This window comes from Rhopalosiphum maidis, chromosome 4 (genome assembly GCF_003676215.2).
Source record: "Rhopalosiphum maidis isolate BTI-1 chromosome 4, ASM367621v3, whole genome shotgun sequence".
Taxonomy (NCBI): Eukaryota; Metazoa; Arthropoda; class Insecta; order Hemiptera; family Aphididae; genus Rhopalosiphum; species Rhopalosiphum maidis.
Window position 1 is genome coordinate 24,220,818 of NC_040880.1, and position 238,572 is coordinate 24,459,389.

The 238,572-nt window shown below is 28.2% G+C and overlaps 6 protein-coding genes and 2 long non-coding RNA genes across 14 annotated transcripts; 5 read left to right on the forward strand and 3 right to left on the reverse strand.

Moving 5' to 3' along the window:
• The first annotated feature begins 1,419 nt into the window (after nt 1-1,419).
• Nucleotides 1,420-15,135, forward strand: LOC113549479. Its single transcript, XR_003404927.1, has 3 exons — nt 1,420-1,539; nt 3,368-3,479; nt 15,045-15,135. It is a non-coding gene; the product is annotated as an uncharacterized LOC113549479 (long non-coding RNA).
• Nucleotides 15,136-112,637: 97,502 nt separating this feature from the next.
• LOC113548974 (E3 ubiquitin-protein ligase RING2-like) lies at nt 112,638-115,274 on the forward strand. Its single transcript, XM_026950095.1, is given in 5 exon segments — nt 112,638-112,854; nt 112,947-113,164; nt 113,261-113,657; nt 113,660-113,855; nt 114,973-115,274. Coding segments are annotated over 4 exon segments (996 nt in total). The 5' UTR covers nt 112,638-112,854; nt 112,947-112,970; the 3' UTR covers nt 115,182-115,274.
• A 5,157-nt stretch (nt 115,275-120,431) lies between these two features.
• LOC113556224 (UDP-glucuronosyltransferase 2C1-like) lies at nt 120,432-145,207 on the reverse strand. Of its 2 annotated transcripts, none has more exons than XM_026961056.1 (6): nt 145,089-145,207; nt 143,313-143,544; nt 138,239-138,831; nt 136,253-136,475; nt 134,689-134,908; nt 120,432-121,067 (listed from the first exon to the last, which is right to left on the reverse strand). In XM_026961056.1, the coding sequence occupies exons 1-6, from the start codon at nt 145,110-145,112 to the stop codon at nt 120,764-120,766; spliced, it is 1,596 nt and encodes a 531-aa protein (XP_026816857.1). In that variant the 5' UTR covers nt 145,113-145,207; the 3' UTR covers nt 120,432-120,763. The 2 variants fall into 2 exon arrangements, with proteins under 2 accessions (XP_026816857.1, XP_026816849.1); XM_026961048.1 differs by having other exon boundaries at nt 143,310-143,544.
• LOC113556256 lies at nt 122,357-127,638 on the forward strand. 2 transcript variants are annotated; one of them, XR_003405471.1, is made up of 3 exons: nt 122,357-122,844; nt 125,551-125,674; nt 127,622-127,638. It is a non-coding gene; the product is annotated as an uncharacterized LOC113556256 (long non-coding RNA). The 2 variants fall into 2 exon arrangements; XR_003405470.1 differs by lacking the exon at nt 127,622-127,638 and adding an exon at nt 126,093-126,218.
• Nucleotides 138,745-154,947, forward strand: LOC113556238 (E3 SUMO-protein ligase PIAS1-like). Of its 3 annotated transcripts, XM_026961074.1 has the most exons (4): nt 151,733-152,119; nt 152,224-152,312; nt 153,543-153,738; nt 153,812-154,947. In XM_026961074.1, the coding sequence occupies exons 3-4, from the start codon at nt 153,615-153,617 to the stop codon at nt 154,639-154,641; spliced, it is 954 nt and encodes a 317-aa protein (XP_026816875.1). In that variant the 5' UTR covers nt 151,733-152,119; nt 152,224-152,312; nt 153,543-153,614; the 3' UTR covers nt 154,642-154,947. The 3 variants fall into 3 exon arrangements, with proteins under 3 accessions (XP_026816883.1, XP_026816875.1, XP_026816868.1); XM_026961082.1 differs by lacking the exons at nt 151,733-152,119; nt 152,224-152,312 and adding an exon at nt 138,745-138,850; XM_026961067.1 differs by having other exon boundaries at nt 151,733-152,312.
• Nucleotides 154,948-159,408: 4,461 nt separating this feature from the next.
• Nucleotides 159,409-169,835, reverse strand: LOC113561305 (UDP-glucuronosyltransferase 2C1-like). 2 transcript variants are annotated; one of them, XR_003406156.1, is made up of 7 exons: nt 169,679-169,835; nt 168,348-168,600; nt 166,465-167,057; nt 165,660-165,882; nt 164,030-164,249; nt 161,357-161,732; nt 159,409-160,902 (listed from the first exon to the last, which is right to left on the reverse strand). XR_003406156.1 is itself a non-coding variant. In XM_026967642.1 (6 exons), the coding sequence occupies exons 1-6, from the start codon at nt 169,715-169,717 to the stop codon at nt 161,429-161,431; spliced, it is 1,632 nt and encodes a 543-aa protein (XP_026823443.1). In that variant the 5' UTR covers nt 169,718-169,835; the 3' UTR covers nt 161,117-161,428. The 2 variants fall into 2 exon arrangements, 1 of the variants encoding a protein (XP_026823443.1); XM_026967642.1 differs by lacking the exon at nt 159,409-160,902 and having other exon boundaries at nt 161,117-161,732.
• A 5,842-nt stretch (nt 169,836-175,677) lies between these two features.
• On the forward strand, nt 175,678-188,103 carry LOC113561360. Its single transcript, XM_026967722.1, has 3 exons — nt 175,678-175,834; nt 178,000-179,421; nt 187,369-188,103. Exons 2-3 carry the CDS (start codon nt 178,000-178,002, stop codon nt 187,459-187,461), a joined length of 1,515 nt encoding a protein of 504 aa, XP_026823523.1. The 5' UTR covers nt 175,678-175,834; the 3' UTR covers nt 187,462-188,103.
• A 6,065-nt stretch (nt 188,104-194,168) lies between these two features.
• Nucleotides 194,169-227,021, reverse strand: LOC113560430 (nose resistant to fluoxetine protein 6-like). 2 transcript variants are annotated; one of them, XM_026966296.1, is made up of 14 exons: nt 226,927-227,021; nt 222,680-222,896; nt 213,591-213,802; nt 209,486-209,700; nt 203,222-203,316; nt 202,906-203,108; nt 202,669-202,829; nt 202,419-202,587; nt 202,149-202,342; nt 199,885-200,026; nt 199,426-199,615; nt 198,057-198,199; nt 195,316-195,446; nt 194,323-194,395 (listed from the first exon to the last, which is right to left on the reverse strand). In XM_026966296.1, exons 2-14 carry the CDS (start codon nt 222,870-222,872, stop codon nt 194,323-194,325), a joined length of 2,121 nt encoding a protein of 706 aa, XP_026822097.1. In that variant the 5' UTR covers nt 222,873-222,896; nt 226,927-227,021. The 2 variants fall into 2 exon arrangements, with proteins under 2 accessions (XP_026822096.1, XP_026822097.1); XM_026966295.1 differs by lacking the exon at nt 226,927-227,021 and having other exon boundaries at nt 194,169-194,395; nt 222,680-222,872.
• Between the last annotated feature and the right edge of the window lie 11,551 nt (nt 227,022-238,572).

The window sequence follows — 238,572 nt, forward strand, 5'->3', positions numbered from 1 at the left end:
TTTCTCTCTCTATCTATTTCTGATACATTGACCACCGACTAGTTAGGACGACGGTAGTGGACTATAGCTAGCCAACGACGGTATACTGTAGTATGTGTGTGCCGTGTGCGTTTTTTGTATCTGCATGCACGCTCTGTCGATGCAGATTGATTTTTTTCTCCTTCTTTATTTCCATTCGAATTACATTCAAATCACCAGTAACCCGATACTGTGGATTCATTAGGTTTCATTAGATCATTACTTGTATATACCACCGAGATTGGCATGTACTCAGTTTTCGATTCTCGTGTTTCTCGTGAGTGGTTGAATATCGCATGCGAATAGACAGCCGACATAACCATTGGACTTGTTATAATATTTATCGTCTATATGACGCCATCTCTCCCAGCCGGCTCGATGAACACGGCCGTGTGACTCAAACGGTAATTACCGCTAGAAACCACTTGACAATGGCTGATCATTGAAACGAAGATGATGTGAAAAAAATACTTAATATGGTCATGTGTCATTAATGTGGCGCCTTACATGTCTATAATATTGTTATTCACTTATATAATAATAATATCATCCACTGGGCAAGAGAAAGACTTAATTTATTGTGATTTTTTATAAATTATATAAAAATATAGTGAAATTGAAATTTTGGCCATAGTCATACTTACGAATAATAATATATTATTGAATATTTGGCTAGAATTTACTTAAAATCATCTTCTGCTTATTTTAATTGAATAAATATTATTGATTATCTACATACGTACTATGAACTTTTAATTAAAAATTCCTTAACTAAACACATTACTTTGGTCTATAAATTATAATAATATTATATTCAGGCTAATTATTACGTGTATATTCCGTTGTATTAAATAAACGTCATGTGTTTAAGTTATGTTAGTAAGGTTGTAAGCCTTTGATATTTTTTCGATACATAGTTACTAACCAAATATGATGTCTTTTAAATTTCGTTTTACACGTTTACAATTAACGCACTTTTGATGTTAAAAATAAACTTGTATTTTTGTTAGGCTCATTCTGTTAAATTTATAGCCCGTCTTGTTTAATAAACTTCTTTTTTTATACAATGCATTGATGAAACAAACTGTTTGAGCATCCAGATGCTAATAAGTCTATATTTTTATGATGACTTTTATTGATCATTCATCATTTAAAATATGTTATCATTAATATATTTATATAATATGGTTAATGGTTATATATACACGTCCCTATACATTATTAGCAAAATTAAATGTATATTACCATGTTTAGAATACTTAAACTTAATATCCGTTAACTGATAATTTTGAAAAATATTGATATATTTGCATTTTTAAATCATAAAAATATAAATTGTCTTTTAAAAATCCTATTCCATTTTTACTTGTACTATAATATGTCATATTATATTGTTTTGCAGTTATTATCACTCATATCATGTATTCGTTGTACAGGTACAGTGCACACACATGTTAAGTCGAAATACGAAATATTGTACTATTTGGAACTATAATACTCGACTACCTAACCTTCTTTCAGGTGGGTTTTTATTACGATTAATAGTAGTAGTTACTAGTTATAGTAGTAATAGTAATAGTAGTAGTACTAGTAAAATAGTAAAAAAATAGCTATTGTTTACTCGTATTTTTATAAATTAACGTAAGTTGTCGACGTGAAAGAGACAATCGGTACCTATACGATAATAATCAAAGACTATCCAGGTATCCTGACCATGTTTACTTGTAGTAGTGGTCTTTAAGCCGCGTCCACTTGAACTTCTAACACGACACGAACACAGGCCGAACCATTCGTACCGACCGCCATTCCACCGACTTTGAATCCGCTCTATAACGGCTGACTGCGAAGTCAATGCCAAACGTCAGCAACGTTGACTCTTTGTCGACGGCCTCGTTTTACATGTACCCTACCCCTATTACGACGTGTACGGCTATAATCGAACGGTTATCCCATGCGATATATATTATAATCGGACGAAACGTCCGACTTGTATGAAATATTTTCGTCGCTCAATAAAAAAAAACCGTTTCATTATTAGTTTTATGTGCGCCGAGGTGACGCTCATGTGTGCACCATTATTATTATTATTATTATCATCGTCGTCGTCATTAGTTTCGGGCGGATTCGAATTCGTATGGGTACCGGGTACCTGTATGTATAATAATTATTGACCTCTGGCAAGCTATGGACGAAAGCCGTTTCCAGACATTATTAATATACGACGATCGATTGCGTCTGCCGTTCGGTTTTTTAAAATATAATTTAAGTATGTACAATAATATTAAACGCAAGTGGTCTGGCGATGGCGGTAATGATGACGTTCATCTCGAGTTAATATTCCTCTTTATGATTATTTTAATATACGCAGATGAAGATCTATACTTGTGCGTGCGCGGTCGCACGCGTGTGTGTGTCTCGTGAATAAATAACATTTTTTTTCTTTCCGTCTACACGACAAACGATCAACGTCTATTTACGTAATCCATCATAACGCCACGAATAGCCCACTCGTCGATTATCGACGGCAATAATTTCGCGGTACGTCATGTCTGCGTGGTCGGAAACAAAAATTAAACGACTTCAAACACTATTATAATATAGTTTTATATGCACGTGTGTGTGATGTATGCGCGCGCATGCGTTTGTAAGTAACAAAACAACTACCGCAAGACACCGAACTTATGGAATTTTAAATATTTAAACCGGATAATTTGTTTGTAACGATTTTCTCACTTACCTATGTATTTATACTGCAGTAATTTGGAATCGCATTTATATACATGTATGTATAAATATACTTTATATATTTATGTCTGTAAAATTACATTTTTACTCTTAGTAATATCATCATTTATAATTACCATAGCATACATAAAAATACTTTTAAAAATATAAATTATATAGTATTATCTATTAAATAATTCAATTGTATATTAATATCATTTATACGCGAGACGTTTACAATGTGGTACTTGCAATGATGTTCGAAATGTGCATGTAACTCGTCCTTATGTATCATAATTGTCCCTTTATCATAATTCATGGTCTAAGAAAAGAATTACGATGCATCATAAAATGCTATAAAACCGCATCAGTGGGCGGAAAAATTCAAAAGGGTTCAAAATGTTTGTGGCATGTTGGTGTGTGTGGGTTCTTCTTTTACGGGATAAATCGTAAATATACATATGCATACACTTATATATACGAGTATACATTATAAACTTTAAAATATCATATCCAGTTTCATAACCTGCCAGATTTTATTCACAATAGTTACGACGTGTTGATGCTGCTTCCGTTGACGATACAAACATTAAATTAAGATATATGTTTCTGTTCTTTTTTTCAGACTGAAAATTACGTTCGTTTTCTCATTGGTAATATGGAAATTTCAAACACCGCACTGTTGTCGAACACTATCCAAATTCCTCAGCACGAATACAGACAAGAGGCTATATGACGTAAGTACCTACATAAATATGCTATTTCATTTTACCTGATACTGAACGAATCTATCAGTCCGATAAACTGCACTATCTCATAAATCTCTAAAACATACCCAGTTAAATGCATAATATAAAATAGCTACTCAGAAGTATGTAAACTGATAGAATATAATATATTATTATCGAATCCGATTTTAATATTTATTTAAACCTAGTATCGTATGTAAGAATACTGACGTTGACAATATTGAATCCTGAATCCATATTGTAGTGTCCATGTAAGCGTTACAGAACCAGTTTTACCAGTCAATCATGACACGTAATTTAGTCATTTCTATATTTTTCCTTGTGGAACAATAACTCAAGAGTTGTATAATTTATGCGCGTATTATCTATTATGAGAATATTTTTAGTTTTCATGATAATTACTAATAAAATTAACATTGTTTTTTTTTTTTATTATTGTTATATTATGCTGTTTAAAACGTATAACTACACTAAAAAAAAAAAACACCCAAGTTTAAACTATATTTTTAAAGTTTATTTGTTTTCAAACAAATGTATATAGCAGTAGTAAAATTAAAATAGGTTTCAAGTGCTTAATACTTATTATATACATATACATACTTATGATAAATATATTAATAATAAACACATTTATAAAATATAAAAACATTTGGTTATAGTACATTTAAGTAATTTATAATAGATAAAAAAAAATCCGAGAAATTTTTTATTTATTTTTTAACAAATTTCATTGTTTATAATCAACATTTGTTATGTGATATGAATAAGATTATCAAAATAAAATACATTTGAATGTTACCAATATTATGGAATTTTAAGGTCTAAATATCTCGTGTTTGAAATATTATTACTAACAATAATTACGTACTATAAAAACATACTTCACCCCAGACTATGAAAGTATATATTTGGCTTAATATTACCATCAGACATCAGTAAGACGTTTATGTTGGTAATGTAGACTAGATGAAAGGAGAGTGACAGAGACAGCTAAAGAATATTCCAACGAGATGACTTTATCTATTAAAAAACAGTTTGCCTGACACATACACACACGCATTATATATACACATAAATTCTCTACGCATACACATAATGGTCTCCGAAATATTTCCTTTTATACAAACATATTATACGTACAGTAACTGTATGATACTCCACATGTACATCGCTCCACATTTCTCTCTTTGCATTGTATACAGTCACGAGCTCTACGTTTACACGGCGCATTCATATTCAAATGTGGCGCATAACGAGCAATTAATAATTACCATCGCCGGGGTCAAACACTCCTACATGTATATGAATAGACGCTATTGTGCCACTGAGAACCACTGGTAAATATAAATGTATAAAAAAATAATAGTAATAATAATAATAAAATACTATATTATCCTAAAACACTATGCACGCCCGCGCTGTCCACCCACTATATATACGGCACAGCTATACAAACTCGCCAATGAATAATGAAGCATGTGACTTTTGGAGACGACTATATAGGTACAATGACGAGCACAGGGTACCTACATAATGTATATATTTATAAATATATATAGGCACACAATATATTATTATCTATACCTACATGAAAAGACCGCGAGTTTTTCATTGCGAACAATGTGACTCGAACAATATTTTATTCATTCGGTCGATATGATAAATAATGATATATAGTTGTAATCTTCTATAAGGCAGCTACATATTATAGGTACCATACACGGCCGTTATATATTATATATGCTCGTTCCCGATGGTTATAGTTAGGTTATGATATAATATACGTCATACGATGGTAATCTATATGTACGGAATTCATATTATTTGCTCACCGGTGGACCAACGAAGTATCAATGGATAAACTATTATGCGTACATGCTATCTATTATCATGCACTGTATCCAATATAATAGCACTTTATCCAATATAATAATATATAGAGTAATGAAGTATGCGCATCCCCATTATTCCAATTGCTATCTAATGCAGTTATACAAAATTTGATTTTAGGAATTATTAAATATATATCAAAAAGACCAAATTTTAAAATACTTGAGATTTTTTGCTGAAAGTGTCCCGTGGCAATATAAACTTCCATTTTTCAAATGAATGAAAACGGTTTTTTGCTATAAGTTATTTAGTGAATGGTTTTTTTAAATGGATGTATACAATTTGAATGAGTAGATTTCAATTATAAGAAATTTTATACTAGGAATAATTGAACTTAAAAATTGTTTTCACAAAAATATAAAATAGATATAGCATTGGTTCTAGTACAATAATTATTTATTAGACTTTGACCATTTTTACAAATTTTAAATTTAATAGCTTCAACGTCTTCCAAACCTATTATCACGAACCTATTAATTATCATTAGCTCAAAAATTTAAATAGAACATAAACTACGCATTCAAATTTTGAGTAAATATGTCACTGTGTAAAAAAAAAAAACCACTAATTAATTTACATAATAAAAATATAATAAAGTATAATAATGTTTTCATTTAAAAAGCAAAAGTTTGCATCTCTTTAAACAGTACAAACAAATTTAAAATCATTAAAAATAATATTGTCTTTGAATGTATTTAAAAATTCCAAAAATCAGAGTTTGAATAACTATAATACATATTGAAGAAAAAAAGGAGTGATCATGTTTAGTAGGTCATCCTGTATATAATGTGTATATAAATAGTGTTACCACTGTAACGTGCGTATTATTGCGTTTGGCGCAAAAATCTGATTATGAAAAATTCTTATTATCCGTTGATAATAATTTTATTATCATCATTGTACACGACTTCTCTTCGCTTACCGTATATACACGGTGTATATAATACGTAGGTACCTACCTGTATACAAGTCGTCTTCGCAACCGTATTATTTGTAACCGACCGTAGAGACAAAGAGCAGCTATCTGGCCCAAGTGCGCACGGGTCACGCGTGACGGGCTTTGTGTTGTCGGACTACGTCGTCGTTGTCGTTGCATATACGTCGGTTATAGTGGCCGTTGTAGTCGTAATCGTAATCGTTACCGTGGTTGGTGGGGCTAGAAGGATGTGGAGGTGTTTCGTGTATGTGCGTGTAGACCATCTCGATCCAAATGAGAGAGAAAATAAAATATACGTATATAATTTACGCAGAGGAAAAGAGAAAATGAGAAAGACGGACAGATACGCGTCTTAAGCAGTGTGTACGCTGTTAAAGTCAAACGGACTATTGTTTCGAGTGGCGTGTGCGCGCAATTGTAAGTATGTGTGTGTTTGTCGTGTGTGTGTGTGTGTGTGTGTCGTTGAGCCAATTAAACCATACGGAAAGATTAAAAGAATAATCTACTCTATGTTGGTACTCATAAATGTTGTATAGAACTACAAGAAAACAAGACATTCGGAACTCGACTTTGTGATCGACTGACTCAATATCATCCGTCTGAACGCCATCATGTATCCTTACCTACGTCATATGTGTTTACCGGACACATGGTCATGGTCAGTTTGGTAACCCAAAATCTGCATACGATATCTCGCGTTTCGTTCGTTTAGTGGACGCGCAGAGAAGACTCGTTGTCGTCGAAGGTCGTTGCCTCATCGAGCGGTCGCCGTACATGCATTTTTCGATGATTCAACTCTCTCATTCGACATTCGCAATCGACGAAGCGGCGACGCCGACGACCTGCCGCAGCTATCTCGTGTGCAATCGTCGTCGTTTCCACTCGAACGGTGACAAATTCGCCGCCACCAACCTGGAAATACTACACGATGCAACGACGGTGTACGAAGACGAAAAGAAGAGAAAGAAAAAAATACAAAACCTGTCGCTTAGAAAAGTCATTAGTCGCGTTTTCCGATCGAGAAGGGAAAAATTATGACAACGATGTTGATTGCTGCTGCTGAGGAGGAAATAAAATATAATATATATATTATTTTACAAACGTATATAAAAATATTATTATATATTGTTATACTTGCTACGCGGTAGACAAACAGTGCAGTGTTCACGCATATATATATATATAATATTATATAGGTATACACAATATTATATTATAATGAGAGAAACAAAACGACGTGAAAGAGCGCGTGGGAGTTGGCTGCGCGCGTAGCAAGGTCACGCCGGTGACCCTGGCCGTGTTGGAAACCCGATGGCGGCGATGACGATGCCACCGTGTTCAAACGACCGGAGATCCGGCCACGGTTCGTTTCTCCGTCCTCGGCGTGTTTCGAAAAGAACAAAACGGAATTGTTCCGCAGCGGCAGTCAGTGGTGCCGTGTTATACTATCATCACTTAACCATACTATTATATATATATATATATATATATATATATATATGTTATAATAATAGTACAGATTCGTACAAAACTCAAAACTGCGGCGGTGACAGATTAAAACGAGTGCGCGTGTTATACACCGGTGCGATGCCGGGCCGTATGCACGTTTGCGCGAGAAATTCGCTCGTTTCGTCCGACCCCTGTGACTTGTTTAGACGAGGTTTATCGCAGAATACGACGGTAGTTACGACGTATTTCGTCGTCGTCGACTGGTTTTGACAGTATGAAAATTCGTCGCGGCCCGGTGTTTTCGGTACGCCACGTATACTGTCGCGCGGTGTAGTCGTCGTGGTGTTACACCGAGTGTAACGGGGTTATGCGGCTCGAGCTGGGCGAGCCGGTCCGACGACGACCGCCAGTGATGGTGCGTGCTGCTGCTGCTGTTGCTGCTCTGCCACTTCTTCCCCTCTACTACCAGCACCATCACTCCACTGATCAGTAGTATAAAAATCAAACAATGAAAACCAGATCGGCTTCATTTCGCTATTGTTTTCCCGCAGCCGTCCTGTATTGTTGTTGTTATTATTATTATTATTATTATTATTACTATTACTATTATTCAGGTCTGCCGCCCGACGATATCATATCAATACCACTGCAAAGCAATCCGGTACGATTCTCTGCGTGTCTGTACATCAATAGATATATAGCCGGGAAAAAATAGCGCCATCTGTATTATAATATCTTGTCATAACTCTTTTTTGGCCGGGCGACAGATCGCTAATGCCAAAGTCTCCGCTTTTACGATCTATTAAACTTTATCGAGAATAATATTATATATGGAACGCATTAAATGCTCGGGAGCACAATGGGAACTGCCATAAAGGAAATAAGAGAAAATATACGCAGTGGCGACGGGGAAGAAGGCCATCAAATTTATTGGCATTGGTTGGTTTGAGGCGTGGCAGCTCTATATATTACTATCGTAGTATCGGAGACCGACGATCGTAACGCGCGCGCGACTATGGCTCGTGAGCTTTAAACTGACCGTAAAATCGACGTTCAGCGGTAAACGTATATTATTTTATTATATATTATATTGTATAGAAATAAACGACTGCGTGCGCGTGGCGTGTGTCACGTCTACGGAAGAGAGACAAAACTCGCGGAGAAATCGGCAAAACACATAAACATTATAATACACGGTTAATACAGTTCCACAAATAACTCCGGTATGGTCTATATACCAAGCACCTCTGTATATACTAATGTGATACATTATTATACTGCGCACAGTATTTAGGCCTATTATTGTCCGGGAAGTTTCAGACAGGTAATTCGAAAGACAAAAATATACTTACAGTACTCACACGCGTGGTAACGCTGCGGAATGTATGCTACAGGTGGAGGTGTGAGTACATACACACACGGCTTTTTTGAGAACGGTTGTTTATGGGCGAATCGTGACCCGCGACCGAACAATGGTCGTTCGCACCGCTCCAAGAAAATAATATTGTGTTCATTCTATATTGTACTTAATTAGTCCGCTTTTAAAAAATAAGGCGACGGCCGAGAGAAAAAGACCAATACGTCGCGCGCCGCGTCTCACAAGAAAACTCTGATTACAGAGATGTTTCGAGAAGTGTGAATGGGTGGAAACGGTGCGGGGCCATCTGGACACTGGTCACGTTCGCTACAACAGATTTTTCAACTGTACCTCGGGACACGGATGTGTATAATATACACGATATACACAATACACTATGTATAACACACTACGTCGCTAACCGTATTAGAGTTACAATAGCGTGTATAGAATTAACATAACGTCCGGTTGACGACCAATTCGATCGACTTACATCATTCACAAAAATGGCGCACGATAAAAATATAATTTTATTATCATTATAGGTATAATAAAATATAAACAACTGTTCGAAGACGCGCAAAGTTGCAAAGACATTCGGTATCATTGCAAAACGATAGTGTACATTCATGTAACACCAAATCCGTTACTGTCACTACAATACCACGTAACTACAAAGAATTACAGAAAGCTAAAAGTTATACAAGAGCCAAGAAAAATAACTATCTAGTTTGTTTCTGATAAATAATTATCAAATTTTATTATTTTAGAATGATAAAAAAAGGAGCTTATTATGATTTATGCGATGCACTTTACATTTATTGTATTTGTTTAAAAGCACCTACTTAAAATGTATTACAAAGAAAATCGAAAACACGATGAATATGCAGTAAGGTTGAGATATATATATGTTGTTTAAATTCAAATATTTTAGATTGGTAAATTTTTATACGTGTGTAATATCTTTATCACGGCGAAAAACGCGTTATCACGAAAACTGTGATTTAACAGGAAATGCTTATCAATAAACTGAACCAAGGTATAAAACTAAAATTATAATCTATACCTATCATGGAATCTAAACGTCATTGTTGGCATTTAAAAAAAATGTATCAACTATAGTGTATACGAGATATTGCAGAAAGTTACAGTCGCGAAATGATGTGAAACGGAAGAACAGCCAGAGCGTTTATGCCGAAGCAAGATCACCTAGAATTGCCAAGATAAGTTTGGTCTGGTACGTTCGCACGATGATGGACCGTTGACTTGTTGGTCAGTAAATCCCGTCGGTTAGTTAGTCGACATGGCGAATCCGACGGCACATCACGATAACAATATTATGTATATTCGGACGATCGAGTGAGAGTACATTATTACTATTATTATTATTATTATAGTATTAATCCTCCGTGTACGTGTACGGGCAAAATAATAATACGTGCTTATAATATAATACAATTTCAGCGTTGCCAGTGTATAAGTTACGCAAGAAAATCTGCCGGGAATAGCATCTTTTTCCGCGCGCCCACTCGCATAAACGATATATAGTCTCGTCGCTGACCGGTATTATAATATAATATATATAATATAAACGCGTTTATAGTTATACATATTATATTATTATCGTCGTCTTCGCCGTCGTTGTTGTCGGGTAATAATATGTATGTACGTATTCCCCGTCTGCCTAGTTTGCATGACGTGCATGTGCAGCGCATGTGCATGTGCATGCGTGCACCGAGCCAAAACTAAAAATATTTTCAATCTCCCACGCGAGCCGTTCGCATTGTAAAGATCGAGTACTGCCCACGCAAACAACCCGTTATAATAATATCGGCGAACGGGACGTGTATTATAATATACAACAACGTCGAAGAACTATTGCAGCGGCCGTGGCGTAATTACCTTAACGCGCTGAATTATTATAATTACGCAATACTCGTATTTCTATTCATATATATATATTGCATTATTACGTCTTAGTGTGCGTGTGTTTTCACATTGTTTGTGTGTGTTAAACGGATAATAGTATAATACAATGTCGCCGGACATTTAACAACTGCAGCAGACGGCGCGTAATATTATACGCGAACAGAAAGGCGCACATCCCGTGGCACTGAGGCAGAGATCTCGGGTCGTTATATATAATTTACAATAATATTATAGTAATATATTAATAATTGTGTGTATTAAATCGTATTACAATCGTTGAACAAACCGAAAGTGTGACACTACTTCGACGAACGATTATCTACACGACGATTACTGATTTTGAATTTTTAACCGTAACGAAGCGATACTTGCGCGATGTAGTGTTTGATGACTATGGTTTTTGTGACAATCGGTTTTCGTGGGCTCGGCTATTTTCGGTATAGATAATAAAGATACCTATAATATAGCCGCCTTAAAATACAGCGCTCGTTATTATGACGCCAACGTTTTAAGCAGTCTTGTCCATTGAAAACGATTTCTCTTGCGACGACCGTTCCGCAGTATGGAAATATTCTTTAAGTATTATAATAATATTATGATGACGCATTATTGGTAATATTCATCGGACTCATATATTATAGCGTTAATTAAGTATGATTACAGTATTGTTAAGACCGTTGTTTAATTATTATCATATTATACTAGTTACGATAAACGTGGTGATTATGTCAAAACAAATAATATTAATGGTTCTCCCGTTGTGCACGTAAACATAATATTATACCGAGGATAATCTGTATACAACTGTACGACTTTTTCGTCACATCGGTCTCCTATAGCTACGTGAACTCTAAAATGTGCATGTGTAATACGCTCATCCATTTTTTAAAATAATTATTGTCCAACGTAATAAAAAAATAAATATGTTTTAGCGAATTTCTTCACACCGATAGATTTACCTACATATATTTAAGGATTATTCTTAAATATTATAGAAGGTAAATACCGCTTTCGCCTGGCTTTCTAAATTTCCCTACAATTTTTCTGCTCTTGAAACGAGCTCATATATCCAAACGTGCTATAATCCTGGATGTGTATTATAAGTATTTCGTTGCATCGATTCATCATTAGTGCCCAAACATGTTTGGTTTCCTATACAAACCTAATATGATTCGGTGACAGTAAGGGGACCATTCTTATGTAAAATAATAATTGTCATAATCACAAACAATAATAAAAGTTTATGGTAGTTTAGTAAAATAATATTATATTTTCAACATAAAAGCTAATAAAGCCCCGTAATGCACGTCGGTGATGACTTTTACTGTTTTTGTCAACACCACACAGCGTACATACACGTCACACAATTTATTATTTCAATGGTATGTAATGATCAGCAAGTAATAACAATAATAATAAATATTATAATTTTTAATCTATTCCCAGTGGTAATTTTCCACTCTATGTATATTGAATTGTACGATATTATTTCAAATATACCGTTATCCGAACGTCGTTTACCCACGATGTTGCATAATTATATTATTAAATATATGTATAGGTGGGTGACAATAATTTTATTACTGTATCTAGTTCTTTATCGTGGTCTGTAAGGGCCCCGCATATTACATACGAAACGTACATACGTAACATCATATTATTATTATTATTATATAAAAAAAAAAAAACGAAAATACGAAAACAAAAAGCACCAGCTGCACCGATTGTTCCGGTGTGCGTTACACGCGGTGTCATCTAACCAATTTTGTGCGAGTGGGTAAACACACAGGTGGAACCCGAGCCCCGATAACACCTGCACTAACATTAACAGAATAAGCTTCTAACACTGTTACAAAGTTGTCGTGTACCTACCAAGTTAGTAGTTATATAACGTTTCGGTTAGTTTACAGCGCACTATACACGCCGTACATACAATAATATGCATAATTTTTAAATGTATTTTTACGATTATTTTCATTTACTAAGAAAAAATATTATAATATTTTAATATGGACTATTAATTGTGTCTCGAATAACGATCTTTTTTTTTTTTTATCGTACTCCAGTAGTTCGAGCTTGCGTATACATTTTTACGTGCTATTTATAATATGTACGCACGCAAATTTATTAAAAGCCAAGAGGGAAAAAAGCGTAGGAAGAATTGAATAGAAAAAAAATAATAAACGTTGTGGTATTCGCGCCTATCAAACGGTCACGAACATTTATTATTCAAGAGATCGTTAAAAGTTAGCATACCAACCCACAGAGACCCTCCTCCACTATAATAATAATAAGTCTGGTTAAATTGTATTTATTTTTAGTATTATTCTTTTCCGAGACCGTTTAGAGGGGTGTTTTCTTTTGATAGATATCATTAAGTATGAATTCCTCAGATTTAGGTCGGTATGGGTTTTCTATACAACATTTGAAAATGATTTAACATTGTCCTAGATTATCTATCTCATGTGCCTTCGTTGTATTGTCGGGTAATATGTTATAATAATAGTTTTGTCATCATTTTTTTGATTTTTTCCTATCGTTATTTTTCGAGATGACCATAATTGTCAATCATGTATAATTGATGACATTTTTTTTCACGAAACAGTTGAATCTTTTATGGAGTAATTATCAACACTGTAAATTAAATATAACAATTATTAACAAACCTATCCTCCTGTAAAGAAGGGTTCTGTTTTTTTTCTTTGTACAACTAATTCTATAAATGTAAACAGTCATTATTATATATATTTTTTTTAAATTAAACAATCACTTGACATATTTGAGGTGTATAAAAAAGTATATATTTTAATAAAAATAAAAATCGTATCTATACATTCTATTCGTGAAATCAAATTTTATACTTCGACTGACAGTAGCTATATATATAAATAAACTACTAATATGTAAATAGTATTATAGTTTGGTATAAATTTGGTTGTCATTATTTCACGGGGTAGTATTTTAAATCAGATTACGGGTTATTTGAACAAATGAATAATGCATTTGTGTTTTATCTTTCGTTTCCAAGACAATTTCGATATTTTATTAAATTCCCATAAAGACTGAAAACTCCGTGTAATAATAATAGGTATACCTTAATAGTATGCATAGTGTCGCACGCACGCGAATTAAATTTATCTGGAATATCTACCCATATTGTATATTTATGTATACCTTCATGATATTGACATTTTATATATTGACCAATCGAATTTTGTATTAAAATATACAATGTCATGTCAAATAACGAATGTTAATTTTATATATGATTGGTAGTTATATTATTACGTTTTTATACGAAAAATATAATAATCCGAAAACCGGCGAGTATCATCGTCGCATATATTGTAATCGTAAATTATAATATTATTTTTATTATTGCGGTACTGCTTCGAGTTAAAAATCAATATCGATTGTGTAGAATGATATCGAACGACGCACTAGAAAAATATATATATACAATTTTAGAATAATATAAAATTATATTCATGTATGCATATTATATAGTAGTGGGTAAGATATTGATAAAATGGCGCATAATATATTATTATATGTTTCTCGAGGCGCACTGCGTTTATGCTGTACGACCGACATAAATGGATTTTCGGCTGTCAGGTCGTTCACTCTACAGATTCTATGTAAAAATAATCTTTAAACGTCAAACCTGTCAAATCGTTTCTTCTAACTTATGACACTCAGTCAATTATTGTAGTGTTTTGAAAAATAACGTTTATGTACAACTTGAAGTTCTAACCTATAAAATACATTGTATGCTTCACATTTTATATAGCTACATAAAAATTTTCGCCACATTTTTGTACGAAACAAGTTTTTTTACTATTATCTGTTTTTTGGTTTATTTTTTTTTTTTTTTGTAAACACATACAAACCTAAAAACAAATAAAATATTTGTCCTTTTTATTTTTTACAAACTGTTAATACATTTAAATTAAGACACAATGCATAAGTAAATACATGTATGTTTCTGTAGAGAGGTACACCACTGTCAATTGTATATATTACGAAAGAATGACTTTCGAAAACGCAAAAAACGCCACACTAGCGCCGCCCGCAATCAGCTCGCAAATTTTTGTTTCACTTGCCGAAGCCCAGTCGGAGGTTTATTTACTTTTCTCGCGGGATCCAAATGCGATTTGGCACGAGACCAATCAGACAATGCTGGTGTATTAACCGAAGCGGTAGCGGTGACAGCAACGGCTGTTTTTTTATCGGCAAAGACGACGGTCATATATTTTTATTACATTAATATCATAGTAATATATATTTACATTTTTTTTTCATTTTTTTTTTTGTCATTGCTCGTGTTCATGCTTGAGTCATCTAGTCATCTTTCTATTATACATAAGAACGTGCCAATATATAATAATATAATCTACATTTATATGATAACGCTGCGTCCTAATTTTTTTACTCGCGAATTTGTGTCTATATGAAATAAAAGTGTATGAATCGTAATAGTATCATTCAACTTTACTATTTTCTTCTTAAAAAAACCAATTTCAAGAGTTTTTTTTTCAGATTAAATCATCGATTTGAGTCTTGTGAATATTGTTGATGATTACACGTAGTATACCGTATATTATACATATATACATAATAATATATTATGTTATAGCGCAGACACCGAGTAAAAATAATAAATATTATAGGTATGTTCGTAAAAAGTTGATTGTGCGTGACGAATAGAAAATAATATTAGATATTCATCGAGTCCCATTATTAGTCTGCTATTTCAATCGTTCTACGCCCTACGTGTTTTCTGATATCGATATCGCGCAATGTCTATGGTTTTAGCCCCTACATATGAATATTTTGACGAATACAAAATATGCGTGGTTACTGGACGTAGGTATAAATGTTATTAGTACCTAATTAGCTGCGTTTGAAAATTAATTTTTAATACAATAACCCATTGTCGTTTGTCTTATCTGATAGGAATTGTGCAAACTTTACAAACCTTATACGAACTTTATTCTGATACCTTCACTTGTTGGAGTATTATAGGTGGTAAGTTTATTTCTATAGTATTAGGTCACCCGCATTAGATATACGCGGAGTTGTCGAAAAATGTCGATACAACGTTTGCTTTTGAACACACCGCACGTGACCGCCGACTTCGAATCTTTACGACCGTATAAAGGTACTGTCAAATATACATATTATAATATACTGGGGTGAGAAAATAGGTAACTTTCGAAATAAAATATTCTATCGATAACTAAGAGTATTTTTTTCAAAAAATGTATCGCGTACATACTATGCCTACTATTATAATACAATGACGCGTTGTATTAATTTTGTATAATAATAATGTGTAACGTTGTATCAAGTCGCATTTGAAACGCCCGAAATCATATTGCGTCATTTTCGATTAGCGATGCGCGCCGAAAAACAAACGGCTTCTGGACGTACGTAATATATATTGTATTCGATGACCAGCACGTGTGTGCATAATATAATATATTATACGTCACATAGAAATAAACGTATAAAAAACTATTAAAATAACAATTTTAGTCGTTATACTGATTAATAGTTTCACACTGCACATCTAACCTATATGAGTCAATAAATCAATGCGATAACTAGACATTTTATAGTGTTATAATATTACATACTTGTATTTTACGGAGGCACATATTATTATATGGCTATATCATATCGAAATAATTATAATAAGGGTTACTACTTAAAAAAAATATATTTATACATATTTAGCATCCTTATTGACTAATGCTAAACTATTATTTATTGTTACTTATTAATACTTATTATAATATAGACTATAGAGTAAAACATTAATATTTAATGAGTCTACGAAGCTATATTATATAATAAACGTATACCTACTTTTTTAGCATATTATACGAGACGTTTGATTTTTTATGAATAAAATTAAAAAAAAAAACGTCAAATAAACAATATTATTTGATACAATATTCACAATCGTATTGTATATTCTATCCTACGTGGTAAATATATCATTTTAATCAGTTTTCTGGAAAACGAGCGGCGAACATCAGCACGATAACAATATTATATAAAACCAGTATAGTTTTTCACTCCATCGCGAATAGTATATTAAACCACAGTAAAATATAAACTGTATATTTTAGGTATATTTTTATCGTCTATTGAAATTTATTTTTCTGTCAAAAAAACTCAACTTCTATGTGCAATGAATTACGAGATATAATAAATACCTGTTATACAAATATTATTTTTTTATATATACCTACTCACTACTTTCTACGTTGAACAAACTTATTTAGAGAGTAATGTGCATCTTGCGCCTTCAAAATGCAAAAAGAAAACTACACGTAAGCCTAAGAATATTAGCCTATAGGTAAAATATTAAAGGTTCTATAAATCTATATAATTTATATTCAAATAATTTGAAAATTTGTGGAAATACATTTTTTTTTTATATTTTCTATATCTAAGAAATACAACTCAAGATCTATATATAACCTTCAGTAGGTATATGTATATTTATGTATTTATGTAATATTTATAATAAAATAATATATTAACCCTGTACTGCTGTACACGTGCATTCACATTCTTATCAATTTAAATTATTTAACGCGTCGTATAAAAATAAAATATAATTTATTACATCTATAGCTTTTTAAATTATATTTCTAATGTATGAAAATAACATGAACTCTTATCTCTGATATTTGCATTTTAATATTTACTGTGATACAGTGTTTATTAAAATATTAATGTATGTATTTATTTATCAACCGTAAAAACGTTAAACTAGGTATACTATTATATTAATTATACAATATGCACGGAATCATTACCATAAAGCTATACGATAAAAAAAATGTATCCAATACTATTTAATTTAAAATCCTGGATTATATGTTGAATTCAAAGGTTATTTGTGCAGGGTGTTATTTTTAGGTTCTAGTGTTTTAAAATTGTTATTCTAAAACCCAATCAATATTGATATTTGCCAATATTTAACACAGTCATAAATTGAATAATATCTTAAATATTGCGTGCGTGCTGACAAATGTACATGATTTTAGATTCTACTATCGAAAAATATTCAAATCACTGCAGTATTATCAAACTATTATAAAAAGCGTTGGATGTCGCGACCTTTAGTCCATTAAACTTGTCGTCGTAAATATTATGTAGTATAATTATACAATATACACCTACGTATAAAATGTAGGTAATATAGAAATCAGTAATGATTTTGCCGGTAACGTTATAGCTAAATCAATTTCTATGGAAACACGAAAACGCAATTATTCGTTATGGATTATATTTTATATTATACCATAAATATATAAAATAATATGAACTGTGAACATTTTTCATAGGCATTTCCATTTCCGGTTGAATGTTTCCGTATTAAGAGTTAAACAATACATCATACATATACATAAAATATAAATTATATTATATTGTCATTTATAATGTGTATTTGGTATTTTTTTCTTATACGTGATATACTGTATTATACCGCTTCCGTACAGTCGTTTCCACTATACCGTACCATTACTATTGCTACTGCAGTTTTTTCTGTCACTATATTTATATTGTGTCGATATAGTTTACCCACCATCATCCATTAAAACGGAAAACTCAATGCGTTCAAAATTTTAAATCGAATGGCGATTCGTGTTTTATATTTCTTCTCTGTTTTGAATTTTTTTGTTGCGAATAAGGCAACAACAATGTATGTTAAATTGACCGAACTTAACTGATAAAATACTGTATTAGTATTACATACATTTAGATAGTACACTATATTATATTATAATGTTAAACATAGGTATAGTAGTTTGCAAGTATACTTTTTTATGTATATTATATTATTATTATTTTCCCTGCACCACTTTAACAACAATATTGTGTAATATAATATCACAAACATAGTTACCATATTAAAGTAATTAACGTTTTATTATTATTATTATTATTTTTTTTTTTTTACCTCACTAAACATTATTGTTATTTTTGACGATAAAACAACAATTAGGTCGTATTGTATACGAATGTCTGTGTGCGTACAATAATAACGATTAAATACAATTTAACGTTCCTTATCGAAATTACGTGATTTCAAGACGTACAATAAATGAGGAGAGTTGGGAAAATGGGAATGAAGTCTCATAATAATATAACAGTTATATTATAATGTAGTATTACAGCATATAGGTAATATGTCGTGGAGGTAAAGTGATGGTGACGGTGGCGTTATTCGGAAGTTTATGAAATATTATAATGCAGGTACAACATTGTGTATAATATCAGTGTGACGATTCACGTGTACACATGAAATACTCAGCTTCCCATAACGTTCGCGAGCGAAGATAAACCGTTTTGATAATATATTTCCACTTTATATTTCGCGTCTTTTAGTGTGAAAATATAGCACAGAATTTGTTATATTTATATATTATACAGATGAAAATATATTTTCTGTACGCAGTGTACAACACTCGTAGCGGGGCCACATAATTTACTGTAAATGATCGATAATTAATTTTGAATCATTATTTAAACGTAGGCTAACTGCCTACATATAACTATATATTATATTACTTATAGAAACAAACTACAAATTTAAAACACCAGTCCTGCCCAACGAGCATGAATATGTACACGTTTAGAAACTAAAATTAAGTAAAAATTAGAATACATTTTATTTTTGCTTTTGTTTCTGATACGTCAAATTTGTAAATATTTTGTAATAATTTACAACAGAAAAGGTGTCATATTACTTGAAAAACATAAGTTATTATCTTCGCACTACTTAAGTATTAAATACAATATCGAGAAGTTTAAAATCTGATCTATAAGTATATTTACTTTTTTATACAATCTAAAGAATTAGATTTTGAATAACTGAGTTATTGAAGAAAACAGAGAGGTTGAGCATGTTTGATGAATCATCCTATATAATAACGTATATTATACATTTATACAGTCGAACAGCGTAATGTCGCAAACCGTCGCCGTGCGCTGGGTTGGCAAAAAACATTTTGTAGACGATCCGCCGCCGCCGCTGTATATATATAAATATATATAACGCGTTAATAAATACGTTTTTCTTTTAATGTTCGGTAGCATTCGCGGCGTGTAAGTCACAGTCCCCATCCCCACTATCGTGTGCATAATATTATTACCACGTGTGTGCGGCAATAAACGCATACACCTATATTATTATACCATAATAATGTATATGTATATCTATCAGCAGCTATACAGTATAATAATAATAATAATAATACTATATGCGTAAACGAACTGGCCATCGTCGTCAGTGAACGGCTACCGTTTGATAATCTTTTCTTTCTTTCTTTCTTTTTATTTATTTATTTTTTTCGAGCTCGTCCTCCCCGTCTTCGTTTAAAAATCGCTTAAGCCGCGCGTCGTTAAAACCTGTTTTATTATTATTATAGTTATTTATTTTTTTTTTATCGCTCGTTCCGCGATTCCACGTGTAATTACACGCGTCTAGTTTATATTGATACTCTCGCGGCGGCAATACATAGAAACGCGGCTGCTAATGACGCCAAATGGCGTAGCCCCACCGCCACCCGCGTAATTTGCCTGACTTAATTACACCTGTATATACTCAAGTAGTCCTGTATGTGTGTTGTATAATATTGTGCTTGCGTGTCGCGCGTTAACCGTTTTCGTCCACATTATTTATGTGTGAGCGACTAAAATGGTAAAATACCTTATTTCTGTTATGTATAGACGTCGAGGTTTCCATTACGAACTAATATTATTCAGACACATATAAAAAAAAATACAATTCAAATAATACGCGTGTATATCTGCATTTTAATAACGTATGATAAATTAGTATATAAAAACGAACAACACTTTTTAAGCACACGCACATAATATGATATAATATAATTATATTGTAGGTATTTAAAATTCTGCTTTTTACTGCATAGCAATGAAAACAGTAATAATAACTACCCTCGTGTATAAACCACGTTAACGTTCGATCAATAATGATTGATGATTTGCTATCACCAACCGTTATATGAACATTTAAATTATTAAAAATCATTGTGCGTAATCATAACTCACTAGTGCACAATAGCCGATAAATTAATAACAAATTTCAAACCAAAACATAAATATTCAACACTAGTTTTTCTGTAATTCGAATTGAATACTAAACAGCTGTGTCAACTTTTGTGTTTGAGATAAAACAAAAATAATGTGTAATAATTCATACATATTTCAAATCTGTTTTGCACATTATTAAAATACGTAGTAACTATATATAGTATAGTATACGATAGCGAAAATAGTTAGAATTCTTGATTTAATTCATATACTTAATCAATTATTTTTACAATATTATATTTAATTAAATAATAAATAAATCATAAAAATATTATGTACAATAACGCGCATTAATGCGTCTATTTTGCACGATTAACATACCTTATTGAAAATGACGTGTTTATAAACTCAGTTGAATTGAGTAGGTGGGTAAAACACTTGTTCACCGTTCACTATAAAATAGTAGAATAATTATTAACTGTTATATAGACAAAATATAGTATATGTAGCCATGTAGGTATATGCAGTATTATAGTATATCGGTATGTTTAGACGACGACATGAATGACGATGTTATCATATTATTTTAAACGTAAATAACAGTTGTATAATATGAAACAACCATTATAAATTATTAATTAACTTAACATTAATTAGTAATACGTATTCAAATATTAATTTCGCATTTGAATATATTTATACAGTACTCAGTTTATAGTTTATTAATATTCAATGCTATTGTAAGTAAATTTAAATTGTAATGCACTACAAAACCATATAATACTATATTATATTATAATAACTATAAATCTGGGTTCTCACTACACTGTACTGTGTACAGTTAAATATATTGAACGCATTACCAACATTTTATTATCTTACGATGTATTATACGAAGCACGGCAAAAAGCTTATACGATTAGATTTTAATTTTCAAAAGATCCTTAAACTATTAACAGCTATGTTCACGGTTGTGGTTTGAATACAAAAATATTGAAGAATATAGGCAAGACCAGTAAAATTTTAACTTCATTGACATCGTTAAAAATTTGTTAACTTTGATCTCATAAATACTTTTCGTAAGCCATTGTTTTCTAGATCGATATCGACAGTTATATAATGATAATTATAAGACTAGTCCGAGATGACCGTCAATCTTTGTATTACCATATTATATTATAATACCGAAAATAGATATTTATAGTACCTGTATTAGTTTAAATGATTAAAATTTCCTGTTTCCACACTCAACAGTTGCATTTATTATTTTTTTAATCGCTCCAATGTAAATTAGTATAATTTATATCATTAGTTTTAGCGCATACCGACAATTGTTCGTAAATCGTCTACCGGTATTACGCGACATCGATTATTCGTGGCGAGGACTGGCCGGCCAATAATAATTAATAATATTAATATAGCTATTAACTGCGCAAAATTCGTACTTGAAATTGTTCAGATTAGTCTAATTATATTTTACCCACTCAAAATCCAATAATGATATTTACTGTTATATTTTTAATTACCTATCGTAGTTATTAATAATAAATACCATAGTTAGTATACTTACTTATTACCCGCGTTTGCTATAAACTCATCATCCTTTAAAAAATGTAGAGGCGGCAGACAGTCGCTCACCGTCTTTTACACGCCATTTATGCCATAAGAGGTACACACAGTTCGATCGTATGATAATATTATATATTATGTACCCCATCTATTTTTAATCGAAGATGCTGCCCGCGCTTGTCGCTGTTGTACGTGTCTAACCGATGAGCAAATAATATATATTTCCGGTATACGCCTCGCAGCATCGTCAGGAAATTGAATTCAACACGTCGTCTGTATACGCGTGGTTTCCGGTTACCGACGTTTTCCGCCGCGCTCACGCTCCCCCGCTGTATACGCGCGTCGCGCGTTCCATGTATACAATATGTGTGCTATATTATTATGGTCGTGTTTTACGAGTAATAACAATAAAAAAAGAACCAGACATACGTGCATTACGTCGCTGGAATGATTTTCAGCGTACCTACCTCCTTTATATATATATATTATAACGGCGAGAACACGGTGTACGATTTCGGTCTAAAAGGTGACATTTCGCACGACTGACGACTGCACCTATATATTACGATAATATTATAATATCGTGTTGTTTTGCTCGGCGAATTACTCCGGTCGCGACTGCGTTGCGGGAGACCGGCCGGAATATTACTTTGGTGCAGAAAAACGAAGAAAACGCCAAGCTCGGTAGCGTTCGTCGCCTGGCATTGTTTGCAAGGTACATTACCACTGAATAAATTAATAATAATAATTTCATTTATTCCGTGTGATATTACTACGCGCGTCGTGGTGTTGTTCGTCGTCGAAACGTAACAAATAATAATCACTAAAAAGACCGCGCATATTATACAATATATTATATTATATCGCAGCAGCAGCAACTATATAATAATATTAGGTATATATCATACTCGTTACCCGCGCGCGCGTCGACAGATTTACCGATCTCACGCTGGTTAATGATCGCACAATCGACCGCGTTGTATCCACTAACGCATGTACAGACCCACAGTAAAATATATCATATTATTATTATTATTATTATTGTGTATGTATAGTGTGTACAGTGTACAACTGCTACAGAATAACACGTCGACACCGCCGCAGCGAAGTCACATAATACTATTAATGCGTGAAATTGTCGTAATATTATTATAAATTATAAATCGCGCGCGTCGTCCCAACATTATAATATAATACTATACGTGGTCGGTCGGGTACTATATTATATATTATGTATCGTTCTCGTTATTCGTTATTATTATTATTATTATCATTATTTGTATAACGAACCACGTGCGTGGTTAGTTTTTCATATTATATAAAGTCACTCCAGCATATTATAATTAATCACATTACAGAAGTGTTGTTAAATTATTAGTATTTTTATATTTTTACGATATCATGTTATACACTCATACTTATCGATAATACGGTTTATTATAATAAATATGATCAAAATTCTGGTAGGTATATAAACAACTAAACAAATATTATAAAACCCACCATGACGTACCTATTCATTTTTAATATAGTCAAAAATCAAATACAATTACCCTGTTTCAATCCTTTGGGTTTACTAGGTAACGTGTTATTTGATCGAGAAACGGAGGCGTAATATTAATTTGGCCTATAAGTTTTATTTATTTAAAATTTACATTTACAACTTGATGCGAATCACTGTACACTGAACCGTCATGTAAACTTGTACGAAACTTTCATGAAATATTTCATTAAAATCCACTGTATAAATCGGTCTTGGCATTGTGATTCGAACTACGATAAAACTTTGGGGAATGCAGTTCAAAAATCCTTCGAAATTGGAGAGTATTATATTCGTTTCAGAAACGTAAAATAAAATACAATATAATAGCATATTATATAGTGGCGAATTTACCTGAGAGGATTCGCTCTTTTACGTGGTATAGGTTATCGTACATAATAACATTTATTATATTTTTTGGTACGTGCTCGCCGCCGTTAACACCGGCGCGGTATAAATACTTACTCATTGCCACCAATGCTCACCGGAACGAAGTTAGAATTTTACGAATTTCGTTGCATAACGACGAAGCACAATTTATTTTTTTGTTTTCACTCCGTTCATTTTCGCAGTACATATTTTTAAATTTTGTACTGTTGTGTATGGCGTACGGTTAGGACGGTCAAGGTTGTTTAATTAAACGGATGACGAGCGGTTAACCACAATGCAAGACTGTAAATTGCACGCGCGTGCGCACGTACACGTCGCGTTTTGAATAGTATAATAACTAATAATCGTAATTTTTAAATAATATTATTATGTTCAAACGACTTTTTCCGTTCCGCATCACATAATATTACCATGATACACGCGCTCGTAAATATTGGGTTTATAAAAATAATAACTTCATTATCTTCATAATATGAGTGTGCCCGATTACCGTATTTGTACATTACATTTGCAGATATTAATATAATATATATATATATATATTGCAGCAGATGGTATGATATATGTCTATGATCTATGTATATCATAATAATATCCAATATGTATGAACCTAGGTAAACGCCTATACGTATTACAGACAATTATAGCATTCATATTTTTGTGATTATTAAATATTTATATATTTTTTCATTTAGGAACAGAGGTTTAAGTATGGGTATGTGTTGCAGCAGAATATATTACACAAAAAACAGTTCACCGAGCATGCTTATACTGACTCTATTTTATTCTTTAATAATGCAAATGAATCAAATTTCAATTTAAGTATTTTTATTTAAAAAAACACAGATTTTTTATACCGTTTAAGGATTATCCGGTGACGTGATAAACACTTTTTTATCAGATGAAAGCCACCCTTTTCTACTGAAAATATTATTAATTGGATGATTTTCTTTAAACATTTTATTAAAAATACAAGCGAGTAGTTTATGATCAAATTTACGTACTAGAAAATTTTTAAATCATTGTGTTTCAATATCGTTTAAACTTTTTATCACGTGGACTGTAGATTATTCTTGATACTTGAATTTTAATAACTCATAAAATATTTGTTCGCATTTCGATTTATATAGAAAAATTAATAAAAAACTCGTTCATATTCGAACAAAATTAAGTTTCTTAAACTGCGTTCAAATATTTAAATAAATATAATCTTCGAATATTATTAAAAAATTTAAAATCAGTATTTCCATAAATATATAATTAAAGTAAACAAATGGGAGTGTACATGCTTGCGGAGAATCGCCCTGTATATATTTATGCTTTGTCATTAATCGCGCGCACGTGTTTACGACTGCAGCCGTGTACCTATATATTAATATATTTTTTATGTACAAAATAACCAACTGCAGTATCGCTGATATACATGAAATAGTCGTACGGTATAAGTGTATTATAATAATATGCCAGGCAATTTAATTTTGTCACCATTTTCTAACTTAAATAGTTATCGTAGAGTAAAATATTTGGGTACGTCTATATTATTATTACCACGGGGCACGTATATTTTCTTTTGCTATTGACTAATGATTTCACGGACACTTTGTCGTGTTTTGTGTAATTATTCGCGCTCTTTTTGACCGGAATTTGTTTTTTGGCGAGTTTTGCCATCGACAGAGTAACCAAACAATTATACCTATATTAATATTACTGACAATGTATGACCTTTACGACTGTTCATCACCTATGATTATTTCAATATCGAGATCTATTGAATTGGATGTCTATAGCGTCTACGATTTAGATTGCATTTTATGCAATATGACGTGTACTGCAAGTATATAATTTATCGATGGGTACTTCTAACACAAAACCACACTTCCTCTACAAAGTACCACTATTTTTTCGAAATCTATTAACTTTACTAACGTATATGTAATATTAGTCATTATTTTATAAACATGTTTATTGAGTATATGTAATATGTAATACGTTCGGTTCGCTTACGTCATCTCATCCGGACTCAAAAGTTTGATCAGATTTTAATTTTTTTTTATTTAAGTTTTTTCATTAACAAACTCAAATACATATATTTAACAAATACCGCTGTATCGTTAATATAATAATATCGTAAATGTTCGTCCAATGTGTAGGTATTTAAAGTGTTTTATATAGTGAAATACATGGAAATAGTCTGTTATTTAGGCACTAAATTTTGGTTAGATTATTTACTGTCATTGATATAATATGTTTTTGGCGAAAAAACTTCTTATACTTTGTATCTAAACAAAAATACAATTTTTTTTAAAAAAAAAAGAGTGAATGTAACTGCAGTAATCGAAAATCATATATTTTTTTTTATTTTTATTTAAAAATAGAACTTTTTATTACATTATTCATCGTTGTCGTACAAAGTGACATCGTGCTTTTGCACGCTATTTTAATTAAAATAATTTAGTTCATCGTATCTACAATAAATTATGTACAAACAAATAAAACAAATTTAACAACACTCTCGGAGATCATCCTCTTCACTAGCAGCACGACAACAAAGTTTATACACTCTATAGTTGTTTGTTATATTAGCATAATACATAAAACTATTTATCCTATTTTAATATTTCAATGGAAGTTTTTTGGTATGATCGTATTTCAATAGCAATTATATTATGTACACAAATCCCGTAGTTGCGGTTATCGCCATTGGATTTTAACTGTCTGTGTGACTCAGGTCTAAAATTACAAAGAGTTAACGCGTGTTTGCAAAAAACAAAAATATATACCTATACGTATATATTTAAATTTAATTTAGGAGTGACATATACGCTGCATTTAAAATGGGTCGGTTTCATTTTCAGCATCACATCTCCTTGACCGGACAAACTTTGAACAATGCGGTTTATAAAAAATAGTCTTATTTTAATCAAGTTATTTATTATAAATAAAAAACTTGTACCTGTATGAAACAAACACAAAACAATATTTTTTAATTCTTATATCAAATTATTGAAATTAACATACTAATCATTTTAAACAACCGTTTTCGATATAACTATATCATCAAGTTTCGATAAACAAATCCGATGAAACATACATACATAAGTTGTATTGCAATTATAGTTATATATTTAAACCATGATTTATACATCGAGTCTGTGATCGCAGTTCACCGCTTGCCTCTGCGACGTCGTAGTATATTATATATAGGCACGCATTGTAATAATATAGATCGTGACACGAACGGTGTGGGAATCGTTTGCTGCAGTCAGGTTCAAGTAGAGTGTTCGTCATTAGCGTGAACAAGGGGTATTTTCTGGCTCCGAGGCTTACGAGTGTGTAGATACGCATCTCCGGGTAAACGAGGCTAAAGTAATAATAATAATAGTACGCGAGCGGCTGCGATTCACTCTCGTAGTCTCGTGTACAGTATAGGATTGAGTTCAGTCGCTTAAAAAATAGGTGATAGATTATAAATTATAATTATAATATAATATAATATAATTATAAACTACATTCGGGCCCTGAAATAAAAATGACATTTTTCGATTTTAATTGCAATTTTTCCAATAAATATTAGTTTTTTTGAATTTAAAATGAATATAACAAATCTTAGACTTTTATGATATTGCAAGAGTGCACAATATCTATTTAATTTTTTTCTGATCTTTTAATTTAATTTTAAAGTTTTAAACACATTTTTTTGCTTTTTTTGAATAATATCGCTTTTACGTATTTTATAATTTTACTTGTGTAAACTAGTAACTATTATAATATTAATTATTATATGTTATATTTTATTACACACCAAAATAATTAAATAATAACCTTATATTATTACAATATCCCGTCAAATACACGATGGTATTTAAAGGATTTCACCGATCAGGGAATTTCGTGCACGTGAATTGATCGTATATTATAATATTATTATATCGTATTCATACATAAAGATAGCGTTAATTATGTACGAATAATCGGCTAAATATAATACATATGATAATTTAATGTTGTACAATACGTTTATATCGTTTACGGATATATAATATATTATATACAATAATATAATGTATATTATATATTATATGTCTGAACGCACAATATATTATTATTATAAACGGTATCCGATTTGTGTAACTCTAGAAACATCACTTATACAATAATTATTACACAAGACAGACACTTTATTTTATTTTATATTTTTCAGGAATTGATGGCGTGTACCTATCTAATGTCGATGTAGCTAATATGTAATACGAAAAAAATCGCAAATAAAAATTCGTAAGTAAAACTTTACTGTATATATTATTTATGTTACCCGATCACTATAATTTAGTTTCAACTATATTATAGATATTATAGATAACTAATATAAAGTTAAAATAACGATTAACAAACTATTATTAATTGTAGTTCCTGATTAAATATTTTGTAATTTAAAGAATAAATTACATATATTGAATGTTTTTAGTAAATATCCGATGATTATATTATGTAAATATTAAATTTAACCATAGCCTGTTAGTTAATATTTTTAAAACATGATTTCAAAAAACTGTTAGGCATAGGTACTGTAGTAAATTTTATAAAAATAAAAAGTAAAAACTTGACATTAACAAATTAAAATGTCTATTTGGTTGTTACTTAGAAATCAGCGACGGCTAATGCATATTATTATATAGGAGCTAATTTATGGTAAATGTGTTAAAAGCTGAATTACTAATTTTCATTAAATATTCAAATAATAATGCAGCTGGTATCAAAGTTTAGACAGTCCGTGGAAGAGTGAGAGTATAATATTATGTTCGAAGACCGACATGCAATGAGACACAGTATACATTTAGAAGTGTATAATTATATGTAGATAGACTGCTACGGTTAACATTCGCCGGTAGTATGCGAAATAAAAAAGCTTATCGGAACCCAATATTATTATATAATAATATATATATATATTATATTCATAATATACATGAATACAAATCGCAATTGCTGTATCATTATAGCATCCTTCCCTAAAATTATTATAACTAATGTCGTGCTGACGGCCACTAAAAACAACAGTCTGACATGGTTAATATCATCTACACAGTGTCACATTGTCAATACGGTACATATTATGTATATACGTAAATATAGTGACATCATCGGGGCGTGATAATTACATTTTTCATACAATGTGGTCATAATTGTTATTGTCGTGGCAGATTATAACTCGGCACAGCGACAAAAGAGAATGAGAGGCAAAATACACGTTTTGCTGTAAATTGGTCCAAAATTTGAATAGTAAATTATTATACCTATACTCGTATAATACATACTGTATATATTTTTTTTTCTATCGCTATTTTACGAATGAATAAAACATCGTATTGTGATTTATAACGAGTGCGCACCGACAATAATGTTTGAAAATTTCAACTTTTAAAATCATGGTGTTAAAATATTATATCTACAAGCTGCGTAGCCGACCGAGTTTATTACGGACTTGCATTAATTGCAGCAGTTACATTTCGCCCACAACAATAATGATCATCATAATAATATAATCAATTCTACTATATATAACCTATATATATATATATATTATATATAACTTCTATCTCTCATGCGGTTTTCTGACACAATATTATCGAATAATAAACCAAATAAACCGTGAAGATGATGGTGTATAATCGATATATTTTTTTAATTTATTCCAAACATTGGTTCACAGTGAGAAAAATCTGTCGAATGTAATTTTTACAAAATGTTTCTTTCTCGGGCCATCGCGAGTCACCGCAAATACGCCTCCAAAAATAAAAAAAAAAACAAACAATTAAGCTATAAGAAACTTAAATATCGTGATATGGAACATTAAAACGGACTTATAAACAAAAGCCGTATATTATAATTTAGCGGTCGCGTCCACCCGTGTAAAAGTTTACGAAGTTATATACACTTATACACGCTAAACACTATATATCACTATATAATATGTATAAAGGCAGCGAGCTCACGAATACGGTGATCAATCGTGTAAGACTACAATCGAATATTGACCCAGTGAAAAAGTTCGGGAAATCGAAAAAGTTTTCGCCAAAGTGTTTAAGGGCACGTGAGTTTTGCTTTAAAACGAACCGGCTTTTATCATTTATATATTTATATGGGCACGGAATAATATATATATATAGGTACCTAAGCGTGCGGTTACGTCGAAAGTGTAATAAAGATTGAATAGTGCACGAGTCGTAAATTTCATGGGTCTTATAACAACTCCAGGTATGCTGTGGTGAAAATCCATTCTGGATAAAATATATAACCTGTTCTACGCCAAGCATTTTCGCGTGATTTCGAATGAAAATAAGTAATGAAACTATATTGTTCTTAAATTCTAATCTCATAAGTGGACTTGTATTCGGTTACGTACATACATAATATATAAGTATATGCTGTGTCGATATATATTATTTAGAAATTTAGAACTTTCATTTAATTATTACGAAACTGGATTGTTCAGAATCCTACTAAAAACTATTTAGGTAAGAAAAAATTAAACTGTGTACTTTATTTATTTCGATCCCAGAGAAAACTTTTACTTCTTTTAAATACTATAATAGTCTACCGTGTAGACGAATTGTGTTTCAATTTATAAGTTTTAATTTTTTTTTTTTTATAGTAAATAATGATATTACATTATAATATGTTGTTTTGTTTACTGCATAAGTAAATCAAAAACTGTTATTGGAAATCATTATAAAATGTTCTTATACTAACTGAAATATTTTGAATATAATTACCTACCAATTTAAATTCATTCAAAATCAAAACATATAATAACTAAATAGAATCAATCGCCATTATAAACAACAGCAGGACTAAGTTGATTTAATGAGTAAGGAAATATAAGTTCGTGAAAATACATTATAAATATTTTATTTTGATTAATTTACCTATTTTTTAATAGTATTAAATGATAATCATTCATATAGATTTTTCAACACCAATAATTTAGACTATTTAGAGAGACTGAAAATGTATTTTTAGTGTTATTTCATTTATTTTATGTTAGTTGAATTCGTTATTGACTTTGTAGTTTGTAGTGATGAAAAATTGAAAAGAAAATACATATATATGCATATTATACATAACTGTCATAAGTAAAACTGACTAATGCTCATCGATAAACTATTTCGGAGTAACTATACAATCTAGCAATATAAATTCATTGGCCCATCAATGTCTAAAATCGTAAATATATCTCAACTTAGTACGCAGAAAATTAGAAACAGAAAGTACTAACAGCTAATTCGTTATTGAAAAAAATCGTTATTTAAAGACACTTTGTCGATTGAAGTCCTCAAGGGCAAATGAATCATAATAATATTTCACAAGTAAAGATTCAAATCGTGCAAATTACACATTATTTTTTATTTAACTTTCCTGGTGAATAATATTAAAATTTATTTGTGGACTTGGTCTCCTTGAATTTGAGTCCAAGATAAAAAAAAAAAAAATCGCTCGACTATAAAATATTAATGACTTAGCCATCATGGCGTCATGGAATTATTCAAAATTGTTACATTGAGTTCAAATAAAACCATCGTATTATTACAGTTCTTATATGTACCATGCAGATATTTATATTTTAAAAGGAGTGCAATAGAAAAATTGCATAAATGCAATTTGTCAATAACGTTATAATAATATATTCACATACTTTACGAAAGTGTATTGTAACCTTCAATCGCATCTGTATAATATTATGTATGATAATTCATTATGTTCCGAGTTATTTAAATTACGTTGCAAAAACTAATTTTTTTAATTTCGTCAACGTGTGAGAACAACGTTTAATTAAAATAGGTCTCGCTTAATTGCATATTTGAACGTTATTAAAATCAATTATCTCGACGTTAGTGTGTAATATTATATGCTACTGCAGAATAAAATACATTATTTAGTACATATATTATATTATATATAATCATCTGCAATAAGTAAATAATATTGAAAATTCTCACATATATTATTTTATAATAAAGTGCCATACTCATATATATTTGCATCAACATTTTTTCTGTTTCTTTTTAATATATATATAAATATTAAATATTTGCTTTTTATTTTTATAGAATTATTATTATAATTGTTATAAGTTATCCCGAAGTACGATATAACCACGTATAATAATTTATAAACTGTGTTTATGTTATTGGCCTTCGACTGACAGCAGGTATCCATATTGAAATTTCTATACTTATAGAAAGAATCTTGACTCATACTATTGTACATTTTTAATTATGAACATAAAATTGGCAATAATATAATAATATATCAATACGTTCCACGTGTGTAGTACATCGTATATGCTCACGCGTTACACATACAAAATATGTTAGTAGTTACAACGCATCTATTGTGTTGATTTTTCATAACTTTTGTATACGAATGCGTGGCCCACAATTAATTTGAGCTGTGATTTCCACGACCTGCACACGAGGCAGGTCAAACAATTGTCATCGAACTCGTATAAGACTCTTGTAAAAACAATTAAGATTCAATAGTATTGAAAACCTATGAATATCGGTGACCTAATTACAATTATTAAACAGGCAACTACCAATATTTATTAATCAATTCAATTTTTTTTTTCATTGTAGCTAGATAAAAATCTATAAAATTTTTGAGAAGATTAAAGAATTATATAAGATCATTTTAACCACGATTCAATTTATTTGTAAAAATCATTTAATTTAAATAACTTTTAACCCACTAGATAATATTAAAACTTAGTTTCGACCCAAAACTTGAAACAAATCATTTGATTTTAATATTGAAAACTATCTTTTCCACTGACAAAAATTTAGTTAAACTTCGTCGGATTAATGAAATGTAATTTTTGAAAATCAAAATCACTATTTAAAATTCAGGTGTAATATTATTCTGTAATTTTTTTTTTTCATTTTCTTGGAGTTTATGTTATCAAATATGTAATATAGTCCAGCGTAGGCGCATAAAGCATTGTGCTTCACGTGGACTCGAAGAGTCCTGTGCGAATGGAAATCATCATGGATATAGGACAAACAGCTTACAATGACTACGATAACGACAGTAATAATAACATAGTAATAACAATAAAAGTCTCCTCGTGTTCAGACATATGGCGATTTATTTGCGGATTTTATTTATTATATACACAATATATCATAGTCCACCACAGTCTTGGGGTTACGACGTGATAACGATATTAAAAATAATAAAACCATTTTACCGTATTTATGTGTATAGACGTATAGTGTTATTTTACATTTCTGCGGTCAAATCGTCTTCTCCTATCGGCTCGCAGAGGTTGTAAATAACCATACGCCTGACAAATAAAGCATATTATTATTATTATATTTCACATATGGATTATATTATACATACAAGAGAGAGAGAGAGTCCTGGCTAACCACGGGCTGCTCGTTTGTATGTTTATGCATGTGTACATACCAAGAACAAGCCAATTGTTTGCTTAAAAACAATGGACTGAAAAACAACCCTTGGAAGAGTGCCAGCTGATATAACCCTTTCTTACACCACTTAAGTCCTCTCACATCACTACTGCAGCTGATCGATTTACGATCGGCTCATTAAAAACATTTCAAGGCTTATTAGGAGAAATGTCTGTATATTAATTGATACCTCGATACACAGTATATTATTATATTAACAGTGTAAAATATCAAACTCTGCTTATAAGTATCTCAAACAAAATCATCTAAAGTGTAGCCTTTGATACCTATATATAGTTATTTAAAACATAATTACTTAACAATCGCACACAAATATATAAATATTATATTTATACAACTGACAGTAACTAACTCCTTTTTATATGGTGTGTGTTGGCATACATTAATACTTTAAATTTTATTTTACAGGTTAGTCAACGTAAATCGAACGAGTCGTAATTTGACATGAGCAACAAAAATGATGAAATCAATAATCGGATTTCTTATTTTACACAAAATATCATCGGTAAGTACGTTAGACGATACCGTCAAATAATATTTAAACATTTAATTCACAACTCACCTCTGTCGTCATAATATAATATTTGGGAGACACGACATAACCGTAATATTTGGTTCAATATTTAACTTCTATACTCACTGTAGGTACTTATATATACATATAAGTACTTACATATCCAATGCACTCGGGCCCGATAAAATAAATTATTTATTTCTTTATTGAAATTACAATGATATAACAGTTATATTATAATCTATATGAGTATCAAACAATATTATTTTTGTCGATTGGGATTTTAGCCAAATAAATTTCAACGGATTTGCCTAATTTTTTAATGGGTTGCATACTCCATATTATGAAAAATCATTTTTTGTGCGCAAACGAGCGCAACGGATTAACGGTTTTGGAGACGTAAGGGTTTCGCCGACAATAATATTATTATTAATGTAGCGAATCGAAACTTTTTGGCACAATGGTCTTCGTCCGTTACATTTTTTCCCTAGTTGTTTTCCAAAATAAGTCTCCATGATCACCTATTATTTCGTTGTTTTCTTCCGACTAGGATGGTCAACGACACTACACTCGCTACACATATTATATAATATGATATTATAATGAATTAATAACACATATGGCATGTACATCCTTGTACAGACGCCATTGCAGCTCATCCGTACGTGCAATACAAACGACACAGCAAACGCATATATTGTAATAATAATTAATCGGCAAGGAGCCCGCGCGCGGCAGCGGCAACGATCATTTCGGTAGCGTCCGCCGCTAGCATTAAAATAATGATAATATTAATACTTATCAGTTATCATAAAATCGTTGAACTATTATACCAATGGCAGCGGCTGCGGTGACAATATAATATTATTATTGTAATATATTAAGTAGTTGGTAAAATTTACATGGCTCGCGAGACAACATTACGTCATATTATAATATAATCACACAAGCGGCGTGGTCGGGGGCTACCCGTCGAATGCAGCGCGTGACCCCGCGATAACGTATATTATTATATTCGTGTGCTATACATTATTATGATATGATATAATTAAATTTATGTGTGCGTGTGTGGTATGCACAACGCTCTATTGATATTATTCTTACTATCATTATGATTATTATTATTGCACTCTTTGCGTACGACGTGCGAGTTGTATTATTGTAACGATAACACGACGATACGGTCGCCGTACGTTTCCGATTAAATACCGATTGATTGCCGCCTCGACGACGACGTCGATAATATTAAATTATTATAGTATAGGTATACCATGTCATATCAATCGTGACGCGTATTCTTGTGGAACCCACGAAGCGCTGTGGTGGGGTAGTGATGACGATAATAATGTATTATCACTGTTTCACTCTCCGTCCTTCAAGCCCGGTGGATCGTTTCGTTTTGCAAATATGAAAAATTACCGCAGCTAGCTTCTTTTTGTTATAACTAAACATGATATTATATTGAATTAATATTCGGTTCGGAATTTAAGGTACAGTAACACCCGAGTGACAATAATATTTATTTAGTACATTACATTGAGGACACGTTTATAAGAAGCATTAGTAAATGATACATATTATACTACATAAAATTGATATTAGCTATATATTATTTTAAAAGTTCCGAAGAATTTCACTCGTTTACTCTCCCATTTCAATATTATGTAGGTAATACATCTCGTTTCGCTAAGGGTCATTTAAAAACTGAACGCGAGTAAAATGTATTCCATCCAATTAGGGGTCCTTTTTTTGTCCCCGTCGTATTTGTTATGACGCGCGAGCACACACACACACACACAAGTATGTATATTGTATATAATGGGCTCCTTTGTCGATACTACACACACATAGGAAGGCGGTGGTACTTAATTACTATTCACTAAGCCGCTGAAGGTTTTAGTTTTTTACCTACCCCTGGTAATGAAAATCTCCCTTTTATTTTAGTAGCATTAATATAATTCACCGATAGGTTTTTCAATTCGATGCTATATTTATTACAAAATCCGTTTCCGAGTCTAACGATAATACATTTCCACTTTCCCGGTCGGCGACATGGCGAAACATGCGCCAGTTACATACCTAAATAGGTACCTACATCTATAAGCTTTCCACCTCTTGTGTTAAGATATCAACTACCATGCTAAAAATCTATGAACGGTATCGCAATAATATTATCATCAATAATTTAATCTTTAAATTACAATAATGTGGATATTTTGCTTTGTCCTTAAAATTATACTAAGAAAACATAAAAAACACTGTTATTACTGCAATTCACGTTTTGTTTTCTAAAACGGCATTTTAACGGTGTAAAAAACACCTGCCCCAAACGCGCATATTTATTCTACGTTACTCAGATAGGTAAAATTGTTATGTGTTTTTTGTTAAACTAAATCGAAACGATTTCCGAATTTTAATACTATGTTTTAAAATGTAAATTCCTAGATTCGTTTGCGAAATGCCGTATTCTAGTATTACAATCGGTTATGCCGTATACCGACTTTGATATTTTTATTTTTTCTTCTTTTTTTATGTTTGAAGCGCCCATACAAAGATTAAAATAGTATACTATATTTTTGACTTGACAAAATGATACAAACTTAAAAAATATCACATTATTTAAAAATATGCGTTTGTATATGGTCTTTCCCGCTGGCGGTTTCTTTAATTAATAATTTTTTCTACGGAAATGTTTATGGTGTAATCCCGTGGGAATAGATTAATATATAGTTTGTTGGCATTCATCTAAAACGCAACCGGAATAATAATGAAATGGACGTTATTAATTTTTGCTTTCCACAGCAATATAATATATACGATTTTTGTTGTAATAAAAACATTGGACGATAACGGTTTTGAACTTCATTAAAAATATTATAATAAAACTGGAGAGAATCCCAATTAATGCTCAAACCTTATTATAATTGGATATCGGTAATTGGACATAACAAATTCAATATTTACTCAGCTTGTGTAATTAAATTAAGTCGATTTAATGAAACTCGACAAAGGGAATGAATGTATTTTTAAAATTAAAACTCGACCATATGAATATTGAAATGTAATTATTCTATGTAAAAACTCTTCTATGGTATTTTTGGATTAAAGTTTATTCTAGTACTAGAATTCGTTATAAAATTATTACTATTCGAGTATGCCAAAAAATTAAACGTAAAATTAATTGTATAATATTATGGCTTAAATATATATAAATATATTTTTTTTTCATACCCAAGGTTAAGCATTCAAAAAATATATATAGGCGCGTTTAGAGTTTAGACGATTTATTCCTTTCACTTTAATTTTTTTTTTTTGATTATTCATAACTTAACTATAAACGTAAAAATACTGATAAAATTGCATTGCATTTCGTCACATACAATACAGCTAATAAACTAAGATAATATTATACTTCAATTTTGACCATTTATTCATAATTTATAATTATATAAGTAACTTAAATTTCAATTTATGTATAGAACATAATAATAGGTTCTTAGATTACTTCTACTGTTTACCGTTAATCAGAATTTTTTCTAACTCTTTTAAATAAATAACACCTACCTATAGCTACTTACTATTGTATTATCAGATTTTATTTTATTTTTTCAAACTGAAAACAGTTTCATAAATTATTTGATAGGCGTTTAAAACAAACGGTGATAGCTTATAATATTTTACATCGATTTTTTTCAGCCATGATTAATAAAAAATAAAAATATAATTATTATTAAAAAAAAATTATAATATAATCGTTTGTTCATCTTCAAAATTCAATCCAATGTGAAAAATTAGAAATAATCATGAATTACGTTGGCGCATACAAAAAACAAACACATCAAAATATAATAAAATAATGTTTATTATTTAAATATAAGTCCATCACTATCTTATGTACCTACATAAAATAGCATATTGTTATTTTATTATTGTTATCTTATACACACGTGAGTACGTGACTAATGTATAGGTTTAAAAAAAGAACATATTTTCCTTTTCGTTTTGGCGCGTGCATTAAAAAGTAGGAGGGAATATGGCTGCATAAAGGCATTGTGCTCTGTTATCTACATCGACATAACGAGTATTTCGGTGAAAAAAAATCAGGAACAAAATAAAAGCTGACGGGATGGGCGGATAAAAAAAACCAACCCCAGACTTTTTGTCGAACACAATGAGTTGGGACAGCAAACAAACCTTCCGTCCGAAAATAAAAAGTCAGCGGTCGTCGTCGTACGGTGGTAAAATAATATATATTTTATACTGTATAGGAGGTAGGAAATGAAATTGAGGAAAGTCCGACGGGAGGTCACTGCAACGTTCATCCATCATTTTGACTATGATGGAAGACCCCAGTTCGAGTATTTTGTTCGGTGAATTTGGCCGATAAGGAGCAAAGAAAAACGATTTCCTGGCGTGTACGTTAGACATTATCATCGTTGTCGGGTGTATACATTTTTCACGTCCGATCACTTTTTAACTTATTACATTATTAATGTCGTTTGGTATAAAAGTTCGCAACGATTAAAATCGATGAAAATCATATACTTTATTGTATTAGACCAAAATAAAATAGACGTATCCACGGTGACCTCTACAGAAGACATTAAACAACAAAATAATATTATATATTAGGTATATTATAACTACGCAGCCCATGCAGAATAATTATTTTAACGATACATTAACTCTATTAAAAAATCAAAGTTGTGATAAATCTTATTATTTCGTGTTACCTTAAAATATTATGGGTTATCCATTGCATAACTTTTGGTTTTTAAATCATACTCCATATTTTTAACTTCATATCATCTAAAGCAGAATAATCTTCTAAATACCGACGATATTGAACTGATATTTTTATATTTTCTTTATAATAAACCCACTATAAAAGTATAGATTAATCAGTGCCCTACAGGTTACGAATTTTGTTCTGTTTGCGTCTATAGAAATTCGTGGGCCACGAGTGTAGCATTATAATATTTGACCACTTAACGTACAATATTAACGTTGTTATGTAAATATATCTCTAAATAATATTATGATTTGTGTGGGCGGGCGTCGAGAATTTTCTCGAATTTAGGACGTCACTGGTCGTTGTGGTATTGTCAAGTCGCCCACGCCGCGTGTCACTGTAGCGAATTGACAGTTTTCCTTCTAACTTTTGTACACCATCATATTATTATCGCTGTTGATTACGAAGTACAGACTTCTCTGTCAGTGTGCCCCCGCGGCGTGGATGTACAAACCGATGACGCGCAAGGAAGCGATGTCATCGACAATGAGACGAGCATTATACTATAATATTATACCTATCGATACTAAAAAGAAGTGTTGGCCAACCACTCGAGTTGCCTCCAGGACCTGTATAAACATATACGTGTGTTACATACACGATACAGCCGACTGTAATAAATAAATATATATATTATTATATGGTTTCTCACGATTTGTCGTTTATAAGAACGATGTGCGATAAACAGTGTGCAGTATAATATATCAATTATTAACACTTATGTGAAGTGAGTCTACCAACATAATAATCTGGACGGTAATATAAACGAATACATTTAAAACAATTTTTTTCATACCACCTTCATATAATATATATCATATTATACACTTATATATCTTATAAAAAATAAGTTAAATCTTGTTCGAAATGATACTGGTTTTTGTCACTATAGTACCTATTAAATGCATTTTTACCAGTAGAACAAAATCATTAATTCACACATAATATAGTACAAGATAGATTTGATTAAAAACAATATTGCGATGAAAATGAACCGGAAACGGTATTTAAATTAATATTATATATATATATAATAACACGTAAAATGTATAACCTACATAATGTTTATTTCATTTTTCAATAATATGTAATATATTCTTTTTAAATGCATTACTTATCCTGTAGTATAATATTAAAAATCTATTTAGAATTTATGTAAATTCAGAGTTGAATACATCTAATTATGATTTTTAATGTTGATTCCCACCGTATTATAGTATTCTAGTTACCATTTCGCAACCACAATATCAGTGTACGTAATTTATTATTAAAACATGCAAAATCCAGTTTTCTAAAAAAATATTTCCATGTTGGATACCCACAGCAATAGCCTCAGATTTTTTTTTTTGTTACCCAATTTCTATAAAATTAAAAATGTTTGTTTCATAAACATCCGTCTATGTATATAAAAAATCCTATCTATGGATTGAATTTGGATAAATATTATAAAATTTACTATACCGTTTCTCGATAAGCATTCGTGTATTGTGTGAGATTAAAAGTTTATTTTCAGAAAGTGAGTAGTAGAGGAGGTGTAGTATAGTCATATTTTGTGTCTAGTTGATGGTGTGCAAGCGTTGAGATACACTCTGTATGTTTTTTGTCGACGTTTCCGCTGCGACGCACACGCTGTCATCGAGTAGATAAGTGTATACGCACTATATTTTTATGATGCCGTATAATATATTATGTAATATTACTGTAACAACATTCAAAAATAAAAAAATGCGTGTAAACGAGATTGAAAACATTTTTTTTATTTAGTCCGGAGAGAACGATGATATTTCGTCCGAGATTATATTATACGTATAATACTATAATATTTACATCTCTAGTGGAAGTCGTGACCGCTTTATACGCGATAGGCGAACGTGAGAAACTTCCGATTCTTTTGACGGTCGCTGGAGACCGCGACCCGCCGCTGGTGCTTGCTTGATACTATATTTTATGGTATATTGAATATTGATACCTATATTATAATTTTTTACTTGATACACTCGTTTATTTCTTGGTAAATGTGTTAACTTTTTTTATGCCTAATTAATATTTAACGCCATACATAATATTATTTATGTGTACCTATAAATGTTTTCAAAAATTCTCTAGATATATTTGTTTTTGCGGTTTTCAATCGTCTAAAATGTATTTTTATTGTTTTTGGTTTCATACTCTGATGAATACGATTTTTTTTTTTAATTTATATTCATAATGTTGTACAATATAGAAATATCAAAAATCAAATAAACTCAATCAAATTCATGCTCTACGATTCTCGTTCCACTATTATGTAATATTCATCTAGACTTAATATATTTATTATAATAAACTAATTCGTTTTAATGTATTTATAATTTATCTAATATTTGATATTTCGATATATTATCATATGCAAAAATGACCATAAACAACAAAAAAAGTTGTTTCGTAGTTAAATGCGATTTTTCTGAAGAAAAAAAAAACATAATGTTAAATGTTCAGTACTTAAAACATAATAAAACATAACCTTTGAATTTAGAAAAGTAAAATAGTTATACTAATAATCATAATAATAATTGAGAGGCACTTATCTTATATGACTGCGGTATAAAATGTATGTTGATATTATTATAATTACATAAACCGGTTCCCTCTCCACTCTACTCGTGTCTTTATAAATAATAAAAATAATCTTATATTGTTTTTTTGTCATTAATCAACGAACTGAAGTGCTACTGGTATCGTTGGTATTATAATATTGTTATTATTATTATTATTTTTTTTTTTTTTTGTTCGACGGCGATGTACCTATATATACCTATCGCCGTCGCGTACAATAATAATATGCACACCTATAATATAATATAATATAACCATACACGTACCTACCTACGACGTTTTACGACGCCGCACGAAGGTCTCGATTTTTGTTACTACAAAAGGACTATATACAACTGCTGCTCGTGCATGTCGTCTCGGGTGCGCGTGAGTGCGTGAACAGGCAATCGTGACGACCGTTCATGATAATAACATAATAATAATATACGGTAGCCGTTTTTTCGGCGGACAACAATGAGTGCTAGAACGTCAGTCACGGGTCGTACAAGGGATGAGAGAAAAACAAATGTGTGCGATATTATAGCTATGTAGGTTTACATTTTTTCTCCCCCCTCCCCCCTCGAAAACACCAAAACAATGGAAAGTCCTCCTTGCCGGCGACGATCGAGTGACTACAACGATTAGGTATTGTTTCCGCACGAAAACTGTGCGTATTTGCTGCTACCCATATGGTCATTGATTACGGGCACTCCGGCGCCAGCAAAATCGTGTTTAATAACAATACCTATCGTCATTCATTTGTATATTATTTTATGATTGTTGAAGCGTCTGTGATAATTAAAAATGGCCTCAAAGTTTTCATTTTAATTATTTTTTCGGAAAAAGCACTCCACCTTTAAGAATTAATATCCTCGTAATAATGCGTTTCGTACATTCCGTTTTAGATCTTTTAAATCTAAAGATGAATCATTGTAATAATTTTATTTTATGCATGCTCACTCCCACCATATAAATTGTATTTACATAGGTATATTTATTTTTTTTTTATTATCTCGAATACATCGTTTTATTCATCGGTTCATCAACTCGCTCAATAATATGGTATACGATATATCACATAATAATATAATGTTATATAATATTATTATACCTGTATAAATAACATGCACGTTTTATTCATCTTCTGCGTTATGCGTAGCGCTTATTTTAATATATTATAGTATATTCTTAGCTACCTATCTGTCTCCTTTACTGTACCTTACAGTACACAATATTCTGCACTTGTCGAAGACGTCCGCGCGCTTTAATGCTCAGTTGTACGCGGATGACAACGCGAGTCGAATGATAATAATATTATTTACCAGCGATTAAACCAACAATACCGCGACCGTCGGGAATTCATGTGCTACTGTTATAATAATAGAGTGGTGGTGTTGATTGTAGACTATAGTATTGTCTCGGCAAATATTTAACGCCAACATTGTTCAATTGCCACCAGAACCGTAACGAGACTGTATACAAAGTCCGCGACTAAGTATAGACGTATAGTGTTTATAACGTCAATCCACTCGATATCTGTAAATACATTGTGAATAACTTACTGTTTATGGTAATATCAAATGTAACTATATATATATCTTTGAAAATTGTAATCAGTACGCCATTGCACACAATATGTCGGTAATAATTAATGTCCAATATTATTGTATTTTTGTGTTTAAATTTTTAATTGACTTACAAAAGAATTATTGGTATTTCAGATAAATATACAAGCACCGAAGGTACCAGTTATAAACAGTATTAGTTAGAATAGTTTGATTAACCAGTATTCGGTAATAATAATAATATATTATCATGCATTTTGATCACCAATATTTTTAAGGGGTTTTATATAGGCAATTTGTATTATTAAAAATATAAACTATGTCTATTGACTAAAATATATAGTATAATAAATTTTCAATTAACACTTATGATTATTAATATTATTTCAATAGACAGTTCTTATTAGATGCTGTGTTATGATATTTCAATATATTTATGGAAAACTTGATTTTTACTGGAAAAAAACTCCAAAACTCCATACAAGTATGCTCGAGAGTCAACCAAATTCTAAAAAAATATGACAATGTACAAAAAATAACTAAGCTATACGTATTTTCGTAACACAAAATATTATGTCTCGATGTCTAAAACACGAACTGTTTAAAAACATGCTTTTAACGAATAAATTAATTGAATAATAGAATATAAAAATTAAAAAAAAAAAACTATTGCATCAATTAAGTTAAATTGTCATCAGTTTCGTGTGAAAATTTAGTGATCAGTCTATTACGTCTGAAACTTTCTGCACGCAGCAGTATACTAAACAGGGTCCGTTATCTTTTATAACGATTTTTTTCCTTGCAAATAATAAGACGCAAGCAGCGTAGCGTGAAGGAGGGGGTGGTTTATCGGATTTATCCACAAATACATCACTTCCTATGTAATATAATAATGTAGGTATCTTGTATTTTTATATTGTATTTTGTATTGTCTTCGTTTTGTATTATATAAAAAAGTTTTGTATATTTTAAATTACAAAAATTAAATTTCAAGATAAAAAACGGGATCTTTGAGTCATGAAAACAAAAATGAGCCTGGCTGACGAGCCCCCTCTCTCCTCAAATTAAGAGGTTGCTTAGAAAAACGACCAGAGGCAATATCACCTAGTATAATATTATAATATTATTGATATCAAAAATGAAAACGAGATCTCGCCTAATGTCATACTATAATAACAATATACCTCATCCTCGCCGAGTTCCGCAGAAGCCACGGGTACTTCTTATAGCTCTGGTCGCTTTCCAGTCATTCTTCAGTCAAAACCACTGTCGTATATAAAACATACGCATGACCCTTGAATGTATTTGTTATTGTTACCGTCTCAGACGACAACGACTATGATGACAAGTCCACGGGGCTTACACTCGATTATCGCATTTATTCTACCATGTCCTCTCCGTGACTGTATATACGACGTTGTGCTTAACGCGTCGGTCAGTATACACACACTAACATATTCTCAATTATATCACAATTACGCGCGTGTGTGGAGCGAAAAACTAAGTCGGCGTACGATACCATCTTCCACAAGGAAATCTTCGTTGCCTTCTGCTATTTTATAAAATATATAATAATAATAATAATAATTTACCATAGTCGTTGTCATTGTGTGTGTTTCTATTGCGCGTTTCCGGCTGCACCGTGCTCTGTATATATACGACGACTTACTGTTACTACTGTACACGGTTCGATACACTTGATTTTCATTTATTCCCGGCTCCGTGAAGATACAACTCATATTTATCCAAAGAGATCTATATACACTGCTATAATATATATTACTATATTATATATAAACCAAATCTCCAAGTAGTACATAGATATCGTAATATACAAGGTGATTCACCAAGCATGCTCTTCCCTTTTTCCTTCTAAAGTATAGTAGTTATTCAAAATTTGATTTTTTAAATTTTCAAATATTATACTCAAAAACATTATTTTTATCTTCATGAGATATTTTCTGTTATCAAAATCAAAATTTGAATAGTATGATTTGAGTTATTTAACTTTATCTTTAAGAGTAGTAGGTCCATAATAATGAACTTCAAAGATATGGAAACTATGGTAATTTGAAATTTTATAGGTAATAATTATTTTTATTAAATCGATCATATTATATTTTTAATTTTTAAATATGGCCCAAGTAAAATAAATAATAGAACTGATAATACATTATCTATTTTATAATTTTTGTAAAACTATTTTTAAAAACTGTTAACTTTAATACAAATATTTTGATTATTGTAAAATTGTTCACTATTTAATTTACAATAAAAAAAAAAAAATAGTCGTTCTTATTTTCTGTTTTTTAAATGAACATAAGTTTACATAAGTTGTACAAAAAAGTCTCAACTTTTGGAAATGTAATCTTTAAATATATTTAAAAATGCCATTAATTGAATTTGAAAATTCATTATCAAGAGAAAAATATGAGAGTGAACAATAAACACACTTGGTGAATTACCCTGTATAATATTAAATCGGCGTATACTTATAATATTATTATAATGATATTATAGTATACGTGCATAATACTGTTGCGGTTATTCGTATACATACTAGTATACTACCACCACAGTTAAATATAATATTATTATATTATGTAGGTATATTATGAATATATGAATTATTATAAACGTATCGTAGTTTGTCACGGATGTTTTGCTCTTGGATAATGGCCTGTAATCGTCCTAATATACTGTATAGTGTATACATATTATAATATATATATATATATATATATTATAAAATGTTATAACATTACGACATCATATAGATGTATAGCTGTTATAATATCATTATGTCGTACATATAATAATAATAATGTATAGACGACAACGTGTATATAATATAGGTATAGAAACGTATAGGTATAGAGCGTACCCGTGATATACGCTTATTTTTAGTTATATCTATAATATTATACCATTACTGTGGATACATTTACTTGGCAATTTTTTATTTATTCATTTTCTTTTTTTTTATTATGTGAAACTACTATATATAGTATACCATCATTGAATTGACAAAAAATATTTTTTGTTTTTCGTATGTGGTGATAGAGGTTTGGAGTTTAACGAAATTTGGTAATGTTTCCGTTCGTGGAAAAAATGTTTAATAATATTATGTGTGTAATTTAAAACCGATAAAATCGACACCTACGCCAGATCTTATGGAAATTACGACAATAATTTTGAACTTTTTCAATAAAACTGACTGATCGTTAAATAACACAGACTCGTTGCTGTGGTGACAACGATAGTGTAATAATCGGTTGTTTCGGAGGGAGTGTCTTGGGCGGAAATAGATACAATGCGGACTGTTAGTTAAGATACAGGAAAGCCGCTCCTCTATCCTTTAGAGCCGCATTACAGTAAACCTTCGTCGGTAATAATGGAAAAAAAAATAAATAAACAATGATGACAGAGCAAAACTAATTATCAGTTTCCGGTAATTGCGTTTTTTTCTTTCTTTTTTCTAATCGTTTTAGGAGCGGCTCAGCTCACTAAACCAATACCTAGACTACAATGTACGTATTATATTATTTAAATATTTATCCAAAATCTGTTTTATCTCCTACTCTGATACTCGTCCAAATATAGTTATTCACCTGTTTGACAAATTAATATTTCGTATAATAATAAACATATATTCTTCTCTCTGGTTGTTTTTTAATTTAATTTATTCCCTATTTTTGGTTTCTTGATTGTTCGAAATATTATCAATCTTGAGTTTTAACGAAATACATCATGATGATCGACAACGATCCATTGCTTATCGTGTCTGCTTATGGTATTTTTCAATTTTCTCAGTACCTTTGTGTTTGTGTGTGTGTGCGTGTATTCAAACGCGTCAAATTCCTTCTTACAATTTATTATACGCGCGAACGCGGCTTACAACTGAAAGTTTCTGATTGAATGTTCCCATTATAGTTTTCTAAATAAATACATGATTATACTATTGCAGGTACACCTATAATTTACCATTGTTGTTTTTAGAGTGTACGCTTTGAAACATAGTATTTTTCTTGTGCGCGAAATTTATTTGCAAACAGGGTTGCACCATTTCGCTGTCACGTCAAGATAATGTAACGTGATTTATACATAAAACTTGAACGAGTCATCTGGCTAATTGTTACAAGAGTCGGAGTGAAATTGTTCCCGTTGTCCTGACCCGCTCGTTCCCTTGTCTCGGTTTACCGGGTCCGAATTCGTCATCGAGACCCGTTTTGTTTGCACCGAGTTTGTTTCCCGAGACGATTAGTCAACGTTATTATCTCCTATTAAAACATCCCCGGGCCTCGTTTCCTCAGATCTGTAACCCGCATTAATCTCCCCGACAAACGTTTTTGTCCCTTGAAAACGTAATTAATCGAACAACATCTGACATTGAACTAACTTCTCGAAACCCAAACTGCTAAGTCTTCTTTTACAATGCCTTTGTACTGAGATTATTTCATTTTGAATCAATATACAGTGCAATAATATAATTTATTATTGTTAAACACGCCAGACGGTTTTCAGCTTAGATAATTCCACAAATTCTAACGCCATAGATTTAAATATTATATGCAGTAGGTACTTAAAATATGATGCAATATATTACATACGCGTCTTCTATTCGCTATAACATTGTTATAAAAGTAAGATAATTAATAATTAGCTATTATTATTTATTACCTACATAATTATTTTTTTTGATAATTCGCTAATATAATAATTTGTCATTTTGTGTTTAGTCGTTAGTGATTTATAATATATACCTATCGCGTTTTATTAAAATCACGTGTTATTAATTTTTAAAAACAAAAAAATGATTCATTCCGATCCTTATTGTGCAGTTTTGAAAAACAAAAACGACGATCAAATCATTCAATTTATCGTCTTCTCTGCCACTCAGGTCCATAACATACGCGCTCACGAAATAATTCAATATTTTGGTGTGTACGTGTATATATCTACCGTCGACGGTCTTGTTCGTTTCCGTTGCGTTTTTATTTGATTTATCGAAAAAGCTTTTTGGTCGTACTGTACACACCACTAACCACCACCTCTGCAGCATACTACCTACACACTACGTTATATATATATAGAACGCTATAAGTACGACTGCAGCGCTGCGCCGTACGGGCGGCTCTCTTCGGTCCGCAAACTTTCTTTCCTAACCCACCCACATCCCTGCACGCACCGTGACGACCATTAATCACGTTGTTTCCGCGTCACAACCATTGTTTTCGGTCCGGAGCGTCACGGCGTTTAAACCGCGCGCGCTACGCCGGGCGTGAGGAAAACCCCGGGGACGCAGTGGCGGTGGCTGTCAGCGACTCTGCTTCGGGCATCAATCATCCCCGGCTATATCCCCCGCGACGGCTCGCCCTCGCACTTACACGCATCTTGTCGTTCTCGTACACCCGTCAATACACACACACACACACAATCCACACCCATAACCACAGTCGCCTCTCCGTCGACCCCTGGCAGTGGTGCTACCACCGAAGTCCACGATATATTTCATACTTTTTACACACGTCGGTGAAAAAAATGTATGTATGACCTGCTCATATACATATTGCCACCATATTTACACCCGGTATTCACTCCTGCTTAGATTCGCGGCTGATCGTCATAATATACCCCCACGACGGCCGCTATTTATTTTCGAAAATTTCTGATCGATATTCGCATGTATACGCAACGTGTACTTAATAATAACGTATGTACTCGTAATAAGGATTTATTATATTAAGTACGGATTTAATTTAAATTTTACGATTTAAATTCTTAAATTAATGTGATAAAAATAAGTCGAATTCCGTCAAATCATATAGTTTTGCTATCCCTGCTGAACTATCAGCATTACATAATATACGTATAATACCTATCTATTATACAGAATAAGGTTTCATCACGTGTATATTATTGACGTTTGCATGCGGTACATGATAGGGGCTGAGAGACCACATTGCATTGGATCGTAGTGGGGGAAAGTATCGACCATAGGCGTGCGCGCGCATTGAATACGCGAGATAAAACCACTACTGCACACTCCACAACTCCAAGGAGGAACCTATTAATTTCCTCTCAAAAGCCCCTTTTTATTCCTATAAAACACAAAATTAATTATAAGTTAAAAATATCGTTTTCAAAAATGTTCTCTGAAAACAGAAATAATATTAGGATGTTACAATAATATAAGAACAATCTCTAAAACTTTTATCAAAATTGACTAAGTAATTTTTGAATCTATAAGCCACAATCATATATTCATATGAACATTGACTTTTGTTGTACATTTTAATAACAAACAATCAATTAAATATATTATTTTTTTTTATTAAAAAAAATGCCATAGAAATGCATGGCAGATTGGTAATCTATACTATTTTTAATTTATAAATAGCAACCCTATGTATAAATAAATAAAAAATATTCCGCCCTATATATTGAATAACGAAGTAATGAATACTTCCCGAGTCAAGAAACACGTGTGAAAAATTTAGTGCCAACTGGTTCAATGGTTTCCAAGTATAATGAGCTCTATAAAAATGTACATTTTATTTTTATTTATTATTTAGATAAATAGATTAAAATATCCTATGACATATGAAGTTTACAAACGTCTATAGTATCGATTTATTTCACGATTCCATTCCAAGATTTCGATGACGTATTGTTTATATGTGTACAGTTGTATTTTTTATTATTTCTATGACTCAATATTTATTATTATTATTGTTATTATTTTTAATTTAGAATAGTGATAATAATATTACAATCGTAACTTCTATTGGAAATAATTCAAATGAAATTAAGATATGCTTGCAAATAACCATTTCGATCAAACAGGGGGTCGGTCGTAAAACTTGAAATTCAATAAAAAAATACACATCATCATCGTTTGTAAGTAAAGGGGGATACGAGAATACAAAAACGTTTACGTATTATTGATTTATATATTATGAGTTTATTGGATAGTTTGAATTTCAAAAATCAAAAGAAGTCTTAGGGGGTGATCTAAAAATGACTGTTTAACTGTTAATTACAACTGCTATTTAGTCTTTAAATGTTATTCTAAGCTAATACTTACGATAATTAGGCGATCCTTGCTATCATTGACGGTTTGTGCGTAATTACGCCACATTGTGGGTCAACTGTGAAAAAATCATAACAAAAAATACGTTGCGAACTCTGCTCATAATATTATATTACTATAGAACCCTGTGTGTTTCCACGAAACTCCAATGCTGTCTGCAAATTACAATGTTATATTTTAATAATAATAATATGCTGTACGGTTTCCGAGAAAATATTATCATGCCCGCGTCTGGCGCGACTTGTATTACGGTTTATACTATTATAGTATTATATTATTATGATGCTTTTTTTTTTTTGTTTCAGGATCACAGTAGTCAAAGCTATTCCCACGAATAGCTCGTCGTTGAGTGTCGACGACAAAAAACGATATTGTTCCTCATAACCTAATACGAATTGTTCCATGCCAGAATGCCGCAGACGCATACGATCGGTATGTATATATTATTACTATGACATGATTTTCTAGTGGCGATTTTCAAACATTGGCATTAACTATAATCAACAATTTTATTTATTTTCAATGTTTCAACTTAAGAAATTAATTAGTTTAATTTACTGATTATTGATTAGGTAACTTAGTTTTTTTCAATTGGTTCAAAAATAATCCATTATGTATTATATGTATTAATTTTAAAATTGGCTTGAAATGTATTATACATCAATAAATATAAATTAAGATGTATAAAATATGATTTTAAATGAAAATAATCTAATATATTATATTTTCTGTTCTATTTCTTGATAAAATAATAATATATATACATAGATAAACATAATATATAAAAAAATTTTACATGATCCTCATGGTTATTAAAAAAGTAGAATATATTTTTTTTAAATTGAGTTAAATTAATATTTTTTTCCGTATTAGCTTTAAACTCGACGAGTAAAATTTATGACTTGTGACCTATTAACTTACAACTTAACAGTATTATGTTTAAATAATTTACATTAACTTGAATTAATTATTTTCATCAACTTACCTAGTGCCCACCCATTGAAGACTTCAGTAAATCTGCAAACTATTCAATATTTCGCCAAGCCTGAACCATCATTCTGGCACTCTCATCGTGTTATTGTTACAAAATTATTATAGTTAGGAGGTAAACACATGTATAAATTATAATGATGATTGATGATGATATGACGTAAATAGGACCGTTCTCGAAAATCAATCAGGATTTTGTAACTGTTTATGGTATAGTTTATTTTCGGAAACTTATTTATTCGTTTCCTCCGACCACACAGAAACGCTTAAAAAATATTGTTTTTAAAAAAATATGAATAATATATACATACCCATTGCCAATAGTATATATTATGCAGTACATACTATATACGCTCATAGTATTAATATTTCTATTTTATATATTAATAAAGTATTCGTTGTTCTTTATATGCGCATATAATTAACGTTTTGAAATATTTTTTTTTTCTAAACCTTGTTCTCATCAAACATATAGATAATAACAATAGAAAATGATTGGTACTTGATTGTAGGCGGCACATCGTAAATTATAAAATTATATGATAATAATTATAATTTCCCTCTGACCACCCCCTCCCACTCCAATTCAGAACCTCGCAAACATATCATTCGTCAGATTCGTTTCGCAACAGTGTTTATTTGAAACTTGTTAATTGCGAACAACATGAGTGTGTGACACGAAATGGCCGTACATAAAATGACATCCGTTCTGGTTTTTCATGTGTAAACAAGTATTTCGCGCTCAACGTTTTGAGTTTTTTTTATTAGTATTTAACACTGTTAGCCGTTGCATAGTATATCGGTCTTTGTAGCTGGACGGGTGCCCAGCACTGGAAAAAAAATTTAAAAACGAGTTCTAGTGCTATGCACGTATAAACATTTCACCGAGTGCCAAACTGCATTTGTATACGTTATTATGATATATTTTTAAATTTATCATCTGGCGTTCATATTTTTAGCTTTCGATGCATCATCGACAATTTAATTTATTATTAATCTGGTGCAATATTATAAAGTGACAGTCTTAGTGATGGTAAAGTATAGTTACAGTGGTGGTGGTAGTGGTAGTGTTTAACGATAACATGTTAGTAGTAGTATATTTTATTAGTTGCAACCGTAGTAGTACAACTCATCGACCTTTTTTTCTGTTTTTTTTTCTTTTCTTCTTTTATAATTCTACGGTTTTTCATTTTGTACGACGCCAGCAGTCTCTATCGAGGGCTCTCATCAATCAAGACTCGAACGTGGTAAAAATCGAGCTCCGACAGTTAAAACTTGTCACGCAACCCTCATTTTGCCCCGACCGACGCCAACTACTCTTTCTATCTCTATCTTCCCGTTGGTGTTCCGAGACTTTATCTTTAATTAAAAAGGTCTTTCGATGTATAAAGTGTGTGTGTGTGTGTGTGTGTAAGTGTATATATATATATATATATATAAAGTGTTACGCCGTGATGCACTGTATGCTTTGTATGTGCGCGTGCGAAAAGTTTCTTATTTTCCCAATTAATATAAAAGCAGTGTCGCCAGACTGGCTCGATCATTATCAAGATACCCCGTTTAGTAATCCCTAGAGTTCTCGCGATCCCTTATTATTTTACTGAATGTTGTTTTTTTTTCATAAGTAGGTATAGTATAGTAAATCAATAATGATGAGGGAATATTGCTGCTGCTGTATATACAATATACATATTATATATCTCAAATTTTTCTGATAGTGTATTCAAATAATATGATATAATATAATTAATTTTATATTGGTAGATACATAATTGTTTGGTTATCAATATTAAAAACGCGTTAACTTGAATAGAATTTATTTAATGTAATAAAGTGTATTAAAATCACCGGCAGTCAGTTAATATGTTCTACAATAATAATATTTTTGTGTGATGTTTATAGCTTTATTAAGGTAATTATTCAACACTATCCTAATCTATTTATTAATGTATTACCTATATTATAGGTTTATATATATTTGACAGAGTATCTACATTTGATCTGGCTACAAGTACATGTATCGGATCACGCAATGTATGATGTTATTAATCAACAATTACCCGTTACTCTATTTAACTATATCCCAATAGCAAGAAATCCGTTTCAGGATCAAAACCGATCATGAGTTTTACATTTAAATTAATTTATTCGTAAACAAAAATGTATACTTATGGGCTAAGGTTTATTATGATAGACGAATAATTATGCAGTATATACAGGAGATAAAAATAACAATTATTGAGTTTCAATAAGAGAAACATAGATCGAAACAATGAAAAAAATGCAAACAATCATTCTAAATAACGCATCATATAAAAGTCTTATTTTAATTTACTTGAAAATGATTTTCTCATATTTTATTGGTTTTTTATAATACCATTTTAAATTTCTTTGGTATTAAACAGTATATAATAATATAATATTATTACAGAGCAGAATCGATGTCACTATGTGACCACTAAAAGTTTAGAAATCAGACGGTTTAGAGTTAAACTTCATTACGCGTCGGCATCCGGCCAAAAGTTAAGTAGATATATACTCCTCTTTTCCTTTATCTTACCCTAGTTTTCCGCTGGCGTTTATATACTCTCATATGTGCGTGTGTGTGTGTGTGTATTTGTATTCAATTAAATTATCCAACGCTGCTTTGCCGCCGTGGGAGGACGCGTGTGAGTTGACGCCGCCGTTGCACACGCGAGTGTTGAAGACTTTGCGGAAGTAGTTCCGGTTCGCGAACTGCCAAAAGGTTTTCCGGTTTCTCCGTGTCGGCTCCGTTAACGAGATAAAACCCATCTCCGAACAAACTTATATGAAACTATAGTGTGTGGTGGCTGAACAGTGGACTATATATGTAATAATAATGTTGTCGCCGTAAACATTATAACGATTTCATCGCACCAACGACGAAAACATTATTTTATGGGTCACGCGTTGTGAATATAATATATATTATGTATATAATATTAGTTTCAAAGAAAATCTTTGACAGAGCGAACGTTTCGTCTTTGTATCACGCATTAACTTGTTTCTTCGAATTCAGTACGCACTGGCTCAAAATAACATTTTGTGATTATATTATAATATACTATATACCTGTTGTTAATACGTACTTTGTGAGTGCGAGGGACTTAATAATTGCGATTCGGCAGATGGACAGTCGTTCCCCTTTGCTTAAACCAACCAAAAGTTTACGAAGCCCTTCCAAATACGTTTGAATAATTTAGTTAAGTACACATTATACCGCAATTGATGAGTTATATAATTTTAATGGGTCTAGCTTAACACTTTAGGAGCAAAATAAAATTACATAATACATTCCTTTATGTTTCTCACTATCAACTTTTAAGTCCTGTTTAAACTCTACAATTTTTTAAGCGTTTTGATCCAACTATATGTCTATATGTACCTACAATAATATAATATATGCACTTTTTTTTCGCCGCAGTCGTTACGAATTGCGAGGGTCGCTTTAGGAATCGGTTGAATAGGATAGATAATATTGTAATTTTTTTTAACTGTTATATTTACTATTAGCAGAAAGTTCTATAAATAAATTTAAAAAATATATGCAAATCAAAGAAAATTAGGAACGATGACGGACGATTGTTCGTAAATACCCGGTGGTCGGTGTGAACGCGCAACGACAATAAAGCAGCAGCAGTCGTCGCCCGGCATAAATCAACGCCTCGATAGCGGACGACCGTAGCATAATAATCGAGTATTCGAGTACATAGGTCTGCAGAAGGGGGGGGGGTGTCACAGTTTGTAATATTTCCGATAAAAAAAGATATATAGATGTTTGAATTAAAAATGTCTTATTATTATTATCAAGTCCAGCGTTGTGCTACGCTATAATAATAAATAATAATAATATTATTATACCGCGGAATGTATATTATGTATTATTATTTATTATTATTATTATCATAGTACCTATGTGAGTTAAATCGAGAGGCTACCACGTCGCGAATCCGAAACAAGATTGGATGGTGTGAGGTATATATTATAATATAATATATTTTTATATTATTATTGTTATGATACAGCGTTGTATATATAGCCGAGTAATGGGGAGTGTATATTATATATATGCATATAATAGGGGAGAGGTATATTATATACATATATATATTGTATGTGTGTGTGTGTGTGTGTGTGTATTTTTACTTCTCGTGCAAAAGTCACGTACCGCAATTTAATTGCGCGTGGCGGGCGTGCGAGCTTCAATCATAAACTATATTATTTTCTTATCACGTTTTTTGTTTCTTCGTCGTCGAGGGGAGAAAAACAGCAGTACCCAACACACCCTCCACCCTGCGCTTGCATTGTACATTATATACATACACTTGTATATATTGGTATCCGATGTATATGTTGTATATTATATATAAGGTACAATCTCAACTTTTTCCTGTACTGTAACAATGCACGATAATAATAACAATATTATACACCTACTATCGCGACAACGACGTCGACAAGGAGGCACGTCCCCTTACTTGGGTTTCGAACGCATTCGTTTTAATTGTTGGTCGTACAAATGTATAATATAAGTATCATAATAAATTAATATAAAAGTATAATGTCTAGGCTATAGACTTGTATAAGTTATATACGTAAAAGATTAGTATGCTCATAGCATACGTATGACTAATATCGAAACAAACCGATTTTAACTAACTATAATTTATAAGCCGTAATAATAAAATACTTGCAAATATTATATTAGTGTATATATATTATTATTATAATTTTTTTTTCTTAGTGAATTCTTCCTTGCTAAGCTATATACTTTTTCCAAGAAGCAGATTAAAATATGCGTAATATTTTAAGTAGGTAAAACCGGTATAAGTACTTACCAAAAATAATATATATTTACGCCTATAAATTTGTAGGATACAATAATATAACAATAAAATATAATGTATACGATATTATATTACATAATATATCGTGTTTATTTCATTTTACGGGCCATTCTTCAAATTCGGTAGCGTGTATGTGCGTGTGTTGATTAAATAATTTTCATGCTGCTAAAATGATTTATTCTGATTCTGAGTGGCGTGCGTGGGCAATCTGTGCAATGTGCTATACACATTTATAATGGGTCTATACATTAATCGATAAACACTCGCCGTAGCCGTCTTTCACCAACGCCAGAGGACCATTTTTTTTAAATAAAAAACTTTTTTTACAACGAAGCTATCCTCATATATAGATCGTTGTAGAGCAGAACCTTTATTTTTAACGCTGTCAACAAGACCACCGCTGACGACACTTGTGCCACTGTGGTACACTTGACTCATTGAAGCACGATAATAATATACTAAAGTGCATATTTCGATAATCATTATACAAAAAAATGTATTCGCCAAAACCCGTATTACTTGTCGTCATCACACAATAATATATTAATATATAATGTCGGTTTCCAAACCTAGATTGCCGATAATTATTAATCTATTTTTTTTATTTTATACCGAAACAAAATATTATTTAAAATTTACTAATATAACTGAGTGTTTCATCAAGTGGATATGTTTTCATATATTTTTTTAGTTCAATAATGAGTTAGTTAATATTTTGTTTTATTTTATACTATTATAAAGACCATATTTTCATATCGGAACTTTTTGCTATAAATTATTTGTGAGTATTTAAAATAAAATGCGATGTACTTAATATAAAAATTAAATGTTTTCATTTGAAAAAAAAAAGTTTGTATCTTCACACTCTTTAAGTAATACGAAAAATTTCAAGAGTTTGAAAATAAATATGACATAATATAGTTGAAAATTCGAAAAATTAAATTTTGAATAACTTTATAATTGAAATAACAAAAATAGGAGATAAACATGCTTGATGAATCACTCTATGCATATTAAATTTATTAATTTATAAGTTACGAAGAAGACGCCGGAAACGTTAATACAATGAAATCGTACCGCTTGTCCACGGCTGGTATAAACAATATAATGTACAAACTAATGTATATATGTATATAATTTATACGACGAAGCTAGATAATATTATGTTCTCTGCAGACTCGCGCGCGCGATATTCTGTTCTCTCTCCATTTCCATTGAACATCGCAGCACGGCCAACTCGTTAAAATAATAATAATAATGTATATACTATGGTCGCACGAGCGGTGCGGCCACTATACCATCTGAATTTCAAATCTGTATTCGTGACGGACGCGAGCTGCTTATGGTGTGTAGGTATATTATTGTATACCGCGACCGCGGTTGCATCTCGTTCGCCACCACGTTTGGAGTTTGATTAGAAAAAAAAAAAAATAACAAAAACCAGAACATAACGAAAAAAAACTATACACACACAATATCGAGTCGTCGTACGTTTGGTCGTTGTATATTACAATATATATTGTGTATCTCTGGCTATCGGACGAACGTATTTCTTGTTCGTTTGCGGCGGTGACTGCGTGGAAATTTTTTTTCATTTTTAAAACTCGTCTAACCCCGTCCCCGAGTGCGCCAGATAACATCGCGGCTGACACGCGGTATAATATGCACGGCGGCGTCATGTAGACTTGGGAGGAGGACAGCCGCGTCCGTTTATATGGGTACCTACATCGTTATTCCTATATGTATTATATATTGTTATTTTTCATTATTATTATTACTTTTTTTTTACTATTATCGTTTCTTTGTCGAATGTGACGCGAGCGACGGCGCCGTCGTTGAGAGAGTATTATTTTTTTATAATATATGCCTGCTCACATAGCATAATATTCGTATTATATATACTCTTTTGCGCGTGAATGTTTTTCAAAATATGAATGGCCAGTCAAAAATGTGGCTTAACGTAGTTATTTTAAAACCTTGGATGTTGTAAATTCAAAATAATTTCAACTCGTATTTTGAATAACATGTATTTTATAAGAAAAGAAATCTAAATTTACAACACATCTACTTACATTTTCGCGGTCTTACCCTGTAAGTAATTATATATTCCACAAACGTTTTAAAAATTTAAATATCTAATAATTTATAGGTAAATATATACCTAATATTTATCTAATAGGTACCTTTACAATAATATTATAACTATAGTGAAACGTTTTTTTTCACATTCAGTGTATATTTTGAAAATCGATTTTCTAACGATTAATTTCCTAGCCCAGACTTTAAAGCAAGTAAATTTGTACAATTCGTTCCTCGTCGGGGGAGAATGAGATAGAGAGAGAAAGAATTAGACTGCTGTACCGTGGAGACATTTCGTATACAAAATATAATTCACCATTTTCGTATAATTGTATAAGTATAAATTTTAAAAACGTAAATACCTATATGGCGTGTATGATAATATGTATGCCTTAATGATTGTCTATCTGTGTGTGTGACTACACCCGCACGTATTAACTCTGTTCTCTTTCGATTTTGCAGACGGAAATCACTTTTTGCTCGCGGAATTCGGAGGCTAAACAAACGCTTCTGGACCTCGATATATAATTGCATTCTACTCGGCGCCGCAACAAAATAAACGGTCTACATTTTACGGATGAAATTCCACTGATGTCGTCTTCCGTGGTCTAATGAAAAACTCGCATGAACCGAATACAACAAAAATAACAACAACAACAATAATACAACGCAGTACGGAAAACAGGAGACAAAAATTTCTAGAATTGCAACTATTGTTGTCATCGAGTTCAATGGATGATGAATTCCTGTCAGAGAGGAGTGAACTTTTCAAAAACGAACAAACAGGTAAAACGTTTTCGGTTTTTGATAATATTTAAAAAATAAAGACAACGGGTCGTGACAAAAGCATACCTCTCGTTCACACAATGGTCGAGGCGCTGCGCCCACGACGGTTTTGTTTTAATAATGAAGCTGTTTCAAATAATGGACACGAAACTTTTGTTCGACATTTCAGTTTGCGTATAGATTCTTTAAATTTTCGTTATTTTCCCGCTCCCGTTAATTATAATATAATGGCATTACGTGTTAACTGGCGTTCGTTAGTCTTGGAACTTCACGTTTAAAAAACACATTATCGTAAAATCGTATTCCACTGCAGCTGTGTGTTACTATTTTTATAGTCATCTCACGTTCTTTAATTTATTTTAAATAGCTAAATGATATAATAAAAAATATATCCTTGTAAATCTAACTAGAAGAAATCAATCCAATAAACAATATAGACTAAAATTTTGACTAATAAAATAATGTAATTATTTTTAAAAATAAGTAAAATCAAAATAATGCGATTTTGAATTCAATTAGAATTGATATCAGTATGAAAATTAAATTGATTTCTGTTAATTTGATCGTTTACCACTAATACAATAATAAATATGAAGATAACATTAAACTATCGCGTACACTTCTGACGCATAAAAACCTCATCGAAATTAATTATACTTTATAAATTGTAATAAGTAGATAATTCTAACGTACATGATGAATATTACAATAATATCTTATATTTCGGAGACGAAGACAAGAAACGAAAGAAACCTTTCAAACCATTTCCTTTAAACTCAAACCCGTTTTTTCAATCATTAGACGCGCGAGCGTAATGGTTGTAGTTGCAGAAGGGGAGAGGTGAAATTGTGTAGACACTGTTTCGCGGCGCGATTTCGGCAGCGGTGTTGCGGTAATTATTATTACGTTCACGTGGGTCATATCACGACAAAAATGACATCTCACATCGCCGTCTTCGTAAATACTGCACAAACGACGAAATACGACAGATAATAATAATAATAATAATAATATGGCACTGTAGCGGCGCGGCGGCGGTTGAATAACCTTCATCGCATCCCGATGCAGCATTCGTTGTTCTAATAGTTTCGGTCGTTTCCTACGCCGCCGCCGCCGCGAGTTGATTAAACGCCGTCATCATCACGCTCCAGTTTCGTGCAGATCTCGTATCGCGAGCCCGACCGACCGTGTGCGTTTCGTTTTAAGACGTATAATATTATAATATACGCATTTCCACCGCAAGTGGAACGCGGATGGCGGCGGTGCGTGCACCGGTAATCTAATATATCGCGGCTAGGCTGCAGTATTACCATAATAATATTATACTAAATTTTAATGTACGTGCAATGCCATTACTATATGATATCACACTCACTATACGGTTACTATTAAAATATTATAGTAGATGATAGTGTATGATATTACACACAACTGACGCAGCAGCTATTATACATATCATGTATATTGTATAATATGCGGTGTGATCTGTTTAACGAAAGACACTCGTCGTTTCAGAAATATCCAAATGTTTTTTATAATTTCAGGTCCAAACAATGCAGTTTTGGGGGAAAATGACATGTTTTCACAATTTTTTTTTAGCTGTTTATACTGTATTGAATGACAACATTCATCTTTAATTTCATCTTGCGAAAAAAAAATATTATTCAGAATATTTTGATCTATATAAAGACCAAATTTTTGGCATTTAATTGATCACTCAATATATTATAATTTGATAATGTCTTAAAAACCTACTTCCAACTATAATATTATACAAGTGGGCATAATTATATATGTATAATACACTTAACGGTGGTCGCGTTTTCCGATATTTCATTTCATTGTTTCGTCGCTCCGAGAGTGGTTGCTTATATATATTAATATATAGTATACCTATAATATATATTATAATATTATTATATTGCAATGTGAGAAACTGCGCGCGCCGCAGGAGAAGCTGCCGCCGTGGACGAGTCGTTCGGAACTACAACGGACTCGTGACCAGATCTCGTGCGGATAATCGTGATCGTCGAAAACATCAGAGAGCAGTGAAATGAAATTAGTCTTACTGCTGAAACATCTAATAATATAATATACGACAGCCGCGGTCTTGGGAGACCTATGAACACTCATCGTACCGATTCTTTAGACTTGGCATAGGATATAGTGTACATAAAAGCACATTATGGTTTAAAATGTATGATGAGCTAGAAATTTCAATTAACACGTATTAACTTTATAATAGTTATAATAGTGTAGCCGTGTTGATTGTGATTATAGATGGGAATTAAATTAATTTTACATTGTTTCCTTGATAGTTACGCGATGCTAGTTTTATAACATGTACATATATTTTTGAATCAAAAACAGAAGTTTTTATTTTGCGTATTTAGATTATTTTTATATTTTTAGAGCATTTTCAGTCTTAGAATATTTAACACTAAAATGCGATATTTTTAAAATTTCACAATTAAATTTTAAGATTTTTTCTTAAAAAAGTAAATGTATAACGTACTTACAAGGTTTTAACCAAATGTAATCAAATATTATTATTTTTTAATTATATATTTTCAAATGGCCCGTAAAACATAAAAACCGAAATCACAATATAGTAGTGATAGGAAATTAAGTTAGAATAATTTTTTTTAAATTAAAATTACACGTATAAAACTTGAAATGAAGAAAAGGCTACATAGCGGATCACACCCCAAATAACATCGAAGCTCACTCGTATAAAGTAATTTATAGCATATTGTAAGTGTAATAATAATAATAATAGGTATAAACAATTTATTATGGGTCTGTTGTTAGACGCCTTTGTAATTTTTTTTCTTTTAAACATTAAGCGCTTGTATACTTCGTACAAACAGGATTATTTACGACCGAATTACTACACCAGTATAATAATAGTATGTAACTATTCGAATTTAGCTTCGGTATTTCGTATTTTGATTCGCATTCTCTTTCGAAGCTAACCGATATATAAATAATTATCTTTATTCTTAATGTAAGTATACCTATACTGTAATATTAAAATATTGTCTTCCCATTTACTGTCATAGTTCCAATATAAGTTCCTATATCCGCGGCACGATAAAAAAAAAGTCCGATAGAATTCGCGTCGATCAAACACGAAATTCAAATGAAGCCACTGCCGGTCCCACCATCCGCTCGCGGCGGAGACGCGCGCGCACAGATCGCCGCACGTGCGGCGTTTCGCCATATTTTCACGCGCTGAAGCGCGCATAGTACACGATTTTCGTGGTCTCTCTCCCTCTCTCTCTCTCTCTCTCTCTCTCTCTCTCTACTTTTCCCTTTTTCTCTTTCTACACTCACGCCCTCTCTCTTTTTCTATCTATCTAGCTCTCTCTCTCTCTCTCACCCTCTCTCAAAATCTCTCTCACGCCGGTCCATCGTCGATCATTCGCCGTCTGGCCGTCGGCAAGCACGCTCGTCATGCCGCAAAAACCATGTGTTCAGTCGTCGTTGTCGTCGTCGTCGCCGTCACCATCGAACGTCGACAGCTGTGCAACTACTTTGGGTAATATAATATTATTTTATATATTATGAATATTTTTTTCAGTTTTTCTTAAAAAAAAACCTATTGTGACAATTTTATTTTCATACCAAAACGTCGATTGCGTACCCGGATTTTATTAAAACCCTTGTTTTTTTTTATACTACATATAGATGTTTTGATATAAAATGTACGAAGCGAGTATTGTTTTATTTTCTTAACGCGATCTATTCGTTTCTCACATATACTAGCTATCTATTGCAGACCACACTCCGGAACCGACCACATTGTGCCTTCTATGCGCGGGTTTAACGGATAATATTCGCGTCCGAAAATTCACATTATTATTATACACCAGCTACGTGAACGTAATCCCGGTAATATTAATTAATTACGAGTAATACCATAGTATTATATATTGTGCAAAGACTGCGTGATGGTTGAGTGTAATACATTATAGCACAGTGTATATATACATATTAATATATATATATATATATATATATATATATGTGTGTGTGTATAATATAAAATAATATACGCACAAGCAATCCGGTCCACGAAAAGTTTTTCTATTATTCAAGTATATAATACTGTTTTACCTCTTTTTGTTTTGTTTTTCTTTTCCTTTGCTCTTCTCCAGAAAAACGTGCATAAAACTTTTACGTAAAAGAAACTGTAAATATATAAATATACGTTCGAGTATTGTTATTTCTTTGCTTGTCGGTTTTCTCGAGTGCCCCATCACCTAATGTTTTTTTTTTTGTTATTTATTCCTCCTCGCGCATTTTATTTATTATCCGAAAATCTTCTTATACTCGGTATGCGGAGACGAGAACAAATTTGAAATTCACTGAAAGTTAATCCACGAATGCTTTTTTTATTAACATTTTTATGTTTTTTTTTTTTTGCGAAAGTCCACGTTTTAATTCAATAACCAAAATGCTTATTACATTTACATAATGGAAATTATTTTGTTGTGGAACGATGTTTAATTTTTTTCATTATTATTTATGCTTAGTATGCATTTCGTCGCTCCTCCCCTTGTCGTTGTTCCTGCTGTCGATTAATAATGGAATATTTAAATGACATCTTATACCCTATTGTATTATAACGTACGATATAATCGAGAGGTATATACATAATAATATTAATATATAGTCCATGCCGCGAATGTTTCTTCATTGATGGCAAAGTTATCGAATCGCGTTTGTGGAATTTTAAAGAACAGAAAGGGATCGATTATAGAGAATAGACGCCGAGGGGGGAGAAATGAAAAAAAGCGTAAAATGCGATGCTCAAAAAACATGTAATAATAATAATCGCACCGACACCCCTATACACACACGCATACGCATATAATAATATGTATATCGTATATATGTTATACATTGTTGAACTAAAATTTTGCCACAAATGAAACTCGCCGTAGTATTAAAAATTCCTGCAAAGGCGTTCATTAAAATGTTTTTCGCTATACGTGTATGCGGTAGTATGTTTCCTTATAGTGCATAGTCTTTGTTCGGTACATTCATTCTTAGACTAAGCTCGTTTCTTTATGTTTTATCACACGTGAATGGTTTTCGGTCAAAACTGCTGTAAAATTTAACGACTTATTCCTCTATATATATAATACTCTCTATACCAGTATTTTAGCCAGTAAATAACTCCATATAATATAGTTCTCTAATATAAAGAACTTTTTTTTATCGAAGACTCATATCGATGATGTTGTGTGCAATACGTCACGCTACGACGACCAATTTGAAACATTTTCGGACGATGCAAAGACGGCAACGTTATAATAAAAAGCACAACTCTGTTAAATCGTAATCGCTTAGCATAACGGTGCTTAAAGCCTAACCAAATTTCCGATTTCCGGGACGAAAAGGATCGATATCACGTGTCTTCAATCCCAGTCTTATCTTGACATCTTGTAAGCCTTCTTTCTTGTCTTTATATTATTATTATTATATTGTACAATTTTCTGGCCAAGACTAGCCGCAAAAACGATTGAACACTTAATATCACTATTTCAATATAGTCGTGCACCAAATACAATATTATTTATTTATTTATAAACTGGTTTTGGAACCCAATAGAACAATACAATTTATATTTTATAGTAATTATAAATATATATGTTTGTGTATTGTTATAATTACCATTATTATTACCGTACTATTAAATCACATCATCAGCAGACATCTAGTTATAATAACACACGATAGCATGGCTAAGCAGCGATTGCAAGATTCCGATTAGAATATAATATTAATATCGTATATAAATTGACTGTATATTAATATTTTATAATATTTTATAATAATATTATATAGTAGGCAGGTATTGGTGTGATATGTAGGCGTTATACCCATTATAATAAAGCTATCATAACGGTTTGCGGAATATATTCAAAATTAAATTTTTCTCGGACCGTATAAAATAATTTATCAGGTGTTTCGATCGAGGCAGCAAGCGTTTCGATGCAGCAGTGTGTTTTAATGTGTATGTGTGTGCTAAATCCATTATGATATATTATTTTAAACGGATATTTTAAGAACTGGCCCTCGTACACTTGCCAGAAAATTGATTGTTTTTGTTTTCATAATATATAAAGTATTTGATAAATATTTGTGCATGTGATCCATCTGGTCGACGGTGGTGGCTGCGGCGTTGAACAGAATAGGTAGCTCAAAATAAACTGTCGATTTGACGTAGCACGTGTGCTTCGGGTTAGGGTTTAGCTTATTCCCTTGGATACGATCGGTTATAACTATATTATTATCTAAATATTATGCAGGGCGCACTTTTTAGAGGTTTAATTTGTAACGAAAACAGAATATAATATATTATGGCCAACGTTTTTATTTAAAAATAAAAATATTCTTTATTACGGTAAATGTGTCATGAAAATAGATATTATATTATTATGTTATTATTATATGGTTAATAGTTGTAACATTTTTGTATCGTCCAAAAGCCCTTCGAAAAAAATAAAAATGTATATTGTTACCGTATACTATTTTATATATTCATATAATATTATATATATACGAGCGATAACGCGACGTCGACACCGCCCGCGCGCGTCACGTTATATTATTTTTTTTTTCAACCTGCTCTCCACCCCCTCCCCACGTGGCCTGTCAGTCCGCCCACGCGACCGACTGGCGCGTGTGCCGCACCTGAGTCGCGACTACACAACCACTGCGGCGTATAATCCGCTCATAGCCGTACAACATGATATATAATATAGTGAGTAATAATAAAACTGCTATAATAATATTATCGTATAATGTACAAAACGGTATAATTTATTGGCCACTGTCGTTCCAGCTGCCAACGCGTCAAACGGCGTTGCACAAACACGTCGGTCCGTGGCTGTCGAATGTAACATTATATATTATTATTACAGTGACAAGCGGCGGTGGTGGATTCTATAATATTATTACTATTATTATTCCTCTTCGTTATCTGACGCGGTCGAATCCCCCGCACACAAACCCGTTACGTCCGTGACGATGATGTATTATAATATTGCTGTGGGTTTAAACAAATATGAGATCGATAAAACGTATGTTTAACCACGTGTAATTCCATAATAATATGGTACGCGCTCAATTGTTTGTGTGTCATACCTATTTAGCGCAGTTTCAAAATGTACAATATTCTATTATTTAGGGCCTACTATATAGTCGATTTGACGCATTTCAAATTAATAATAATTAGTAAGTACTTATATCGAATTCGTATTTGTGAATTCTGTATATTTATACTCACACACACACACACACACACATACATATATATATTATATATATATATATAATATTCAGATAGCTTTAGAAGAGTGTGAAATAAATTATTTCCGTACTTGGCGATAGGTTAATCACAAATACTATTGATTGACATATTTTATATGGCCTTTAACGCAATTGTGCTACTTTTTTTAGTCAATTTGTATTATTGACATGTGAATGAAAAAATGATAACTATACTATTATTACTTTATTATTATTACTTAACTCTAATATATTTTTAATATATTTCGATATCTTATGGTCCAATATCAGATAATAATCGTTTTCTTTGTATAGAAAAATTGAAAAAGTTTTGAATTTTCAGCTAGTTCATTACTTTCAATGTTTGTAAAATATTAAGTTCGATTTACGGTTCATTTTTTTTTATGTTAATAAAGCGCATTTCGAGTGTTTTGAAATTTTGCATATAAAATCGCTAACAAGCTTATTTTTTAGCGCTAAGACTCTCATACCTCGATAACGAGATATTATATGCCTACATGACATTTATTTCTCCTTACGTTCTCAACTTGTTCTCTGATACCGGCATTTCGGTCTCCTTGTAGAGAGATATTGCCTCTTTCTCTCGTCTTCGGTTTGGTCTGAGCAAACTGCTCCTCGCAAAAACTCCTTCAATTCATCTCCCATTTGCATATAAACTATATTATACAGTAGGTAGGTACGCACCTTTAAAGCCGACTGTTACATTGCCGTTTTTTGTACATTCATCTTGATTTAAATTCTCTCTTATTTCAGACGATATCTCCGTTTTTTTCTCAAATTGGCTTCTGCGCTTCGCCCCATATCGAACCCTCTGTTGATTTCTATTCACCTCCTGCCTTGATATTTTTTTCACAATTTCATCAAAGACTCTTCAACCTACAGTAGAGTAGAGAATACTCTATTAAAACATTTAATGAATATTCTGACGCACGCTTCCAATTGTACTATCACACAATTTTTTCAACGACCAAAAACTTCAAAGAATACAACATAAAAAATATATCATTAGTTTCGTAGAACTATATATTATTCCTTGCTACAACTATAATTATAATATTATATTGAGTACGTTGATCATAGTGTCTCTATAATATACACTGACCACTTATAAAATAATCGAAGAAACATCGACGGCAGACATTGTTTTTTTTCGATTTTATACTTGAGAGTGTGCGTGATAAACGACAGATGGCCTATAATATATATATATATATATGCATGGTCGGAGTGGTATATACTGTATGTCTGTATATGTATATGCATACAGATATATACATTTATATACTTCTACAAGTCTGGCGTGTGTGCGCGCGTGTGTGTATGAACATATACGAGATTATAAGGAGTGGCGGGGTCGTAAGTCTGGGTAGGTTGGCGAGGGATTGAAACCTTTTTCCGATCCCTGAAACAATACGACAACCAGACTACACTTAGCGCGCATATATTCCCCTTTGTGCAGGAGCCGAAGCGATATCCCGCGACCACCGACTGCTGCAGCTGCCGACCGCGGAGAAAACATAAAAATCTCCAATGTGAATGTGTCGCGCGCGTGGCATTCGTTTCGTGTATATATTTCCATGACTCCGGTGTCGAATCTGGTAAGGCAGTGGTATTTATTTTATTTCAAAAATCGTGTACACTGCACATCAACAAGTCGTAAAAAAAATGTCTTCTATATACGCCACATTCGTATGTGTATAACATAACGTAAACTATATTATTGCACTATACGTATTATTATACATATTATATCTTATTCGGTATATACAGACCATAATAATATATATCGCCGCTACGATCCACGTACATATTATATACATATATTCGGTCGTACCCGCCGGGGCTCGTATTCCGGAAGTCGTCGAGTACGCACCGGCCACGGTATTTTTACGCGCCTCATACCGCTGTGGATTTTATCGACGTTTTACGTTCATTTATGCCCCAAACGACGGGGCACCGTGCCTCATACTTTATATTATATGTTATTATTATTATTTTATTCCCTGGTGGGTACGTTAAAATGGATACCATTCCCGACGGTCAGCATGTTGTTATAATATAAACGTGAAATATATATATATATATATAAACGAACATAAACTGATTTATATCGCGAAATAAAGTCGAATCGCTCATGCCACGTTTGTGAATGACGAAAAGCACTATAGGATTGCAGATCTTCACGCTGCGCGATAAATACACTCAAATAATAAAAATAACAGCAAAATGAAAATGCAGAGGTTTACCCACTCGTTCGTTGTTTCATTTCGAATTATTTTTGTTTTACAAGACATCCGTTCAACATTATTTCGACGCGTGAAGATTGCATTTCCCATTTCCCGATTCTCCTTTTAAGATATTATAATAAATTGCAATTATTATTGTTCGTCGCTGTCACAATACTATGTTATGTACAACAAGGGTAGGTATGTGATATGGGTATTTCTGTGAGTATATGGTAACACGCGGCGATGGCTTGAACATTTTATTATAAAATTACCTAGTGATGGTGGTGTTGTTTGTGGTGAACATATACGATACGATACCATGTTATTGTTATTTACGACAACAAAAAAGAAACTCAATTATTGTGTTTTCTGTAGATATATATACATTTTGTAGGTACTACAAAATATGTTGGTCTGTGACTCTGTTGCTGAAAAATTATTTCGGAATTTCAGTTATTCTTTCTCTCTCTTACCGCTCTATAAGATTGTATTTGATAAAATAAATTAAGAAACCGTCCAACCATCCCTTCGCAAGCCACGTAGTCCTGACAAGAATAAAATTGATCGTTTTACCTCTCTACCGACAGCTTTCATTATAATAATAATATAGAACCCTATTTTCTCTGTTTTCGATAAACAACTCTGTTATTCCACATGTCTATATATAAGCATAAAAAAAACACAAGAAAATTGTATTACATAAATAAACTCTTAGTAGAAATTCTTTTATCTTCTCTAACATTCACTACTCTTCTTAAACATTTGTTTTCATACATTGTTTTACATTGAAATATGAGAAATACACATATTTAGCTGTGATCGAGTGATTTTGTGTCCGAAATTGCAATCCTTGTTTAATAAATTTAGTTTTATTACATTTTTTTTCTCAAAAATTACATCAAAGATCAAAATTTATTTAACATTAAAACGATAGAATATCTTAAATATATATTATTTATATTTTCTATTTTACTAAAATATAATAACAATATTGATAATAAAGATAATTATAAAGATAAATTCATCTTGAAAATATTACCAACCTAGATATACATATAACATTTTAATATCTAATTAAATTCAGTAAGTAGAATACATTTATTTAAAATAATGAAAATATAAATGCGTTTCTTAGTTTATTATGTATAATACTTATATAAATCATTAATTGCAAAAACTATGGTTTTTTCGATTATTTAATTTAATATTATATACTATACAAGTGTAACACAGAATCTTTAAGAAAACTTTTGTGTCCAAACATAATTAAACCCTTTAAGAATATGAATTTAAATTATATTTACTTACATTGACGTCATCTAATTTGTAACGAAATTACTCGTTGTACACGTATGTAAAATAAAAATATTATACACTGAGTACATTTTGCCCGTCAGTAGGTTTTAATCAAACCGGATCTGCCCACTTGAATAGTATCATTATCGGTCTTGTTATTATAATTATTATTATGATGTATGATTCAATGATTGTCTGGTTAAAATTAATTACCCATGTATTAGATATACGTCCAAGAGCTGTGTGTGTGTATAACGATAAACAGTATCAGTCAATTCTCACGATAACTCAATAATAAATTACTATTTATGGATAGATAAATTATGCATTATGCAGTACCTATACCTATATATATATATAATTTGTATGATTATAATATTTAACTCTTTGAGTAGGACGAAGAATATCAAAATGTCTATATTTTTTTCTTATTTATCTTCTCCTCTTGCTTATTATTAATATTGTGTAGGTGCACTGTACATTTAAATAATAAAGATTAGTAAAACGGGATTCAATGAAAAAATATAAAAAAAAAAAATGATAAATACACAATTAAAATTAAATATATGCACTATGCAGTTTTTGCAATGAATCAACATGGTCTGTACTCGGTATTCAGAAGTTAAATTGTGTCCCAGTAAAATCTAAGAATATTGCATCATAATTTAATTATTATAATATGTGGCCGTATAAAAATATACCTACAGTCAAACTAAATTCATTTTATTTCTACGTTTCATATGATGGTTCGCTGTGTATCTAAAATCTATATTATAATTTATATACTATTACTATTTTTTTTTTAGTGACATAAAATCGTAGTACGTGGAAAACTTAACGGCACGAGCAGAATCTACTCTGTAAAAATCAAAAGATTGGGTAGAATTTCTATGAATAGATCACAGGAATACATGATATACACCTTAATACATTTAAAGCTATTGTGTTGAACAGTGATAATTATACACATTTTAAAGTAAAACGCTATCATAGTATCATAAATAGATCCAACATGACGTGTGCTTTCAAAAATTAAAAAAAAATTCCCTTTGCGTAGTTTTTATATAATATAATATCATATAAAAGCGTATATATTTAATAAACATTAAATATTTGAGCGACGCGCAAATACCATTATACATGTTGCATCATTTGCCGCAATCGCAGGAAGATTGAAAACACTTTGCAACGCCCTTTGAGAAACTACCCGTCCTAACATCGTTAGGCAGTAGAATATATATGGTAGTAATAATCGTATTCGTACAGTGGCAGTGTGATATATTTAGTAATAATGTGGAAATCTCCAAAAACTCGCATGCTCAACACGATATAGTTTTCGGTCGATTGGCCATCGGAGTTACTTCCGTTTCCTTTTATCCGCAGCCGCATAATACATATATACAACAGCATATACGTAATAGTGATAATAATAATAATAATAATAATAATATAATTCTAAACGTGGTCATTTATTCGATTGGAGTATATAGGACATAGGTCCATCACGAAAAACACCCTCGTCAGTGTGTGTATGTGTGTGTGTGCGTGTGTGTACAGTAACTTGCACGCACAACAAATGGACGCATTTCAACTTCATCTTTTAATACACACGCACTCACTTTATCATGGAAAAAATATACTAGACTCCTCGTGTATAGTATTACTGCTATAATATGGCCGGCGGTGGAGTGACGGACTGTACGTTTTGCAATTCGGTTAAGTACAATACACTCCCCTATCCACCCACCACAACAGATGTGGTCTACGGAGAAAGGAGTTCATGAATGTTTCATTTTGTTCTCATATCACCCGGTCTTTTTTCGAAGAGTTTTTCTAAAATACATTATACGATACAACGATAGAATACTGCATCATGGACCGTAAAAACCGACGTTGTTGTAGTTTTAAAAACATAAATGTAAACGTGAACTTATTTTAATTATTTTAAAACGTCTTGATTCTGTTGCGATGGTATTTCATGCGGAAAAAATAATTTATAACTAAAAATCTTTAAAGTCTTCCCCGCTAACGTTGTACTGCAGAATAGTTTGGTTCTAATAATAATACGTGAGTTCTACAGTATGACTGACAGACAATCTAAGCTATCAGCGAATTTTTTATTTTTCTAAAAATTAGGAATAACTTACTCCAAGAAACAAATACGCGTGTGGTTCGTATTACGTTTAGAGTGATTTTTAGCAAAAACTAATATATTAATTCAAAAATATTTTCTTATTACGTGCGGTATCAGTTCATCCTCACAAGACGTTCGTACATGCGCATTTGTAATACTTCGTGCGCTGCAGAGAACCGACAGACTGACGCGACGATAACAGATCATCAGTTTTGTTCTATTTTAAACGACGCGTACCTAAAATACAATAAAAAATATTTGTGTATGCCATATCGTTAATACCGTCTTAACGCCACGAGGATCATCAATAACCGAGAAAACGTTGAACGGCGCTGCGCTTTGTGTACGACGTAAAGCTTTCTTTTATTCTGGTTAATTTATTTTATTTTTTATTTATAACATTGACAAACTAGTTTTCGCGGGCACTAACTCCCCCTCATCATCATAACACTATGTTAAATATAGTATTAAGTATAGAGTTCCGCACAAAAGTCTAAAAACTGTATGTGTGTGTGGACAACATAACTGCAGCTCTCTATAAAAGTATACAACAGACACACACACACACATACACATTCAACAAATACATTTTACGCTATACATAACGTTTAAACTCATACACGTGCACGTAATATTATAATCGTGAACTTGACTGGTCACGACAATGCAACGCCTCGAGGTCTCGATGTGTAGCGCATAATATCGTAACGGTATACAATATAATGTTATGTATTATAATATATATATATATATATATATATATATATATATAACTGCGGATTGGCCGATGCAGAAAAGTGCATTAGCTCGCGCGCGATCGCTATTACTATTATTATTATTATTACAACTTGTATACAGACTATCAACCGTCGTGATTGTGTGTTTGCTTACCCGGCTCTGGAGTTTAATAAATCGATTTGCACGGCGTATTAGCCGCGACGACGATGCACGCCACAATAATATTATTACACTGCAGGTCCGTCGTTATAGTAGACGGGGACGTTTGCCAATAAATCCGGTCGGTTTTATCCTATCTCTACTCGTGGTAAAGTTTAACGGTATAATGTTAATAGTGCGTCGGTGCAAAGGAGTATATAGGTAGAATGTCGAAGTATATTTTATACACAATAATTATATGATAATATTATTTCGATATGGTAACCGCAGATATAATACAACTTATACGACTCCTTAAACAGCCAAAACGTTCAATTGCAAAACAACGTGTCGGTGTGATTCCAGCAATAATAGTGCCGCTGCGGTTATTATATAATTATAACATGCACGAAAGCGCTGATGGGGATGAATATTTCCAGTGATCTTTCATTATTATACAACTGTTTATAAAAACAAATCACCATGGCTTTGCGTTTTACCACTAGGTAAAATTATTTCAATTTATATATTGCACTACTTACAGTTTTTCAGTTAAAATAACATGCCTTCACCATTTATTTTGCACTTGCACGTTACATATGCCTATTATTATGAATAAATTAAACAACAACGTCATCACTACGTAAAAGTACAAAATCTAAAAATCATATTATCAATATGCTGTAGATTAATGATAAGCCAATAAACTTCATCCTATATATTTTATTATACATAATATATACTTTTCCATGTCAATTCCATTAATTTTTTTCAAACAATCGTGTATACGCACTTCAGTTTTAGCACTTGACACATTTGAAATAGAGCCGTTCCGCTCTACGAGTACGGATACATGACAATTGGATTTTTAAACTCAACGAATTTCGAATGATATAAAAATGGCGATACGCCGCCGCTTTCAATTAGTAGAAATATAATTATCCACACTAAACGTATTTCGAGTAACGTTATTCTTCCGTTCGGCGGAATCACGTTTGGACGGTTAATCCGGTGCAGTGTGTACGGTAATTGATTTTCAGCAACGTTAACAAGTCCACCAAAGCGGTGGTGGTGACGTGACTTGGAATCCTGTACGAATTTCACTTTATATATGTATAATGTATATAATATATATATTACTATATGGATAGGTGTTGTGTATGTAAGTAGTAGATACCTAGGTACGCGTAATGCGGAAAAAGCAATAAATAGGATTAAATTTTCAATTTCCCAAAGTCGTCCCCGGTTACCCTTCCACCCAACGGATCGCTGCTGTCGGCGATGTAGTTAGTTAGCATCGCGTACGGCCCTGTGATTTAACGCCGTCGGAAACATTGCGAATCTAATCACGTACCAGCTACACCTATACTGAGACTCTCTCTCTCTTTCTCTCTCTCTCTAGATTTCACCCAGCGTATCCGTCACGAGATCGGCGTCAAAAATAATCTGGCCTCGAGCGAGTGTTTCTTCAATTATACGACATCGCACACCACGTGTGATTCGTCGGTTTTGGTACTGAAATACAGCTTGGTGTATCACTTGTAATGTATGTATATATATTATATAAGTCCGGGGTAGAAAGACGGGTGCGATGAAAATTCATAAAAACGCATCCCTTTATGCATCGTTCGTATTACTACTACTATTATTATAACACGCGTGTGTGTACATAACTCGAGTAATTTCAAAAAGGAAATGAAATTCCACCGCCCCTCGTGTTTGACAGAGACGACGGCCGTAGCGTACGCAGATTTTACGAGGGGAGTACAGTAAGCGTTTGGCGATTCGTGCAGTCGTGTAACGCCACCGCTGTCTGGAGAGTATGTAACCTGCTATTTTTTTATTCGCTCTCTCGTAAAGTCTCATCGAAACATCACGCAATAATAATTTCGTGTAGTACTTAATAATAATAGTAATGTAGTCTTTTGTGCATTTTGCAGATATACAATTCAATAGGTAATTTCACGCAACAATTTTTTTTGAATTGGAAATGTAGGTATACCAATTTCAATTATGATAGGTATAGTCATAATAGTACTTATAAGCACCTAATACGGGTGTGTAACAATAAAAATAACCGTATAACTGCAGCAATGGTTTAACGGCCATATTAAATGATCCATAAAAAAACATTACGCAATGAAATAGGCTTGGGACCTATAGTATTAGCATTTGCATAGGGAATTTTTTTAATGCATAAACCTCCGACAGAGTTAAATGTACGAATATCTTTTGTACTATATGAAGAGTTCAAAAGCAAAGGTTTTTATATCGTATTTTCGTGGTTTTCGCACTAATTCAATTAAACGCATAGCAACTGTTACACTGTTTTTGTTTACTGTGCCGATGCACTTGAAAGAAACATTATTCAGACACGATGATTCCGTTGTGCAAAACTCATAACTCGGACAGTATATAAAACTGTTCCCGTGTACTACAAATATAACTTCTACAGTCTGTAAGTAGTGTAAGTCTATAAACATTTCATCGTTGTCCGACGATAATATTTTAATGCATTTCCTGGTGTATTAGGAACTTGGTATATTATGTTTGATAAGTGTTACATGTTTTTTCTGTAAAACTATTTAATCATACTATATTGTCTATACTCATAAGTACTTTCTACAATAATAATCTAAAACATTAAATATCGATCATTTGTGATCGTTCAATGAACTGTATAGTTTCGAATATATGCAATTTTTGTTGTACTAGTATTATAAAAATTCACAACAGCGTTGGCCATTGGGATTTTAGTTTTACAGAAAATTGTCTTGTTATAAATTCTATCGTTAGTAGTGTATACATTACACTGTAAGTTTCTATAACTTTTAGTCGAAATGTATGAGTATGTGTAGAGTATGTGTATGTGAGTACATTAACGTACAACTTTTGTAACATCGATCGTTGCTTTAGCCCATTATTAATAATAATATAATACACGGATGATAATATAATATAATAACATTATGTTTTGTAGTCGCCTTTGGTGGTTTTTGCAAAGACGTACCGTTTAATATTATTATTGTCATTTGGTTGAAAAACAGTAAATTAGCGGGAAACGAGAAGCAATCAAACGTTATTAATATGAAATATTCATATTATTATTATTGCAATATTTTATTTTAACGGTATAAGGACGTTTAAAAGTTGAAAAATATTGGCGCATGTCGGCTGTAAAAGTTTCCACAAGCTGTCGATGACAGACGTTACTATTTTTTTTTTTTGTTATTTTCTATTACCGATACATCCCCCCATTTAATTCATCCTGGATATTGCATGTTAGCCAAGGGTTCAGCGGAAATTATGTCTGCGACGACTGACAAGTAATATCACTCCATGACGTCTATATATTACTCAGAATATTGTCGAGACGCGATCCAATTAAATCCATGTAATATCTTATTCGGTTATCCGAGTCGGATTTCTGGCACTAGATTATATCATATTATATATTATTAAACTTATTTTATTATTGTTATTACTATTATTAGAATGATTATATAATAAATAGTTAAGTAGTTTCCATTGCGTAAAAGATAATGACAATTTTTTATTGAATATTGTAAATTCGTTTCAATATTCAAATTTAAAAAAAATAAAATAAAATGTTGTTTTTTTAGTCAATAACCTATAATTTACATTTAACGTTGTACATTAATATGTACGCATTTTTTATATAAATTAAATCGTATGGTAGTTTAACGTTCTCATAATTTTCATCATTGTATAAATTGTAAGAGAGTGCTTTTGTATGTACATGTATACATATATATAAAATACTAATGTCACTATAAAAATGAGTATACCTACATTGTAAGTGTTTAATAGTATAGGTACCTACCTACCGTTTATTATTATTATTAATGTAATATTACTTTAGATATTAAGTTTTTATTGTATTCTAGCTTAGATATAGTATCTTCATTGTAAAGTCTGATCAACTGTTTTTCGCGAAAAACGGGTTACGCGATATTACCTATACGTACGGTGAAAACATTATCACGATAAATCGAACGGTTTTCTCGTGAGCGGCGGCGTATTCTCTCGCACCTGCATCGCCGTTTCATCCCTCGTTCACCAACATCCGGCACCGCGCTTCACCTACAATATTAATATTATATCGTGTCGTCGATGCCGCCGCTGCCGCACCGTCCGTCAGTCGCGACCAGTCGACCATAACGATATCGTATACGTCTTATTGCGGCCGTTTCTATAATATGAAATTATATTACGCTCATCTGTCTGAGCGTAATATCTTTGAAGTCCAGGCAGAGCAATCGATTTGAAATAAGTCCGTTATACACGGCTGAATGGTCGCGGAGAGGAAACGGTGCCGCCGGGACGGGGTTTTATCTCGCGTCCAACACGCCTCGCGTGCTCAACGGCGCGCGCCAAAACGGAAACTTGTAATCGTTAGTGTGTGTGTGTGTGTGTATGTCTCTGTCATCTCAAGTGGATACGAATACGTTTCACAATGTTGGCGGGCCTGACTCATTGCTCAACCTGTGTTATTCATACGTTATTAGGTGAGCAAAGTTTCAGGTGTGCCAACGTTGCGAACAATACACGCAGAACGACGCCGACCGGATGAGATCAGCTTCCGACGACCGTCCGCAACGTTCCACGGATTAACCGTCCACATGTCGCCTGAAACTTGCTTTGACCTAAGTACATTTGCATCAAGGTGAGCAAAGTTTCAGGCGTGTAAGTGAGATCGGACTATAATCGTCGAAGTGTGCAGTGGCAGCAAAACCTCGCGATGGATAACGCCAGTACTGTACAGGTTACAGCTGATATAGGTACAACGTGAGATACACATTTTCATAAATATTTATAATGCTATTATTTTTTAAATTTTTACCTTTTTTTAATGGCAACATGTATTTTTTATTCCTTATCCAGAAGAATTTTATTTTTCGGAGTACTTAAATACATAGGAATCGAATTATTGACAAACATTTTATGAATTTTAGGATTTTTATAGGTAGGTACCTATTTTGAATGTAAATTAACGAAATGGAGTCACTAACTTAACCCAATTAATATTAGTCCACTATTTCGCTCATCAAAACTTTAAATACTGATAAAGTTATTATTAAACTATATTGTCCGAAATTTGATTTCTATTAACCAAAATACTCCGAATAATATTTTAATTTCGGGAAATTATGAATTTAAAAATATGTAGTTATTCAAAATAGTAAAAACTTAAAAATTATAACAATAACAAATGCAATTATACTTCGAAATTTAGGTTTTATAATGACTTAAAATTATTTTAAAGAAATATTTTCAAAAACGATAGTGTTTTCTAAAATAATAGTAGGTAAATGTTACATTAAAAAGATTACTCCATATAGGTTTACTACCTTATTATATTTATATATTAAATTATTATTATTTATTATCTATCATAAATCATAATATAATATTACAACTTTATTTTATTTCATATTATTTTGTGTTAAAAACACTTTATTTGCTGTTCAGTTTATAGGCTTATAGTATATATTATAAGTAATAAATATAAAAATATAGACTTGAATTGTAATTTATCATTAAGGCAACTGAAATATGAATTCTGCCTTAAAGAAATACAATATTAACATGGTATCTATACGGCTACCTAAATAGATGCATTAAACAGTTTGTTTTTCGTTGTAACGATAGAATTCTAAATACATAATGCCAACATGCACACAGTGAAATCTAAATGATTTAAAACGTGAACAGTCTATTCATACAGGTGACGTTATTTTTAAAACCTTTTTTTCACAACATTTCAAGCGTTTTTACCGTTTGAAATGGTAAACGGACATTATCCCTTTGACTGAATACTCGAAATTCCGTAAACTTTAAACCAGGAAATTGAAATAGAGTATAAACCGTTAGTAAAGGCCCATTTTTAAATTGAAGTGCCAACCACTCAACATATTTTTGTGATGCCTATGTATTTTACATCAGGTTGATAGAAATAATACCGTCCTATATCAGTGGTGTGGAATTTCCCGAGTCGTATTATGCCTTTGACCATTGGATTTTTTTTATTTTTTTGACTTATTCTTTGGTATGATAACATTATTTTTTTCCACTGTAGTCTATTTTATCATCTGAATATTAAATGTTTCCGTGACGATCGTTGTTTGGTATACTTTTTTATTGGTTTAATTTATATAGATCCACTTGTAGTTATGTACTAAAAGTAGAACAATGTAATTTTAAAACAACCATCACGATGAGTGTACCCGATTTAAATGCAATTGTGTATTTGTGTTAATATGAACATACGAATAACCATGACCTGTGATCTGTATTGTATAGTGGATTATGCTTGTTGGTTAAGATAATGAACACGAACTGCACGTCTTCGAGTACCGTGTATTACTTGACCAACATTGAGAACATTGAGAAGACGTCGTATTTGAGATTTATATGATATTTAAAACAAACAGGTATCTAATAAACGATTTTTTAAAGAAAAATATTTATATAATATTCGTAATTATATCGTATAGACCTGTGATATATCGTTGTCAAACAAAAATAACTTTAGTTAATAAAGTGTATACAATATATTTGTGCTATTGATAAATAACGCTACATCATATTAATACCTATTATCTACTGATTGTCTTTTATTTGTGCTAAAAAAACATGCTAATTTATTAGAAACACAAAGATGATTTGCTAAATTCAACGTCCTATTTAATAAAATAAAAAATAAAAATACATTATCCAATATTACGAGTATGAACAATTTTATTCTCCCTAAAAGTTTTTTTTATTATATTTTTTTGTTTAATTACCACGTTAATTTTAGTATAGTTTTTTACTTTTTTTTTTATAGCGGTATGCCTTCCGGGTAGGACCCATTTGTTTATTTTAACGGAAATTTAATTTAAAATTAACTTGTTATTTATTTTTGTGAATGTTGTTAAAGTTAAGTTAAGTTAATAAAAAAAGTAATTCTTAATTAAGTTAAAAACTTTAAATTAACTTAATTTGTTCACCCTAATTAGATTGTTGAATTCGTCAAATCCTAACTGAAAAAAACTTTGGGAAATCAATAAAAAAAAATTTTTTATGAATGTAAATATTTATATTTTTGCTATTCATTTAAATTGCATATTATTTTAGGTCATAAATGTAATTTTACTTGTAAGTTCACATCTTAATAACCCAATTTTATGTAAATATATAATAAACACTTATATAAATACTAGACGCTGTTGATCTGTCGATAGTTTAACGTAAAAAAACAATTATTATTATTTTACAGTGCAGTTTTTACTCAATATATTTATAATAATCATAATCACATATTATCAATTTCTACGTACAATATATGAAAGTTGAAGGATAAAAAATTACGGTTTGATCATCGCAATCAGAGAAAGTTATTCAATTGAGCAATTGTTTTCAATTAGTGGGTTATAAGAGCTAGCATCCCCTAGCCATACTAATAAGATGCTTAAAAAACACTATACATTTTTTTCTCATGCTTAAACAATATATTTTCATTAGTTATTTATTATAAAAACTGGTAAAGTAATAGTATTCGGTGTATAGAAATTAGGGTAGATCATTTATATGATTAGCTGACTTAGCTCACAATGGTGTCATAAACATGAAAAAAAAATGTTATAAAACGAATGTGGTCATCTTCGCTCTGTTCAAAATGTATAATGTCTAATATTGTATGGAGATGATCTTTTTAAAGTCAACTGCCTAAATGATAGTTACAGCACCCCTTCTCCAAAATTTTATCTCTAGCGAAACCTATGTTGGTCATTCCTTATATAAATATACAACACAGACAAAAGTATGTAGGTTAACATATAATTTATACAATAATTGTAGTAATTGTTCAGTTTTCGAATATAGCTATGATTTTACGAAAGTACAAGACCCTTTTAAACATTTAGATGAAGTCAATTGTAAAATCTTAATATTTGATCTGATCTCATCCTTTGTCATTTATTAGTGTAAAAAATCAAATCTATTAGTAGCATAAGTACCTTAATCTAATATTATATTATCGTATAATATTTCTTAAGTTATTAAACCATATTAACATCTATCTATAAATGATACATTTTAATAATTTTAAAAGTATTCACACTTATAGATATCCCGGTAATGGACAATATTAAATAATGGTCTAACGTTCAATGTTCGTTACAGATCTTCTAACATTAGACTTCACTGAAAATTATTCATACCAACGTATATGATGTAATACAATTGTTGAGCTATTGAAAGGAATTTGCTTAGTGCACAACACATTCATAATTTAGTGAATTGTCATTGTCTACTAACTTTTTTTTATAATATCATTTAGACATGAAGTATTATTTTTGTTAATCAAAATGAAACAAATGAATATAAAATATTCTTACAAAAATGTTGTGATTTATCTATTCATAAAGTTTTGTTTATACTGAAGATAGAGAGTTATACAAATGCAAACAAAATAATTATAACTTAAAATAAACATATTAAGTATTTACATATAATAATAATCATACACAATATAAACAGTAAATGTAGGTAAATAAACAAAACAAGATAACATTTTAATCTTAATTTCATTGAGTATGATGTATATATATATATTATGTTAATATTTAAAATATAATTACATATTTGTCATATTTAAAACTATAATTATAATTAAGTTTATATATTTATAACGTCATTAAGTCTTAGCGAAGTAAAAAAATCAACAACTGTTACTTAATACGCCATCATAGTCATAGCGTATTTAATTTGATAATTATTATTTTTTAAATGTTTTGTGATGTATATAATTATTTATTAAAAAAAAAAAAAACTACTAATCACGTAATATAATAATATACGAATTGCGTTTAGATGTACTATAAAATTAATTGTTATTGTTTTTTTGTTATTATTATTATTATTATTATTATTATTATGTTTTTTTTCATAACAATTGAACCAGCTTGACAGTTTTTGAATAAATATAACGGAGATCGATCACGACATCGCTGTTGTTATTTATGTAACGTTAATGATATTATAGCTGAATCATTGACAACAGTGTTTTTGGTGTGGTGGTCCGTCGACCAATAGATCTGATTGCACGTCAAAGTACATAATAAGGTATTTGCCACACACATACACATATATACATATTTATTATAGCTTATGTATTGTTTATTATACCTATCCATTATCCACCGCATTATATTGTTGTATTGTTCTTCTGTGTTTTCATTAGTTGACGATTGCCTATCATTTACTGTACTCGGACGTAATAATAACGGCGTTGCTATAATAATATACACGATACACCTAATACCTGTCTGTCTATATTCGCACCAACTCTCGTTGCGACGTTTCAAAACTGACATTTTAATCTAACCGTAGGTACAGCGTTTTGCGATGGGCGTATTTTTTTTATCTATATAATAGCTAATTCGTTTAACGTAGCTGATCTCCCGCCACACGGCGAATCGTATTATAACACTTTTAAGAACCCAGTTCAGCTGAATTTTTAAATCTTAGAAGCTTAGAACACTTCAGATGTATCAGTTCATTTGTCTTCGTCAAGTTGTCTTCACTCCATGCCTTGGTATAGGTAAAAAAACAATAAAAATCTCAACAAAGACTTTTCAAAATTCTAATACTAAATCAGCTAGCAAAAATGAACTACCTGTCACTGCGTTACCAAAGAGTTAAAATCACTATAATCCACTAACTAAACGACTTTCTTCTCACACTATCCCCAAAAATCCAAATGGATGGTCTAGCGCAATGGTTCTCAAACTTTTTAGGACTATGACCTAAATTTTTCCTTTAAAATCTATCGTGACTTACATGGTTTCACTTTTACAATATTAATCAGTAGTACTAAAAAATCAAAATTTGTCTGTCACTTTTATTACTTATTAATTACTAGTTTATACTATAATAGCCTATAGATTTATAATTTATTTAATTTTACAAACGTATTTTTAATAATAAGGGGCATGCGAAGTGTGTGCTTGTTTTCCCTGTTGTGGCGGATACCAGCACCTTATAATTTATAAAGTTTATATTTATACAGTATAAAATAACATAAATAGCTTAGAACCTATATGATTAAAAAAAGTTTTCACGGCCTTCCAATAATTTCCTTGCCACCCACAATTTGAGAAACACTACTTTAGCGACTTACTGTATTTTATCCCGATTAACTTGTTTACCCAAGTACTACTAAATGCTTATTCATATTTTGTTCCACTATTGTAAATTCTTCATCACTACAATTACCTATTGAAAGCTATTATATTAAATTGTAGTTTATTTATTTTAAAAATAAAAATGTTCGTAGGACGATAGTGAATTAAATATGTACTTAAATATATTGTTTTGATATATACGTATATTAGATTCTAGATACCAACGAAGCGATCAACTAATGTAAGTGTTTCAACACCAATTTTATTTCTTTTGGTGAACGTTTTATTCTGGAATAGAAACTTATGAAAAATCCACGTTAAAGTTATCGTTTATAAATATTTAACTATAAATAGTTTTTAAAAAAAATGTTTAGCTCAAAAATAGATATCATTTACAAAAAAAAAAATTAAAATTTCTTCGACTATCTGTTTGAAAAACAGCCGTCTCGAGAACCTTTTTACCTAATCGTATTGTTATTAGTGGAAAACTGCAGGACTAGTGATCTGCGCTACTCAATATAATATATTGTATAGTCTTTCTTTTTAAACACGTACAACAATTGTATTACATTAAGTCGGAGAATAAAATCATTCTTAACGACACGATGCGTGTTTAATAGGTTGATTTTAAAAATAATACTCTTAACTAGCAGTGACAGCTGCTCGGTGATGGGGTTAATATGTTTTATAATAATTTGAACCAAATTAAAATGCTAACTATTTTTTTTCCATTCTTATTTTTAACGTGGCACGTCGTCGTTATACTATACAATATATTATTATTTTATAGCATTCACGTCTGCCATTTTGACCGTTTTATTTTCAGCAATCATTCGTCACGTTGTGTTAACTTATATTATATTGTATTATAATTATTGTTACATCGTTACACGACTGTTAAAGTGTATATATAAATGCAACATGCACTGCCACGGCATATTTTTAAACAGTAAGTTATAGTTATAAAATATATTTCTATAAATATAATATATTTACTTATTTAAAATAAAATTGTGAAACGTTGTAGATTTTTAAACTAATTGTTCCTTATTATTTTCTTTTAATTCATCATGATTAATAATGAAAAACAGAATTTTCCATTCATTTTTTTCTTTTTTTTTTTTTGAGATTCACTTGTATAATACGTGTGATATTTATAAAACCTGCATAATATATGATACTATCAAATATGATCGAATGAAGTAGGTATATTTCATAGTTTAATTATTTATATGCACCTATATTATACGCCTTAGACAATTCGTGCATTGAATGTATATTATTATTATAAAAGTAACACTCATTAGTCATAATTTGGTATTAATCTATGTTTAGCTAAGTACAAACATAGTAAACATTTGAACAAACATTTTTCTTTAAATATTATAATATTACAAATTACAATTCGTATTATAAACTAATGTTCTACGTTCAGAATCTGAGCAGATTAACTCACTATTAAAAGAGATCAACACTACTCGATATGTAATGTGTATTAATAATAAAATGATCGAATTGTTAACATATTAATGAATACATCTTTATCATGTAATCTAGCGTTTCACAAACGCCATTTATATAATAAATTAATTTCTGTGCTATGTCTACAGGTTGGGATTTATATTTTATTTTTTTTTTCATTGATTTTACTTGTCATCGTCATCTACCTATTGCTCGAATTTTAAATTCATTTGAATAATTCGTTCATCGATAGTGAACAATTGAACAAATCATCATTTGATCATCATCATCAAATCGCATTTGAATAAATAATTACTACAGCGAATAAGTTCTTTAAACGTATTGTTAGTTTATTGATTATAGAAATGAATACATTTTAAAGTATATACAGCTATAATTAGTTTATTGAAATCTTAGGTCTTAATTATTATAATATCTAAAGCAACGATAAATTAAATTTAAAATATTTCCTATAATAATATCGTTATTCGAATTAAAATCTCTTATAAAATAATAATTAAATTGTATTATTCACACAACATAATATATAATATGATTCACAGGTTAGAAATGTAATTTATAAAATAATATATTTTTTTTTTGCCATCAAGAAAAATTCAAAGTTTTGTACGTATTACTAACCATATGTACATGATTGATCTTTAGAAAAATGCAACCAAATTATAACAGAATGTACTGAATTATTATAAATACGTATATCGTAAACTCGTATGTAATAAGATTATAATAGAATATAATATAATTTATAAAACTACTTTAAAAAAAAACTAACAAACATATTTAATTCTTGTTATTTTCTAAAAATAAATAAATACATTTTAATGCTTATGCACAAAATTCTTATGAACGCAAACAATATAATATGTTTGTACAATGTACATTGTACCTATTTTATACATTATGTTTGAAATGTTTTGTTGGTTTAACACTAGCGGTCACTGACTGCCACAAAAAGCTTTTCCGTCGGCTATACAGTAGGCGTACTGTTCGACCTGGACACCCTGCGGTCAACCTGTCCCGGACTTCCGGTATACCTATCAGTCCTTAACTACGCATAATTTACGTAGAACATATTATTTTAATTTTTAAAACCTCATTATCAAATTTAATTATTTTAATTAATTAATGAATACGTGGTTTATTAGATACATTGTTTTAGTTTTTAAATGTAGTTTCCACACATATTTACCGTGCGTATATTATTGTTACTTCAAACTGCGGACGGGGTTAACTCATAATATTTTGATACATAATCGATTTATACAACATGAAATCATCTTATAGACAATTAATCAGACTGCTATAATCCTGCGTTTAAATGCATCTTTCTAAATCGGTATGGTTTTAATACGTAATTTAAATACAATGAGCATTTTTTTTTTAACAATTATTTTAATAGTTAAGACTAAAAAGACCGGTCGATTACGATACAAATAAAGTATCTCAATGGTTACAATTAAAAACAGAAAGTAGTAGGTAATAGTAATATATACATTATAAATAAACAAGTAAGATATTTATTTAATAAATATTATATTTAAGCAATATTATAAAAAAATTCAAGTTAGTACGTTTGTGTTAGGAATTAAAGAAAGCTGATTCCATATTGATAATACACATCATCCCTGCAAAGAGGAGATTAGAAGTACAATTTGTGCTGTATATTGTAACAAAAAAAGAAATTTTATTACGTGAAGTTAGAACTTTAAAATTAATGCAACGAAAGAGATATTATACTTCACCTAATAATAATTGTATATGAAAACCTAAAACTGCTTTTAGAAAATTACATTAATTATAGATATTGTATTAAGATTACTATTCTTAATGATAATAAGGTACCAACATAATTATTTGTCACAAAGATGTACCTAAAATGCCTATCTATAACGCCGTGTCATATAATACTGTACTATTGAAATGAAATACATCGTATTTTACGATAAAAAAAAAAAACATAATACAGGTACATATCACATAACGCCATTTAATAATAAATAATAATTATTAAATTAGAGGAAATATAACTTAAAAGAAAGCTTAAATGCAATTTAAAACTTTAAAATAATATCTAGTGGCTCAAAGTAATAAATATTAAAAATAAATAAAATAAATAGCGTCTAAATTAAAATTACGTTAATTAAGTAACGGAAAATACCAAATTTGGATCGTGTGTATCTTCGATATTCAATCGATCCGCCACCATCACAGCATATCATGCTGAAACTTTAAAATATTCAAATGTTATACTGACTATCGTTTTTATAAACGTTATTTAAGTAAAGAAAATATAAAAAGAAATATACCTAAAACATCAAAAATAAGCCAGAATATGTCTGAAAAAGCAAAGAATATTTGAGAAAACGTAATACGAAGAACTCGCAATGAAACCAATATAAAGGGTGGAAAAATATGATCTCTAGTATAGTAATATTATGATATATTTTGTACTCAGTATTCCTTGTTTGATATGAAGGTATTGTTCCTTCAAATCGTATTGAATGTAATATTAACTATAATGAAATCGATCTAAGATTATGGTCTTCCATATTATGATATTCATGCTTGGTATTCCGCGTGTTTAAAGGAGATAAATTCAATCTCCTCAAAATTAACGTTTGTTGACTACAACTAAATCGGGCGCAATTAATATGCAACTCTACTTTCATCATTTTAGCAGCATTCTTTTACTCAGTAAAATTCTAGAAAACTATTTAAATATATCATTATTTATACATTTAGTCATTTTCCTTACATATTACAAAAACAGACATATACATATACATATACAGATTACTACAATATACATATCATATGCTAAATTTAATACATACAATACAATTACCTATTATATATATATATATATATTGTATTCACGAGTTGTGTTAAAAACTTGAAAATAACGTTACTTTCGTGGTAAAAATATATTTTACATAACTTCAATGAATTATAAACAACACAAATAAAATTAAATAATATTACTTAATAGTTATTAACTTATTATAATTTTTGAATAAGTCATTAAAAACAATTAAAATATCAAAAAATGTACATTTCGCATTAAAATCCATGTAAAGTAGTAACGTTATTTTCAAGTTTTTAACACAACTGGTAAATACAATACATTATAACAACGATAATAGAACAATTTTATTATAGATGTATGGTTATAAAATAGAACTTACACAGGCGACAGACGTTTTGCAATGCCATCGAAATAACGATTTAGCCATAGCTCTCGCCCCTCACAACTCACGCATGACTATGGTGCGAAGTTGAATATAATATTACCATGGAGTTGTCTGTGTTTGTTTGTTTGTTGCTTTATATTATTCATGTAGGTATAATAATATTTTATTATAATATATACATAAAATTAGGTTTTTATTTTTGAACACGTAAAACTGTTTTCTCAATTGATTTTTGATGTAGTTAAATAATAAATATCATAGTACATTATTATAAAATTGAATGTGAAAATTTTAATAATTTATATACTATATCTATTACTATTTATAATTAAAAATAATGGCCTAAAAATACTAAATCCTATACATTATATCTATTTTACATTTTATATTTTTATGGACTTTTATCCTTTGTTTAAACATTTTAGAACTATCCTATAAAATTTTGAATCAAGTTCGTTATTTTTTTTTTTTTTTAATTATCCATTTAAAAATTTACAATAATTAGCGAGGTTCTCAGGTAAAAAACAAAAGTTATTATTACGACAGAATACTCCCTAATAGTAATACACAAAGTCTCAAGAATTATAAAAATTCGATATTTCAACAAATTCTAAAATTCTGATTTGAATAAATGAATTATTAAATAAAAAATGGGGTTGAGCATGCTTGATAAATTACTCTGTACATGCCAGTACACCAAATAAATTATTTATGGTTTTTACTAGAAAACAAAATATATTGTATAATAGCAATTACACTTGATAAATTTCTACCTACGCCTAACTATAATTATATAATATAATATAATGGTTGCGAATTTACATCGAATATACTTAAGTATTTTACACAGTATGGCCTGTAAAAGTATTTCCAGCGTGGATATGTGTGATTAGATTTATTAAACACCCATTTAAAAATAGTATGAAAAGGCAACAGAGTTTATTTTGTGGACGCGTTTTGAACGTCATAACTATATTAATATTTGTAATCAATAAATTTGAAAAATATTACCATATTATATTACGTCATTGAATTTTGTCCTTACTGTGTCTTAAAGCGTCGTCAACATTAATTCCTTTAGCTTCACAACATGTAATCAAAAATATCGTGTAACTGTCCAAACATAAAAACTTTTGGCTGGTTTAAAGTATCTGTTTAAATGCTAAATCGATGCGTGCATCCGATAAGCCCTTTCTAATTAGTGCTCGAATATTAATGCCCTACAGGCCTATAATACATAAATAATGCACTTAAACATTAATTTGTTTGATTTAATTTGGATTTTTAAAAGCTTAACGAGTCAAGCAGTCAGTCCATTGCAATCCGATTAGCTAATAACGACAATGTGAACTTATGAAAATAATCGCACGAAAACAACAACACTAATCCGAGCTCAAAGCGCAGTCGCTCTCGCACAGTCTATGCGGATTGTCGTTTGAACATTTCCAACGTCCTATCGCCGAATTCGTCGGTTACAAACAGTACGCATTTATATGATATATATATATAAACTGGTGTATAATAATATTTGTCTCTGCAACAATCGGTGATCCGAAAGTAAGCCGCCCCACTCCTCCCTCCAACCATCATCACTAACATACGAATGCAGGGTGAATGTAGTGTGTGTGCGTGTGTACACCCGCGGCTCTTATTAAATTCCCCGTTACATTTTTGCGTTTACGGTCTTAGATTAAAAATCGTTTTCAGATATTATGAAATTTCCCTCTCGTATACTCACCTACTCCACCATCCCACCGAGCTACGGTATTGTTGTCGGCTGAATTCTATTCGTTTAATCGAAATTCCTTTCTTATTCCGGCTCCACGCGCACACGATATAATTATTATTAATAACGAAACTATTATTTCCGGATTTCGCGTAAGAATTTTGCGGTCGTACGGCGCACAGACTATACACTACCGTAATAAGTGATGCATAGTGCGTAAGACTTTTTTACGAGCCGTACGGGCCGTGGCTACCTATCTTCTTTCGATGCTAAACACTTTATCGATTTGACACATCGCGTAATATGTAAACGCGTTAAATTGTCTGTTTTTTTTTTTTACCGAAAACATAATTATAATTATTGTACGCGCACAATGTAATATTATTATTATGTCAATTATAACGAACGAGGGTTTCCTTTTTAAAAGAAGACCTGAAAAAAATGACGACGAACAATTGGATTATTTCGTACTGCACGGGCAAGAGTGTGTAATTATAAAACGGTAGTAGGTACGAGTATGAAATCGGTATGTAGAATACGGTACGGTATTTTCATTACAATATTGTATATATGTAGTCGGACGGTCGTAAACGTTATAGTTATTATTCCATCATCTGGCGAGAGCATAAAATATGTGCATAATTGTACAAACAGCATAATATTATAATAACGTTAACGCGAGTCTCGCGTGGTATAGGCGTCGTACTATTAAAATTGTCGGAAATTATAATAATAAAATATGCATGTATAATAAGTATAGGTGATAAAACGATCCGTGGCCGCGGCATTTTTTATTCGAAAACACAGAAAAAAAAATGGAAATTCCGTTTATAAGTGGCACGCGCGTTGTCGGTGTTTAAAATAATAATATTATAGTACCTATTATTATTGTAAAGAGTTTACAGCACTTGGTGTTGTGGTATATATAATGTTAGTGAGAGGGAGCGTATGGTTAACGCGTTTAAAGTACTATTTAAATTCGCCAACTACTTTAGCTTAGGTATATATAATAGTAATATAGCTGAATGCGAGCCACGCGATAAACTCATTCGTCTCGATGTACAATGTTATTCATTAAACATGTTCACCGCCGTTTTTCACTTCAGTAATGCAGATATTCAAAATATGATTTTTAGGACTGTTAATTAATATACTGAAAGGCCATATTACAAAATAATCCAGATTTTTATACTACTTAAATAAGGAGTGTCGTTGGAAATTTACAATTTTGTTTTTCAAACGAGAATCTCTATTTTAAACAATACATTTAGCAGATACATATATTTTTTTACTGTTGACATATTAAAATTAATATTTGAATAAATAGTTTTTATTTTTTAAGAGTTATTTAATTTTGTTTACTTTAAGAATAATAGGTTTGGAAGATACGGCAACTATTGCGATTTGAAAATGTTAATATTTCATACTAATCTATTGATATTTACAATTTGTGAACATTTTAATCATTTATCTATCACTATTTATAAATTATAAAATTGGCTCAAATATAACAAATACTAGATCACTATATTATATACTACACCTATTTTGTTTATTTTTATAAAATTATTTTTAAAGACTTTTATCTTTCGTACAAATATTTACATAACCGAAAAACTATACTCGCAGATTTTTAAATTAGGTACATCAATTTTTTTTTAATTTTTTTAAATACCATCCAATAAGTAATAAAATACAGTATAAGAGGTGGTTTCTGTTTTAATAACAAAAATTTGTATCGTTACAAAATACCCTTTAAGTTGTACAAACAATTTCTAGGATTTGAAAATAATATGATTTTCAAGTATAAACATTCCGAAAATTAGAATTTGAATAAATTCGTTCAATTAGTTTTCAAATGAATAAATGGTGATGAGGTGAGTAGGCTTGGAGAATCATCTTATTATTGCAATATTAATATGAAATATGTGTGATCGCGCACACATTATAATTAATAACAATGTACGTACACTATAAACTAACCTATACATTCGCCGCGTTTGAATACGCGTCCGAATGACGTGATTTAAAACGAGACACTACGACGATAATGATGAACTGAACGACGGGGAATATATTATTGTGTTATTTTGCGAAATAAAACGCATTTTCATATACCTTTCCTGTAAGCAGGGGTTTTCGCCCCGAGAACGTTATTGCATTTCTACCCTTTTTTTGCCATAGCCGCCGCCACCACCACCACCCACGCGCAGCCGAGCCATGAAAATGTTGTGCTGCGATCGCCATCATCCCCATACCCACCACCCGATAACGTAACTCGCATTTATATATATATATCTGTGGTATATATACACCGTGTTTATATTACACAATTTGTCCCACTCTCGGTAGACTGCACGCGTAAAATGCTGCCCTCCTCATCGACTACTCATACCTACTCTACTGTTTTTCGTTTTCTATTGAATTGTTTTAATATAATGTCAATAATGACATATCGACCAAACGCTGAACTGCGCGACACCTGCAGCAGGGTTACACCGTTGGCGTCTTGGATCCGTGCAATAGTAATCGAACTACGGTAAAAAAAAATATAATGAATATTTACAGAAAAGTGGAATTTAAAAATCTGGTATGTAAAAATCTAGACAGTACAAAACTGAAATTTTAAGTTTTTAAATCCGTTAAACTCTGAACAGTGTAAGTCTGGATGGTACAAACTGGACGGTGAAAACGTGACCAAAATAAAATTCGTATTTTAAATTTTATAAAAATTTTAGACAATATAAAATTGGATCGTTATTATTTGTAAATTTCTGTGATTAACGGTGGAAACATTTGCAACATTGAAATCCGTGAAAATTCGTTATAATTAAATACTTAAAATCTCGTTTATAATTATTGTAGTACATACATAATTATATATATATATATATGTAACACTGGAATTGTATACCATCACTATAGTGATGGATATACCTATTTGTTGGAATATATTTTTTTATTTCTATAATAATATATTATTGATCGAGTTTGGAATAAAGTAAATAGTAAATTTTGGAACATGACAGGTTTATTTATAGTAAGTTGTTTTAAATATTGCAGTACCACACTCAAGATTTTATTTGAAAGGAAGATTGAAAGAAATAATGAACAAGTATACACGGTGATCCATTAAGCATGCTCGTCCCTTTTTCTTGGTAGTCATTCAAAATCTGAGTTTTGGAACTTTCAATACACTTAAAGACCATATATTTACACTCTTGAGATTTTTTGTACTACCTAAGAACGTGTCCTGTAGCAATTCAAACTTTTTTTCCAATAATATTCCCCCTATATTATCATATGTTATTTAATGGATAAATTTTCTGAATATTTTGATACTTCAAAATCAAAATTTGAATGAATAGTTTTTGAGTTATTTAACTTTGTGTACTAAGAGTAAAATTACTTACATATTCCTCGAACTATATGATATTAAATTTTAATATTTGAGAGAATGTGTATAGTTTGACTATCGCTATTTACTTTTAAGTGTAGGTTAGGTTGAACTATTGTACATAATACATTATATTATTTAAGAGGATTTTTGTGATATTCTAAATAGCAGGATACGTTTCATTTATAAAGTTATTTAAATCTAACGCAATAAATATATTAAACAATGTTTAAACAAATTCAGAAAATTCGTTAAATAACTAACGATCACGTAAACAATTATCGCCATTATTAACTAATCTATTTACAACTATATTATGTCTTAATATCTACATCATGTAATGTACTGTTACGTTGAACAGCCGTTTTTTTAATATTTTTTTTATGTTTGAATCCAATATTTAATTAGTACATTTTTATACAGATATTCACTACATTTCTGAGGTTTTATTGTGCACATATAAATTATAAAAAAATAATCGGTAGAGAAACGATAGAATTAAGTAATGGTCCGTGATAAATTTACAAAAGTGGGCTCGAGAGCGTCCAACGCAAAATTAATTTCACTTTTAAATCCACACCTTAATGTACCAAATATACTGTACCTACTTGTACGACATAATGATAATACTATATACTGATGTACGGCGTTATTGGATGTATTTATAATATATATATATATATATATATAATATGTAATCCGAGTATAATATCACGTTTATAGAGATAAGCATCCCAGAAATCTTCACATGTAACGATGTTATCGGGGACGTCAGTTTTAATTTCAATTTTGTACCGTGTCGAAATTCACTTGAGTTCTATGACGGAACAATATTAATATTATTCGATATTCTGTATACGGAGCCGCACACTTCCAGCCCGGACCAAGGTCTCCGCGCGCCCGTGTCGTCCGTATATATATATATATATAATATCATATATACATCGTTGTATATATATATATATATTGTTTCCCGACTGTTTGTCGTGCGTAAATGATTTATCGCCGAATCTCCAACGAAAAATCGCTTTGCCAAAGACTACCGGCGATTGTTTGTATCGACGCGCGGACAAATGTATTATTATTATTATTATTATTATTATGTTGTTGTTGTAATTAATAATGTGCGGCAGTGCTGACGTAACGGGCCTTATGATTGGCGTTTGGAAAACAAAAGCAAAATGATTTACGATGATCCATCGATTATTCTCTATCTCGAACACACACACGCCTACACACACGTATACACACTCTGCGAGCGCGCGTTTTGGAAATCACTTTTATTTGGAAAAAAATCGCAGTAATATGTATTAATATACTATTATCGTATGATATTAAAGCTGCTGATCTTTATTTTTGCAGCCTACTACATTTCCAAAACGTTTTCCGACCTATCGATAGTTATTAATATTGTTATTATATTTTGTCTAGCGGCCGACAATAATGTTGAATTATAATTTATAATGCACGTCGGCACATATTCTATTCACAAAAATGCAATTCCCCTTTTTCGTTACAGTTCATTGAACGAAATTGATTAAATATTTTATTGAGTTAACTTGGTAAAACCACATACACGATATATGCTAAGAGTTGCTAACTTGCAACAGAGAAAATCGACAAAAATTCGTGGTATATCGCCATTACTAAATTTAAACAGATAACTTTTACAGTGATCAATATTAATATATTTTACTTGATAATAGATAATATATATGATTTGACAACACTTTAATGAATGAATCTCCAATTAATTTAACTCTTTCGATTTACATATATGTTTAACTACTATGGTATTGGGTGAGTAGATGAGTTAATCATCGTAGTAGTAGGGGCGGCGAATTTAATCTTTTTTCTAGGGAGAAATTTGATTTTTACTTCTACCACTTACTCAAAAAATAGTCAAAAACAAACAGAATAATTGGACCATGTGAAACATAAATGCTTATATACTTTAATATAAAATTGTTGGCTTATTTTAATTATTCTCATGATACGATAAACTGCAGATAGACCATATTTTACATAATATGTTATTGATCTGGGTGATTGCATAGTATTAATACAACGCATTTATCTGCTATCTTGTTCGTGTATAATGATTTTGCGAGTAAAATTACTTCAACATCGTTGTAAACCGTATGCTTATAAAAATATAAACCCAATATATTATATTATGTCTAAGCCGATAAATATAATATACAATCGGCTCTGTGCCTGTCATGTTATGCGATAAAAACAATAATTATTGTCCTCGGTCAATCGTGTACAAATAATATAATAATAATATACAAATTAAAAATGTGATGCGATTGGCTATTTAAAAATCGAATATTAAAAGCAACAAAAAAATCGTAAAATACAATCACATATTCTATTATAATAACCGGCTGCAGTGTGATCTACGACAGAGCGGGATACGTTGTACAAAGAACCGTTAAACCCCTCACAGTATTCATGACTTAACGATATAAAACTGTCTAGCGTCTTCTGTATAACCCGGTAATATATGGCGTAGATATCTATATAAAAAATATCATAACAGTATACCTGCAATAATCTACATAATCTTAGTTTGTTCACAAACGCCCTAATGTGCGGGTGTCCTATGAGTACGCGAAAACGAGCCTGCGCCGAATTCCAGAGTATTCTCTACGCGCGATTTAAACTTTTATAACTTTATACCTAATGATGACGTTCAGACATCGTACGAAAGCCTATCGACAGGTTTACCGCACGTATGCGCGTCGTTTTAGATTCGGAGCTGCGGAGCGGAGTGGGAGCTATTGCAGGTTTTTACGACGGCGTGTGTGAATCTTTACGAGTTTCGCGGAGCGCCTCTTCTGCTGCTGTTCGAATGAAATTGCACTGTGTTAATACCGTGCCCAGAATTTTCGCGTCTAATTAATTATCTGCAGACTCGAGATTCCCCCCTGTTTGTGTATTAAATTATGTATAAAAAAAAGACTGTGCCTGTACATTAGCTACATTTTAGTTAACTCTCTTTGATTTAAATGATTATCATTTATAATACCATATAAAATAACATAATATTATATTTAAAAAAAAAAAAAAAAATTTTACTCGAGCTAGTATAATCATTCAATACATATACATATATATACATATATATGTGTGTGTACTTACAATATATAAATGCGACATAAACGACCATCAACGCCCGTCCGTCGAACGCAATTATTTATAATATAATATAAATATTAATTACTAACAAATGTGTTGACGCCCACTGTGACTTTTGTTGATTGATTTTTCATCTTACGAAGGGTGCACAAAGGCTGACATTTTGATTAGTGTGCGACATTGTTGTGTCCACCGCGTTCAACAATAAGAACTGTACAAATAACTGTGGAGAGCTTTCGTCTTTCAACGAGTATATTTTTACAAATATATACCTATTTTATTTTTTCCAAAATTTAAAAATAAAAGTTATCCCGATAGAAGACAGCGTGCGAGTGATTTGAGTAAACGGTCACGTATTCAATAAAGTCCCTTTTATGCTTTTAAAAATTCGGTATATTTCAATTCCATTAGAAAGACATACTACGACGTGACGCATACAATATTATAAACTGACGGCGATGCGTGCTGACGTAAGCATTTCATTCAATTTATTTCGTAGTATTGTAATATCTCGAAAATTACCTTTTATTATTATTATTACTATTAGAATATTAGAATATATTTATAATTTTTTTTTTTTATAAACATTAAACATTAAGCATCATAGATGAGAAAATTGAAATACAGTGACTTAAAAATAAGACAATTCATTATTATTAGGTCCTCAGTAAAATTACCAATAACAGATATAACTAATAGTTTTTCATATAGCCAATTTTATAATATTTAATAGAGTAAACTGTGTTTTATAATTTATAGTGTATTATTTGAATTTTTTTTTTAAATTAAAATACACAATAAGTTTAAATTATTGATTATATTATATCATATTTTAACAAAAAACAAAAAACTTTAATATTAATTAAAATATAATATATCTAAATGATTTTGTAAGCAATTTATGGAGGCAATTCTCTAAAGACGTAAGTAATTATTCGTACAAGTCCATTTATCGTTTAGTGTGTCACCAACTGCTATCTATTGTTGATCTAGTAAAAACGAGAAAGTCACTATTTCACTAACACACAACAATGCACACAAACGAGTAATATTTGTCACTAATTGTTATTACGTTTTGTCGTTTGTATCAATCAACTAAGTAATTATATAAGAAACTTATTAACAGATTAATCGACATATTATGATCAGATATTTCAATCTCCGTTACAAAACATCTATGTACATGAAATCGTCACTATAATAATTCATTTTTCGTTTTATTTGCACAGGGAATTTCTTAATATTTAAAAATCAAATTCAAATGGTAAAGATATTATATTAATATTACAAAAAAAAAAAAATCTAATTCAAATACCCATGTATCATCGAATACATATAAATTGATAATATGTATAACCATTACGCTTTACTTTGAAGGCATAAAATAAAGTCCTGTGTAATATGTTACAAAAAATACGATTATATTATAATATTATATTCGTAATATTCGCTTTATGTAATTTTGCGTCATCTTCAATACACCTATATGTACAAAGTCACAAAAGTTGTTAAGAGAAAAAATAGTTCCACAAAGTCGTAGAACATGTATTTATACACATCTCAAGAGTTTCGTAATGATTACTTGATTTTTGTTTTAAACCGATAACTTTTTTGGAGAGTGCGCGCAGAACCCAGAAACTTCTCAAACGTTCCTTTTTCCCAATCAACTATAAAAGAAAAAATAGATGAAACATTTTTTTTTAATTCAAATGCACGTCGAATTATTCATTATTTTATTACAATTTAATAATAATAACTAAAATAAAAATTTTAAAAATATATCATGCTATTTTTATGAAAAATATAAATAATTTATTTCCATAATGTTTAAATTCATTAAAAAAACCCTAAGTTAAAAATATCCCAAAAAAAAACATTAATTCACTTTATTTACACAAGTTTAATCACTTTATTTCTAATATTTCTTGTTTTTCTATGACTTTTTTGTCATTACGGAAAATATAGATAAATATACCAACAATATTAGAGTATATATTTTTCTATCAATTTTTTTATTTGTTGATCAAACACAAATATTTTTGAAAAGTTATGACTAATTTCTCTAAAATTATTATACCCTTATTTTATGTCTCATTGTCGTTCATATATGTCTGTTCCCTGAACCGACAATATTATGATATTCCCCCTATATATATATATTATATTATATGTTTGTCCAATTAACTTTTAGTCAAATCTATTTAGTCAAAAATACTTATTTATTTATAAAAAACAATAAAAAGCAAAAAATTACACACACAACAACCTATTCATAAATTAATCAGTTAAACGTTTTGGAAACTTTTTTTTAAGTACAACAAACAAAACCACTTACACTCCTCAGATGGCACTGCCGTTGAAGCGAAGGATATTGCCCGATAAATTGAGATTTTTCTATAAATCAGCACCTAACTCGACTAAATATTGGCACCATTCCGAGGTTGGTAGTATACGTAGTCGAAGATCCTCGGGTTTTAAAATGTTACTTTTGGGTTCTGGTTACAAAGACATTGGTTGAAAATTGTTTAATGCTGGTTGCTAAAAGTTTCAAAAAGGTTTTTAAATATTGGCACAAGTTTGGAGTGCTAGTGTGTATATTATATCAATGTCGGATGGAGCTAACTTCAATCTAAAAGATATCTATACAAAAAATTGAACTCTATCCGCCACATTAAGTATCGGGCAGCGTAATCGTATATTTCATATTTACACATTAAACACTATAACATTTCTACTATTAAACAGACACTGAAGTTCAAAAAAACAATGTCAATGATTTTATCTCATTTAACATGTACTCATAATATACATTAAACCCTAGCGATTACGCGTATCGTGTCCGATTATAGTTTCAGGTCAGTTACAAATGAAAACGATGTCAGACAAACATTAAAGTTATTGCGAAATGAATCATCGGAGCTTATTGCGTCGCGCGTTTGTTAAAACAGAAGAAATCGTGTGTACGAACAATATACAATACGACGTGCAAATAACAATTATTTACATCGACCGCCGCAAAATGTACTTAACAACTACAACAGTGTACAAGTTAAACTCGTAAAATATATCAATATAACCAACACAACAATATCTACAAGACAAGTATTATAGGTAAATGCTGCACATACGGGCAACATGGTCAAATAAAATCGTTCTGTTCGATGCGAGTGTATTACATATATAAAAGATTGAAAAGATAGTTTCTATTGTATCGATTTGCTAATGAATATATATATGTCCATTGAGAATAAAACGGTATTTGTATTATCGAATAGTGTCTCTCAATGGAGCAATTAGAAAGACAGAGAAAAAATACCTATCTTAAGAAGTAATACACGTCCAAGCAATAAATTCTACGTATAGATAATATGCACCCGACAATAAAAATGTCCTCAAAACTATTAGTCCAAATTAAAATTATTATAAGTGTCATCAGAATTTCTTACTTTAATCGAAACTCTTAAAAGTCCAATTATTCACCGTCCCCGGAACCAAGCAGCTTTAGTAAACCGTTTATTGTATGGACATTCTTACAATATTAGACGTATAATTTTACTAATGAACATTCTTGTTCCTGAAATATATATACGTATTTTATATTTTAACAATCAGCAAAGAACATCCTAACCCGAAATATTTGTAAGGTTGTTTCACCGTTCTCCGTTCCGTTTTCAAAAAACAAAATTGATAAAAAAAAATGTATGTATATTGTTATAAATCCTGCGCGATAATAAAATTAGCAAATATCTATATAGGAATATTATAATAATATTACTATCAGTTAGTCAGTCCAATCGAGTGCTCGAATCAGGTGAAACTTAAAAGTCGTCATTTTTTTTTTCATATCTACAGAAAAAGTATGGTTTGCTTGATATTTACATTTTTAACATTATAAACGTCCCGTTCCGTGGACTGAAACATCTTAGGTAGATACTCATTTCACCCTGTCTTAATCCCGCCCCGCGTTTAACCGTATATATTCTTTACCACCGCCCGGGGACGTGTTTATTAATTTCACGCGCACTACGAGTATACAAGCATTAGACGTGTACGGTATGGTGGTGGGTGACGGGAATGACCCGAGGACAGGGTAAATATTTGCGCTAAATATGAATATTACTGTCTCGAAATATTATACCATATACCGATATACCAAACTATGATTGTATATCATGTCCGGACTTATGTCGTTGACTCTACCGCTATTTCATATTATTATTTAGCGGTAGTGGCAGTGCTGTTGTTGTACTAGACGACTTCCTCGACGTACTTGCATACATCGCAAACACGCGCCAACAAATCGTGCGTAAGTGTATGTGTGTTGTGTACATCCATACGATCACCCTTTCCCCTAAGCTTATGATTCAAAAATGTACCGTCTTCGATATAAAACTACAACTTTACGTGTTCATTGTATTTTAAGAGGACCTGATTATATTATATTCTTTGGCATTTTTTTTTCTCTAAAATTTCCAATGTTCGTTCTTAATGTTATGTTAGCTTAATAAATACTAGTATTTTGTAGATTTGTACAAGCTACAGTAATACAAAAAAAATACTTAATTTACACAATTTAATAAGTAAAGCGTAAGATGAATTTCATTTTCCGGCCAAATAAAAAAAAATTATCTTTCAAATTTCGAAACGGTAAAATATAATTCATGTGTGTACAACATTTTATAAAATACGACTTTAATATTCGTTAATCTCTCGTATTGTGCGTTATAAAGAAGTTTCGGTGTCATCAAAATAAGATTATCCACACCCGGAGTGAAAAGCATACAGTTATACAGTTATATCGTGAGTAGTATGATATAAATCCGAATTCCTATATTATATCCTAATTATAAATTGTGAATCGTAGTTCCGATAAAACCCGTTTTGAAATAGAAAACAAAAAGCATCCCGAAACACTCGAGTTGAAATTCGAACCACATTTCCACATTATTTTTGGAATTATAGCTAATAGGTTAGATACAAGTGAACAATAACAATATGCTCTGTGCTAGCACTAGAATTGAAAATTCACGTTTAACCAGTACATACGGTGTTTTAAAACCCTTATTCATGCACATACGCGTTATCAATGACCATAAAATAAACAGATTATAATTAACTAACCGAAAAAACCAGATTTACTACAACCTAGATTAGCATAGGTACGCATATAAAACTAAAAAAAAAAACCTTATCGCATTTTAAATTCTAAACGAATGGATAATGCATATATAATACTAACCAGAAGATGCCTTCTAATAGTTGACACATTTTCACTTTTAAACATGTTTTTACTTATTTGAATACACTATTTATGAGAGCGAAAATAAAATAACTTTCTTTTTTTAATTTTGTATAAGACATTGTGTAAATATTTTTATTTTTATTAAAACGAAACATTGCTTTATTCATTGTTGTTAAATTTGTTTATGATGTTTGTTTAGGTTTTGAAACCACTGACGAAACAACCGCAACAAATAAAACAATAATATGACATATCGCTGAAAGATCAAAATTGGTTTTTCAGTTTGTTAATGACGAGCATCCAAATAAAATTAATAAATAATATTGCCATCCAGTAATGGATTGTCGTACTAAAATTTGGTTTGAGAGTAAGAAAATCCAAAAAATCACTACTACCTTATCTAAAATATAAAATAATAATACTCGGTAAATAATATAATCATGTTCATGACAACTTGCGTGTGCCGTACGTAACTAAACAAGTAAACCGCTTTTACTTCATGGCAAAACTGTGGATGAGACTTTTGATACGTGGAGTATCGAAACGAATAATTTATGCCATGGATATAACTTTTTTCTTTTCTCCGTCTTTGGTTTTACATTACTCATCGAATCCATTTTTTGTGGGATATATTAATATAATATAATATTATATTTATAATGGATTTCAGTGGAACAATTGTGTAATACGGCGTTTTGTATAGGCTATTCCGATGCACCATTGTCGTGGATGAATATTTTCCCAGAAACCAATCTCATAAATCACAATATTAATATATAACATTCTTAGATTATAAGAAAATTATCAATATTGAAAATATTTCGTTACTCAAACATTTACGGTGTAAATTTTGTTGTAGAAAATTGGTACTAGAGTTCAGATAAGTCTAAACTAACTGAAAAAAAGTAGTAAATAGAAATATTTATCAACATAAAACCAGTGTTTGACAAAACGAATTTTGTTATTTTGTTGTAATTCAAAAATCAATAATCATGCAAAACTTTGACGCATTCACTAAATATTAATATCAATATGTTCTTAATACTATACACTTTTGGCTTCTAATAAGCTATATATTATTTGAAATATTCGACTGTTTTACCTTTTTTTTTTTAATTTATGATGATACGTATTGTTGCTAAGTAAAAAGCTTGAAAATTTAATAAGAAGTTTTCTATAAGTTCTTAAAACAACTAAAAAATATTGAAAAAACATCGTCACAATTCTTTTTATAAACTTTAGCAGTTTGACGAATTTCGTTAAAATCGCGGGCATTTTCAAATTGTTCTATACTTAAAAATACTGCAACAAACCACTTTCTTTCTTTCAAACCAAAAATGTGTCAATATTTATACAATTAAGGAGTAATTAGTTGGCTATTCTCACTACAAGAACCTGGTTTTTGGACCGATGTATAAATTAAATTTATAAATAGTTTATTTTATTTTATTTAGATTTTACAAATCCTAAAAACTAAATAACTATGCCATGTGTTAAAACGTACACAATCGAACACGATGTAACAACGTATACACTATACAATATACATAGTTTAGCCAATATAAAAAAATATAGTACACCACACTATTACCTAAATATCTCTGTTCTTAGGAGAGGTATTCGAGATCAAAGGAGTAACAACATAATATAGAAAAGTATAATAATTTGTCAATAAGGTAGAATATTATAGGTGTTTATAGTATATAAATAGATTTACAATTATATTTAAAAAAATGTAGTGTTGTTACTTGTTGATCTCTTCTTCGTGATTCAAACTCGGCTACAGGCCATACAAATAATACATAATACACCGGTACTCAACTTTCAGTTTTTCGATAAACTAAATAAATTCACTGAGTGTATAACATAAACGATAAGTCAGTAATATACAAATATGTAAATGATTACAATACATAAATTTTTAATTTTAATACATAAAACTTTAAATTTGATTACAAGATTCCTTTAAATTCGTACTAACTATGATTAAAAAACATTAAAAATTGTATGAGTAATAATGATTTCTCCTCATATAATTATTGTTATTTTAATGTAATTCAAATTAAATTGTTAATTTTTTCAGGAATTCAGGAATTTTTTAAAGGAATTAGAAATCTCAAAAATAAAATCTAATAGAATTAATTTGGTAATAAATATTTTAAAAGCAAAATTAATATCTCCCGTAGATATATATTATCTATATTGTTTGGAAAGCTGACATTCTTAAACAACGAAATTCTCTGTAGCTAAAGTATGTCTTGCAATTAATATGTCTTGCGGCTAAATTCCAGTATACCAGAAAATTTATAAAAATACGATGTTACCACGTTTTTGTTTTCAAATTAATTGTAGTACTAAGGTTATAAGAGGTTAACTCACTACAAAAATTATTTGTGTAGACTGCAACACGTTCAGAAAAAAATGTCTCATTATAAAAGACTAAAAAAGAAACTATACCAATAGGCTTTTGAGTTTTAGAAAAATTAAAAGTGATTTATTCTTTGTAAATGTATAACTATTGAATTTTACTTTTATCAAAAATGTGTCAACGGTATAATTTTACTTTATATAGTAATATTGCATCTTTTGGTCAACATCGAACAATGAGATATGTGAATATTATTAATTACGGTAAAAAACTTTCTAAGACTTGAAAATATATTAACTTAAGCTAATGAAAATATTGTAATATTTAAATTTTTGAAACATAAAAATTCACGAATAACAATAAAAATGTGTGTATGATTGGTTCAATATGATTAAATAAATGAAACTTTTATCATATTAACTTATGGTCATTATAATATTAGTTTTGAGTCTAAAATGCGAAACAAATCATTTTTTAATACAAATATTGACGATAATTATTTGAAAATTAATAATGTATAATCCGTTAATTTGTAAGTATAATCATTGTCCATTGATAAATACATTAAGTATTATATATAGTTTATTTATGGTCTTACTTTCGAATATTTATAGCGAAACTTTTTCTACTTCTTAGCTTATTGTTATTGTTAACAACGATATTGCATCGTTACACGATTAAACTATAATTTTGATTAAAATATTAAGTAAATTCAATAAAATTTTCAAATACTTACTCATTATTATATATTTATATATTATCAATGTTCTGTTTAGTTTAAAAATGATTTATTTATTATTATTATTTTTTTTTTTTTTTAATAGATACTTGTAGTACTTATACCTACTGATGTTAATAATAAACAAAATACAAAGTATTGACACAATTATACTTCAATTCCTAACATAAATAATAATAATCTACTGTCAAAAGAATTGTTTGTTCTTAAAAAGGTATGATAAGTAGGAGCACAATACTATTATGCACAAAACCCTCAAAATATTTTAATTTGTTCGTAAAAAAAAAAGTAAAATATGCAAAAAAATGGGTTAAGTAGAGGGATACAGTAACCACTCTGTTGTACAGTAAGTGTCAAGTGTAATTCGTCATTGAGTAAATCACTGAATCATTACAGTGTACTCTGTAATGTGTATATTACTGTTAGATTTAAATTCAATGTAAAATCATTACATGTGAAAAATTATTCAGAGCGGAAACGGTCTGTCAGCCAAATGGTATTTATATATTACTCATGTTATGTTTTTTTTTTTATATTGCTAATAAAGTAATTTATTTTGATATTTATATTATGGTAGGTTAATTTATTTGTTTTCAAAAACATTACATTTATGATATTTAATATTTAATTATTATAATAGTAAATAATAAATAATATATATATATAATATATAATTATATAATTTATTATTGTTAATAACTTTTAAGTATATACCTTCCATTTTACTGTAGATCGGTCTGAACTCTGAATAGCCCAATAGGTTCTTGCCTATTATATAGGTTGGTAGCTAAAAATTAACCTAAATGACAAATGTTTAAAAATGTCATGTGTATATTTTAATAATATTAGTTATACGTAAAAGTTTAAAATTTTATTCTTCGTTCTTCATTCATCCAAATTTGATCTTCAATATTTTTAAAAAACAATTTAACTTGAATATATTTTTAATTTTTTTTTTAGATTTATAGAAATAATTTTAAATCAAGTATTATACATTTTCAAAGTTTACCTATAAAAATTGGATATTTTATAAACATTTGTATTATAGTTAAATTTGAAATCCAAATGCTTATAAAAAGTCATGCCTATGTATCTTTAATATTTTTTAGCTTTAATAAAAACTTATAAAGACCTTTGTACTAAATTATTTATAAAAATTTATAAAAAAATAACTAAAAAAAAAACCAAATGTTTTAAAAATTATGCTATGTACAGAAATGTTAGTATAAAAATTTAGTGAAAATTCCAAGTATCTACGTTATTTGTTTAACTAGTAGTTCAATTTTTCAATTAAAACAAAATAAAAAATCGATTTTATTAAAAACTGATTTAGCCGAAAATTCCTGTTTTTACCTAATTCATTTTTTCTATATTAGTATAATAAATATTGGGTACTTATTTTTTACTTTCGAACCTCCAAAGTAATTAGATCAACTTTTTTCCCAAAAAAATATATTGAAGTTGAATATTTAAGCATTTTTACTGCACAAAAAAGTATCAAAATAGATACAAAAATTCAAAAATGTATAAAAACATACATCATTATAAAATTAATACATTTATTACTCTACCCATGTAGCTCATGTGTATTTTACTGTTAGCAATATTATATTTATTATTTTATTAATTTATATAACCTATATATTAATAAAATATTAGTTATTTATTTTGTTTTCCGATGAAATTTGTCTAGTTATATGTAATCATTGTAAGCCGCTTTAATGTTTTATATATTTATTTCACGGGAACTGAGAAGGATGATTTTTTGGGCATTATTGGGAAATTGATTTTTGTTATTTAGTGGTTTTTGTATCACCCTGAACATATCTTCTTCGTTCAATTCATCATTATTATAATATAATCTGTTAAAAACCATTATAATTTTATATTATATTTTATTATTATATCAACGACACGATCAACGTGATTTCAGTAGTGTCCTGTTATTATTGTTATTTATTATTTACAATCAAAATTTAGTATTAATTTATTATAGAAAAAAAGAAAACGCTTCGTTAGAGGAAAATTGCCGAAACGAAATGTTAACATTTCAAAATAACGACTCCCACGAATATAATATGCCTCTATATCATATAATATATATAGGTATTGGTGATTAGTATTATCTTGTTATTTTGTGAACTCTAAGGGTGGGCTTTAGATACAACCCGAAAAGATAAAGATTTGTGTTCTGTTCCTTTTTTTTTTTTTGTACATTAAAGTTGTACGCCGATTAATGTGATTCCCGTATACCATTGATGTCTGATATGTAATAAGTCATGACTCGTGACAATCGATAGTATTTATAGAACTTACCTATTGTAACCGAAACGGTTTGTACGGGTGTCGGTCACAAGTAGATAAATTATGGTTTGGGTTAAGTCCTTGTTACTTCTACAATATATATATTGGACTGAACTCAAGCCACTCCAATCACTCCACCCCCTCCCCTTTTGGATCCCATAAAAAAAGACAAATCACTATTTCCAACTATGATGCGACGGCCAACGACAGATAAATGATGTCGGTAACGAACGGGAATCATGACCAACTTTAATGAAATAAGAGATAATTTTTTAATTCAAAGTTATTTGATGTCTATAGTTGATTTATAAAATTGACAATAATACGAACATAAATCATGAAACTCATAATCAGAACGAATATACAAGAACTACTTATTCATTAGAGATCAACGACTTTAGAAAACCCTGGACGATCTTTTTTATATTATGATTTATGAACATGTATGTTTTACATTTTTACTTGATGACAAATTGACAAGTATACTGTTACGTTGTTAGAAACTTCATTTTTTTTTTTTATTAAATCACATTATTATTTATTCCAATTATTTATATATTTATATTTAATATAAAATCTTTAATCAATAGTATTACGTACGTATTGTTCTAAAAAGCATAATGTGTTAAAACCTATATGACTGTAATCATTTTTAGAATAAGAAATTATTTTTATTTCTATTTGTTAAATTCGGTGCTTCTATTTAATTAAATAATAACTGTATTATAAAATTAATTTCTACAATCTAAAATGCAGAAACGTGTATGAAGAAAACATAAATATTTTTTTTAAATCTAGATAATATGTTCTTGTTTGTTTAAGATTATCCACACCGACCTCTATCGTTGCGGTTAAACGCGTCAACAAAATCTGAACACTTTCTACGAGATGGCGTTACCCATTCATAATATGAAACATCAACATTTATAAATTCCAAGAAAAATGTTTATTTTAAATATTATTTTGATCAAATATATAATACTTAACAGTTTTTCTTTTATAGATAATTTTTATGATAGTTGAAGTTAAATTAGAAATAATTAATAATAATCATCAACATTTGATGAACTTATGTCTTATGAAGTTAATCATTAAATACAATTAAATATATGTTAATAAAAAACATTTTATTTAACTACCCGTGTTATTTTGAAAATCATACAATTTCAAATTCGACAAACTTTAATCTTCTCTTGCGTGCAAATTGCACCTACTGCGGCACGTGTGGGATGACCGTGTCTTTGTTATTCAACAAATACGTGATATATGGAACTGCGTTCCCAAAAAGGTAAACTATACGACCCAATATGGTTTTACCTGTACACACATGTAGAAAGTATAATGTATCCCGTGATTTGTAATTTCTCGGGACAAATGACAATACTAATTTACTATTCTCTTCCCGAAATATGCTTATTTCTTACTGTCTGTATCCTACAAAAAAAAAAAATAAAGGTCAATACAAGCAAATCGCCTCTGATGGTCAGTACCTACCTAGTTCATAATAACTATATTATACGAATTGCCTACCAAAATGTTTAATACTAGCTGCCAACTAAAAATAATTTAACGGTGACTCATAAACTTTAAACTAAAATATAATACCTCTTGAGTATATGGAATTATTTACACATTGTCTTATTATAATTATAAACTATTAATAAGACATCATAAGTACTTGGCGTATATTTTTAATAATATAATAAAAAGATAAAAATATTATTATAATATAATATTGATTGTATAGAATTTAACAAAACTAAAAAACTTTAATCTTAAATAATTGTATATAATAATAATAAACATTAGTCTTTTAGATGTACGCAGATATTTTCTATTTATCTTTATTTTTGAATGATTTTCATAGTTATAATCATAGTTTTATTTTATGTCTATCAGAACTGAATACTGACTAATACTTAAAATATTATTAAAAATAAATAAAATTACAAATCTATATTTGAGTCGTCAACAACTACATACAAATTGATTGACCTGAGATAATATGACATCTAGTGCTAGACATTTTCGTTTGTAAAAAAATTTAAGGTACACCGGTATGCAATTTGTATAAAATAGGAAGAAAATTCAAATAAAAATTATCGAACTTTGTGATTTGGAGAAGAAACTAGTATTTTCTTTAATTTTATATTGCAATTAGATTACCTATAAACAACATAATTATTATATAATTTCATTTTTGATAAATGCCTTATTATAATATATCAATATATTATGAATATTGTACTATTTACATAATATTTCTAATTTATATAAAAAATACTTAAAATGGCTCAATCCCTTAACAAAACAAAACTGATTTTTCAATTTAAGAAACTAAAAATCTTAATATCTTTTAGATTAAATTATCCATGTTACTTAACTATAAACACTATACATTTATTGTAATCTATTATATTGTTAAATAGTAAAAAAAATCTATTCATTTTTGAAAATGTGTTCCTAAATAATTGTTTTTAAACTTTATTATTTTATTAGTTATTACTAAAAAGTACCTGCTTGACTAATATAAGATCACGATAATATTAACATAGTGATAATTCTAATTTATGGATTTAATTCAGGTTATAATCAATAACATTATTAAACATAAACTATTGGTACTAAATGAAATAATAGTTTTGATACTTAATATTATCAGTAATATTTATGACATTATACTTATACCTTATGGAATGTCGTATAAAAAGAAGATTTACTTATTTTGTATAAAACTATTTCAAATTATAATTTAAGTATACGTAAGTTTTAAAACACACAAGCACAATTATTCAATCATAGACGTGGAAAATAAAAAAATTGGTTAAGTACAATTATTATATGACAACAGCATATACTGTATAGATGTGTGCAAACTTTGGTGTTTCCCAAAAATAAAAATGCTCATACGAATACTTTTTAAATATTTAAGATTATATAGGTACCATTATTATTATTACTGCTACTTTTAGGAATAATTATTGATTTTTTATTATTTTTTTTATGTTGAAAAATAAAAATATATACTTATTGAAAAAGGATATAATTTTACGAATCTTTTCACATAACTAAGCTATAAATATCTATCATATCTACATAAATATTTTTATTCTTCTAAAAATAAATGTTATTTTTAAAACTTTGGTAAATTGAAACTTAAAAAAGTCCCTGTACAAGCCTACAGAGTATGCAAGTGCATATGTTTATGTGTAATACCCGTTGGCCGTTTATAGTTTACCTATTAACATTATTTAAATATTATTTAGATATCTAGAATCTAGATACTAGATACCCTATTACAATTTACTAATAATTTAAAATAAGTAAATATTAGATAAGTATACCATAAAACAAGAAAAACAATTTTTAAATAAATAATAATACATATTATTGAAATATACATGACGTCTTTGTTATTCTATACGTTTTGTTGTTATATTAAATAGGTAATATATTTATTAACACAATATGTATATAATATCATGTGTTTGTAATGTCGAGAAAAATATACAAAAAAACGGAAACAATTAGTTATACTACGAAATGAAAAATAAGTATATTATTTTATTATCAATGAAAACTAATGAACTTATTTTTATTTGTGTTATTTCAAAAATTTAGTGTGATTATTTTACAATATATAGGTATTTTTTTCATATTAAATTAAATCTTAAGAATTAAACATAATTTAATATAATATCAAACCAATGACCTATTTATGATCTAACTCAGGGTCATTCAAAATCTTTAATAATTAGTTTAGTTATTACTAAAACTTTACAAGAAAATCGTGATTTTGAAAATATTACCTATAATAAACGTTGGAATGCAATGTTCAAATTTACTGCTAAATATGAAATTTCTCTCTAAGTGTTTTTGCAATACGTGCAATAAAATTATTATTTATTATTTAAACTTCAATTTTCTTTTAATAATTTATTGTCATTAATTATTTGGTTAATTTGGTTATGGTTAAATCAAAAGAAAATTTACGAAAAGAGCCTTCTCAACTCAATGATTGTGTTTGTCATTAATTAGAGGTAGTTATGAGTGAGTGTACTGAACACAATGGCAGATCCAGACATTTTAAGGAGGGTATAAATATTATTTATATTTCCAGTAAATTAATTATAAATTATATAATATGTAGTTATTAATTTATTATACGAGTAAAATACGAGTATAAGAATAAAGTTTCAACACCGGCTGTCCGACTGTTATATAGGTATTTGTTTATATAGTTGCTAAAATCACATCTATTTATAAATAAAAAAATGACTATTTCAAAAATTGTCTATAGTAGTGGTTCTCTATCTTTTTAGTACCGTGACACAAATTTTCCCCGAAAAATCTTTCGCAACCCACATGGTTTCACTTTTCAAAAAGTAGTAATATAAAACAAAATTTGTATTACATAAACATGTATAAATTTTCATTATGTATTTAGTATTTTATAAGTTTATAATCAACATATTTGTACTAATGTACTTTTAATGATGAGGCGCATGCGAAACGTGTGCTTGCTTTCTATTATGGTTAACACAGCGTTGACATCAACGTCAATCTTAGTTATTTTCAAACGCAAGGAGTTCGATAATTGTACAGTATATAGCTTGTTTCGATGTTTGTTTTTGATGCTCACCGTTATTATTTATTACCCATCACGTAATTTTTGATACTATATTACTATAATAACATAAGAATATTTAATAATATAACAATATATTTAATATTAATTTAACATACATTTTTTGGAATCTATACAATTCAAAAAATTGTTCGTGAGACCCATCAAAAGTTGACGGACGACCTACTAGTGGACCACACTTTGAGAAATGCTGGTCTATAGTCATTGAGTGGGGGGGACCCTGTCACCCCCCCCTGAAACCGCCATTGACTGAACATACTATAGACATGATTTTCTGAAAAAAATCCTCAAGTAACGTAATTTACGAAAATTGAATTTTGAAGATTTTTCGTTTTTAATTCATTACTTCAAAATACAAACTGTCCGCGGTATGCAAGTCAAACGATAGATAGCACGATGTATAGGTACGTTCATAATATTTTTACCGCGTAACGGTTTGACGACGACGTGCTCACGTGGTCGAGTTTGCTTACGTTCTGTTCGTGATAACAAAACGAAACACCGAAAATGTCGAAAACATTATTTTCAATCACAGCGGTGGCGAACAATGAAAACAAAAAAGGAAATCGTCAGATGCTGTACAAGTCGCGAATTATAATAATATATATATAGGCACGTCGCCGTTCTACCTTCCGTGGCGTTTTCCGCCGCGTCAGGGCGTCCTGGATATCAGCCGTATTCACTTGTTTGCACTACGATTAGTGATAACCCGTCGACACCTTATAACGGACGACGGTGTGTGCACACAGATGTCTGTGTTTTTGTACATGCGTATATATAGACATCTGTGTGTGAGCATTAAAACACCTGTTTACTATCTCTACGGTATTACCGTAGTATCGCAAGTCGTGACAACTGTTGAATGTTTCTTTTTCTTTTTTTTTTTTTTTTTTTTATCGGACAGTTAAACGGTTCATGGTTCATACTGTTCGTGGTCCCATAACGCATTATCGTTTCGCCGCCGTCGGTTTTCGCACGCTAAGCTGCTACCACGTTCGGGAAAACTAAAAAGCCAAAGTCGGTTTCGTCTGTGCTGCCGGTTGACGGCCGTTGTTCGTAGTTTTCTTGATACCGTCAAACCGCGAATGCCAAAGCTTCTGTTGCGCCGTTTGCTCCATCGTCACGTGTCGTAATTGGGTACACGCGTTTAATCATCATTCAGCTACCGTCTGCCGCCATTATGTGAGTATTGATTTTATTATTACATGATATATTGATGAATGACGTATTATTGTAGTACTGACGTTTAATTTTATTTATTTTACGTGATGAAGACTGTAGTTTAATCGTTTACCAACATGGCTTCTACAAACTCGAGCAAACTCGGCAGAGAATGGGATCTTACATCATACGAATTGCAGAGAACTCCCCATAAAGTTATTACAGACAATACCGAAATTGCTGTACCCCGCCGGAGTCTCGAAAAGGAATTTATGTGTCCGATTTGTTTAGATATGCTGACCAAGACGGTGTCGACTAAATGTCTCCATAGGTAGGTGTTAATAGGATAATATTATATAATAATACATTTATTTTAAGTCTTCACAATTATGTAGCTAGCAATAAAAAATTAATCTGTTTTATTTAGATTCTGTAATGAATGTATTGTGACTGCACTTCGTTCGGGTAATAAAGAATGTCCTACTTGTCGTAAGAAGATAAAATCAAAACGATGTCTACGAGCTAACCCAGAATTTGATTTGTTAATATCTAAAATCTATCCGAATCGTGAAGAATACAATGCACATCAAAGCAATTATATTGAGAAAATAAAACAGAATCATAGTCAAGATAATTTGATAAAATCTATAACTGAAGGATTAAAAGTACAAAAACAAAAGCGTGAGTACCAGACTAAAAAGAAACGAAGCCTACAGCAAACTGAAAGTAACTCATCAAATGCTTTGACACCATCAACATCAAGTCAAGTGGACGACGTCAAACTGAAAGAATCAACAGTAAAAACAAATGAAATAAAGAAAAAGATAAAAAGACCTCTCCATCTTCTACAGAAGTAATCCCCAATATTATTGAAAGTGATGGTGTGTTTAAAAGTGTGTCATTAAATGATTTGGAACTGGTGCTTAAACCTCATCCTAAAAAAATGTCTAATAATAATCAACTAGAAAAGGATTTAAAAAAAGCTGATCTACGTTATCTAAAAATACCACCTTCTGCTACTGGTATGTCTTTTAAATTAAATAACATGAAATAAACTAATTATATTTTTATTGTTTTTTAACATTTATGATTTTTATTAAGAATTCTAGATTTTATCTTTAAAGTTAAAATTTTTCCATACTTTATATTTGATAGTTTTATAATAAGTTAAGTTGTATTCATGTGCTATATTTTGTCTTATATAATAATGACCTCACATGACAGTTGGTGGAAATGGATGTAACTAAAGTTTACCTAGTGTCCCGGTCTTGAGAGTATAACCATGTTATTTCAAGTACTACATAGATTATATTTTTCTAAGATATCATAAATTATTAATTAAAAATGTATGATTTTAAAATAATCACAATTTATTTCAAAATAAAAACGTCAAGAACATATTTTGAGGTGCCCTAGACAGTATTCTTGCTTTTAAATTTAATAGTAGGACAATTCTCTCTAATAAATTTTAAACTAACGAGTAAAGTGGATTCCTTATATATAACATTCATCATAATATTATAAGTTAATAAAAAGGGAACAACACGTGTGAGTATAAAATCATCTTAACATGATAAAGCAATTTTTCAATCTCTAATTATCTGAATTAAAAGTTTGTTGGAAATCAATTTAATAAATAGTAGAGTTTAGTAAAATCAAATCAAAAAAAATTGGTTGCCATCCGAGGTTACCCTTATTTTAGACAAAGTATATAATACTATCGGAAAAAACTAAATGAATGGATGAACTGTTTAAAATTAAAATGATAGGAATTAATCACAAATTCTTAAGCAATCTATAATCACCCTATACATTCACCCTGTTTCAAAAGATTATAATCAGTTGGTTCACCGATTGTTGTTCATTTTCGCGCATCTCCTACCAATGCCCTTTATTATTGGGTGGTCCTCAAATTAAATATAATAATATTAGTAATTAGGAATATTAGTCATAAGTGTTCATACATTATTATTAAAAAACGTCGGCTAGCAATATGGGGAACATTTCGGCTCATCACTGCCAGAACCATCAGTCAGTATGTGCGAAGAGTAATTATTCTCTTTTGAACCAGGATACAGTTAAAATAAAATAACATACTTTAAAAATGTTTATAATTTTATATTTATTACTTTTTTATAGTTGAACACTTGAGTAGTTATTTAACTATGCGGATCCAGTTAGATCATGATAATGAGATTGAAAATAACCAAATTAAAGTTTTAATCTACGTTTCCCTAACTGCTGGTTTATATAGGATCCTTAATGGCAAACGAACACTTCAATATGTTCGAGATAAATTTTGGAATGCCAAGAAAGAGGAACCAATGGAAATTTTTTACTCTTATTAATTAAATTTATACGAGTATCTACATTAATTATAAATATTCAAGTTTTTTAAACTAAAATGGATTATCTGTGGTGTTCTGGGTTTAATAATTTATTAGTTGTTTTATATTTTTACTTAGTATGTACTATTTAATTTTTAATTTTTTAACTCTTAAAAAATATATATAATTTTTATTATTTATTTGTTTAATATAAATTGAGCTACAATTGTTTAATAAATATTTTCAAAGTTAATTCTGTGATGTACACACTATACAGGTTTTATTTATTTTTAATTTATAATGTTTTGTATTTATACATTCAACTTATATTATTTAAGTCATAAATTAAAATGGAATATATAAGTAACTTTTTTATTTAGATTAAGTGCATTATTATTTTATTAATATCAATAATTAATCTTACAGAGATTAAATTTGTTGAATTATTAATGTGTTAAAATTGATTTTTGTTTCAAATAAAGGTGTGATATTTTAATTACTTTATTAAGCTAACTTAATAAATTTAATATTATTTACAGTTATATTTTATTAATTTAAGAATTTATTAAACAAATAAATTGTATTTCTATAAGTTATTATTTTTAAATACTTTTGTACGTTTACATAACTGTGATAAAAATAATGAATTTTATCTTTGTTAAGAACAAATTTTATACTATTTATCTAGTATTGTTAATCTTATTTACTAAAAAATAATAAATATTAATAAACATGTATCACCTAACTATATATTTTTAATTATTATGTATTACTAATTTGTCAAGAGACAAATTTAAATAAATAATTTAATATTATCAGTTTACTGATATTTAAATAAATAAAAGTAATTTGAAAGAATATTCATGATTATATTTATATGTCTTATATATTGATCACCTCATGAATTTATTTCTTAGTAGATAATTTATGAAATTATGTTGGTCGTTAAGAGGGATCTGTGAGAACACTATTATTATGAAGTGTTCAAATAAATTTCTTAGATTATTAATTTTAAAGATTGAGTTTTTATTTTTTTCGCTAGACTGTAACACTATTTTATAAAAATAAATTAATAATCAATTTTATTACATATATTTTTTAATACAAAATTAAACAAAAGTTAAAACTTAAAATTGAATGACGAAATACAATGTTGAATTTAAGAACCTCTGAAATTTTAAATTGAGGAAATACTGTGTATAATTTTAAACTATAAAAATATGAAGTCATACACTCATATCCACATGTATTGTATTTGGCATAGGTTAGATTAGTAAGATTAGTTATTAGTCATGTTACACAATACACATGTGACATATCAAATTTCTGTACCGGATTCTTACTGCATTTAATTTATAGTTTGTGATATTAGATCAAATTTATTTGTTAAGTAATATGTATGTAAGACAGAAACAACACAAACAGGCACTACTTTTGGGGTAAAGTGAACAAATGATAGTAATAATAAGAGAGTTATTTGATAAGACTGTAAAAACATGAGTGGATTAAATGATGAATTTAAATGATAGATGATAGTATCAATTAATATGTATTAATGTATGGTACTAACTAGTGTTTGATTTAACACGGTTTAGGTATAATAATAATATTATACCTAAAATGATTTTTTTAATAATTTACAGCAAGTCCTCGTTTAACGTTGTTTTACTATTACATCACTGAAGTTCAAGTCTTAGTGTTTCATTCAACACTGCAAGTCTGCAACGGTTTCAATATAGGTAACGTCGTTTGTAATACCATTGATTTTATAATATACTATATACTATAATAATATATTATAAAATCAATGGTAATAAATATGTTCATCAAGTCATTGTTATAGTTATATTAATACTTAGGTACCTACATTTAACGTTTGTATGAAATAATTTAATTTCGTCGATCTTTTTCAGAAAATACTGTTAATCTTTTTGGTTGACACGATCACATACCTAGTACCTGTTTACCTAGTACCTATACCTATCATACGTAGGTAGGTACTATTTTTATTAATTTTAGGTAATATAATGTATTTCGTAATCGTGTTGATAATCAGTTATTCAACGACACTTTACTGTCAATTATAAGGTTTTCGTGCACATTATTTGTTTGCATTGTATGCAATATATAATATTATTTTACTCTTATACATGTTTGACATATTTTATTCATTTATAATCAATATGGTGACAAAACGCTCTTATTCGTCTTTTATGTCTGAAAATAAGTAAAAAAAAAATTACCTGCTTTCTTTTAGAAAAATTGACATCGAAAATGTTTTAAATCAGGTAAGCGAGCGGAGGACGTTGCTATATGTATTATTGTGTTTCAGCAACTACCGTCATCCTAATTATCGAGTGAGTGTACTAACTACCAGTTACTCTCAAAAAGCACCTTTTTTATGCCAATTCCTGAATTCCCCCAAACTACCTAGTACCTAGAACAAAATTCACCAGTTGCCCTCACATATTATTAAATTATACATATGATTATAATACCAATCCATAAAATAAGGGAAGTAAATATGTAAATAATAATAATTATATTTATAGTAAAAAGGATAAATAGATACAATAATAATCACAAGCGACATATACAATATAATTAAATGATTATAAGTTACATATTTAACTCTATTTTATGCATTGGTATTTGGTATTATAATCATGTACATAATAATAAGTGAGGGAAAATGGTACATTCGGTTAAGAGCAACTGGTCAACACTCATTATAAATAGCAATTCTGAAATAATTAAATTAAATATCCAAAATATATCAGTAACAGTAACTAGTACAAATAAAATTAATCAAACCAGAAATCCTTAATTTGAGAGTGTGGAAAAAATGTTACGATTGTGGATTAAGGACTAAATCAACGTAGTCGAGTGCCGGTAAGTTTAAAATTTAAATATCAGGTATTCACTTCAAAGCCAAATCGTTACTTAATAAATTAAAAGAAGAAAATTATGAAGAATCACGTAATGTTAAATTTAATGCTAGTATAGGTTAGTTTGATTGTTTCAAAAACTTTTTTAAATACAAAAATTACTGGTAAAGCTCAAGTGCTGATCTATTATCTGTTGCGACAGATGCTTCTATTCCCAAATCAAAAATAATTATCAAAGAAGTCGGATACACATCAAAACAAATATTTGGTATTGACGAAACGCGATTTTTTAAAAACATATACCTTCTACAATTTGTATTACCCGAGAATAAAAATCAGCTGCAGGATTTAAATCAACTAAAAGTCAAGTAACAGTGTTTTATTGGGTGGCAATGCTTTTAGTGTTTTAAAATGAAACCGTTGCTAATTCATATAATTTAAAATCCACGAACTTTTAAAAATTGCTCGAAAGACAATTTACCAGCAATTTACAAATCAAATAAAAAGGCGTGGATTAATGGTTCTCTTTTCAATCATCGACTGACTGATTTTGCTATACAGGGCTGGAAAAATATTGTGAAAAAAAAATGTAAGTGTTAGTAAATAATACTACTTATTATAGTTATTAATAATGTTCCAATACATCCTATACATCGTAGATTCTTAACCTTTTCTGGGCCACGGGCTTCTTGAAGTATAAAATATAATCACGGATCTGCCCCCCCCCCTCTAAAGAAATAAAAAAAAATATAATTTAAAAAACCTTATTAATACCTATAATTAATATAAAAATTATAAAAAAAACCCACAGCCGCTCCGTGGAAAAAAACCTATGCTATACATATATATAGATGAATTAGATGAAAATGATAAAGTTATATTCATCCCGTCAAATACAATAGCTTCAATTCAACCAATGGATTAGGGAGTAGTCGCAGCATTCGAAGCGTATAATATAAGTAAAAGTACCTACGTCGTATATTTTAACAGTTAACTAGAGCAACACATTAATATTAATTATTGTCGATTTTTGGAGAAAATATATTTTTCATGTCATCAGAGCATTAGAAAATTGTGGGAAGAAGTTACTCATAAATGTATGAATTTACCGTAGTGAAAAATTAAGAAATAATGTGTAGTCAAGGCCGTAGATAGTTTGGTGGGGGGGGTGAAATGGAGCCAGTGGAGGGGATTCAAATATTCCCCGCCCCTAAATTGTCTCGCATTACGCAAACTTAGAAATTTGATATCATTTTTTAACTAAGCATTATAGCTCAAACAATAATAATATAGAGACATGGAGTGGCCGTTGCGGGATGTTTGGAAGTAAACACTACCTAACCTGTGGTCAAGCACCACCCGGCATTACTTCCCCCTCCAACCAGAAAATATGATCCGAGTACGGCCTTGTATGTAGACCATGTAGTCGATTAATCAGTTTCTACAATAAATTAAAGACTCTAATGTTACTGCGTTATATATTTTTCGAGCTAGAAGAAGAAGATATCGATGTAACGATTTATTGTTAAGTATTTTTTTTCTTTCTAATTTTAGTTTTTATACATTTCAGGATTATTTTGCTGGATTGTTATACAAGTCACGATAACTCGAACCTCAATAAATCGAAAAAACTTGACAACTCGATTTTTTTTTATTCCCCTCGAACTATAAACTATATATAAATTAATATAAATTCGAGTTAGATAATTCGAATAATATATAACTCGAAGCGAATTTTTATCTTCATTCAATTTCGAGTTGTCGCGACAACTGTATTTGTATTCTGTTATTTTTTGTAAACATATTAATAACACATGACTAATGGAAATCTTTTCATAACTTTTATTATTATATTATCAATTTATTTAGGTGTTGAGTATTTATTCATTATAAGTACCTATTGTAGGATTTTTTTTTAACTAATTTTTACTAGTTCTTCTTATTTTGAATTATTTATAATATGTAATATGTATTTATTGTAACAATAAACAAGATAGTTAAATCATATACTATCAGATACTAAATATTAAATATATATTACAAGATTTACATTTATTTCTTTGTTTATTCATAATAAAAATTAGTTTTTGATGATATATTTAATACTAGAATTGAGAAAGTATAAGAATTAAGAATAACTTATAATATATATATGTGTAAATATGTATGTATTACAACAGCAGATTAGTTGAAAAGTTTCAATTTATAGATGTTACAATGTTTTGTTGTAAGGAAATAAAAATTAAGTCTAAGAGAAGTTATATTTTGAACTTATATACCTTAAACATAATTATTAAATTTCTATATTATCTATGTTAATAAAATAACAATATTTTATTATATAAGTTACAACGGGAAGTAAGAGGGAAAAAATAAACATCAATTTAAGTGTATAATTGCTTCTGTATTTAGAATATAAAATTGTACATAATATGTCACATTTCACTTCTCACAAAAGTATAAAAATGGAGGTCTATTATTTTAGTCTTACGGACGAAGTTACAATTACCCGTATTCGTTTTTTATATCCATACAGGTATCTAGGTAAATATAAATATGAGTACAAATAAAATCTATTTATAAGTATATATATATAAGCAGATATAATTATATTTTATTAATAATTTGAACAGTACGCGAGAGATAACTCCCTATAAGGCTATAAAGTGGCGATGATCAGCTGTATGAGTACCTATATAAAATTATTATGTATTATCATTGTTTCTTCTTTTTGCTTTTTAGTACTTTTGAGGACTTAGCGTTGCCACCGATTATTTTCTTTAGCAAGTACGACAAGCACTTGAAATTGAGGTATGAAACGATAGCAAAAGCAACCGCGGCCACTGCTATCACGTCTAACATGTAATATTGAAACCAGTAAAGTTGGTTGGCGGTTGTACGCAGATGGGGCGCACCTTTGTGCCGGACGACGAATTCGATCCAAAATACGGCATTATCTATGATGGATATCGGGTTGTCCCACATTATCGACGATGCTTTCGCTGCCGCCTCGCCGAACCTGAAACCGAACCGTCCGTGCGTTAATGTCTGCGGTAAAGGTTTCCTATAATATGTATATGATATAGGTTGTTTTCGACATTTGTACCTATAGTCAATAAAATCGTCATACATTATATTTCGACAGATATGCAAAGTTAATATTATAACGAATTCACAACGCATTATATCACAGTATTGTGCATTTCCATTTACCTGTATAATGACCGAATTTTTATGTATGAAAAACATAATATCTGTAGGTAAGTTGTTTTATTATTTAGAATTTTTGCCATCGACTAAATAAACCTATTAATAATTGATAATTAATAACATTATATAACCAACCAGCAGTTGATTATATAATTTCCCTTTAATTATTGATAAACTTAAAAAAAGTTTTAATCTAGAAATATTTTATATTTATTATGGTAAAATGGAACGCCACATGCGCGATATTAAAGTATATGTATAGTTAAAAATTTTCAGGTGTGGGGAATGGCCCCTTTTCCCACCCGTGGGCGACATTGCGTTACACCTCATCAAGGCGACCGATCATAACTCTACTAATTAATTACCTATATCTCTCAACGAATGGATATTCATAATAACTATTCTATTTTTCGAAACCAATAGCAACCATTTAATAGCCAGGGCAATAGATTTGGTAGTGATTACGCGCGCTTGTACCTATAAACCGTAAAGGAGCGCACGATTATAACTAGGGTTCAGAAGTTGATGCATTTTGCATTTTTTTTTTTTTTGGAACTTTTTAGACGATGATTGGACAACAAATGTGTTTTATTAGCATGTGAATCTGAACAACTAATTTTTATTTTGCATTTTTTTGTATTTTTTGGTATTAATTAATTTATAAGTCATTTTTACATAATTTTCCCACATATTTAGTCATTTTAACTGATTTCACATTAGTTCGTCCTACGTGCATTGTGATGATAATGAAATCTATGCGATGTCTGTTTTTGTTCTCAAAAGTGACATCACATTGTAATATCTATGTGCCATCAAATACAGATTTAGAGAAAAATAATATTATATTGCGATATTTATATGACGTCACGCAACAGCGGTCGAGTGGTATATGTGAATACAATAAGTATAGTTTTGTAGAAGTTGTTAATTGGCATCAATTAAGTATCTGCAGTTATTAATAATATGAGTATGTGACTTCACAAAGAAGTTACAATGATTATTAATATGTGAAATTCTAAATCAGTTTATAATATACAGTCGATTCTCGGTAACTCGACATTTTCGATATCTCGAATATTTAAAATTCCCCTTCAAATAACAATAGGTAACACATAATGTTTAAATAATCTTGTTAACTCGAAAATAATTAATTTGACAAGTTTTCGATATCTCAGATTTTCTTATCCGAATTTAGTACTAAAAATAGTTTATCAAGGCGATTATTTTTCGAAAAACCCGACCAATTTAGTCAACAACATATTTGAAATTTAAACCTTGATAACTTTATACAATAGATATCAGTTTTAGTTCTATGCCGTCTGTTCGTTTAATCGTTTATCGTTTGAGTGTGACAGTCTTAATCACGAATTATAATTTAATATTTTTTTTAATATTTTAATTCGTGGTGTTAATACAGCGGTTATTATGGCTCAACAAAGAAAATTAATTATATTATCACTTGCAGAAAAAGTGAACTCACTTAAAATTATTGAAAAAGGCGAAAAAAAAACAAGACATAGCCAAAGATTTTGGAATTCCGGCGAATACATTATCTACAATAATAAAATATATAGAAGGCAATGAAGGTATGGACGATTTATTTAAACCACTAGGTATTTAAAAAAATAGAATTGAGAACAATGTTTTAAATAGACAAAAACAATTAACTTACTTTACACCATTTTTTTAATATGTAAGTAGGAATGTAAGAAAACATTTTTTATTTCTTTAATGTAAAATGATTTAAAAATAAACATACGTTTTAAAAGTTTTTGATAACTCGAAATTTTTATTAAGTCGATTTTTTTTCCCCCTTGAACTTCGAATTACCGAGAGTCGACTGTATATGTATTTAATGTAAGCATATGATATATATGAATCAATATACATCACATTATTAATGCAATTTAATAATAGGTATAAATAGATGACATTATGCCGATAACTTACTTCGAACTTTGAAATTACCACGGACTAAGATTAGTACTTATCCGATTTTATCTCACCGATTACAGTCGTCATTGTCGTGTAGTAGTGAATATTATATACCTAAATTTTATTATTTTTTTGTAATATTTTCGAAGTGTCGAAAAAAATTTTATTTAATTTTTAAGGATATTTTTTGTCATTTTTATGTCATATTTTGAGTAATTTGTTAGCTTTGATAAATTATATATAACATTTTATAGTAAAACAGAGTACAATTCAAAAAATATATTTTTATTAATTTAAAACATATATTTATAATTTTTTAAGGACATTTTTTGCACTTTTTGCATTTTTTAGGTCATTTTTGAATGTTTTTCAGGTTATCAACTTCCGAGCCCTAATTATAACTATTATAATGATTAATAAATATATTTTATACATTTGTCCCAGTGATGTTTTCAGGTGGGTCGCCACCCCACCTATTGTTTGATAGGTATATTACTGATATTAGGCAGAGCCTAACTTAGGAGATATGGGCCCGGGGCAATATAATTTTAGGAACCTTTAATATTTGTTAAATGTAATTTAAAAAAGACAGTGAACATTAAAATAATATAGAACTTGCATTAATGAACAAAAATTAGTTTTTAATAATTGTATATTTGTATAATATTTAAATATATGATTATTAACTAAGTTTACTGATAAACATCATATAAATGATGTCTAACAAAAGTAATAATATACAATTTCACAGTGCCACATTAATATTTAATCATCAACAGGGGGCCAGGGCTGCAGCCACCCTACCCCCCCAAACATAATTTTGGCTCTGGTAAACGTTAATTTTTATATCCAGTAGTATCGCTAGCTATTAATTATTATTTATTATATAGCAAATATAAATTATCTACGTGAGTACCTTATAATATAAAAAAAAAATTATAAATCACCCCTCCCCAATCATTACCCCTAGCAGAAAGTTCATACAAAACTATTACTTTATTTATTTGATTATTTCTATTTAAATAAATTATTACCATAAGCGGCTTAGCTTTGGCGCTATTTAATTATGTATCTATTATATCTACATTTTGTCTTTAATATTAAATTATTAAATTATGTCAGTGGAGCCAGTGGCATGCTTAGCGTATGGGTGTAGAAATACAAGAAATATGTTTACCCGAGCCTTGTGCCCTTGTTCCAAACACTACTTTTTAAACTTTTTTATAATTTTTATAATTTATTTTTTTTTTTAATAAGGGTAGATACTACCTATTCAAACTCAAGCCAATTCCAAAAAACCGTGTATGTCAGCAATATATTTGATTCGCATAAAATGGCGGTCGGCTTGCGCCTATTATCAATTTTACTCTTATCGTGTAAATACGTTCTGATAAGTAACATTTAATTTTCTAAATAAAATAAATGTAAACAATTTTAATTTAAAATAACTTATTTAGGTAGTTAATAAATAATATTTAGGCAGTAGTAGTTAAAAATTGTTTCATTTTAATAATTTTTAATTTTTTTTTATCACTAAATGAAATTGTTTCTCTATATTTTGTCTATTTGAATTATTGAGGTGAATGTATATACGATTTTGGATTAAACACTGAATAGTGAACAATCTCTGTTGAAATAATAAGATGTTCGATATGTGGTGTCTGTGTATTTGTTTCTTGAATATTTATTTTTCATTTAACAGGCCGTCTACGTGCACGTTTTTAAAGTGTTTTCCATCATTTGTACGGCATTAAAAAGATTACCTGATGGAGTCTTAAGATTGCCTTTACTAACAAAGTATATTCAATTTGAATTTTCTGGTGACTTAGGACTACCTACTAATTGGAGATACTTTTGCTTGCAAACCGCTTATTGCTACATACTGTACGATCTCAGCGATAGTTTTATGTGGTCCTATGACCCTCGGTTTTTTTGTCATGCTCTATCCTTTTTGTTCTGTTTATGGTTTAGGACTTACATACGTATTATATTAAACTTGTTTCTAAATAGAACAGACATGTCAAACGTGTGGCTCTCGACCTTTTTTTTTACGATTCATTAACTCTAGATCATTGAAAAATTAAAAGAATATCAACACTCTATTTTCCATTGATTTTAATAAATGAATAAAAGCTGGACTATTTAAGTGGTTAAAGATGCAGAAGCTTGAATTTTAAGTGGCATATATGTTGGAACTACAATCAACTGGCTTGCTATGACACTTGGAGTGTAAAACTGTGTGATAATTGAATATTTTAATATGACTAAGGATTGTTTAGAAAGTTATATAGTAATAATTGATTAAATTAAATTTAACATTAATATTAATGCATTTTTTAAATAAATTTTATTGCTAGATTTATTACCAGCCCAATGTGTGTCACAATATTTAACTAGCTGGCGTTGCACTTGCTACATAACAATAACTTGAATACAATTATGGCGTAATTAATTGGACTTGTACTAAGAATTTAAATACAGGTATATATTTCATATTTTATGTATAATAATTATTTTAAATTTACAACAAATATTTTTAACTATCATTTTTATAATATTTAAATTAGACAAAAAGTTTTATTATTGAAAATAAATGATGTATATTAGTGATACTCTTATTGATTAAAAGTAGAGTTTATAACTCCGATCACAAGATTGATGAAATATTTGACCGTGAACATTGATTAATAATTCATTTATGACAAAATAAAATTGGTTGCACAAACATAAGACTACTCAATAGCAGATACAATAGAATTATTCTAATATTTAAATGACTGCATTTAAAATTAATTAATTTAAATTATCATATAATTAAATATTACAATATATCTAAATAATAAATATGTCAGTATAACAGTTATACATGTTCTATATTAAAATTGTTTTTGAATTTAAGATGAAACAGCCAGAAAATGTATTGAAGCAATTAACAGAAAATTCTGATTTTGATTTTTAAAAATATCAAAATTTTATTTTGCATATATTTGCATTTTGCATATTTTACTATTTTAATAATTTTAAATACATATTTTCTATGTTTTTTTTGTTTTTGATGCAAAATACTGTCATTTTATATTTTATTAACTAGATCTAATCTAATTTTATTTATCTGTATTTTATATTCAACATATACAAACAAATTATCACTTATTTATTATTGAGAATTCATTACCGTTACATAGAGTAAGGTACTTATTTAAATATAATTTTTGATAACCCTCGTCGATTGTAACAATCATACTATATGTACAGTGAAACCTCTGAATAGCGGACACTCTCGGTCACCAAAATTTTATCAGGTTATTTAGGGGGGATATATTTTTAAAATTAATTTGTATAATAATGTACTATGTATGTAGGTATGTATGTATAATGTTACTACTTATTATTTATCATAAATTATTACATTTTTATATTTTTATAAATCATTATTATTGAAAGTATATTTTTACAATCAAAATCAAAATCATGTACATGTATTATTAAATTATTTTTGTTTGAAAAAATCGGTGAGCTTTGTCTGTTTATAATTATACATACCATCTGTGCAATCTCAACAGTAATACAAGAGTATATACAAATGTGAATAAGCATTATTTTCAAAATAAAGATTAGGGACTTAACATTATTTTAAAAACTCCCTATTAAAATAATGTCTGTTATTCAAAGAGTCCGCTATTCGGAGGTTTTTCTATTGAAAAAAAACATCCACTATTAGTAGGTGTTTGCTATTGAGAGGTGTCCATTAGTGGAGGTTTCACTGTACATATATATAATTGTGATTAATATATACGTAATATATAACATTATAGAATTAAAAATTAATAATATATATAAAAAAGAGCTTATAATATTTATAAACACTCAAGCATTGTGAATAATTTGTACTAATTGTAAACATTTAAGAAACTAAGTTTATATATTATAGCATTGATTATAAATACTAGTATTTATTTAATCAATGGTTATAGTTATATTACTAATGTTATGTTATGTACAGGACTCGTATTTTATAGCATTTGCTAATTATTGTAGGATATAGATAAAAATAGCAGAGTGAGCTATACATTTGTTTTATGCACCAGGGACTACAAATATGAAATTTTATAATGCTATTTTCTACATATTTGAAGTATTTTAGGTTTTTAGTACTATTTTTCAAGTTTTGTTGCTATTTTTGGTTAATTTGCATAATATAACGTTTTATTTTGTATTTTCATAAATCTAGTTTGTATTATGTGGTATGAAAATTATAAAAATGTTATAATTTATTTTAATCATTTTTTTTATTCAATACTTATGTAAAATACCCATATTTTTGTTCATTTTGAAACATTTAATCTTACAGTGTAACTCAAGTAAAATAATTTAATATATTATTTAATTAATAAATAATAATTTATTCTATTTTATTCTTATTTCCAGATAAATTTGAATAGTCACCATGCTTAATTTAAATAATTTTAGTAATTAAAAAGTGTAAACAAACATTAGTTTTTAATTAATTATAAATGTAGTTATTAATTCATTAATAATCTTTAGTTAATAAATATAAGTTTTTTTAAATTATGAACAGAATACATTTTTATTTTTGCTATTTTTTTATGTTTTTAGGGCATATTATAGCACTTATTTAATTTATTTTTAGTGCTATAAAATCTAAGCCCTGGACTCATATATAATTAAAGAAGTTCACAATGATAAAGATATTGTTAACTTATTTAATGAATACTGTTTTAATACATAAGTCTCTAATGATATAATTTGACCACAAGTCATTTAAATCAATAAAATTGAATTAAAACAAATAAATATTTTTAATTTACTTAAATTAGTTATAAAATAGCAACCGGCCATAATGAAATCTCTGCAATATTCTTAAAAGAGCATATATTTTATTCTTAATCTAGTCTAGTTATTACTTTTTCTTTAATATTGTCATTTGATATTTTTTGCCAGTACAATAGAAATGCTTATTTATAACCCCGAATTAAATAGAAAAAAATATCTTTCTGAACAAATACTCATTACTTTTGACATTTCACAAGGAGATTATTTATCACCAATATTATTTTGTTATTTTATTAATGATATATATCTTATGTTATTAATCATTCTACAATTTTACTATTGTCTGACAATGCAAAAATATTAGTTCTATTAATAATGATACATAACTAAAACTACAGTTAGATTTATTTATCACGAGTATTAACAGTACACAATCTTGGGGTAAACTCTAAACTTCTCTCATTTTTATTAGAAATAAAGCATTTAAAAAGCTAAGTGTTTTAAGACACTTGTACAAATAATCTAACATTCATATTTAGTAATGCAAATATAAAATTTTAAATTATTTTATCAAATCATCATACAATCAATGTTTTGTTCATGGAGCATCTCATTCTATTATAATTTTATAATCATTTTTATTATAATATATACAGTTGATAGAACAGCAATTTACACAATTAAAATTGAAAATCTATACAAATTTAAAATTACATAATAATTTGATTGATTGTCCTGGACTAATGCAAATTATAAATTTTAAAATAAATTCAATCAACTGGGCACTGGCAATATTTTAATTTATTTTATACAAAGTATTCTTACACAAATTAAATAAAAAATTCATCAGCCAAAATTTTAATGTCTATTGGTAGTTCTGTAAAAATTACTGATTTTTTTTTTGATAAATCTATATAACACATAATTAAATTCAAATACATAATGAATAATTTATTTTTATTTTGTTTTCTTCCCTCTCTTAGAAATATTGTATGATATTTATGTATAATTATGTATATTTTTTCTGGTTTGTATATTTATTGATGTTATTGTTATATCATAATATTGATGATGTATATAGTATATTAGTATATATATCAGTGGTTCTCAAAATGTGGGAGATCCTCAGCATCAGACAGTGAGTTTACGACTAAACATTTTTGCATCATCAGCAAAAAGTAAGCTATTAGAATAGTCGATAAAAATAATTATATAATTAATAATTAAATTTAACAGAAAAGAAAAGAAGTGATAACCTTGTGGAATGCCTGAAGTGACGTCAATCTCTTCATATATATAATTATTTATTTTAACAAATTATACACATTGAGAAATATAGGATGAAAACCAAGATAATAAAGGATTAGAGAAGACAATTTTTTTTATTTTGAAGTTAATAAACTAATCAATACTATTGAAAGTCTTTTCAAGGTCAGTAAAAATAATATCAGTTTGAGTACTGTTTAAAATGAATAAAATTGGTCAATGTTGATTTATTACTTCTAAAACTATGTTGTGAAATAAGTAACTTTTTAAAAATAGGAGTTAGTTTATATGATTAATAATTTTAGAAATGATTTTGAAGTAAAAGATATAGGTCAATAATTAAAGACTAGAGATTTTGAACCTTTTTTAAAAATAGGTTTTATAAAAGTAGATTTCCAATAAGAGAGAACAATTCCTAGGTTTAAACTGTTTAAAGAAAGAGTAAAAATTGTATGCAAGAAAGAAGTAAGGATAAAACTTCAATGATACAAGAATAAGAAAATATACCGTCAGGACCAGTAGACGTTTTATTAGCTGATTCATCTAATTCGTTAATATCAATTATACTATTATTAATAACATCAACTGATTCAATAACAGGAAGTGAGTAATCAGAGAGAGATATGTTTTGTTTTTAATAATATGAGCTTATAATAAATAATGATTATTAATTATTTCTTATTGCATCATGAATAATCATATTCTATTAATATCAAAGCTAGGTTATGTACAATAAAAAATTATGAAATATGAAAAAATAATATTTTAGAATTTATTCAACTTAAAATATTTATTTTGAAAAAATTGATCACAAAATATAATATTATTAAGCATTTTACTATCAGTTTTGAAAAATATTGCTAGAAAATTTTTCAAAAAATTATCATAATTTAGGAACTTCACTTTTAACTTGGTACATTCTTTGAAATAATTTATATGAAATTTTGTATTTAATGTCATGTATAAAACATACATTATTATTATATTGATACTTTATGTAAAATGTTTTTATTTATTTTTTTTTAATAAATGAATACCATTTGAATGTACTCGGGAATAGAAAAATTAAATTTATTAAATCAATAAGGTAAAATAAAATAAAAATTAAAACTACCTAATATTAAATTAAGATATTTTATGTACTTGCATTATGCACTGATAGAATTTTAACATTAATGACACATTATTATTTAAAATTGATATTTCCTAGGATGTAGTCCTAATCAGTTATTTGTAAGTATGCTTAAGTATACCTAACCGTTTGCTAAATATGTGGCAGCTTTAAGGATGCTTTTGTCATCAACCCTGCCTCTTCACATCCGTTCAATTATTTAAATTAATAACACATTAAATTAACTCCAACAATGTAATTAATGTTATTAATTATTATAAAATATATTTATTTATCAAATATAATATAATACTTATAAATTAAAATTATAGCTTATAGCAGGGGTGGCCAACCAGTCGATCACGACTCCCTTTCGTATTTTCTTGAATTTTTGAATTTTTTTTGTAAATTTGTTTATCTTTATATCAACGAATATAAAAATTATACTTAGAAAATGCAATAAATAACTATGAAAAACGAGATTATACACAGATATTAAATAAAAGAAGTGTAACACGCATGTATATATATAATATAAATATTTTTTATTTTATTGACAACCTTTTTTTTTTTTTTTGGTCGATCGCAACCACCTAGAAAATCTTGGAGGTCGATCGCAAGTTTATTAAAGTGGCTTATAGAATACTCTACAATTATTGTTTGAACCTTACTTTTTCATTTCTATTTATTTTTTTCTAAATCTAATGCCATCAGTCCTGTGGTTTAAAATCCATCTTTTAACATAATTTTCAGGGTTCCATATTCAATGGTGGACCATTTATGTTAATCAGCATTAGATTTGAAATATTATGAATAGTTAATTTTGAGCGCATATCAATGCAAATAATATTCATCAAGCTAAATCTACGTTTGCATTCTGCTGTATGGAACGTTTTTATCAAGTTATTTATTTTATTTAGCTGTTCAATTTTATTGATTTCTTTATTGATTAATATTCTTAATCCTCTTTATGTTTTTTCTTTATTTAAAAGAAATCTGTTACAAAATTGTTTTACTTCTTCCTCGCCAAAATGAATATTTATATCAGTAGGCCATATTTTTTTTTTTATTTAACATTTGAATATCCAGAATGATTAGTTTACCTTCTTCATTTTAATCTTATAATCATTATAATGTTTAAGTTGTCTATGATTCTTCTTGTACTTAATGAATTGGTTTTTATTGATATCTACTAATTTAATATTATTACATAAAGGCAATCACGATTGATAGCTTTTAAAGAATCATTACACTGATAGCTCTTTTAATTTTGTTATTAGATTGTGTTCAAATTATATCACGACTTTGTAAATCTAAAGACAAATGAGATAATTCAGACAACACATCACACTTAAGTGCCAAATCTGAAAGAAATTATAAGCTTTTGAACCGTTTACTATGACCTTTATACTTGGATTTAGTTTTTTTTATCACGATACTTATCCTCAGAAGCTTCTTTAAGGTGCTTGTATAAAGCTGGATACATCTTTCAAACCACTTTTATGGTTTTATAGCTGCTACTTGCTAGCAACCCAACAAACATCATTTAAACTTATATAATACAAATTTTATTCGTTTTGGTTCTTAGTTGATTGTCTATACAAAGAATATAATGTATTAAGAAAATATCTATTTGAAATGATATATTGCTATAATATTTTTTAATACATCATTAATTGCCAATTCTAATCCATGATTAATACAATCCAACCAAATATTAATGAATATTTTTCTTTTAAATGTGAAGCAACTCCATTAGTTTTTCCTAAAAAAATTATATCCAATGTTCTTTTAAATAAATATCAGTAAATCCATGTTTATGTAAACATTCAAGTGGTTTATGATGTTTATAGATGTTTGACTTTCCAATTCAATTAAATCCAAAAGTATAAAAATATTTGAATCATATGATATGTGAGACCTATGTCAATAATCTCATCAGAGTATAATAATTAATAATATTATTATTTTTACTTTTTTGATTATTAATTAAGTTAGTATGGTAATTGAAATGAAAAAAGTCTGAATTTTTAAAACTTCAAGAGTTTTTGTCAAATAGGAAAATGATAAAAATGTTACTCAGTTATATTGAATAGGTGGATAATTAAGCTAGATTTAACATAAAATATTATTGAGAGAGATCCAATATCACACCCAAGCGGTGTAACGATTTGAATCCATAAAAACGTCGGCGTAAACAGTCCCAAAATTTCTATTTTTTAACTTTTCCCCAAAACTATTATAGCTAAAAAGTTGGTTGATAGCTCATAAAAAGGAATTATCAAATAGATACAAAATGTGTGATTAAAAATTTTCAAAAAAAATTATTTAATTTTTCACAGTTAACAAAAATAGTTATTTTTGCTAGTTTTTCATGTCATGTAGCATGGTAGATTACCGAAACTGGAGAACAGATTTTATTAATTGGAGTCTTGTTAGAGTCATATTAACTAGGATAAGTGCTGTGAAGATTTTCAGAACTTTAGCTTTTTTAGTTAATTCACTATACATTTAAAAAAAAATTAAAACACATTTTATCGGGTATTTTTTTTTTTATGTTTTTCAGCTTTATAGCTTTGTAGTGAGTTAACGATTGAAGATAAAGTTCTGAACTTCACAACACTTGTCCTAGCCAATGTGAATCTAACAAGACCCCAAATAACAAAATCTGTTCTCCAGTTTAATAATGTGTCAGTGTCATTAATGTTAAAATTCTATCAGTGCACTTTATCTTCAATCGTTAACTCACTACATAGCTATAAAGCTGATTACATAAAAAAAATACCCAATAAAATGTATTTTAATTTTTTTTGAAGCTCTGTAGTGAATTAACTATAAAAGATAAAGTTCTGAAAATCTTCACTGCACTTCTCCTAGCCAATGTGAATCTAATAAGATCCCAAATAACAAAATCCGCTCTCCGGTTTCAGAAATCTATCTCATTAAATGAAAACGAAAATAAAATACATTATACATACATATTACATAAAATTAATAAATTTCTAAAAATTGAAAATCAAGAAAGTTTAAATGCCAATCTCTGACTCAGCAAGCATTTTTTTTTTCAAAAACAAATAATATATATCTTTTTATAGGATTTTTTAAAAATATTTTGATATTTATTGTTTTAGTAAACCTAATTAACATACCATATATATATATATGTATTGTGTACTTACCGTTTATTCAATATTTATTTAAAATACTTATATATATGTTGAAACTAACAAATAAATGTAATGATTCTTTAGTAATGAGAAAATGTACCTAATAGCTATGATAAATAAATTAGATTTTTAAATTACCCTTTTATTTGATGTCAAAACAACAATGTATGCTATATTAAGTATGTATCTTTGGTAAATATTTGAACATTTACACAGGAATGTCATTTCAATGTTTTTGTTGGTACCAAAATGTTTGTAAGTCGTTTAAAATCATTACCAAGCCACAATCATGAGCATTTTTTTTTTTGTATGAAGGAGAGTGGGGTAAAGTATAGATTTATACTTTCTATGTCTGCTTCTTTTTATTTACCTTTTCTGCCTATAGGCAAGGGCGCCCACAAAGGGAGGCAGGGAGGGGACAACTCCTCCTTAGCTTTCCTGCTAGTTAAAATAATTATATCCAAATTAAATATTCTGAAATTCCAAAAATCATTATTGGTACCAAGGTGTATTGTCGTATTGATATTTGATATAGGTAATCATATAGTCGGTAGGAAAATATTTCTTTTTTTAAAGATTGTGAATTTTATCCAACTTTGAAGAGAAGTATTATTATTTATAAAACCATTCCACCAACAACTTGTAGTATAGAAAGGACATTCAGCACATTACTTCGTATTAAAACCTTGTTACGTTCACCTATGTGTGAGAACCATTTCGGTTCTCTTGGACCTCCCTCAGATACAACTTTGGCTATCCCCCCTGAAATTTCACATGGGGGCGCCCTTGCCTAAAGGTTAGGTAAACTATATATGATTAGCCATCATTATCCTACACCCTCATTATGAACTTCCCCCCACTAAAGCTAAAACGTATGACGTAGTCGTATACCTTATATGTTTACATATAAATAGCACTTTTTTCATGTCGCCTTGTTACCTATATTATTAGTATGGGTAAACATTGTTGAAATTCTGGTTTTCTTTAAATAATCCATACAAATTTGTTTTTCAAAAAGAAAAATATCACTACACATTATGATTACAAGACCATTATTTGTCGCTTTCTTGGATATCTAACAATGGGGGAGTAGGTACCTACCTAAAATATTAATCATATAGGTAGTATATTATTAGTAATAAACGAGCGCACTTCACCTTGGATTTCGCAAAATTTGTTGAAGTTTTGTTCCGAAAGCCTCTGCAGTCAGTTCAAAGTAGGGCACGTATAAAGCGAATCCCCTACTCTCAGCTTCCATCGAATTGTGCGTCTGGTCACCGAATACTGGTATAGACAGCATTGGCACGCCGTGATAGATGGCCTCGATCAGGCTGAGTATGCCGCCGTGCGTGATAAACAGCCGGCAGTTGGGGTGACCTAAAAAAAGGGTTAATAGTATATAAATACTACAATATTATAGTAGGTACCTTATGGGTGTATCCCTGATTGTAAGCTTCCGATTTTAACGACCTGTTAAGATTAACTCGCCCGAGTCTGTACTAACTTTGTTTGTACATTATAGTTGTATTAAATCAATATAATATAATATTTATTTTATAATATGAAGATACATATTTAAAAGAATTATGTACCTATATAAATTCTGATAAATAATTAAAATAAAAAACAAAAAGTTATTAAATTAAGGTAATTTAAGACGAATTCTGGAAATTATCTTATAGGTACGTATGCAAGAAGTATTAAAACTCCGTTGATACGTATTAATATTGTATGTATCTGGTCCGTAAAATAGTATATTAATTTTAATGAAAGTTAAAAATACTATTTTCGGCTATCTTCGGTGATTCTAATTACATATCTTTATTTTAATTTAAATTATAAACTCACATAGAACAGCAAACCAAATTGCCTGACCTAAGTCCAAGAGGTTAGATTAAATGTTCTGTATAAACTTTTAACATAATAAACGATATAATAATTATTATAATCATCAAAAATATATCATCATCGTATTTTTGATACCTATTGTAAATTGATAACTGTAACTGTAATTTGTATTTTATATGAGTTAATTAATGCGTATAAAGGTTAGTAGGTTAGCTAATCATACGAGATATACTAAAGTCACATAATGTAATTTATATTTTAGAGTAGGGTGACCAGATGTCCCGTTTAAAACGAGATTGTCCCTTTTTTGATCATCATGTCCCGTTGTCCCAATAAACTTTGAACGGGACGCTTTTTATCCCGTTTTTAGATGATGGTCCCGTTTTAATCCCGTTTTTACATATTATTACATTATATTTTTAAAATAAATTGATCTATGAAACAAATCTAATATAGTTGTACAACCAAATGTATAAATAAAAGATAACAGTTTTTGTAATTCAAGAATTAAGGACCGATGCTAATGAACTATTAAATTAGCAATAGTGTTTAATAATAAAAAAAAATTTTCCTTATTGTTCGAAAAAAATTGTATTAGTTTTGAACTGCATACAATTGTATTGATTAATGATACTAAACAAATAAATATTTCTAAACATTCGAATACCTTTATTATTTAGGTTTGGTTAATTAACTCAAAAGGGTAAAGTAACAATAATAATTTTTTGAGTGGTGGGGGAGGTGTAACAACTATCCTGTTTTTTTATTTTTTTTAAATGGTCACCTTATTCTAGAATGCCCCCTTCCAAAAAATAAAATAAAAATTTGTTACTTATAGAAATTGTAGATATGTTTTGATATTTGCATGCATACCCAATATATCGTTTTGCGGGAACCATTTCTTGACCTGGACGTTTTTCGGCAGGTTAGGCAGCTGATCATCTTCCCATTTCCATAGAACCGTTTGCTTGAGTTTGGCTAATTCCGACAACAGAAGCGATACTGTTTCTCGCGGCATTTTTGACGACTTGACTACCGAACCCAAACTAAAATAGATTACTCCGTGTTCAGCTGAGTCCAAAATGGTTTTTAGATCCTAAAAAAGTATAGTTATGAAAGGTTTGCAAAAATGATTTTTTTTAGGGCCAAGTATAATAATAATAATATTGAACGTATAACAAACTATATATTTTATTTATTTTTGATTTACCAATATTATTATAATATAATTACTAGTTAATTAATAGTTAATATATAGTTTTTTATTTAAACTATTAAAATAGATATATTCAAATTAAATAATAATTATTTAAATAAATTTGATGTGATATTTATATTATAATATTATTTCTATAGGACTACACTTTTATTGGTTATGGTAAGTCCTCATTTGATCCAATAAATAATAATAGGTTTGTAAATCGTAATTGACAGTTTTTTTTTTAATAAATAGTGATCCCCATTACCTATTGTTCTTAATTTTGCACACAAACAATAAATGCCATGTTATGAATTTGAATCTACAATAACGTGTATTATAATACGTTAAGATTAAACGCGCATTAAATTCCGGTTCTTAAACCAGATTTAGTTTGTGATTCCATCAACAACTCTAATCTTAATATAATGTCACGTCCTGCACATATGAATAAATGTTAAATACTTAGTTTTAAACCTGATTATCACTAGAGAAAAATGTTATTTAGTAGGTACAAAATTCGCAAAGAAATACTCAATCAAACGTAGTCCGTTAGACTTCCATTTAAACAAATTAGTAGATTCAACAATTTGTTTTAAAACTAAACGAATCTGCTTAATCTCTCACCAGAGGTGGCAAAAGGGGAGGGAGAAGGGTCATTGTTCCCCTGGAAATTTTGAACTGTATGTACTTTAATATCACGCATTTGGAATTTCATTTTACTATAATAAATAGGTGAGTAATATTATAGGATATAAATCATATAATCAACAGTTATGTTATTAACCAACAATTAATAGGTTTATTTTACCTAAAAACAACGACGGCAGTGACAACAATTTACTAGAAATATAGCAATTTGTAGTAGACACATAGATTGTCGAGTAAATTAATTAAAATTTGTATTTAGATTATTTATTGTTTTTGAAATTGCTAACGGATATTCCCGTGATGTTAATCACATTTATATTATATCGTGAAAACGCGGCCCAGACCTCCATCAATTATAGTCGTCTGCTCACTGGCCACTTTTTTTAGCAGGTGCAATTTTGCTTAAAACAAAATGTTGGCACATGACCCACCCCCGCAAAAAAGGTACTTCCGGAGCACACATTGGGTGTGCCCATAGGGGAAGAGTTGAGTTTATTATCATAATTAGGGCTGTGAATTTAATGCATTAAAAAAACCTTCAAAAATGCATTTAAAATGCCAAAAAGTATGGTATAAAATGCACTTAGAATGATTTTAAAATTTATATTGATATTAGTATATTATATGCATAAAAGTGTATTTATTTAATAAAAATAAAAATTTTATAAAAAAATTGATCGATTCTTTAATAATGCTATTCGCTTGAAACGATTGAAAAAATTTTTTAAAAGGTTTTTAAATATGTTAATTGAAGAAATTTAATTAAAAATACCGGAAAACAAACTTATGAAAGAAAAATTGACCTAACAAGGCAAAAAATACGTTAAAAAATTAAAAACGTCAAAAAAATACAAAATAAAAGTTTCATAAATGGATTTGTTATTACACAATTCAAATTATGTAGTAACAAAGCTATATTTCACAATTACCAAAAATAAATGCACTTTCCTACAAATTCGCAGCCCTAATCGTAATATTAAATGTGTGTTTATATTATATCATGTATCTACCGCGGGCAACGGTCCGGCCGGTTTCGTGTGCATGCCGGCCACCTGCACGTAGCTGGGCACGTACGGCGCGGCCGGGGCAATCATGGTGTGGCTGTTGACCAACGTGAGCGACACGTTCCGGAGCATCGTCTCCAGGTCGGGCCGGCCCTCGTGGCCGGCGTACGCGAAGTACTCGTCCATGATTGCCCGTTGCTGGGGCATGTACAGCAGCTGATTGACCCACGTGTTGAACAATGTGGCCACGGCGTTTTGGGCGCGCTGCGCGAACGTCATCGGCGCCACGTAATGGGCCGTGAACTCGGCCACGTACGCAGGCGCGTACGGGTTGCTGTGCCACTGCGACACTCGGGGGTTGACGGCGAACGGTAGCAGCTGTACCACCGGCGCCCCGTACTTGTGGCCGAGCGTCACGAAACACTCGTGGAAGAAGTTCTCAACCACCACCAGGTCGAACGCGGACCGGTCGCCAAGCACGAAGTCCCGGACCGATCTCTTGTCCAACGCGTTCTTGGTGATCATCGGGCCCATCCACAGCGTGACCATGTACAGCGGAAATCGATTCATCGGCGAATTCTTGTCCAGGAAGTTGATGTCTGCAACGGACCGAAGACGGTAATCATAATTTATCATTCTAGACGTGGGCGTCGTTATGTCTTATAATTATGTTAAATCATTTTTCGTTGAAGTATATTATTTAGGCATTGATCAATGTGTTTAAGTATAAGACCATTCAATTTCAAAAACGTTTATAATTTTAAGTCAATGCGCGTCTATGAAGTTCTTAATTTAATTAGATAATTAAGCTATAGTAAATTAGTCATTGATACAACTGATACAAGTTTAAAAAAAGTGAGTAATATGTAAGCGTTTTGTTATACAATAGGTGTCGAGTATATCTTCTCATTGGGTTACTGTAATGAAAATGTTAAATTTTAATTAAATTTATAAAACACTGAAGAATGATTCTGAGCAAAACTCATCATGAGTCTAACCTAACCTATGTATATTTTATGATGTTTATAATTTATATTATTATTAAAGTAAATTGTTTTACTAATTATTGTACGGTAAGTTGAATCATTTTTACCCAAAAAATTTTATTTGAAAATGTTATTGCGTATATAAAATATAATAAAGTAGGTTAAGAGTTTAACTTGAAATAGCCATAATGCATATGTTTTTTAAAATAACTATCACAATATCTAGGTACTAATATCTTGATATTAATATCAAACATTTTATGAATTTTATACTATAAAATAATTTAAACATTTTTGAGATTTTAAGAATTTTAAAATAAACGCTTATAAAAAAATGTAAAGAAATAAATAGATTTTCAATTTTTGCAATTAATTAATGAACGACTTATAAGAAATCAAAAAAATTTGTTTTATATTTTCAACCACTTTTATCCAGTGAATATTTTTGTTATTGATATTTATAAAAAAAAAGTGGAAAATTTAATGTCTATAAATAATCAAAATTTTTTGGAATTATTTCATATGTGGGAAATACTAATATAAACAATCAGTAAAAATCGCAAGGTTTTTACTTTGTGGTTTTTACTTAAGGTATTTAATTTGTGCCAACCCTCCCCCTCCTCCAAAAATATATATATGCAATTTAATAGAAAATTTAATAGTGTAAAATAATATTAAAATGATTTAAAATAAGTCAAATATTTATACGAAAAATGTAATCGTTTAGTGTAATATTGGCGTGTTATTTATTTTAAGGCATATTTAATTGTATATTTTTAATTTTTTGTTGCATAATTGCAAAAAAATATTTTATGATTTTTCTAATGCATAAAACTTGTTGCTCTAATATTATGATAGATTACTACCAAAGTACCAAACACAATTATGTTACATATAATATATGTATAATATTATAGTAGTACAATTTTTGTATATAAATAATATGTATTTACTTATATCATAGTATTAAAATTCGAAGCGATTTGTTAGCACAGTGATATTATTATCTGAAGTACTGCCGGTTTGGTATACAAGTATTATAGGTTCTATTTGAATGTTTTTTTTTTTTAATATAAAGTTGAGTAATTTATTGAGAAGTTAAAAAAAAAATTAACTAATTAGTTATCAGCGTTTTTTTTTTTTGTACAAAATGTTCGTACCGGTTACAGCTATAATCAGTAAGTAATATATAAATATATTTCAATGTGACATTGGATCTTATAATATTTTGTTGAACTAGTTGTTTATAAAAAAACAGTAGAATAATGATAAAACACTAAACAAAAAGATTACGCGATACTAAAACAAAATATAATAGAATAGAAAATAATTAAAATAATCAAGATGTTGACATACATATTGGTAACTAAAACATTTTTACTATAAAATAAAATGTAATTTTAAAACTATCATAAATTCATAACATTAAGTATTTTTTACAATTTGAATGTCCTCATTAACCATTGTGAACGCAACCGAACTTTAAAGCCGGAGTTCCAGTCAAAATAATGATTATTATGGAAAAAGTAAAAAAAGTATGATAATTTATTTTAGCGTCAAAACATTACACAAATACCTCTTAAAATCGTATAAAGTAACAATAATATATAATAATAATTAATTTCTATATCGTACGGAAGCGTCGAAGGGCCAACCTTAAGTTTTTTTTTTATCTCATTATTATAGATTATCACAACTCATTATTATGAATTAGAAATTAGAATTCGTAAAATAGAAAAATTTTAGAAATTAAGTTTGTGGGTGCTTTTAAATTTTTGATTTTTTGTAATGGGACACATCTATTACAGTACTGCCTGCTCTGATATTCTATAATAAAATATAAAAACATGCAGGTACTACGATGTAAGCTTTACTGTTCAAATATTTAATTAGAAGAGCATATTAAACATATCTGAGTCGAAAACCAGCTAGCCCTAAAAAATAAGTATAAAATAAATATTAATAATGAAGGAATTACACATCGTAAATTAGGGAATGACCCAGAACTAAGAACTGTGAACTGAGTATTTAATAACCCAAGCTTATTTTGAATTAAAAATATTTTTTAAAGTGTAATTTTGCGTTTATAAAAACGATTTTAATAAGTTTGTATTGGTAATGCACAAACGCCATGGACGTACATTCTTACATGCTATATAATTATTAGATATTTGGGTTTGTGATTTTAGTACAATATATATATATTATATATATATGTTGTTATCTATTTGTAAAATTATAACGCATTTGGATTTTGGAAACGGGACTTAAATATCATAAACTATCGTCTATCGGCTTGTCAATATTTATTATATAATTTTTTTTTACAATTTGGTTTTTACTAATTAAATGTTTAGTAAATATATCCATGGCGTGCGCACGGGGCGAGCCGTGAAAATCTAAAAAAACTATCTTAAATCGTGAGTGTGGTGCAGAGTAGATTTACTAATCTTTCGTTTTTATACATAGGAAGAACTAACAAATGAGTGAAAAAATTAATATGTAATTGATAAGTTTGCAAAAAAATCAAAAAAATTAGATTTAAAATAATTTATTTTTAATTGTAATCCTTTTTAGTTTTTCTATATCGGCTATACCTATAAACATATTTGTAATTATATTTTATATTTATAAATATAGGTACAATAACCTATTATTAATAATTAATATAATAAATCAGGGACGTACACAGGGAGGTGTTTTGGATGTTCAAACATCACCCGAAATATACTTTGGTTTTTAAGTATTTTAAGTATACCTAATTTTCGTAATTTTTTTTGTATATTTAAAAAAGTTCTATACTTTTTAATAACTGATTTTCAAAAACACCACCCAAAACTTTTTTCGCATACATCCCTATATTAAAATCGTTGTTCGTTGATTTCATATTTTAAAGGAAAAATATGAAAGATATGTAAGATATGTCGGTTATATTGAACAAAAAAAGATTGTTTATTGAAAATTAGATTCGCTCCAGGGTACTTATATTTATTTTTAATGTAGTAATTTATTACTAGGTAAATTACACTTTATAATATTTTAGCATATTTTCGGCGAGCAATAAATACACTTTTTAATTTTCTCTTTAAAGTGCGTAAACTCATTAAAATACCATAATTTTTGTGTAAAAATTCCAAGATATCCGAATAATTGAGTCCTATATTAAAATAGTTTTTAATAGTTTTGTTTAAATCCATGATAAAGTAGTAAGTAATATGATTGGCAACAATTTAATCGATTATAAAAATTTTAAAGCACCCACAAACCCCATTTACAAATTTTTCTTTTTTACGAATTCTAATTTTTAATTCATAATAATGAGTTGCGTTATGTGATAATTACGAGTTTTAATTGATAATAATGAGTTGTTATAATCTATAATAATGAGATAAAAAAAAACATAAGATTGGCCCTTCAACGCTTCCGTAATATCGCGATCATTATTGATCAATTAATTTAAAATTGTATTGGTATTTATTTTATATGAATAGAGGTGTCTTGAAATTCTAATTTCTAGAAATTGATATATACCTAGTACATGGCTACATAACATGTACGAAACTATAAAATTGATATTTTTATAGACAAATTAAAATCGTACGAAATTATAATAAATTAAGGACATATCGGGTTTATAAAATCAATAAATTTTACTATAGTCTCCCACCAATACCATGCACAATTCCCTGCTTATCCAATAAGCTGGAAAGCTTATCGTTTAATCGTATATATGTTATGATTTAATATTGTTTGACTGAACGGTTTACGCACTGTTACCAAACACGCTCATTCTTAAGAGTAAATGTCGCAGAAGTTTCAGTGAGATACCTAAAATATAATATCATACTTCAAATGTAAATATATTTGGAGTATTTGTGCACACGAATATAATGATATTGTATAAACTTATTTTACTATTTACCATTAACTTTGAATATGTTCGTAGTCGATGTACGACTTATTTACTTGTTAGTTTATTACTTAAAATACCTTCAGGGTGACGAATACAGAATATTTGTTTTCTTGTATTTAGCCAATATAGGTTTATTATAGTTGCATAAATATTAAAATACACAATGCCTATGTACAACTACCTGCGACGTTTTCGTTGACTTCCACTTTGATGTGAGTGTAGTGTGGCAACGACGAACTTAACGCGAATGGTGAGACCAGAGTCAAATTATGACCTCTGGTCACTAATGACTCCAGCAGAGGTTTGAACCCGATGAAATGGCTTTTTGTCTCGGTTGGTAGAAACACCAGAATGTTGTACGGACGTGTGTTATTCGACAATCCGCAGCAAAAACAGACAGCCAAAATTAATATCTTGAAAAAAAAAAATTAATTAATCAAATTTGTATATGATAAACATGGATGCTTGTGGAAAACGTAATTTTTTTGTTTACAATACTTTCTGTTAATGTTCTCTTTCAATTATCTATATAAGTAGTACCTACTAATTTATTAATGATTGTAGTAAGATATTTAAGGTGTTCTTTGAAGATTGGATTATTGTGAATTATGTTGATTAATCTTGTTTATTATTATTATTTGAATTCATATACCTATAATATTCTGAACCTTAAACTTGAAAACAATATTTTTTGTATTTTTCGTATTATTCAAAAATGTGTTATGGACTTAACTTGTGGGCGTTTTTTAAGTATTAAAATTACAATAAAAATAAAAATTACAAATAAGTAAATAATTAATAATTATAAATTTATTAATTATTTATTTAATAAATACAAACTAAGTGAAACACTAATTATAGTCAATTATATAGGTATAACATAAAGAAATATAGTATATTACATTTATATCGATTTTTGAATTTAAGTGCTTTAATGTACGATATAATATATATAATATTATGTTGAAAAAAACGTATTGGTAATTAGTATACGTTATAATATATAGTAGATATCCTTGATATAAAACGACTTCTATTATTACTGTTTAATACACATCAGTATTCAATATTATTTATAAAATTATGATGTAGGCATCAATAGCTACGAGCCCATACTAAGTCAATAACGGACTTATTAGGTTTTAGTAATATACAATAGTTAATAGTTTATTACTTATCATTTAATATTTAATAATATCTTAATTTATATTTGTACGATTGTTGATTATCATGAATTATGACCATTTCAATTTAAGAAAATTTAAAATTTAAAATATTAATGTTTAGTTATTTATTTTTAAATTGTAAGTGTTAAACAATAAAGTAAGCACATTTACATTCAAATTTAAATTTAAATCAACCCAGACTTCAGAGTGAAGTATAAATAGTTATAAAATTATACAGTCTTACAGTAGGTTTTAAATTATATGCATCTATATTATTCATAGGTATATTATTATTTACTATACAAGTAATTTTCACTTATTTTAATATCTTTTTTAATGAATTTTTATTTTTTAATTAACTAAACTTATCAATTAAAGATTAGTTTAGTTAACAAAATGTCTGTCAAGTCGTGTTTCCTACTTAGGGTACTCACTTACACCAAGTTACACGGGCTGCTAGTTATAGTATATATGAAAGAAAAGTTGAATAAAAATAGATTTTTTTTTTCAATATTTTTTGTTCAATTTTATTATTTTATGAATATTTTTTTATTAATATTTATAAAAAATTATACTAAAATATGTGTATTTTACACTTGCAGCGCACTTTAAAAGCCTTCACGATCACAGTCTAAAAAGAAATTACAAAATGAAAAATAAAAAATGACTGTACGTTTTTCTCTCCTCTTATTTACTCAGTGCAGTAGTTTTATCGAATAGTCCCATATATAATGACGTGCGTACTGCGTACCTATTTTTTATATTCACATTTTAATAATATGTATACTCACGGTTAGCTGTAACCGGTAATCCATTTTTTTACTTTGTATTCACACTATCCGTTAAACGTAAAAATGAACGAAAATATTTCACCACGCAAGGAGAACGCGATCTATCGCTTATGATCACGGCGTTAAACTGACGGACAAGTCGCTGTAGCCCGTAGGTACCTATAATAAGTGATAGCGATGCGGTGTTTTTATCAGGTCAAAGATCGAAAGTCTATGTAATATTTATATTGTTTGTTATACAAGTAAAAACGGTTAGGCGCTACTTATGGAATTATTACAAATAGATATATCGATTGTTTGACAGTAATATTGACAGTTCGACCATCATCGACGTTTTTATAATTTTCATGATCTATTTAGTATTATTTATATATTTTAATTTAATTTACACGTATATAAAGTTAATATTAAAGATTATTGTATACAACATAACTATAGTACTAAATTAAATCAAAATTGTAATATAAATGTTTTTTTTTACTTTAAAAGTCCAATTTATAATGGCCTTTCTATGTTATATAATTATTGTAATTAAAATATTAAAATTAATAACTTCATTAGTTATAATTAGTTATAAACTTATAAGGAATATAAAAACATATTTCTAGTAAATTATATGTATTAAAAAAATTAGAAATTATATTAATATTGTTACTTTTATTTCTATTTTTATTTTTAATATAGATAGTAAGATATCTAAATAAATACTTTATTATGCTATTGTTATTATACTATTATGGCTAGATATTAAAACTCAACCTAGCTAGCCGCATATCAGTTTTGATTTTTGATTGAGTTTTGCAATGTAAGATCTAATGTATTAATGGTTATATTTTGATGAAAAATTAAAGACATTATTAATATTATTATTATTATTATTCAAAACAGTTATCCTTTGGCTTACACAAATTATCGACATTTAAGAGTAGAAAGTTAATTTCCAAATTGTTATTTAAAATAAAAAATAATTTACTCTAAAATTAATTTAATTAAAAACCTAACTGTTATTAAAATAAATTTAAAATTGAATTAAAATAATATTTAGTTACGAATAAGTATGGTGACCTTAATTTATTATTATAAAATACTTTCATTCATAGTAAAAATTTGGAAACTCAGTGTACTGTATGTGGCATAATTATACGGGTGTCGATTTACTTCGTCATTGAGTTCCTATAGGTTATAGTAATAAATGTGTTATATTTTATTAATTTAATTAAAATAATCTTGAAAATTATTTCAGATGATATTACTAGCTGTAATTAACTTGTAAGTTAATACCTACCAAGGTAATACTTACCACGTATCGTAGAGCAGTCTGCAAAAAAATAGCCTATAATAATTTAAAAATATAATTTTTATAGTAAATAATCATTATACAGTGTTAAAAGTTGCAAGTCCTAACAAATAATATTTTTAGAATAAATTACAAAAAAATAACTAAAATTATTATTTTACATTTAAATATTGTTGAAATTTGATTTTGAAATGTTTATACAAAAATTATGCGTTTGTATTTTTTACATTTTAAGAAAAATTTACAAATTAACCTTATTTTAAACGTTTTATGCTTAAATCTATTAAATTAATTTATAAATTTTCAATTACAAATTGCAAATTAATTTTTCGAGATTTTGAGCTGATGTATTTTTAATATTTTTAAATCAATATAAGTATAACTTAATTACTCTATGTTCAAAATGTTCAAATTTTGACTGATCGTATAACATATTATATAGATAAAAAAATTGAAAATTTCAATTACTTATAAATACCTCAATATTTGTCTAAATGTTTTTGAAATAGTATCGTATATTGAAAAAAAAACAATTGCTTGAAGTAATAGTGAAATGTTGAAATAGTTTCTATGATTAATATATTTTTTTTTAATAATAACAAAATATTAATAATTGTTTATGGATCTATCGTTATTATAAACACTGAATATAAAATGTCTTCTAAATATGAATTTTAAACTATCATCATATACAAATATATAATATAAATTTATGAAAAATTATTAAGGAACCTTGTATTACATTTTTTAAATTTAGTTGTTTAAATAATATGCATTTGTAATTACAAAATAATAAACATATATTTATGATTGTAATGAATATCGTTATAATTTTAACTTAAAATATTTCTATAAAAATATATAGTAACCATGTATTTTTGTATTAAATTTATAATTTTTTCTAAGATTGTCTTATAATAAACCTTCAATTACATTAGTATGATTATTTAGTAAAGATTTCAATAGTTGTTTATTAATTTTTGAATTACAACAAATAAATAATTTCGATGTTTTAAAAAAATGGTTATTGTCTACGATTTAATGTTAAGATTCCCGTTTTTATATTATTTTTCTAAGATTATTTTGAAAAGTGTTAGAAACTTCCACCTATACATCAAATGTTTACAACAAATCCTCTTCAAAGTTGAAAAACATATTAAAAATTTTTTTTTACTATAAAATGCCCTAAAGCCACACACACACACACGCACGCATCAGTGTAAAACCAATAGAAACATTCACGTGGAGGTCATGCGACTGTGTTCTATTATGTAAGTAGGTATAGTTATAGAATAAATATATAAATATACAATACATCTATGGACCATCGTTCTTATTATTGTGATGAGTTGGTCTATCATAACCAGTCATAGGTACACCTATAAGTAATTATTATTGCATGTAATCTGCAAGGTCAACTATTTGATGTTAATAAGCCAAGCCTATCATTATAATAATATTATTTTGGCCATGGAAGTTCTTGTTCTTAATAAGTATCTATAATATTTATAATAGGTATCATTACAATTTGCAATACAATGTTTAAAAAATATATAAAGTAGGTTTTCAAATATTTATAATTCACTTGCTTCACCGCGGTCATTCGGTATAACAATTTGACGTTAGATTAAATGTACCTAACTTCCACTAAATGATCATTATATTACTAATTAGTAATTTTATTATTGCGTAATCCAATCATAGTCGAATTTACAAAAAACACGTTACGCCCACGTTATTTTAAATAAAATTATTTTAGGTTTTTTCGAGTTTACTAAAAATAAGTACCTAATTTTATATTGCAAGAATTACAAAAAAGTAGAATGAAATTCTACGAATATTTTTTACCAGATTTGGAAGCTTAAATTGTAAAATAATTTTATATTCACAAAAATGCTCGTGTAAATTAATTAAATAATGATTTATTGTTAAACAATTTTAATTTGATTGTTGTGATTCAAAAATAATTAATTGTAAATATAAAAATATCTAATCCCGAAAATATAATGTAAGATTTCCCATAAATTGTTATTTTAGTAATTTAAGAATATTAAAAATATATACTTACGATTTTTTTCATAAGTGTTTAAAATTAAAATATGTATTAACATATTACGAAAATTTGAAAATTATTTTGTATTTTCGTTGCATATTCAATACATGATTGTTGTTAATGAAATTTAAAAGTTTTGAAAATATATAGGTAAACACTTATTTTTTTAAATAAATTTTTAAAGTTTAAATTAATTTTAATATTGCTCCTTTGTCTTTCTTGCTGGTCTACTTAGCATTAAACATGCAATGCGTTTTATCCAATTTTCCTTTAACATTAAAATTATAAAAAAATAAGTTTAGGTGATCAATATGTAAGTTTTATTTTATCAATTCTGATTTGTGACATATAACATTTATAAGAATATTTTACTTTTTACTTATAAAAATTAAATTAATTAATAAGTACGGTATGTTTAGAAATATAATTTGAAAATTTTTATAAATACAATTATTAATTTTTTTTTTAAATTTATTTTAAATAAGTATATTATTTGTAAAAAAAATATAGTGGTGTTATTTTTTATATAGAGTATTTGTACAAAATAACTAGGAATTTTATATTATAAAATTAATGTTCTATAATCATTGTCTTGTGTATATAAAATATCTATGATCTATGATTCTTTATTATTATATTGAAAAATAATTTAAAATATTTTGTAATAACTAATGATTCTAATAAAACAATGCATATAAATAAGGCCTAAATTGAAGTTTCGATACATTTCTTCTGCATTTAGTTTTAATTTTTTTTACGTTTCATTGTAGATTGAATGTTTTCCGAAAAAATACATACGATTTCTAACAAAACACTTGAAAATTAATTTTTGTTAAATTCAAATTGCGTTCTTTATAAAATCATAATAAACAAAAATAAAAATATCATGTTCGTCCATAAGTTAGAAATTATAGAAAAAAATGGTACCTATCAACATTTAATTCTTTAGAAATTTAAATTTTTAATGCCTTTTTTTTAAAGTTGAAATGAGAACTTACTAGATGAAATAAGTTCATTTTTTATTGTTAAACTAGGATATTTGGTTAATTTTCGGACAGAAATAAGTCAAAACTAAAATTGATGTACTTATCAGAAAAACTATAATCATGATTATAAATAAATGATACAAATTCTATTAGTTTAGTCTTTTATCTAAAATTTCTTGATATATTTGAATGAAATCGTTTATTACACAAATGTATAAAATTAGTGACAGAAGCACTAAAATATCTACGCAATTGTCGTCTAATATTAAAATTATCAATTATTCCAGTTTAAGGTAAATATTACTAAAAAAATTGACAACCTTACTGGGAAATTATATAATTGCCCTCTTCAGCATGGTTTCTATCAATAGTATCAAAGCATTCAAATCTAACGAATCTATTGATTTAATTTAATCGATCAAAATTGTCAAGTATAGGTAGATACAATATTTATCGACTTCCATAATAAATCTTTCAGAAGGTTATCCATATTGACCATATTATAATAATAAATTAGTTAAAGGTTTTTGGTCTTAATGGTTATTTTTTTATCACGGATTGTTTATTATTTAAATAATCAATATCAAGCAGTTAAATTTTAAATTTTTATGATCTTCACTTAATAGTTATTTATAAACATGTTAGGTATTTTATATTTATTTATTGATATATTTTACGAACTATGCCTTTTTTTATGGATAGATTCTGTTAGTATTTACATATAACATTTGGTAATAAATAGTATACAATGCAAACGCGGATTCAAGGGGGGAAAGGGGCAATAACCCACCTCCCCCTAGTGATGTGATAAGAACGAGAATATTCTTTTGCAAATTATTACCGGATAATTATTGCTATAGTGGAACCTGCTGTACTATATAATATTTAGAATTTTACCACTGACAGTTATACACCATAGTGATTACTGATGTCTGATTTTGATGCCTATCTTAGAGAATATTCTCTCAAAAGATAATTACCGTAATTTTATATCATTACCTCCCCCGTAGACTCTGACATGCCATACAGGTAAATTTTAGAATGTCTATTTTTGGCAGCCGATAAAATACAATAGGCACATGGTGTTTCCCCTCCCCCCTCCCGCAAATTTATTCTGGATCCGTGCTTGATGCAATGGCAATAGTACTAGAACAAAATAGAAAAGAAAAACATAATGGAGATAATATGTAATTTACATTTATATAATAATTGTATAGGAAAATATCTTTTGGTATAGTATACATAACTTATGATCTTTACATTTGTGTATGATAATTTCTAAATAATAATTGGCAGAACAATATCACAAAAATTATTTTTTTTAAAGTACAATATTTAGGTAGAAACGAGAATCTTATCTTTGTTGTTTTTGTGCGGAAAGAGCTTAGCGTAAATCATGGAACCGGATTTTTGGTAGAACGAAGTCATGCTCGGCAAAGGCAGCTGGTATATGGATAGATAGGTCTATTGGGAATTCGGGATTTTCCCGGTGGGCCCCTGTCCCTTCAAATTATGGGACCCTTATTCTCAACACTGTATTTTATGTTTTAAATCTTAATAATTATATAATAGTAATATCGAACTATTTAAAATTAGGTTTATTTTATTGGTATTTTGCTTATAGTTATTAATTAATAATGAAATAAATACTTCTGCGTTTAATAATACATGACATTGTTGAACGTTTTCTAATTATATAATTATTATTATCAAAATCGAATATGAGTGTCTGCAAAAAGTTGTTGGGTGGAAAAGTTACAAGAAAAAAAAATAAGAATGATATTTTAATGACATGCGCTTCTATAAGTGCAATAAAATAACTGAATTTTTTTCTCTTGATAAAAGTGATGATAAACAAATGATTATAAATTTTATAGTTACGGATCGTAGTAACTCAAAGTATATACAAAACTATTTAAGAAATTCAATTTCACAATTCACAAGTGCATTTAGAATGATTAATGTTAATTGTGGGCCGTGGGGCGTAGCCACGTCTATTCGAGCGATTTGGACTCTAAAGTTAAAACCGTGTCCGTAATCTAATAAGTTGTTGATAATATTTATCCCTATTTATTATAATATTTTAAAAATATGGAAACAATTCATTGACCACCTATATCCTCTGTAGCGCCCTGTCATGGAAATTGAAAAATTGTAATAGTGCATATTGTTGATTCATTTTTGTTCTGTGATAATATTGATATGGTTTGTGTAAGTGATAACGTATGTATGCCTTCCAGACATAGACCTTATCCCGATATATCACATCAGCTCTTCTCTACATCGTGGACCTTATACTAATAGACGGTACATGGTAGTAGTTCCGGCGTCCACACGTGAGGACGCTGATCAAGGAAATACATGTACACCGCACAATATGCAAAATGAATTATTGGATTGTACAATCATTGTAACTGTGCGCCATATCAATACTCACACCGCGCACTATCACAGTTTGGAAGACTGGACCACCCACCCGCATCCACCCTGAATGTACAAGGTTAAGCCGGTTTGGCCAACGCACACAGTGTCTACAACTGTTTATACCCTATTGGTACACAGTACACGCCAACACAGTCACGGCCGCCAATTCTGATGGGATCAGTTCTTCCCCTGTTTTTGACACGTCATCATCATTTTTTTTTTGTGGTTATCGTTGTAGTGACGCCGCGACTCCATTCACCATTGTACTCAGGTGTTGGTCTTACCAGAGTTTTCTCTGTACTAAAATATTTCTAGTTTTTGGTTGATGTCTGATGACTGTTATTTATTTCCTATTCGAATAATCGTTATTCGTAGATCGTGTCAACGTTCACTCCGGCGTTCATCAGCAATCGTCCACGCAAGGATTTGAGTTTTCATCAGTTGTGAAACGACAAAAGGTACAGGTAGGTAACTAAAATGTAGCGTTTTTTAAATGTTTCATTATAATTCTTGGAATTTATGGTTTTATTGTGTAACTGTAATCACTCATTCTTTATTTGTATTTACCAAAACGTATGTTTTAAGGCACTGAATATGTAAGTCAGAGCCGCGTAAAGGAGAGAGAGGAATCAGGGGAAGTGCTCTAGGGCGGTAAAAGTAGCAATATTTTAAAGGGCGGCAAAAAGCCCCTAAAAATCCCTCTCCCAAATGTCAGCCTATGATCAAAGGCGCCAAATATAATTGCCCTAGGGCACTACTGATGGTTAGCATGGCACTGATGTGTTTTAAAGAGTTATTGCTCTTATTTACATTGGAAGTAAGGTGTGTGTGTGTGTGTGTGAGTGTGTGGTGGTGAGTGCGTGTGCGTGTGCGCGCGCGCGCGTGTGTGTGTGTGTGTGTGTTATACACGTACACAGCTGCTGTGGCGGTAAAATTCTATTGTGTTGGTGACAAAGGTAGTTAGTAAATTGTGTTAGGCTGAATTTTGCTGCTTCCATCACCATGAAGGTTATAGACCACCTATAAACCAAAATAATTGATACCTATTGTAGCCATAATAGAAATTTCACACTTTTCTTTAATAGTAGGTATTTTAGAATGAAAAAGATTGAACATATTGATTTGATCTATGTTCGTATTATTAAAGTTATATCTAGTTAAATAAAATAATATTCTGTAAGTTTAAAATTGTAATTGACTCTTAAATATCTGCTTAATTAGAAGTATATAGTTATTCAACCTTTTTTTATTTTTTATTTGATATATTTGTTTACATTGTTATGACACAATAAACAATATACAGTAAATTCCCGCTACAACGAATACCAATACAACGAAAAATACCGTTATAATGAAAGTCATGGAATTCCCTTGCCGAAAATCAGGGCTTATAAAGAGCTTATTCGAATTTTCGTTATAACAAAAAAAAAATTCAGTCCCCTGAAGTTCGTTGTAACAGGATTTTATTGTATATAAATACAGATAAACTGTTTTGAGTTTGTTAAAAAATCTGTATTAGTATACTACTTTTATTGATTAGTCATTGCCCATTGAGATAATTTAGTGTGATTAAAATTATATTTTTTAATTTGTTTTTTTTGTTATAACACTATAATAATAATACAACTGTTTAATGTAAGTACAGCCATAATCATAAATTACTAATGAATAATATTTAATTTCGTTATTTTCAGATACTGGTATAATTTTTTTTAAAAATTTATAATCATTGGGCTTATTATTCAGATCAAAATATTACTTTAATAATGAATGATATACAAAATAATGATCAATCCAGCAATTCAAACAACAAATTTCCATCCTATCTCAAGTTCAAAAGATTAACATTTTATGATGTTATTTATGAAGTTATCAAGCCAACAGTTCTATGTAATTCAACAAAATATATTTTATAAAAATTCTTCATTAGTTAATTATACTTATAATATGTATTTTATTTCAGTTACAAATGAAGAAAAAATACATTTTGTATTATCGAATGAAAACATCAGCCAAATTACTGCCAATCGTCACATTCCCGGTGATGAAAATAGAAACAATTATCAATTACAAATTAGAATTGGTCAGCTGGAAAGTAAGGTCACGTCGTTAAATGAGGTAACAGATTATTTTCCTCAAGGTCTTAATATTCATGTTAATACTATACCTTGTACATTACCATCTGTCAGACCTAAACCAGGAATCGCACCAGGAAGACTACTTGTAGCACCTATTGATTGCACTAAACTTGTTAAACTTACTCCTAACACTGAAAATACTATTAGCATAAAGTGGACTCCTGATACAAAAACATATGCTGTGGTAATGTGTATTGTTAATAAATTAACAGCCAGAACTTTGTTTGAGAACCTGTTGAATAAAGAAAGGATAAATATGGAAAAGACTAGAGATGAAATATTTAAACTATTGAAAAATGACAATGATCCGGATTTGGCTATTACAAGTATTACGCTTTCATTGATATGTCCATTAACAAAAATAAAAATGTTCGCACCGACAAAATCTAGCCGGTGTGATCATTTTGAATGTTTTGATGGCTATACATTTATAAAAATGAACGAAATAAAAGAAAAATGGAGGTGTCCAATCTGCAATTTAGATTGCTTTTATGAAGACCTGAAAATAGATAACTATATTTTAAGTATTTTAAATAATCCGACAATTAAAACCGATCCAATTGGTAAAAAAATTACAAGTGTACAAATTTCACCAAACAATGGTTGTGAAATTTCCGTCAATCATGACGAAATTATAACTTTGGATGATGATTAATACCATCGTTTGAGTTGGAAAAAAAACAAGATAATGAAACCCAGGAAACTTATGACGCTTATGCGTTACATAATAATTAAATCTATATTATACTATTCTTTTAAATGAATATTAAGAAGCTCTAAAACAGCTGTAACCAGGTTATTAGCTCTTCAGTTCTGAGCTATGAATAATAATTGTAATAAACTGTTCTGTTAACCGTCTCTTCAAGTTGTACCTTCTACGACGGAAGACTTTTAATTGTATTATTATTATTATTATAAGCTAAACGATGTTAAAATATATTAACTATTAAAATTATGAATGTCTATAAACTCTACATATAAAGCATGTAAAAATAAAAGATTAAACTATTAATATTCTTTTTTTTATTATTATGTTGAATTATAAGTTTTATTATGAGTGATTATTATCAAATATCACGATTCATGCCATTGCACATCTTTGGCATACAAATGAGTTGCTAAGTAAAAAAAAAAAAACGTAGTAGAAATTACGACTAGGTATATTAACAGAAGCCAGATTTGTTCCATTGAAAACTGGGAAAATTCGATCAAAAATATTAAACGGATAGGAATAAGGTAATTCGCAAGCAAATTGAATAGGTAGCTTAAGAGGTTTTAATAAAAAATGTTCAACATTTGTTATCTCAGATTTTTCATAATTAAAATCATAATTTAAATATGAAAATAAATAGTAAAATATAATTTGCCTTCAGATCTATCGCTTATCAATCTCACTATTCACGCTGTCGCGGCGGTGAAAACGTACGACCAGTGACGACTTGTGACTGCCGGCCATGAATACTCGGACAAACTTCGGGTTAAGCGGCACATCAATATTATGTGATTTGTTCTTTTATCAATATTCTATGGACAACTTTCTTTCAAACCTGTTGTTCATGAGTCATGTCTCTTACTGTCATTCTTATTGTGTACTTCGAGTATAAGAGAAGTAGATTGGACCTCTCTTTATTAATCAGGAACATCAAGGCGCTGCTCAGTTTATTTGTTTTTATGAACCATTAAAATATCAATTGCATATTTCATTAATAACGACTTATTTGCTTTAATTGTAATACAATTTGAATACAAAATCACTCATAATGATATTGTTCAACTAACAGTTCAAAATGGTATAATTAATACGGTGACATTATATATTGTTTTATGATCATGTCGCCTGCAAGAATAAGGAATGATAGAAAATGTATCTAAATTGTAGTGCTCGTAATAAAGTAGTTAATATATCATGTACAGAAGTAGTAAAAAAAATCAATAGGTACCTACCAATATATGCATTTAAAAAATCCATCTTTGGAATAATTTGAATTTTAAAAAATGTAGGAAAATGTGTACCGCTCTGCTGTAGATTGGGCGTCGAGTGGGGTTCATTATTATATGGATGTGTTAAATTTGAATTCAATCATAAGTATAAGGTATATCATAATATACCAAAAACGATTCTGAATGGAAATAATGATTTGTCAAGTTTTATTACTAAGTATATTAACTGATTACTTCAATTTTGTTTATCCTCTTTATAGGTATTTATAAAACCTTTTTAATCATATATAAATATTTTTTGAATATTTACTATAGATTAAAATTAGATTTATTTAAATGATAATAATATATATTCATGGTAAAATATTAATCGTTAAAAAATATTTATTATTTATTCTAATATAACTGATCAAATTAATAATCATCTAATAATAATACATAGTTTTTTTTTTCATTAATTACAACGTGTTTACTTAGTATGTTATTTGAAGTATCTTTGTCATCCTTCTTACCAAAATTATATCCTATTTTAAGTTTCACAGTTTGCAAAACATACGTGTGGTATAAACACTTTAAACTATAGTAAACACGATATAGGTAAGCGGGATTGGTGAATTGGGTCCCGTAAAAAAAGGTAGTAGGTACTAAGTTGAGTCCCGAGAAAAAATTTTAGTACCTACGTTTAAATATAGTACGTCAAATTTTATAATTATGGTATAAATTTAAATATATGTTTTTATAATGTCATGTTCTAAATAAATAATGAAGTGGTATAAAGAATTGAAAATGTTTGTTTAGCTATCGGTATTGTAACAAAATTATTCAAAAGTCAATTGTATAAATATTAAATATTAGTGTTTTAAGTTGTTAATATTTTAGACCTAGTTGTGTTAATGAAATCATTATCTTATATATCCGGAATTCAACTTACCTCTTTCAAAATAAACACAAATTATCGCGGACCCAATTTACCTATTCCCGATTTATAAGATATCTTAAATGGGTCCAATGTAAACTTCCAAACGAATAACCTTTTTACCTGCAAATAAAAGATATTGTAATCTTCTACATGGACCTTTTTACCTGAAAAAATATACAGGTAATATCCTACACTCCAATATTTTTACTTGAGTACACGATTTTGAAACTAAAAAGCTCAAAAAGCCAAAAATGATTATAATTAAATACATATATTTTTATTATATTTATTAGATGAAACGTGAGTAATATATGCGTAAATCAATATTGCAACTTCTGTCTAAAAATATTGTTGAAGTTCGTGAATACGATAAATTTAAAAAATATTTAAACAAATCACTTTGAACAATTTGTTTTATCAAATGATCAAAATACCTATCTATATTATAGTATATTTTCTTGTATAAAAACTTTAAAATTTCTCTGTTCTAACGAAAAAACAATATTTTTTTTTATTATTATATTATTTTGTAAGAGTTTACCAGTCCCTCTTAAATCGTGGTTGTAACGCTATTATACATTACTATAGCACAGTTAGACTTTTTTTTCTGGTAATTTTAATCTTCTGACGCTTATTAATAATATTTATGATCTTACACCCAATTTTTTTTTTAAATTTTAACAATAAGTTATAAGAAACATTTATACTAAATTTTCGAAACTTAGGTATGATTATTAAATTAATTTAATGACCTAACAGTTAGCTTGAAACATCTTTTCAAATCAATACATTCATCGTATCACTTCAAAATTCATATCACAAATCAAAAATATGTTTCAAAAGTTTCATATTTTTATTACCTACCTAAATATAATTGATTATGGTTAGTAGGTTTTTATTTTCATCATACAATAACACAAAGTTTACCTGTACTTACTTAGTATATTAATAATAATAATGTTTATTGCTGGAAATTTATTTTAATTTACTATAATATAATATTATGTACATTGACTGTTAATTGCAAAAGATTAGAGTTAATAATAAATATTATGGTGAAAACTTAATATATCATTTTATTGATATAGCTGATGTCGGTTTTGACAAATCCATATAAAATAATATAATTTATTGGTACCAAATAAATCTAAATTATTGTTTAACCTTTGAACTATAATCTTATCATTAGTTTTTTTATATAGGTACCTTTACCTAAACTAAACGCGTCATGTGTATTTTTAACTAATATTATAATATTATATATATATGTATTATATAATAAGTTTAGATAGCACTTTAGATTTCTATAAAAGCTTATTAATTGGCTATCACTCTTCCGGTCAGTTACTTGTGAAAGGTTATTTTCTGCAATGAGAAGAATTAATAATTATCTCAAGTCTAATATGTCACAGGAACGGTTTTCGAAACTGGCAATACTTAATATTGAGAGAGATATTATTGTTGATACAGAAATTATTTTAAAAACATTTGCTAAACAAAATAGAAAAATAAAAATCTAAAATGTAAAAATCTATATGAAATCTGTTACCTATACTTTAAAGTGAATTATTGTTTTATTTTTAGTTTTAAGTTTTGCTTGCCTTCCAATAAGTACATTTTTTATAGATGGTGAAGGGTGGAAAAAAGTTTGTGAGAGGCAGTGATTGGAAAATGTATAGGAGGGGCTGAAGCCCCCCTCAATTTTTTTTATTCTAATTGCGCCTATGCTTATTATAAATGTATTATTTATTACAATTGTTATTCTAGATTTCTAAATAAACCATACGCGGCACGCATAAGTTTTTTACTGATTTACCTGTAAAATATGAGTAACAAAATACTGTTTACCTGCAATACTAATATTACCAATATATGCGTTGTTTTACGTGTGTAAGCTCTACCGATTTTTTTTTTATATATAATTATTAACCAACAGCATTTAGTAACGTTAAAATGATAAATAACGAGATTATTATAAGGCATAATCATTATCAAATCAATTTAGCTTTCACAAGATACTTAAACATCAAAATCAGTATAATTTAGGAAAAAACCAACAAATTAGTGATATATAGTGCAAAAAAAAAATTGATATTATTGGTAATAAAAAAATGCTTTTAATACTTACGACGATAGATTAATTAAAAATCATCAAAATTATTATTTTTTCTTGTTTTGACTCGTTTGAAATTTCAAATAAAAAATAAGAGAAAATACCTTAATACGTAAGGCATAATATATGGTTATTACTATTGCAGTATTGTGGTTTGTAAGAGTGAAAATGTATTTCTTCTTTACAGCTATATTGCAGTATTTATTCAGCAGAAGCGCATAACCTTCTACTACATTAATCACTCATAAATAATATTGCAATTGATTTGTAAAAAATTATATATAGTTTTATTATCATCATAGTAATATTATAGTAAATAAAATGAACATAACAGATAGACGAACTATATATTCATAACTTATTATGTCAAGACATAAAATATATAAGGTAGGTACATCTTATCATAATAGGTAATAACATTAAAAATATCTTATACCTACATTTTTTAATAGAAAAATTCAATTAAGTTGCATAAAAAGTATAATAATTGGAGATGTAATTGAATTTACGAACACGCGATTTCAGAAAATATTAAGCGAATATTTATGAACTGATCTTATTTATCCGAGTAAATATATAATAATTCATAGACAAAATGTGTTTACTATACATAAATACAAAAATATATGTCTACTTAATTAGTAATTAGTATCTGCTATACATACTATACCTATAATTATAGTTGATTGTGTTTATTTCACGTACTATTATCCAAATACACTTAAGTTGTTTTGAATTTTTATATATACGAGTATTAAATGTTTTTGGAAGGGTTTAAAAGAATGTTTTTTACTTTTTCAGTCTTCATTCATCACCTTTTACGAATTAATATTTTTAAAAACCATCGTAATAAATAAAATGTAAAAAAAAAAAATTGTTTCATTATTTTATTAATTTCATATACCTAGCTTATAGATGCATTAGATAAGTGTCAAGCGTGTACAATCCGCCAAGAAACATTTTCGAACATTGTGACGACATCACAACAATACAGCATGTATCATATGAAATATAATTTTTATTCATCGCATATTTAATAATAATTTAAATATTTGATTTTCAAAACCTCGAGGAAAATGAATATTATATTATCTCATAATGGGTTTGCACAATATGCATATATAAGGTACACGATTTTATTCAATAAGTATTAAATCATTTATGTAATAATTTTGAGCTGTACCACCTATATCAGAGTTCATCATATTGTTTATGACAGATGTATATTAATTATTAATACAATAATAAATTACTTATTATTGTTAAATGCAGTTGTGTTAAATTTCGTTTTTAGTTTTTAAATGTTTTTTACGTGGCTGAAATTTAATATAAACATTTAACTATGTAATACGTACAAAATAAAATAAAACGATTCATTACGTTTATTAACTATAGAAAAGTATTAGTTTCGTGTAGGCGAACTGGCGACAAAGCGCGACTGTCATGGATTATACGTCTGCCCCACACTACGGTATAGGTAAGTAATATTGATTATTGACGTGTAGTGTTATTATCGCGATTCGTAATGTAACCTATTTAACCTAACCTATTATAATTCATAATAATATTGTGTAAAAGTAATAAATGTAATGGAAAGACGTTCATGGTTTCGTCGAATTTTACAGTAAATAATGATCAGGGCTTTTGGAATCAAAATTAAATTTTTGATTTTAATTTCAGTTTCACTTATTGATATTCGTTTTCTTTTCTAATTCGAATAAAAAATGATACATCGATTTTATAATTTTATATATTATTTTTATCTTTGTACAATACCGATTTATTTAATTATCGTCCAACGATTTCTAAGTAGATTTAAAACATTGTTTTTCGATTTAAAATATTATTTTTGCGATTTTAATTTTATTTGTACACACAATTAACCATACGTACAGGAGAGTCATCGTTTGCGCGGTGTCGTAGCGTATAGCTGTGAAATAGACCTAAGAAAATAATGAAATATTAGTTAACTTATTATACCTACTAATGAACAATATTAGACATTTTGCATGTTGGTTTATAGACGTTTAAATTTTAAATGGATTGTAAATGGAAATTATATAATAACTATTATTTTGATGCAAATATTATTGGTTTTACCTAATTGTTTCAGTCACAATAACAATTTAAAATAAAATTAAATACAAAAAAAAAATATGTCGATATTAATGTTACTTTCGATTTCTCAGAAGGTTTTTATCGATATTTAAAATTGATTTCAAGCTCTGTTAATAATTAGGTTGTTATATACAATAAACAATACGATAAGTCGACTTTCGATACTATTTCGAATATTAAAAATTATCCTTTAAACGCCATAACGCGGTATAGTATTTATAGATTATAATGTATATAGATTGATTTTTTTTTTTGACACTGACATTTTTAATTACTAACTCGATTTTTTTTCTTTTTGAACTCCGAGCGGAACGATAGTCGATTGCATATTGGGCTGTGCTCATTATCATATCACTGAGTTTTTTTCCCCGCTGCTGGCGGCGAGGCAACATTTCGGCCGCGACGACAACACCGGCCGAACACGCAACAAAGCATTTTTTTGGTCATCCACGCCATCAATACGATCACGGATAACACCAGCAACAGGACATCCAAAAGCATGTACTGGAACCAATAAAGGTCGTTGGCGGCCGTCCGTAGATGTTTCGCACCGCCGTGCCTGGCAACGTACTCGATCCAAAATACAGCCTTTTCCAGCGGCGGCAACGGGTTGTCCCTGAACAGGGCCGACGACTTTTTGGCGTTTTCCCGGTACCTGTCGCGTTAAACAAACGGTACGATATAATATCATACTTTAATCACATATATTTATACTATATAATATATTAAACGAATGTCGCGTATAGAAACAATGTTTAAATTGCTCTTGAAATATTGAATAGAACCGCTATATGGTCCACGTAGAGCTGATTAAAAATAATTAGATTTTTTTTCGGACTGCACGAGTTACAACCTATTGCCATAGGCGTAAATTTAAACTCCGTTTAAATTAATTATTTATTAATTATTTATAACTTCTAACTTAACGATCTTGTGTTTACTCATCTTTACTCAAATTAAATATTGTCATTAACTCTCTCTCCTTTGAGAATATTATAGTCGGCCAAAGAATTATAATATTAGTCTCGACCGTAAATTAATGCCTTGACCCAAAATCATATTATTATTATATCTACAAGTATAATGTGAGTACAATTATTGAAATGGCATTGTGTTGAAAAACAAAAAAAAAGCATTTTCAAATAAGTTTAAAACTGATAGTTTTGATTAATCAAAAAATATATTATTATTATTTACTATAGACATCCGAGTTTTAACTTAGAAGACAATTGAAATTTTTCATGTACAAAAAAGTATTAAATAGTTTTATTTTGTAAAAACAACCCTCTATTCTAAAGTATAGGTTAACTATTTATACATAATACGTAATATACTACTTATCATAACTGAGTAAAAATTGAGTTTAATGTGGGTAAATGGATAACTTTACTTATGTCCAAGCTTCAATATCGGAAAATACAAAAAATATATCGTGTTAACTGTAAATATTTTACCAATTTAAAATCAGTATAAGTATTTTTTAGTAATAATGTAATTAATATTAAAAATAGTTAGAAAACTTAGAAAACTATAGATTCGATTATAAAATATAAGCCTACGTATAATAAGTATTATCGTTGATTATGTATTATAAAAATATATACCTACTATAAAATGCTCATATTTTATAAAATTTAAATTTAATAAGCCACGTAATATTTAAGCAATTCTAAAATTGCCGACCAACCACTGTATTCACATCTATAAAATACTAAAGCAAATAATCCAAACAAGTTTCTAAGATAGGTCCTTAAGAAGTAAAAATAAAGTTGAACTTAGTCCTGAAACTTTTAAATTAAACTCGTAACCAATCAAAAAATAAAACGAACAAGTTTTTAATTATGTTTTCTTCAAAATGATTGTTGGAAAAATAAACCTTACCTATTATTAATGGAAATACTACATATGATAAATTTTCATTATATTAAAAATAAAGAACCATATCAAATGATTTCAATACACCTAGTTATATCCATAAATTTTACCTAAAACACACATGTACACACAATTCTCATATAAAAAATGTATAATATAATTCCGAGGACGTTAAAATGAAATCAATTACATGATAAATGAAACGGAATTTCAACGACGAGCGATAAGAGATAAGTACATTGAGCGACAATGCAACAGCGTATACTATAATGTTAATTACGCGAACGATCGTTGACGGGGTTTAACACCAATAATCATCATGATTGGTGATAAAAATGATATTATACCTGTAAAAAATGAACGGTAATGTTGGCATAATCGATACACCACGATTGTGATATTTTATATTAGAGTATTTGAATTAAATAAGTATAGTTAGATGCGTATTCAATGTGGGTTATATAGGTATGTAGGTTGTGTGGGACTTATTCTCTCCTCTACGTGTTGCCTATAACTGCAGTGTATTTACGTCTGAAGTTGTTAAATGCTGACAAATTAAATTGACATTAAATAACATGCACAAAATAATGAACGGTATGACAATTTTGCAGACATTTAAAATGCATATACTTTTTATGTACATTTATAGGTAGGTACATATTATTTTGTTTTGTTTCGTGTGTTTTGGTCTCAGAAAAACATAATTATTATGCTATATACTGTTTATATTTTTCATCTGTTACTCGGCTCTGTATAATCGATGAAATAATTCAATATATTTAATTAAGTACAATCATATTTTAATTTATAAAATAACTCTGACATTTATAGATATGTTAAGCAGATAATGATTTCTTATATAACTTATAAATGAACTACCAATAGTTACAATTTTAGTGAGGTCAGTATAGACTATGCCGTTTGTTCCTACCAATTTTTTTTTTCTTTCACCAATAAACATATTATATTTTTTTTAAATTTTGTCTTTCCTCAAAGCCACCAACGGGTGTTGTAAGTATGTTTTTTTATATTATATTTATATACTTATACATGGTATTATGCACATGTTATACTCACGTCGGATCGATGAGCAGTTTGTGCAGTGCACTGCCAAACGCTTCGTGTGTCAACTCAAAGTACGGCACTTGTATAGCTATGCCTCTGTACTGTGCGCGTAGTGAATTACCCTTTTGGTCGCCAAAAACGGGTATGGCTAACATGGGCACTCCGTGATAGACGGACTCCGTGGTGCTTTGTACTCCACCGTGCGTGATAAATAATTTGCAGTTTGGATGACCTAAACAAAAATATTATTATTCTGCTGGAAATAAAAAATCCTAGCATTTTCAATAGTGTCTAGAAATTTCTGAAAATAAATAACGAATAAACATTTTTCTTCTTCGACTCTCTTTACAAACATTTTCAATGCAATTAGCATTATAAGAAGTCTAATTTTTGTACTGAAATACGTTTGTAGATATCGTAAAAACTATGGCATTGAAAAATTTGACAGTTTTAAATTCAATATATCTATAATACTTATACCTACTAAAATCAATATTATCTAATAATAAAATTTATACTGTTTTATTATTTTACTACCTATCATGTTGACACATCATAATTATGATAATAGCTAAATAATATATTTATTATATTAACATCATTTCTACGTTATCCATGTATTATTATATAATTTGAGAACTATCCTAATACATTTCCTTATTTTCAATTTTACCCGTAACCTATGAACAGTAGTGATTAGTATATAAATAATATTATTATATTATTATGTTTTTTTTTGCGTTCATTGTAATTTAAAGTCTCAACCTGCAGTGCCACGAGCGGTTACGTGATCCTACATGCCTGTTATCTATTTTCCCGGTGTTAAAGTCTATTGGAACTTTCCTCTCCTTCCTTTGAATACATAACATAAATCATAATCATTTAAACGTTATTTTGTTTAATAACAATTATTGTTTATCTAAATTCATATTAACAAAGTAAAAAATATAAAAAGAATAATATGAGTTAACAATTTTTAAGCGCGAGCATTATTTTTTATAGTGATATAGTTTATTAAATGTATTTAATAACACTAAATTTACAATCATTAACCAATGTGTATTGTGTACTTAACTTATATAAATAATATACATTTTTTGCAGCTTGAGTGTATATTGAATAATTATTATTTATCAAAATACAATAGTAAATAATAATTAATGCTCAATACACACAAATGCAACTCAGAATTCATATATATATATATATACTTATTAATTTATATCGGATAGCTGAAATGATGTAATATATATTTAAAGCAATTTATATTCTGTAAAACTGTCAATTTAATTTTTTTAAAAAAATGAACTTAACTGGACATAAACGATTTTTTTTTTATTAGAAAAAGGCATGTTTACGTATGAGTGCTGTGTATATATTTTTTATGTTAAAAAATATTCTATAACAAACGTTTTAAATTAATTCAGTTTTGAAATTGAAAAATTTACTTTTACCTATATTTATGTCAATATATCTACAAACAATAAAATGTCACAGTAATTTTTTTTTTTTGTGAGAATTTACACCTCTCTGTATTTCTGTTGATGTATTTACGGATATCTTACGTCAAATTAAAAATCAGTATCACTTATCAAACTCTTACAAGGACGGGCAATCAATAATATAAATATTAAATACGTACCTAGTATGTCATTTTGGGGAAACCATTTTCGAATGATGACATTCTTGGGTAGTTGCGGTACGTCTTCCGCTTCCCATTTCCATAGGACAGTCTGTTCGATTTTCGAGAGTTCTGACAGTAACAGTGATACTGTTTCCTTGGGCATTTTGGACGATTTTACCACTGATCCTAAACTAAAGTAGACTACACCTTCTTTAGAATTATCCATTATCTGCTTCAGGTCCTGTAAAACGCACCACAAGATGAGAAATTAATTTTCTCGGAAATTTTTCTCGAATTTTAGATTTTAAAGGATATTTTTTTAAACAAAAAATTGTATTATTATTATTGGTGGGTCTTGTTGTTGTAACAAATGCCATTAGTTATTACTTATTAGTTGAATGAAAACTGAATTTTTTTTATTTATATTTTACTTTTTAATTTATTTATAATAATTTCATATGTATATATATATTTTTACTGTAAATCAAACTTAAAATTTAAATGTTTACTAAATTTTGTTTACGAACAGTTTTGATACTTTTTTAGTTCATTGACATCCTATCTCTGCTAATAACCCCGGGTGGTTTTTACCGCAACAAGAACCATAATCATATTTTAGTGTCTGTATTCGTAAAAAAAAAAAAAAATATTGAGTGTCGTCAATATCGGGACAGAAATGTCGGTATAATTTAAATCGTCTATCTGTATTTAAATTATAAAAATAAAAATTAGGAAAAATCGATGACGCGCGCAGTGCTCGGGCTATACCTACTTCAATACGCGATCGATTATCGTCAAAGCATATATTATAATATATCATTACTTCAGGCAACGGACCGGCGGGCACGCAGTGCATGCCGGCCACGTGCACGTAGCTGGGCACCATTGGCACGGCCGAACCGACGACCGGGTGACTGTTGACCAGCGTCAGCGATACGTTCCGAAGCATGTCGACGAGGTCGGGCCGGCTTTCGTGTCCCGGGTAAACGAAGTGCTTTTCGGCAACGGCCCGCTGCCGGGGCATGTACACCAGCCGGGAGACGGACGTGTAGAAGAACGCGGACACCGCGTTGGTGGTGCGCTGCGCGAACGTCATGTTCGACCCGAACGTGCTGACCAGGTCCGGTATGTAGGCGGGGTTGTACGGGTTGCTCTGCCACTGCGACACCCTCGAGTTGGCGGCGAACGGCAGCAACTGCACCACGGGGGCGCCGTACTTGTGTCCGATGGCCACGAAACACTCGTGGTAGAAGTTCTCGAACATCACCAAGTCGAACGACGACCGGTCGGTCTTGATGAAGTCCGCCACCGACGGTTTGTCCAGGCTCGTCTCGCTGATGTGCGGCCCAAACCACCACAAGTGCAACGGCGTCGGTACGAGGTTCACGTATTTCGCCACTTTCAGCATGTCGAAGTCTTGAACATAAAAGAAAAAGGAAAAATACGGTACAGTAATACACGATCATTCCGTGTAGACACAGAATGCTTTATTAGCTTAACAAATTGTTTTAATTTTTCGGCCACTATATAATGTGATATACTTAGATATACTTTATTTATATACTACACAACGTACACCGATTATCCGTATGCTTACGCTTTTCTACTATATTTTTCCTCTTATACTCTAGCGCCGTCTTCGATTATATACCCACAATTCTTTATAAATTATACGTCTTATTCGAATATAAAGAAACGAATAAGTGAACAATGACACAACTCTTTGGAAAAATAGTCACAGGTACCTAATTTTGACGAAAAAACTCGCATATGGATTGACTACATAACGTTAATAATAACCCTTAATAATGTTATGTTTTTTATGTCTTATGATGAATTGTTGAAGAACTTTGATTTCTTATCAAATCTATAAATGCCATTCAATACCAAACTTTCCTTCTCTATACCTATGAACAATTGTAGAGTGCGGCTACTATCAGACGTTAATATTTTTCGTTTCCTTCAATCAATATGCTTCTATCTTATCGACTTATAAAACTCCTTAGTATATGTTAAATATCTCACTATACACATGCATCTTTAAATTCCAAAAAAATTGAGTTAACCTCATAATATTACAAATAAATTCATAATACTTAAAACATATAAGTTGTAATCATACTATAACCCGCTTATAATCGAAAAGTTCATAAATATCGACAGAAAGTACATTAATACGTGTGAATTATATCGCATTTCGATTTAACACATACCTGCAATTTTGCTTAAGCAAAAAATAATTATATTGACACATAGGGAGATTTTATATAAATGTTGTTTTACACTTTACACAGTAAGTAGTGTGAAAGCGAAGGGAATTCAAAAACTGTATATAATTATGTAATTTTAAACATTTTCTAAAAACCAATGTAAGATATTCAATATTTGTATATTACATTCCTCACTTAGTTCACAACCTAAAAGATAAAAGGTTAGGTTAGGTTAAATATAAAAGTACACAAAAGAACATAATATTACTGTCCTATGTGTTTATGTTGCTTATAATAAGCAATATACCATATTATACGTCGTATACAATTTTATTTAAACAATAAAATAATATTTAACATAATTGAATAACCAAAAATATTGAAATCCAAAAAGTTAAATAATAAAATAGTATTTATTTTATAAAATTCGACAGTTCTTTGTTTTGAAAACGAAAATGAAGCTTTTAACTATCCTACGAAATATTTTAATAATTACCTGCCAACGTCTTCTCGACTTTGACGTGACGATACGGCCGTTTAGCACCGTCCAGTGGAAACGGTGCAACCAGTGTGACATTATGTCCTCTGGAAACAAGATTTTCGAGTAACGGTTTGAAGCCCATGAAATGACTTTTACCTTCGGTCGGCAAAAACGCCAATATACTCAATTGTTTCACTGGTGGCTTTTGTCCCTCGCTGGACGATCTTACCGCAAACAACAACAATGTTAGCAACGTCAACAGCTGCATCTAAAAATGAAAATGAAATAAAAATAGAAGTAAAATATTATATCGCGATTTTCCCGTACAAAAATACGATATATTATATTATATGGGCGATGTGAATTTATGTAATACAATCATATATTATATATACACGCTGTATATAAGAATATTGTTTACAATTTAATTAAATGCAATTATTGTATACAAAAACACAAGTATGATGAATGATGATAGGTGATTGTTAAAATTGTTATCCATTGGTCATTGGCCATCATTTATATTTGATTTAGTTAATTACCATTTATTAACTACCTATTTGTTTTAAAATCTATAGTCAATTCAAAGTTACTACATATTTAAACCATTAAACATTTACTAAACATTAAACTTCCTGTTTGTTTTATTTTTATCATTGTAAAAAAAAAAATAAAAATAAAAATAAATGACTAATCATTTTTTGAATATTATCTGCTGTTACTACCTACATGTAATAAAATCTATACATTGTAAGATTAACACGACAATTAATTAGACTACAGTTCAATACAAATATAATACGTAATAAAAATGTTGTAGGAACCTAATAATAATATAATATCAAAAATAAAACGTCATATTTTTACTTTACTATATCATATTATTATAATATATTATGTAATCTTAAAAAATATTGAAAATCAGAGTATCCGAATTTAAATACAAATTTATTAACAGATTGTGAATAGATACTGGAGACAGTAAATGGAAATAATTGATATATAATATCGATTGGTAATATATTTTTTCAAATATTTTATCACCTTTGTAGTGCGTAGTACTTATATTAAGTTAACAATTTGGATGCACGCCAAGCTTAAAGAGAATAGTATAGATGGCACCACATTTCCTTGTTATAAAATATTATGAATTTTTAATTGTCTAGACTAGATGGTAGCACAAAATACTTATAAGACGCAACTTACGTTTTAAAATATAAATTAACTTGAAATAATGTGTACAATAATAAATAAAGAATTGTATATTTATAAATTTTAAATCATCTGTTTAACATACATAAGCAATGGTATTTAATTATTTTTTGTAATAATAATATTATACTTACGGTGTTGCAGAACGCTGTTGATAGAGCGAACATCCTCATCGTTCGTCCGTTGCTCTAAACAGAAATACGAAACAAACCACACTACGAACGACAGCCGGTTTCAATAGCCGATGGAATACTGAACAACTATAAATTTACAACAGTCTCTGAATGTCCGTCATGTTGCGTAACGGCGACTACAGTAGGTATGATAATATAACGGTGGGAGTAAAAATCTTAATAAACACGCACGCATACCATATTATTATTATTACTATGTATTATGATTATATTACTACAGGATATAAACTGTTATTAAAAATAACCGACCGTTCGATAACGTTTATTACCATTTAGATCGATTCAATTTATAAATTATTGTGCAAGGTGATAAAATAGATGCAATCTTCAATTGTGTTAGGAATATTATAATTTTTTAAAAAAAAAACTAATCGAAGTATAATTTATAAACATTTGAATAGTTTCACGAATAATCATTTTTATCTCAGGAATACGGCAATTTTTTTTTTTCATAAAAAATAAATAAATGAATTGCGCATTTACAACCTGCAAAATTAAAATCAATGTAAGTAAATATAGGGACCACAATAAGAAACAAATAAAGAAACTTGATGACGTGATAAATGATAATTGAAGGTGGCATAGTAACACTACTAAAACTAAGTTAAATTTACATATGTATTTTAATTATGTAAATGATTTCACAGATACTTATATACATAAACCCCAAATTTAATATTAATAATATAATATTTCGAATAACGAAAAGTATCTGGAATGTGAAATTTTTATGATCAACCTAGTGTAAAACGATGTAAATAATTATATATATTTGTACTTAAAATTTAATATCTAATTAATGTATGTACTAAAAAAAGGCTTAAATACTTTAAAAATTGAATTATAAATAAATAAGACATTGATAATAAGAAATGATAAAAAATATAAATGATTTGATTTAGATACCTATAGTAGGTGATTAGATATATTTTTTTTTTATGAAATATTATAGCTATAAAGATTTTTTATTTTATTTGTATCATACCTATGTACTTACACAAGTAAATGCAAATCAACTTTTATGTTGTCACATAATTTAATGAAAATATAAGAAATTCAAATCACTAGTTAAATTATATTATTAACGCAAATTTATAGTATATAATATAGGGTAAATTTGTTGTATTGCTATATTTACTATTATGACAAGGGCTAGTATTTTATAACACTATAAAAAGTAGGTACAGAAATATATGCTATAACATCACTAATATCAGTTAAAAACATTTTAAAATGTACGCTATAATATACCATAAAACATAATATACCTAACCTAACCTATGAAAAATTCACCTATTATTTCTTTTTTAGATTAATAAAAAGAAAAAAAATAATTCGAACTAAGACAATCGATTGAATGTAACGAATTATGGATATTTTTATTACCTATATATTCTCATAGTATTTTTTCTACTATTTTCATTCAAAAAACTAGATTTATGAAAAACACAAAATAAATTATATTTAATGTACCCATGTAAGTAAATAAAAAAAATACCAAACTGAGGAAATAAAGCAATAAAAAACTATAAAATATTTACGATATGCAAAATTATGCAAAAATATGCAATACAATATAATATTATATTTGGAATTTTTAATGCAAATAACAAATGTATATTTTACCTTGCTATTTTTATTCGTATTCTATAATAATTGACTAATTTACGATTGTTCTAGAATTCCGATTTTGAATCCCAGATTATGACTAAATTACTTAAATAAAATCTATGTTACCTATATCATTGTCTGTATTGTAATTTTAGTGTTTTTAATTGAAAATTAATCATTTGCCAAGAGGTTGAACCAACTGCACCAAATAAATACAATACTGATACATAACTGTATCATACTCAGCATACTCTACTTATCGTGATATTAAAATTATCTTGCTATCTAGGAAATATCACAGATTTTAAATAATTTCAGCCTTCAAGTCTATACGGCAGTACCTATCTATGTCATAATACAATATACATTATAGCCGTGGTTCTTAACCGGTGTTCCGCAAAAATCTTAAAATCAGTAAGAAAAATATTAAAAAATTAAAAAATGTATATAATTACTGTTGTATTTTATGGTCGTGTTCCGCGAAAACCTTATAAAATGTTAAGTTTTCCGTCATTCGAAAATGGTCAAGAACCACTGCATTATTGTGTGGTATTATCTGAAGTTTCAATCGACATTTTTCAACATTTTTTGTTTGATATTGAAAACAGTAAAAAAAGAATTTAATATTAATATATAATGCGATGCTCGTTGCTTTAAAACTTTTAGACTTTTAATATTTTATTATATTATAATACCTACTGTGATGAGTAAATAATTACGAAAACGAAAAAAGCGAAAAACGTTTCAAAGCAATCCGGTAGATCTCACCACGTAACTATAAAAGTTGAACAGTTCTTAGTGCTCTTTCGGCGCAATTTTAAAAATGATAAGAAATCATAATTACATTATATACATTATATATTACGGATAGTCCTAACCAAAATGAGCAGTTCTAAATAAACATTTGGTCAATACTTAAAATAAGTTAGTTTCCAGAGATATCTATGTATCATTATTTTACACATTTATTTGGTTTAATTTAAAAGAAAGGTATGCTTTTATTTTTTTTTTTATATAATCGTGAATTATTCTATTCCATTTTTATCAAATTTGGTTAATTACTTTGATAGATGTATATGTTATTATAATTTAGCTTCAATTAACAGCAAACTGCAAACAATATTATTTAATTAAAAAAAAAAAAAAGGCTCTAGAAAAAAATAAAGCATTTTAATCAGTGATAAATCGTAATTTGTATAGACAATACATAGGTAGTACTAATAAACAGAACATTTATTTTAATTTTTTTTAATCGTGTTTGCAAAAACACGTTGGCTGTTTTAAAAATTCCTTTTTGTTAGCACTGGTATAATGTATATGTATTTATTTCATCTAGCTGGAGACGGTATGGATGATCGTTCAAAACAGGTTTCACTATATATAATATATATATATGTGTGTATTATGAAGTTTTGACTCGCAAAATATCACTATAAACGTACTCTTGGCATGTGACTTTAAAACTGTCCAATCAAAAATCGACAGGAATTAGACGACGACCACAGTTGTACTTACGTACCTATTAAACGTAATATAAACACAAAATGCATTGTAAACACGGTTTGATGACCAACAGAAAATATCGCGGTTGCAAAGCCACCGTAAGTATTGTACACATTATACTGGATATGGTCAGTAAAAGTTGATGGAATAATAGTATACCTAATTTTAAAATTCAATAATTGACTAAGTTAGATATTTAAACGAAAAATAACGATTTTATCATTTAATAAAAATCTTACTTATTTTATTGTGATTCGAAAACAATAAATACAATAAAATAAATTAATCTTAGGAACTTGAAACACTACACCATTACATACATACACATAAACACAATAGTACCCATAACTGCTTAAGTGTTGTCCACATTCTCTTCATCTTTAGTCTTAAATAATATTTACTAAAATTATATAGAAGTTCCTTCAACGGGAGGACTTTTCACTCGGTCACTCTTGTCATGTTATTTCTCCCACTCCCTATGTACTATCAAGTTCATTTATTGTTAAAAAAAATAATAAATATAAAAAAAAAACATACATATATTTTTATTTTCTACACATTTTATATTATTCATAATGTTTAGACTTATTATCTATTTATACCACGAATCATTGCCATTTACACCGTTTTACTGTACATCTATACTCGTACGAATGTATTGCCTTATAAGTTAAAAACAATACTACAAATTCTAAATTTTAATGTAATTTAATATGCAATGTTTTTGTCAAAAATAGATTCAATTTACGTTTTATTGTATTACTAATAGTCATATAAATAAATTATAAAATATCCTTAGAAATAGATGTTAACAAAATACCGTCTCCGCTTAAAATTACTTTTCGTATACAATGATTTACCTTACCCTATTATACAGCTAAATGATTCCCAGTTTTTTCAATTTAAACTTATAAATAACAAAAAAAAAAAAATACAATTTTAAATTTATTAATATGTTTTAAGAAAAATGCATGCTAAAATGCTGTGAATGAAGGCTGTCATTTACAAAACATTATCAATTAAAAAAAAAAAAAAATTCGTTGTGAAGAGAAACAGAAAATTGTTTTGAAACTAAAATATAACATGAAAGTCGTTCGACAAAATGATCTATTATGTACAAATAAAATATATGACTTCGTGAAATTATGATGTATTATATTGTATACAATTTATATAAATACAAGGTAAACTAATGCTATAAAAAAATTAGAAACAACTCAAATCATAGATTTACAGACCATAAATATACCTCTATAAGTATTTGATTATTTAAATTATATGCGTGCATATTACAAAATACGAAGTTATATTTCATCGATCGTTGTTTTTTGTTATACATATATAATATGTACATACATAATATGTATATGTAACGTAATATAAAAACGTATGTCGTATATATGTGCTCGTTATTTTTTATGTAAATTTGATTTGATGCTTAACTAGACATATCCAGCGCACAGCAAGTCAAACCGTATATTTTGCTATAACATTTGACATGTAAATGTATAAATCTTCTTTGGAAATTAACAAGAATCGGCATACGTCAAGATGAAGACGACAGTGAAAAAAATTAAAATAAACGAGGTTAACAATTTAAAAAAAATAGTTTTTATAAAAAATCATTTTAAAATCGATAACACATATCGTTGTACCTTAAAATTATGTACTGCTAATATTATTAAATAGATTAATAATATAATAAAAAATGCTCTGATTACCTACATAAAAACATCAGTAGCATGGCACTTCTATGATAAAATATAATTAACTATAAAATTGTTTACTTTAGTTTCACTAGTTACAATAATAACGAATTAATATTAAAATTGCAAAAATTTAATTAAAGCTTACCACCCACTTTTCATTATCGCCACCACCTATCGTGATGTTTTAATTTTATGATTTTAAATTCATGTTTAAATTAAAAAATTATATTTTACCTAAGTCGCAAAAAAATCATTTATTTTTAGAAAACTTAAATAATTTTTGCATGCGAAAGTCTATAATTGTTTAGCTATAATATTATATACTCATATTACTTTTCACAAATCCTAACACGGAATCAAGAGCTGTTAGAGTCATTTCTCATTTGGAAACAATTCTGTGGCTCTATATATAATTTAATTATTGTAAATATAGAAAAAAATATTTCTAACAAAGACACAAATTTAATATTGAAGAATTTTATTTTATTTCGACGACACGTATTATTGTATATTATACGGAAAATAAAAGCGGGCAAACAGCGGTAACATCAACTATAAAATATTTAATGTATATATATATATATAATAAAGTACACGAATAATAAATAAACTATTTAGTTTATCGTAGTAGGTATATACTATATATTGTATAGTAGTTTTTATTATTTTTAATTTTTCAAGGTCTAACCGATACTACACGTTCTCGCGTTGAATTATCGAGCTACTTTGTAACGACTATCACAATATTTCCAATGGAATACACACGCACACAAACTTATAGATAGTATACACGTACACATACATACACACACACAAACACACACACACACACATATATATATGGATTTTAGGGACCTGTTAGAAAAAGCGGAGGTAAATAATGATAATAACGATGACGACGACGAAACACAATTGGCACCCGGTGGATAAAGGGATAGGTAATGTTGGATGGTGGGTACTGGGGAGTTGTCGGTGACTTGGGCACGGGCGGGAGACGCGTAAATAGTGATCGGAGTATCGGACCACCGCTCGGTGGCGGGGTCGGCAGCACGGAGGGTTTCATTCAGAGTGCGACGCGTGGGCGTCGCGACAGACCCCTATAAAACCTCACCCCGGCCGGGCGGATCGTGACAGTCCCGGAACAAACGTCGAGCACACGACACGTCGCCACTGGCGCGATCACGATACCAATAAGAAGCAAAAAAATATTTACACGGCGGCTAGAAGAGACGGCAATATTTACGAAAAAAATAATATAACCGAAAAGCGAACCGTAAGTAATTTTCATCGGTAATAATATACTATACTTACGATGCATTTTACTTTATACTATTTTCACAGCACCCATTTATACATATTTTTACTTCGATAGAGCTTTCTTTGCTATTTTTACTATTTTAATGAGACATTATGGTATTGCTTTTGTATTTCCCTAGTAGGTACTTATCATCCATTATTGAACATCATATACTGCTCAGTTAAGCACATATATAAATACGTAATAATTATATTATATTGTAAATGAAAATAATACCATAATATTATTATGAATATACATGTTTGAGTCATTGTATTACAGTTTATAGTTTACATTATAACAATGATAACATTTTTAAATAAATAAAAAGTCTCACTTTGCAGTCACAGAAAGCCTTGAGAGCGGTGTACTATAGCTAAACACTCGACAAACGACCCACGTCATCACAAACGATTTTCCCGCATAATTTGAGTCAATGTAGAAAATCCGTTTAGTTAAATTCAGTAACCATATCGATTTTATAAACTTCAAATATATATTTATATCGTATATTAAATCTAGCAATAATTAGTTTTAAGTAATTATCAAATCTAATATCTGCATGTATTGATTATATTTATATTTTTAACTGTAATTTAAACTACCAATTAAACGTTACTTTGATAATAATATTCTGATAAAAAGACATTTGGAAAAAAATCTATGTTGTATTGCTATATTAATAATAAATAAGCATAAATTAAAATGTAATTTAAGCTATTATTAAAAAAACTTCTTTATAAAATATTATAGGTTTTTGACATTATTTTATACTGAAAAAAAGAATTTAAATTATCTAGGGACGCCCGCAGAAAAGTAACTCACTAGTTGCTAAATACTTATAGTGTCAATATAGGCTGTGGGGGCTTGTAATCCCTCCCTCATACCATCTAACCGTAAATTTATATAAAATCTGTGTACATCAATGATCAGTATGACAATATACATTTGAAACCATAACTAATTTTATTTAATAGTGATAAAAAAAATGTATTTTCTTTCTTATAAATTATGCACACTACCAACCAATGAAAAAAATGCCCATCGCCTAAAATTTAATTTAAACTTGCCAATAATTTTTTTTATTTTCTATTCGAAAAAATATTTTTTTTCATACCTTTGTCAATTAATATTAATTATACTATTATAATATTTTATTTATATACAGGGTACACCAATATTTTATTATAACGAATTGCTTGAACATAATATATAGCCTAACTTATAAAACACAGATGAAAAAATTAATAATAAATAATATTATCATTAGTGACTAAAATAAATGTAGTAAACGCGTAGTATTTTCGTTCTTTAGTGACTGTATACCTACGTAAATACTATAGAATCACAGTTTCTCATAATGCACATTAACTATAAATTAACAAAAAAGAATTTGTATACTAAATTATTTATTTGAAAAATCCGAATTATTAAAAAATATTTACTCCGGTGATGCCATTTGTATCACCTGCCCCCATCTTCAGGTGTCCCTGAAATTACTATTTTGTATTGGTTAATAACAACATGTTCAATATAAATTAAATTGTTTTTCTGAAAAAAGTATTATGTTTCACTTTAAGTTCTATATGGGTTAATATTTACTTTACACATCCCGCAAATATTTTGATAACAAGAACCTTTAATAAAATAAAAACTTGCTACACTAACACGGTAACACCTATACTAAAAAATATTCAGTCTCAATTTTTAGATTTTCAATAATTGAAAGTAAATATTTCAACAAAAATCAACTGTTATTTATGCACCGACTTAACGAAATTTTAACACATTTTAACAACCTTAACAAAAATAATACAAACATTCTAAATGTAATATTATTTTCACATAAACGAAAATAAATCGTATCTCGTATACATTAACCTATAATAGTGGTTTGTACAATATTTTTATTTAGTCAATAAAACGTTTGATTTCTTTAGATAGGTACCTAAAAAAAATACACCATACTAAAACAATGTGATATTATTAAATTACCTTTTTTAATCAATTTTTGAGGGATGATGAAAATTTTAAATCTAATCTCAAAAAAAGAATTATTGCTCCGCAGTGATCTCACGGCTGATGGACGATAATAACGAATTGTAAGTGATTATTCATTTTTTTTTTTTTGTCGATAACAGATGAACTTGTTCACCACTTTATACGTGGCTATCGTGGCGACCGTGGTAGCGTGCTTAGCGTGGCCCGCCACGGCTCAAGTGCATAACATGAACCGGTACGGCAAACAGCAGTTGACCCAAAAACAATATCGATACGGCAACCCAACATGGGCGAACGGAATTAATCGGGCTGGTGGTTGGGCACCATCGTCATACGGAAACATGATGAGGCATTATCCGGTGTCGATGGCCCGATACGGAGCGATAATGGGTGGCGGTAGACAAACGCTATCGCCGGACGACTATTACGATAGCGAAGTCAGATCGGTCGCATACGATCCAAGCCCTAGACGGTACGACCGATTGGACTACGCTGTAGTCAGGTACCCGAGTTACGGTGTTGGTTACGGTGGTTACGGTTATTACCCGGTAGCCAGCCTGGCAGCGCCGGGCGGTGGCAGCGGCGTTGCCGTCGATGACGATCTGTTGTATGACGACGACGATGACGACCGTGACCGCGACCGCGATGACGACGACAGTGACGATTCGTTGTTTGGAGATCGGACCGGACAAATGGCCGCGGCAACGATCAACAGGTATGAGTCTCCCACTTCGAGATATCCGATGACGGACAAGATACACAATTTCCGGAAAGTGTTCATGTCAAACCTCGTGTCACCGTCAAACGCGTTCAAGTCACCCAAAGAACGGCAGCTGTATGATTTTTGGGAATCCTTGATCAACGGCGACCTGGATGACATGCAGCAAACCGACGACACCGTCGGGCAACAACGCCTGGACCGTCAACAGCATCAGTCGCCACTGGACTATGGGTCCCCCAGTTCGTTGTTGTATCAACACTTGCCACCGATATTTCTCAAGCTGCAGCAACAGCAACAGCAGAAACAGAAATTACAGAATCAACAGCACTTACTAAAACAGCACTACAAATCGGTTGACGAACAGACACCTCCACCGCCACCATCTCCGCCTTCATCATCGTACTCGGCTCTGTCGTCGCCATTGCAGACCGTACAACGCGGGAATTTCTACAAACAGTGGGCGAACGGATCGCCACTCATCAAGAGATCTTCGGTCGGTGGAATCCAACGGGCTATATCACCATTATCGTCTCTATCATCGTCATCATTATCATCATCCACTTTGGACAACGACGACGTACGGCAGTTGCAAGAGCTTAAATCTAACAACAGCGCTATCAATACGACAGCTACGGCGACAACAATGACCACATCGACCACAACAACCACTACCATGGTCGCCGGTACGAGTACCTTGGGTGCACCATCGCTACCCATGGCGGACGGAGGGCAGAGAGAGTTTGTGCTGCCCAGACCGGCGGGCGAGAAAACGGATTTAGAAAGTCTCTTGGAGGTAATCGCCGAAGGTGGTCTTCGTGGAAACTACGGCGATAACGGAAATGTGAGTATATACACTTAACGTTCAATAATCGTGAAAATCCTGCTGTGTGTGGATGTTGGTTAAACCGACATAGTGTGCTATATTATATTATTACTGCAGTTTTCCATTTTCGTCATGATACGCGGTTCCGTTTTAGTGCTTTCCACTCAAAGACGATTTTCGTTTTTTTTTTAATAGCCGTCGCCAATTGATAATGTTAACTCTAGAAATATAAAAATGAAACATTCGAATATTCTATACTTAACACTCGGTGTAGTATTAAAAAAAAGATCATACGATTGTTATTTTAAATATATGGTTTAAAAATTCCATACTATATCATGTAAAATCTACGTTTATTTGATTAGGATCTGTTAAAAGCTATTAAAAATAAAAATAACAATTAGGTGAATGTATAAGGCTCGAAAAAATAATAATTGTGATTAATGAAACTATAGATTATTAACATTATCGCGTGTTTAGAACGCACTCATTGGGCTCCGGAAATTACAAATATTCCTCTGTAAACCGTCACATAAGGGTAATCCATTGAGTAAGTGTATTGCGATTAACTGAAATCAAAAAATGTCCATTTTATTTATTTTGTCGAAACATGCAAGTGTGTCGACGATCGAAATCATTTTTTAATTGCAAACAAAAAGTATTAAAATAGCGACAGGACCAAGTTTAAGGGTAACTAATTAATAATTTATTAATTTAGATTAATTTTAAATTATTATTGGTACTATATTATACAATAACGTATCCAATTATTCATTGTTAAACAGTTTTAATATGATAATAATTAATATGCCTACAAATTTCTGAGAAATAACTAAACATATATTATATTAATGTTGCATAGTTTTATTTAATTCAATATTTACCGCCACAGTAACTTAATAATATTATTATACCCACTATAATACTAAATTGTTTAAAGTCAATCAAAAAATAGGAAAATTAGAAATAAATAACGTTTTAAAATATGGTCTAAATAAAAAAGTAGACAACGGGATAGGAATTTCGTTTTATTTAATAAAATTCTTTAAATTCAACAATTGTAAACAGTAGTCACTGTAGTATGTTTGAACATAAGTAGAAAATATTTTGAAACTAACAAGATAAAATGGTAGCATATATACTGGTATTTTATACAAAAAAAAATTAATACTTAATACATTTTACTATATAATACTAAATATATGTGTGTATATATTGTAAACTGTATATTATGTACGATTTAACAAGCTGCAATAATGTCACTACCGGGAGTAGTTAAAGCTACATCACTGAAATGGTTCTGTGACCAAGTAACGCATTATAATAAAGAACATTTATTTTTAGTGCCTAGACATCTTTAAATTATAGTTTTATCATCGAAAAATGTATTTTCTCTTAAATTGCAATTATGTGAAAAATCATTAAATATTTACACTAATTCTGTGTACGTAGCTACATATTATAGTTAGTACCTAGTACATCATAGTTGAGAAAAAAAATTTGGATATATAAATATTTTACAATAATATTGTAAAAATGTAATAATTGTTAATTTTAAAGTCGAAAGAAAAATTATAAAATTTTTGCGCTATTCTTTTATAAATACATATTAACTAAGGCTAAAGAGTGGCAACAGACAGTACAGATTACACGTAATTCGTATTTTAAACATGAAATTATGTTATCATATTCTCAGAAGGCAAGTAATACTATTTATTTAAATACCATTATTTGACTAATATTATTGGTTATACGTGGAAATAGCATGATATTTATCATCTTATAAATTTTGCTTACGTATTACAGACGAAAATTGTCTGCGAAGAGTCTTCTTAGGTAATATTGGGAAATTATTGTCAAAGTATTTCTAGAATAGTATGAAATTTTAAAATATATTATTCATATATCATAAATGTAGAATGGTTAACACATTTGATTAAGTTTCCATAGATACTTGACAAGTTATCTTGAAGTGTAAAATAATATTCACCGAATATTATATTATATTATATAAATGTATAATACATCTCTCGAGGCGATTAATAAGGAAAAAGCTATTTACCTTAATATCAACAAGTAGCCGATGAGTAATTAGTTAGCAACCGTTGTTAGGCAACATACATTACAGTAAATGATCCTCCAACGGAATAAATTAACTATCTAATTCTTAAAGTTTTTTTTAAAAAAAACTTTTAAATAAGGAAGGTAGAACTTAAAATTTAATTTAAAAAAAAAATACTTAAACAACTAATAATAATTAATATGTACTACAAGAAGTCGTATTTCGCAATGCCACAATATAATGATAATTTATTTATATATAATATAATGATATAGATAAGTACTATAAATTGAATTTTTTTTATAATACCATTTATATAAATATCAATTTTATTCGATATTTAATTTCAATTTATTCTATTTTGTACCAAAAACAGTTTATTTTTATTTTCAAATGCGTCTGTATGGCTAGACAAATCAACATTACAACACAATATGGTTGATGGAAATTGGTTAATAACCCGTAAGTTGTTCTGTGTTATAAAAACGTTCAAGCATCAACGATTATATTATGAGAGAACTGTGGTTAATTTCAAAATTAAACTTTTTTTTATTATTCCAACCAACATACGTTTTTGTGCTACGTGCTTTCAGTGTAGTCTACCGATCGTTTGACATCGGTTCATTTTTATTTTTATGACAGTACCTACGCATTGGACACTATACAGTATACGGTATTATGTAGACTGTATTATACAAATAATAAAAAATAATATCTTAATTTTTTTCAAGTTTATTGAATTTACGAATAGTTAATAACTAGAAGAAAATTGATCGACATAAGCGACAAAGCGTAATGAGAGTTTGTTTAACGTAGAATCCAAAATGTGCCAGCACTTGAATGTCTATATTGGATTATTCTATTTTGTGATTTAAAATATGTAAGCATATTTCTCATGTGTTTTATTGTGTTTAAAGATTGTTTACATTTTATATTTTTTTCTTCGATGATTTAATATTAAGATAAGAAACTTATACATTAATTATTATGTATATATATTATATATATATAAGTTTAAGTTGATTTATCTATCTCATGTACGTATTGCTTGTGTTGGAAATAGAGAGATATACAATTCAAATTTAAATATAATGCTTACATATATAATATAATACATCACTGATTAAAATTCTATACAGATTTGATAATTCTAATACACAGTGATATAAATATAGTATATTATAATTTATATTTCAAAGGATACTTTGTTATTATACGTAAGTCTAAAACATATTATAATTTATTTATTACCCAAATCGCATTAACAGAAATTCATTGAAATTAAATTAACCATATTTGTATAAACGAGATGATATCGATATGACTTACTTATATGAAATTTGAATTTCTTAAATAATGTTCCTTTACATTGACCTGTAAATATTATTTCTAAAATGTCTATATTATTATCAATATATTTAATAGTACCCAATTAATTATTGTATCTATAAATATATATACCAATTTATATCAAATACATAAACCGTTTAGTAGCTTACATACTTATGCCTTGTGGAAAAATAGTTTTAGATTTTTGAATACCTCGATAATTATAATGAACAGTTTTTATAATCAATGAATATTCATGAAGTTAATTTATTCAAAAATATAAAAACATATAGAAGACAATAAGTAAAATATCCTGTGGTAATATTTTCATTAGATATTTTAACTGAATTTAAAGACAACAATTTGTAAACTGAAATCCAAGTAAAAATAATTTATACTTATACTTGTATTTAGGTTAAGTAAACATATATTCTTAAAAATAAAACCTGTTTGTTTTATATGAATAAAAATTAAACGTATAAAAACTATTTCAGAAAATATTAGAAAATTATCAATACACTTGTGCATTAGTTTTCATATTTTTAAAATTTCAAAAATCTAATAATTTTTTTTAATTAATTCGTATTTATTAATAACAATATAATAATTTAAAAAATCGGAGCTTGAACAAAAGTATAGTATGTACTTAATGTATTATTAATCTGTTTTTTTTTTAAATATTTTTATAAAAAACGAAGAAACTAAACATATAATTAACGATTTATTTGATAGTATCAAAACTTATGGAAATGTACATTTCTTATATTAATTGATTGTTGTCTTAAACACATACCAATATATAACATATGTTATGATATTATATTGAATATATTATACAAAATAATACTTAGAACGATGTTTGTGTATTATTTTTTTGAATTTTTATTCTGGCTAGAAGACGAAGTCTTTATTAATAGGTATTTAAAAAAGCTTAACATTTAAAATTTTGAAATTATATTATGATTTAATATGACATACAACGTATCAAAAAAAAATATCTACCTATATAATAAATATTATTACGTTTTTTTTAGAATCATAAATAGTAAGTAAATAACGCATTCATGCTATTAACATTTTTTAAATAATCTATAAAAGTGCGCATAAATATACAAGCAAATAAAAATAACAATTTAATTCTAATAACTAACTAATTTTGTATAAGATCTAAGTATATTTTTAAAATGTAAAATGGTTCTAGTTATTGGTTTTTAACCTAAGCTATTATCTTTATTCAATACATTAAATATATTACATTTGTTACAAAGTTGAATGATGACAATGGTGTACAAGGATGTGTACATGAGATTAATTAATGTAGTAAAATTATCGAGATATAAATCATACCTTTAATAATTTTGATAAATACATAAAAAGAACTGTAACATTAATTGGCATGCCCACAATTCCCGAATATTTTTTAAATAAATGATTATTAAACTATTAGCTTATGAGTATTCATTGGCTTTACGTTTACCAATGTTCATAAAAGTAATTAAACTTAATAATAATATTGTACTGCATCAATATAATAAAAAATAAAAATAGATTAAAGCCATATAAAATATATAATATGGTTTCGGATTGTACAAATATTACATAATTTAGTTATTTTTTAATTGCCTTGTATTAAAAGAAGTTCGCTTTTAATAAATTTAAATACCTATAACTTATAAAGTGTGGTAGTAAAATTATTCCTTGAATACACGTTTAAAAGAATTTATTTACTATGATAACTTTATTTTTTGGTTTCCTTTATATTAACTGTTTTATAAAAGTCTCAACACACTAAATATACACAAATGCAAAAAAAATAAGTTTTGCATTAGTATTCTATTCTAACAATAATAACAATTTATTTACTTATAGTATCCAAGCTTATATTTATGTAAGGAATGTTACATTTAATTTCAATAGTTTCTTTTAATTTACATTTTTTGCGACAATATTGTTTATACCAAATTTTTTAAGGTTTATGAAAAGTGTTGTTTTTCAGTATCCTAACTGCAGACAATATAAATAATAATATACTATACTTACAAAATAACAGGTAATTGATAAATATACATCACCATAATTTTGTACAACCTAATAATGTACAGTTCTTGGTTTTGTAGAGAAGTAAAGTCTGTCTGGGCACATTATTATTTCGTTTGATTCATATCTATTTTTTATTCTTAATTTCTAATTTATATCCTATAGTGTAAACTAGTACAGTCACGAATTAAGGTAAAATAAAACATTAAATGAAACTAAAAAACAAAACCGCCAGCTACTCGCTAGGGAATAAAATCATATAATTTATACTTTTATAGGGTGGTTTACGTGTCCGGCGTTTAAATTGTATTACTTTTCTCTAGCTGTGACGTCAACGCTGGTACAATCGATACGGAACCTCTCGGCGGCGGCACTCGGATTCTTGAATGGAGGTCGGAAATTTGCCGGCAACTGTGTGTATGACGTCAATAGCGAAAATAGAAACTTGTATATCGCACGCCGTTGAATGAAACCCCACCCCTTGTCGCTCCTCTCGCCGAACCTCCCCTCCCAACATTATTATCACCACTACCGCCCTAACCACCTACCATTTGCAAAAATGCCGCGCCTGACGTCATACACGCACAAGCTACCCCGTGATACCCACACGAACCCAACAAACCCCCGAAAGAGTAACGCGCCGAATATTTATGAGGCTCTCTTCATCCTTTCCGTCCCTCTCTTCCTCTGGGAATGAAACGGGATAATTGTAGGTTAACACTGTTACTAACCACCCACACAACACACCCCACACCATTCTACGTACACGAATCCACTTCTCCCATCACGACTCTCGTCCCATGCTCGAGCGCAGGGCACGGATAATAATGCGGATAACTTTCATTCGTGGTTAATTTTTTTTTTCGTATAAAAATGTAAAACCGTACACAGAAAACAGCCATATTCTATATAATAATTCTGTGCTGAAGACATACGAGTCTACTATATTGAAATTTACAGTATAAGCGTGCGCCTTAGAGACAACATTTACTATGGACCCGGTCCCTATATAGTACAGAATACATATTGCATGATTTGTACCTCATACATACTTTCAGTGTACATATCAGGGGTGGCCAACCTGTGGCATGCGTGCTTTTTGCGACACATCGATGTTGTTAAGTGACTAAGCGATGTCAGATAAAATAACATAATACAAGTGTTACATTAATTTTAAGTAAATATATAAGTTTTAAATTTTGTGTGGCTCATTCTCTATTTTTTTTTTTTTTTGTCACAATATAGAAAAAGATTGGCCACTCCTGGTGGATATTATATTATAATATATATTTATACATGTATATTTAAAATTACAAACGTAATACAGTATTTTCACGGAGTCCCATATTTTATATTCATTTTTTTTGTGGATACCTATGTATAGGTCTAAGTAGACGAATAATATTAATAGTTAATATGATATCATTGATATCACCATATATAAAAGTATTTTTCTAAAATATTATATATTTATAATAATTTAAGATTATTTTAATATAATATTATCGCATATATTTTTAGAAGAGTTAACATAAATTATTGGTTATTGGATTTTGAACATCGATTTTTACTGGCTGGCAAGATCTAAGACCCTATAAAATTTATTTTAATCTTAAATCCTATAGGTGTATGCGATTTATATTATATCATCATAATTTATTGCTATTACGTTTGTTATTGTTCTTTCTTTAATAATGGAATTAAAAAACTAAGGATCAAATATAAATCAATATAGACCGTATTGTTTTCTTAGTTTTTTCCTTAATTAAATTAGAATGAGGTACGTTTTGATTCGTGTATAAATGTTAAATTGATAGTGACTCTGTATCCTTGCGCCTTTCTCTCTACTCAAGCACTGTATTTTTAAAAAATATACGTATAAGCAGTTGGTCGATTTAACCTATATAACTTAATTTAACCTAACACACACACACGCACAGGTGCGCGCGCATATACGTATAGATATTTAGGAGGGATGATTAAAAATGTCACCTCGACCACACCCCATCGGTGACTCCGTTACTGTTCGTAAACAGTATCAGATGTCTGCAGTTGTCTTGTTTACATTAGTTTTCAAACGAGCTGCTATAAGTTTCAAGTTACAATTTTACGACACTGACGAATTTATACATTGCACACGGACAGTAACAAAAAAAGTTGTTATTTACACCAATTACGTATTTACGTTGTTTTTGGAATAATACCGTAAATGTACTATGCATACTATTCGCAGAGTGCTTAGTTTTATTACTCTGTACAAACGACGCAATTGCAAATCAATAAAAATTTATGTATTTTCATCGCCATAAAAATTATTCATAAAAATATATAAATTACTGGAAATACGTAAAACGTTTGATAATTTTAATAATAGTGTAACACATTAAGGCTAATTAATTTTAAATGTTTTGGTGTTTCCTCTATAATAATCAAACAGTTTAAAACAAGAATAATTTTTTCCCGAATTTTTATAAGAATTAATTATTAGGAGACAAAAACTTTGATGATATTAACGTGCTTTATTTATTCTGTTTCAGTTTCCTAAAGATGCCAAAGTGAATAAGAAAAGATCGTTTGTATCCGATGAGACGTCACTAGCAGCTCAACTTGGTGCGCTTCGAAAAAATTAAGATGACATTTCTGTATGAAGAATAAAATTTGTTGATTTCGTCAAACCGGAGTATACTAAAAAACTATATGATAATAGTAGTGTAAATAATAAATTTTCTTTTTTCAATACGTTTGCTTACGTGTAAATTCAATTTCCTAATCATTCTTCTTTTTTATTTACATTTTTAAAAGCATGTATGCACTTTTTAATTTTATTCTTCTTATCCGTTAAAATACACTCATTGTTGGATACCACATAATATTGTTTGTTTTATTAACATAATTTCATTAAGAGCGAAGACTGAATGAAACGATTCATTGTACCTATTATATGTGCATTTATAGTGTCTATAAAAAATACAATACAAATTATCACCTGTAAGCATAATAGCCGGTGTGCTCCTTGTTTAAGTATTAATTTTACTCTAAATATTATTAATTAAATTGCCGTTTACCACCTATATATTAATCCTATTTATATTTTATATTGTCTTAATACTTAACATTTTGTATGCTGCCCGTTCTTGCACTTTTATGTAATTCCCCTGTACATAATATAATTATAATTACCGTGATTTGTTTGTAAGATTTAATAATTATTAATTATTATTGGTACAATTCATTAAGTACTTATACGTAATATAATATTGTAGTCATGCAAGTAGGATGTTATATTTAAATAAAATATTATCAATAAAAACAACTGGAATTTTCTTGTTGTCATAATAATATGTACCAAATAGGAATGAAAATAATTTAGACGTATACTTTTCACGGAAAATAATATTATACGATTAAGACGATTTAATGCAATCGAGGAAACAAAAATGTCCTTATGTACGGGAATCGATTTTTGGATAACACCCAAGTTAAATGACCAGTGTTTCCAAAACACACATCGAATAACTGCGAGAGTTGTAGTTTTCTTTTTAAAATCGAACATTTGAGTTTAAAATAACTTGGTGAGAAACAGAACAAATTTATATTAACATATTCATCAATATGTTGTCAAGTTCAAGCTACAGGACTTAAGAAAGAATTTTCGAAGCTCTTCACTGCGCAATGTGGTTTGTAATAAAACATGACTACATCTGATAAGTATATTTTAAAGAATTCAGCATTATTATTGTCGATTTATTAAATAAGAAAACGGTAAGTATATAGTTATAGTACAAACTCGATCGGTTTAAAATTGTATAAAAATATAAAATATATATAAACGTGTTATGAATTAAATACATTGTAATATCATACGAGATTTTACAAATAAAATATTATATATTTATTTTAACGTTGGATAAATAGGAAATATCCATTCATGGTAGGTATATCAACTCAATTAAACTTCCATTTAACTTCATAAATGTGTACATTATTGATGTTACCGCGATAAATATTATTTTATTATTTATTGTTAATTTTTTCAATTCTACGTGATTATTGAATTATAATTTCCAATTATTTGCTGTTGTGAAATGAAAATAAGTTTATATTTTCAATGAATATAATATGTAGGTCGGTTGCTACGCGTCGGTTATGCTACTTGTATGTGAAAAATGCTCAACCAGTAATAATGTTAACGTGTCTAATGTATAATGGCTTAACGTAAGACATTTTTTCCAATTCCAGTAAGATCAACTGTTGAAGAATTTTGTATTCAATTTACAAGCCATTGGTATTAAAGTCAATTTATACGTTTTGATATTTAAACTGGACTTAAAGTATGAACGTCACAATATGTTAGATCAAACAGCTTTAATTCTAAAAACTAAGCTCAGCTGTAGAATCAAATAGAAAAAAATAGTAAATAGGACTTATAACGGTATGTATGTTTAAATTTTCTGGGGAGGCAATTATTAATTTTTTACAATTTTTCGCAAAATTATTCTAAATACCTCCTAGATTGTCGCTGTCTTTTAATTTTTCCTGGAATTTAAATTGTATATTTGTTAAGTTTTACAAAAATATAAAACTCTTTAATTTTATAGAAATATTTCACAAATCACAAATATTATACTCTCATACTTTGATACTAAATTTTTATTAGTAAATCGTTGTTTGATGTTAACAATTTTAATTAATATTATTTTCTATACCTAAATTAGTAACTCTGTTAAATATTAATTACATTATGATGCATGTACTTATCAGTGGCATAAATAAAAATTAATTTCAGGGGGGGGGGGGGTTGAAAAAAAATTTCCATTCTTAATTTCCAATTAATTATACAATCAAAATCAATGCTCGTAATTCATATTTTAAGATTTTGTAACTTGAATTTAGTATCCATTTTATTATTGTTTATAATATTATGGTCCAGGAGTACTATTTAAGTGCATTTTAAATAAGCTGTTCGGTCTTTATCATTCGTCGGTCACTTAAAAAATGTGAAATTAAGTTTTCACCAAAAGCACTTAACAGCCTTTAAAAAAATTATAACGTTCATGAATCAAGCTAAATATTTGTTAAAAATGTGTAAGCGAGTACACAGTGATGCATTTATTTATTCGTATACTATTAGTAGTACGCCTTGGAGTTAAACCATAATAGTTTCGACAGTCTTATTATTTTTTTCTTCCAGAAAGCTCGATTTAGGGTCAGAGGAGCGATATTTTTTCATTGGAATTACCTATTGTTGGAAGCTGATTTCTGATTAGTAAAGGCAACATACGTATAACGTTTAAACACAAAGTTATTTTTAAGGTATATTATAGTCTTTTATAGGGACGAGGGTATCAGCATTAATGTGCCTATGTAAAATACATGATTGAAAATTGCATTATTGCGTAACACTCTTGTGAAGCTAAAGGATAGTGTGAATAATTAAATTAACGATGATGGTTGGGCATTTGTGATAAACAAATAAGATATCCTTTTTCTCCTCCAGTCCACTGTGCGGCTGTATCAACCTCCAAACGGACTATTTTGCTATATTTTATATTTATTGTAAAAATTATTTGTGCAACATAATATATTTATCACATATATTGTGCAATGTATCAATTTGGACAGTGAACAAATACTCGCATACAATCGAAGTCGGTAAATTGTTATACATATATATGCGAGCTGCATGAAACTTTTAGAGCGTGTTTACTACGTCATGTTTAACTACCTGGAATGGTGTTTAAGTACCGGAAAAAAACACTTTGTTTTAAATCCAATCACTTCCTCGTTTCACATCCGCCCCCATAACCTATAGGATTCTTCAAAGCTTATGCTTGATGTGGCATAATGTACGGAAAATGTGTATATACAGTGGATTCCGCTTAATGTGGGCACCGGTTAATATGGTCAAAATGGTCTGGTCCCAATATAAATGTATATTAACAAGGTTAGAAAAAGCCGCGTAATGTGGGCACTCGATTCGGTTTATGTGGGCAATTTTTATTTTATCACAGTGTTAGAATATACATATATGTATTTAAAAATGACTAATTTAATCGGGTTTCGTCATATCTATGAGATTGTGTTTATCGAAAGTAATAAAAAGCACTAGGTACCGTTTAAATCTTAAAACCCTTTTCTGCATATCGTACCAAAAATGACACAAATTAGTTTTTTGTAATTTCTATTGTTGAAAATAAAGTTACAACATTACTACATATGCGGCCAGTTACATCTACCTATCAGTAAAATTGTGAACTTCAGATGAAAAATAAACGACTTAAAATATTGCAAAGTGAATAACTACCCACTTTATGTTACAACAATAACAATTTTATACTAATGATACTACCGATCTTTGGTAAAAAAAATAATCTGTCTTGTAGCACTTATTGTCCAGAATATTTTAAAAATAAGTATAGATTTTTAAGTATAATACTTATTGAAATATTCAAATATATATCATAAAATAATTATGTGCCAAAAATTAATCCTTAATCAAATTTTAAGGGTAGTTCTACTTGAATATTTTTTAAATATTTTTCCCATCCTCCTGGTGTTTTTTACCATAAGTACATTTTTATCGGGAAAAATAAAAATTCATGCTGAAAGGGATTTTGTTGACTTTTTTTGATATTATAATTTTTTTTTTTTTCTTAACCAATTTCGGTTTTTATGGGTAACCGTTTAATGTGGGCAAACAGGGTTGGCTCAACGTGTCCACATTAAGCGGAATCCACTGTATATATATATATATATTGACATAAATAAATATTATATATTTACGTATATAGTTTATACCATTTCAGTATTGACCGGCGGCGAAGTTTGTCCAGTTGTTTCTTAAATTAATTGAAAATGTATTGATATAAACCTACCATAATTATTATTGCTCTCTATAACCATTATCTTACAATATATTCGTCAATTACATTAATCAATTTTTAATTTTTATGTATAAAAAAAATTATTTAGATTAGATTCATTATTCAGCATAGATGAACAAAAAAGTCTAGATTATACTATATTATAATTATTTGTTTCGGTGTATACATTTAGTTCAACGGTCTAGTTCAAGAACCCACTTTTTCTTTTTTTGTACTGCGATTTTAGGATTCCAGGAATATTATATTTAAAAAATATATATTTAATTTTTTATACATATTTATTATTTAATATTAGATTATTTTTCGCTTTTTCTATAACAACAATACATTTTTTACCGTCACGTTTGTAGTCATTGCTCTCTCTTACGATCACTCTTCATTTAATTAATTGCACGTCATATTATTATAATTTATGCTTTACCCCATAATATTGTATTCAAAGTCACAAACACAAAATATGATTTTTTTTCAGTAGTCGAATATTCTTTTAGATGTTATGGTATTTTTAAATAAAAGGACATCGAGCCCGGGAGATATATTTTCGATTCCGAGAATAACTAATTGGTGTATATTTGTATAATTGCATTTCTTGTTTTACTCAGCTACTCCTTTTTGTCTTTTAACAATTCTCACAAATCAATGGTTCAAGGACATGCGATATTGTTATTATTCTGTTGTATAAGATACATTGATATTTTTTCTTGTTTCACACACGTTTGTAATGTTTAATAATTTTTTTTACAGGATTTTTATGGCTTTTGATTTTTCGAATATTACGCATTCAAATAAACCCAAATGCTATGGGTATATATAAGCTTAAAAATAAGAGCAATATAAAATGTAATATTTACAGTTTACACATACCACGAGATCAATATAATTTTAAAAGTTGGCTTGGATAGGTAGGTATATCGTTGAGGATATATACTTGATTTACACACTCTAGGGTTAAGGTGACATAGAAAATATTGTTCCTTAGCGGATTGTCGTCATGATTGGGAGTCTTTTATAAGTACCTCATTACTGTATGCAACCTCCTCTTGAATTCCTAAAATTATTCCTCCATCACCCCGAGATCGGTCTCTGTCTGTGGTATTCGTGGGTCTCTCGCTCGAATGGCGTTTACATCATTTACATAATACAATAGTACCTACGCTTTCAAATGTTTATTGAATAAACAAAAAAAACACTTTATTATTTATTAGTAAAAACAATACGAATTGATCATTGCTGGTTTTTTCGAAGAGTTCCGCAAACTTTTAAACCAATACAACACTAAATGGATTGATACGGAGGCGTTGATAGAAATATTTTTGTAGGTTTCCTTTGATTACTGCAGGTTAAAAAAAAAATTTTAATGTATTATGTTTGTGTAGGTAATAGGTACTATTTTAATTTTGAATATTATAATTCTTTTGTGATTTCAATTTTTTTGAAAATGTTTTATAACGAAATGTGGTAGACATTCGTGTAGTCCCACATCTAGGTTATAGGTTAATTGCAAAAATGCAATTTAATTAATATCTTCTCAGTTTATAATACGTTTGTGTGTGTATTTAAAAACAATATTACACATAATACATAATTTTATTTTTGCGGGAAAAGGATATTAATACTTTAAACTTTTGAAGTAAAAAAAATAACATATTTTATTTAATATATAATGTTTGGAATTTAATTATAAATATGCGTGGGTAGGTATTTCAATTACCTATAAGTTTATTTTAAAATATTTATCAATGGCTGTAGCTTGTAATTGAGCATACTTTTGAGAATTACAACATTGGACATAGTTTGCTATTCGGTACTTACTAAAAGCTATTATTCAAAGGAAATCTGAATGTTTAATTATTGTAATATAGATATTATGCAGGAAATCCTCGTGCGTTGAAAGGTGCTTCCACTAAAAATATAATTTCGAGGTAGATTTCTAGTTAAATTATATAATAATATTTCTGATTATGTTAATATTTGATCATTAATAGCTATACAAATAACGTAATAAATTATTCAGTTTTAATCCAAATATTGACTCTCGCGTAGGGGACAAGCAATGTCAAAAATCTCATTAAATTATTTGATTTGTAATTGATTTATATATTGTGTTAAATATATTATATAGATGTCCACACAACCAAAAAGATTGGAAACAGCTGGCCTAGTAGCTGGTAGAGAATATAATGTATTTATACAATTAAATCGTAGGTCATGTAATATTGTACCTAATGAAGTAGTAAATACATATACGTTTTTTGAATTGTATATATGATTAGTGACCGGCGACTGATGCTCCTCGTAAAACATTTAATAATAATGTACTCGTCCGATGAGTATCGATTATTGTTCAAATAATGTCTGAAATGTTAAATGTTTTAGTAGCAATCTACAGTTAATAGTTGTTAATATCATATAAATGAGGACACAATGTAAAAATAATAAATAGCCAAATTTAATATCGTCTGGTTTAACTCATATACTCCAATTTGGCGTGTTTATAAATTATAAAATACAATAATATTTACACAATATAATAAATAAACAATACTTCGTGGTATAAAAATAATAAAATATTATATAAATTAATAAATTATATAAATACGAGTCTTTTTATGTTCGATGATGTGTTGGTAGGACTTTGTCGAAATCTCGACACGACTCTATTGCTTGTGAAACATAATTTCTGCGAACACGCGAAAACAAACAATAATATTATAAAATGTATTTATTATAATAGATTTGTTACTCAACATATAGATCTATTCCTGAAAATGTCTTTCATTACTCTAAGTATAGGTATGTTAGCTAATATCTACTGTGTAACAGTGTACGTCCATAATAATAATAATAATAATAATAATAATAAAGTATGATTTAAGTTTTATAGGACGTGGTATTTACCGAATCCTAACCCGAATCCCCTCTGCGTTCAACATAATAATCAAAATAGCGTTCCACTTAGTGTTATTTGTTTTATTATTTTAGTAAATGTATCTATTATTAAATGTAAAACTGTAAAACTAAGTGTTCTTTCGCGTAGGTTTTCAGTTTTTGATATTTCAATTTTAAAACGATGAGTTATATAAGTATGTAAAATATTAAAATTTAAAGATGCACGTTAGTTGCTTTGAAATAACGAAAATACCACCGAGAGCGCATAGCTATTATTATTACCTTTAAATTTGAAAAATAGGTCAATTCGCTGCAATATTAAAACTAAAAACACTAAATGGCATTTGTTGAACGCAATTTGCCATGTTATGCGGTGACAACATAATATGCGGGCATCGCGTCCTGTTAAAAATCGAACAATCACCTGTCTATCTATCTTTATTATAATACTCGCGTTCTAGAATTATACGCAATAATGTTGTTATTAATTAATAGTAAAAATTCATTATAGTACCTATAGACTTGTTTTAATAAGGTTTTTTTTTTTAAATTGTTTGATTAATTAAACTTAATTATTATGTATAAGCATAATTATTGTTTTTGATATTATTTTAATATTTTATGGATTACTGTTCTACACTACTCTTAATTTCTAAATCGTATCTAAATCTTAAAATAAACTTATAAATTAATGAACAAACAGTTATTTACTTTTTTTCATTTGAATTTGATTTTGACGCAAAAAGCTGAGTGATTAAAAGCCTGAACGGTCTTTCTACTAATAAGTAAAGGAACAAACCAGCTGTCAAACACATTACAGTGTCTGAAATTGCATCAGTTACCTGAAAAATACATGTACACATAAATTAGGTATTATGTAATTTTAACATTGTAAACGTTCAATAATTAATGTATTAATATTTAATTTCATGCACCGAATCCACAACATGAATTAGATTGTATGTAGGTATCTACGTACGCTGTATTTGTATACCCTATCGTTATTTGAATGTGAAATCTACATTTAAAATACATTGGAATATCACCCAATCTATAAAAATAATATTATAACTAATTGAATTTAAACACTGACGATTCTTTAAACGAGTATTGTACACAATTAACAATAATTTTAATCTGTAAAGATATTAAATATCAATCGCATACCGTTAAAAAGAAATAATAGCAATAATAAGTATGCAATTGTTTATTTGGTTTAAGGTATTGTATCTATTATTATACACTTAGTACGTTTATGTCTCTGTTATTGATTCGTTTTTTATCCCATAATTCTTTCGATATCTATTTTTACGAGTATAATATTACTTGTCTGCATTAACCTTGATCCCGTCAAGCCTATCATAAAACATATAAGACAGCAGTCCTTTGCTTTTATTTTAGTTTCGTTAGGCGTAAAAGTTTATATTTTCGTCGATTTTTTACCGGGCACCCCGAGGGAGTCGTTAAGTTTTATTATTATTATTATTATTATTTCAGCAACTATATTCACGTTACGGTAAAATGTAGCCTGGCAGCGATATTGTAAGTTGACGAAGTGCTAGTAGTGTTTGCTTGTTATAATCTCGCAGAGTCGCGGTATTAATATTATAAAATTGACGGTAACTGCACCGCACAATACCGGCATGCAACGTACACAAATACAATATTATATATTTTAATCCACATAATATTATGTGAATTATTCTGCAAAAAATATGTTTTTTCATCATTTACAATAATTTAAGTTTATTGAATTATCGTGAACAAAAAAGTAGTTACATAATAACATAAAAGACTTTCTATAATTCAATCGTTCAATATAATAACTTAAATAGTTCGTAATATTGAAAGAAATTGCCCTCGTTCATTGAAATATCGAAAGGCAACTTTAATTAAATTTTAGTAATTCGGTTTATTGTTACTATAACTACAGAATAAAAATAAAATATAAAAGTCTCCGTCTCTTATTTCCCGTTCGGACGTCTCTGTATATAATATTTTTCGTTAGTCTTAGAAATTTAATGTTTTCATTAATAATTGAAAATAATCAAATGAACAATTAATAATTTTGAGCATTCACATAAATATTACTAATATATGCGTATAATATGTGATAGCGTTATACCTATTGCATTTCCTCGAACAAATTAATGACGAACCTAAACTTGATGCAAGTATTTAATTATGAAATAATAACAAAAAACAATCAATTCGTCTAAGCCTCCATCACCACAGTTTCATTTTCTTAGGTACATGTTACATCATAGTACTGTTTTTTTTTTTTTAAAGTGCTATTTTTTCTGTACACTATTAAACTTACAGTTTCCCCATCACATATCAAAGAGTATTTTATAATTTTAATTCTAAGCCGTTCATTGCATACCGATTTTTCGTGAAGTATATACGCGATATTAGTAATTTATAAATTAATATAAAATACATAATATTCATACGAATAGTGTAGGTACGTAGTTAAAATCAAACAAACAAACGAACTAACGATATAATTAATTGTTATATATATATATATATATATATATATTAATTATGATATCTACGTTAATTAATTACACAAAATATATGTTTAGACGTTAAGTCATTATTGAAAAAAGTATATGTTTTTTTTTTTTAATCAAATAAGCAACGTTCAATCACCACTCGGAACATTACTATGATCGATCTTAAAATATATCGACAGAATAAAATACAGTTAACAAAAATGAAATTATTTTTATCATTTCTTTTATTTCCCTTGGAAACGGATTCAATGAAATTTAATCGTTTTAGTTTTTACCCCGCACCTGGTTTTACTAAGTACTTAAACTGGGTATGTAATACAACTATAAATAATTGGATTTCCTTGGTTATTTTAACGATTCGTTTTTCAAAAATCTTCAGAACGACTCAACGACTAGACGCCATCACCATTTTAATTATAACCTTTATAAGTACTTATTAGCAGATACCGCCAAGTGAGATAAATTGTATGATTAAAAAAATACAAGTTCCATTACAGCAGTGACAGCACCGTACCATAAATGTACATTAAATCTGAGTGTTTTAAATTTAAACGCATTCGGGTATTCCTACCAATGTTACTCCAATTTTAGCGTTTTTGTCGTGACAACAATAATTATATTTAAATATTTAATTTCGTCTTTGAGTGTTAAAATATTTAGTTTTAATGTACAATCCAGACGATTAAAAACAAACAATGTTTGCATATTTTACCATACGAATTTTCATTGCGTTAACTACATATACCCAGCAATTAATTTAATAATAAATTATTAAAACCACGATACGTTCCAATTTATTTTAGGAAACCCTTGATATTATTACGCCTTTCTGATGTAGACTATCGCAGAAATGTTTAATTTTTTTTTTTTTTTACTTCATCTGCGTCGATTCCGATTTTTATCTCGTCGTTTATAATATTAATGTACACTTACGAAGTTCCTGATGTCGAAGTGATCGGGACTCCGTCTGCTGGCCGTGTCGGCTACAGGTAGTATAGTATTAACCATGTACGCATTAAAATTTAAACTGGCCAATGGTATGAACGGTTTCCACGACAGCACATTCTTCACAAAATCTGGAAAAGAAATAAAAGTGGTAAATGAAAACAGTGCAATTTTACCATTGAAATGATATTCGTCAAACAAAAAAATAAAAAAACACCAATGAAGAAAACACGTTATTTATTTTATATACGTGACTGAAACAATATCGGTTGTACGTAATTGATTTAGAAACCCACGCGTTCCGTTAGACATAAACTGATCACACGGTTCTTTCAGAAAACAATTCCCAGTAAATAACCTATAAAAGGATTAAAATGACATGATGTTTAAGTTCGAAAACCAATAATCTAAACACTCCATCTCCCGTGCGCCAGATAATATCGTGAACTTTTATACATATACTGTGGTGGGTGTTCCATTTATTATTCAAACAAAAGATACTATTCTTTTTTTTAAATACTTCAGAGTACAGTGTACAGATAAAAAAAAAAAAACAATTATAAGATTATCGACTGTTATTATGTAGATATACGTGACATCAATTTACGAATGAAGTTCCCGAAGGCCGAAGGTTATATAATAAAACACTACGTACCTATATTAGTTTTACAATAATAATTACCTAAATTGATACTTAATACTTTTTGTCACCTGTAAACTTTTGATGGCATTCGTTTTCTAAATGGAACATTATGAATAAATGGTAAAATCTATTACAAAATGTAATAGATATCTATTAAAAATAAAGTAATATGACATTTTATAAAATATTGTAATTTTCAAATTATTTTAGAATTAGTCATATACTCGTGCATTTAAAATACCATTTAATTTATGAAAGAACTGCAGTAGTAACGATTTTTTAGAGGTTCCATAAAAATTATATTTTCATAAAATGTTAAAAAGATATTTTTAATTTTCTCATTTAAAAAAGTTACATTGAATCATGGCTGTTCCATTATTGATTATTAAAATTAATTAAATTTATAAGCATTAATGCACAAAATATTTTTTTGTCTATCTCGATAAAAAAATAAGATATCTTTAGCATTAAATATTATGAACTTTATGGGGAGATTTTACAGGATCTTAACGCCTTTAGAGCTAAATAAGGAGTTATATCAGCGTGACTTGAAGTACATTTTTTTTTTATACTGAAAGGTAGCCTAAGATATAAAATAATATTACTGTATAATATAGTGCATTATATCAATCTACATATTTTTATACATTATATTATAATATATATGACGTTATCTCTTCACAGTTATTATTCACTACTAACTACATTACTTACTTGGTGGTCCAATTATAAGAGCATAGAGTCCTGTGACTAGACCCGCAGCCCAAACACTTCTTATTGTTGAACCATAAAGAGCGGCTTGCAAAGGATCATAAACATAGGAAGGGTGATAAAGTAGAGCTCCACTAAACCATGTAGTTGTACATATTAGAGTAGAAATTGCCAGCAAAACATATGTCTGTGTCTGTGATAAAATAATGTCGTAAGATAAGTTTGAATTAAAAATAATAATATATTTGTAATTTATAAAACATATTAAAATAATTGTTAAATTAAATATTTTCTTATGTTTCTTATAAACTCAATATTAGTTTGAAACAAATTTAAAATAATTTATACCTATTTCATTATTTTTTAATTTAAAATATATTTTTTTATTTAGTAAGTATATCTATAGAAGGTCATATCATATTTTACTAAATTGTACCTATATAATCTAACTGCGTATCTTACCAAGTTTAATTTAGTTGTACTCTCTTTTCTTCTGTACAATAGATAACCAAAGATAGCACCAACTATGTAAGGTCCAGCACGAGTATGAGATTTTATGTAAATTGTCATAAAATAATCATCATTGGTCGGATTTGTTGTAAAGCTAAAAAAAAAAAAATTGTTATTAGTAATATTACATTTGATAAATTATGTAAATAAATATGTTATGTGATTCATCATAATATTATATAGTAAATGTTACAAAAATATTCTCTCGAATTGAAAACGAAAACATAATATATCATCAACCTACGTACTATAATAAATTATTATTGTTATTAATGACTTTACAATCCTTACTTTTTGTTATTAAAAAAAAATAAATACTGTTTTATATAACGATTTCATATTTTTTAATTTGCCAAATTTCAATACACGTAATTACAAATAATCATTAAAAATTACTAGTTGTAAAAATTAAAACATTGAAAATGGCACATAATACAAAATCGAGAGAAACAAAATTTATTAAGGGGTTATGTATAGGCAATATTATTTTGTTATATAGATATATATAGTGTTCATATCGTGTGATAGGAATTATTTTTAGTGTGTATACATTAAAATCCACACGCCTATGCTAGTTTCCGTGAGTGACCGAACTTAGTCGCAATTAGGTAGGTGCTTGGGATGGGGGCTTAGTAATAAGTTAACATACATAATATATTATATATAAATTAATATACGTATATTGGGTGATAATTTACAAGTGTTTTTTTTCTTCGATAAGGCATACAATTAGTTAAGCATAGTTTTCTGGAAGAAAATTGTTGTACCATTCAATATATATTTTATGGCTCTGCCAACTTCTTTTTTAAATGAAAACTTAAATTTTTTAGTGTAAATTATTAAGCTGATTTTGTATTTATGATTCAAAATCATTAAAAATATGGTTGTTAAGAATATTTAAAATTACTACTAAATAAAATTTGAATAAATACTTTGTTGAAAGAAAAGTGGGCGTGTGCATACTTACTACGTAAATATTAAAGTAAATTTTATTTAAGTATTACAAGCTATTTAAATTTTAAATCAAAACAAATTTAGTGTAAGAAGAAATTTTTATGCAAATTCATAAAGAAAAATATACGGTGGTGTGAATTTATACCGGAAACTATAAAATCAACTCATACACAGCAAAAATATGAGGGCTGCAGTACCACTTCCTAAATTTGGTTCTAGTTGCACCTAAATGACCAAACCATATGTGTCGATATATTTAATGTTATAAGTAGGTAAATTTTTGATGCAATGTATCGATCGTATGTATTATTGTATTACTATATTAGCTAGTACTTAGTCTTAGTAGTAAGTTATTGAGCACCTAACGATATTAATCGTGGTAGTTACCAATTAACCTAAATACGTAGTAAGAATATTGAAAATCTAATTAAACCTGTTTTAGACGTAAAGACTACTTGAAATCAATTTTCTTGGTTTTGGATAGATTTAATTTGTACCGTGTACACTTGAATTAGATTTAAAACAAATATAATTAAATTAAAACGTCCATCTAAGAAAGTATTGGTCGAACACACTACGTGTTTTGTGCCTAAATCCTCGTCTAGCATAATGTAAACTGTATAAAGTGTATTTAAATCCTTCATTATTAGTGTGCATCATTGACGTGTACAATAACATATAACTATACATATCATTTAAATGTACTAATAAAATACGTAAAATGTTGGATATTTGTAAATTACTATAGCACATAATTTTATTACCATACTATTACCACTTTATCTCTCTTTACTACACAAGTAGGAATTTAAAAACGCCAAGACCTTGTTTATTGGTATAGGCGTAACATGTATACTGTTCATTTTAAACGCAAAATATTATATGGATTGATTTTTTAATTATAATATACAATAAATATGACATTTTAATTTTCAGCCTTTCAGGTACTTCTCTAAAACCTGTTCATTATTATTTATTAAAAATTATAACTTGAAAACCTTTAAAGAGTAATTTAGTACACAGTTTCTAATTACAGTTACTCATTAATAATAATCTCTACGTGAAATTATGCAATTATTATTTCTTTAAAAGAACATTTTTGATATCGATTTATATTTTATATTCATAGCGATTATCCAACTAGTGACTAATATCAACATAAAATTTAATCATAAAAAGGCATCAACAGTGAAAAAATGTTAACTTTTTTTGTTGTTTTTTGTTATTATTTTTCGCATATATTCATTAGATTAATTACTTACTCCATGTTGAATTGAATATTTCCTGGTTTTTGTCCAATAAAAGTCAGTGCAAATGGTACAGCAATAGAAACAGCCATAAGTAGGGAAGTTAAATACATTCCAATTTTAGGCTTTTTATGCAAAGCATATCCTAATAGAATACCAATTATTGTGAAGTGAAATTCACAAGGCATGAACCACGTATGATATCCACACTGAGTAAAAAAATTAAGTTCAAATTTAATAAAAAGTAATTTTATTCGCTTATGTATTGTATAGTAAATAACGTACCGTTTTATCAGTTGCGACGTAATTGTTCAAGTACAACAAACTTAACCACCATGTTTGTTGGCAATTTTTTTTGTCTGTTCCAATAAAAGCTTCCCAGAGGGGGCCGGATCCCATTTTGTACTGAAGAGTAGCAAAAAAGAATATGATTACTGCATAAACAGGCGTTAACCTAAATAACGGAATAAAGCAATTATTTATAATTGTTATTATAATTATTTATATTGTCTGGAAAGTTTAATGATAAAATCACCTGAAATATTTAAATACCAATACTTTAAAGGGATTAATGAATGAATGTTCAAGGCGGTCAAGTAGGATAAGGATCAGTAAAGCTCCACTTATCGCGAAAAATGTGTCCACCAATAAGTCCATGTGAGAGGTGAATATCGAAATGAAATAATCGTAGAATACCTGACAATCGTCAAAAAAAATATTATTGCATGTGTAAAACTGTGTTGCTGTTTCAAAATAATATAAATGCTAATACCTGTTCATTAACTTCGTAGTTTTGTAAGGGTCCGGGCAATCGGAAACCCCATCTGTGTCCAATTATGATAAGAATCATTGAAATAGTTGTAGTTCCACATAATGGAGTAAGATCCAATCCTCGGACTACGCAGTTTTTGTGTTTTAAGCTTTGCATAGCACGTCTACCGGAGAAACACATGATCAAATCCACAGATTTAGATTCTGAAAATTTGCATCATAAATGATTGTTAAAACGCGGAACTGATAAAACCGACATTTTTAATATTTTGTTGCTAATAATAGATGATTAGTGATTACAGCAGTTGTTAACATACCTTGATTCCATTGCCATGCGGCTTGTTCGGAATACACAGTGTAATCGAAAATTGTAGCGATTGTGGTAAGCAATACCAAAAACACAATGAGTAATCTGTGAAATAATAAAATAAAATGTGAATTCACTCAAAATTGTTGGGCAATATAGTAAATCATTACAAAAAGAACACTTGTAAAACTGCCCGTGATATTTATAGAAACATGTTTATTATGGTTATAAATACTGTCCATGTAGGTATATCAATAAATTAATTAGCTACAAAATGAATGTTGAAAGTTAACGCGTATAGTACAACGCGTTAAGGCAAGGTCCATTTTTAAATTGAATTCATAGAATCAAATTATTATTAGACTGTAAGGTGCTACTAATAACTCAAAAGTTTTCAAGCAAAAGTCAATTACGAACACAATTATTATGAAATAACCAATTCTTAGGATTAATATTTCGTTATACAAACAATACGTTTCTAATGAAGCTCTACTATAATTGACAGTCGACAGTTAATATAGATTTTAGTGTTTACATAATGTACTAAACCGACATAATTTACAAAATACACTTATTGTATTTGTCAATGTCAATTTAAAAAAAAAAAATTGAAGTTTTGTTGTTTGAGTATCTTATTTTTTAATACATTTATGATTAATTAAAGAAAATACGTGCCAATAATAATATATTTTTATGTTACAAGTTTATACATTTTCAATTTAGCTTTACAATTTAATTAAGTACACATCACTATATTATGGATTTTATTTTATTTTATATAAATGTTTAATATATTCAAGCAATTTCACATCCAACAAAAAACATTAATACATTAATATGTATGCAGAAAATAATGTTAAAACTTTGAACTTTAAATATACATAAAACAATTTAAATTGAGGACAGTTAATGGATGGTTTTCTCGGCTTTCATGCATAAATGCATGACTAAGATAATTCATTTTTAATATATCACATATATTTATTATAGGTAAACATATTTGTGAATAAATTTCATATTTTTCTAAATAATAAAATGTTTTTTTAATAAATTATGTAACCATTAAACCATGTGTAGGTAACATGAACCTATGTACACATTTAAATATACTTGAAACATTAGTGTGTCGGTCAACAACTATAACTCTCACTATTATAATACTATATTTTTTTTAGAACCATCATATACTTTCATAATCATTGAAGTCTTGTTAAATTAAATATTTGATATCAATAAATATTTATTTTACATGTTGTACAAATATTTCGTAATTATAAACTATGATTGGTGCAGGCCTAAAGACAAGTATAATAAGCATAACACAATAAAACAGCTACCATATTACAGTCAGTATTGATCAGGTGTTTTATACACGTGTTCACCGTTTCTAATAATGTACATTTTAATTTTGAACATAATAAAAGTGATTGGGAAATATGACATTAATAATATTGTTTATGTTTTATTTCGTCAGAATCATAAATTACGTACAAAAACCAGGAACTATAAGCGCACGTATGCATGTGCTTACTGTTTTTCCCAACCCGTTTTAAACCATATTTTTATAAATACGATTATTTAAAAACTCAAATCTACTTTAATGTAAAATCACGGAGTTTAATATCACGGTTTGTCAGTAGCGTCTAGGTCTTAAATACAATACTAAACCAAGGAGATCTAGAAACAACATAATTATCAATGACACCTTTGTCGAGAATATCTAATCGCTTTGACCCTCGTCAAATATTATTACGTTAATTTTTTTGCAAAGGATTTTTCCGATATTTTAAAATTAAATATATTAATACTATTTCGTCCATATAACTCTTGATCGCGATGACCCGGTTTCGCTGTATCGTTATATGTCAGGGACTTCATTATAATTTCCTGCAAACAGCATAAAAAACAACTATAACAGTTACGACCGATCCTCGCGTATTATAGTGCAATATTAATATGCATAGAGCATACCAGATGAACAAAATAGCGCGGATGTCTGTGTATAAATGGAAATTAAACAGGAAGGTACGTATGTGAGTACGGAAGAATGTAAATATAGTTTCCCATTAAAAATAAGACATAAACAAATAGGTTTATCAGCGTTTTTGCAATATAATTTTTTGAAATAAATATGAAGACTTAGAACCATGTAAAGAGTACGGCGCAAACGTCTGTGAACTGGTTTCATTTCTAGGTCATCGAACTTGTCAAAATAATTCATCACCGTCAAGTTTCAACATACGACTGTCGAATGGACGGTTGTCGAATTAATAAATTCCGTGTTTCCACATTGAACATTTAATGAATAAAGTTTAATAGTTTTGTAAAGAGGTGGTTATAATATGATATGAACATTTCCGGAAGAAAATATAGCCGCAAGTTTAAAAGCTAATTATATTTGTTTTTAGAAAACAATATCAAAACAATTGTATAGTACGTAAAACTTGTTTCTTATACGTGATTGTGATTGTTTGTGTTGTGATGATACTGGGTACGCTGTAGAAAATTGGTATATATATTGTGATAATTTTATAACTCATTTTTGACAATTTCGAGTACGATATCACACACATGGGATTAAAAAGAAATGATTATATATTGACTGAAAACGGTAATATTTATATAACACAGCCCATTTTCGATGGAATTTTAGTTTTTTTTTATATTGATAAAAGAATGATAAAAATGAATAAATATAGTGTGCTTTCAGAAACAAAAAACTTATAAAATCAATACAAACTTTCGTATAAGTTGTTTTTATAGCAACATAATTACAATTTTTTACAGAAATTTAAAGGTCATATTTTAGTAAATTTTAATATTTAAACAAAACATAACAATTTTATTTTTCCTCTGTAGGTTTCAACTTTTCAAGTTTCAATTATTTTGTTACAATTAAAAAAAATGTGTTTATTTGAACTTGCAAGCTTTTACATAACATGATATATTATTTTGTATATACGTTGATATTTTAAAAATATCTATACCACTAATCAATTCACATCATCATTCGATACGTTATATAGTCAGTCGTTTTGACCATATATTATATCATAATTTATAATAATAAAATATAATATGAGGTATTTCTGCAAAAATTACTGACATGGTGACACCTACCGTATTTCTAATATAAATTAAATATCAAATAGTAATATACTTGTAAATAAATTACAAAATATTTTTAAAATAGAGACCGATAGTCTCTATCCAAAATTTTATGAAAAATGAGAAAGGATAATTCTTAAAATAGTGCTTAAATATTCGACCTTTAATACGGTGATTTTTTAAAAATTAAATAACTAAAAAGAATTAAGCAATAATTCAAATTACATGCAATGATTTATCGTTTGTTTATCAAATTATTCCCAATTTATACTATAGAACCTACTGTAAAGCAGGTTGCAGAGTAGCTTATCCTATTTTTTTTTTTTTTTTAATTTCTATACTCTATTGGTACCTAATTATGTTATAAGTTAAGTTTATTATTTTAGTTCAAACTTCGATATTTTTTTTCATGCGTACTTAATTCTTGTCCTTGTTAAAGTTGTTAAATTTATTATAAAATAAATAAATAATTTAATAAATTAGGTAGATAGTAGATACCTACTATGAAGTAAAAAAGGTAGGTACCTTTTAACTTAATTTACTTAAAACTTGAATTAAACCTCCATGGACATCTTGTATATACGTGTAATATTGTGTAAAACTATCAGTTTTGAATGGAATTTCAAAAACATTAAAATTTTAATAACAATATAGAATAATAAATTAATCATATATTTGTATCCTGTTCCTAAATAATCCAGTTTAACTAAGAACATTTCTTTTTCTAAATAAAATATATATTTAGAATTTATACAAAAAATATAATATGTAATTCTAATGTACAAATTGCCTAAGTAACAGATGAGGAGAAATAGGAAAGCGTCATAATACCTGATAAGTTTAAATTTAAAATTAATAACTTTTTTTTCTCCTATTATAATTTTACATTATGACTTATAATGATTACAAATAATAATAAATGAAAATGTTTAATTATTGTTCATTACTATGTATCTCAAATTATTCAGTTTTTTCTACTTAAATCACTTAGATCAAGTATGGGCAACTGACAGCCCATATATATTTGTTATCTGGTTATTGCTATATTTTCAAATTACTTTATAAAATTTTAGCGTAACATAATATTATAATGTTAAAAATACAAATAAATAAGTATAAAAAGTAAATGTTAACTTTAAATTTTAAATTTTATTGACCTATTTTTTGCTTTCTTTACTTTTTGGCTCACTAGATTTTAAGCTTCTAAAAGTTAAACCTTTAGTAATTTTGAATAAATCATCTCTCAAGGTACGCAACCTAGCATTTAGCGTTCTACCCTGCAGGTTTGGCATAAATCTAAATTAAGACAAAGATATTTTATTTCATTTGCCTTTGGAATTGTTTGATTATTCAACAAAATGAACGGTGAATCAAGATATTTTCTTAGTGAAAAAAGTAATTGAATAAATTTAGATTAATTTAATTTGATTTTCCTCATGTTAGTCCATAGATTTATCATATTTAAATTATTTTGAATCATTTAATTAACCGACTATTACGTGATGTTTGTGGGAAGTTGTTATATGGTGTATCGCCAGCTAGTACTTAGTATATAATAATATAATATACTAGGAATAAAATGTGTTCTGGAAGTCATGGACAAAATATCAAAAATGTCTTATCAGTTAAGTACATAGATTTCATTGGAAGAGTTACATCAGAATGTAGTTTGATCCAACAAAATCAATATTCTTGAATAATATTTTCTTAAACATTGTGTAATAAATGCAATTATTATTTAGTATTTTTCCACAAAAGTCACCGTATTCATTCTTATGATGAAATTGTTATTTCTGTTATAACACGTGACATGTAATGTAATTAACAATCATTACAAAATAGTTTAAGCATATCATTCTTATACATTGGTTGATAGTAATATGTTGATACTTAATATTGTTCTAAATGTATAATTAATTAAAACACGTAACACAAATGTTTATAAATTTATCAATGATTATGTAGCGGATTGTGTCATATTATAATAAATGATCTATATAAGTAAAATAATAATTTTTTATTAATTTTATTTTATATTTTAATAATTAAAATACCTACTATTGAAACAAAGAGAGAATTTACTACATAAATATTAAAATTGTTATTATTATTTTATTTCTAACAATATTTTATATTACAGATACATCGAAATTGTTACAAATAATAATAATATATGTATGTTTATAAGTATTTTTTTTAACTATTAGCTATTAGGTAGGATATGTTATAAACATAAACTTGAAATATATATTAATTTAACATTTTATAGGCGTCTGTAACTTACAGGTCTTTAAGTAAGGTCACGAGTAGTTTCTCTGTTATTAAATGTTATGGGTAATATTATATAGTTCATAACTAGATAATTTATTGGTTTGAAATATACGGATGCTATGATGGTCTTAAAATTATAGTAATAATTAATATATTAACATTTTACAATTTTTAAATATTGTTTGAATATTTATATTCATTAATAAGTATAGACAAAAGACAAAAAAACTACATACCATATTATGTAATTTATAAATTCTATGTAAAACCATTATAAAGGATTATTTTAGTTAGTAAATAATAAGGTTTAATAATTTAGAACTAGTCTTTTGAATTTCGGTATATTTGTATAAACATATTCAAAAAAAATCTTAAAAAGTTTTTGATGATTTTTTTCGTATATCGCCACGTGGCCTGGTCTTTCTCCGTAACACTGCAGGTAACCCTCATCACCCATTATTTCACACGAAAAACTACGAACCGACAAAACACTACTTTAGAACGGCAATCAAGAAATGGGACCCCTCGCAGTGCAATAGGTCTTGCTGAGACAAATTCACTGTATAACTTTCCAGAGGGTGACATTATATTTCTATAGGTTTGCAAATTTCGCATTAAATCTCATTATGCATGCAAAATATAAACTAGTTTACCAGAGAGATTGTTGAGTACAATAATACACAACGCTTGCTTTATAGGGCTTTTTTTTTTAATAACGACTACATTTGTTTTTATCTTGCATTTAGTAGGTACAGGATCTTTAGAAAATACATATTACCGAAAATCATGTTGAAAAACGTTTGGTTTGCGTTTGTTTTTTTATAGGTCTCCCGTATATTATCTCAATGATTAAAATCCCTAAAGCTTATTTAAATTGAATCGTTCAAGAACTTACACAAATGCTATGTCATAAGCAGTATATTCATCGCCTGGACGTTGCGCTTGAGTACACATATTGTCAGCAACCGACACGTTTTCAATCACGTCTAGTTTGTTTTCTTTGATATACGATCTGAGATACGTCTGAACATCCATTGCTGAACATGAAGCAGGCACACACAAAGCCCATTTTATCATATCCAGACGCTGCTTGAATCTTGCCCCGCCATACTATAAAATAAAGTATTAATTCGAAATTTATAAATAGTGCGTGGGTATACCGAATATCTATTCCATATTTTTAATAAACATACATTTTTACGATTAAATCGTTTATCATGACAATACAATTGAGTAAATCTTTCTTAAATAGAAAATTTAAATTAAAACAGAAATTGCGTATACCAAAAAATCAAAGGAACCACAATAATAGAAAATTACTTTGTTTTCGATAACACAATTTTTATGTAAAGAATATTTTTCTAATCATATCACGTAACTCTAATAATGTCAACATATTTTTTTTCTGTAGAAATTATACATATATATTGTAAAAATACTTTTAAAATAAGTAACAGTAAAAAAACAAAAAAATTAATTTTGAAATGTGTATAAAAAACACATTGCATATTATTTGATTAATATATTAACATATCAGGTAAAATACAACAAAAACAAGTTATTGAAAGACTATATCAAAAATCTTTAGAAAGTGATTTAAGAACTGCAGAAAACGTTGTATAGATTTACTAATAACAATTAGGAATAAACTTTACTTTCGAGGGAATATCCATGTCTTATTATTAAAATAATATCTTTTTTTTAAATGTATCAACATATTTTTGTTATTACAAGATTGATAATTTATGTTTACATTTTATAATGTTTCATTCATTAACATAATGTGACGTAGTAAGATATTATACAATACAGTAAGAATTAAAAAAAATATATGTATAAACTTAAAATACACATCGTCATTGACATGACAAAACCTCCTATTATGTACCAAATTTAAGATTTTGTAGTTTTTGTGTCTTTAGATACCAAAAAAAATATGCTATAATTTGTTATTTATCCTGTACTATCATATATTTCCGTAGTAATTAATGAAAAATAATAAATAAAACTTCTTATATAGTACCGACAATAAATTATTTTTGAAATTTTTTCTATGTCATTAAACATTTATAATTATGACCAGCTATTATTCAGAAAAACCTTCTATGTAAGCTTGGTAAAAAAAAATAAGTTACCTTTAACGTGGAAAAATTGACAATTTATACAATATATCGATAATAAATATTGAATTCTTTCATAATAATTATCGATATAGTTTTAATATGTATTTTTCCTGATTATTATTGATAGGTATTTTTTTTTTTTTTTTACTATTTTGTAAGTTCTGAAAAATCAGGTTTTAGCAAATGAGACGTTTTTTTGTAACAATAACAATATATTTTTTATTTTAAAATAATATATCAAATATACTAAACGAATTATATTGTTTTTAATCTACTATTATGAATAACTATTATATTTAATTATAGAAGATTATAGAAAAAACAAGTATCACTCAAACATCAAGTTTTAATTATTTTAAAATTAGTGTATTAGCTATGAATCGCTTTCTAATTATTTATAACTTAACACAGATCTACTTTATGAACTTGTTTTTACTTTGTTCAGTGCAAGAAAGACAACATAGTATATATGTTAATATATGTAAATAAATATTTTATAATGGCTATACTGACATAATTTTAAAAACAATATATTTAATTGTTTTATTATTTTTGTTGATTGTTAATACTACTCAATGTGTACACATTTTAAATCTCCTGATATTTCATCTTTAATCTCAATAATTATAAAGAAATATTATTACTTTATTATTTATATTTATATTTTTTGTCGTAACAATTTAAAAAAAAAAAAAACATTGAAAATTACTTAAATAAAATAAAAAAAAATTACTGTTTTTCAACTGTGATGTATGTAAAATAAAGAATAAATATTAATATTTTATCTTATTATCAGACTTTACTAGGTACCTTTATTTATGATAATCAAATAAAGATAGCATGTACTATGTAGATATTAGTTATTCGCTTATTTGTCTATTATATAATATGAAATTAACCAGTTAAATTAAATCTTTCATCAGACTTTTGTGTTATTTTTACACTTTTATTTTAAAAGAGTTTTGTATGATACTGTCGTGTACAATGTGTAAAAACTGGTTTTCTGCTAGTTATTGTAGCGAAAAAATAAAGAAGGGATGAGAAATAATTTCTATTTTGGTCAATGTCAATGACCTTTTCACAAAAAAAAAAATATTATTACACTGGCTCTTAGTTTAGGTTTAAAAAATTCGAGGAATGCAGACACGTATCTGGGATTTTATTTTAGGGTAGGTTGGTACAATTAACGAAGAGTATTATTATAAAGCACCGACTAGGCTAATTATTATTTATTTGGACAAATTATGTCTAGAAAAATGCACAAAACCTATAATGTCGTTACAAAATAATTTCTTATTCAGTTAAAATGATTGTATGCTTTTATGAAAAGATTAATTCTATTGTCTTATCAAATCAATAATTAAATACATGTTACGTGTAACAACATTAAATACAAAATTCAAGACTCCATGGTTAAGAGTGTTAAGACTTTGAATAATAATAAAGTATAGTAGTACCATAACAATACCAATATTACCTGATTATTAAGCCATAAATATATTATTTATTATACAAACTGTTCAAATAAGTAAAAAAATAAGTGAATATGATAACCTAACCTAACCTAACCTTCAAGCGGAAGAACTTCGGCTTAAACCATATTAAAATATCAATTATTTATTTATTTATCTTTCATGGATTGCCATTACATTAAATAGATATTATATCATGATATGTTTGATAAGATATATGGCATATAAAATTTGTTATTGTTATTCATTGTTGAGTTTTTCAATAGATTGATTACACTTTATGTAAAGTTTGTGATAAAAACAGGAATTTCTTTTCGAGGACGACAGAAGGTTGAGGTGAGCAACTATTAGCAATATTTCTTTTATAAATCGAACAAGGGTGTTCAAGGACTTTAATTTAAAATAAGTTTGATTTATCCAATAACTTTTTTTTTACGACTATTCTTTTTATCTATGAAAATACAAAATATATTTTTTTAAATCAGTTACAGCTGATATACAAAATATATGAGGTACTAGATATACTGATATTAATTTTACTTGATTATTAGTCTGGTTTTTTATGACTTCCTATAAACTTCATAATTTTGTAATATAAAACATGTTATATACCTAATTAACCACCAAATTTTTATTCAATTTATTAATAATACTACTTTAGTACAAATTATAGGAACTAATTGGTTTTCTTTCAGTAGAGGTTGTCTGCAGTCGCTATTCGTTTTCTCTTTTTAACCCACGTGTAACATAAAAGCTTTACGTTCAACTATTGAATAGAACCAACCATGTGTGTTGTTATCATTAATATCTGAGTGAATTGACTTATCATCAAACTTAAAACTAAGAATATTATCTTGGACAGCTCAATAGTAGGTATTTATGTTTTAATTGTAAAGTACCTAAATTATAGCTGAACAATATTACGGTTTAAAATGTTCATAACTCAATTTAAAACTAAAATTGTAATAAAAGCCTACTAAATACCGTAGACTATATTTTAAATTTAAGATTGATATTATGTCAATCGATTGTAAAGTATTATAAACTATCAACACAATTTTTATCCCGTTGAACGAAAATTTCATAATATATTGCACGTGGGTTATAGATAGAAAATAAACAGTACGTTTACAATATCCTCATAATAATAAGTAAATTAAATATTACTAATTTAATAATGCAATAAATTGAATATACTGTGATATAATAACAACAGCTGTTGTTGTAAAATATAAAGTCTATACGAAATAAATAAAAAGTTTCTTACATTATTAACGAAGATATTCATCATTTATGTTCATTTATATTTTATATGAATATTTATTTGAAAAGTGTATGTGTCAAAAAATAGCAAATAATAAAGGTGGATTGAATTTACCAATTAAGGCAGAAAAAAATGTCTTACGTAAATCTTGTGCCAAGCTGGTAATAACGGATCATACTCTCTAGCAAGTGGATCGGCATATGAATATTCAGGCGGCACATCAAGTTTGACATCAACGAGACAGTATTGGGCCTTAATTGGCTTAGCTACCTGCAGGCACTCGTCAAAGTCTCCTAACTGGAATCTGTTTCCTGACAACAGACCCACTGCTTGTTTCGCTGATGCATCCCACACTAGAAAATAATATAATAATAGTGTGATTAGATTTTTTAAGGTTTCTATACATTATGAACTGAAACCTTTTATACGCTTGTAATTTTCATTTGTCCACCCTGCAGATATTCCGTTGTTATGGTAACTTATTATTATGATATACTATGTTTTGAGTTATATTTATTTTGACTTTTTTTGTTATTTAATATAGTAAGGTAAATATTTAAAATATTTTATAGTCTGACATTTATACATTTATAATCAGAAATAATATTACATGTGTTTGTTTATATACATTTGAATTTGATCCCGAATTCGTGGATAGCCTTTACAATATTGTCCGCTTGTACTATTTAATTATTAACGAAAACATAATTTTTAAAAATTTGTTTCAAAGATAAAAAAAAGCTTTTTTTTTATAAAACAACATTAATACTTAATAGTAATGTTTATTTTTGATAAATTATATAAATAAATATGCCTCGGTTTATTTATTAAATTTAATATAAAGATGTAATGTTATAAAAACAATTAGGCACCTAAATAAAGTAAATATTTTAAAAATTCTATTAAAACCCGCAAAATTGAGATACTTAAAAATATCACAAACATGTTTGCTCTGGTTGTTATAATAATATAACAAATTTCCTGCATGAATTATTTTAAGTATCAGAAATAAGATTTATCAAAACTTGAAACACATTTTTCTGTTTATTATGTTAGTATATACTTAATTTTAGTTTAATTAAATTAAATTGTATTTTTATTAACCACTGAGAATAATGTTATTTATTTAATATTTGAAAAGAACGAAGTCAAGTACTTTTTTTTACATGAGTATAAGTATAATAGTTATATTAATATAATTCGATGTGAAAAGTGTCTAACAAAAATATTTAATTTGAATATTTAAAACTTCAAAAATTCAAACTTATATAGTAATTATTGAACTAACAATTTCGTTACCGTATAATGTCGTTAAATGTTTAATATTATCTCCGTTAACTGAAATATAACAGAGCAAATTTTACGAGTATTATAGCTTATCGGATTGATAAGCTGTATTATTTTTAATATTAGAGTAAATTAAATTATAACATTATGATTTAAAGGTAAAAATATTATTTAGTGATTTATGAAGGCTTTTAATGATATTTCAATTTTAATGCAAGTTATGATCATTTTAAAATTAACAAAATAAATACTATTTTGAAATTTCTCGGTTATGCGTAAGTATCACTGAAACAATAACGAGTACAATGTACACTTAACGAGGTTGTGTAAATAGCAAATAGTAAATACCATGTGTGGTGTGGTTGTGTGTATATTAAATATTAATATTATACAATATTTTAGGTACACAAAATAATAAACGAATTCCCACCAACTACTATATTATTTCACTCGTGAACTGCGTCCTATAAATAAAAAAAAAAAAACTTCTTAATTCTTACAAATTACAATTGATCCTTCTTATTATTATTGTATAAATAACGTTACTTTATATTGAAATACAGCTCTATTTTCTAATGCACATCAGTAAGTAAAATGAATATTTTTACACTTGGTTTTATTTATAAATGAGATAAGATGGATGTATTTTTTCGATAAAACAATTCGTGCGTGAAATCGAAATATTAAATTATTATTCATTTACTTTTCGTAACCCTATAATATAATATTTTGTCTAAATAAAACAATATCTACAATAATTTAAATATTTTTACTTAAATAATTTTTATATTTTTCTTTTTTACATATTTTTAATATTAATGTATCATTAAACATATTTATAGCAATATAATATTATAGTATAGACCTTTAACAGATTAGCTAAACGTTAAAATTAAATTTAAAAAAAAGCGCTCGAACATTTGATGACTGTCCCAAGTAGGTCCCAAGCGTATTGCATACATGTATAAATAATAAAAAATCATCACTTTTGAAAATCGATTCTGAACGGAGCTTGGTTAAACACCACTGCTTAAATTTCTAAAACACACTCTCCTTTTTAGTTTTTGCTTATGTTTAAAAATAAACTATAATAAGAAAATATAAAAACAAAATGTAGGATGAATTCGATTTTCTACCAAATAAAGGAACTATTTTAAAGTTTCAAAACATTCGGCCTGATCAAAATAATGTTCAAATAAAATATTTAAAAAAATTCATAACTAAAAACCATTATGTGCAATACTCGCTTTGCTTTGAATAAAAGAAGTAACTAAAATTTTAATAATAATTATAAAGAATACAATGTTGTTGGGTTAAACAAAATTATGTTATTCTTATATATTTGAATAAAAATTACCAGAACGCGCTGTATTAAAAACCACAAAATACGAAAATAGTGGCTTTTTCATATTTTGAATTGATTGGAAAAAAGTATTTACTATTTTCAACAAAAACTTATACACACAAGTTTGTAAACCAAATAATATTTTAAAGAAACTTTATAAAATGATGATTTATATTTATATTTTTATCATAATTATATTTTGTATTCTTTATTGTATTTTAATAAAAAAAATTATCTTCATTAAATATGTAAAAATAGTATTTAACCTAACCTAACTCTTATAAACCTGTCAAAAATAAATAACCGCCAAATTCTAATGGCCAATCATCATAATTCCGAGAGTGATCTTTTCTAGGATAAAATAATAATAATAATCCATAGCATTTGTAGTTGTCGTTTAATTAAAAAAAAAAAAAAAAATGAACGCGCTAACAGCACAATAATACAACACAAGTGTAATTTATTGTTACCAACAATTAATAAACTATTCAATTAGAAGGTGTTAGGGAACATTAAAACTAACCTAAAGTATCTGCAAATATAATTAGATTATTTCTGTCGTAAAATAATTATTAAAACATTTAAAACTATGAAATAATTTTGTTATTTTATTAACATATACACGACGACGTATAGATTGGATATTTTATCACAGAAGCAATTTTAAATTTAAATTTTTGGCAACAAAAATCATATTAATATTTTGTAAAAAAAATACCCATTTATAATAAATTCATTAGACAAACGTAAAATGTATTTAATTTCAGTATTCATAGATTAACCAGATATTCATATTATAATATATAACATTGATAATAATATTATTAAAATTCATTTGAGGATCAAGATCGGTAATATATAGACGTCGCGGAAACTAACTCTTAGACTCACTGACCTTCATCAGTAATTGCCCATCCCGTTTTCAGAATTATAGGTGCAAGGCTTTTCACATTTCCGAGAACAGGACCCAACATCTGACTTGAGATGTACATATAGATGATAGACGTACCGTGCTATTCGATATTTTTTCGTTGCACGGAAAAACATCAAATCGTATCCGACACGTTTTTAAAACTATGATTAAAATTGTATCAATTATAATGATTATCGATTACAAGAGCCAACTTTATAAAAAACCCGATTATGAATAAAACAAATTGTAATCATATTTAGTAAGGGAAGGGTGGTTGCTATGGTAATGCAATTTTGAATAGACAACCTAGGTACTATGACGCTACAACCTACAACCTAACCTAACATAACTTGTTATTATTTGATTGCCATATAAGCACTATAACGGTAGAAAACAAAATGTCGTATTCGTGTTGTATGTGTTAAAAAAAAAAAAAAATGTAAAAACGATGTCGCTATGGTAACGTAATTATTATATTATTCATCAGCTTCTAGGATGAGCAACTTTTACGTACTATAACGCGAAATCGAAAAATTATTAAATTGATTAATCGTCGTTTTTATTGTTTGATTGTTACTATGGAAACTGTAACGATAAGGGGAAAAAATGATAATAATAATAATATTATGTCTGCTAATTTTATTTTAAACGATAATTATATCTGTTCAAAGAACGCTGCAGAACAATAATGTATACTAATAACACGATAACCTACACTACACTTGCGCTATTTTTACCTGTAACATTTCATTAATATACATCATCTACGAATATAAACTCTTAACGAAAATAGAAGTTAGAACACACCCATATACGCATTGACTAAACGACTTTAAGGCATCGCTAAACCGATATATTTTACTTGCCAAATCCGCCGAGAAAATTGTACGAAAATAATATGTTATAGACACCTTGTACAGCTACGTACACGTATTTAACCAGATTATGCCGTTGGCGTGAAAACAGAAAGTTTGCGAGATTGAAACGAGTGGTATTTCGACCCGTTTGGCCAACGCAAATATCTAGTAGTTTAATAACTGTTAATTTCGTTAAATACATATTATTATGTACATAAATTTTACGTTCGCTTTTAAATCGGTAACCGTATACGTAGGTATACATCTAATACAATAATTAGTAGGACGGTTTTTATTCACAGCGGTTTTAACCGCGGAGATGTTCAAGTGACTACTGGTTTGGACCGGATCTTCATCTTGGCCGTTTTTTAGAGAAGTTCACGGGACAAGTGAATCATCGACCATAATTATACTATTAAAATCGTTATGATATAATAATGATAAATTATACGGATTACGAATATGTTATTATTATTACAGAGATTGTGCGAAGATAAATGTAACGCTGTATGGTCGATAAAAATAGATATACACCTACTAATTGTAATACAATAATTTGAATATGAATAATGGGCCATAGCATAAATTAACTCTTCAAATAAATAATATATTATCACCCTCGCGAACAATACTCCAACCAACTTTCAAATTTGAATGCACTTATATTTATATGCAAATTCACAGCATTTTAATTTACTTATAAATAGTTTATTGTGTACATGATATTATTGAAACATGGTCGGCACTTCGGTAGTCGGTACTCCTTTCAGCTGTCGCCTGTCAATACTCAATAATAACGGGGCAACTGCTTGACTACCGACTACACCTTTCGTATTTCTGTATCCTTGTGGAAGTTTAGCTCTCTTTTTCCTCACTCTCTCTCTGTCTCTTTCTATGTCTCTCTTTGGGAATATAATAATGCAATCCATAACACTAAACTATGCAAATTGAATGCAAAACGAGCAAAATAAAAAATTTCATCGATATTATAAAATTACTATCGTTTATAATATAAGTTTATTATACAACTATACTTTCGCTAATAATTAATCATAAACATTTAAATATAGTGCACATTTAAGTATTCAAAACTATTTCCAAATTTCAAACGTATAAAATCAATTATTTATTTATTATTACCTACCTTTTTGTGATCGTATAATTATAATAATCATTTATACATATAACATACATATGTAAATAAAACCCTTAAAGATATTGAATTAAATAATTTTGTAGAATTCAAGACTTTCTGGATGAACAATTAAAAAAAATTAGTTCATCTTAACACTACTTTAAGAATGTTAATATCCATATATATATATACACTAAGTCGAATATAATATACTTACATTATACGTAATAAAATATTTTCGATTTTAATAATAATTACAATTAGCGATCAATGTTTAAAATGTTTGTTTCCAACCTATTCAAACGTATTTAAAATACTATTATAGATATCTTGGTCATAGTATGTATATTAATATTATTATAGTAATGTTTAAATTACACGAATGTCATTGACATTAAATAGTATTACATTGATTTCAACTTTCAGGGTTGTTCTACGTATACAATTAAAAATCGCATTTTAAAATTGAAAACTAGTAGAAGTCCCTGTAGAATAATATTTTATTCTGGAAAGATTTACTGTGCAGAAACGACTCTTTAAAATTAGAACGAAAACCCTGGATTAATATATCACCTGTTAATCTAACCAGCAGCTTATTGGGATTATACTACTATTATTATTACAGTGGTATTAAATGGAGTTAATTTGTGCATTATTTTATTTAGACTACCGTAGTATCGAATATACTATATCTATAAAAACGAAATGCTTAAACCAAAATTGATAGCATTGATATGTAACAACTATAAAATATCAAGGTGATAATAATTTTATCTGCAAATGATGGTCACACAATCTTAAACTGAAATTTAAAAATTATTAAAAAGTCATTGTGAGATCCTAAGAAAATCGAATAATCAATAACATAAAATTATACATTATATGCATGTACATTAGTTACACAACATATTGGCGTTTTGCATTATTTCATGATTAATTATATACTTTGTCAGTACACATAGAATATTTAAATTTGGGCGTCCTCGACGAAACCTGTGGCGCCTGTTACTGTAAATTTTTGTGCTACACAATTTATTGTTATAAGTAAGCAGGTGTCTATAATAGTTGTATCGCAGCTATCAAATTATATATATGAGCAGTATTTTTTTTTACCTTTTGAATAATTATTTAAATGTCAATATCATAATTATTGTAAGCCACTTATTTTCATTTACTTTTTCCGCGTTTCAGATAATCATTTTGTAGATATTATTACGATACAAATGAATTTCTATGGTATATGTAGTGTGTACAAACTGATTTAAATCGTTACTATAATACAATAATAATTGTCAATTGGCAGTATTGAAATTTCGATTAAAAAAAGTTTGGACAGATGCTATTCGTGATTTTTAATGTAATTCTTTCATCTTTGTGTTCTTGTAAAATTTATGCCTACCAATAATATAATATCGGTTGACGTTTAATAAAACGCAAAAACCATATAACACAAAAAAAAAACATAGGTAGTAACTATGTAGATAATTATAGTTATTTTTACAAATATAGAATTTTCCGGTCGGTACCTGCTATTCATTTTACATATACAAAATACACATCAGTTGTCTGAGAAAATTGGTCTGATAAAAAGTCAAAATAGATCGAAACTTTTTGGAATAAATTACGTTTGTTCGGGTTTTCGCCAAGAATGTTCAAAATATACAAGTATTATACATACATTAAACCTATGGAATAAATATTCAAAATATAATCAAAACACTTCTTAAGACTTAAGTTCAACAAATAAATCTATATAAACGGCATTTGAATACAAATATTAAATCTAAGTATGGAATATAAAATTGAAAAGCAATATAAATTTCTCAAATCATTAACTACAAGATGAATGGTAGTGATGCGTTCCAATTTATTCGAAGTTTTCTAGAATGACGTGAAAACCACTTATAATCTTTAAAGAGCAACAAAAATACTTGACGATTATAACCGTATGTAGCAATTACACATAAGTGAGTTTTAATTTAATAAAATTGAATTAATTAGGAGGTAGCGTACGCAAAATATGGGTGACATGCAGTTTTTGGTAGGTACCTATAATATTATAGCATATCAAACACACGAGTACAGAATTTGGAATTAAAATTCACTATTTAAATCTTCTGGAAATTACTACAAAACGTATTTTACACTAGAGTTCAAAATACTTCAGAACTATTCAAATAGGCACTCGCAGTGTTCGAATATTTCACGAGTGGACGACCATTACCAAACCTATAATATAGATGTCTGACTAGTATAGAAGTCACTGTATAATAATGTAATTTAACGGCGAGTCACCGGAGCGCCGCCTAACCCAGTCCAACATAACCTACCACACGCACCGGGGAAAACCACATGTCTGCATAATGTGTAGGTACACGTGTACAAATAGGTTTTTTTTCGCAAAATTATACATTTTTTCGCCTTGCCGTTCGGTCGGATGGTCTAACCGTGTCGTTATTTCGTGCTAATCGTCGATCAAATAAAAAATTAAATAGCGTTCATCGTTTTCATTCATCATAATTGTTATAATATTTATAAACATTTTAAGCAACACAACGTACGTTTCAAACAAAATTAATTCCATCCAGCTTATCGTTTGCCTTATAATTTAATTATTCCGAATTAAATAATTTAAAACCTGAGCAAAAACTACCTAATACGATTATTTCGTGAGAAAATAATCACTGTGCATAATACTATAGTTTTATCGTTTTACATTGAATACACCTGCACGGCCAAACCCGACTACTCCATAACCTACGAACACTTAATATACAGAAATTAATGAAATTCTACTAGATATACACAAGTAATAGTCAAGCAAAACAATAAAAATTCTTATAGAAAAAAAAAATCTAAAATTCGCGATTACTTAAACGTCTTGAACAAAGAGGTTTCTATGCATAATAATTATTATGATTCAAATATAAAATATACTCAACTGACAAGTAGTTAAAAATTTGAAAATACACCCGATTAAGTTATAATGGTACACATTAAACACGTGTAAAAAAATACTTAATAATAATTACTATAATTAATTTTTTTTTTAATAATAACTATACAGTACGTATTCTTCCGAGATAATATAATAAACTCGATACGTTTATATATATTTAATAGGTATTATACAAAACTAACAATGATGTTAATAACCGTGGCCACAAGTCAACAAAAATTGTGACGGATATAATATAATTATATTATAATATACCTATATAGTTAATGTGCTGACGCTTTTTAATTATCTATATTATTTAGTTATCTATTTTCTTTTATTGACGCAAGTCGTTGAAGCTGACCACTGGTACCGTGGCAGAGCCATTTCAGTGCCAATAATTGTATTAAATAGTAAGTATAACAAACAAAAATAAATATGGTTATAATAAATTTAATAAATAAATAATTTTAAATTAAAATAAATGGTATCTCATAAATAAAAAATATTACAATACGGTAAAATGATTTGCTTGTCGTTTTATTTTTATAATTAATAACAAATCGAAATATTGTAAGTTTCCTATATTATTTTATTATATTATATTATTATTAATTGTATAGGTACAACAAAATACCTATGTATCACCAACGTCTAACATACGTAGTGTTGTATTATTATTAAATCTAATAAATAATAATAAAATAATTGAAAAAAATATGTATATCATATTACATTAATTATGAATAACTTACTTTGTTGAGCCCATAGAGTCATATTTTTCAGGCCCGATTGTAATTTTAAACTATCATATTGGCATTGAGAATTCTCTGATTTTATAATTGCATTTGGTAGAGTTGGCAATATATTTGTGGGTCCTGTCAACGATGCGTTGACACTGACCATCACCATCAGGAATAACGAAAATACTGCAAAACGGGACACCATTTCATCGGTTTATGTTATAAGTTTCTGAAACAAAAATAAATAATGTATTATATTATAAAAAAAATTAAATGATTACAATTTTTATAAATATAATATATATTATTTGTTTTTTTTTATTTTAAACTTAAGTTAAATAATTGTATTGATTATATTGATCGTTGTTCAGAATCTTTAAAACATAGAATTGTATTCAATATATTTTGCATTTAGATTTATTTTATACATTAGGTAATAAAATATAAATATATTTCAAATAGATTTGAATGACCTCAACCTATAGTTTTTCATATTAAAAATAAAGTTATCTTAATATAATAAGCTAAACAGTTCGTATTATTTAACATTTTATTAAAATTATCAGTGAACTATTATCCATATTAAATTTTGAGGAATAATATTTAAACCCTAGAAATCCTTGTTGGCATTCGATAAAATTTGAACAAAATATTTGCCATTTCAACTAGACAATAAAAAATCAATTTTTTAAATGTTTTAGTGTGTATGTTACACATTACATTTGTTAACATTTTTAATACAATATTGGTTTAATACAACTAGTTAGCTACCGTAAATAGTTAAATAGTTATTAACCGAGAGATGATACTGTTGCTAAAATTGTCTGGAATATATTATTATAATATCCATACCTTTCTAATTTAGTGATCTGAAAGGAATTTTCCTGATTTCCACATAAACTATGAAACATAGGTTCCTTATAATTTATAATATTTATAATATTTTAAGGTGAACCGTTTATGGACTTAAGTATAGTATGAATTGTTGTATCTAGCCATCACACGTTAAGTATTTAAATGAAATAATAAATAACCTCAAACACAACTATTACTATAGTAATACATACTTTGTCTACACATTATCATTTATTATATAATATAAAACCCGACCATATAGCATTTAGCAAATTATATATATAATAAAGTAATCAAAAATGTCTATCTGTGAATAGTCACGAATGTATAGAAATAGATAATTAACAAATTATATATTCATTTTTGGTGATTATATATATATATAAAATTACTATGTAATACTCTTTTAACACTTAAAACTTGTTATATCGAAAAGTATTATACGATTACAATGTTTTTTTTATATATATTATATTCTTAAAGTAAGTCTAAAACAATATTTGTAAGTTTTTACATTTTAAATAACAATATATATCATTAATTTCATAACTTAAATCAAAATATTTATAGGTTATTTTTAGTACCTATGATAACTATTATACTTATTTAAAGATTACAGATGTACCCTGTAGAATGTTGGTTTACTATTTCACTGATATAAACTTTAAATACTTTTAAGTTATAACATATAACTAATAAGCTATTTGTTCCAAATTCAATTTTTATTTATATTGACAAAATATTCTGTCACGAAATTTAAAATTTATATGAACATAAAAAAAAACTTACAAAATTAAAATGATAAAAAATATTAAAAACAATATATTTCAAAAATGTTGTTTTGTAATTTCTTTAAATTATGTAAAAACGAAAATTCCTTAAAACGTTATTACATTTTGAGATGGTGAGTGCTTACTGTCATAAGAATTATCAATTTTTATAAAAATATTATGAAATAGGTACCATATTACACAAAAATAGTGACTCTAAAGTTATCCAACTTAAATATATCAGTTAATTAATTTCAATTCGTTAACTAAAGTTTTTGTTACCTAATAATCAACTTTGTTGCAGATTTTCAATTGATAAAAACCAATACCAATTTATTGAATATTAACAACATTAATACATAGATATAGAACCCTATAAGGTTAGATAACGTTTACCTATAACTATTTTATAAGGTAATCAACATTTTTAATACTGATTTTATTATACAGTTCATGTCTTCTCCTTGATTATTATTATGTTTTGTACTTAGTCAGAAAACGTGAGTAGGAAATAGATAATATTAAGTAAATAAGTACAAGTATGTACTTTAACAAAAAAGTAATCTCAATATTTAATATATCAAAACCAAATTATAAAAACGAACTTTTTAATACTCGTGAAAATATCATTTATAATTTTGTAAAATTCTACTACAATTCACGTTATATACGTATAGGTAACTAATGTCTAAAATACATAAGAAGCATCTTAAATAAATGCAATATTTAAGTCTCAGGTTTACTAAAATGGCAAACATATTATTATACAATGTAACTTGATCACTTATAGATTATTATAATTAACACTTATAATAGTTTATAAATATTAATATTACGACGTTTATTATTATTTAAAAAAAATGTTTACTGTAGGAAATCTATTTGTTTTCTTTTGCGCAGTTCTATCACATTTTTATCTTGAAACTATAATTTATAAATATCAAATATCAATATTCTACAGTTCAACAGTCTTGTTATATATTACTTGAATTAAACTATTTAACTTGAATTTTGAAAAAAAAAAATAACTGCGCAAAATCTACGAATCATGACAAATATTATATTATTCTGTATTATGCATAATATATTTATTATTTTTGTTTTTGTTTTTTCATATTTTATATTATGTGAATAAATATAAATTTAAACATTTTAAATTATTGTAATATAAATATGAATTATTTAAATGACTTGGGACATTTGTAAATTTATATAATTTTCTTACGTAGTCATATTTATTATAATAATATTTTTTTAGAATATAAGTTATAATCTATCCGATCACTGGTTTCAGTTACATATAGTCCGAAAATTATTCACAATTAAAGGTGTCTAATATTATAAAATGCCATAAATATGATGTACTTCCCTATGTAATAAATTTAAATTCAAATTTTAAATTGTTTAGTACCTATATTGTTATTTGTTATGTTTTTCCCGCAAGTTGTTTTTGTTTTTGGCTTAAATACACACATACGTATTTATTTATAACTGAATAATTAATAATACCACGTCGTGATTAACGGTTGTGCGAATATTGATTAAGAAGTTCAAACAAATTCATAACTTAAACATCGAAATTTTGTTAATAGTTTTCATATTGTCTGTTTCATAGAATGTGTGACATATTTATTATGTATTTATTTAAAGACTTAATAAAGATTGTATCGATTAAAATAAATAAAAGATATTATGATTCTATTGGCATACCATAAGTTAATGTTTTTTGTTATTATTGTACACTATATTAATTTAATTATCTACTATACTTATATATATATATATAAATGATATATATATATATCTAACAGTGGTTAAAAATAAGTAATAATTACAAATCTGAATTTATAAATAATATATATTATTTTATTGGCAATTTAATCATCTAACTAAGTTTTTGTATATTTTTTATTTTACATTATTTCAATGCCAAGGTCGAGAAACACATTTTTAAATGCTTATTAAATATTTTTAGGGTGTAGCACTAACGTTTAAATTCTACAAGCACGAATTAATATATAACCAAATTATTGTTTTTTTTTTCATTGCAATATGTTGACTTATAATTTATAAATTAATTAAAATTTCAATAGTAAAATGAAAATACCATTAAAAGTCGTATAATTATAAATAAATTAAAAATAAAAAGTTTTCGAATCGCAACTGTAATTCTGTAAGTAATTACTTTTATATTTGTTTAATAATTAGGTATATATTTTGGTTATTTCGGTATTAGTTAGTTAATCGAGTACCTATTCAAAAATTTGTCAAATACATTTATTATATCTTAAATTTAAAAAATGAACACGAATTTAATTTAGTGATTTTGATTTAATTAAAAATACTGTACTGATTTAGTAAAATAAAAATGTTGTTTGTCAAATCGATCGTACACAATAACATCACTATATTTAATATAATTATATTTTCCATAATATTTTGGTTGAATATTTATGATATACACATATTACTCGCAATACCTATGCATTCCTATTTAGTATATAATTATCATATTTTAAAGTTATTGAAATCCGTTAATTATTATTGTATTTTTCATGTTATAATTAAAATATCAACAAAAAAAAAGAACTGAATTGACATAAATATTAAGTACAATTATTAAGTCCAACTTACTTGAAATTGTTTTCCCGTTTTACCACGTATCCTTATCTAGGAGACTACGGCTCTGATCTGTCCACTAAGGCGACTGGACTACGACTCACTGAAACTGGTTACGGTTCAATTATCAAGACCAAGTTCAAGAGTAATATCCCCACCAAAACTATGGTATTATTATTATTCCCATCCTTGTGATTTCCTCCATACTTAGACTTAAAATTTTTAAAAATAATATGTTATACAAACGACATCAATATAAAATTAAATATTTTAAAAAAACCTTGAATAGAAATGGTGGGAATGATTAAAAATAGTTGATTCTTCTCTATATTACAATATAATATATTATATATTATTTTATATTCTTATCAATTGGAGTGACAATGGTATTTAAATGCGCAACCCGGTTTATTTTATTGTTGTTGTTGGAGTTTTATAATATAGGGGCACTTACTCACTGTTTATTACAGTATCATAATTTTCATATTAACAAAATACATAGCTAAGAATTAAAAAATGTATCCAATAACGAACAAGATTTTCTTATTGTAAAAATAAAATATCAAAAAAAAAATTTGCAAAATGTTTTTATAGATATTTTAAATGCAAATGTTTATGACATTGGATAATAAAATAAAAAATATAACAATCTTAACTATTTTTTGTGATTAAAAAATGTAATTTTTGATACTTGAAACATTTTCTATCATGTTGATAATAATATGTACTTATCTATAATTAGTAATATTATAGCTATAATAATATAATATATGCTATTTTTTTTTGTTTTGGCTAAAATTAACTCAAGTTATAGTAAAAATAAATTACTTATAGCAATACAAATACATAATAAAATATCTTTATAAAAATAGAGGCTAGCACACAATCTCCACTCAAAATCATTTTCGCATAAATTATATATACATCAGAACATTAAAATAGGGTTAAAAACATGCAACCTTCAATAGAGTGTACTATAAACATTAGATAACTAAAAGGACCATTGAAAAATATTTATTTAAGACAAAATCCAGTATTGTATTAACTCCAAGAAGTTTACTTTAAAATTTTAGTGTAAGTATTATATAATGTTAAAACAACTGCCTTGCAGTATAGCAAGTGAAAATCTAAGTGCGAGTACCTATGTTTGACATTGAAAACATACAACTCCGAATTTTTTTGTCTGTATATGTAAAACGATTTATCATTGAGTTCCAATCCAACACATCTACTACATTGACTTACTAAATGACGAGAAACATCATGCGTAAGAACGGCTTCCCCGTTTTTTTTTTTTTTTTTTTTTTTTTAATTTTTATCTTATAATTATATAATTCAGTAATCTATAGTTAACAATAAACTAATATATATATATATAATGATATCCAGATTGATCCTCATCATTATGATTGTATAGTATCAATGAATTAAATTTAATATTTATATGAATCAATTATTATAAGTAGATAAGAACCAGTCTATAGACCTCCAATGTATTGAATGTATTGTTTTTATTTTTTAGAAACGTAGAAAAAAATGAATTTTTGAATGCATATTTAATCTTATTATTGTTAAACATACAAAACTGGTTACGAATAATACATTAATCTGAGAATATAAATGTATTAGTTTATATGCTATCCCTTGTTTTTTTAAGCAAATATTACTTTTTGAAATTTCATTAAATTTATGATAATTTGTAACAGACTAATATTTAATTCAAGAAGAGTCAAGAGATGTATTTATATGACTTTAGAGGAAATTTTCTTTTGGTAGAACTATTTGATGTCCTGACGGTTATCAATCATATTCTTTTAATAATGAAATGTTTTTATTTTCTTCATTGATTTTTCTTATTTAGATATATATAACTATAACTAATTGTTGTGATGGTTAAAAATATAAAAATTTATAAATATGTATGATAGGGTTGTCAACAAAATTTGTTCCAGTATGTGAATATGACGTAGAAAATGTCTCTCTTTACCCATCTATCTTCACTCGTTACATATAGACGAATAAATATTTTTAAATTTTAAAAATTCCAATTAAAATTTTTAGTAGATAAAAAAAATATACAACAAGAATTTGCTTGTCGCGTTAATAAAATATAACTATATAAATAGATGACAATAATTATTTATTTGATTCTATAACAGACACATAAATATTTACCATAAAATATTGTATTAATTATGTAACATTATAATATTACAAATGTGGAAATTGACGTACATCACGTATACTTAAAACACATTTTCAAGATTTATCAAAACTATTCAAAGTTTATAAGTACCTATAGATTAGCAATACCAATAAATTTTAGGTAAGTAATAATAATTTTTAAAATTAATTTATAACTATTACTTTTCTCTGTATTTCTTTCACAAATAACACTTACTAATATTTAATATTATAATTTGTACAAGTATATATAACAAACACTAGATCCATATAGGTACATCTGTTTTATCTCTTATATTCTTGTAATACCATTATTGAGAACTTTTACCTTTAGTATAAATATTTTAATAACTCAATTTAATCAGTCGGATTTTAATTTATATAGATATGTCAAACTTTTCAGAAAAATTATCCACTAAATAATTAACAGGAGAAAAAAAGTTTTAATTTAAAAAAAAAAAAACTAAAATATGTATCTCCATAGAACATTCATTAAATAGTACAAAAAAATCTTAAAACCTTGAAAATACATAGTCTTATTTTTAAAGTATATTTAAAAATACCAAAAATCATATTTTGAATAACTGCGTTATTAAATAATAATAGAGCAGCAAATAATAAGCATGCTTGGTGAATCACACTTTATAACATTATTTGATAATACTCTAAACATTTCAAATAATGTTCATTTATAAAAATAAACCATGTTTTTAATTAAGAATGTAATTTTGATTTTAAATTTAAATTTAAATAAAATTAACTATTAAGTTAACAGTTATAATTTATGTATCATAAATTTCGTTATCAAAGTGCACATTAGGAGATTCTTTGAAACAATAATATTATACAGTGATATAATATATTATTATAAGCAACCATAAATTTAAACGTTTATTCAAATGGATATAATAAATACGTATATAGTTTACTAAAAAGTATACTGCAGTAAATATAGGCAGTGGCGTAAGTATATTGTAAACACAATAATTCTACTTACATAATACATAATGAATAGGTACTAAAACAATATCTCTCAAAATTTACTAATAAAAAATAATTACTATATAAAAACTTTTTTATTCAAAATATAATTACGATACAAATTATGTAACTATTTTGTGTTTTCTTTCAAGTTTTAGTTATTCTAAAATTAAAATTAAAACGGTTCTTTTCATTAATAAAATATTTAATATAATATTACAATCAGGGCTCAGAAATATACGCTTTAATATGACCTGAAAAATCTTAAAATAAACGCATAAACGCTATAATATACCATAAAAACATGAAAAATAGCAAAGATTAAAATATATTAATTTAAATATACATATTTATACATTTTTATATACGTATATAAGGAAAACTAAAATTTTTTAATTTATAGCTATTATATAGATACCTATTTTTTTAAAACATTATACTAAGTATTGTGGAATTTCGAATTTCGTATTAATAGAGGATATGAATAATAATTAAATAATGATTGTTTGTTTAAACCAAATAAACTGTAATGGAAATCTTTACCTACTATTCAAATATCCATATATGTAATGTGTGTTTTGAATTACTTAATATAGACTTTACGTCATGCATTGTATTGACTTAAAAGTACGATCATTGAAAAATAAGAAAATTAGAAATTAGAATTAAACAAAACTAACCTTGAAGATATTCAAATTTAAAGTAGGGTTGGACGTATTAATTCGTTATCCTTTACTTGTTAATATTTCAAAATATTATTTCGCCTATTCCAAATCAATTTATTATGTAATCCCTGCAATTACATGGTAGTAATTCGACCTATATTTTTGCTGTATGTATTATTTAAATATAATATTATAATATTATTTCAAATTTAAATGATTGAATACCTACTATAATTATAATTTAACTATAGTCTATAATTGAATAAAATAATGTTATATATTTTAGTATATCTATAGGAGCACAAGACTAACATAGAATTATTTTTAATTTCTTTATAATTATGTTCAATATTTACAATATTGTAGTTAATTTATATATTTTCTATGATTAAAGATAAATAAATATTTGTTTAAAGAGATGTACCTGTCGGACCATTTTACTCAAGACATTATTTCAAAAACTATAATAAATTTTGGAAATATTTTTTTCACATAATTTTAAGTCGTGCGTTAAAAATATTTTAACCAAAAAAAAAATTATATTTTACTATTTCTAACGTTATTATTTTTAACTATTTTTTTTTTTTTAATGAAAACGTGCTTTTATATTACAAAACCGTTTTTTTAATAGTTCTATCTATACAAACATAATTTTTAAGGAGTAGTTTCTAAGTTATAAGTATTCAAAGTTTAAATAAACGGAGTGAAAGTAGTATAATTTTATAGATCTAACATCTAAATATTTCAAATAATATTCTGCTTTGGAATATTAAATTAAAAATATACGTTCCATTCAAAAAAGTAAAAATTGTTATGATAACAATTATAATTTTTTTCCCAAAAATGTTGTTTAATGATGACTTAAAATTAAGATTTTTGTTAAAAATCATATTGTTAGAGTTTTCTAAAATAATAATAGTTATATAAAATATTAAATAAATCCTCACCCATATAATTTTAATAGATAAATAATATTGAATACCTATATCGAAAAAAATATATTAACGTTTTATTAGAATCAATGCCAAATAAACCGTTGTTTCTGTAGTTGTAATTTATTATAATATAAATATACAATTGTATATTATTCATATTGCATACAGTTAATGAATGATTTCGATGAACATTTATCCCTATTTATAGTGTAGTAAATTTAAAATAAATAATAATAACAGTGTTTCGGCCATGATAATTGAAAATGAAAAGTCTCCACCCGTAAATACTATCATATTATTTAGGTATTTTCGTAAATAAAAATATTTATAATTTGAATAACAAATTAAATTAGTAACACTGAATTTTAATAGATATTCATTTGTTTCAAAATGTCTGTAGCTATAGTAACTTATTATTTATTCTCTTTGAATAAACTTTATGATTTCTGCTTTATTTTATAGTAACTAAATGCGTGCTAAAATGAATATACATTTAATTATCATAATCCAGCTATTAGATGAGTTAAGTTAATGAGTACTTTTAATTAACATGATTATATTTATATAGATTAAAAGTTATTAATTCTATCCATATGTAACAGTTTTATTATAAAACATATTTATGTATGTGTTTATTTTTCAAACGCATATTTTTTGGGAAAAGTCGCGGTTTGTAACCTATAAACACAGTTATAGGAAATATATACTAAATAGTTGGACAATAAATCATAATAAATACCAGCAAATTATTCTAATTTGTATTTTATTATTATCCTATTAGCTCTTTTTTTAATCATATTAGATTAATATAGTCTTTAATTTTCTTATTTTTTATTTTACAATTAAAAATACATGTATGATTTATTAATATAATATATATTGCCATAAATATTTTTTATAATAAATAATAATGAATAACCGTGAACATTTTCATCAAATATTTATGTTATTATTTTCGACATGATAAAGTGTTAGCATAGACATAGTTTTTTTTTTTTTTTTTTAAATATTTTGGTTCTTTTTCTATTATTTATTTACATTTTAAATCTTAAATTGTTTTGATAAATGTCCATACAAATTCTTATAAGCTTGAAATTTAATATAAATTCAAAAGATGCCTTCAAATTCTGCTTGTTATAATTAAAAAAAATATCAAAAGTACTTGTGTATATTCATACTTTTATAAGCATTTGAAGTTAAAACTTTTACAGAGTTGGACATTTATACAAAAAGTACCAATTATTTACAGTTATAAAATATTTTAGAAATATTGACCAAAAATTGTCAAAAGTTGGTTAAAGCTGTTATTTAAGTATTAAATAATATTAAAATAATTTGAGGTGTAAAAATGATTTATTATCTACCTTTACATTAAAATACAATAAAACAAAGCCCTCGGTGTAATATTAACAAAGTATAAATAATGATTAATTAAATAATTTCTTGTACAAAAATCATTTATAAAAATTTAGAGCATGATAATTCTTTAATAAATTCTTTTTAATATTTGTTGAATTTTTCAAGGTTTTTGTTAATAGAATTAGTTATTTTTAATATTAAGACCTGAAAATTGAACACGAACTTTATCATATAATTAAATATAAAGTTACAACTATTAGGTACTGAAAATTTCGACAATATTGGTATGATCAAGCATTTTCAGTTAAAATCTGTGTCAAACTCAGTCTTGCAATTCACTTATCTTATTTTTAATGATGACTATGTTTATTTGGTTTGCTAAAATATGTGGTGTGTCAATAAAATATTAACTATGAAAGAAAAATAAACGAATGTATGAAATTAAACCTAAAATCATGAACAGAATATTACGCCTGGGGAGGAATCCATGGTTTTCCGTCTTTGGTTTGACCCTGAATAACAATTATAACAAATTACGATGTACTATTATTATATTAAATAAGATTTTTTTGCGAAAATTAAATCAACCAATCGAGTTATCTAATAGAAAATAAATTTCTTATAGCGATATTAACAAATTATTAATTATACTTAAAAGTAAAGGTTGGTACATCATATCTACCTCAAATCCTTTTTTCTTACTTAATTATTTATTATTTGATTCAAATTGAATTTGAAATTTATTGATCCAGTTAATGACAAGATACACACTAAACCTAAAATACAGATACAGCTGAGCGACTTACCTAATTTTTATTTCCTCATCCATTATTAATAGTTCGTATAAACTAATATGTACAAATATGGCTATACAGTAGTATCAGTATAGGTATATGTATTACAGAGTAAAGGCAAGTGATTTGATCTGCTTTAAAATACAAAAATCAATCATATTAGGTTACTGAAATGAAAATTTCTCCATCATAACATTTGCACAATTCTGATACCATGTAAAGAGACGTGAGTTAGTCGTCAGACGAACAGTCTAAATGGTGATTGCATCATAGGTAGACCTTATACTCGGGGAGTAAGATATCTATGGATTGCGTGATGTTCACTTTAGAGGGGGCATAGATATTAGAATAGTAAATAACACAAATAGCCTCAAAATAATATGCCTGCAAGCACAGGAATTTCAAAAGTAGTAAAATATATAAGTATTTTAAATTAATACGACATTTTTATATTTCGTGAATTAAAATTTTTAATGAAATTATAATCTTAATACTATGTTAATTTCATTTTTTATTATTTAAATTATTGTGTTAAAGCCGTTTACTGGTTTTTAATATATGTACAAGTACAATGTCATATATTTTTATAATTCTAATATATAGGTACTCGTAAAATGCTTATTTAAAAATAAAAGAAATACAAAGAAATTAATTAATAATATTTGTTTTTTTTTTTTTTTTAATGTAAAAGTCAAACATTATGCTGTAACGTCAGTGAACTTTAAGTAAAAATAAGAAGATGACCCCGAGTTATGTCCTAGTATGTAATAGAAGAAATAATTTCCGCGTGAGACGTTTTCTTTATTATAATATACCTAAGTATAATACATAAATAAATATTTATATTTATTTATAAATTAGGAGATATCAGAATACACAATTTACGCATAATTGTATATTGTATAGACAGGTTTACCTTAAAATATTATATCAGCTACAGTACTATATATGTTGTGAATATAACTGATAGAACATATAAAGATAGTATCAAGATAATTGTAGTGGGGATTACCGTAATATTTCTTTCGTTATTATACTTTATTATTTTTTATCCGTAATTTATCAAATGTTTAGATTCTTATAAAAAACAAGAATATTTATATTCGTTTTCGGAATTGAGACGAGCTGAGTACCTACCTGAAAATCTACTATGTGATTTATACTTTATTTTCAATTTTATACATCACAAAATGTGTTTTTTTTTTTTTAGGCAATTCTCCAAGCATGCTCACCTCCAATTTTTCATCAATAATGCAGTTATTTAAAATCTAATTTTTGGAATTTTTAAATATCTTTAAAGGCCATATTTTAAAATTCTTGTAAATTGTTTGTAATACTTTAGTAGTGTTCTATAAAGATTTAAAATTTTATTTTTCAAAGAAAACTTTTCTTTTTAATTGTAAATTATTTTCTCGATAATTTTAATATGGAGACTGTGATAATTTGATAATTTTAATAATTTATATTTATATTAATCTATCAATATTAAAAATGGTTCAAGTATAATAAAATCTGGTCAATTATTAATATTACATTAGTCTTATATTTTTGTAAAATCATTTTCAAGGACTTTGTTCTTTAGTATAACCATTTTAATAACTCAACAATTTCTTTTTTGAATTTTAATTTTGATACGTCAAATTTTTCAGAAAAAAAATATTCACCAAATAATTTATAGTAAAAAATCAGGTTGTCTTTTGCTAAAAAGAAATTTGTATCGCCAAAATGCAAATTGTAAAGTTGAATTCCTTAAGAATCGGGTACAACATTTCTTAAGAATTTTGTAACATTCGTCTTAAGCACATTTAAAAATTCTAATAATCAAATTCCAGGATTCTATTCGTTTAAGTAATAGAGTGGTAATTTAATCAAATAAAAAAATTCAATTTCGATTTTGAATCAAATTATTTCATTTGTTGCAGTTGATGTAATTTTATCTTCTTACTATTAATGACTTACTTATGTTTAAGTACAAGTTACATCTAATTAATATTTATTTTTATTTCTATTACTATTAATTTTGTATAATATGTAAATTATTCATAATTATATGTTATTTATTTTTGACATACTAATCGTATTAATTTATATATCAATAAATAAGAAATAGAAACATTATACTACTAAAATATAATATTTAATTTCAAATTTATATTATTGTTTATACAAATATATGTAATCAATACATTATTTTTCTTTGTTCTACTCTTTATTTTACTCGATGTTATGTAATATATAATTCACTTAGTGTAAGTAATTGTAAGCTAGTGACCTTGCTTATGATTGCAAGCTATAATGATGATAAAGATGACAAAAAATAATAATAAATATAAAATTGGAAATTAAGCAAATAAAACAAATATAATGAAAAAAGTATAATTTCTACTTATTTAAAATGTAAGTATTACCGTATAGGGCAGGTTAAGTAACCATACCGTGACATTTGGGCTTAGTAGTAAAATATAAATTAAGAGTAAAGGACAAAGCTACATAAACATTCATGGACACTTACGCCAATAACTATTTAATGATATAACTCGATGACCATCTAACTTAAAATAACATTTACTTGATTTTCTAACGATCACTCAATATTGTGGAAAACAACCGGTTAGTATCGAATTATAATATATATAGTTATTATTTATAAGTTATTTTCCAGTGAGCTGTAACCAATAATGTTTATGAATATTAAATAAAACATTAATAAGGATTATCAAATTAAAAAAAAAAGTGTATTGTGTATAGACAATGTAAGGGTGGTTAAATACATTTTATGAATTATTTATATTACGTGTATATACCTTATTAGTGTGGATAACAAGTGTATGTGTGTATCGGAGCTAGAATTCATTAAACTTATACAAGAAAACAATTAAATAGAAGCTAATACTTGGGGACAAAAAATAATAATATATGCCTAAAATATCTACTAATCTAATCATAAAATTTATAAATAATCATTTTCTTATAAAAATGATGATATTAGATACTGAAGACCGTATGCTAATATTTGAATAAATGAAAATTAATTCACTATAAGCGTAATTTATAAACTAAATTATCATCCTATAGACAATGCAAGGTTGAAATATAAACGTTATTTATTTGTCACCATGTCAGGTATTATATAATGAAATCTTTTATAATATTCATTAATACAATGATGTCATGAAAACTACAAATTAATTATTACAATATATTTCAAGTTACAATATTATAATTTAATATAAAACATGCTACCTAGTAAAAAATACCTAAAATATTATAGCATAGAAATGCTGTATTGAGAATATTAGGCGAAATGGTTAGGCAGTATAATATACATTATTGAAATTTAATTATAAAATTATACATGTCTGAATAAACTATAAATGTTACACAATAAAAACTGCATTTAATTTACCAGAAGTGCAGGGGTTCAGGTTGTATCATAACGGGGCTCAAAAAATCACTAATATTTGTTAAATTGTTGCCAAACTCCATTTTTATAAGTTTAAAAAATAATTCTAAGTTGCAAAAATGAGATTTGATGAAAAATATTGTTATTACTATAGGCTATAGAATCCAAAATAATTTTAATTAGAAACTTAGTTAGCAACTATATTATTTTGTACACTCACATAATATGGACAATATTATAATTAGAACACATTACAAATGGCTTAGATCCAAACATTTATAAATTGATTCATTTTGAAATTTAGTTTTTTAGTTTTTATACTATAAATATAATTATTAATATCCTACATACTGTAATTCAACCTCACAAATAACCATTTATAAGCGAATTTACAATTTAAAAAAAGTAATTAACTAAATAATTTTAAATCAACAAAATTTACAGTTTTTTTTTTTTTTATTTTCAATTAGTATTTTAGAAATATTCTATTATTCATACTCATATTGTATATTTAAATTAATACAAATTTCTGGTTTTTCAAAACTAATTTATTCTAAAATTTTATCAAAAAAAATTATTTATAAAATTCGAGTCATCTAACTAAAGTGATGAGTCTTATAAGTTTATAACAAATTTTTAATTTATTTTGATACGTCCAGACCGTGCTACACAATTTTGATTGAGTGACTAAATCTTATATCCATGAGCAAAGCCATGCCGTGGGGGGCCTAGGAGGCATGGTTTAAAGGGGCACCAAAAAAATTGAAATGCATAATGATAAATAAAATAGGGGTGAAATTTTTAATTTTTTTAACTTTGCCCTTGGCACTAAATCTTAACGGCACGGCTCTGTTCATGAGTACCTTTTATAAACAGTGTCCGCTGTATTTCTTAAATTAATTTAAAAAAATAGAGTAATATTGTTTTTTTACAAAAAGAACATATTTCACATTCCAATTAAAAATAGAAATATAACTCATTTTAATCCTTAGAAATTTTCAAAATGGCACAACATTAATTTAGTTCAGAATTCAGTAATAAACATTGACTATTGAACCGTATGAATATAAAATGTATTATAATAATATATTATCAATAAATAAGATAAAGATGTATATTTATTTTTAATTAGTATCAAAATTGATTCTTGTAAAATTAAAAGACTAGAGAGCCAATATCCTGAATTCCAATCACTGTAATAAAATACTAACGAGAAATGAAAGGAACATTTTGTTATCGTCATCATAATTACCATAAATATAGAGGAAGAAAATACACGCATTTTTTTTGGTTAGTTGAGGGTTATAAAAAAAGTTCAAAGTCAGAGCAGCTCTCTGAAG

Bases quoted from the DNA above. Each gene is read 5' to 3' on its own strand.
- LOC113560430 (XM_026966295.1), bottom strand. From the start codon at position 222,872: ATGGTGTCCCGTTTTGCAGTATTTTCGTTATTCCTGATGGTGATGGTC. The intron at 209,701-213,590 runs GTAAGACATTTT...TTTATTTTATAG, and splicing joins CAGCTTGGCACAAGATTTAC to TATGGCGGGGCAAGATTCAA. The intron at 199,616-199,884 runs GTAAGATACGCA...ATTTTATCACAG, and splicing joins GTACAACTAAATTAAACTTG to ACACAGACATATGTTTTGCT.
- LOC113561360 (XM_026967722.1), top strand. From the start codon at position 178,000: ATGAACTTGTTCACCACTTTATACGTGGCTATCGTGGCGACCGTGGTA. The intron at 179,422-187,368 runs GTGAGTATATAC...ATTCTGTTTCAG, and splicing joins ACTACGGCGATAACGGAAAT to TTTCCTAAAGATGCCAAAGT.
- LOC113556224 (XM_026961048.1), bottom strand. From the start codon at position 145,112: ATGGATTACCGGTTACAGCTAACC. The intron at 136,476-138,238 runs GTAGATACATGA...ATACTTTTTTAG, and splicing joins CGGCCGGACCGTTGCCCGCG to GATCTAAAAACCATTTTGGA. The intron at 121,068-134,688 runs GTGAAGTGCGCT...GTTCGGTTTCAG, and splicing joins CAAATTTTGCGAAATCCAAG to GTTCGGCGAGGCGGCAGCGA.
- LOC113561305 (XM_026967642.1), bottom strand. From the start codon at position 169,717: ATGAGGATGTTCGCTCTATCAACAGCGTTCTGCAACACC. The intron at 167,058-168,347 runs GTAATTATTAAA...TTTATGTTCAAG, and splicing joins AGTCGAGAAGACGTTGGCAG to ACTTCGACATGCTGAAAGTG. The intron at 165,883-166,464 runs GTAATGATATAT...TGCGTTTTACAG, and splicing joins CCGCCGGTCCGTTGCCTGAA to GACCTGAAGCAGATAATGGA.
- LOC113556238 (XM_026961082.1), top strand. From the start codon at position 153,615: ATGAATGATATACAAAATAATGATCAATCCAGCAATTCAAACAACAAA. The intron at 153,739-153,811 runs GTAATTCAACAA...ATTTTATTTCAG, and splicing joins TATCAAGCCAACAGTTCTAT to TTACAAATGAAGAAAAAATA.